At 39.7% G+C, this 262802-nt stretch overlaps 4 protein-coding genes and 3 long non-coding RNA genes across 12 annotated transcripts in view; 4 read left to right on the forward strand and 3 right to left on the reverse strand.

Moving 5' to 3' along the window:
• The first annotated feature begins 6620 nt into the window (after positions 1–6620).
• tmem38b (transmembrane protein 38B) lies at positions 6621–21310 on the forward strand. Its single transcript, XM_023285464.3, has 6 exons — positions 6621–7097; positions 15217–15373; positions 15811–15995; positions 16119–16206; positions 18785–18902; positions 20290–21310. Exons 1-6 carry the CDS (start codon positions 6974–6976, stop codon positions 20581–20583), a joined length of 966 nt encoding a protein of 321 aa, XP_023141232.1. The 5' UTR covers positions 6621–6973; the 3' UTR covers positions 20584–21310.
• Positions 21311–38429: 17119 nt separating this feature from the next.
• Positions 38430–43666, reverse strand: LOC129351008 (uncharacterized). Its single transcript, XR_008604625.1, has 3 exons — positions 43442–43666; positions 42815–42907; positions 38430–41516 (listed from the first exon to the last, which is right to left on the reverse strand). It is a non-coding gene; the product is annotated as an uncharacterized LOC129351008 (long non-coding RNA).
• A 6769-nt stretch (positions 43667–50435) lies between these two features.
• On the forward strand, positions 50436–53093 carry LOC129350966 (uncharacterized). The gene is made up of 2 exons (XR_008604568.1): positions 50436–50540; positions 51720–53093. It is a non-coding gene; the product is annotated as an uncharacterized LOC129350966 (long non-coding RNA).
• Positions 53094–89243: 36150 nt separating this feature from the next.
• znf462 (zinc finger protein 462) lies at positions 89244–147800 on the forward strand. Of its 2 annotated transcripts, none has more exons than XM_023285460.3 (13): positions 89244–89562; positions 117170–117414; positions 117601–122825; positions 123511–123645; positions 125740–126161; positions 128449–128567; positions 129984–130181; positions 136455–136704; positions 136932–137071; positions 138142–138365; positions 142080–142404; positions 144082–144214; positions 145911–147800. In XM_023285460.3, exons 2-13 carry the CDS (start codon positions 117210–117212, stop codon positions 146128–146130), a joined length of 7596 nt encoding a protein of 2531 aa, XP_023141228.2. In that variant the 5' UTR covers positions 89244–89562; positions 117170–117209; the 3' UTR covers positions 146131–147800. The 2 variants fall into 2 exon arrangements, with proteins under 2 accessions (XP_023141228.2, XP_035811073.2); XM_035955180.2 differs by lacking the exon at positions 89244–89562 and adding an exon at positions 93357–94024.
• Positions 147801–154798: 6998 nt separating this feature from the next.
• rad23b (RAD23 homolog B, nucleotide excision repair protein) lies at positions 154799–243521 on the forward strand. Of its 5 annotated transcripts, none has more exons than XM_055019380.1 (13): positions 154799–154994; positions 155880–155961; positions 157669–157748; positions 159411–159592; positions 159702–159757; positions 160694–160821; positions 161898–162033; positions 162159–162286; positions 163548–163736; positions 163978–165197; positions 217160–217234; positions 239462–239562; positions 241413–243521. In XM_055019380.1, exons 1-10 carry the CDS (start codon positions 154929–154931, stop codon positions 164089–164091), a joined length of 1161 nt encoding a protein of 386 aa, XP_054875355.1. In that variant the 5' UTR covers positions 154799–154928; the 3' UTR covers positions 164092–165197; positions 217160–217234; positions 239462–239562; positions 241413–243521. The 5 variants fall into 5 exon arrangements, with proteins under 5 accessions (XP_054875355.1, XP_054875356.1, XP_054875357.1 ...); XM_055019381.1 differs by lacking the exon at positions 217160–217234 and having other exon boundaries at positions 241413–243242; positions 243306–243521; XM_055019382.1 differs by lacking the exon at positions 217160–217234 and having other exon boundaries at positions 241413–243242; positions 243347–243521.
• klf4 (Kruppel-like factor 4) lies at positions 166321–170475 on the reverse strand. The gene is made up of 5 exons (XM_023281152.3): positions 170204–170475; positions 169968–170079; positions 168492–169368; positions 167841–168011; positions 166321–167436 (listed from the first exon to the last, which is right to left on the reverse strand). Exons 1-5 carry the CDS (start codon positions 170206–170208, stop codon positions 167261–167263), a joined length of 1341 nt encoding a protein of 446 aa, XP_023136920.1. The 5' UTR covers positions 170209–170475; the 3' UTR covers positions 166321–167260.
• A 10533-nt stretch (positions 243522–254054) lies between the features above and the next one.
• Positions 254055–262802, reverse strand: part of LOC129350891 (uncharacterized) — a 13680-nt gene continuing 4932 nt past the window's right edge. The window contains exon 4 of the long non-coding RNA XR_008604466.1: positions 254055–256578. This is a non-coding gene — a long non-coding RNA (uncharacterized LOC129350891). The remainder of the gene's footprint in view (positions 256579–262802) is intronic.

Raw genomic sequence — 262802 nt, forward strand, 5'->3', positions numbered from 1 at the left:
GCAAAAAATTTTTCCCAGAATCTACTTATCGACACATACAAAGCAAAATATTGTGGGTTGTTTTTAGCTGCCAGCACATTTTCATGTTTGTACAAAGCTGTTTTTAAAATTTCATTACATAATTACTTGACCTTCAATTGTTTGACAAGAATACAATAAGGGTCGTTCCATCACCAGCAAACACTCCTGTACATATCTATTAAGAGCACCAGCTTGATCTCATCTGGCTTCACCCCTTCCTGACTTCCTCAGGCAGCACTGGGGCTTTGAACTGGGGGGCAACCCGCTGGTGACAGACTCGGCAGCCACAGACATAATTGAATAAAGATTCCAGTTGTTCTGAACCCCCCAGATTTAGCCTTGGGTCTTTGAGGTGGGCCCCAGAAATCCAAGGAATGAGAGGCGGTCCCTGTGCTGTAAGAGCTGAGGACAGTTTAATCCTGCACCACTGGGAGAATACTAATGAGGAGCACTCGGTTGGTGGATGTTTGTGTGTGTGAAAACATTGACAAGCACTGATCCTTGAACCTGACAGACCCACAGTCCTATTATATATTTATGGGAGGTGTCTGTCAGTATAGCTAGACCATATCTAAAATGCAGGCCCGGTCAATAATCTGCAGCCTCCAGTGACGACATAGTCTGCTACTCAGAGGTTTGAACAAGATGATACACATCGCACACACAGGAGTGGTCTCGGGTGGAGTTTTGCTCTGAATGATGGTTTTAAATATGGAATTGCTTCATCACCCGGCCATGCTAGGTTCTCTCTTTTCCCTTTCTTTATGCCCTCTAGATATTTATCAGTGCATGTTCGTCATGACTTTGGGGTCACATCATCTCCACATGGAATTTTCCTTTCAGCTGTGGCAAGTAACACAATGGCTTATGTAAAAAAAAAAATTAAAAAAGCTTTCAATGACATGAACAACTGCAACTTTCACTGAGCTTCACACCTCATGCAAGAATAAAGTGTGACAACAAATTGAATTATTTTTTGACAGTTTTCTTCATGATGTTTGAGCAAGCACTTATCTTTTTTAATGAGAGAATATGAAACATGAAACTAGGAGGGCACCCCATTAAGGACAGCGCCCTACATTGCAACTTTAAACAAAGTGATCCCAAACTAAACTGAATGAGTTTTTCCATTGGCCGTGCTCCATCTCTCCCCTTTGAATGAGCCTGGTACTTTTTGTGTAATCTTGCTCACAGACGGACAAATGAACACACAAACAACAGTCCAAAAATAACACTGACAACATACCACAACTTGGTTTCTGCTTTGGAATTACTCCTTATTTGGCCAATGTTGGTGATGGATGGTAATATTTCAGTATGAGTATATGAGGGAAGATTCAGTACTGAGATATGCAGTGGTTGATCAGCTACTGTCATCTGCTGGCTAACAGCTCACATTGCAGTTTATAGCCATCCATCTATCCACTAGCTATACCCACTTTGGCCTGTAGAGGGCTACAGAAGGCCAAAGCAGATCCCTGCTGACAGTCCACCTCAGGGCCAGCAGTGACAGACAATCATGCACACTCACATTTACACATAATTTTGAGTCATCAATCAACCTGTCATAAAAGTCTTTGGACTGAGCACGCCCACACTAGCACATGGAGAGGAAGCAAACTCCACAGCTTCTCTCAAAATCTTTAACATCTTTACATGGTGTACTGATTTGACCCACTTGTAATTCAGTACATTAAATATACACAAGCATAAAGTATCTAAAATCCACTGAGATATTAAGTGAGATAGAATCTCTGCAAATGATACATCCCTTAAAGTGTGTTGTTTGATTTTTGACTATAGACTATAGATTTTTGATTATAGATTTGATTTTTGACCAAATTTAAATATTTTCTGCCTCTCATTATAGAAAAACATGCATGTGTTATGCATGTGTATGTTATGGACGGATACTGAATCGCGTGACCTAAATATGTAGTGGGCGGTAGGAATTGATGGGACTCTGAAACATCCCCTCAGTTTAATCAAATGTTCCTTGTATCATTTCTGACGAATAAGTCCCGGTGGATTTGTTGTAGGAGCGCAATCATGTGATCGTCAACAGGCAGCTGACGTAGTGTTCACTTGTTGTCATAGTTACAGTGACGCCGTGCTGCTATCTCGGATCCAGACTATAAGCTGCATCACTGCCAAAATCTTATCAGTTAGTCCTTGTGTCATTTCTGACCTTCCCTGAAAAATTCATTGAAATCCGTCGGTACGTTTTTGAGTGATGTTGCTAACAGACAGAGAAACAGACGGACAAACCAACGCCGACTGTGACTTAACTCCACCAAGGCTCTGCCTCCGTGGCGCAGTAAAAATAAGCAACAAACTGCTGCTGCTGAAACAAAGTAAATGCAACTGGAAATATAGCTACAAAAAATTTGAAGTGATTAATTTGACATCACCATTTTGCTTTTTAAATTCACATCTCTAAAACAGATTTTTTGAACAGAAATTTATGGTGCAATTTTCACTGAACTGGTGGATTTTTTATACCTCTTGCAATGATACGGAAGTTCTTAACAAATCCGTGGATCCAGACTATAAGCTGCATCACTACCAAAATCTAATGAGGTGGGCCTTGCGTCATTTCTGACCTTTCCTGATAATGTCATCCAAATCCGCTGGTTCGTTTCTGAGTAATGTTGTGCACAGACAGACAGATCCACAGAAGGACAAATGTACGCTGATCATCACATAACTCCGTGGGGTTCCTTGGTGGAGTAAAAATCTAACTAAGATGAATGTCAGAGTTTCAGTAGCAGCTTGTGGAGCTTCTATTCAAATCTAATATAGTGGTAAATATAACTGGTTGCATGTATTTATGTGCATTAAGAAGCAGAGAAAAAACTAATATATTGTCACCACCAGGTGTCAGGCTCAAGTCCAAACATGTTAATTCAACATAAACCCCAGATTGTTAGCCCTATACTGCACTATAGCAGCAGTCAGTTCATAGTCTACAATGTGATGCTGTAGATTTGCACCAGCTAGAGTGAACTCAGGTTTGTATTTACGGAACCCACCAAGCAGCCCTCCATAGTAGCGCACAACATCCTACACCATTTGTGAAATTTGCTTTTTGATGTCAGGAAGTGGAACCAATTTCTTTCAAACCACTGCAGTAAATCTCTTTTTTTTTAATTACAAGTTTAAAAAGTGTGAACAAGCCCCACCCTCGTGCACACAATCTGAATTAGCATCTCTTTCAGCTGGAGGACTGAGGGCTCATGTGGCCAACAACAGTCTGGGTCAGAAATGTCGGTATGTCAACACTTCACTGAAGTTTTTGTGTGCTGTCAAACAAAGCCATCCAATGTGAAAGAGCAACCTAACTAGTAATTCCCTGATATTTTATTTCAGTGATGGTCTTTTCTGGATTTTCTCACGTTCACATTTGCATCTTAGGATATAAAGTATTCAAAACAAATGCTGTCAAAATATTATAAGTACATTTTGGATGTTGAGGTTGCAGTTTTGAGACATAAATGAACAAAACAGGGCTTGAATTTTCTCATAATGTAAGTACAGCTGACAGGGCTGTAAACTCTCTTGATCAAAGAATTCTTTTATGAATCATGTATCAAATGGAATTGCCAAATATTTGTCAATTTCACATTTCAGTATAACACATCAGTATCAGATTCTTCAAGTGGGTCTTGGGGGTCAAATATAAAATAAAGCAAAGCGCATAGGGTGGGATATATGTTTTGGATTTTACACTATATTGCCAAAAGTATTCACTCACCTGCCTTGACTCGCATATGAATATAAGTGACATCCCATTCCTAATCCATAGGGTTCAGTATGACGTGGGTCCACCCTTTGCAGCTATAATAGCTTCAACTCTTCTGGGAAGGCTGTCCACAAGGTTTAGGAGTGTGTTTATGGGAATTTTTGACCATTCTTCCAGAAGCGCATTTGTGAGGTCACACACTGATGTTGGATGAGAAGGCCTGGCTCTCAGTCTCTGCTCTAATTCATCCCAAAGGTGTTCTGTCGGGTTGAGGTCAGGACTCTGTGCAGGCCAGTCAAGTTCATCCACACCAGACTCTGTCATCCATGTCTTTATGGACCTTGCTTTGTGCACTGGTGCACAGTCATGTTGGAAGAGTAAGGGGCCAGCTCCAAACTGTTCCCACAAAGTTGGGAGCATGGAATTGTCCAAAATGTCTTGGTATGCTGAAGCATTCAGAGTTCCTTTCACTGGAACTAAGGGGCCAAGCCCAGCTCCTGAAAAATAAGCCCACACCATAATCCCCCCTCCACCAAACTTTACACTTAGCACAATGCAGTCCGACAAGTATCGTTCTCCTGGCAACCGCCAAACCCAGACTTGTCCATCAGATTGCCAGATGGAGAAGCGTGATTGGTCACTCCAGAGAAGGTGTCTCCACTGCTCTAGAGTCCAGTGGTGGCTGCTTTACACCACTGCATCTGATGCTTTGCATTGCACTTGGTGATGTATGGCTTGGATGCAGCTGCTGGGCCATGGAAACCCATTCCATGAAGCTCTCTGCTGAAGCACTGTTCTTGAGCTAATCTGAAGGCCACATGAAGTTTGAAGGTCTGTAGCGATTGACTCTGCAGAAAGTTGGCGACCTCTTGGCACTATGCGCCTCAGCATGAGCTGACCCCGCTCCGTCAGTTTACGTGTCCTACCACTTGGTGGCTGAGTTGCTGTCGTTCCCACACACTTCCACTTTCTTATAATACAGCTGACAGTTGACTGTGGAATATTTAGGAGCGAGGAAATGTCATGAGTGGATTTGTTGCACAGGTGGCATCCTATCACAGTTCCACGCTGGAATTCACTGAGCTCCTGAGAGCGAGCCATTCTTTCACAAATGTTTGTAAAAGCAGTCTGCATGCCTAGGTGCTTGATTTTATACACCTGTGGCCATGGAAGTGATTGGAACACCTGATTCTGATTATTTGGATGGGTGAGTGAATACTTTTGGCAATATAGTGTATGTGATTGTTATTTTTGTTACAAGACACTACAAGCATGCTGTGTGCAAGTAAGGTTGCAACAATGTTATTTGTAACTTTGTAATGGAAATAATAAAGTGCATAACAGAATAAATACTTTCTCTCTGTGTGTGAAAATGCTAGTTTCCTCATGGAGAGATCGACTTCTCTCTTCAGAGCCATATTAACATGACACGCCTATCGTCATATGTCACAAAACTATAGACAAAATAAAAATAGAATATAACTTGCTTTAAAGTTTTCATTTTGGATAGGTGGAAATACTGACCAATCTAACCATCAGAATTAGAGGTCTCATATTGTGCCACTTTTAAGCAAATTAATGAACGTCTCACATATCTCCTGAATGCATCTGTTAATATTTCAGCTCAAAATACTGCAAAGATGGTTCATTTTACCATGACTGTATAAACCTTTAACCTAGCTTAAAATGGAGCTGAGCTGCTGCTATCCATGGCCCCTTCAGGAAGAAGACTCTCTCTGATCAGTTTACACGGCTATATCTGCGAATTCACAGCACATCTGTTGCTTTTAACTCGTGTGTATGGTGAGTTTATCAGACAACATTCTAGTTATAAAATAAGTAGTTTCGCAAAACAATATGCAAATTAGAACAGTTTTATTTGGAATTTGGCTGTATTAAAATGCTGTGTTTTGGAAGTAAACAGATAAACACCAGTTAGATTGCTCTGAAGCACAAACGATAACACGAAAACACAGGTTTACAGTTTCCACAGAACTCAGACCTGTAGACAGACGATTAAAGACCATGGTAACATTAACTTTTTTAGCCACACAACATGCTAACAGTGAGCATTTTGCAATTTTATTGTGGTGACATTACCATCAATAATAAAAGCAATCCATTTGGCCTTCAGCTCCACACATGCTGGGAGTAGATGAAGACTATTGTGTTGTCTCTTGCAATCAGCACCAGAATGTCTGGTGTGTTTCACTCGTTGCTGAGGCGTTTGAGGGCTAGTGGAGAAAGCTCTAGAAAGTAAACACACTCAGTGGACTATGAAGCAGCTGCTCATCCTTAAGAGGTCAACTGGAAAGCAGCAGGCAGTGAGAGGGCAGGACTGTAAATGCAAATTTTGAGCTCAAAGTCTATTGTTTCCTCAGTTTCTTCACTGAATTTCTTCTCGCTGACTAGATGAGGAAAGAGGAGCTAGATGGATTTATGTCATATTCATGTTCAGACATACAAAACACATTAAAGGATTATTTTCATGATTTGAAATAAAAAACAATTACTAATAGCATTATTGTTGATATAGTAAATTTAGTTCAATGTTTTTATATTGTCAGACTATATCACAGTATATGTCACTTCTACCTATAGGCTCCACCTATTAAAGGTATAGCCTGCTGTCATGTACAGGCAGCAGTCAAACACATGGAATAAGAACAGGAAGCAGGTTTCTACAGGTAATACTGAGTGGGTGACTTATGTATTTGCTCAGCATGTGGATACGTGGGTCTGTTGGCTTTTACAAATCCGGTCCCATCACCTCTCGCAGCCACAGTCTGACACGTGATTGGCTGGCGGCGCTCTCCGTCGTCCAATCAGAGCGCGGCTCTGGCTCCGCCCGCCACATCACTGGCATGGCGGATTACAGAGCAGGAATTCCGCCTATGCGCTGATGACAGCGTCCCGAGGAGGAAACACCGGCGATGACCATCCTCTGGAGACACGGATCCGTTGCCCAGCGACCAGCGGAGATCCCTGGAGTCAACTAACCAGCTGCGAGCAACTTGGCAGCGGCGTTTTTTTCCCCTCCGACTTCACAGCTGCCGTTGGGCCGCCGGTTCGGGTCAGGCTTGACAGACGGTGCATGAAGTGCTCACTCCTGATGCTCCGACTTGGACCGGTGCCTTTTCTGCGCTCTAAGTCCTCCCTGGGATGAACTAGAATAGCTCAGTGTCGCTGAACTATCGTAGAGAGAAGATAATGGATCTGATCGGGGCGCTGCATTTGGACGAGCTGTCCCATGGACTGGCAAACTTGTCCATGTTTCCTTACTTTGAAATGGCGCATTATATCGTGTCGGTCATGGCTCTGAGGGAGCAGCCAGGTAAGTTCAAGTGCAGCAGTTCATCTGCAGTCAAGTTTAGTGAACAAAGCAACTGTTTGGTTTTGTTTCCCTGAAGTTTGATGAAACTTGAGCTGTGATAACAGGCCTCCAACTATCAACACCTAAATGTCAGGCCGCCACAATAGATGAAGTGTTTGGAGAAAGGCTGCCAACTTAAATGTGCTTGACTTTCATCTGTATGAATCTGAAAATACACACACAAACCATGCCATCTATGCCCTTTTACCCACAGATGATCACCAGAGGCGTTGTTAGGATCTGGAAACATAAGTCAGCCCATCTGAGAGATCTTTGCATTTAAATCTAATAATTGCACTATTTTTTATTTTATTGTTAAGTCATTTCAAAGCAAATTTTGATATAAAATGTGAGACTGCTTTGGTCAAAGTAAATATGTCCCACTTTCTTTCTATGCTTGCATGTTCCACAGTAATTTCACAGTAAATGCAAAATAGATACACCAGAATTTCTCAAATTGCATGCCTTGAATTACTGATATTTATGGTCTTTTGCAGCTATAATTATATCTAACTATTAGTGCCAAGTCATGTGAAGTTGATCTGCTGCTTGAAAGTCACACAAAGGACCCAAACCTTAGGCTACTGGCATTTTTGATCAACCATGTTATATTACTTTTGTAGGCTTTAGTGCTTGATCAGAGACATAGATAAATGGATCTGAGGATATTTTTATTAGCCCTGTTTTTGTTTTTGAAAAAAAGAATAAATTAAATTGAAGTTCAGGGGTACAGCCTCCTACGTCCGGGCCTAACGACACCACTGCTTATAACATTAATCTTGTTTTAATTAGCTAGACAATGCATTAAAACCTCTGTGAATTCATTATTTATGATGATTTGCATAATCATTAGCTATCTTGGTGCATTTTTATAATCACTGTGGGTTATGTTTTGTTGAAAATGCTGGATTTAAATCTGTGAAGTCAGTTCATTACTGATTAGTCTATTTTTTCGAGCAAAAACACACCACAAATTCTCCAATTTTTGCCTCTAAAGTGGAAGAGTTTGCTGTTTCTCGTAGGTATTTTTCCTCTATTTTTTTTGGTATTTCACACAGTAAGTTATCAGTCAATAAAAACTAATCAGTATGTTAATCAGTAATGAAAATAATCTTAAAAAGACATATAGAGAAATACTGTATCCTGTCATATTGAATTAATCAAGTAAATCAATGAAATAGTTATGGTTTTGTCCAGTGACAGAAGAACAAACTTTATAAAAGTAACAGAAATAATAGACACATGCATTTACAATTAAATGTCTTGCATTCAAAGCCTTAAACATACAAAGATACTGTATATCCGCTAACTGTGGTATTATTAAGTGATTCAGTAAATAGCATGTACTGTTGCAGTTGGTTGAAATGGAGCTGGTTCTTATAACTAACTTAGTTGCCTCTGAAACAGTCATAAAGTGGAAGTACTCATGTGAAATGGAAGTAGTCTGACTGTTTTTGACGAAATAACAGCAGTACACACTTAGTTGCATTAAAAATCTGTTTTTATATGTATAATTCTGCATACATCTTTTCAAATGTAGTGATATTGATTTCAGTCATATTGCATCTTCCTGTATTGTTGGATGTTGTTGTTGTGGTTAGCTGACAGGTGAGGCCTTTGAATAATTAACATCACTACTTGTTTATCTCAGGAAAACATCTTCATGCTCCAGATTACAAAATATAATGTGTACATGGCCAACACGGAAACCATCTGTCTCCTTCCAGCTTTTAGTTTTGTAGTTGGCCAGAACTGATCCAGATCATCATCGGCTGTTTATCCTGGTAGCTGTAGACAGTCGCCCATCGTCAGATAGGAGATATAGTTATGATTTACACACCGGTGAGTGTGCGAGGGTCTCCTAGGGCCTGAATAATGTATATTTCGTCATCACCAATTTTTTGTGACACCTAGCTATAACGACACCTGCTGAATTTAAAGAAAGGCAGTTGGAGGAGGTTTGTTGTTACCCTCATCTGGACAGTTTGTCTTTGAAGCAATGTAAAGACAATCAAATGTGCATCAAGTTTTTGGAGCATCACCATTTTTGTTTGATTCTTAGTCGGCATGGGTGGAATAAAAAAATACGTATCAACTGGGCACATATCCTCCAAGCAGACTCTGAGCAAAGCGAAAAGTAGTATCGTAAGAACAACTACTCATCCAATGGTGTCCGCAGCTGTCTGTAAAGTATAATCCTGACCTTAGACTGTCTCCTTGGTTAGTCCTCTTTGACAGACAAACTCACACAACATGCAAATTAAACAGAGTGAGAGGAAACCTTCCAAACACAAGCTGTTTATCTCTGCCACAGCCCATTGTAGCAGTCAGACCAAAGCCAGGCACTGAGCCACGTTATGTCACTGAGATAGTGACTTTGAGGACAGGTGGACTTTAACTGCACAGGGACTTGACTTTCCACACACACACTCACGCACACAAACCATTGTAGTCCCACTACTGTAAATCTACAGTCTATTTTGGAACTTGCCTTGCAAAGAATCTGAGCTGCTGTGACCTTGTAACCCTTTGTCCTCTGCTCCCATCTATCCCCCTCTTCGACTGGAGGAAATATACACAGACAGTAAGAGTATGGACAAACAATACTCACAAGCTCACAGCAAGAAATCTCCTCATTAATCTAGAAGAAAACTATCACTTTGTGTTTGTATCTGCATGTGTATTTGAAGATAAGGGACTCATCAACAGGTTGCTTAGAAACTCCTAGAATAAAGGCTTAAATCTCTGGTTCTTTCAAAAAAAAAAAAAAAGTAGTTCAGTCAAACCTGAATAAAAGTAGATATAAAATACTCAGGGAGCCAGCTAGACTACTTCTTTTCCCAAAAAGGAAAGGAATGCTATAAACCATTCAGCCTCCCCTTTATGTTCTCTTTCCTGTGCTAAATTTCTCCTTCCTGCCCCACAGTGTTTCCAATCCGAGAGTCTGAGGCAGTTCAAGACTCTCATCAACCTTAGCAAGAGGAGAACATTATTTAAATCCCAAATAGGAGAATGTACAGTCTATTTACCGATGCATTAGACACAAAAGCAAACAAGATTTTTGCTCGAGCTTGTTAGCTCTCTGCACATGTTTTGTTGCATTGTGAAGTTATTTTAAGCACGCATGTAAACAGTGCTGTGAGTGGACTGTATAGGAAGCAGAAGGAAAGGGGCATGGAAGAGGAGTAGTGGTTATATGTCAATCAGTGGTTCTCTCTTCAAGCTGAAAACTACCAGAGATATTTTTCTTTCTTATCTAGTGCTGCCTGTAATGACTATGACCTGAGAGAGAAGAGGAACAGAAACTAGTAAGAGAGGCTCTAACAGTCATTGATATGTGACATTAAGTGAAAATGAAAGTGTCAGACAGGACAATAGACTAGGAGAAAAAGGGCAAAGTAATGTGGGACTTGAAGTGGAAAGTCAAACTTTGAAATTACACCTTTTTTGACCTCTTTGTGTTCACTGGACAGAGTGGGGAAGAAATTTGGCTGCCTCCTCCATCCTCTTCTGAGGATTTTGAGCTGAAAAATTGAAAGACACATTCTGGGGACCTATGAGACAGATGCCGTATGTTATTATGTATATATGCCGATACAATAGTAGCAACAGACACTGCCAAAGGCCCTCTCTGTCACTGTGGTGGATGTGTCTGAATGACGCTTTGACGCTTTAACGAATATGAATGTAAAAGTTACCGATGTCTGAATTGCAGAATTCCATCAATTTGACAGAACAGTGAATCCAGCAAAGTTACATATCCCATGTCTGAAAGAAACTTCACAGAAATTTGGAGACTAGAGTTGAGAAATAAAAAATATGACCGTTTGGGAGTGGCTGTCTTAGATAACGCTGTGCTGGGGTTTGTGGTAGAGAGATATGGGAATGGTTAAATGACTGCTTTTCGTGAGACTGCATCCTCACTGCTGCAGTGAAACCACTTTGCTGTTTCTTAGCTACAAGACCTACCTCAATATCCCTTTGCTTTGTGTTCATTTGTAAAGATCTTGATTTGTACATACGCATGTGTATAGACAAACACACATATAAATACTGATGCTAGATAACAGCAATTATACCAGCTGGTCTGTAGAAAGGGATTTCCAAAAACAGTCATTGGTTCCACCCTATCTTCACACTGCAGACAGAAGAAGAAAGGAAAAAGGAAAGAAAGAAAGAGGAATTGATAATACAACCAACACTATATGACATGCTACGGCTGTGTTTATAGTTGGCTTCTATTGCTCAGATTTGACTTGGAAATGCATCTCCTTGCAAATGCAAAACCAGGAGACAGGATCTTGATCGGGTAATTGCGTGCTTGTAGCCCAGCATGTCAGAGCAGTCAAAGCAGTCTTTTATATTTCAGCCCAAAATGCATTTTTAGCGCCTTTTACTCGCAGATATAATCAGCTATGTTATATGAATTGATCTCCCTGCAACCTCTAAACTCAAACACAGCTTCTGTTCTCCTCTACAGTTGGTTTCTGGCCTGTCAGGCTCAGACACTGACTGCAGCAGTTTGTTTTTCTTTGGAACTAAAGCTGATGACAAAGCAACAGTGTTTACTGTGTAAGCAAATTGCTGCACTCGTGAGCTCTGGGATACAATTGCTGTAAAACCAAAAGCACCAACGCTAGGCATTTACACTGGAGGCTATTGCAGGAGAGGTGGATGTAGATGACAGTCATAGTGCCAGACTGAAGGCATTTATTTTTTTTAACCACTCGTCCTCGTCTGACATGTTTTTTCTTTCCAGCTTTTTTTTTCCAACTTCCTCCTACTGTAAGTGTAGCAACTGCTTTTTGACCACAAAAGCTCCATTGCACCAGACGTCATGAGCACAGACATGAGTATCGCTCAACAACAGTTGAAATCTGCAAATACAGAAGCTTCTGAGGCTGCAGCTTTGTCACACTCTATACTTTTGTTAATTTGTTTTGTTAGGCTTAATTATATTCCCGGGGTATATAAGAGGCCATTTCTGGTGTTACAACTCAGCTCCAAAGCTGCAACAAAACCAGGAGACAACACGGTATGATGACTAAAAGAGGGTTTATTACCACGCAAAGCAACCAAATGGGCATTAAAGACCCAAACTAAACCCTGCTGCTGGAGCTCCACACGGCAGCAGCTCCTGTCGGAGAGCCAGACGCTGGAAGTGAGGTAGGTTTTATGCAGTTTGAGCCACTTGAACCCAGGTGTGGCTCAATCAGCTGACAACCCTCCTTCAGCTCTGAAAAGAAAAGAAAGAACTCCTGGTGTCCAGGTGGAGGGTCGTCACACAGGGCATAAGCAGCACTGCACATGCAAAGGCCTAGAGTGGTTTCCTGCTTACATTCAAGTTGTAGCACAACTCAGAACTTGTCAGCTCTCACATAATGCCTAAAACTAAAGAATTATGTGAGGCCACAAAGGCAGTCATCTTTCCACTGCTGGAAATTGGCATGAGTGAGAGACAGGAAGCGAAAACACTGAAGATCTCCAAGACAGCCGTTCATTACACCAAGAAATAACAAGCCAAACATGGTACTACCAAACTGCTAGCTGGTCGTAGCAGGAAACGTTTTTCTACCCCACTAGATGACCGTACACTCATCCGTTCCTGTGTCAGGAATCATCGTCAGACCTCCAGGGACCTTAAAAATGAGTGGCCACTGTGGAGAAATGTGACTTGTTCGGCAAGGACAGTTTGAAACCGACTTCTTGAAGCTGGTCTGAAGTCACACATGACATGGAAGAAGTCCTTCATCAATGAAAGACAGAGGAAAGCCCGGTTACTCTTTGCTGAGGATCACAAGGATTGGACTGTTGATGATTGGGCTAAAGTTCTCTTCAGTGATGAATCCAATTTTCAGTTGATGCCCACTCTAGCCAACTTACTGGTTAGGAGGAAGCCTGGGGAAGCCTACAAACCAGACTATCTTGCTCCTACAGTAAAACATGAGGGTGGATCATTGACGATCTGGGACTGTTTCAGTGTGGGTGGAACAGGGCAAATGCAATTGCCACTTTTGAGTACAGTCTTCTTCCATCAACTGGAAAACTCTTTCCTGCCTCCAATTGCCGGACTTTCCAACAAGACAATGCCACTTGCCACACGGCAATGTCAGTTAAAGCCTGGATGGAGAACCAGAACATTGGAATCATACCTTGGCCTGATCAATCACCAGTGACTGTATAAACTTAAACTGGTTAGAAAACATCAGTGTGACTGGAGGTGTTCCCCTGGAGTATTTTATATGACTAGTTGCATATTGTATGAAGCAAATCAAAGGATGGGCCCTGTTACATATCTTACATTTTCCATACATGTTTCTTTTTAATTATTGTGTTTTAGCCATTTCTTTTCCATGTTTGCTTTTTGTATGTTTTTTTTGTGTGTGTGTTTGATGTTTCATAGCTGACGAAGCACAGTTGAAACATGAGCTATCTAACTAACTCAACAATAACCACTGTAGCCAGTAATTAGTGCAATGCACCGCTATAGTTACTCATTTTATTTCTGACACTTTGTCTGTCGTGTTAAAATGCCTCATCGACTTCCACATCTCCCCACTGTCCATGCTCTCATGTACAAACACACGGACAGTTATTAAAAGCAGTCTAAGGAAATTTGGTGAGAGTAAAGTTAAAAAGTGAGCCACGCAGACCGAGTCCAGGGAAGTCTGCTGAGGAGGCAGATAGAGCTATAAATCCTCTTGGTTTACCGATCTCTCTCCAGGAGTCTATAATCTGTCTGTAATCCCCAGATTACCAGTTTGGTCCTGTGTGCGGCCACAGTGACTCCGGGCAGGTGGCTAAGAGCTACCTGTCTGAGGTTAAATATGTAGATCCTCATGTATGTTGGCAGCAGTAAGTTGGTTGAGCATGCCAGTCAGTCCTGGATTGTATTGGAGAATGTCTACAATTTATGTAAAGGGATATACAAAATCTCATTGTCAATAAAAAACATGTTGTGAAAGTTTAGTCACACAATATTTATACTAAATCTACCTTTTCAAATTGAAAATTTAAAGGAGAATTCTGGTATTTCTCTTATTAATGGTACTATTGTGGCTCTGAGTGTCATGCTAACTTTGCATTCCTCTTGCTGTCACACAAACAGCCTGTAAACAACATACCAACCAACTCATTTCTGTGTTAACTTTGGGTGAGACTGGAAAAACAGATGAAATGATTCATGAAAGAAATGGTTTTCCTTGGAAAGCTGCAGGGAGCCCAATTTAAATAGCTCCACAAAACTATGTTCTCAGGCTGTTTTGTGTGGCTCCTCATTTTCCCAAATCTCTAAAATCAAGGTGAAGAGTGCAAAGTTTGCATGACACTTAAAGCCACAAGAGCCACAATAATGGGAAATATGCCACATAGAAAACAACTGTAATTCTCCTTTAAGAACATGAAAAACTTTACCATAATACAGAGCCGTTCTAATGCTATTTGATCTGCCTACAACTAATCTTCTCTTTGACTCATGACTGTCACGTAAATGGAAAGCAGTGTTCTTTCTAACCAGAGTGGAAATGCAGAGGGAGAACTAAACTACTGATTGTTATCTCCTAATCTAACTGTAAATGCCGTTCCTCTGTCCTGCACTTTGACCTGCAAGCCCAGCCCTAAGTACTGTAGCTGTGACTGGCAAACCTTTCCTTTTCTGTGTTCTCTGTTTGTGCACTTTAAACTAGTTAATGTTTGTACAGAGCCAGAGACTGTGAGGCCCATGCATCAGATAGAGGAGAGGCCAAAGTATCACATTCCACTGTCTTCCACTGAGCTAATCTGCTCAGGTGGAACTAGTTTCTACAACCAGTCAAGTCTACTCTATGTGATTTTTACAAATTTCTACTAGCTATGCAATAATAGCAATTATATCTGTGTGTAATGTGTATTAAAGTACAATTTTTCAAACAGTAGCAGTGTTTGGTGGATGTTTCCAGGCTTTTACGTACTCATATGAGATTACAGAGAGTGAGGACACTGTAGAGATGCTGGTATCTATGCATATGTATAATGTACATATAGGGGACTTGAAGGAATCCACAGTGATCACGGTGATCCATATACTTCTGTTTTTGTGCAGGCGCTCTGGAGGTGTCCAGGGTCAGCCCCTTGGCCTGCTGGTTCAGCTCCATGCTCTTCTGTTTTGGTGGAGCTGTGCTGTCTGGGATCATGCTGGCCGAGCCGCCGGTAGCACCTTTATCCAACAGCACCAGTGTTCTGCTCGCTTCAATCATCTGGTAAATATTTCAGGCTGAAATATCTAGTGTATAGACAAGGAAGAGAACCAGAGAGGAAGGGAAGCAGCAGGAGTTAGGTTTAATGAGATGTGCTCTGCAACTTGGAGGAAAAGAGATACACAAAGAAGTCATTATCCTTGTATTCCTCATGTCTTTCTTGTAAAGGGAGCATGAAATGTGGAAGACACTGAATGAAACAGAGGTTATTGTAGAGTTCCAATATGAAGCCTTTGGTCCCCTCTACTGGTGGCACATATAATTACATGCTTCACAAAAAATCCACACTGCCCTCTGCTGGCGATGAAAGGTCTAACTAAAGACTAAATGGTGAGACTGTCAAAATCAACTTTGGATTAGTTTACTGGCCACATAGTTTACACACAGCTGAAATATGCATGTGTGTACACAGTGTATATACGACATATGTGTCTCTACAGGTACCTGGTGTTTTACTGCCCCATGGACCTGGTGTACTGTTGTGCTGCCCCGCTGCCTCTCAGGCTGGTGCTGTCAGGAATGAAGGAAGTGACCAGGACGTGGAAGGTCCTGGGAGGGGTCACCCAGGCACACGGCAAATACAAGGACAGCCTGCTGGTTATGATTGCTATCGGGTGGGCTAGAGGTCAGTAAGTGGTTGTTTACTTATGTCACGTGTATTTTTAAGTAAACATAAAACATTTGATATTCAAGTGATGTGTAGATACTGCTAGATATCAGACGTATGTGTCCCTTTTTCCTTTACCAGGGGCTGGAGGTGGTCTGATAAGTAATTTCGAGCAGCTTGTTCGAGGTGTTTGGAGGCCAGAGACCAACGAGCTCCTCAAAATGTCTTAGTAAGTTTTCCCCTCCACTTTCTGTGCTTATGTCAAGTGATTTTAGTGTATGTGTGTGCTTAGAAAATTGCATTTGAATGCACTTTGGCAGTATTGATATTACACTGAGTGTAATGTGAAATTACATTAAAAACAAGTTGCACTCTTGGGGTTAGTTATGCGCTGTACTGTTTCTTGGCAAGGTGCTCTTGGCTTCCTGCAGTCCCCAGTGGTTGCCTGGCACGAGCACAACCTGCACATAAAACCCCATAAATCATAATTTGTCATTTTTACATTTTTGGTGTTGTGTTTGTTTGTTTGTTTGTGTTTTTATAGGGGATTCCAGAGATTATGCAATATTTTGTGAGATTTAGGTAACATTAGACAGAGGCAGGCAAGCAAGCAGTTCCCCTGTTTCCAGTCTTTATGCTAAGCTAAGTTAACTGGCTTCTGGTTGTGTCTTTTACATTTACCTTATGGCCCTTAAAGTAGTATCAGTCTTCTCATCTGACTTTTTTTCTCAAAAAACACAAGTGAAGATGAGCATATTTTCTGAAACGTTGAAGTTTTCCTTTCAACCAAAGGTGGAGACTCTGTGCGAAGCAGAGTATATTTTATGGCTGGCACCTGTGTGTGTATAAATATCTTCGAAATTGTGTGAGGGTGTGTGCTTGTTACCTTAAGGCAACACAAAGTTGAGTTATTTACTCAAAGGGAAGCTGTGTATATCTGAATACGATGATGTATGTCCAGTTTGGTTTATTTGTGCACTGGTATAAGATGTGCTGTGTTTCAAGTGCGTGCATAAATCCTCACTATTCTAGATATGTTAATATATGTGTGTGTGTGTAATACACACACACACACACACACACACACACACACACACACACACACACACACACACACACACATATATATATATATATATATATATACACAGTCATGGAAAAAGATATTAGATCCCCCTTGTTTTCTTCAATTTCTTATTAATTTCAATGCCTTGTACAACTAAAGGTACATTTGTTTGGACAAATATAATGATAACAACAAGAATAGCTCATAAGAGGTCTCTAGCCATTTTCCATGGTTTTCTTGATAACAACCAAAATCACTTAAGTTCTTACATCAATAGCTATGGCATTGTATTGCCAAAACAGTGCTTTTTGGCATTCCATGTTTTCTTTTCTGTCTGTTTTAGTCACATGATACACACAGGAGTTACTACTTGATTGCATAATCATTGTTTTTAATGACTGCAGTCATGCGTCTTGGCATGCTCTCCACCAGTTTCTGACTTTGTTCTGCGGTCACAGCAGCCCATTCCTGTTGAACAAATTCAAACAAATTTGCTTTGTTTTTGGGCTTGTGGTTCTCTATTTTGCATTTGATGATTGTCCACAGGTTTTCAATTGGATTTAGATCTGGTGATTGATCAGGCCAAGGCATGGTTCCAATGTTCTGGTTCTCCATCCAGGCTTTAACTGACCTTGCCATGTGGCAAGGGGAATTGTCCTGGTGGAAAATTCAGTCATTGGGGGCAGGAAAGAGTTTTCCAGATGATGGAAGAAGACTTTTTTCAAGAGTCGCCCTGTACATGACCTGGTTCATTCGCCCTTCACACAATTGCCCTGTTCCACCCAAACTGAAACAACCCCAGATCATCACTGATCCACCCCCATGTTTTACTGTAGGGACAAGACAGTCTGGTTTGTAGCTTCTCCAGGCTTCCTCCTAACCAGTAAGTGGGCCGGAGTGGACATCAACTGAAAATTGGATTCATCCCTGAAAAGAACCTTAGCCCAGTCGTCAACAGTCCAATCCTTGTGATCCCCAGCAAAGAGTAACCGGGCTTTCCTCTGCCTTTCATTGATGAAGGACTTCTTCCATGTCCTGTGTGACTTCAGAGCAGCTTCAAGAAGTTGCTTTCAAACTGTCCTCGCCGAACAAATCACATTTCTCGACAGTGGCCACTCATTTTTAAGGTCCCTGGAGGTCTGACGACAATTCCTGACACAGGAACAGATCAGTGCACGGTCATCTCGTGGGGTAGAAAGACATTTCCTGCTGTGACCAGCTAGCTATTTGGTAGTACCATGTTCACTTGTTTTTTCTTGGTGTAATGAACGGCTGTCTTGGAGATCTTCAGTTTCTTCACTACCTGTCTCTCACTCATGCCAATTTCCAGCAGTGGAAAGATGGCTGCCTTTGTGGCTTCACATAATTCTTTAGTTTTAGGCATTATGTGAGAGCTGACAAGTTCTGAGTTGTGCTACGGCTTGAATGTAAGCAGGAAACCACTCTAGGCCTTTGCATGTGCAGTGCTGCTGATGACATGAAATGACCTCTTATATACCCTGGGAATATAATTAAGCTTAAGCATGTCAAATAGGACATAAAGTATTATGGAATCAGCTGCATTTTTTGTCGTGCTCATTGTATTCTTCAGGTAATATACCTTTAGTGGTACCAGGCATTAAATTGAACAAGAAATTGACAAAAACAAGGGTGGTCTAATAATTTTTACCATGACTGTATATTTTTTTTATCAATAAATATCAGATCATAACTGGTGTTTTCTCATTGCATGTGTGTTAAGCCCCACAAAGATCACCCTGATTGGAGCGGTGCTGTTTGCTCTGCAGCAGACCCACTACCTGCCTGTCCAGAAGCACCACCTGATGCTCATTTACACCATCTTTACTGTTGTCAACAAGGTCAGTATGGCTTACTCAACCCTGAAACTATATCCAGAATATCCACCCAAGGTTGTGGTGATTCGGATACAAAACTACAAGGTGTGTTTTGATCCATTTAGCTGCTTACCTAGACCATAAAAACTGTTAAATAAATACTATTCGTTGTTAATAATTGGATCGTAACTCGTGTATAACAAATGTTTCGGTGTCACAGCTCCCTCCAAATCTGCGGTGTCTTGTCTTCTAAATGACCTTTCTCCCTCCGCTTTTTTGAAGTTTTAGCTGTGGTGACTCACATTAGCTCGGTATTACCCTTAGGGCTCGGGCTTTTGCATCATTTTCATCAGCTTGCATCATTCACTTTTCTCTTCTCTGGGAAACTTGTGCTCTTGACTGAGACACAGATAAATCTACCACGTCTTCTTTCAACTCTCATTCTGTTAGCTCGCTCTGACTCTGATCTGTCAAATTAACGGCGAACCATTTCATCAGATTTAAGAGTTGTGTCCAAAACCTGCTGTTTATTGTTTTGTGTTCTTGAAGATGTTCCGCTCTCATCGTCCAATGAAAAGTAATTGGTAACACATTAGCCATTTACTTTGGCGCTTTAATATGTAAACGAGGCCAGCATTGCATAGTTGACCAGCTTTCTATTAAAAAAACAACAGATTACCTACTGTAGGATTGAAGAAAGTGCATTTATTTTCCAATGTCATTATATTAGCGCTAATTTGGCTTCATAATTTGACGTTAAATTAAGTCAATCTTTATGAACCATATGTTAAATGTGTAATAACATAATTTTATATTGTCACCTTTTAAGGTAATATTGCAAACCTGCTAGCAAACTGTTATTTATATACAGAACAGGCACAAATACAGTGATAAAAGGCAACATCAGCATTCATTTGAGGCTTTGTGTTTCTGGTCAACTGATGAATGTGAATCCAATATCAGCCCTCCATTTCGCATTTTTTACCTCCTTCTGAGGGAAATATCTGGCTCTTTAACTGATAAACGCTCTTCTATGTTCTTTGGCTGGTACCTGACTTTGTCTATGTGTCAACTGGTGATGTGGAGGGAGCATAGAGCAAGATTTTGTAGTTAATTCGCGGCTGAGAGCAGTTAAAGTGGCCCGACACAGTCAAGTTGAAGGCCTGGAAACCAAAAGAGTGAGTTGAAAGATGGGTATTAATTCTCTGTGTGCTTTCACATACAAGTAATCATGTGATCCATTGTTAATATAAAGCTATTAATATTCTAGTGGCTTTAAAGACGGTTGCTATGGTGAAGAAGTTTTAGACACACATTCTCTTCCAAACCTCGTAAAATGTCTCCCTCTCTCCTCATATTATTCCCTCATGTCTTGCCTCTGTCTTGACAAATTTGTGTTCTGTGTTTCTAGTCGAGGATGATGCTGACAGGCTCCTCCACCTCACCCTTCGCCACCATTGAGTCAGCCGTCTACAAGACCCTCTTCACCGGCTACTCCCCTTACGCCGCCCTCACCGCCGAGGTAAAGAAGTCGTGCATCGACAATGGCACAACAAATGGTACAGCCTCTACCGCTGCAACCAAAGAGTCCAGCGAAAAGAGATCAACTGGGGAGCACAGTCCCGTCAAGGGACAAAGTAGCTCCCTAGAAACCAAAGAGGAGTCAGAGAACGCAGCGACGACAAACTGCAAGAAGACTAACTAGTCAGCCTTCGCCCCGTAGCGCCTTTTCACCTCTAAGCAGGGTTGTGGAGTCATTTATGATTCAGATCTGTCATGTCAGGAGTTCACTTAAACTTTCCGTTCTATTTTTTCTTTTATTAAGGAACACATTTTGTCCCCTACTGACTATTTCTTTCAAACTGTTTCTTTTGCATTTCTTCGAATGCAATTTCATGCTGGCTGCTGAAATACATTTCAATAAGAGCTGACTCCAACCAAACCTGCACCTTATTCTGGGATAATAACCCCATCCTTAAAGTACTGTAATGTTTATGCTGTTGGATTTAAACATCAAACTACTCTTGGGCTGATTGCACACTTGTAGTACAAAGTGTAGCTTAATTTTGAATATATATTTATATTAAGGAAAAAAAATGATGATAATTCTATTTCTGGGTTTGTTTCTGGGTTTTGGGACCAGTGCTGAGCACCTGCTGATCTTTGAATGTATCTTTTTCTTTCTGTGTATATTCTGCTTCCTGTAAATGCTAACTTTCCTACTTTGAAATCTTTACATTTTTAAAAGAGAAATTATATTCTATGACTTTGAGATATTATATTCTAATTAACAATTATTGCACTCTTGAATGTACAGCATTTTGAAACGGAAAACTTTTGTTTTCTGTTTCTTTAGTGAATGCTTTGAATGACAATTGAAGCCTGAGAATAAATAGGTTTAAATGCACCATCAATAAAATGTGTTGGTGGGATTTTTTTGCCTGCAGTTTTGTCAGATTTCTACCGTTCAGTGAACATGAATGTAGATCCGAATCATAAAACATAGCTAAAATTTATATGTCCCTGAAAGAACCCTCCTCATTAATACACTTTCAATCATAACGCGGCTCTTTTAGCTGCATTTGTTCACAGTTTCATGTGTCAAAGAATTACTGATAACTACTTCAGCAGCTTGTAAATTGATACAAGGCAGCACAGCGTCCAGAAGTAACCCCCTCTATAGGCTGAAACATTGCATCAGTGTAACATCAGCACCTGATTGATACCTCACCCTCTTTAAAGAGCTGCTGGAGTGAGATCCCCCAAATCCCCCCCAATTCTCATCTATGTAACCTCAGACGGCGAAGAACCCCCCTGTGAATACAAATTAAAAACAGAGGGTGGGTGTCGAGGAGAAAAGAGAAGACGTTCAAAGACGATCAAAAGCGCTACTGGTGGAGATGATGTACCTGCTTTTAAAAACGCCTCAAGTCCATAGATGTCAGATGTATGCATGTCAATTAAAGGCTCGTATCTTAGAGTGTTTGCTGCAAAACTGCGTCGTGTTGATCCTCCTGACTCTAATGGTGAACTGTGTGACCTGCAAAAACCGAAAGACACATTAATAAGCCGCTGTTTTCCTCACACTGGCTCTTATGACAAGAAGGCAGGTGACATGACAACAGCTCAGAGCCTGAATGTTCCCAGACAATTCTCTTAATGAGGTCTGGACCTGTATGACCCCCCACCACAATTACTCACTGAACTGATCCCCCCCCCCCCCGTCGAGCCCCTGCTCCTTTCTCCTCGGCCCTCCCCTCCCTGCTCTTCACCTGCCCTGAGGCACATCTCCTGTGCTTCGTTTCATCCCCCTCACTTCTGCCCGTTTTCCATGTGTCAGGTGCAGAAAATTAATCCTTAAATGTGTGCTCACAAGCGGGCTTTTACGCACAGCTTTCACTGTACTTGCACACACTTCCATACATGACTTTGAATAAAGGTCATGTATACAGCAAGGATTTGGCATATGATGGCTCAGAAAAATCCACGTCCTCTCTTCAAACACACACACAACTTATGGCATGTAGACATAATATGAGGGACTTTACTTTGAACCCAAAGTGGCATTTAAGAAGAGGTCAAGGACATACCAAGAGCATGATACAATACCCACAACAAACAGACAGACTGACACACAAAGAGGGAGCGAGAGCTTGGCTAAATATTTGGAAGACACAGGGGCATGTCTGACACCGACAGCTTGAGTGTGTGACCTCTGTTACTGCTGCTTTTTATTTTTTCTTTCATCCTCATCATCAGATCTATTAATGTCAGGATAGAGCTCAAGATAACCAGGATTGTTCTTGAAAAATAGCCTGATTTACCTTATTTATCTGTGAAAACACATCAGTGAGCCACAATGTTGCACTGGCTGATTTGTTTTTTTATTACCATTAACGTAGACAGTGCATTTCATTTAGTATTAATCCCGTATACACTGTTCTGCTGCTCCTTATATTCCCCAACAGATTAGAAATCAAGTCTTATTGTCACTCAGAATATTAATATTCATTGACTAATATTCTCCCTATATTTTAGAGTTCATTTACCCCAACAACTCTTTGGCAAAATTTTAATAACTGCTTTTTCAAATCTTTGATGTGAGACCCGGAAGTAGACTTACAAAAGTGTAATAAGCTCCACGGTACAACACGATGCTAGAACAACACACATTTTCAACTATTTATGACCCTGTTTCATTATTGCACGTGTTTTGCGCTCCCAATGGCGAAGCTATAAACACTTTTAGTGGTGTCTTAACTTTCATGGCTGCCTGGAGATGTGGGTGTCTGCTGGTGAAAGGTGCAGGACAGGTGATTACCACTTGGTGGCGTGAGGAGGCGTCATCTCTGATGGCTTGATGCCTGGGAACTGACAGGCTGGCCAGCAGCTGCAGGCAAGAAAGGATGGGGACAGGAGGGGACCCTCTATGCAGAGCCAATGGCGGCTGCCTGCATGTGTGAGGGTGTGTGGTCTGGTTTAGCTGGGCTTGTGAGGATTGACTAGAGACACTTCACTAGTCTTGTGAGGCTATTTTGGGCTGTGAAAACATTTTGGACGGGTAGAAGAAGCTGATTTCATGGTTAGACACACATAGACTTCAAGTTTACCACCTAGATGTTTAAAAATCAACAGAATAGAGGTTTATGGAGCCTTCATGTGCTCTACAATAAAATCAAAGACTGTGTTTTTAACTTTTGGATGAGGTTACCTTGGTTTCTCTAAAGTAAGGGCGATGTAGAATGTCCTCTAAAGTGTGTGTAATGTGTGTGTGTGTGTGTGTGTGTGTGTGTTTGTGCTGGTGCATGTGCATGTGACATGTAGAGTGGCAACAAAGGCTGAGTCCATCAAAAAGGCACAAAGAGCTTTGGGGCACAAACACACACATGTAATCCACACACACACAACAAAGTCCTCCAGCCACAAGTGAGACCTCTGTTTCTCCAGAGAACCAAACTTAAAGTATTATTTTTTAAGCCCTTTATACATTCACCAAGGACTTTATTAAGGACCCTATAGCAAACATTGGGTAGAGCCTTCCTTTGCTCTCTGAACAGCCTTGGCTCTTCTTGTCATGGATTCCACCAGATGTTGGAAATAATCCTTTGAGATTCTCGTCCATGTCGTCACGATTGCATCACATCATTTCTGCAGATTCTTCAGCTGGTCTATTACATCCCAAAGATGCTCTGTTGGATTCAGATCTGGTGATCGAGGAGGCAGCTGATGAACAGTGAACTCACTGTCATGTTCATTAAACTGAGACAACGTTTTGTTTTATGACATGGTGTATTATCACGCTGGGAGTAGGCATTAGAGGAAACGTGTAGGACATAAAGGCATGTACAAGGTTAGCAGTAATACTCAGACAGGCTGTGGCATTCAAACGATGACTGATTGGAAGTAAGGGCTGAACATTCCCCACACAATTACGCCACCGGTACCACAGGCTTGGACTGGACAGGCAGGTTGGGTCCATGGATTCATGTGGTAGATGCCAAATTCTGACCCTACCATCTGCAGCCTCAGCTGAAATCAAGATTGTTCAGACAAGACTACATTCTTCCAGTCTTCAGCTGTCCAGTTTTGGTGAGTCTGTGCCCACTGCAGCCTCAGTTCTGTTCTTGCTTTGGCAGAACTGGAACCGGACGTTGTCTTCTGCTGTTGTAGCCCATCTGCCTCAAAGGTCCCACATGCTATGCATTCTGAGATGCTTTTCTGTGCACAAAAATGTAGTTCTGAGTTACTGTAGCCTTTCTGCATTCCTTAACCAATCTGACCATTCTCCTTTGACTTCTCTCATCAGCAAGGCGTTTCTGTCTGCAGAGCTGCTGCTCGCTGGATGTTTTTTTCTGTTTGGATGATTGGGTGAGGGCATGAATAAGCAGGTGTTCCAAAATAAAGTGATTGATATGTGTTGCTAAGATGCAACAAAAAGATGCCCCACCAGACCTACCATGACTGTAAAAATGACCGTGAAAGTGTTAAACTGGCTGCAGTCTTGTGGCTTGTGGCCGTGCACCTGCTCCAACGCAGTGGTGTCTAAACGTGGTGTCACAGGGCCTCTTACCGCATTTTGATATGATCTCTAGTGGGATTGCATTCACCCGTTCTCTCCTTTTTTTTATTGCCACGGCTGACATATCAATTAAAGAAATGAAAACTAATGCAATTAAAAGTTTTTAAAGGTGTTTTGTTGCAGCAAAGGCGCAAATTATTTTTCACTGACAACTTCTTCCTTTTGGGATTTTTTTTTTAATGATCAAAGTCTGTTTTTTTTAATCCAAAATTTTGACAAATGACTCTGCGGGTGATGCAATCAAACTCATTAGCTCTTCAAGTGAGATGAAAGTAAGCAGAGAAGTGCTTGAGACCACACAGGAAAAGATTTGGTTAGGGAAGTTAGGGAGAAGGAAGGAGAAAGACAGATAGAGGGCAAGTAAGAAAGAAACAGAGATGGGAAATACTAGCTGGCAAAGAGAAAAAGGGCTTGAGAGTAATAAAAATGTGGAAACCATGTAGGAATGAGGAGTCACATCATGACATCTCTCTTTTTCTCTGCTGCTCTCCGTCATACAGACGCACACACAAGCAAACAGAGGAGTCCCTTCATGGAGCTCCAAACCAAGTGCCCTACGTCTGCCACTAGTCAAGATCTGACTTGTAAAGAACAGCTGCAAGGAAAATGCCAAAAAGTGAAGCTACTGTAATGTGACTGGCTGGCTGTGTGCGTGTTTGTGTGTGAGAGGGTGAAAAACAGAAACACTGGAGAATTAGAGGCTTTCATCCAAAAAAAGCACGTTAGCTTATTATGTTGATTTTTTACTCAGAATCTCACCAAACATAACGTTTGTTCAGGGGTGACCAGGCTTATGCATACTGATTTATGCACCAACAAGAGGGACAAAATAGCAGTTGTAGTGTTGTGGTTTTGTTTGATTTATTGCCACTCAGTGTGTGTGTGTGTGTGTGTGTGTGTGTGTAAACTGGAATTTTAAGAGCATACATTTTGAACAAGTTCTGCTTAGGTTTAATAGTAACTAAATTGAAACAAATGACTTTGAACGGTTGCTTTTTAAATTTTGACAAGATCCATTTGTACTGATGATGATGAGCAATTTAAACAACTCCCATTACAATAAACCACAGAGCTAAATGACTATAAAGCTAAAGCAACTGAGCTTATCAACAACTTAAATAGTATGAATGATGTATCACCTGCACAATGATTTTTACAGTTTGAGGTACCTCGGTTATTTTTCCTTTAAAAATAATTTTGCACACACACCTGCCTAACGGTGAGTAAGTCCTCTGACCCATCTGGGCTTGGACACAGGACCTTTGGGCTCTGGTGGAGCCTCTGTTGTTCTGTCTCGATCAGTGTCGGATCTTGGGATTTTGGAGGCTTTTGGGCTCTTTGTTGTGTTACTGTAGCTTTTCCTGAGCAATTTCCAAGGTGTGGCAGGGCACCAGCTGCAGAGAAGCATCCAAAGGGAAGTCAGGGGGGCTACAGTCATCTCTGAAATATCACTGGCCAACCATGTGGCTACCCCAAATCTGATTCCTAGGTAAGATCAGTCACTGAAGCTTCATATACACACGATACACGCATACACACATTAGGTTGATCCTGGCATGTGAATAACTGGTTGCTTCCAGCTGTTTGTAGGTATTTTGCCTCTGAGTTTATTACATTCCTGCAAGCAAGACAGTGGTAACTTAATAACGTCATTAATCACTTACCATTTTAAATTATTCTCGAAATGGAGAACGAATCGATGAAGGAGTTAAAGGATGTGAACTCCCAAATCATTAGTAAGTAAGTAAGTTCCAGAATTTGCCAACAGGTTGCCAAGTAATGATGTAACATATTGTTTTGCACCATAAGTTGCTATGGTTAAATAAAGTATCATCACACAAGGACTCAATTTTCAGTGTTGAAATAATAAACTATGGATGCCTTCCCTGTGCATCTCTTCTCTGTTATTTTGAGTGAAGGTCACCCTAATTAACTGAACTGTTCCTGCATTGGTCCTTCCATATGAAGTATTTAGCAACATTAATTAAAAAATAAGAAACCAAAGTATGCCAGTAAATATGATATATTAAACCTCACGTTGAGACAGTTTTCTAACCATCTATTTCAACAGCATAATAACATTCCTGAAACTGTGATATGGCTTGTGGTTTTGGTGAAGTTTTTTTGTCACCCAACCCGAACCCTTTGGTCATTTTAAAACCTCCACTGCACTGCCATCAGGGAACTACCATTGCCATGGGGGCAACAGTCTGGAGCAATGCTTATGTGGTTGTCAAAATAACACCCAAATAGATGCAAAGCCCCAAGATTTCCCAGCAGAACACTGCAATGTAACAGAATGATCAGTGTTACCCACTTCACCTGTCAGTGCTTTAATGTTGTGGCTGATCAGTGGATATTTTAGTCCTTTTTTTGTATTTTTTAACAATATTATTTTTAGCAAGATGCACTAATTTGGAATGACAAGACTTGTAGCAGGAGCGTATAAGTCTTTACCAAGTTTCAGCTTGTTCAGCTGCACTAACCTCATTTGCCCCCTTCTTCTTTTTTAGCATGTGTCCCTAAGCAACTGTTGTATGCGCAATTCGTTTCAGCGGTGTCAACAGATATTATTAGCATCCAGTTTGTTAGCTAGGATGGCCTGTTGTAGTTGTTTTTCATCTAAAATTACAACTTAATCCAGAAGGGAGAGTGGAAGAAGGCATGTGTGCTGAATAAGAGAGCTTATCTCAGAGTTCCCTGTCTGATAAATCTGATTTCTAGGGGATTCTGACCTTGTGCTTCCTCTAAGAACATGAATCGTGTGACACAAAGATAGGTTTGTGACCATGGTTTTATCATGTTTAAATGAAGAGAAGTTTTGAGTAGAATTAAGTCTTTTAAAGGTGGCTCAATGTCATGATAAATGCAGCCTACATGAACCTGCTGCTTCTCACTGCTTGGTTTGGTGCATTCGATTTTCTGATGTTTTCCTGATTTCATGAACTTGCGGTAATATGACCACATTTCTTGAGGAACAGTTTGAGGTGAAGTTGAACAATCCTCTCAAACTGCCACTCTCCGTTTAACCTGGGTGTTCTGGTGGTGCTTCTGCTCTCATACTGGTTCCTGTTCCACCGTGGAAATGAGGTAAGCTTGGGGTGTACAGTCTTCTTTTGTTCTCCTCTGTATTTCTGTTCACATAAGCATGGCCAGTAGTTGGTACATGGTGTGCTTCAGTCACTCCCCCTCCTCTTTCTTTCCTCCTCCTCTTCTTTTCTTCTTTCACGGAGGAAGCAGATGGCGTTTACTGTTGGTTATTTTCCCTTTCATGAAGGACCTACTAGATATTCTTAGCCCTGGGTCTGTATGGGGTAAATGTGACATTGCTAAGGGAATGGATTTGGAGTAACCATGGGATAAATACACCCTAGAGCAGGTTGTTTGCCACAGAATGGACATCCATAAGTGCGTCACCTCATAGGAAAGCGGTGACGCTGCAAGATACAGCTCCTGTTCATAACTCGCATCGTTTTCCTCCCTTCACTCCATCAATTATTTTCTTCTACTAATGCGCTGTCTGTCTTCCTGTGTCCCTCCTTCTTCTTCTTCTTCTCTCTCCTTCGTCCCCTGCGTATCCCTTCCTCACATCCTGGGGGACCCTCATTTCACCATCATTGCCCGTCCCCTGCTCACCACTTGGCCCCTCCTGTATGCAAAGCAGGTGTCAGCCAGGACAAGGAGGACAGCAGCTACCTCACAAAGAAGGCGACAGGGTCTTGGGGGTGAAAACACACACAGAGACACACACACACACACACACACACACACTCTGCAGTCTCCTTCTCTGTCGCTGCTCCTTCCATCTACATGCATATGCACTTCACACGTATGTGCTCCCTTTCTTTCACTCACACTTCCACATGCGCACACATGCACATCTCCTGTGGGCAGGGTTGGGGCTGGGGACAGGCAGAGCTGGAGCTGTCTGTCTGTCTGTCATTAGTATTCCAGCAGGAGGCTCCTGGCCCGGCCAGACATCTGAGCGGAGCAGCCGCAGCAGATAAAGAAGAAGCCATTAATCCACGGAAGATTACCAGGACTGATACTTTATCCCACCGTAATACAGCAATGCAACCAGACTCATTCCATTTACAATGCCGTCAGTGGAAGAAAGAGGGAAAGAGGAGGTAGAGAGAGAGAGCTAGGCGAGCTCACCTTGTGGATGGAAAGATGGCAAGACACACACAGAAAGCCAGCTTCCCTTCTTAACTCTCGTGATTTGAATTTCTTCTTTGATGGAGCAGGGGTTGGGCAAATGTGCGAGTGTATGTGTGTGGTCTCGCATTTGATTTGGAGATGTTTTGAATTCAGAATGGGTCACCCCCACCAATCGGTGTGCCACAGATGGCCACTGTTTCAGAAATCTAAGTTGGTCCAAAGAACAGCTGGCTGTCTATCCTACACCAAGCTGTGCCTGTTTAAATCTAATATCCTTAATAAGTGTGTTTAGATGAGTCTGTGCATGTGTGCATCTGATTAATTTAACCACCAAAAAAGCTCCAGTGGACAACTAAGCCACAAGAACCTTAACATCAGAATGGTGTTTTTAAGGTGAAGGTTCAGAGTCACAGCTGAAACCATAAGTTATGTGATAAGACTATCAACACAGCATGCAGGTTGTGATACAATAAAGGCAAGCTGAAGATACAGTGAAACAAAGAAGAGAGGAACAATAGCACAGCAGATGCAGGAGATTAGATTGGAGCTAGATTTCTACAAGCTAACTGATAAAACCCAGTCATGGTTGGGATTTCTGGATGATGAAACAGAACCAGGATGAGGAAGAGAAGAGAGTGTTGACTCAACGAGCAGCGATGACAGATGAGCTGAGCAAAGGAGGAACCAGATAAAGCAGACAAAGGGATCCTGGGCCAGCGAGGAAGAAGAAATGAAACATTCAATAGAGACAGAAAGAAAGATGAAGGTGCAGGAGGGAAGGAGGGAGATAGCAGGAGCAGAGTGTCCACCACTGGTACAGTGCTGAGCTCATGTGTCCTGTAAAAATCCAATCCTTCAGACTTGGCAGATAGTGTTACCATGAGAACAGCAGTGGGGTTATTGTGAGGAGAGAGAGAGTGAGGAAGTGAAAGAGAGAGAGAGAGAGAGAGAGAGAGAGAGAGAGAGAGAGAGAGAGAGGCCAGACTTGCTCCAGCAACCATCTGTTACTCCAGCTTACCCTGGCACTGAGACCAACCTGCCTCTGGAAAGGAATGTAAAAGTCCAACCACGAGAAAGGCTGCAACAAAGAAGGCCCAACACCAAATCAGAGTAATCAGTCATGTAACCGTGAACAAACAAAGTCTTGCCATTCAGTCTGGGGATTTTTTTTATTTATTTTTTGTTCTTTCAGCAACAGAAGCAAGCAAATAATCTTTATTTTAGCAGCACTTTTCAAATCAAAAGGGCTTTACAGTAAGAATAAAAGGAAGAGAGGGACTAAGGAGGCAAAGAAGACAGTTTTCCATTAAAGACAAAATATAGTGTGTGTATGGGTTTTAAGATGGCTTTTGCTTTGTTACTCTGGAGGAGTGAAAGAAACATGACCAGTGAAGGATGGAGGACAGATTTTAAGCTTCAGTTGAAGCCCAGTAGCATTGTAGACAAGATCTTTCAATCTATATGAGGCACCAAAGTGACATTTTTAGCATTTTCTACAGGAAATTCAATGGCAAAAGGAATTTGTATCTTCTGACTTCACAACCAAATGAAGTTACACCTATTGCTTTCATAACAAGGTGCTAACAAGCTGCATAAGTTTGTTGCTACCCTCATTTATACTCCTGCATTAAGGGGTTATGACCTGCAGTGGCTGCATGCTTAAGCTTCTCAGCTTGGAAATACCATGTGGTGGGCGTGAGAGCTATAATTGGTTCTCTTGGGTGACGTGTTTATTTGTAGAGATTGTTGAAAGTGAAGACAACATGAAAAACACGAATATACCTAAGACCTATGCTGTTAACCCCATCAGCTGAAATAAGTGGAATAAAATCTTGATTCTGTTCTATTTTCTACTTCTGCATTGAGCCCATCTCCTACCTTTGGGTAATTACCCCAAAGAAATATTTAAAAATCGTACATATGTCTGCTTATATTCTCAGTCATCCAGGACATGGTAATTCTAAGTGCTTCAACATAAGGCGGCTGAACTTCTTTTTGGTTTTTAAGGTATTTCACCTCTCATTCAGTGGGTTTACTCAACTATAAGTGGATAGTGGGAAGTTTCTGGTATTTTTTTCTCACCCCAAAACCCGCAAACTCACAATTTGCTGTGCAGTTGCTTGGAAATGGCTGACTTAAGGTGTTAATGATGGTGAAAACGTCTCAAAAGACTGTCCCTAATTAGTAAGAGCATCCATCTTATCCCTTATGATGGTGATTGTCCCTGATAGATAAGGACAGCAATGTTCATATTCTGGAGAGAGAAGGCAGATAGTTTCAGAGAGTACTGAAGGAAACCATCGATGTTGAGCTGGAACAGTCATCCCTAGAGGACGCTGTCTCCAGCACCACTTATCAGGTACTTATAACGGAGTCCTGAGATCCCTCCCCAGACAGTCTTAACACCAGTAAAACCTTGAGTCATCGCTCTCCAGGCAGTTTCACAACCATTCATATCTTGAATTCTGTCAGTCTTGGGTTGTTAACGTGCCATGAGCCATGTGACTTTGGGAATAAATTCATGGGACTCCCTACTATTCAGTTAGAACATAAAACATCTTCAAGAACCAAAAAAGAAGACCAAGCCATTGGGATTAAATCAGATGTGTTTATCATTTGCAGACACAAAATGCTTTATCCTTCAAGGCTGATGTGTGGCAAACAGCAAACCAACCAAGCTGGTTTTATATGTTCTTCAAAGCAACTGGTCAATTTCTATTTTTACATCCAGAGAAACAGAAAGGGCAGATGAAGGTACCATGAAGGTCCTCACCACTGCCGCTTAACTACAACATCCATTTCCCTGGAGACAGTGACAGGAAAACAATCCCTCAGATTCACAGTGATGCCACTCTCTAACACCCAACATCCACCCTTCAACATCCACCAAACAGAACCTTGGAGAACATGTGGGATCTTCAAGTCAGAATCAATGTAAGTCTCAACATTGAAACAGAACACCCTTGTTGGATCTTCCCCTAGACAAAGGTTTCAATTTTCATAATGAACAAGATGAACTGACGATTAGGCTCCATGTTGTAAAGTACTAAATGGATCAACAGCTGTGAGGTCAGCACTTCTTATTAAGCCATACAGCCCTCAGTGAATATTTGATGTGCCTTGAATGAAAAATTGCTACTTGGACAAATGTCAGGAGTTGTAACCTTTAAATTTCATCATCAGAATGTCTCACATTGACAGTCGAAACTTTTCTTTCCACTGCAAAGACAATCAGTGGTAAAAGAAGTTCTTATTGATGTGCAGGGCTCCAGCCTAATCCCAGCTCTCTAAAGCATCAGTATTTATAGTTGTATATTTCTCAGTGGTATATTTCTCAGTTTCGCCCACTTGTTTTCAATCATTAATCTTGACTATCTCGGGAACACATTTGTGCTCATCTGTCTCTTCATCATGTTGCTCTCTCCGGTATCGGCATAGAGGCAGATATGCATGTAAAGACTGGATTAAACTCAGTCACTGGATATGATCAAATAAGGATAAAGACAATGAGATGCAATGAATAGTTAATACTAATATTTAAAAAAATATCTTGTCATTTTGCAGCAACATGTAAACATTTTTAAATTATTTTATCTAATTCCAGACACCACTGAAATATTAATGAATTAATCTGGAATATGTCCTTATCAGTCACAACAGTTTTAATATCTATTTATAACTGTGACTTTGTTTTTAGTTATAGTATGTTTTAACATATTTTCTAATGTACCTACTCAATGGTGACTTTACCATGTTAACATATACTTTTAGGAACTTTCTGACATGGAGAGAGAGAGAGGGAGGAGAGGGAAAATAAAACTGTAAAGGCACAATCCAATCACATATCACACATAAATCATTAAATTACAAAATATTTAAAAAGAACAACAACAACACTGTATTTATTCAACGAGTAGCCTATAATGTGATATTCTAAAACTTTTTTGTACAGGATTTTTCTGAAGTGCTTAACAAAAATAAATATACTTTTCTTTGTTTCTTTTCTCTTTATATCATCCATATGTTTGTGCTATGGGTCAGCTGTAGCACAATGAAACACAACAAAAGCACTCAGAGACCGCAGTACTCTGCCAAGACTGCTCAGTCGTTGGATCATTTCCGATGGCTGAAATCTTGAACGAATAGAATGTGGCCGTTTAAAATAGATGTACTCACGAACAAAATGACCTTGCACTGAGCACAGGCACGTGTTATGCATGCGTACGTTATGTACAGATACCAAATCGCATGACCTAAATATGTAGCCGGCGGCGGGAATTGATGGGACTCGGAAACACCCCCACAATTTAGTCAGTTGTTCCGTGCATCATTTCTGACGGATAAGTCTGATAAATCTGCAACGGTCGAATTGTAGTAGGATTGCAGTCATGTGATTGTCGGCAAGCAGCTGATGTAGCATGCACTTGTAGTCATAGTTACAGCGAAGCCGTGCCGCTATCTTGCAATGATACAGAAATCCTTAACAAATCCGTGGACCCAGACTATAAGCCGCATTGCTGCCAAAATCTAATCAGGTGGTCCTTGTGTCATTTCTGACCTTCCCTGAAAATTTCATCGAAATTCGTTTGTACGTTTTTGAGTAATGTTGCTAACAGATAGAGAAACAGACGGACAAACATAAGCCGATCATCATATAACTCCACCAAGGCTCCGCCTCCATGACACAGTAAAAATAGGCAACAAACTGCTGCTGCTGAAACAAAGTAAATGCAACTGTAAATATAGCTACAAAAAATCTGAGTGATTTAGTCTACATGACTGTTTTTTGCCGATTCACATCTCTGAAACAGATTTTTTGAAAAGAAATCTGTGGTGCAATTTTCGCTGAACTGGTGGAATTTTTATACCTGTTGTGTGGGTGCACATGAAAATGGGTGGGTGGACAGTGCAGTGCAAATAACATCACAATGGAACCCAGTCATTTTTCTACTGTCAGATTTTAAAGCTGTTCCTTTCTTCATTCCTGTCAGCTGTCATTTCAGTGTCAGACCGATATAACCCTCCCTGACCAATTCACCTCCACTTTTCATCCTAGCATTCTAAATTTTGTGTTAGCAAAGACAAATCCTAATACAAATTACACAAATTTATTGCAGTGGAACATGAAATTATTTCAGAAATAAAATCCCTTTATGACCCTTTGGGAGATCTGGACGTGTGAATTTGTTTATTTTGTTTTTAATTATTGGATCACCATTAGCTTCCACCATAGCAATTACTAATCCTCCTGGGTTCACACATTAAAACTGTCCAAATAAAATGTTAATGCAGTCATGAAAAGAAAGTGCAAACAGCCCACCCTACCACCACCAAATCAATGACAACACATAATTATTAATAATACCAATAAAGAGTGTGTCAAACAAACACATCCATTCTTTTTAAATATACAACCTTTCATTGAAATTCAGCATTTTAGAATTTACCTTTTTTACTAAATTACTAGGAATATCTCCTCAGTCCTGTTATTTACTTGCTCCTGTCCCATTTACATTAATAGAAGTCCTTAATTTAATCTTAAATTTTGAATCACCGTATGATCTTCGGCAAAGGACAAAGAACTGGTAGCAATCAATCTCCATTATTATAGCAATAGTTTACTTTTAATGATGCTGTCTCCTTCTCAGTGATCTAGTTTTTGTGGTCTCCAAGGAAGAAGTTCAATTCCCCATCCATCTGTGACCTCCACAATTAACTCAGCGACCAATCATATTAGAGAGAGATGGAAGTGGATGTGAGCCACTCAGAACTCTGGAGACTGAGGGTCCTCAATACTTCATCATCACTGTCATTATCAGACATAGACCACAGGACTTAGTGTTACTGGGTAGAAATGACTGAAAATGTAGGAGGGAAAAGGGGAAAAGGGTTGCAGAATACCTGCTTCTGCTTTTAAAAAAAATCAATGAAAGCTTGCGTTTGTGGAGAATTAAATTTTTTTCCCAGTAACTCACTTGACTTTAAATATATTTTATCACTTCTGTCATCAATTACTATGTACTGGTTGGTCTGCATGGCAGTACTGTATTATTTATACAGCCCAAGGCCTTAAAATTGAAAGCATAACATATTATTTTCTTTTCCTATATATTTTAATGGATGGTAGCTGTCACTCAGCTGGTCTGCCTGGTTCCAAAACAGGATGCATTGTCATTTAAAGAGTCATGATTAGTATTAAATCATGAGTTGGTTTATCATAACACACCACTTTTAAGGACATTTTGTGTGCCGCTGTTGACTCTGCACAATCTATATCTTTTGCATAACTTGAAATTTTCACTGTAGTTGGTTGTTACTATGGAGATTGTTGTTGCTTCCCGTAGCATCGTTTTGAAAATGGTAGCATATGGATAGTAGATGGGAAGGAGAAAGTCGTGTGAAATGTATGACTATAGCATACTTAATGTGCAGTGTGCATCTGGTGAGTCATGTAAAAATTACCTTGAAAATTGTTGCCTTTTCAACATATGTGCAAACAAACACTTGATTCTCTGAAACAGTGTCTGCAGATGAAGTCAATATACACAACAAATGACACATAATTTGTAGTAATTTTCATAATTTGAATAATAAAGCAAACCAGATCACTCATGTGGTAATAAGTAAGTACACCTCTGCAGTTATCTGACCTCCAAGTCCATAAAAATCTAATCGAGGGTTCCAGATTAGGTTCCAGTGATTAGAAGCTCCCTAGGTGGTGGCAGGTGGAACCTGTCTGACTTCTAGGATCTGCATTTCTCTTTGTTATTGAAGTATGTGGTATCATTAAGCCAAGATCTGAAAGGCTTTCCAAGAACTCCAGAAAAAAAAAGATTGTGAATGCCTGTAAGTCTGGCAAGGCATTTAAGAAATCTGTCAAATTATTTGAAATAAATCATTCTAGGCTACGGATAATCATCTACAAGTGACACAGATTTCAAACAACAATCTGTTAGTTGCTTGCAGTTTGATGCAAAAAGTAAAAATAAGAAATACCACATATACCACAGATCAGCAGGTAACTTTTGCAACCTGCTGTCAAGATGCATATGTCTACAATCAGAAAGAGTCAACAAATTTGACCTGCATGACGGGCTTGCCAGGAAAAAGCTGTTGCTGTCCAAAAAGAACATTAGAGCAGAACTAGTTTGCCAATGAACATACAAGCAGAGAGCAGACTTTTTGGAATAGCGTGGTCTGGACAGATGAATCAAAGATAGAGCTGTTTGGACTCAGTAACAGAAGACATGTTTGGCTCATACCAAAGACAGCTTTTCAGGAGAAGAACCTCATACCAACTGTGAAGCGTAGTGCTGGAAATGTTATGGTCTGGATTTTCTTTGCTGCCTCAGGGACTGGGCAGCTTGCAATCATTGATCCAATTCTGCATCTTGTCAAAGACTTCTTGAAGATAATGTGAGGCCATCTGGCTGGAAGTTGAAGTAGTGGAAGTGGACCTTTCAATGGGATAATTATCTGAAGCACATGTGCAAATGCACCAAGGAATGACTCAAAAAGAAAATGGTGGGTTATAGAATGTCCTTGGGGGGAGGATCTGAGAAAGAAACAAGCAAGCAAGACTTCATTAGGAATCACAGATCTCTGTGTAGGGGTCTGAAATGAGCAGTAAACACAAGAAAACCCCCAAAATTGGATTGGACGAATTATCAAAATATATAATTTATAATTCAAACATTTGCTTGTCCAATTAAGGAAAAAACAGTTTCCTTTTCTGTTTTTCGTGTGACTGCATGTTTTCTTGGCAGTTTGATGTCACTGTGTTGGTGGTTTTGATTTAGGATTGTGGGCCTTTTTGTTGGATGTTGTGAGATCTTCCAACCCACCTTCGTATTTAAACAAAACTGTCTGCCTGTGGAAGAACACCTATTTGGCACCTCATGTATTTGAATCATTTCCAACACAAACCAAATGCACTGCTACATCTAAATGTTTTATCTACTCCCAGTCTCATTTAACATCATCTGCTAGTGGCTGCTTATTTAGTAGGCTGTGTAGTGGGTTGTGGCATCTCTCCACCTCCCACAGAAGGTCATCGATTTCTTCTTGGGAAACACTTTTGTGTGTATGTGTGTGTTTGTGGGAGTGCACAATTTCATCAGGAAATTACCAGAGTTCCACAGGGGATAGTGCTGTGTTTCTTAAAGGTGGGTCTCCAAATAACATTACTATGCTGAGGGAGTTTTCAATGCGAGAAGTCCCACAGTGTGAAGAACTATTGTCCTTTGCTAAGACAGATGAGGTTTCTGTGGGTACCAGCAGGATGTGGCTTGGCGGCTTTGTTTGGGTGTTAAACGAAATGTTCTCGAAGATACTTTTATTTCTCTGCAAAACCTCGTCACACCTTTATACAGGTTCATTAGAGAAAGTCACAATAAAGATTATGTTATTATTGCCATTTTAATCAGTGTTGTCAACTAGAATCAATACGTTTTGCTGAAGACAGCTTGGCATAAAACTGATTCTGTGTTCTTCCATTTTTTTCAGTTTTGCATGAAACCACCAGAGGTTTAATTTACAAAACTGTGTTTAGAACTCATACCAAAAGGTGAAAAGGTATTCGCTGAAAATAATTACATTTATGAAACTGCACACAAATTTCGCATTATAAATCATAATAAATTTGAAAATATGCCCACTTTGGAGAGACTCAGATTCCACTCACTACACTCCCTGTCACAGGCCGAGCTCAGCCCCGCCCCCTTTCGGACGTACGTCCCCCTGCCGGTGTGTCGCTGGTCTGTGAGGCTCTCTGCAGCTGTTGATTGGAGGATTGGGTGCAGCTGCGGGAGAGCCTCACACCTGCAGATCATTCCATCTACTGCTATAAAGCCCGGCTTCACAAGGCAGGGGATGTGGGACCATACTGTCTCAGTACCTTCAGCCGAAGCTGATGCCGCAGCGCTGAAGCCACGGGAGCAGCCCGTTTTCCCCGAGCCATCAGCCAGATTGCGGGCGTGGACCCCTGCCGCCCTCTGGAGAGAGCGTGGACCTTTCCCCCCCTGGACTGCCCCGATTGGCCGGCGTGAGCCCGGACTGTCGCTCCCCTGGAGTCTGACTTCCCCCTCCCTGAAATTTGTGAGTTCTGGCCATAGTTGGCATTATTCCTGTTTTGGAGTTATTTTTGTGAATAAAAACCTGTTTTGGTTGTCACCTTGCCACTCTCACCTTGGGTTCAAATCCCCCCCAACCCGTGACACTCCCACAATTATCCATAAATAGTCGATGCAAATCTCTTGTGAATATTGATATTTATTCTTCCTGTGCAGAATGGAGATAGGGTTACGAACAAAACCACATTTGAGAGGTTGATATCTATGACTTTTAATACTGCAACAAATGAGGCAATTCCTCAAATTAAACAGTGGTCACTCATGGAAGTTGCCTTTGAGGACATTAAAATTGAGACACACCATAAACAGACTTGTGTAGAAAATAAAAAAGTGACCATGAAAACTAAAGGTTTCACATTTAGATTCTTCAAACTAGCCTCTTTGAACTCTGCCTTAATGACAGCTTTGTACACTGTTGGCTGTATCTAAACCAGCTTCATGATGTAGTCACCTGGAACATTTTGGTTTTGGGTTGAATTTATGCCTTCTTAATGCAAAGCAAAAAGACCCATTAAACTACTGGGCTAATTCATATTTGGGCAAGAGGTGCTCAGTTAAGTAAAGAGAAACAACAGTCGATGACGATATGAAGGTTAGTCAGTCCTGGACGTATGCAAAAGCTTTGAAACTTTCTTAGGCTGAAACATCAAAAACCGTCAAGTGCTGTGATGAAACCGGCTCTAATGAGGACTGCCTCAGGAATGGAAGACCAAGAGGTACTGCTGCTGCAGAGGATAACTTCATCGGAGTTACATGCTTCAGAAACAACCAATTAACAGCAGCTCAGATTAGAGCCAACATCAATGCTTTCAAGAGTTCAAGGAGCAAATAAATCATATACTGTTGGACGAGACTCCAAAGAAACCATTCTGAGGGAGATCAAGAAGAAGAAGAGGAGAACTAATGGACACTGGACCAGTGGAAATATGGACTTTGGTCTGATGGTGTTGCTGGGACTTTGCATTTGTTGGCTATTCGAGGCTCACTTAATCAGCAAGTCACAACATACTGCAGCAACGCTCCATCCCATCTGGTTTGAGGTTAGTGGGATCATCATTTGTTTTTTCCACAGCACATTGACCCAAAACACCACCTACCACCAGGATCTGTAAGGGTTGTTTGACCAGGAAGGAAAGTGATGGAAAGCTGCATCAGATGACCCGGCCTCCACAATTACCTGACCTAAACCCAGATTCCTTGGAAGGAGTTGGACTGCCGATTGAAGGAGAAGCAGCCAACAAGTGCTCAGCATATGTGGGAACTTCTTCCTCACGACTGCTGGTAAAGCTCCAGGGGATGACTTCATGAAGCTGGTGGAGAGAGTATCTAAAGCTGCTGTCAAAGCAAAAGCTGGCTACTTTGAAGAATTTTGGTTTGGTTTGCTTGCTACATAATTATTCATGTGTTATTTGATATATTTATGGATTTTGTCTTGTTCCACAATACATGTATGGACATATGGACACATATGTAGCTCTTAAAATACACACTCAGCATCCACAAAACAATAAACACAATATTTTCTTGAGCATACATGTTTTACTCTTATTTTGTAGAGCTGTAAGTGAGTAGTAGGAGGCCGAAGAAAGCCATTCTTGCACACATGGGTCAGAGTTTCCATACAGGTGCACACATTTTTCTGTCATTTTGTATTTTTATAAATAAATCCCAGCTTTCCCGTGGGAAGTGGAGCTTGCATGTTTGCTCTGTTTTGTGTCTGCCCCAGGAAAGGCGAGTTTAAAAGCTCCATCATCATTTCGACTGTGATCCTTAAATATGGGCTCAAGAAAGACGTCTAAGAGGGCAACGTTCTCATAGATACACACACACACACACACACACACACATTAATAACACTACCTGCGGTCAGCACATCTTTTGAATCTCCACCTGATCTTCTCTTCTCACCCTATAATCTCATCTTTGTCCCACAATGCACTTCCTGCCTCTTCACCTCATCCTGTTTCCTCTAAGCCGAGAACATCTCAGCCTTGCTTTGAAATCAGGAAATGAAAGAAAGTCTCAGTATTTGGCAGAGTGAAGAACCATTCTTCCATAAACACAGTATGATAAAGGTTACAGCGTCACAGTAAGAGATAGAGCATCACTGTTTTCAAGAAAGGGCTTATTCCCATTGGTGGATGGCTTTTTCCCACTGAGTAAAGCTCCCGGTGAATGATATGGCCTGTCTGTGTTGACAGGCTGGAGATAAGGAAGTGCCCTCAGGTATTAGTTGTCATTCCTTTTCACCAGGAAAAGGAGCTGAGAGTAGCTACCTTATTTTTTTTCCCCCTTTCTCCTCAGTGGAGCACCTTTTCCTCCTCTTTTGGATGAATAGAGAAATTCACAACAACAAAGCCTTCCACTCTCATTAAGTCAGCCGCAAAGCCAAGCACCACCAAGGAGCACAATATCTGAGGCAGATGAGTAATCCCCCCGCTCAATCTAGAAGCTGGCACAGAATTTCAAATGTCCATAATAACTGCCGGAGAAGGAAGTGAGGGACACACAAACACGCACGCTCGCACAACCCATACACTCAGCCCCGCACACATACATATACACCCACACAAACGCATACCGTGATGAAAATAAATGTGTTATTGACCATTAGCCCACTGCAGCAGAGCAGAACTAAAATGTCCTTCATCTCAGAATGTCACACTGTGAGTGTGAGTATGTGAATATTTGTGTGCACCAAGTCCTCAAACCAATATCTTCAAAGACACAGACATTCAGTGCCGTCAGATTTTTTTTGGACTATTTAGTGACCTTAGCTTTTCGGATGACATTTGAATAAATGATCAGGTCGTTTGAATCAAGAAAGAACCTCATGAGATGGCTAATTAGATAAAATGTTCAAAAATTACATAAATACGCCGCATGTAATAATTAAATGCTGCCTACAGAGATAAACAGCCAGTTGTGACTCCCACACAAAATGCAGCGATACATTTTGACGCTCTGTTTCCTTCTTTTACATATTCAGCAGGAGGACAAGAAGGTAGCTGCTGCTGGTGAGGAGGCAAGGCTATTGGTAAAGCCATTTAGCTTCTGCCCACTTTGGAAATGTGGAGCTGAAATGCAGCGATGAGTCAGCTCTTTTTGCTGGGGGAATGAATCATTCATCATGGCCGCCAGCGTGGTCCAGAACCCGGGACGGAGGGGTGGAGGGGGAGGTCGGGGGGAGGTCGATCAGGACCTGATGGCAAGTTCCTCTGCTGACTCCACATGCAGCTTACGAGGCTCCAGTCGCAGCAGCTGCTCCTGATGGTGTGAGGATAAAGAGACACGGAGGGAAGGAGGCTGAGCAGCGCAAATTCAGTTTTATTTATATACCGCCAATTCCCAACAAAAGCCATCTCAGGGCGCTTCACGGAGTGAGGTCAAGACCTTACAATATTCCCTTTGAGCAAGCACTTGGACAAATTTTTATTGCGATTAAGTGAAAGCTTCACTTACAGTTAAAATGCCTCTAGGGCTAATGTAAAAGCCTTACTTCTGTCAGCTGTTTTTCACAGTTGAATTCGGTTTGAATTTTAATATTGATACATTTGGGATATTTTATTAAACAGTATTTCCATTCTTGATTAAATTATTTTCCAAGTGTGGAATTCTCAAACCCTATCACTGTAAAAGAACATAATATAAGAGCGTTTTAAAAACCCTAAATTATCTTGATGTCTTTCTAATTCCTGGACATGCCAACAAATTGTATGGTTGAGCAAGATGTTCAGTAAATGCACAAAAAACAAATATTTAAATTCAACCAACTAGATCGAACTGCCATGATCCCTGACCAAATCCATAAAGCTATTAACCTTTTGTGCAGTGTTAGGCTAATTTTGCATTGAACTGAAAGTGACCATACTGCTGAATTGAAGACATTCAGTGTTGAATGTTAGGCCACATTCTCACTAACTGTTGTAGATGCTAAAAGTAAAGTGAGTTAGAAAAGTGAAATGATTTAGGAGGAAAAAGTCTATATGCCTCAGTCAGTGACAAGAAATCTTTGAACTGAACCAAAGCGTTTGGACAAGCAAAATTAGCTATTCCATCTCTGATGTTATGGATCGAGGAGCAAAAACGTTACGTAATTTATGTCTGCAGAGACAAAGAGTGAACATTAATTCTAGATCTCTTGCATGTAGGTTGAATCCATTAGAGGCTCATCCACCATCCAGACCACCATGCACTTACTTTTCACCTTGCTGTTTTAAGGGACTCATATGGTGAAAATCCATTTTTATTGTGTTTTGTATGTCTTAAATCCTTCAGGGTGTCAAATAAAAGCTGTGAGAGTGTGAAGATGCTCTCCTTCAATTAGATGCCCTTCCATTTCTACAAGCCTTTAAGAATTTTATCAAGCTAGTAAGTATGAACTGAGAAAGTAATAGAGGTTGAAATAAAAATTTGCATAATATTCCATCCTCAGTGGCCCCTGCTTGCAAGGTGATCCATTCAGAATGAGGAGCTACCTCAGTCCTCCAGGTTTATTAGGCCAGAAAGTTAGAAGCAGTCAGAAGTCCTGGTCTTACACACTCATTTATGTCTGTGTCATTTACCATGTGGTCAGCTGTTGAGCTCGCTGTCAGTTCCAGATGCAGAGAGAGTCTTGTTCCTGAAGGTTGTATGGACAACAGCAGCTGCAGCTAAAGCTACAAACATGGACACAGACCATTAGGAGCAGGACTAAAACCAGGAGTTATATAATCATCGTAAAATGAACAATTTTTGGAGTGTTTTAAACTGAGAAATTCTGCTGACCTGTGGGACTTTAATTACTTTGCTGAAAAGGGACACCTTTTGTGCTACTTCCTGATTTGGCATGAAACTTTTGCACCGCATTTAAATCATCAAAATACATGCAAGAACATCCAATATGAACATGGTTCCCGAGGATGTTCGACTTGACCAGTCTGCACGGGGGCGTCAGTTCAACCTCCTATAACACCTTAAGCATTAATGGGAGTAATGGCTACAATCCAGACTTCATCACTCTGCATTAATGTCTGACCTCAGTAATGAAATTGCTGCTAAATGGGAGCAAATCCCTGAACCCTTATTCCATAAGCTTGTGAAAAGTCTTCACAAAAGACTGGAGACTTTTTCATCAGCATATTAGCGGTCCAGGTTGTAAAAGCAGATCTTCAGTATTTATATATAGGTGATATATTAGCGTGTCAACGTACCTTTGGCCAGGTAGTGTAGTTGCAGGTCCACTTGTTACATATCATTTGTATAACAGGTATTTGTAACATCTGTCTGATGTCAAGAAACATACATCAGGTTTGCAGTTTTTCCTGTAGGTTCCAGAATCACATCATCCTCTGAAGAACCTGCCTGTTGAAACTCATTTTGCCTTTTTCTTTTTTCCTGAGAGAGAGGGAGGGAGAGTAAGAGAGGGAGAGCTTAGTTACATCCTGGTAGGACAACCTCACCCAGAGGGCTGGGGAGAAGACGAGAAGAGAGGGGAGGGGAGCAGACAGAAAGAAGGAGAGGAAGGCAGAAGAAAAGAGACATTGGAACACAGCATATTAGGAAATATGAGGAGAGCAAAAGAGAGCGGAGCCGAGCTTAGGAGAGGCATCAAGTGACCTCCTCCCTCCCCATTGTTAAAGAACATAAGAGTGAGGCTGGCTAGAGGCCACCAAAGGGGTAGAATACATTACAGACCAGGCCAGAAGGAGGAAGGAAGAAAAAGCATGAGACAGAGAACTCATGCTTTTTGTGTAGTAACAGCAAACATCAGCAGTGACTGAGCTAATAAAGCTTTTTGAAATGATGATGAACTCTGCAAATGTTGCGCCGGTCAAGTTGATTGTAAGTTGCGTGTCTTTTGCTGATATTGAAAATGCTACACATGTGGTTTCTTCAAAGGGAAGAGTTTGCCAAGGGAGGAAATGGACAGGGACGAAGAATCAGGACGAGATTTTGAACGCATTATGAGAACAGGAAGGGGAAGCGCCTCATGACAAGAGGGAAATGTCTGGAGAGGACAGGGAAACAGGTGGTGGCACCATGTGATCGAGGCAGATCAACATGTGGAGATCAAACTCTGAGGAATGATGCCTCTTGAAGTATCAGACCTTAGACTGTTAGTCAACCAGTCCATCCTTATTTACTGAAAACTGCCGAAGAACTGAAATTGAACTTAGATTTTGTTAGATGTTTGGCTACATCTGGCCATCTATGCTAAACATAAAATTGGTTTGGATTGGGCATCTTTAAACAACATGATTTAAGTCCAATACAGATGTTCAATGCCCTAATGTCCCTTGTATGTAGTGAGGCAGAAAGTAAGGATGTGAAGGTCAAGTTGCAGGATGGGAGTGTAACACATCCAGCTTTTGGGCAAGAAACCATCCTGAACACAGGCCTGTAATTAATGCTTGTTTTATTAACCGTAACCCCGATTTTCCCCTAATCTTAATCAAGTGTTTTAACTGTGCACCCCCAGGGAGAGCCTCTATGTTCCCTGTGTACAGCATCTGGCATGTGACAAACAGCTTAACTAATAAAACTGGTGCAAATGAGATAATTATGCAGCTCTTTTCATCCTTTGTATCACTTTTTATTGCATCATAAAGTTTCATGTTTGCGTATGTAAGCTGTGGTTTTGAAAAATCGTGTAATTCTAATTATTTCATAACCTAAATGTATGTGACATTACAACAGACCATACTGTTGCTACCATGATAGATACTGCAGAAAGCAATGTCAAGAATTTTGCAAAATCCAAAAATATCTTGTCAAATTTTTAAAAATGCAAACAAAAACATCTTCATACAGCATGTGGGAAAGCCCAGCGTTATCCCCCATCAGTCCTGCTCCGTTTTTTTGTAAATCAGTGATTGAAAACATCCTCAAATCCTCCATCACAATCTGGTTCTAATCTGCCTCCTCCTACACCAAGGACAAGCTCCAACATGATGTGTGCACTGATGAGTGGGTGAATGGCTGTCAGCTGCCCTCCACGAAGGAGCTGCATGATGCCAGGGTGACAAAAAAGGGCAGGAGGCATTGCCACTGAGCCTGCACACCCAGGCAACCATCTGCTCTGAAACCCTTCCTGGGAGAGACAGTGCCTCCTCTTCACAGCCCCCTATGGATCTGTCTGCAAACCTACCAGGGTTACCGCTAACATGCTACTTACTGTAAACTGAAGCTTGTTTGCACAGTGTCACGGTGACTGTGAAAAGCCTCTGCAGTGTGTTCATAGTCTGTGATGCTGACAACTTATTCAGTTGCGCTTGTACTCCAGATTTTTGAGAAATTTTCACTTTACAGCTGCATCTAGGCTTTACCAACCAAACTGGAAGGTGATTTTTTTGTTTTGTTGTTTTGTTTCCATGTAGTTTCTTTAGGGACATTGTCAGGATTTTAGAATTAATGGGCTCCAAAGACAAAAGCCCAAACACCATTATCAAGCACTGTCCACCAAAATAAAAGTCTGTAAGACATTTAGTTGTTTGCTTTTGAATACTTTGTTGATTGATTTAATTTAGAAAATCCCCTGAAAATCATCCACTGCTGATGAACTCAACTGCCTTAACTCCTCATGCTGCCACGAATAGATTTTTTTTTGTTAGCCTTAAGTAGTCACATTTAAATATACTGAATCTAAATGTACTGTGTCTAAAATTACTAGAATACGTAAATTATTAATCCCACCTCCCATATTCCCAGGGTAAAGTACTGGATGTGATTTCAGTGTCATCAGTGGCAGACTAACTACAGCCCAGATGTCTTTTTTATGCTTTGCATCGTTTTGTTTGACTGCTGGCGACCAGATTTGCACTGTAGGAGTCACTAAATAGACAAATACACGTACAGATAATAAGGCAAGCAAACAAACAGAAACAGTTCTCCAAGTGCCAACACATTTTTAGGACTGCCCACTGTACATCGACAAAATCTCAAATTGCTATCATTCCCTGGCAATCTTTTTGAAACAGCGTTCAATTTCCCCAAACATAATTTGTCACATCTGTGACATACATACTATTTTGTCCATCACAGCATGGAGCTGCTGGTGTTTTTTCCATCACACCAGAGGGAGCCCCTGTCACTGCTGGCGCTATGTTTTGTCCCTCTGCAGTTTCTAATCCCTCTTCCCTTATGATAAATTGATGCTGGGTGATGATGACGGATATCACCGTGCCAAGGTAACTGCCATTACGGAGCGGTGATTGAGGACCGGTCAAGCGAAGCTGTTGTTTATACTGTCTCCCTGGTGTAAAGTGCTGGTGTGGAGCCTGTGTGATGACAAGGGTCATTACCTAGGGGAAGGTCAGTGGTGTTAAGCTTATACACTTAAATGTGATGAAGACTGATATCCAGCAAAAAGAGGTGAATCGTCTCCGCTCCCATATGAAATAGTTTTAGTGTCAGCAATAACACAAAAGACACAAATATGACTTTATCCTCCTTTTAAAGCATTCATAAGTAGTACACCAGCACTATAATAAAGTGTTTTAAGAGAGTTTTAAGGCTTTATAGTGTAATTGTCATCAGTTAATGGATCACTAGTTGAATTTGATTAAAAATGCTTTAAAAGTTTGGTAGCTTTTCTCCAAAATTAGGTTCAAAAAGCAATTTTCCCAACAGGTTTTACTTCTGCTTTTCAACCAAAAGGTTTCACAATGACATATTTTTGCCAGTACAACAACACGTTTGACTGGATGCTTCCTGGTTTGATCCTGGCTGTGTTAAAGAAGGGGGGCTGAACATGTGTCCTACAACAAAGTCTCTTATTTATAATGTCTCTGGATATATGCAGCCCAGGTAAACGTTTGGACATAATCATTTAAAGATTCTTCTTATTTTCCACATTGTAGAACAATACTGAAGACATCAAACTATGAAATAACACAAGCTGAATTATGTAGAGAGAAAAAAGGGTGGGAAAAAAGCAAAACATTCCTCATATTTTAGATGTCTCAAGGTAACCACTGGTTGTCTTGTTTGCATGCTACCGGCAACATCTTAACCATTACTCGAAGATATGAAGGTCAGTCAACCCTTAAAATTTCAAGACTGCACCTAATGTTCCCTCAAGTCTCTCTTGAGGACCATTCCAGGAAAAGAAGAACCGAGAGTTACCTCTGCTGCAGAGGATAAGTTCATTAGAGTTACCAGCCTCAGAAATTGTCAATTAAGGGCACCTTAGATTAAATCACACATCAATGCTTCCCAGAGTTCAAGGAGCAGACACATCTCAAGATCAAGTGTTCGGAGGAGGCTGCATGAGTCAGGCCTCTATGGTTGATCTGCTGCGAAGAAACAACTACCAAGAAAGGTTCTTCTGTATGAGAGTTGCTTTTACTCTCGATTTGATTTTGTTCAGGATGTGAGATGTATATACACCATTCTCAAAGGAGGCCCCTATTGAAGATCTCTTTTATATTTATGCAAATGAGCAGCCATAGCAGATGTACACCAGAAACAAAATCTATTTACTACACATGCCCATATACCACTTTCTGCACATTGTTGCCTTTGCCATGTTGTTATTCCTATCACCATTGACCATGATGACCATACATAGCATTAAGGTATTTCCCAGAACACCAAACCTTCCCTTATTCTGTCAAGCACATGACATGATTCATACTATCTGTATGTATTACCCCACTTAATCTTTTTCTGTAATTTCCCTCAGAGACCTATAAGAAGAGGACTAGAGCCTCTTGAGCCAAGAAATACAAAGAAATTGACATTACACCGGTGAAAATCTATACTTTTGTGTGATGAATCCAAAGGACAAGTTTTGGGTTTCAACCACTGATGCAGAAAAGTGAATGGATGGTACCTGCATGCATGGTTCCCGCCATGAAGAATGGAGGAGGAGCTGTGATGGAGTGAGGCCGCCTTGCTGGTGACACTGTTGGAGATTTATTCAGAATTCAAGGCAACACTTAACCAGCAAGGCTACCACAACATTCTACAGCGACACGCCATCCCATCTGGTTTGGGCTGTCTGGGACCATCATTTGTTTTTTAACAGCCAAAACACACCTCTAGGTTATTTGAAGGCTGTTTGACCATGAAGGAGAGTGATGGAGTGCTGCATCAGATGGCCCAGCCTCCACATTCACCAGACCTAAAACCCAACTACAATGAGTTTGACCGCAGTGTAAAGGTGAAGCAGCCAACAAGTGCTCAGCATATGTGTGAACTCCTTCAAGACTGCTGTAAAAGCTCCATGCGAAGACCTCATGAAGTTGGTTTAAGAAAATAAAGACTGTGCCAAGAGAAGCAAAACTCACCCATTCTGAAGAATCTAAAATGCAAAATGTATTTAGTTTTCTTCACATTGTTTGTTCACTACATTTGATAACAGAAAATACCACAGATTTAAAACAATTTTATAGTTTTGATGTCCTTATTACTGTTCTGCAATGCTTCAAATTGTAAAAATAAACAAATTGGTACCGTATTGTAGGGAGTTTATAAAAACTGACAGACCTGGAACCTTGGAAATGGCAAAAAACATTCAAAAGTTGTTATTCTTTCAGCCACACCTGTTACCATAGTAGACTATACAGTTAAAAGCAAAAAAGGAGGGTAATATTTTAGTAGTTGCGGCTCATGAAAATACAATAATTTTTCATAATTTAACTTTTTGAAACAAATTCATTGATTTAAACTTTAATTTAACAGTTTAATCTGGAAAATGAAAAGGAAAAACTTGTGAAATTGTGATACATGTCTATTTGGGCAGTCTTAAAAAAAAATATTTTATGGTTAGCCACAGATTTTTTACATTAAATGTGCAACGTCATGGTGTATATTTTTTTATTTTTTTTAAAAACAAAGGAAAAAAATCTGTGAAATATATTTTTAGCACAGAGGGGCTTAATATTCGGTCAACATATAACACTGATGTGAAACAGCAGCAGTAGAATGTAATGTAACACAGAGTAAAAACAGTAAAAAAATAAAATAAAATCACTGAAATACATCCATGCATTGTTTCCTGTGAATCCCTCATTAGACTAAAGGCAATTTAAACCCAGTACGGAGCAGCAAATACTGACACTAAAAGCTAATGAATAGAGGTAATTTCTGAATCAAAGGGAATTGAATGCCCACTGCAGAAATGCAGCACAACATAAATAGCATCAGGATTTCATTTCGTGAAATCTTAGGATAATAACTTCAACTCAGGGTCCACTTATTTAGTTTGTCTCGGCAGCGCTTTCAGTCACATTTTGTGGCTTTTGCATGAGTGTCAGCAGGGGCGGATCTACTGGGGTGGCATAGCGTGGCAACTGCCACCCCTAGAAGATGCCTTGCCACCCCGGCTGCCACCTCAGTTCTGAACGATCTAATTCAAAAATATGTATATGAAAGGTTGTGGCCGGCCGTAAAGAGCGAAAGTCCAGGAAAGACGAATAAGGAGTGAAACTCCGATGTCCGAGCGCTTTCGAATGCACCATGTTGACGTCACGTCCTGTACAGTCTATGCTGCTACAGATAGGAGGCGACACGACTTACCTGAGGGAACTGCTCTAAGACCTCACTCATGTAGATGACAGCTGGACTTCGGTGTGACAGTAAGACACTAGTTAGACTGCGTTAGACTACATGCTAATATAACTGTTCACAATGTATTAAATGCTAATAGTGTCTAAATTCACATAAAGTGTTTGCTTGCGAGACGAGCCACGGTTTCCAGTGAGTCTGGGCCTTGATAATTTTTACTTCTGTAGCTAGCTAGTGTTAGAGAACAGCCACAGAAGGATGGTGGGGGATCTGTGGAAGTTTTTCTTTTTTGTTGATAATTACAACCTGTGGTTCTATCAACAGGCTGTAAGTCAATAGAAATCACACATTCACTGAGACTTTACATGACATTCAAGTGTAACCAAACCTCCAGTCACACCAGGTTTTCATGCACTGTTTGAAAACTATATCCTGCTTGTTTAATGCTGTTTTATTATAATTTTGGTGTCACGGTCATAATAACACCAACATTGATGTGTTTCATCATAGTACAGTCATATCATTTAGTTTACAGCTGAAAAAACGTTTACATGTTAAGTATCTCTTTAAAGGTTTAAATTGTACACATCAGATTGTGTCATAGTTAATAATTAAAATTATCAAAGGAAAAAACATAATTCAGTCAGTGTGATTCTTGTAGGAGACAATAAAGAATGAAGAGGAAGGCGACCACCAGCAGCTTTTCCCAGCCTAAAAGAAGAGAGGAGGAAGAGCATCCCAGAGAGGAGATGGAGGAGGAAGAGTTCAGAGAGAGAGAAAGAAATGAAGGCACAGCTAAAGGTAAATCAGAGACTATCTCTGGTCCAACTGGTCCACATGCTATGAATATTGCTTTAGTATTATATATCTGAGTAAGAGGTACACCTGTCGCAATAATTACCTTTTTGGACAAACTATTATCTGATGTAGTTAGTCTTTTAATTTTAAGATGATAAGTAGATCCTTAATTCTTAAGAATATCCAAATATTGGAATTATAGAATTATTGTAAGATATGTCTCAAATAAACAGCATCAAAAAATAAAACCACAAATCTCAGACCATAAATAAAATTATCTGGACTCTGACTCTGTTCTAGATGAATTAATAATGTAATCATTGTGGCAGGCTGAACATAAGCATAGATCACACAAATGCAGATTTCCCAAAACAGTGCATAAGAGAGACATTGTCTAGTCTTAATCTAATTTGTTGCTAAATTTAAGAAACATTTTTAACATATCTAGCATTTGGTTTCTTCAAAGTGTATAAGGTTGACTTTATTTCAGTTTAAATCTTTTCCCCTTTCTGCTAGACATATCAAATCACATATTCTGATTGACAGCTGATAAGAACAACTCATGTTTAGGATTGGCTGACAAATACAAATGATATTTACTTATTTAACATACTTATTTCAGCAGTATTTGTGTCAATTTGATAACGCCTGCTGGTTGGTTTCATCCAAATCCGTCATTCCATTTTTGAGTAATGTTGCTAACAGACAGACAAACCAATGGCAGTCATCACATGACTCTGCCAAGGTTCCGCCTCCTTGGCAGAGTATGCATATATATATATATATATATATATATATATATATATATATATATATATATATATATATATATATATATATATATCTGCCACCCCTTTGCCACCCTATTAATTTTTCTCTAGATCCGCCCCTGAGTGTAAGTAAAGAAAAAGTTTGGAATGAATAAATAAAAAACATACAATGGCAAGAAATACTCAACTAATAAATTAACACAAAACATAATTGTATATAAAAAAGGTAATTAATTTAAATTACTTATTCATTATCTGTCATGATGGCTTCATCAGCTTTATCAACATACTGTCCTAGTATCTGTTTACAGCCATTTATGATTTGTATACGCAGCCTCTAAATGCTGAAATGAGCCTGGCTGGCAAGTACAGCATTTTGAAATAAACTCTGTTGAACTTCTAACCTTTTCAGGAAATGCAACTGCGAGCGCATCGTATCTGGAGATTTGCTAGAGAGGAAATACTGCTAACACAGTATGTGGCCAATGTGTGCAAATGAGAGCAACCACACTGGAGTGCATAAATTTGTCCGAGCCTCTAAACACGTATGAGCGTTCTGGAAACAACAAAGCATGCGGTAAGTTTAATGTGTCAGCTGCTCAGGCTTCAGAGGAAACCTGTGGGAGAGATGCTTCTGTGTGAAGACTTTACAACATGACTGTGAGCATACAGTTGAGGTTTCATTTACTCATTTCATTTTGACCATCAGTGCAAAGTATTTTTGACTCCTTGAACCTGATTTGTTCACAGTTTGTGGCATTGTCATTTCGTGTGCTAGCAGGTGTATGCTTTGTTTTCATTCAGAATGTCAGTGGAAATACATGTTCTATGATCAGTATTGGTAACACCTTGTATTTCAGTTAAGTTTTCAATTTACTTGTATTTAGACAGCATCAGTCAACAATACAAGTCATCTCAAGACATTTCACATATTAAGATGTAAAGCCTTACAGTGTTATATTATAGAGAGAAACCCAACATACCCAAAGATTCCCTTTTAGCATGCTCTTTGGCAACAATGGAAAGAAATCCTCTATTTAATAGGAATAAAACTCTGGCAGAACCAGACTCATGCAGGGCAGACATCTGCCTTGACCAGTTGGGATGAGAGTGAAGGCGACAAAGATATGTATATCAAAAAGAGAACAGACAAACAATGCATAAGGGAGCCTTAAATGTTTAGAGAAGAGTAGTTCTGGGGCCACATATTTGTTCTGTAAACAGAAGTTTGGTATCAATTTGGTCTCTGCATTCAGTCTAGACCAAAAGGAAGAGAAATGCAGCTCTTGGTTGCTCTTATGTTATCTTATTTAGAACTTGTGCATTGTTAGCTGGTTTGCTAAAATTTGCACTCAATCAGGAACCAGTTGAGTACCTCAGTGGGGATCTAATGTCAGTAATTTGGGGAAACACATGAATCTTTTGTACACAGTAACTATCACTATTGGTGTCGGGTACCAGCCTGGTATTTACTTGCTGTTGCTTCAGAAAGGAATTAAGCGGTTTTTACATTTCTACCAGAAGAAAAAAATAATCTGCACAACTTTTTAAACTGACAAGCCAATTGTCCAGTTTTATTACATTTGCAGTTATTTGGTAGAGTCTGTCCTTGTGTTCACCTTTTATTTTCAAATTACCTGCTCCATCTACTCTATCCAGTTTTGCTAACTTATCATAGCTGAAAGTTATCTCTGTTTAGTTGACCCAGTTTACAGGCCCAGAACTCTGTTGTATATATTGTAAATTGATTTGGTTTTTTTTGTTAAATAAAAACACTTGTTTTGAAGATGCACTGGGGACTCCTTATATCTGCCAGCTTGACCCCTCTCACTGACCTCATCAGTCTGTATGTTACTCAGTGGATCTCAGGGGGGAAAAGATAAACTGTTTGCTTGGAGTAAAACCAGAGCTTAAAATCCAATAAACAAATGGGGCTAGCTAAACATTAGCCACAGCAAAGGCACACAGCAGCACTGCACCAAGGTCAGGAATGGGATTTTAAACTAACTTTTCCTGGTGTTGGCTAGACTCTTTCTATTTTTGCACTCATTTAATGTGGGATATGTGACATGTGGCTGGGAGCATTTTTAAAAGCAACTGAACAGAGCTTAGCTGAATAAACAAATGAAAGCAAATGTAAATTTTATTTAGTAATCAGTGTGATGCCCCTCCCACTGCCTTGTAGGCGGCGTTTGCCCACCTCAGGGGGCAATTGGTTGACATGTAATGGAGCTCACCTGGGCCTCACCGGCTAGAAAGCTGACATGTGCTCCCTTTGTCTCGCTCTTCCATCCATCTGGCATCATCCCTCTTTTGTGTTTGCACCTTCAACACCTCCACAGCACACATGACACACATCCATTCACTGCTGATATTGCTGACCGCCCCACTCCTTTGTTGTTTTGTGTTAGTTTAGTTGTGATAAATCCAATTACATTTAAGTCAATCCCTCTACTTGTCACTTTCTTTGTTCCAGTTTGGGATATCAGTAATGTAATAATACATATATATATTTTTTTTCTATTACAAACTGATTACATTTTCAGGAAACTTGTCAAATACTGCCTGTCGTGCAATTATGAGAAGGTATTTTTATTATGTTATTATTTTTTACTTTTTTACGCACTAAAAAACTATGTAAAATTCAAAGCATCGGGTTCAGGCTCATGTACTGCAACAGAAAACAACTGTTTCATTTCCATCATTAAGCTCAGCATTCAGCTCACAACTCCTGACGCCTCCATCTCTCCACATCCTTACAGTAATTCTCCTGTCTGTCATTTCCTCTCTTTTACCTTTGCACCATGCCGTTCAATTATATTTATTCATGCATGTCTTGGTTGATATACAGTATGAATATTCTTATTAGATGCTGTCGTTGAGACCCATTTCTTTATGGAGCATTGAATTTATATTCATGACCACGGACGCACATTGGAAGGTGTGTAATGATGAAGGAGTCATGTCCTACCACACAAGGCTGTAGAGGGAATAATATTTGTTATGTTTGCATCAGCTGGAATGGATCTGTGTTGCATGCACAGGATGACACCTTGACTCAGATGAAAAAAAAAACAGAAGTATATTGGATCCGTGTGTGACTCAGAGCGGGTTTTGATCATCCAGTCTTACATGTGACGCAAGTCTATCGTAGGAGAGCTGTTTGTTGTTTGTGATGAATGTTAGATGTAGAAGGTGAGGAAGCTGAAGTAGAACTTTGTTTAAAGGAGTTTAAATTAATGAATGTGCTCAGGTAAACAGTCTCCTTTTTTGAGGTGAGGTTATAATGCAGCTGAATAGAAGAGAGAATAGTGGAGACAAAGAGAAGAGCAGAGGAAATAAACACAAGACTTCAAGTGTGACTTTATGATTCTTTTCTTTATGACCGTCTGGCAATAAATCTGGGAGTACAAGTGATTCTTAGCTCATGTGATGCTGATCTTACATGTGATATTACACGTTTTTCTCCACAAATGCTGATATACCACCACTGGTCGTATGAGGACAATGTCCACAGCTTTACATCAACTGCATCTTGATCTCAGGTCTCGTTCAGTGTACAAAGCACCATCCGTTACGACGCTACATTAAGTTCTTATGCTAAAAACTTTGTGCATTTACTGATTTACACATGTAAAAAAAAAAAAAAAAAAAAACAAATTGAAAAAAGGGGTCATATGCTCCAGAGCAATGAATAGATACCACCAACTGAGAGAGTACAAGTGAGACAATAACACAGCAGTTGTTTTAATTTGCAGAAATGAGGGAGAGCTCGCTGGTAGTGGTACTTAGAGTAAAAACGAAAAGCCATTGTCAGCATACATCTGTTGTCTGCAGTGGTATTAAATACAAAAAACATACAAAAATAGAGGATTAGGGCACCCATTCATGTTCATTCACTCGTTTTAAATCTAAAGCTTCACAGCCAAATTCAGATGGTAGCGTACTGTTTTTCCAAAATACATTTAAATGCTGTTAAATCTGATACTGTTTCAGAGCCAAAAACAAGAATGACCATTAACAGCAGACATCTGGATAAAAATGATTATGTGAATTGAACAAAGGTTTTTGCGTAACAGTTCACAGAGCACGATTTAGACACTGCTTACCACAGAAGCTGTTAACTCTTATTTCATTGACCTCCAGTTCCAGAACGAAAAACTACATGATAGAGCTGATGATAATTATACAAAAAACATTCCTTAACTCCTGCTACACACAAACAATAAGACAACAATGGCATAACAAACAGACAGTGAATGAATAAATACAGGTAAACAAACTAATTAATTAACAATGACAGTCACTGGGATCAACTGGTAAAGTGGTGAGAAATTTAGAATCACTTTGAAACTGAGAAGTCAATTTTAATCTCTAAATTCACCCATTCAACAGAGAGAAAGCAATACTTGCATATTGATGTTACAACAGCATGTGTCTCTGTGAGGACCTGCTGGATGAGCTGATTCAGGAACAGCGACAGGACGGCACCTTTGAATTGATGCTTTAAAAACATGTGGCGAAGCAAATATACTGAGTCACAGCTCATAGTTGCAAAGAAAACGTTCACGTTGTTGTTTTGTTTAAATTAACAAAGAAAAACTCTATCAAGGTAGAAACAGAAGAACTAAAAAAACATCTTGAAAGAACAAAGAGCCCAAGAAATAGTAGAAAGAATCCTTCAAGAGGTCAGAGGCCAAATACCTCTAGGACTTAATTTAAGTTAAATTTCCTAAACAGAAAAATCCAGTTGTTAAATCTCTACTATGATTATATATAAAATCTCATTAAAATAGGTAAACATGCAGGGAAATTGTGGAATTTCTGGATACATGATAGTAAACCTCTAATATTAATATCAACACAAGCAAATACATTCAACAATAATTAAAATAAGACTTCAGAATTATTAATGCTTAGTATAGAAGTCTCTCTGTGTCTTTTATGGCTGTGATAGAGAGAAGGGGAGTGTTTGTGTTTCATGTGTGTGTGTGTCCTCCACAAACACTTCAGATGTTCTTCTTCAGCCCTGGTCCAGATGACCTGGATTATTGAGTCCAGATGTTGTCCTACATTTCACATTTTGAAACCGATTAGTTTATTCTTCTACAGAAAGGTCTTGGTGTTACGAGGAGAAGGTCAGGAGATCATAGTAAAGAATGCAACCTCTTCTTGACCAGAGGTGTGGTTTTCCTCAGAACTGACAGTTTGTGACCATTATTGGTTCCTGTTGTCTCCAAGAGGGCTTTAAAAGGCAATTCTGCAGTAAACATCCGATATGCAGATGCTCCATTTAGATAAAAGTTTGGGGTTTGCTGTCTTCTCAGATGGCTTCCCACCAAATTTACAACTGTGAGAAAGAGTCTCTGGATTCTCCGTGTTGCTTTGGAATACAGCCAGCATCTGTTGTTCTGTCTCTTTGTCCCCCAATGCAGCTCAGTAAAGTGTTTTCATTGGGGGCTCCGTGGTCCTCTGTAGGTGTGTGAAAATACAGTGGTCACACTTTTGTAATTACTCTCCAACACAGTAGCTGGCAGTATAGATGAATCTACAGTAAGACTGTAGCAGAACTAAGCAAGAAATGGTGCATGTAACATTTGTTTACTTTTGCAGTGGTTGCAAAGGTGGAGAAGTTATTATGCTTTTTCTGAGGCATGCAAGACAGCTGCAGCTTTTATATTGTGTTTGCTGGTGTAGCTTTTTAATAAACATAATAAAGTTAAGAGCTCGAGAAGATTTCATACAACATCATGTACAGACTGAATAGCAGGTTGCTCTTTAGTAAACTGATGTTGACATGCAAATTTGTGAAGCCCCCCTATAAAAAATATCTACTCTTTGTTGACTTCTTGATGCCCAGTGTATTCTAATTTGTGTTGTGGTCCTTGATAATGTTCTTCTGATTTACAGCCATGTGTAAAAATAAGTACTTATTAAGTTCTTGTTGTTGGCTGTTTTGACATATTTAAATGAACAAACCCTTGGCCATCTTTGAAACAGTGCCTGCAAATAATGATACTTAAAAAATAAGACAAAACTTACATTTTGCAGCCATTTTCATAATTTAAATACTTAAGAATATTCAAAAAATCTAAACAAACAAACAAAAAATACCCAGATCAATGACATGAAAAGATAAGTATGTTTATCATGCTTTCAAATCCAAAAAATTTGAATCAGGTATTTCAGATGAGGTTCCAGTGATTGAAAGATCTTCATGGAGTGACACATGGAACCTGTCTTATTTAAACCTCTGATATCCAGGGCCTGGTGTTTGGTATTTAAGTGTCATGCCAAGATTTAAAGACATTTAAGAACTCTCTCAGGTTTTCAGAAAAAGGTTGTGGATGCTTTTAAGTGTAGAAAAGTGTTCTTTTTATCTTTAAATTCTTCTAAATAAACCATTCTTCTTAGTGAAAAGTCATCTACTTATGACAACAGCCGGTTTGTCCAGGATAGATCACGCCATTTAAATTCAGTTAAAGAGCAGGCCGTTTGGTGCAAAAAGAAGTCTCTGAGAATCCCCAAATTTCATCACTTTATCTACACGTAACTCTTTAGATTACTGGTTTCAAAGCACATGTGTCTATAATCAAAAAGAGACTGCACAAATTTGACCTGCATAACAGGCACGTGAGGAAAAAGCCTTTGTTGTTCAGAAAGAACATTGCAGTAAAACTGTAGTTTGCAAGTGAACACTCAGGCAAAGACCAGGTTTTTTGGAGTAATGTGCTCCAGACATGAGAATCAAAGGCAGAGCTGTTTGGCCGCAGTAACAGTAGACATGTTTGGTGCAGCTTTTCAGGAGAAAAATCTCATACCAGCTGTAAGGCATTGGTGCTGGACTGGGCAGCTTTCAGCCATTGATTCAACGATGAATTCTGCATCATATCAAAGAGCACTTGACGATAATGTGGGGCCATCTGTCAGAGAGATGAATTGCTGGTGGACCTTTCAATGGGAAAATGCTCCTAAGCACACTCGCAAATCCACCAAGGAATGTCTCAGAAAGCAGAAATGGGGGGTTTTATTGAACGGCCCAGTCAAGAAAAGAGGCCCAAATTTGAGTCTCATTGAAATGTTGTGGAGGGATTTGAAACATGGAGGGAAAACATTTTGCTACTGAAAACATTTTGCATGGAAGAGTGGTCAGAAATTTCAGCAAGCAGATGTTAGACGCTGATAAACAGTTCTACAAAAGACCTACAAGAAGTTATTTCTGTTAAACGAGGCAATACCAAGTTCCGAGACCAAGGTTATAATTACTCATTTTCTTCATCTACTGTACAGACCCTGTATTAGAGAGGATCAGATGTTTGTCCATGTCAAAAATGACATCAGTATGCACATTTTGTACTTTCTTTTTGACTGTGAATGTACCACATCACTGTGGACTTCCTTGGCTACAGTGACACTTTTTGTCAGCTATCATGGGACAGTTTAGCCAAACTCAGCCCACATACAGTAATGCTTAACATCTGCTTGCATTCCTCAGTTGTCTCTCGGTGCTTCAATCCAGAAGCAGAGGGAGGTGATGTCGGCCAAACTTGAACATCTGGAGCAATGTCAGTTTCTACTGGTTCATATCTGCTGCTTCACTGAAGTGCTATGATTCCTCAGCTTGCTTCCTTAAGTCTGATCCTAGTTTTTATTTGTTTATTTATTCATTTATTTTAACACCATGCTTCCTTCTCTGTGAGAGTGGAAGGAGTTGGGCTGATATAAGTGCAGGAAACCTTCTAGAGCCTGTGGAGGAGGCTCGTGGACACAAAGCTTTGGACTCATGCCAGGGATATTTCTGCTACTGGCTGGTCAGGGCCAACATTGTCTGTGATGCAAACCTCTGGTGCGACCCAGCCCAGAGGTGGAATGCCTGAAGAGAATAAATGACCCTTGGAAAAAAAAGGAAAAAGAAATCCAATTTCAGGAAACTTACAAAAAAAATAACCTTTCTGTATTTCCAACTGAGAAACAGAAAGGAAAAAAAATATCAGACAGATTGAGAGACAGCTGAACAGAGATGCAACAAGTCAAGGTAGGTAGACAGACAAACAGATGGATAAACAGACGAACAACAGAAAAAAAATGGATCAAATATAAAGAAGAAAAATATGAGCAGGAGCTATGAAGGAGTAAAAGCACAATGTTCCACTTTGGAAATTCAGGGGAAAAACAACTCTTTACCTCCTGAAGAATAGATTGTCAATATGACTACCAGCTGCCGCACCAGCGACACCGTGGTGACAGGTCTGAGATTGGAAATATGATTGGCTAATCCTGTAGGATGAGCCAAAATGCTGTGCCTTTTTGAAGACCAAGGTAAACTTTGTTGAGGACGGGGAGTTAATTGAAGTGTCACTCTGTTCCCGATTTGAATGACATAGGACAAATGAGAATCACTGTTCCCTTCTCTCACACTCCCCTGCTCTGCATAAATCTCTGTTTGGAGGTCACCCACTATGAAAACAGCATCCGGTCAGTTAGTTCACACCAATATCTTAGTCACTCTCAGGCATAAAATGGTCGCTGGGCTTTATCTGCTGCCGGTAGGCTTGACTGACATGCATATTAGCTCCTTTCTCCCAAGGCTCTGAAAACACATCATATTTTCCACAACTTTCATTTTCTCTATTCAGATTGCGGCTACATTGAGGTGTCTCGGTTGCATACTAATTGCGCGACGCTCACCTCTGAGAACAAGCGAGACATTCTGTGCGAGTATCCGACTATTTTTCACTGTCTCTGCCGCAATAAAAAATGTCATCCAAGACAGGTTGCCGAGGAGCAAAGATCCGTCGTCATCTGTGGAGAACTGCTGTAAATCAAAACCTGGACAAAATGTGATTGTTTGGGGACAAAAAAGTCTACATGGTAATATAAAAACCGCTCTTCTTCATCTGCAAACCCTGCAAACCCACCTTTTGTTCCTCTAAGCCTCTGATGATATCCCAAATCCCAACTGTTGTTTCTTTCCTTTCCCAGTTCTAATTCCACAGCAATCACCTTTTGCTTTTGTTTCTCATTTAAATGTCAAAAGCCAAGTCCCTTGTTTTGTCCCCTGAAGGATGTCATTTGATTCCTCTGATGCATCTCTCAAACTCTGTTCCACCTGAGAGAAAAGATGATCACGAATAATGGAAATGCCAAAGTGACATGTAAACATATTACAACTCTGAAGAGGCAACAAATGTCTCTTTTGTACATATATGTGCAGATTTACTGCTTAAATAAAGGGCTTGGTGGAGTGACAGGAGCTTAAAATACCTGAGACAAAGACCAAATACGAGTGCACAAAACAGATTTTGTGTTATCAGTAAGAATCCTGCAAGGTGAGACTTAAGGGATGAAGAGGCTGTTTATTTTCACTGTATTTTGTGTCTCTATTATATCTCCTGGCCTTTTCATTAATATATATGGAAAAAATTCTCAAGGAGAATGAAAGAAAGACAGATGTAAATAAGCAGTGAAGAGCCTCGGTAACCTTGTTTTGTTGCTGCTTTTTTTAAAGATGACGTCTGTGTGTGTGATGAAACATGGCCTGAGCAGGCCTTGTATTTTTGGGTTGAAATGAGTAAAAGCGTGTCTGTGTGTGTGTCTGTGAATGTGTGTGTGTGGTTTAGGATGGTATGAGTAACTTGATGGTGTGTGTTGGAGCCAGAGGATGCATGAGTCGCACTGGAAGCCAGAGGAGATGGCAGCAGCTTGGGTCCAAAGAAACCTCAACAAATATAGCAGACTATGAAACGTGATTTGTCTTACCTAGTAGAACATTGGTCATGGAATGTCTTCCACATATCAAAATGCTTCTGTTGTTGTTGTTGATTGACTGATTGATTCATTTACGCATCTTCTTGTGCCACATGGGTCCGATATGAGCTGTAAGACACTAAACAACACCAACAGCCAAGATGATCGGAGGGCTGTACTGCGAAAGGAGATTAACATGTTAGCAAGGTATGCTGAGCATAAAGTCACAGCTTTCAATGTCTCCTGTTTAACCTGCTTCATCACCATGGCAACCTATGCTGCACAGCTAACCTGCTCCAGAGGAAAATCATGTTCAGAGTTTGGGATTTAAATCAACTGTACCCTTTCTTTAATTCTTCTTCTGACAATTCTTTACAGATTCTCAGCTGAGGGAATACATTATACACTATATTGCCAGAAATATTCACTCACCTGCCTTGACTTGCATATGAATATAAGTGACATCCCATTCCTAATCCATAGGGTTCAATATGACGTCGGTCCACCCTTTGCAGCTATAACAGCTTCAGCTCTTCTGGGAAGGCTGTCCACAAGGTTTAGGAGTGTCTTTATGGGAATTTTTGACCATTCTTCCAGAAGCACATTTGTGAGGTCACACACTGATGTTGGACCAGAAGGCCTGGCTCTCAGTCTCTGCTCTAATTCATCCCAAAGGTGTTCTATCGGGTTGAGGTCAGGACTCTGTGCAGGCCAGTCAAGTTCATCCACACCAGACTCTGTCATCCATGTCTTTATGGACCTTGCTTTGTGCACTGGTGCACAGTCATGTTGGAAGAGGAAGGGACCAGCTCCAAACTGTTCCCACAAAGTTGGGAGCATGGAATTGTCCAAAATGTCTTGGTATGCTGAAGCATTCAGAGTTCCTTTCACTGGAACTAAGGGGCCAAGCCCAGCTCCTGAAAAACAAGCCCACACCATAATCCCTCCTCCACCAAACTTTACACTTGGCACAATGCAGTCCAACAAGTATCGTTCTCCTGGCAACCGCCAAACCCAGACTTGTCCATCAGATTGCCAGATGGAGAAGCGTGATTGGTCACTCCAGAGAAGGCGTCTCCACTGCTCTAGAGTCCAGTGGTGGCGTGTTTTACACCACTGCATCTGACGCTTTGCATTGCACTTGGTGATGTATGGCTTGGATGCAGCTGCTCGGCCATGGAAACCCATTCCATGAAGCTCTCTGCTGAAGCACTGTTCTTGAGCTAATCTGAAGGCTACATGAAGTTTGAAGGTCTGTAGCGATTGACTCTGCAGAAAGTTGGCAACCTCTTCGCACTATGTGCCTCAGCATCCGCTGACCCCGCTCTGTCAGTTTACGTGGTCTACCACTTGGTGGCTGAGTTGCTGTCGTTCCCACACACTTCCACTTTCTTATAATACAGCTGACAGTTGACTGTGGAATATTTAGGAGCGAGGAAATGTCACAACTGGATTTGTTGCACAGGTGGCATCCTATCACAGTTCCATGCTGGAATTCACTGAGCTCCTGACAGCGACCCATTCTTTCACAAATGTTTGTAAAAGCAGTCTGCATGCCTAGGTGCTTGATTTTATACACCTGTGGCCATGGAAGTGATTGGAACACCTGATTCTGATTATTTGGATGGGTGAGTGAATAGTTTTGGCAATATAGTGCATCTGCAAACTTGTTGAGTTGTATGTTAGTAATGCCACTGAATAACGCTGTGCAGTTACAGCAGGCAAACTGTATGCATTATCATTACCAAGGGAGCCTACATTTATTTAGTTATGTTTGTTCCTCATTTGCTGCCAAGTCTATTTTAAATTGATGAAAGTGCAGCTAATAGAACACAGATTTTATCTGTCATTATGAAGCAGCATCAGACCTAAATGTACTTCTTGAACATCATGTTAGAATCAGAGGAGTTTAAAGTTTAAGAGCTCTAATGTAAGATAAGGTAAACTTTATTGATCCCACAGAGGGGAAAGCTCACCGTACACTGAGTGGTTAATATGATCATTTTAACTTACATGATTAATACTTATCTACCAGCATTTCTCTCTCGCATTGCTTGCAGTAACAGCACTTTTTACTGCAATCATTTTTTAAATATTTTGCATAGTTATTTATTATAACAACTTGTTCTTGTTGACTGAAGTAGGCAGTAAACAATCACATCAGTCAATTTTATGCAGAAGAAGTGCAAAACGGCACGTCAAATGTCACGTTTCACACAGAGCCTAATTATGAAAACCTGGCCTAAGAAAGACAGATGGCAAATTTAGAGGGTTAAAAGCAGAGTGGTCAAACCTCCAAAAAATCCAAACTGAGTTTTATATGATTTCTGTAATATTTTATTGTCTATATTTTAGTGGCAAAGTGGTCTAACCCACAACCCAAATACAGCGTCAGTCGCGCTTCTAATGTTAGACCTTTCTTGAAAACACAAAACTGTGAACCCATTTTTCTCAACAACTACCAAAAGTGGGTTAGACTACTCTGCTTCCAAACCCTTCAAATGATACTCAGTTTACCTGAGCGTAGTTTCAGATTTTGTAAACCAGTTAACGTAAAGAAAGTCATGTTATCTCAGACTTGCTTTGTAGTACAGCCCTCAGGTAGCAAATCATATTGAGGTAAACTGGCACATAGTGGGCTATTTAGTTTTAAATACAATGACCAGTTTGTTAAATTACACAGTCAATTTACTAGTTGCACTCCTGCAATAATGATTTTTTTTCTCTGGAAGTTGCACTGAACTGTGTTTGAATTTCTTGAATGACATCATTATTAGCATTTTAATTTAAGGCTGTGCTGAACTTAATGTCCGGATCTGTCTGTAAGTTGTCTGAAAAGTGTTAAAATCCATTATGAGCTCAGTCATGAAAGTTTGTCAGTGCGTGTTAAATTCACAGCAGGTTTTTGAGTCTCTTAAATTATGCAAAACTGTCCACATTGACCTCATATCAACAGTTTTGAAACACAGTGACTAATTTATTATTTCAGTAAATTTTTAATGAAGCGTTCTATTAATGAGTAAATTTCCACAGTAATAGGTATTTCACACCTTTGTGTCGCTCAAGGGCTTTAGATGTGTTTTAGAGGGCCATTATGGAAATTAGTCTCAGAGCTAAATTGACTAATCAACAGATGGAGCCAAAGTCACCACAGCTGGGGAAAAAAACACAATAGCCGCTGTGAAATATACAGTATGTATCTAATTTTAGACTCCAAATACATATACCTATATGGGTAAAGCAGCAATAAAAATGAGAGAAAACCCACAAATTTTACAAACAAATGTGCAAAAGTGACACAGATGTCTGGCAGGTGCATGTTGTCAGAGCAGCAGCAGTCTGTAAATATGAATATTAATGTACAGTAGAGATGCTGCATTATTATGCTAAAACCGCTCTGTCCTTCTGTCTGAGGCAGATTTACAACCCAAAATTCACTGACGTACAACACGCTGTCAATTTTGAAAATCATTTTTGAGGAAGAGAAGGAAAAGAAAGTGCAGAAGAAGACACAAGCAAACTAAATACTGGATTATGTTACAGCGTGTTTTGAAAGACATTATTATTTATTTCTGGCCTGTTGCACAAAGTCTCCAACCTCTGCTGGCATCATCTGACACACGGTGTGTGTGTGCATGTGTGTGTGCGTGCGTGCGTGCGTGCGTGCGTGTGTGTGTTGTGAGAGAAAAAAGCGAGGGTGAGGGGCCTGACAAAGGAACGTTTGAGTGAAATGAATGGAGGCTAAATCTGCCCATCAATAAGCAGCTTGGGCCTGTGCCATGAGGACCACATGCCTCCCTGCAGATGCAGCACTTTAAAAAAAAAAGATACATCTGGATCTCAAATTGTGAGTGCGAGTGTGTGAATGTGTGTGCGCGAGCATGCTGCATGCAACTTGGTGCTCCTTCCAACAAGGATTAAACTCTCAGACATAGACTCATCTAATCACTGGTGGCCCAAATGGAGAGAGAAAATCCAATCCTCTCCCAACAAAGTGTGATCACAAGCACACACGGAAGCAAATGTGCACCACAGAGCATGTCTGGATGAAGAGCTTGTCCTCTTTCAGGCCGGCAGTGGTCTGTATTTAAAGGATTGGTTCAACCAAATTGCTGAAAAAAAAATGTATTTTCTTGCTACCTTTAGGCAGTGGTTAAAGACCTTTTCAGATAATTTGAATAGGAATCAATACAGTGGTGTATTATCAGAGAAATCTTCAACTATTAAAAGTAAATTTATTTGTACAGGAGACAAATTGCATTTGTGGCTGCTCAGTATTTGTACGTTTTCATAATTGTGCCTTTATAAGTCGGGTGTAGTTTTTTAAATGATCTGGAAAGGTCATAGACATTCTAAATGTGACATGGCCACCAACCTTGGTTTTTGTAATATTCAAAGAGGAAGAAGAAGAAGAAGAACTAGTAATAAGAATGGCCAGACAAAAACATCTGGAACTCCTGTATTAATCTTCAACAATGAATTGTATTTTATTAGCTATTTTATTTTCTAAGATTATATATCCAAATTTTACTGCAAAGTAATTGGTTACTACAGCTATCAAATAGGAAAGGGCATATTTTCTGCTGAAATGTAGTAGAGTAGAAATGTCGCATATAACTGTAGACTCCAAAAGTATCAAGTCGTGCAATGTAATAGAAAAATAAATAAATAAGCTAGAAACTGTAAACTTAAAGTAATTCACAGACTGAGCAGTGTTCTTACACAATATTTCTTCAATAGAAAGTAATGCCAATAAATAAATCTCAACTCACAAAACTGGGGCTAAAAGACAAGACTACACCGCAGAAGAAGAACATCTTTAACTTGGTTTAAATTCATGAACTAAATCCTGATAACTTGTGTCGGAAGTGATTTACTGTCTGACAGGAGAAGATAGAAAAAGGTAAACATGGAAATGAAGGTGCAACAAAAGAAGTCCAGCTGTTGAATAACATCAGTATATTGCATATGTATAGTATACATATACGCAATCACACAAATGGTCAGAGGAATGGTTATTGTTGATACTGTGGCAAAGCTGCTCATCTATCATTCATGCCAATAGAGCTCGGTGAATTGAAGTGAAATTAGGAGAAATAGCGAGTGAGGAAAGGAAGATGGAACAAATCTGACTTGGCTTTGATTGAATCCTGCACAGACAGTGGCCAGATACACCTGGGTTCCTCTGTTCATCTGAATCCAGATATTACTCCTGAATATAAAACATCAGAAGCTTGACAAGCGGCCTCCAGTGTTTCTCAAATAAGGTGGTGCTCTTTCAGATGCAGCTCAGATTTTCTCTTTTTACAAAGGTGCTGCCTTAGTGAGCTGTAGTGCTCTCCCACATGATTATATGCAGAGGAGAGAGATGAACAGCAATATGTCCAAAAACATGCAGTGACATGAAAAACCTGGAAAAAAAACCCCAAACTATTTTTCTGTTGTGACAGCAGTCATGCAAAAATGATTGTCTTTTCCACTTCTCCCTAAAGCATCAGAGAAGTTGTTACAGTTCCTCTGTGGCAAAGTGGTCTCAATCAGGAAGAAAATGTTTCCTTCAATAGAAGGAAAATGAATGTTAATAAATGCAAATACATATACATCCCAGTGAGGCGTGCCCACCTACACTGCTTAGGTTGTGGCACATGTAAAGCAGATACTTTGCCTTCCAGCTCGTGGTTCTTCAGAGCTTTTCAGAGCTGCCGTCGTTGATATACAGATGTTAGATCAAAAATCAAAGCGCTCACCAAGTTAAGATGGTGTTTTCTTTGTAGCTTCACTGTTCTATACATCATCCTCATGTCATTCTATTAAACAAAAATCAAAATCTTACATCTCTCTTCGACATTTTCAATATTGCACCTGTGGAAAAAGATACAGTGGCAGCAGAATATTACCTTTAGTGCATTTAATATGTGTTTTAGTACACATATTTTATAGATCGTTTGGGAGAATCAAAGCAACAGACATTTCCAGACAGACCTTTAAAATCAATACTGGAGCAGCACTGCAACACACGTAATCACACTTTATCTTCATAGCAGTTTGCAGGAACTGAAAACTGTCTGTTCTCAATGCACCATGTTCCCTTCTGAGACTAACATCACTAAAATCTGAACATCTGAAGAATAAGAAGCACACGACTGTGATAGATCATTGTTATCTAGTGATTAATCCATGATGTTCCCCATAATCAATGAACTATTTTTGCTTAATTACCACAAAGAGGGAACAAAACATGTGGCTGTGTTAAATGTCTGTAATTAAATAGCACTCTGGGTCTTTTTTGTGAATGTCTAGTCATATAAGCAATCAAAGTCAAAGGTAGAGTGGAAGCTACTTGGATACAAATTTACTGACTGGCCTGGTTTCATCTACAGATACTTCAGAACTATTAAGATTCCTTCTTCTCAATATACCTACTAAATGTAAATTTACATCTGCCCACCAACTAACACTCAATATCCTGCCATAATCAAGTGAAAACATTTTTGTAGATTTTGTTTTGTAATTTTCTCAAAAAAAAAAAAAAAATCAAAACCTAAAGATTTCTTAAGCTGTGCTACTCCACATTGTTGTCAGAGGCACCCTATTTGCTTTAATCATCCCCGACATATGCCTGGAACCAGACTGAAGTCCACCTTTGGCAACTTGAATGAATTTGATACAGTTTAGTTTGGACCATACCTATGTATAAGATCCTACAATTCACACTGAAGTCAGGACAAAATCCAGGCTATGAAGTCTGTAGACCTTCTCAGTAAAGCTACCATGAGGCATAGATGAGGCACGATTTTAAACTATTTCCCAGGACCACAGTGGTGTCAAATATAGCGAAATCTGAGAAGTTTAAACCCACCGGGACTTATCCTGTAGGGGCTGTTTGGCCAAATTGAGCAAGAAGGGCTTTAGTCAGACAGGTGACCAGGAACCCAACAAACAGAGCTTCAACAGCCTCAAGGAGAAATGGGAGCAGCACTCTATCAATCAGACCTTCACAGTAAAGCAAACAGATAGAATCCTCTCTGGGTCAATGACTCATGACAGCCTGCTTGATGAATCAGAAACTGAACTTCGTGTGCAGAGCTCCAAGAACTATGTCTAGTGACCACCATCATCATCTGCTCATAGCTATATCCACAACCATAGACACCGGATGACCAAAGGAGGGGGCTACCACCAGAACTGAGGGCAGATCAGACCTGAGGGAAGAATGAAGTGGAGTGGTCAGAACTGAGCAAAGAAGGAATGCAACCAGGTCCCTGAGGTCCTTGAAGTAAACCTGCACCAACATGCAAAGACCTGAGACCTGGGCAACAGGTCAGCAAGACCGAGAATGAAAGCAGACACCCAGTACAATGCTGGAGCGGCTTAAGGACAAATCACTGTTTGTTCAAGTGTGGACCTGCCAGAACCTATATTTAAAACCCACAGAGCATCTGTGGTAGAGACCTGAAGATGCAGTTCACAGATGCTTCCCGTCCAATCTGAGGAAGTTTGACAGGATCTGTCAGGAAGAATGCAATAAACTTCCCAAATCCAGGTGTGCAAAGGCTGAAGAGACTTACCCACAATGACTGGAACTGTAATGGCTGCCAAAGGGGCTTCTAAAATGTACTGAATACCTTAATTCCATTTTTTAAAACTTTTTCACCTTGCCATAATGGGTTATTGAGTGTAGATTTATGGGGGGAAACACCAATTTTAGTTATCTAAAATAAAATTTACAACACAATAATGTGTGCAAGAAGTGAAGGGGTCTGGATACTTTTTGAAGCGACTGTTCTGTCTGGAGTCACCTTCTATGAAATTAAATGAAAATCAATGAGCCTGACAGATTTTGGCAAAAGTGAAATACATGACGTGTCACTGTCACATCACTGCAAAAGATATATGGTTACCAGTTAGGTGGTTTAGGTGCTTAGATTCTCAAAGTACCATGAGGGAGGCATCTGATTGGTGCCAAATTCTGCAGCATGACAATGACCATGCAGCCAGAGTCGCGACTTCATATCTTTGCGACAAAAAGTAGAAGGAGTCCTGAGCCCCGAGCTCCCCCTCCCCTGAACTGATGTCAGTATCAGCAAGTCAGTTTAGGATTACCTGAAGAGACAGAAGCAAGTGAAACAACCTAAATCCACTATGGCAATATCTCCAAGATGTTTGAAACAACCTACCTGCCAAATAATTTGAAAAACTGTGTGCAAAGAGAAGTAGTGCCACTCCGTACAGCTGCAACTAAATGATCAATAACCTAATAATGCTGTTCTTTGCCTGCTTTACTTAGCATGCAGCATGTCTATTTTTCCTGTTTAATAGAAGTAGTTGTTACAGTAAAATATATAATGCAAAGCACTTAGCATAATCTGAAGAGAGGTAAGCTTTCTGATAAGCCTGTGCTGGACTAATTCAATAAAGTACAATGTCTTTGAGATGTCTATCAGCTGCTCTAACAAGAAATCACAATTTGTTTTGTATTGTTTGGTCCGCTTAAGAGTTGCACACCAGTTTTGTTCTTCTTCTCACAGCAAAGGTCACATTTAGTCAATTTCAGCACTTATACCTCATTACTGATATTTTTCTTCAACTATACAGTATATATATCCAATTTCAAAACCTTCACACACCAAGAAAATTGTCTGTCTTTGCTGTGACATTCAGCACGGCCATTCGTCAAATCAATAACTTCATAATGATGCCCTGTGAGGATTTTGATGGAACTGGGACAGGATTAGACTTTTGAAGACCTCTGCTTCGGCTCCATTTCACCGATTCAGAAGCCACAGACAAAGACTGCAGCCATAATCCAGATGCAGACACTGTAACTTTGCAGCCATTCCCACAGTTTTCTCTGATAAAAATCTCAACCTATATACCTGCCGAAACCCTCCTGGTATTTTCATCCAGTTACATCAGCAACTCCATGTGTAAAACCTGAAAGAGAGGCTCCTGCCATTTGGTCATGCAAAATTAATGAATGCAAACTTGTTTAATGGGTTGAGCTGGATGTTTGTTTCTCTGTGTGCACTGTATGCTGGCCTATGTGTGTGTATACATGCTGTGAGGGAGGATGTGGATTATAGCATTGCTACCTCTGTCTAATGAGCACAAACCTTAATCCACACCTACCAGCTACTAATTCATGACTCACCTAGTACTTACTTACAAACCAGTGCTCAGTAAGAGTGTGATGGCAGCATGGTGAAGGTTCATGAAGGATGTTATCTCCTATAAATGTTGAATGAAAATTAAAATTTAGTACATGATGTATATACAGTCATGGAAAAAATTCTTAGACCACCCGTGTTTACTCCAATTTCTTGTTCATTTCAATGCCTGGTACCACTAAAGGTATATTACCTGAAGAATACAATGAGCACGACAAAAAATGCAGCTGATTACATCATACTTTATGTCCTATTTGACATCCTTAAGCTTAATTGTATTCCCAGAGTAAATAGGAGGTCATTTCATGTCATAAGCAGCACTGCACATGCAAAGGCCTAGAGTGGTTTCCTGCTGACATTCAAGCCGTAGCACAACTCAGAAGTTGTCAGCTCTCACATAATGCCTAAAACTAAAGAATTCTGTGAAGCCACAAAGGCAGCCATCTGGGCACTGCTGGAAATTGGCATGAGTGAGAGGCAGGTAGCGAAGAAACTGAAGATCTCCAAGACAGCCGTTCATTACACCAAGAAAAAACAAGCCAAACATGGTTCTACCAAATTGTTGGCTGGTCGCGGCAGGAAATGTTTTTCTGCCCCACTAGATGACCGTACACTCATCCGTTGCTGTGTCAGGAATCATCGTCAGACCTCCAAGGACTTTAAAAATGAGTGGCCACTGTGGAGAAATGTGACTTGTTCGGCAAGGACAGTTGGAAATCGATTTCTTGAAGCTGGTCTGAAGTCACGCAGGACATGGAAGAAGCCCTTCATCAATGAAAGACAGAGGAAAGCCTGGTTACTCTTTGCTGAGGATCACAAGGATTGGACTGTTGATGATTGGGCTAAGGTTCTCTTCAGTGATGAATCCAATTTTCAGCTGATGCCCACTCCAGCCAACTTACTGGTTAGGAGGAAGCCTGGGGAAGCTACAAACCAGACTGTCTTGTCCCTACAGTAAAACATGGGGGTGGATCAGTGATGATCTGGGGTTGTTTCAGTGTGGGTGGAACAGGGCAAATGAACCAGGTCATGTTTGGGGCTACTCTTCTTCCATCAGCTGGAAAACTCTTTCCTCCCTCCAATGACTGGATTTTCCAACAAGACAATGCCCTTTGCCACACGGCAAGATCAGTTAAAGCCTGAATGGAGAACCAGAACATTGGAACCATGCCTTGGCCTGATCAATCACCAGATCTAAATCCAATTGAAAACCTGTGGAATATCATCAAGTGTAAAATGGAGAACCACAAGCCCAAAAACAAACCAACAGGAATGGGCTGCTGTGACAGCAGAACAATGTCAGAAGCTGTTGGAGAGCATGCCAAGATACATGGCTGCAGTCATCAGAAACAATGGTTATGCAATCAAGTACTAACTCCTGTGTGTATCATGTGACTAAAAGAGACAGAAAAGAAAACATGGAATGCCTAAAAGCACAGTTTTTGACAGTACAATGCTATAGCTATTGATGTAAGAACTTAAGTGAATTTGGTCATTATCAAGAAAACCATGGAAAATGGCTAGAGACCTCTTATGAGCTATTCTTGTTGTTATCATTATATTTGTCCAAACAAATACATCTTTACTTGTACTAGGCATTAAAATGAACAAGAAATTGACGAAAACAAGGGTGGTCTAATAATTTTTTCTATGACTGTATATTATAACCTTGGTGTTTTTGATATATTTGATCAGAATGGAACTACCTGAAATAAGAATATTGATTCTGGCGATAATGATTCCAATATAAAGATTCTACGAGGAGCATTCATGTTTAGCTCTGACTTAGAATATCATTATACAAACTTATCTAGTGCAACATTTTTGCAGGTGGCCACTAAAAATAATTTGTAGTGTCCCTTAAACTCCAATATGAGCACTTAACCTGCTCAGGATAATACATACTACAGCCAGTGAGGTCACAGGATAATCTGTTGGGTTGAGTATTGACATTGAGTATTATCTCCTTATCAGCACCACATCTGGACAAGTATCAGCTAAGGTCTGTTGCAACAATCTTCTTTGTTACTGTGAAACAAACACAGGACTGAACATGAAGGAGCATAAACTGTGTATTTAAACAATGAAAGCCAATAGGGGGCGACGCTTCACATTGCAAAAAGAAGTCTGACTGTACAGACATCTATGAGAAACTGATCCAACTTTTCCATTGATTTTGCACTTCAGTTAACATTTCCCTAATACATTTATTGCCTTGATCACTAGTTTCACATTTTCTTCAATATGGCATGATGTGCAATTTGTAAATTATGCTTGAGTTCTAAATACGATAGATGATAAAGCAGGGTATGTTTTAGGGTGGTTTTGGCAACTTGCTACTGTATCAGCATGTTTAGTGTCCATTAGTTTTAAGTCAGATCCACTACTGGCTTGTTTTGTTTGGTTTCAAAAGAGCAAGATGGTGACAGCGAAATAGCAAACTTGATGCTTTTGAACACTAGTTCACAAACTAATGGGGGGCATCATGGTCGCTTTGTCCATCATTTGTATACAGTCTATATGAAAGGACTGGTGGAGATTTAGCAGGTGTTATCACTTTCCAAATGTACCTTCCATTATGTTTCCTGACTGAAATGCAAAATCACCATGAGCAGACTGATAAAATTTAAATTAGCCTACAATAGAAAATCCAATACAGGCTTGTTTTTCCTCCAGTCCATCGCCCAACTAGAAACTATATGCTTTGTTTAGGCAGGAGGCACATCACATTTGTCTCTCCAACGAGATGTTTCAAACACAACTGTCCACACTGTTATTTGCAAATGATCAGACTGGATTAGTATTAGTATGTCCAGATGTCATCAGCCTACCTGTACGGGTTGCTGTGGTAATGACGTTTAGTAGGCTCATCATTAGATACACAGGTGGGATAGTAGGTTCTTTCTAGCTTTGCTTGTACAGAAGTGTCCTTGCAAAACCCAACAGATATTTTTTTTATGTCTATGGACTGTTGTTCTCCATATTGTGTATCTTGTGAGTGAAGCAAGACACTTTGAAATCTAATTTGAGCAGCTGAAGGATCCAGACTGAGACACATCTGTTGAAATCCAATTGGAATCACAATTCAAACCACCTCCAAATGTGGTTTGGAAATGATCTGCAAAAAATATTATTTTGTTGTCCAGACTTTCTAAGGAATCAATCTGGATATGCCAAAGAACGGATATGAATTGGCAGTCCGAACAAGTGTAAGATATTCTTTCCAAGAAATTTACCAAAACACTTGATCCCCTAATGAGAAAACAACAGAATATACAAAAAAAGCTGCTGCGGTACAGCTGTAGTTTATACTTCCTCGCAGAAGAAGTAAGAATTTAAATTTTTGTGGAACCTTAAGGTGTAAATAAGCCTTTTCATGCATATACTCTATATTCAAAGATCACAGACACACACAAACAAAGAGATATACAACATGCACACATAGACATCCTCACTTTTACTGGCAAACTTTCCTTTACCTGCAGACATACAGGGGAGCTGTCAGCCCATGTGAGAACCCTATACAAGCTATCATATTGATCAGCTAAAAGGACATCTTCTTTGAAAAGCGCTGCTCCCAGACACACCATTTTATTTGTCCTTATAATTTGGCTTACTGCAGCTGACAAGTGTGATGTCCTTTTACACACCAACTGAGGGGGGAGAAAGTGCTGACATGGACACTTGTCCCATGAATTTCGAGTCTGCGACGGGAATCTGCTGATGCCGCCAACTGTCTCAGGAAGAAATCTCAACAAAGAAGTGAAATTAAATGCCGACAACTTCTTCTGTGCTTCCTGGAGTTACACCCCGGCTTTAATATTTCATCCCTGCTTCCATATCTCTCATATCTTTTTCTTGCTGTCTGATTTTATGAAAACCAGGTTGAAGGAATCAAGGAAAGCAAAATGTTCTTTCATGTATTCTGACCACTACTTCCTCCTTGTTTATGGAATGTAAAGAGGCTTTTGCTTATCCTCAGATAATGCTGAATAAATTGGATTATTTAAATCTCCATTCAAGCAGAAATTTTTTGAGAGAAAAATGAACTTGTCAGACGTTCTGGATGACTCAATCAACATAAGCTAATTGCGAGACTCTGCAATGTTTACAAATTACATTGAAATGTTTCTATTCTTCTTTTGCATTTATCAAAGAAATTAGCTGAAAACTAGGGCAGCAAAACTATATTCTAGGGAGGACATGATTAACTTCTCTAAAGTTTAGGAGTCTGCGTTTTAGCTCATATATTATTTTCACTTCTTTTACCCGGAAAAAATATTGATATATTGATTTTGTCTTTCTGCCATTGTATTCCTAGAATATCTGACACTAAATTGTACTGTAAGAACCCATGAGATAAACACACGTTTGTATAGAAACAAGTTCAACAAATTTTGGATCAAGAATAATTTTAATATTCTTCACAGATATTTGTATATCTGTGAAGACAATACTAGACAATACTAAAAACTAGAAAAAGTGTATAACCCGGAAATGGGAAAAGTACAACAAGCAAGTCATATGAGAGAACTGACTACACAAGAAATATGGGTCACTATGTTGCCTGGAGCCTTGGATTTGATTCATAAGGTTTGACCTGAAGGAGTAATTCACCCCGATATGAAATTCACAAATATTGGGGCTGTCATCTTGAGCAGATGTGGACGTTTCCAGACAGTTCTCTGACACAGAAAAAAACAATAATTACAATGAATCTTAAAAATATTCTGATTTATGAAACCCAATGGAGGATATTTTTTCTCCAAATCCCCATGTGCAGGATTTCAGAAGACCTCAGCCCTGTATTTGTTGTGGTTTCCCCCCTCAGGATGCTGCGTGCTTTTCATTTATTTCTCGTGATTGCATGACATCCTTGGTAGAGAGATGTGACCTTGGAGAGACTGTGATATCTTGTAGCTTTGTGGGCGCATCACAAATATCCTCTTTATGTGCCATATCCATTCACATGATGGTGCAGTGTTCGAAATTCATGGTTTTAAAAGGAAACATGCAATGCTATTCCCGCAGTGCTTCCCTTTGTGTTTACTGACAGCTTACAAGACTGTAATAAAATAGAACTGAAGGGAAGAAATAATCTCAAATTTTACCCAGACAAATCCCTCAGAGGCTGGTTGAGAACGTGGTAAAGATACAGTAAATCAGTCTGTCAGTCTGCTCAGTATCCTGAATATACATATGAGTTTCTGTCATCTATCTATAGATATATGCTGTCTCTGCTTTGGACCTATCAGCTTTATTTATGACCTCTGTGCATGCTCTTTTTGCACTGAAAATTTTTGCTGTTTAGTTACAGTAGAATTGTGTCTCAAAGGATGTTAGACTGCCAAGAAATTTGATACTGATATACATGGTACCCAGAAGATGGATCCACATGAGTTTGGTGATCCTCTGACTTCTCTTGGTTCCATCAGCATATCAAAACTTGCATTTATCGAGTGAAATATCTCAACATCAAAAGTAATCTGCACAAAATCTTCTGCAGACGCTCATTGTTCCAGCATTGTAAATGTTCCTGTTGCACCAACGTGACGTTGAGCTTTGTGATTCAGCAACTATTCGTCATCATTTACTGTGCTCTGTATGCAGTTCTCATCAGAAAACATTAGCATGCTATCTAAGGTGGTTACAGCGTAAACATGATAGTGAAACATCAGCATGTTAGCATTGTCATTACAACAATGCCGGCATTGTTATGCTAGTTCAAAGTAAAGTTGTGCTTAAAGCTGTGATCAGACTGACAGTAGCTCTGCATGACAAAACACAGGCGTTGCATTCATGTGAATAGAGAGGTCTATTGATGTGGGCGGGTGCCAATGCAGGGAAGACCAGCAATCACAGATCCTGCAAACATGGAGCTGGGCTTAGTTTTCTCTGCAACCTAATCTTCCAAGATTTTGCATTCTCCATGATCAAATAAATGCAAAAGCGCAGAACCTACTTACTGTAGTGTGAAACCCATATTTTTGCTGATTAGCTGGGCAATGCTAAAATGGTAGGGATAGATCAACTGGCATCTAATAAATCTTTAAATGCATCAATGTGTCACATTTTATACCTCAATAAACCCTTATTAAAGCAGCTATCTGTATTGTTTTAATGCATTGCTGTTTTTTGGTCTGAATTCCCACCGTGTAGCCTTACAGAGATTTTATATTCTTGCTGATACACTAATGTCTAATGCAAACATGTCACAATGACATATAAGTATTTGTGACACCTCTCATGTTAATGTGACATGCCCTTGTCGCTGTAACGTTAAAGGTGCAGAAGCTGAATCCAGTTTGGAAGCCGTGAAAGTCTGTATATTAAGATAAATAAGTAGTGGCCACACAAACTATTATAGTAATGGACAACTAGAAAATGCAGCAGTAGAAAAATATGTAATGGGACCAATTGAAAAAAAATGAAGGAGAAGAAGAAAGAAAATGAGAAGTTCATGGAAATCTCATCAGTGGTGTAAGTACTTCAGGCTGGGAATAATGGTTTTAAGAGATTAAATGAATGACTTTCAAAGTCTGTTGAGAAAAGCCAAGATCCAAAAACAGCCAGACAACAACAGAAGGCAGGTCAGCATTTTCAAGTATGTCCCCAAAGTGGAGTTCATCAACTACAATCCTGCTTTTTAGCCACCAAAAGCATTCCAGTCAAAATTTTACTTTAGTGCCATTAGTCAAAAGAGATGTTGGATGCTATCAGGACAGTCAGTCCTTTATGCACTTGAATCCCTGAAAGACAGTGACGTGAAGAGAACTAGTCCAGAGAAGCAAGGTGAAAAGCATAAAGATAAAAATACCAAATGTCTCTCATTGATTGGAGTGTGATTGTTAGCTATGCATGTTGGCGTCTTGTTTGTCTCGCTCCTGCACTCTCAACTCTCCCTGTATTAGTTAAGATGCTTTTAAGGGGGGCTGACAGCAAAATGGATTAAATGGGGTTTGCTGACGGAATACATATCAAATCTGAGGGCATGCAATTGTGGGCTGCGGCATTTGCAAGGCTTATGACTTCTGCTGAGGCTGTGGATCCATCATGCTTTGCCTGCTCTCCTCTACCCCCTTGCTATTCAGACGTGGAGGAAGAGAGAACGAGAAGAGCGAGAGGGAAAAGGAAAGAGCTCTTGATCACCTGCTTTGTCTGAAGTGAGTCACCTTGCAAATATATGAATAGCAAATGCAGGAAAAGTAATCTGGTGGCACACTGGTACATCCTCCTATTTGCATACCTGCCAGCCCCTGTAGTTAGCTTCTGCATTTCAGGACCTGGCACCTCAAATACGCAAAGGTATGCATATATTTTCTCCCCCTTTTTTCCCCCCAACAACTGCGTCTCTTTCTTTTTCTGTCTAGTCTTCCTTTGTCTCCTTTCCAGTCCTGTCCATTTATTCCCCTCCTCTGTTTGCTTTCCTTCCCCTCCACCCCCCTCACCTCACTCATCCCTTTTTCCCTCTGTCTTCGTCAGACATCAGGGTGTATTTCCCCCCCGGCAGGATGCATGACAGGGGAGCAGGTGGAACGGAGAGCAAATGACAAATCTCTCTCCATCCCTCCCTGCATCTCTACCTCACTGTCCTGCCAGAGGCCCTCCTCAGTCTTCCTTCCTCCCTCCTTCCAGCACCTTCCCATCTTATCTGACCACATTGATATTCAAATTTGCCCGAGCTGCATTCCACCTTCTCTCGCCGTGAAGGTCTCGCCACATCCACCAAGGGACAATGAACTTGGGTTAATGTTCCCACCCTGATTCTCAACCCACAGTTGGACAAATGATAGAACATACGCTGCAGGTTTTGCTTTGAATACCCACATCCACCTTGCTAACTTAAGATCTATGATTAAATAAGCTTAAGGTGGGTAATAAAAGCTTGTGAGACTGCTTAAATTAGAAAACGCTCCACCCTGAGGATGAATTAACTCCTATATCCTTCCCTATGTCCCAGACTTGTGTGTACATTATGAATCCGTCTGTATGTCAGTCATCATGTAGCTGCTTCTGCAGACACGATCCCCAAAGAGAGATGGCCGAGGAAAGTGAGAAAACACTGTTTGTCTGTCTGTTGTTGACATGGTCCCACATGACATGCGAGTGGAGCCAGTGTCTCACATCTGGCCATGAGCTATCATTATCTTTGCCTTCTTCTCTCTGATGAATCTGCCCCAGCTCCTTGCTGAGGAGCTGGGCTTTATTTAATGGGCTCTTTCAGCCGTGGTTTGCTAGGCCGAAGCCTCTTACAAACTCATTTAAAGAAGGGTCTATGGATTTCATGGCTCCCCGGGTGCTCTCTCCTTCTTTCAATAAGGTGAAGTCCAAGGCTTTATCCATCCGTCAATGGGCCAGGGGAACAGTGGATGCAGCAGTTTTTAATCCCAGAGATGCCACTGTCCACTGTATGCTTGGTTCTCTGATAGGAGGGCCTCCTCGCACAGCTCTCACCTGGGGACTTTTAAGTTCCTGTGGCAGAGCAGATTTATTGTTGCATAGATGGGGATAAAGACTGGGCACCTTGGACTCTGCCTACAGACAGAAACACAGATAAAAGGATGGATGGAGAGACAGAGAAAGAGGAAGGGAACCAGATACATGTAAAGTCATATGAATACAGTAGGTATGCAAGTACATCCACATAGGCTGCACAGATATCTGTTGCCTAGACTGTTTGCTTGATTTGCATCATCTGTCGGAAAGCATCAATTTCCAATCATCATAGCTTAAAACTGACAAGGAAAACTGCATCATAATAGTGTTATAATAGAAACAATAAAAAAAGGTAACATATTCCATACACAAGATGCACCTCAAAATTACTTACATAAAACTACAAGAGATAAATACTCCAATTCTAATATCAGCATGCTACTCATGCTGACAGTGACATTGCTGATATTTTGCAGGTATAATGGTCATGTTTACTGTATTATATCCTTTATACTAGTTAAAACTAAACACAAGGTAACCTCAGGTATATGTCAGTGTTACTAGTTGTGAGAATGTTTGTCAAGAATAATATTGAGCAAAATTAAATGTGACCTATTGATGGAACTTGATGGGATGAAAGATCGTACCAAATATCATACCAATCCATCCAGTAGTGGTTGGGATACTTCCAATTTTGGTACCCACAGAGCTGTACTGCATGGCTAAAAATGTGTATAAAACACAAACTGAACAAAAGATAACAGACGACATATTTTTGTCTGCGTTTGTATTGAAAACTCAAAAATTATAATCAGCAAGCATCAAATCTTCCTTCTGTCATTCTACAGCTGTAATTCTTGCTTATCTGGTGCTTGATATTGGTCAAATAGGAAATTAAATTCTTTGTACCGTGGAAGTGGTCATTTTTGCACCATGTAATCCTGTTTACAGCTACAAACATTAAATAAAAAAGATATTTTGTAACATTAGAGTATAATTTGTTCCTATCAGTTCACTTGTCCCTCTTTCTTTCCATTAGTCACTGACATACAAAATGAAAGGCTTAGCAGATGAGTGGCGATCAATGGATGATTCAGTTAGTTAGAAGCAAATGAGATGTGGTCAATTTTTGCCCCGTTGATAAATCAGGAGTGAGAAACATCCACACCTCTTGCAGAAATAAAAGTATTCTCTAATCTCAGTCTCTTGATTGTGCCCCAGAGAATTGCAGGGCAGTGGTTAATGGCATTATCAGAGGCAATCACTTCACTGAGGTCAGAGAATGAGGACTTGAAAGCAATAAAATCCCCCACAATGAGAAATTATCCGTCATCACGCACACACGCAGACACACATATGCAAGCGCCCGTAACTGTATTTCTATGAGCAAAAAAAAAAAAAAAAAAGTATGGCAACCCATTCAGCTATGTTTTAAACAGTAGTCTGGCATTTAGTACATCATCATCTGTGGAAAACTGAATACAGCAGATACATGGAGATACACATAAGACAAGAAATACTAAGAATTTTTAGCAACTGGTCTCTATAGATGTCAGTTTAGTCTGGCTTGAAAAAACACTTTTGGATGCTTTTACATGAGGTCTTGCACAAGCAGTCATGGTTCCCAGAGGATGCATAACACTGATTTTTGTTTGTCTTCCACAGCAGGTAAAAGTTTGCTCTTATTCTGTAAAATATTTGTGCGGATATATGAAGAAGATTAATCATTTGAATGCTTTCAAGGATGATTAGAATTTTTTCTAACTCAAGTCAACAACAGTTGTGTCATGGTTCCCAGATGATAGATCATAATTAGAAATGTCTGATAATATCGGCCCATCGATATTACCAGCCCGATATTGGCATAAACATGTAATATCGGTCAATATCATTAGCAGAGTTTTTTTTTGGGGGGGGGGCTGTTGTTACAATTGGAAAGCTGTGTTGCATTTGAGAATGCATCCAATGGGGCACCACAATAAAATTTGGCATGATGTGTTAATTCCATGACAGGAGATATGTGATGTTACCTAAAATTAGTTAAATAGCCCACACATGTCGGCATCGGTATCGGTATTGGTTGATATCAGAATTGGAAACTGAGCGTTGGATAATATCGGCATATCGGTTATTGGCCAAAAAAAAAAAAAAAAACAACAATATTGGACATTCCTAATCATAATGTCCCAATGGAGAGGCCCAGAATTTGGTACACATGCATGCCCTCCCTCTAAGGATGAACTGTGATAAAATAATGCTTTTTTATATGAACCTTACAATCATATCAAAACTTGGAATTGTACAAAATATCTGTTTATAACTAAAAAGTTGCAAAAAAAGATAAATTAACCAATAAAGAGCATTAGAACATTTAGCTTCCACTTTGTGAGCAACTTGCACTAATATTTAACTCAAAGCACTCCTGTTCACAAGCCCAACTGTCCCGTTTAAATAAAGATTACTGGATAGATATCAATGTATTAGAGCATGATGTGAAAGAATTTGCCCTTAAATATTTTCATTCTCACATTCACAGAATCTTTAATATCAGGTATTATTATTGTGTTTTTATGTATCTGATCCTGAATTAATGATAGCTGAGATGACTTAGTGATAATCTAACAGAGAGTGAGGGTAATATGTGTAGCACTGAACCTGTGAGAAATAAAAGCGTGGCATCTAGACATACCCATTTGTTTGCATCCTGCCCAAGTACACAGATCGCTTCAGTAGCATCAGCACCAGAGAAGCAGTCAGAGCCAGTCAGCCATGAGGGAGACGAGGGATAAGCAGGACTGGCAGAGCAATCCTTCAGACCTTTAGAAAGGTGATACATCCAGCGATAACATCTACAGATTAGAAAATCATAGCCAAATGAGCTGTGTAAGGGTTATGCAAATGAGCGGGGCAGCAGTTTGCCGACAGCCTAAAGCCATGCAGGTTCTGTCATGTTTGAGCCTTTTCCCACATAAATATGTGTTCTTCAAATGCTTGGACATTTGAGAGTTTCTTATAAACTCTCCCAAAGGTTGAAAAACGTTCAAATCTGTATATGCTTTGATGTGTATATGAATGAATGGCCTTACATTTGTTAGATGCTGATTGAATTAAATGAAAATGCATATTTTGTCGCTTGTTATTTCCTGAAGGTCTGTAGAAAAAAAGGCGTAAAATGTTTTTTAGTTGTCTTCCAATAAAACAATACGTGACTTTCTGTTGCTTTCCAATTTGCTCTTAATAACTAAAGATGTTCTATAAATATGATGATTAGGAAAACATTTTCGAGCGTTCGTGTTTTAGGGAAAACAGAAGAGTTTTGAAAGCAGAAATGAAATGGCTCGCTCTCTGTCCCTTATTTCGTCTGCCATCGCAAATTGTTGTATGGCACAAAATATACAAAGTGCTCTCATTCGAAAGTGCAGTTAAAGTTTAGACTGCTGAAAATTGCATTCAGATTACACAGCAGGTATGCCCATTGTTCATTGTGCTATTTTGAAACGTACTGTAAGTGCAGTGTAATCATTGTCGCCTACCGCCTGTTCTCTTTTGATTGGGAGGAAAATCTGACTTGAAACTGCATGAGGTAAAAAAAAAAATCCTGAAATGAATGAATAGTCTTTTTACACCTCAGATATATGGGTTGTTGTTACATTCGAAGAACAGCTTTACAGATTTTTATTGTCTTTATTTGTATTCTTCTTTTATAGGTCATGTCGAGATGCACTTGCACTGAGAAGACAACAGGAAAATGCGCCACATAGTGACACAACTAACCAGAGTAAATACAGACAAACACATGTAAACACATTCAGTCAACTTAGGGCCTCAAATTCACCTCATTTGCATCTTTCAACTGCCAAAAGAAAGTCAAACACTCAAATAAAAGTCATGTGAACACAAGAAGAGCAGCAACGTCTGACAATCTTCAAAAGATGAAGACATTTATGAGACTTTCCCGACCATTTAAAAGGTTTAACTAAATGAAATAGTAATTGAAACATTAATAATTCATCACCATTTCTCCATTTAGGCACATGCCATGGCAATTTGCTGGATGTTACATTTCTGTGTGAAATTCCTTGCAGGCAGCACTCTATGGTTTTATAACCCTTTTATGGACATTGTTATTCTTGTGTTTTGTCGCTCAAATGATCTATCAGAGCTGCAATGAAGTTTCTGAAGACATTATTCTGGGAAGATGCAGGAAAAAAACAATAGGTGTTGCTAATTATTTCATTGTCTACTTAATTATATAAAAACCATGTCAGTACTGAAGTGGCACAAATAGTTCATGTGCATATTTGTGTGTTTGCTGTGTATGTGTGGTGTTGTCTGTGTTTTGAGAGGGAGGAAAATGAGAGAATTCAAAAAATGCAGCATGATCAGACTTTTAGTTGAAGGTAGTCGTCCGTGAAAACTTCCACTATCGCGGCAGCAATCACTTTATCTCCTTGGATCTCCTCTGCCGTCTCTCCACGGGCTCACAGATCAAACCTCTGGTAATGTTTGCTGACCCATACAGGACTCCACTGTGTCTCAATTCCAATCCTGGGAACATTTCAAAAGGCTGCTTTTCAGCACTTAGCCACTCAAATGGATTGAATTAATATTTTTTATCAGCAAAAATCTTAAGAAATAATCGACATAAGATGCTTGGTAATGAGATTTTCCCATGGAATTGGTGGTACATTAATATTACTATATCTAAAAAGTCATTGGTTGCCTTCTAAATCTGTCCAGCACCCCGTCTTCTCCAGCTCTCCCACCGCTCAGACCATCTGAATCCCTGTCGACGGCTCTGTTTTTAGCTTGTGCTGGGTGGAGGCCTGGCACGGTGTGAGGGGGGAGGCCGGACCAGTGGGGATGTCCTAGTGCAGTCTGTCCTGCGCTGTTTTTTTTGCCTATCATGAAAACCGATAAAATAATGCCTGGATTTCGCTGACAGTTTTCAAAATTGTACAGTATAGTTTCCACTTTGTAACAGATTCATGGGGGGGGGGGGGGTGAACTGTTGTTTGAGACAATTAAAAAAAATAAATATGGTATTTCTTCCATAACTTAAGTTGAAATAGTTTTCTTATTTTGCACAGACAATGTTTACAATTGGAAAGCTGTGTTGCATTTGAGAATGCATCCAATGGGGCACCACAATAAAATTTGGCATGATGTGTTAATTCCATGACAGGAGATATGTGATGTTACCTAAAATTAGTTAAATAGCCCACACATGTCGGCATCGGTATCGGTATTGGTTGATATCAGAATTGGAAATTGAGAGTTGGATAATATCAGCATATCGGTTATTGGCAAAAAAAAACCAAAAAAAAAACCAATATTGGACATTCCTAATCATAATGTCCCAATGGAGAGGCCCAGAATTTGGTACACATGCATGCCCTCCCTCTAAGGATGAACTGTGATAAAATAATGTTTTTTTTATATGAACCTCACAATCAAATCAAAACTTGGAATTGTACAAAATATCTGTTTATAACTAAAAAGTTGCAAAAAAAAGATAAATTAACCAATAAAGAGCATTAGAACATTTAGCTTCCACTTTGTGAGCAACTTGCACTAACATTTAACTCAAAGCACTCCTGTTCACAAGCCCAACTGTCCCATTTAAATAAAGATTACTGGATAGATATCAATGTATTAGAGCATGATGTGAAAGAATTTGCCCTTAAATATTTTCATTCTCACATTCACAGAATCTTTAATATCAGGTATTATTATTGTGTTTTTATGTATCTGATCCTGAATTAATGATAGCTGAGATGACTTAGTGATAATCTAACAGAGAGTGAGGGTAATATGTGTAGCACTGAACCTGTGAGAAATAAAAGCGTGGCATCTAGACATACCCATTTGTTTGCATCCTGCCCAAGTACACAGATCGCTTCAGTAGCATCAGCACCAGAGAAGCAGTCAGAGCCAGTCAGCCATGAGGGAGACGAGGGATAAGCAGGACTGGCAGAGCAATCCTTCAGACCTTTAGAAAGGTGATACATCCAACGATAACATCTACAGATTAGAAAATCATAGCCAAATGAGCTGTGTAAGGGTTATGCAAATGAGCGGGGCAGCAGTTTGCCGACAGCCTAAAGCCATGCAGGTTCTGTCATGTTTGAGCCTTTTCCCACATAAATATGTGTTCTTCAAATGCTTGGACATTTGAGAGTTTCTTATAAACTCTCCCAAAGGTTGAAAAACGTTCAAATCTGTATATGCTTTGATGTGTATGTGAATGAATGGCCTTACATTTGTTAGATGCTGATTGAATTAAATGAAAATGCATATTTTGTCGCTTGTTATTTCCTGAAGGTCTGTAGAAAAAAAGGCGTAAAATGTTTTTTAGTTGTCTTCCAATAAAACATTACGTGACTTTCTGTTGCTTTCCAATTTGCTCTTAATAACTAAAGTTATTCTATAAATATGATGATTAGGAAAACATTTTCGAGCGTTCGTGTTTTAGGGAAAACAGAAGAGTTTTGAAAGCAGAAATGAAATGGCTCGCTCTCTGTCCCTTATTTCGTCTGCCATCGCAAATTGTTGTATGGCACAAAATATACAAAGTGCTCTCATTCGAAAGTGCAGTTAAAGTTTAGACTGCTGAAAATTGCATTCAGATTACACAGCAGGTATGCCCATTGTTCACTGTGCTATTTTGAAACGTACTGTAAGTGCAGTGTAATCATTGTCGCCTACCGCCTGTTCTCTTTTGATTGGGAGGAAAATCTGACTTGAAACTGCATGAGGTAAAAAAAAAAATCCTGAAATGAATGAATAGTCTTTTTACACCTCAGATATATGGGTTGTTGTTACATTCGAAGAACAGCTTTACAGATTTTTATTGTCTTTATTTGTATTCTTCTTTTATAGGTCATGTCGAGATGCACTTGCACTGAGAAGACAACAGGAAAATGCGCCACATAGTGACACAACTAACCAGAGTAAATACAGACAAACACATGTAAACACATTCAGTCAACTTAGGGCCTCAAATTCACCTCATTTGCATCTTTCAACTGCCAAAAGAAAGTCAAACACTCAAATAAAAGTCATGTGAACACAAGAAGAGCAGCAACGTCTGACAATCTTCAAAAGATGAAGACATTTATGAGACTTTCCCGACCATTTAAAAGGTTTAACTAAATGAAATAGTAATTGAAACATTAATAATTCATCACCATTTCTCCATTTAGGCACATGCCATGGCAATTTGCTGGATGTTACATTTCTGTGTGAAATTCCTTGCAGGCAGCACTCTATGGTTTTATAACCCTTTTATGGACATTGTTATTCTTGTGTTGTGTCGCTCAAATGATCTATCAGAGCTGCAATGAAGTTTCTGAAGACATTATTCTGGGAAGATGCAGGAAAAAAACAATAGGTGTTGCTAATTATTTCATTGTCTACTTAATTATATAAAAACCATGTCAGTACTGAAGTGGCACAAATAGTTCATGTGCATATTTGTGTGTTTGCTGTGTATGTGTGGTGTTGTCTGTCTTTTGAGAGGGAGGAAAATGAGAGAATTCAAAAAATGCAGCATGATCAGACTTTTAGTTGAAGGTAGTCGTCCGTGAAAACTTCGACTATCGCGGCAGCAATCACTTTATCTCCTTGGATCTCCTCTGCCGTCTCTCCACGGGCTCACAGATCAAACCTCTGGTAATGTTTGCTGACCCATACAGGACTCCACTGTGTCTCAATTCCAATCCTGGGAACATTTCAAAAGGCTGCTTTTCAGCACTTAGCCACTCAAATGGATTGAATTAATATTTTTTATCAGCAAAAATCTTAAGAAATAATCGACATAAGATGCTTGGTAATGAGATTTTCCCATGGAATTGGTGGTACATTAATATTACTATATCTAAAAAGTCATTGGTTGCCTTCTAAATCTGTCCAGCACCCCGTCTTCTCCAGCTCTCCCACCGCTCAGACGATCTGAATCCCTGTCGACGGCTCTGTTTTTAGCTTGTGCTGGGTGGAGGCCTGGCACGGTGTGAGGGGGGAGGCCGGACCAGTGGGGATGTCCTAGTGCAGTCTGTCCTGCGCTGTACGCTGGACTCCTGGCCATCCCATATTAATCAGATTTGCCGCAGCAGCCATATGTCCAAGCAGCATGATAAACCCCGGCTGGTACCTGGCACCCACGGGACGCACTGTCAACACAGTGAGTGTGTGTGTGTGCGTCTGCATGGATGTGTGTGTTTCACACGTCGTTCCTCTGGAGACATTCCTTCAAAGATGTGTTGAGACATCAAAAATGTTTGGCATAAATATCTTAGATATCTTTTTAGGGTTTTACATTTTTCTTCAGGATGCTCTGAGTAAAAAATAATACAAAAAAAAAAAAACAGCAGGGCATCAGAGGTAACCCTGACAGAGGAGGAAGTCATTTTTGGGCCAAGTGATCATTTGCCACAGAGTTTGGGAAATACATGGGGTTATGTACGTCACTGCAACAGGAGAACTGGCACTATGGAAGTGCATTAACAAAGGCTCATTCCTGTTTCCATCTGTCACCTTATGCTTAACAGCGCATTATATATTTTATATTCTCACATGATTCAGCTCCCAGGATGTCAGATTTTATTCACTGTTTGTATCACAGTCTTTCACAGCATTGTGGAGACTCTGCTGGAGTATTAGCGCCGCTTGATGATATGGAGAGCAGGTTGGAAATACAAAGAGTGGCCGAATATCATTTCCTGTCTCAAGCTTTCTATTAAATTCCACCACAAAAATAAATAAAAAATGAATTCCACAATCCATAATTCATAGCTGAATCTCGCAAGAGGCAACATCAACACTTGTCAAACATGATTAACTACGTCTGTATCTTACACAAATTTAATTCCTCTCTGTGTCTCTGCCTGCAAATCAGACAGCAATCACTGGCGAGCTGCTCATAAGATTTGTGACACAAGTTTTTCATGTGTTTGAATGTCACAAGCAGAAGAAGAAAAAAAGTCAAGTTTCTGGGATGCAAACTACTTTAAAGCACTCACTACAGTTCACTTCTTTGTTTGAACAGTCAGGGCAGAAGTCGTTATTGCCATCTACTGTCAGCAAAAGACAAGAAGAAAAAAAACACTGCAACTCATCCACAACTGTGGACATCATGCAGAGTGCATCAAAAAGTCAGCAACATACAATATTAATATGTGTTTTGTCATGATTTATTTACCATAAATAAGCAAGACAAAAATGTTCAAATGAAGCTCTATATAATGCATGAAGAATGGTGGACAGTTAAGAATCGAGCCGTATCACTAGTGGATAGTTCAAACATCTTATATTCCTTCTGCTGCATGACACCAACAACGCTGAGTCATGAACATCTATCTCCAGCATCAAGAAGAACAAGGAGTCCTGCAACAGATGGCATTACCCCCTACATGTCCCAATCTGCCCCCCAGGGCAACAACATGGAGCCAGTCTGGGATTACATGAGGAGACAGAAGCTGCAGAGATAACCTAAATCCACGGACGAACTGTGGCAACATCTCCAAGATGCTTGAAGAGCTGCATTAGAGGCAGAGCTGCTCCACCAAATACTGATTTTCCAGTTCATGTCACTTTGTATGAAGTTCATTGATGACAGTTTTGAAAGCAGTCTCAGTTTAAGGCATTTTGTCCACATTTTTTGCACCATTGCTGTTGCTGCAGAAATGAAAACATCAGTTTAGGTGATTAATATTCAGATGTTAAGCCTTTCGACAGAGCATGTGAGGAGAAGTTCCCACCAAGGTCTACATTTCTCATGAAATTCTCACATCAAAAATAAATGTGCAGTGATATGACACGAGCATGTGAACATTAAATCTTAAATTCTTCTCAACAAAAGGTCTCAGATGACATTACAGTTGCTCAACCATGCAAGGTAGCCTCTTCCCTTCACTACCCACTCTCCCAATGTGTGCCCCCTTCTTACCGCTCTACCCCCACCCACCCATCCACCCACCCACCCATCCATCCTTTACACTGACATACATCTGAGCAGGACCCTGCTGCACCTTTTGTCTTGGGCTGCCTCTTTGTTAGCAGCTGGTGGACAGAGGAGCAGCAGCCTGCAGCACGTCTACAGTGGGATGACAGCAGCACGTCCTTTTATTTTTTTCTAAGGGACAAAATGAAGTGAAGATGCTCGGATTGTTTATTTTAGTGTGAAATGATCATTTGGTGATGCTTTTATTTGAATAAAGATGATAAACCAGGGAGGATCAGGGATCGGGTGGTTTATTATAGAAAGTGCAAAAATGGTCTGGTGATTAAAATCTATATTTAGATATATATTTTTTATTATGATCAGCATTTTTAATGTATGCAACATCATGATGTATTTTCATTGTGCACTGTAAAATCTATTTATCTATGTATTTATCTATGCATGTATCTACGTGGTTGTGTGTCTGTCTAGTTGAGGTGTGAAGCAGCATCACCAGCACCAAAGTGAACTGCAGATAACCTCATGACGTGGCATAGACATAGTATTCATGCCTATATAAAATTCACGGCGGCCGCATGTATCTGGTGGTGTTCTGAGCCGCTGATAAGGCTTTGCACACTATCTGCCTTCAGTCTAGATGAAGGATGAGCTTCTCAGCCATAGACGTTGTCCATCCTGCTGATGCTCCCTCGTCTCATCGTAAACTCTTGTGCACCCTCTGGTGCTTGCTAGTCTCCCAAACTTCTTTGTGTAGCCTGCTTTGCAGATTGTCTTCCTTGTCTGTGTGGTTGCTCATTATTCAGAGACAGACGGATCTCAGGTCATCTGCAGCTGCAGCAAAGGAGAAGCAGGAAAGATGGCGATCATCCATTAGACCGACCGGGCGCACGCATGAAATACGAGGACAACTTTTGGGAGGATCGCTTCAGGAGAAGATTGTACCAGTGAGTTTTTCCCCCCTGCTTCTCGCACTATATTTCCAGTTTCGTCAAGGTTTTCGGCTGGGCTTTCAAGGTCTGCGAGAACGTCGCTATGGTAGATCATGGGATATAATGTGGAGAGCGCCTCGTGAATGACCTGGAAAGAGCGGATCTCCCCCCTCCGTTTCTCCTTTTAGTCCAGTTTGGTCCAGACGACTCGGTTGGAGAGAAAGTCGGGTTTTTTTTCCTAAATGTGTGTGCGTGTGTGTAGTCGGGTGGGCGCTCCGGCTGGCACCCAATGCAGCCAAAGTCAAGTGGGTCTTCTCGCTTCCCAGTTAATATCCTAACCAACCGCTTCCTCGCTATGTCGCCTTTCGGTTTGTTGTCAAAGTGACACAAGGAAATGGACGCGGCGGTTGCAAAAGACGCTTCGGCGGCGCGTTTTCGGCCGCCGAGTGGGTTCTGTTGTGCTGACATGTCTGGTCAGAGGGGATCGGTGGCCCCGGCGGTGCGTCCCCTCTCCGGCCGTGCGTGTTGTTGCGCGTTAGCTTCATGGAGAAGCCATTGCACGGATTGCTCTGCTCCTCTTCCCAAGCAGCCTCCATTAGTGACACCGTGGATCTGGCATAGCCGCTGGTCCAGTCACACACACTCTTCCATGTCCAGTGTGAGGAGGCTGCTTCCCCTCCCCTGGTCCTCTCACATTTTTTTTTTTTTTTTGGTGTGTGTGTGTGTTCAAAAAGAAACCTTATCTGGTGGCGATTTGTCTCCACAGTTGTTGGAGCTAAATAATGTGGATGGTCGTGAAATGAATGCAGGAAAAAGCGCAGTTGTGGTTTCATGTGGATCTCTAAAATCTTCTGCCTTTTTTTTTTTTTTTGTTCTTGGTGCTACCTTTGTAACCCGCTTGGACAGTGTGTGTGTGTCTCTTTGGATGCATATTTGGCTGTCACTGCTCTCAAGTCAGGTATGTCATACTAGTGAGGGCTTCACCATAAAATGGAGGAAGGCAGATGAGTCTCCAAGGAGAGCCCTGGAGTCAGACAGGCAGGATCCCTCACGCCAGAACAAAGGTTGTGTTCAAAAAAGAAAAAAAAAAAAAAGATCGGCCACCTCCTCCTTCTCCTTCTTCCTCTCCTTCCTCTCCTTCCTCTCCTTCCTCCTCTTCATGCTCCTTTTTTCTTGCCTTTTTTTCTGCTCTGGGAGGAAGTTTAGTGTTGCCAGAGGAAGCAGAAGAAGTCTGCAAAAGTCAGCTTAGATCCTTTTAGTGGTGCTTTCAAGGTTACCTTGTGTTTTAACTCCATGAACTTGCAGCTTTCATTTTGTAGGATCTGGAAACACATGAACAACTTGTTAATATTTGTAAGAAAAAAAGAAAAAAAAAGGGTTTGTGATTGTGATGTCTGGATGGATGGGATGGGGATCTTAATGCTGAATAATGCAGTGTTTTTGCCCATGCAGGTAGTTAATGTTCAACAAAGTGGTGTCAACACACACTGTCTGCTGTTTGAGCGTGACGGTGAAGTAATGGCTGCTGCAGGTTAGAGGAAGTTCTCAAGATGATTCAAGGTTTTTCTGGGTTTCTGCTCAAATTAAGGCTCAGATTCTGTTTTTTCCAAAATAAAAGACTTGGTTCCTTATGGACCATTATTTCCACATGGAATAGCAGACTCCTGTGTGGACTTGGCAGCACATGTGAGCATGGTAGTGCAAGATTATGCTTATTTATATGGTGCTTTTTGAGTTCCTTGAAAGTTATTTGCATGATCAGGCTCGGCTGGTGGTCATTTATTAACAGACTCTTCTGCTTAAATGCATTCGGTGTCCACTGCACAGCCTTAGGTGACTTTTCGCACGTTTTATCCTAAAGGTGTCTGCTGACCAGCCTGTCAGGAAAGTGAAGGAGGTGCATTTGCAAGATGTAGTGTGGTTTTCCGAGCCGCTGTGTGTGTGTGTGAGAGGAAGAGAGTGTGGTTGTGCTACGCTCTGCAGTTCCCCTGGCCACTGTGTGAAATCTTGCTGACAAGGAGACTGTGAGCTTGACACACTGTGCTGCGACAATGCTGGGGCTGAGAAGAGCAATCAAAATGGTGGCGATGCTCCTTCTCCCCGGCGTGGCAGGGCAAACAGGTTCTCAAGGAGGAGCAGACGGAGGACGGCCGGGCAGGAATCTGCTGCGCTCGACACATTCGCGTTGCAGTGGATTCAGCCCGCTGGATGTTCTGCAAATGAGCTCAGTGGTTTAGACCTGGAAGTGATGGTGGTGTTATTTCCCCCACACAGGTTGTTTCTGTGATACTCGCTTTTTGTTGCAACTTTTGCAAGTCCTCTCGACACAGATTCACTCATAGGTAGCAGGTAATCTGCGGGCATCTGCCGAGGGGCCACAAACTCTCAGAGGCCCCTGGAGTCCCTCAGGTTCTCTGTGCGCTCGTTTCTTTGTTGATACATGACACATCTGTGTGGTAATGTCCATCGCTACTGGACACTTTGGTGTCTGCTGCATTTTTACACAGTTTTGAGGCATTGTGTCTCAAATGTGAAGCTGATCAATCAATTAGTCAATTGTTTGATCACTATAAAACTAATTGGAAACCATTTTTTGAACTGATAGTTGGTGATAATTGGCTTTTTTTGCCATATAGCATGCTACTATTCTTGGATTTTAGATGTATCACCTTAGACTGTAGGTAATTGAATGATTCACTTCATTGATTGAAGAGTCATTGATTGATTGAAAATATTGAAAATATAATCTTTGGAGTAACATATCACTGAACGTTACTGTCAGGTGCAGCCCTACCGAATTCCATTTAACATTCTGAGTCTTTTAGTTAATATTCTGCTACATGGTGCAGATTTTGCAGTGGTTTAATGGATAAAAAGTAAATTATCTGACACACAGCAAATACATGGCTGCACACCGCTCAAAGGGATCCATTTTTTGGAATCCTGGCCATTCTTCATCTGCACACATTCTCCATTTATATCACATTTAAACAGCAATAAATGATTCAACATACCTCGCAAGATACTACAGGATACTACGGTATTAACATTTAACAGCAAAACTTCAGTTTTTATATTCATCCTGAAGGTTTAATTTTATGTCCCAAATCTGTGAGCACCAAAATATTCGCGTCCATCCAAATGGTTGAATTTTACTCTCGCGCAAAGTGTTTAACACACATTGTTACAGCGGTTCAGCTTTAAGGTGACATGGCAGAACTGAACTATGGCAGATAGAAAAAAAAATTACATAACTGGATTTTTGCAAGGTATTTCAGGATTACGCTGAAAAAGCTTGACAGAGAGGACAGAGGATCAAACAAGGGAGACTTGTGTGATGGTTTGAATGCTTGAAGGAAGTGGTTGTGGAGCTCATCACTCACCCTCTTTCTGTGTCTCATGCTCACACAAAAAAACCACACTCACACACACACACACACACACACACACACACACACACACACACACACACACACACACGACCGCTCTCTCCTTCCCTCCCTCCATCCCTCTCATTCACTCACTCACATTGGGTGATGCATTCTCCTTTCTTCTGTACCTGGGGCAGTGGAGAAGGCTGGGGAGGCACACAAAAGCAAATTGAAATGCTCCAGTGAGTGCTTTCTTGACATGATGCATGGCTCATGAGATGCAGTCTGGCCCTGCTACTACACTTGCAAGTGCGCTGTAACATGCAGGCCCCAGATCCTGAGCAAAAAAAACAAAAGAACTCACTACTTTCTCTTGCATTTCATCAACCTTCCTCGCTCCATAAACATGTTTATTTCTTCATTTAGACTGCTTGGACTGCTCTCACGGTATTTAATGCTGTGTACCTATAGTTGATATAAGAGTACTAGTGAAATTGAAAAGCCACATCAGATCAGAGTTTCTATGGAACAAGGAAGTAGCTTGGTAGAGGTGTCATTCCAGTTTCTGTTGTCAGTTGCCACGTTACAGTGCTGCAAAACTGGTTCCTCCTCTCTGCTTTCCACCAGAACATCAACAGTTCAACGTTGCCTTTCCCTTCTTGGAAAAAAAAAGGCTTGTAGCTCAGGAAAGCTCACAGTTGTGTCTCATTTATCTGTTTTTGCTGGTCCTTTCAGCAAGTAGGGGACTAAAACTGGAGAAACTGAAGGTATACAGTGGCTGTACTGATGACAGTGTGTCCAGTGAGGTAAATTAAGACGTCTACACGGCGTTCTCAGGTTTCCAGGCTGAATTCGGGATTTATGCTCTTCTCTAGTAAGACACAGTGAACCAACTCTGTCAGCCTCAAGCTGCCTGTAGTGGAAAAAATCCTGAATTCTTTGGAGACGCCCGTTCCTTGGGCAGTGTGGTGCCACTGGACAAGGCCTTCATTGAGCAGGAACAGGAGTGGTCTTGTAGAAGGGATCCACACTGGCTCGGCCTCCGAAGCAGCAGAGCTGTCCAAGGACGATTAAATATTTAAGAGCTTGGAAAGGAGGTCTCAGTGGTAAGTTAATATTGATGGGTCTCTCATCTTTCCCTTCTCAAACTTGTTGTGCCGCCTCAAGAGGTTGGTTTGGTAGACCTGGAGAGGAACCTCGCTTCTTCTCCTTTTAAATAAGTTTAACCTTTAAAAAGCTGACCACTGCTTGAGTTTTCTCTCTAAGGTTTTTGTTTTTTTACGAGGACTGAGTGTGGATTTTCTTTTTTTACTGCTTCCTGTGTCCTCTTATGGTCACTCTGAAATGCCCCATCCTGACTGTAACCTCACCCACTCCCTGTAACAGTAGTAACTGCCATGTCAGGCTTACCAGGAAGTCAGCATTGCAGTGTTTTCTGGCAGATGTCCACTGAGCACCACTTACAAGAAACCCTTCAGTGCATCTCGCCGTCTTTTCATGTAATCCTTTTTTTAATCAGTATCTTTTGGTGAATTGGGAGAATTAGATACGTCTGAAGGCATTTTGGTAAAGAGCAGAAAAACTAGCAAAAAAAATCATGTCTTTAGACTTTTAATTGAGATGTGATAAGAACCTTCAGTGGAGGGTGGTTTTGCTGACAGTGAGTAAGAAAGCATATCATAGTTACATCATATAAATAATACCCTCAATTACTGTATCATTAGTACCCTTTTTGGGGATGTTTGGTACCTCGAGAGATGGCTTTAGGTTGTGTAGTCTGTCTATAGTTAATTGAATGTGTTTTCTGAGATAATACAGAATTTATTTGAGACGGCAGCAGATTGATTTACGTCAGGAAATGGTTTCCTAGGAGAGATGGACTACAAGGCTGCATGGAATGTAAGGTTTCCTGGAGTAATTGTCCTTGTGGAAAAACACTTCCTGGTTTCACTCCAAGATCTGTCCTTGGACATCCTTCACTTGCCCGACTCTTCAGCGGTGTTTATTTAGCCCATGAACCCAGTGTGCTTCAGTTTTGGGAGATCTGACTCAGGGATATTATCAGTCTCATATGCCTGACTGACTGTGAATATATGTGGTTTAGATGTATGTGTTGTGTGTGTGGAGAAGCTAACGTTTGTTTTTTTATGCTATAGCCTACTTGTGTACACTACTTAATAGAATTCTTCATCGCAGAATTCTTCTCTTTAAACTCAAGGGAAGAAATCTCTTGAGAAAACCAAATATATCTACCTATTCCTTCTCATATAAATTTGTAAAAATAATCACGCCTGAGGCTATTAATTAAATTGTGCACTTAATCATTTTTGGATGGAATATTTAATCATGTTGCTGAGGGTTGCCCCAAGTTTTATCTTTGATGCTTTTCAGTGCAGCAAAAAAAAAAAGTCTCACATAGAAGCAATAAACATGATTAGAACATGTCGGGTCACCTATATTTGATATCTTCCTGAAGTTCTCTCCAACCAGGTGATTGAAAGCTCCACATTTAGCAGCACGGCGATCAGATGTAGGACATTGTCTGTAGCCCGTGAAGAGCAGTGAAGCCTCGCTCATAGGTGGACATCTTTACAGTGAGCAAATCTCACACATCTCACTTCTGCTTTTCTGCCGACTGCCATGACAGTCTGCAGAGGAACCGACAGGAGAGGAAGCTGCTCGCTCAGGTCTGTGCTCTTAAAGTTAAACATTTCCATCTGTGTAACAAGATAGCAGAGCGAGCAGAGGCTGCTCCACTCAGCTGAGCAGGACAGTCAAAGACCTTGAGGAGCACAAAATGGTGGATGGCCATGCCACTGATACTCCAGCGTGATTGGCTGTGTCTCCTTGGCCACTGTGGGGCTGGCTGTGTGAAATGGAGTCCTCTGTGTGGAGCGTTGGCCCAGCCTCAGCTCTGATGCAGAAGATAATTCTGTCAGCCCCGAGAGAGAGAGAGACGAGTGAGAAGCCAAGTGAGGTGACTATACTAAAAGAAGAAGACTGAGCAGTAGACTTTCAGAGAACTGGAGCCATGCTTCTTGTCCGTTTGCTTCCACCTTCTTATCGTCACTCATCGACTGGGGTTCCTGATTTCAGTCATTAGATGTTTGTAGTATTAAACAGACATGCAGTAGCTGGAAAAATGGCAAAGAGGTTAAGTTTTGGTTTTCTTAGCAGGAATGAGGAGAGAGACTATGCAAGGGTATTCATTATCTAACCTTCACACCCAGCAGGCTCAGGCTGAGGGATTTACCAGCCCCCTGTTTTGTTGCTTTGTGAAAATTTCAGCCTTGAAGGTCACATAAATATCTCTGTGGATCATGATTAAAACGCAAATACAGGAGATGCAAAAGACCATCAGCGCTACATTTCGAACGGACTAGTATTTTTTTGAGTAGTGAGCTTTCACCATGACAACCTGAAGACGGTAGCCTCTTGGAAGATGCTTGTCTCCCTTCTAATCTGCTTGGTCGTTATCATCTGTGCAAAAGAGGCCAAATGTTGCTACTGAGTGCTCTGTGTTGCAGCCGTCCCCCTTTTCACAAGGAACAATCTGAGCCCTTTGCTAAGCACAAAGACTACCCTTGGAGCAAGGTTACTTGTACCATGATGGCCAGCTTCTTTCTTTCTCTTTTTTTTTCAGTGGAGCTTTAGAGAGAAACATGGAATTAGCGAGTTGGATGTCTGATTGGGAGAGAGGAAATGTCTTGGTTTGCAAAAGAAAGACCATAAAGAGGAGAGCGAGTGCACTGTTATCAAGCATTAAAGGCCGTCTGACTGGGTGGGTGATGTCAGGTAACCATCTGTCAGAGAGAGACAGGCTGACACATGCGCTGTCTGACCTTGCAGTATGGATGATCCAGACATGAAATAGAAAATTATCATCTCTTCGTGGGATTAGCACAGTATTACAGCTAGGAAGCACACAGAAGGCGCTTGTATCTCCACCTTCTCACGGTGTGTTTAATGCGAAGTCTTGCTTGAAGGCCTCAGTCAGCAGAATAGTTTGAGGTCCAAAGATCAACATTCTGCAATCATCCAGGCTCTGCTTGTTGTCCTTTATTACTGAGGTGACACATGTTCCTCTTGTGCAATGCATTAACAGCGGTGGTAAATCAGATATCCCTCGCATATTATTCCAAAGTAAATCTGTTTAAGAGCAGCACCATTGTGTAAACATTCATTCAGTGACACCGGAAAAAATAATTAAGTTCTACATCTGCTACATTTTGTTCCATTAAACCTGCATTCAGTCAACTTAACAGGATGGTAGTAAGCCTGCACAATCTTCTCCTTTACCCAGAATCCTTTTGGGTGAGTCTGAGCCTGCTGCGTTGAGTTGTTTCTTTTTTACGCCCTCTGAATGTGACACTAGTGAAGGTCAGGCTGCAGACAGATCAGCAAAGCTCACTGGATTGCAGTGTCTGAAAGGCTCTGCACCTGTATTTACCAGCCCTCAGAGACAAACGGGGATTACTGAGCTGGTTTCCTGAATGTTCACAAAAATCCTGACTTTCTTTTAAATTCATTCAGCTAGAGTAAACTGGTAGGGAAAGTTCAAAACAAAAGGCGACTGTCTGTGATGTGTATGGGCAAGCACCTCTGTAGTGTGAGTGTTGATATACCTCATTAATTCAGACTTGTAATTATGTTAAGATTCAATTAATCATACATTGGATGCATTGCAAATCATGAAGTGATCCAATTTAGTTGAAACTGATTTCAATTAGATCGAGAGAAACTTGATCTTCAAATGTCAAAGTGTACAGTAATGAGCTCGGACAGCAGTGAGGCAACAGAACATCTTTAAGATGTTACTGCTGAACGTTTCAGATTAAGAACAGATAGAAAAAAAATCTGATTTAAGCCCCTTCAAGTTTTTTCAGAGACATAGTGAAGACAGACGTAAAGGAAGGAATTACGGCAGCATTAGGACCATATCTAGAGCAGGTCATCTTTCTATGATGGATGGTCATATAAAGAGGAAGCTCTAAAGGAAAAACTACCAAGAGGCCAACAGCAAGCTGCTAAAAATAACTGAAGGCCTGAGTCTGTCCACAGCATTCACTGAGCAGGACTTTTATGTGCTCTGCACACTTCTGAGCCCTCTTCAGGGTGACTGCATAAAGACCTCTTCTCGCCAAAAGGCACATCTTCATTTTGCAAGCATGTGGTTAATTCCCATGACAGGAAAAGGAACTTGTGGTCTGATGAAATCAAGGTAGAATGTTTTGATCTTTCTTCCCAAATATAGAGGAATAATGGGACAGCTGCAGTGCTGTTGGGTAGATGGAAGAAAACTGTTCCAGAACATTGAAACAAATATGTTGAGAATTAATGTAATATTGGATTGTGACTTCAAAGCAACATCATAAATCCAGATTTCCAGAGTTTAGAAACTACTTCAGGTGCTTCTGCTGCATATTTGAAACGGAGAATACATCAGTCTACTGACATTTTATCAATCTAATGATTATAAAATAATAATAATTTTGTTTGACCATGAAACAATTGCAAGACAATGGTAAATGCGAAAATGTAGTTTAACCGTAACACTAATGAACTGACTGTAAAGTTAAAGAGCAGTCACAGTCTAAAGTTTGCTAACATGAGCCACAATGAGCTGCAGGTCGAATCAGACCAAGTGAGGCTGCAGCAGCTAAAACCAGTGAGTGCTCTGTGTTAAATCAGGATTTGTTTGTAGCTCAGAAATTCATCTTTTGGTGAGTAAGAGGAAGAGTGTGCTGTTTTTCAGTTTCAGAATTTACACAGTCTTGCATTATATCAGATGGATTCCTGATGAAGGCGTGTTAGAAGAATGTGTCTAGTCAAGGCCGTGTTAGCTGGTTAATGGTTGACCTACTTTTTTGAATGCCATATGCCTCCTAAAACAGATTTGTCATCAGATTAACACCAGCATTTTTAGTGAAGTGGCTGATAATATTTTATGACAATGTTGATGATTTTAGTCACTCTAAAAGACATTTTGGACGTCGGGACTATCCACAGTAGGTTGATTTACCATAAACATGGCGTGGCCTGAGCATTGCTGTGATTAGGATTCAGATGTGTAACTGCATAGCTTGTGGTTTTGCTTCAAATATGAGTAATAATGCTGCTCAACTTGGCATTTTTATTCAAGAGGCAGTAATGACCTCAGAACAAAACCTGGGAATCAAATTATCTTCAGAGTTGTGAAGAATAATTCATTCAAAACAAAAGATTTAAAGTTAAAATGTATGCCAACACTCTGCAGGGAGATGGGTGACGGCATTTCTGATGTGTTTCCAGCCCTATTCTGCTCTTTTCTGCTGCATTCTCATACCTTTCATTCAATCCCAGTAGATTGCTGATGAATGTTGTGACAAAATGTTCATACTGAACATTATTGATTTCTCGCATCTCCTTTGAAAAGGCCTGGTTCATTGATCGGCCAGGTGGGATCGATGTTTCATCTCTGTGTATTCAGACTTCCTCAAATGAGCAGCATCATGTGATCACATCATTTACGGAAGCTCTGTGCTCTGATCACAGACGGTGAGGAATGAGGTCAGCGTCCAGCTAACTGCTCTTATCACTGAAGAGCTGAAACACTGAAAACGAGACAGATGTGCTCATTGAAGAAGCAGCAACAAGACTAATATCTGCCAGATCCAGGTAGTTCTGTTACTTTGGATTATATTACATGACTGTAAGATAATGAGGTCATTGTGATGGTCCCCTCTAGTATAGTGAAACCAAACCATGCACATTTGGGTATATACTAGTACAGGGTTCCTACTTTTGGATGTTATTTGTGTTCAGGTACTCAGTGCAGTGCCAATAATTGAAGTGTCTTTTTTTGTTTGATTTCTCATCCATCATATAATGCTATTTCGAAAGAATTTTGCAGCAAGACAACAGTCCCAAACATGCAGCCAGGCTCACAAAGAACTATCTTCTGCATCAAGATGAACAAGTAGTCCTGCACCAGATGGTATGCTGCACGCCCACCCCGTCCCACCCTCCCCCCACTCCCTCCAGAGTCCAGATCTCAACAACATGGAGTCGGTCTGGGATTATATAAAGAGGCAGAAGCATCTGAGACGGCCTAAATATGTGGAGGAATTGTAGAGGTTCTCCAAGATGTTTAAGAACAACCTGCCTGCTGGAAAAAAAAGGGCTGTTTCAGAGGCAAAGGGCAATGTTGATTTGATTAAGGCTGTTGTTGTGATTTCAGTACTAGTATAAAGTGATCTGATAAATTCAATATAATATATATGATTAAAATTACATACATTGTATTTTAATCCCTGTTGTTTAATGCTGAAACTGTTAAATTGTGAACTGGTCAGTCAGTTGTACTTCAACACATTTTGAACTAGCTAAAATGCTGAAGTGTTCACAGTGACAATGCAGATCTTAAGCAGATATAATGCTCACTTTGTTCTCCAACTTATCACAGCATGTTAGCATGCTAAGTTTTGCTGTTGAAAGCAACTTACAGCTGAGGCTCATGGGAATGTCATTGGATTAGCAGGATTTTGTCACAAACCAAAATATTGGACTTAAAGTATTAGATTTAACGTTAGGAGATCACTAAACTGCCACAGTGAGGAATAATTTCATGCCAATCATTGTGCTATTTCACTCAGAGTTTTAAAAGTGAACATTATTGTGGCTCCAGATGGAAAATCAAGTAATCCAAAGTTATTTTGTGTATCCCTTTGCACTCTCAAAGGAAATTCATGGGCCCTGTTCCCAACATTTCATAAATTAAAGGTTGCCAGCTATAGAAATCAAATTCACTGATTTAAATTAATTGGATGGGTTGAGTTGACATAATAATGTTGGCAATTGCATAAGCTTAATATTGTGTGTAAATTAACCTCAAATCTCTGCTTTTGTTTATTTTAGTTAAATTCAAGTTGAGGTAATTTAATGAAAATGGCACAATAACTTAATTTTTATTTCACCTTGAATTTAGTCCCATCCTCAATTTGAGATGATTGAGACTGGTAAATAAAAATACCTATGATTGTAGAGGACAAACTAATTCCCTAAACTTAGAGTTGTTTATTGGTTGAACATAATTTCATTATAATTGCCATAACTCGAGCTTCAGCCTAAATATTATGTTTTAGCATAGGCAACATGGACTTCCACCAGATTTCATGACAACCTCTACGATAGTAGTTAAGATACTTCGGTCTGGACCTATGGTGTGGACTGAATCACAGTGTAATGTTTTAAGTGCAAGGGGACATAACAGCCATATGAAAAATTAAAATTGATCTCATTCCTGTAAAAAGACTAAATCAGCTTGAGTGATACACAGCAGCTACACTCCCCTCCAAAAGTATTGAACAATGAGGCCAATTCCTTTATTTTTGTTGTAGACTAAAAACATTTGGGTTTGACATCAAACGATGAATATGAGACAAGAGATCAACATTTCAGCTTTTATTTCTTTGTATGTACATCTGGATCTGGGAACAAGCAATTGTGAAGCTGAGAGAAGATGGAAAATCAATCAGAGCCTTTGCACAAACATTGGCCATAGCCAGTACAACCATTTGGAATGTCCCGAAGAAGAAAGAAACCACTGATGTACTCGGTAACAGACGTGGAACGGGTAGACCAAGGAAAACAGCAGCAGTTGACAACAGAAACATTGTGAGATCTGTAAAGAAAGACCATAAAACAACTGTTAGTGACATCAGCAACACCGTCCAGAGGACAGGAGTGAAGGTATCACAATCTACTGTTCGCAGATGACTCCATGAACAATAGCACAGAAACTAAACCAGAAGATGCAAACCACTCATTAGCAAGAAGAACAGGAAGGCCTGGCTGGAATTTGCAAATATTAACCTTTACCAAAGTGATGGAAAGGCCAAAGTTTGGAGAAAGAAAGGATCTGCTCGTGATCCCAAACATACAAGCTCATCTGTGAAACAGTGGAGATGTCATGGCTTGGGCTTGAATGGCTTCTCCTGGGACGGGCTCATTAATCTTCATTGATGATGGAACACATGATGGCAGCAGCAAAATGAACTCGGAAGTCTAGAGAAAAATGTTATCTGCCAATTTAGAGAAAGATGCAACCAAACTGATTGGGAGATCCTTGTTCATGCAAGATAATGACCCAAAACACACTGTCAAAACAACAAAGGAGTTCATCAGGGGCAAGGAGTGGAAGGTTTTAGACTGGCCAAGTCAATCTCCGGACTTAAACCCTATAGATCTGCATTTTACCTGCTGAAGGGGAGACTGAAGGGAGTAACCCCCCAAAACAAACAACTGAAAGAGGTTACGGTGAAAGCCTGGAAAAGCATCACAAAAGAAGAATGCAAAACTTTTGGTTTAAGTTTTTCTGTTCCAATACTTTTGCTCACCTAAAGATTTGGTATTCGGTGACAAATAATGCTATCTTCTAAGTTGTGTATCAGATCCAGATGTAAATACCTGGAAATAAAAGCTGAAATGTTGACCTCTTGTCTCACATTCATCTTTTAATGTCAAACCCAAATGTTTTCAATCTACAGCAAAAATAAAGGTGATCTTACTTTTGGAGGGGAGTGTACTTATCTCTGCTTTACATGCTTAATAATGCAAAATGATCCTACGATGCTGTGCTGCAGTTGTATCTGTCAATATGCTATTCTTCTGTGAAGGGATGAGACACAGTTTTGGAATATGAAGGTCAGCCAGGTCGGACCAGCCTTTCTGTTTTGAACCAGTGTTGTTATCTGCTACAGCGGGACAGATAAAAGCCTAACCATGAGCCAACAAAGGTGTAAGTTGCACGCAGGCCAAAGAATCGCTACAAACCAGACGCTGTGTTTTTGGCTGGTTGCATTTCAGGATAGCCTTCCTAATCTGCACCAAAATAACTCCCAAAGCATGTAGAAAGAAATTCTTGGTGATCCTTTTCAGGGAATAATGCTCTGTGACATACTGAGACTCCGTGGCTTTAATGTGTGTTCTGAGACGTTCAGGTGAGGCTAAGCCATGAAAAACCCAAGACAAGTTGACAGTGGATGTCTGCGCTGTGCGTATTTGAAGTTGTGATGCTTCTCAGCAGCTGTGTGGGTTTGTGTGTGTAATAGTTCTCAAGCGATTGTGTGTGCAGGGCAGTGAATATAGGCACATATGGGTGCATGTTAGCACACAGTACAAGCGTTAATTATGCTTCCTGGCTACCCTTTGGCTGTGCTTTCAGGGTCTGTAGCACGCTGTGTCTGCTTACCATAAACACAAAATTATGTCAGAAATCCGTGGCCCCATTTCACTGTTAATATCACTGTATTTTATTTTACTATGTTATTTAAATTCGAACACAACGCTGACATATGATTATGACCCATGAATTGATATAATGAGCTGAACACATTTGTATACTCAGCAGTCACTAAATTTTAGCTCTGCTTTTGGTCTCCACAATGTTCATCAGCCACCTATTATCCTATATTTAAAATATAGTGTCACAGTAGTGAAGCGCCATAAAATCAGTGAATTATGTATAACAAAGTAATATAATTAGACAGGAAAATGTTTTGGATTGTGTCAGGTGATTATTCAAAAGGGGTGAAATACAACATTTTTAGAGGATTTTGAAGTTCCCTTTGTTTTTGGCTGTGTACAAATCAAAGCAGTTCCAAAATCCAGTAGTGAATTCTTCAGTTACAACTCTTTAAATGATAAATGAAGAATGTCTGGATGATTGCACATGTGCCATTGGCATGCTTGCAGCGCAGACAATCACAAACTTTGGGATCCCTCATGGACTTGGGTAGATGATGAAATTTATGTCACATGTGCCTTTGCAGACTCCTGCGGACAAGTAGAGCTGTATGTGTGAAAATGTTAAGGACTGAGTAAAGATGTGCTTTATTTTTTATGAATACAAGTTTTATTGGTAAGGATAAGAATGTGTTATATATGTACTTTCAAAAGTTGCAGGATGTGGTGTTAAAGTTTGGGTCAGACTTAGCATTTACATTTGCTGCACCAGACACACCTTGTATTCTTGTCACTTATTTAGTGGCATCAAGATTGCAGTTGTGTGCATCTCTCTCATCCCACTCTTTTAAAGCATGTAGGAAATCTTACAATGGTCGCCACTGTGTTGTAAAACTCTAAAAGCCTTCTTGAGCCAAGGTTTGTCCGTTCTGGGCTCCTGTAGAAAGAAATATGACAGTGCTACATTATGTAGATGGGAAGGGCTCATTCTAAGCTAATGAAAACCCAACAATTCACAGTTACAGGAAATTTAACATCAATTAAAACATAATTATACATCCTATATTCCATTTCTGCTAATATATCAAATTAAATAAGATCAAAATGATAATTGGTCATTTTTCAGTCATTTTTCAAGCAGAATTGCTGGCATCTTGGCTGTCGTAAATGTAAATAACTGCTTTCCTTGTGATAGTAAACTGATTCTCTTTGGGTTTTTGGATCAGTGGTCACATGAAACAAATAATCTTTAAGATGCCACCTTGGGGAATGGGAAACTATTATGTAGACAATTTCTGGAGTCATCAGATAAATCAATAGTTGTAGCCCGAAGTGGAATAGGCTTTATACAAACATCTTTTTGTCTTATGCCCAAGTAACTGCCCCAAATGTTTACAGAATTTTTTTAGAAAAACTGTAATTCATAAGTTTGCTTATTCAGAACACTTAATAGAAGAGCTGTGATAAAATGGAAAACGAAGTCACCACAGATCAGGCTATTTTATGGGTTGAGGTTTAGTGAGTTTGCTGCTGCCGTAACAGAAATAGCGTGTTAAGATTTCCTACAGACGTGGAAGGAGTGACTCAGTTCGTCTGACCCTCTAGTCAGTGTCACTGAGTCTGAACTGTTTTGATGCTCCATCTGACTAAGAAAGCCTGTTTTCAACCTTTTTGTTTGTTTGTTTTTTTGTTGTTATAATCCTGTCAAGTCCAGCTTCACATATTGTTCTCTTTGAAGAGATTTAGCACTTTGTTCACCACTTTGGAATGTTCTTGATTTTATGTGGAGATCTGAAGCTTTCCCAAAAATGTAAATATTGTTTTCACATTATTTTGGTGCATTTTACAGTTGAGAGCAGAAGCAGTTCTAAAAAGGCAAAACACTAGTTGCAAAGTGTTGCATAAAAAAGAAACTACTTCAAATACTTTTGATAAGCCAATGTAGTCTGATCACACCTCTTGAGTATGCGGTTGGGTGCTGCCAAAACAACTCCAAACCAACCAAGGCAAGGACTGAGATCTGAAGGTGCCCTGTGGTATCTGGCACCAAGACGTTAGCAGCAGATCCTTTAAGTCCTGGAAGTTAGAGCTGCAGGAGATCAAACTTGTTCCAGCACCTCCCCCAACACCCGGAAACCAGTTCATGGTTTGTGCCTCCTCAGACCATTGTTGGTCAGTACTCAACCCTGCTGACTGGGAGCCCCTCAAAAGCCTTCACGTTTCAGAAGCACTCCAACCCAGCCATCTGGGCTCATAACAAGTTGCTCACACGTTTACGTCTTTACACCTGCTTATTTCTGAAGTTCTGTTCATTTGCCATCTGAAATCTCTCAGAATCTGCTTTTTTGAGAAAATCAACAATATTTGTTTGCCTGTAAGTGGTTAGAATGTTTTGGCACATTGGCAAAGTTACATATCAGTCAAATGAGTAGTCTGGTTGGAAGATTATCAGAAAATAGTGAGAGGTGGCTGTCGTCATTTTTGGGAAAAAAAGCCGTCCAAGTGACATCTTCATAGTGTTTATCTAACCTGACCAACCGTGCGAAACGCAGAGATACTCAGCTCGCTATTGCGTAAGATTAAGTAAAGTAGTTTCACAATCATCTTCACAATGGATGAGCAGGCATTTTTGCTTGAAAAATAACTTAAATGGTTATTCAATTATCAACATAGTTGCTGATTAGTTTCTATGTATCAGGGATTTTTGGTCTAATTGGATTAAGTGCTTCAGGAGTACAATATATCTTCTACTTTTCACCACCACATTAGGCACCAAATCAGGTTTGTCCACTTGAATATGGTTCATCATCATCAACCTGCCAAACTTCATTTAATAAGCGCTCATTTATATTTCAGCGGGGCACATTTTCCCACTTTAGTGCCAAAACAACAGATAAATAACTTTATGAAGAATGGCCATTGTCTGTCTACAAAACACTGTAATCACCTTATCGACAGGCTCCAGATCTCTGTCTCAATCATCCACCTAATGATGCAGTCACCAGGTGTAGGGCGAGCAACACACAAAAAACTCCCAAAAACTTTAACTTTGAAACCGAAGCCTTACATCAGTTTTCTTCTGGTTTCAAAGTCTCTCAGTTGTAACTGGTAAAGAGAATCATTAAAGGTTTGGTGCCAAAATAAATACTCCTTGCTGCAGCTTGACTTGGCCCATACTTGCATCAGCAGATGCAGGATTTCAGGACCACGAACTAAGCCGCAATCTCTGATAAACACAGGACTTGTCAAAAATTACCAAACTTATTATCAGTAAAAGCGTTAACATCAAAATAAGGCTAATTGGGATCAATGCAATGTCTTTATTTTATTTATATAAAATAAGAACATCACATTTCTTTCATTTTTATGATTTTTCATTTTCAAAATCTGAAATATGTCGAAAATATCATTAATTTCAATCCTTTTTGATGGAAATCAATAGAAAATAATAGCCACTGCCTAAATACACAACTGAATGTTGCCAAAAAATAGTGTAATAATAAAATAAAATTGTTGTGGACACTTTTCTAAATCATTTTTTTCCACTCGCCGTATGAATCCGAATTGCAGATATATTTCTAGAGTCATTATTTTCTTTAAATATTTACTACAGAAATCCAAAGACACGTAGGCAGAGTGGGCACATTCCGGAAAACAGGTTGTGCAGTTAAATGTTTACTAAACTCAAAACAAAAAGTGTTATAACAGGGGTGGGTGGGGAGGCTTGCACACAGCATGGACAGGAAATATCCCAGTAAAGGATCCAGTAAGAGAGAAAAAAGCATAAAGCAATGAACGGACAATATCTAACTTAGAATACAATTAGTTATCAAGTGCTGTTAGTTTCATATCTGGGCTTGTGACTTCATGTGATGCCTGTCAGCTACAGCTCCATTCAGGCCTAATGGGATTTTCATGGTAGTTCAGTTAAATGCATCACAAAGGCTGTCAGTGTTTGTAGTGTGGATCAGTCAAAAACTGTCTCCCCAGTTTGTTAGCTGAAATTAAGACAGAAACAAATGTGTTAATCAGGCACCCCAGAACAATTATTTTGTTCAATTTTTAAATGAAAATGAGTAAATGCAACACCTGATATAAAATAATCATCTAGTATCTGCCAAATGATAGTGTACTTTTTATTTCATTAGTCTAAAAAGTAGAGAAAAAAAGAATATAAATTAACATGTGAAACTTAATTGCCTTAAATGACTCGATAGGACTTATAAATTAGGTTAAGAATTATCAAAGCTGTTGTGAATTTAACATAATTCTCAGACATTTCATACATTAGGGTAGCACTCCTGACTGAGGATCTGCAAATGAAGCCTATAATGAAGCCTTCAAAGCAGAGCTGGACTAGAAAACGGATATCAAGGCGCTTCCAGGTGTCAGTTTCCACTGTCTGAAATGTCAGTAACAAATGGCGGTTAAGGGGAACTGTGGAAGTCAAGACGAGATCTGATAGACCAAGAAAACTGCAAATGCAAAGCAAAACTTGCACTGCAAAGTACCTGCAGGAAGGTTTTAGCTGACGCAGGAGTGGTGGGACACCGTTCCACTGTGCTGCGTTGCTTGCAAAAACAGGATCTACATGGAAGAGTCATCAGAAGGAAGCCTTACGTGCAAAGTCATCTCTAAAGTCAACATCTGCAAACTGCAAAGAAACATCGGTATAAACCAGTCATTTTGGAGAAAAGGTGCATGGTTTCATGAAAATAGTAGCATCGTGTTTAAGCCACTGATACAGGAAAAACAGCACAGATAGAAGGAAGAATAGGCTCCACTAAATATCAGCGAATACCCGATGCAAATGTCACACCGTCAGTCAAAGTGAAACTGAAAAGGGACTTGATTCAACAAGACAAAGATCCAAAGCAGACCTGAAAGTCCTCCATGACCTACTTAAAGAAGCACAAGCTGAAGCTTTTGGAGTGGCCCTCACAGTTCTCTGACTTGAAGATCTGTGGGTAGATCTTAAACATGCTGTGTGTGCAAGACAGCCAAAAACATATCTGAGGACTTGAAGTGATGTGCAGGCAAAAGTGGGTGAAAAATCCTGGAATAAACCAGACTCTTAGCTGGCTACTAAAAGTGGTTGCAAGCTGTCAAAGGAAGGTTACTTTGTAGAGAGCTCAAACTTTAGCATATTATTGCTAATGGAGAGAAAATGTGAGAAAACTGCTCCAACTAATGCAATTTTTTTTTGTTTTCTCCTCCCATCCAAATTGATAAGGAGGCGAAGGATTAGTTAAAAAGGATTAGATCAGTTTTGTTCATGGATTTTTAGCAGTAATATGACATTATATCACGGGATTAATATCACTGTGCACCAAAAACAAACATCCTTCATCTTTGGAAAACTATGTCACTGATGCTCTTTTATGACAGACCAAGCAATTAGTCAGCTGTTACTTAAGTCTGCAGTTTAATCAAAAAAGAATCATTAGCTACAATCCTACATAGTGTACCTGTAGCCGGTTCACAGTGAAAAACCTTCCTTCGTTACCACCTGTTTTAATCCAATTCATTGTCGCAGTATCGTCAATTTATACACAAATTCTATGCATGATTTCTACATATCAACAGACCTGTCATATAAACATTTCATTGCTGGATTCACTCATTTTTGACAAAATGTATTGCAGTTTTAATATCCCTGAATGGATCCTTCTGTTGCAGCTTCTTGTCACAGGTTGGCATATTTCATGATGATGCTTAAAAGTGTCCAGGAGACAGGTGCACGGACTGCTGTGAGGAAAGTGTTGAGGTGGGGATTATTGGGAAAAAGGAGCTGTTTTTGGCACGTGAGTGAAAACTCCTCCATCACAGAACCTGAGTATTAGTTATTTACACAGAGAGCCAGCATGCAGAAGCTTCTGGTTATGAACCTATTTGTTTTGTAGTGGTGTGCAGCAGACGCCTCGTCTCTTGAGGCTGCGATAAATTGATGATAAAATAATTACAGGGAGAAGCTTTGCATCCATGTAAACAAATCTCACTCGCACCAATCCTCTACCCGTACGGGGTGCCGCAATCTGCTGCAGATCCAATATTTGAGTTTGAAGCCAGGTTTCGTCAGAAGTTGGGACCAAGCTTTGCTGTTTTTTGGATCTTTGCGAGTTCCAACACATGTTTCTGTTGAGCAGAGATAGGGACAGCTTGGCGTGATTGTCTGATCAATAAATATAACAATCAGTGTTCGGTTTTGAGTTTGTGGAGTATTCTTGGTGAATGTGATCATTATATGTTTAGTTAATTTAAACTGTTCGTTGCATATATAGCTCCATAGACATCTGTGTAGAGGAGGTGGACAAAAACCATATCAATCCAGTAAAATAGTCTTTTTAGTTGAAACTCGTGCCAGAGAGGTGCTGTTTTGAGTCATTTTATTCCCCCATCTTCTTCATTATTGCACTGGATTATGGAGTGTGTTATTTGAATGTGAGGAACTGCTAAGCCGTGCTGGTGTGTTGAGCTCTCCAGAGCTGCTGACATCAGAGGATGGGAGTAGCCATCTTGATCTCCAACTCTCTATCTCCTGTTTGTGCGAGAGGCCAAATTCTCCCTGGTCCTGTGACGCAACGCTTTCAGCTCCTCTGCAGACACAATGAGATCTTTCCCTAGCATCTCTCCCTCTCCTTCTGGGCAAACCTGGTGAACCTGCTCGCCACAAAGATCACAATTTGATGTATTATGTGGTTAGATATGCAATTCTGTCTTCTCTTTCTTGAAACTAAAAATGTATTGATTTCTCTCTGATGTTGTCATCTCGTCTGCAAAAAATCAATTCCCATGATCCTGGCTACCTTGCTGCCGTATTTTCCCTTTAAAAAGCAGCCTGTCATTTTCAATCAATGGGTCATTAATTATTGAAGCTGTAGGTTGACAAGATGCACATCCTGCCTTGTGTTGCCAGATGAATTATCTGTAGCCAGGATGCTCGCCCTATAATATTGTAACGTATCCAGGGACTTTTCTCTTCCAGGCTGCATGAGATGGTAGCAGTAACCAACAGTTAAGGACAAAACCTCTGTACTCCTAATCAGCTTAATGCTGGCTTATTCAAAGGCCCTCTTTCAGACAGAGCAGCTGCTGTCAGCCAGTTTGAGTAGAGGGTGTGACTGCTGGCAGAGCTCGCCGATGCAGAGAGACCGGTTGGTGATTAACAAATGTCGGTAGACTTTGGAATCTGGGGAGCCCAGTCTGATGGCTTTGTCCTCTGCTGCTTACCACTGAAGGTCTTCCAGGTGGCTTTGTCATGCTCCCTTACTACCTCCATGCTCCTCCCACCCTTCCCTTCCTTTCCCTTCAGGCCTACTCTCCCCTTTCGCTTCTTTCTGCTCCTTTCTCATCTTCTCCTCAGGGCTCAGGGTTGCAGAACCCTGAGTTAAAGAAGTTCAGACATGCCTCACATTTTTAGACCCCCTCGTGGAGCATAGTTGGCAGCTTCGGCAAAATATGTTTGCTGTATTTTCCTCCACAAAGTGTTGGTGCATGCCGCTTGCTCCGACCTATCCTTTCTTTCCTTGGAAAGGGGCTTCTAGCCTTTCTCGGTAAATCTCTTAATGTGAGAGATAATGTCCCTGAGAAATGAAAGGACTAGGCAAAGTCAGGCTGGCGAGAGTGTGAGATGTTTTCTGCTGAGCTGTGTGGGCAGAGGGCTTGGGTACACTACTGTACATCTGGCAGATAGATTTCTGTCAGCAGCTCTCCAGCGACAGGCTGCCTGCCTTTGAGGAAGAGGATCAGATCTGTGGGTCCATGTTGTGTGCTGGCTGAACACCTAAGCGCACATAGTCAGCTCCTAAAATGGCTGCCCTTGAAGCTCGGCTCAGAGGAGGATCTGAGCAGCTCAGTCGCTGTCTGTTCGAGCCCCAGCTGACTAGATGAAAGCAGTTACACAATATCACCCATTAACTTGGTGTGGCGCAGGGACTGACCGGCTGAAAAGACACAGCCAACTCTAAGGCAGATGGTGGTTGTGTGGGAGGTTTTTTTTTTCTTCTTCTTCTTCTTACCCGGGCATTCCTCTCCCCTCCTTCTCCAGAAGGATTCTCTTGATATCCATGTCAAGGAACCTGGCATTAGGAGGCAACTTTGTTCAGAACAGCAGCAAACTGCCAAGAGAGCAGGGTGCGGCCACGTGGTGAGGCTGTAACCTGACCCTGAACAACAATGGATCCCCTGGTTGCTCAGGGACATACTGGCAGTTTGGCTGGCTCACATGGAGCTCCTCACTGGCTGCCTCGCTGGGTGTGGGAAGCAGGGTGGGATTCCCAACTGTCTCTGGCCGGATCTCACTTGCAATTTCAGCAAGAGTGAGAGAAGAACGCTGAGGCTGATAGCGGTATTAAACCTGGATCTCACTGATATCTATGTTCAAATCTAAAACTAGACTTTCAAATAGAGATGTCTAAATTGTTTTCTCTAGTGAACTGAAATTACACTGGAGCTGCATCATCTTCACGTCAACTCTTTCAATTGAGTCTAAATTTCATCTCAAACATTGATCTCTTAAAAACTATTAACTGAAGTTTCAAGACATACTTCACACTTGCATTTCCTGTCATTGTGTATTAAATATAGGACAGTGGTTTTTATTTCAAGTCAACGGGATGTTTTAGTGTCATTTCAAAATTCTACTGCAAGAAAACACACATTTCAACTGATCCTTAAAACTGCTTGTTAGAGCCAGAACTTCAAGCATTGTACTGCACCAATTTAGCATTAAACCAGTCAAAACTGATTCAGAAGATGTTGACTTTTTCATTCCACAAATTCCTCTTCTTTCACAGAACCTGATGCCTACATCACCAGCAATCAGTGACAGTTCAGCTGAGATGGAGGTGTGTTCAGCTAGCAGCAGCTAAGCTGGCAGCAGCTAATCTAGCCTTGAGTCTAAAGAGCATGCTACTGAGGTCTGATGAACTCAGCTCTTTCCTACTCCACACCCCCATTTTTTTTCCATTTTCAGACTTGTGTTCCTCAATACCAACCAATATTTTCTCAATTTTTCTCAGTTCATGAGATTTTGTCCAACTCACTGTATAGCCACAAAAGGCCTTAAGGCAATTTCTTTCAGTGAATGTATTGAGGAAAACTGGATACTGGATACCAACAACAGGCATTTGTTTGTAAGGATGCATCGTCATCTTCTGACTTTTCAGTGAAAATATACCAATAATGGACAAATTCAAGGAAAATCTTGAACCATTGACCCTTAAAGTGAGGGGAACCACTGGCTCTGTTATGCTTTAAGGGGTATTTTGCTGGCATGGTTTCATTCCACTCATCTCCTTAGTGGGGAGGATCACTGCAGATCATTACACGGCTGTTCTGAGTGATCAACTTTATCTTTTGATGAAACTTTTCTATCCTGACGCTTGTTGTCTCTTCCAGAATGATTATGTCCCCACTCATAGTATGTGAATCATGGCTATGGCCTTCACAGTTATCAGATCCAAAACCAGGGGATTTTTGGACTCCACCGCCATCATCAAAACAACTGAGGAAATATCCTTTGAAAGCATGGTTTTCAATCCCTGCAATATATTACAGATCAACTGAAGAATTCTTATTTGTTTGTTGTCTGAGGCTGATATGCTGAGTTGTTTTTTTAATGAGGAGAGTTCCTTTGGTGAGATTTATAAAATAAAACTGCACAAGCTCAGACAGAGGACAATGTATCCAAAATATTGGAGCCTTTTTTATGTAAATTCAATGTTCAGAAATGTGCTCTTTTTGGGAATATGTGGAACTTAACATTATAATTTGTAATATAGCCATCCAGGTTGTTGTTAAGTGTCTTGTAAGCCCATATAGGCTGGGTACCACAAATGTGCAGGACTCTCAAATAAACAATCCATCAATCAATGTGGAATGAATGCCAAGGTGTATTGAAGCTATTCTGAAGGCGCTTGGTGGTGACACATGGTTGTTTTTTTGTTCTATAGTTTGCCACCTGTCTGTACTGTAAGTACAACCAATGGCTAGTCATATTCTGGGCATTAATCACAGCATAGACTTTATTTCATCAGGAATAATGGATCAGCAAAGGGTCACGCTGGCAGGGTGTACCATTAATCTTCTTTGAATGCATGCAAAATATTTTGGACGTTGTCTAATAGCATATGCAAATGAATTGGCCTGCGTGGTACATAGAAATAGTTGTCAGGAATATGACTCTCAGCTTTCAGGAACATTTTAGTTTGGAGAGTGCTCAACAATGTGTTAACATTTTAAAGAGAGAAGAGTTTAAATTGATACAAAAGAAGGCTGTCTATCTGGAATGCTGGAGACATACAGTCCAACGTAATAGTGAAAAGTGTTGGGATTGACACTATCAAACTGTACAGTGAAGACAAAAATGTCACAAATACACAAAATAAAATAGTCGTTGCATCTGCCTTCATCAGTTTTAACAGATGTGAACAGAGTTGGCATGCAGTGTACACAATGCGTGGGTGAGTTCATTTGTGTACATGTCACTGGTGAGCACACAACTTTCCAAGTGCTCATGTCATTGTTGTTTTAGTCTTGTTTTATGAGGTTTTCTTCTCCCCTTCAACTGACATTGATATGCAGTGCTGCACAAAATAAACATAACACCTTCTAATTTATCAAGGATGTAGCGAAGAGGGCCACCCGTGCAGCCAGAACAGCTTGAATCCATCCTAAAATGGTAAAGATTAAAATATGTTCAGACCTGGAAGATTTCCGGAGCGTCTGAGAAACCAAAATCACACTTAATCTGTGGTTTGAGGTGTAATAGTCCTGAATTATGGAAACAGCATGGGGTTTTGGTACCACAGGGTGCATCAAGTCCTGTAAAATGGTGCTATAATGTTAGTGTTGGTTTTTATGCACTTATATAGACAAATGAGCAGATTTCAAGAGTTACCCACCATAGCACACATTTGATCCTCATTTGATCCACATCTGTAGGATTATATGTCACAAAATATACTCAAAATGTCAGTTCTTGTTGAGACTTGTGCAGATTCAGTTTCATGTGATGTGAAATATTCTGTTCAGCATCCATTTGTTACCCAATTTCCTTTTTGTTGATGCACTTAGTTCATATCAAACAAGCTTTTTTGATGCACCTGCAGTTTGGAAGCTGCTGTTTGATCTCACTTGGATCTATTCAATCCCTGCAAACTCCAAATAGACATGAAAAATCTGCCTTACTTCAAATAATAATACAACTGTTATTTATTTAATTCACTTTTTAAAAAATTGTAATTGTAAAAGTTAAGACGGTTCTTACCTAGACGTCTCAGCTTGCAAACATTTTTGCTGCCAAATAAGAGTCTTACTATTTTTGAGTTAGGAATTTTTCTCCCACTGTTTCCTGCAGATAGTTTGTGATATTTTAAGATCTACCCACTGATTTTCAATGATGTTCAGCTCAGGGGACTGTAAGGGTCATTCTACCAGATTCAGCTTGTGTTTCTTCAAGTAGTGCATGGTGGATTTTGTCCAGTCTCTATTATTCCTTCTACCCGTGTAGTGTTTCCTTTTCCACTGGCTGCCACACCACCCCAAAGGTAGAATTTTTCTGCCAGTTGCCAGTGTGTTCTCGTCAATGCTGCTCCTTTTATCTCCAAACATACCATTGGTGATTGTGGCTGTAGAGCTCAATTTTAACTTCATTTGTCCACAGTACTTGTTTCCAAAAACAAGTCTGGCTTATCCAGATGCTGCTTTGCAGACTTCAGACTTTGAGATGAGGTTGCAGGTATGGTTTCCTCCTGATAACTCTTCTAGTGTAAACCTTGTTTGTGCTTCAAGGCTGCACACAGGAACAGTGCACCGCCACTCCTGTGTCAGCTAAACCTCCCTGCTGGTTCTTTGAGGTTTTGCTTTGCCTTTTCTGCTCAGCAAACATGCAGTTTTAATTGAAACTTCTCTTGGTTTTTTTAGATGTTGTCTTGACATCCACTGTTCCCCTTAACTGCCATGTCTTAATGACATTTCAGACAGTGGAAAGTGGAAGCTAGAAACGCTTTAGTATCTTTTTATAGCCCTCCTCTGCTTTGAAGGCTTCATTGTGTCTGATTTTCAGATCCTCATTCAGTTGTGTAGAGGAGCCTATAGTTGTTGAGTTTTACTGTAGAGTTTTTATAGTCAGAGAATTTAACTGATCTGTTATTGTCCTGACAATTCCTAATAATGCTAAAGGCCAAACAAGTTTTTAAATATTGATGTTAAAAGTATAAGACTGCCCTTTTGTATGTGGCACAAATTAATTTTTTTCAATATTTACGCTCAAAAATTTAAACTATTGCAACGCAGCAGTGAAACAGCAGTGCATAAAGCTGTAAGCACAGTTGTATGTACTGTTATGAATGGCATGTGTTGTACTTCTGTATCTAAAGTTATTAAACTAAAATTTGGTGTTAGTTATTTTGACATAAACATCTCGTACTGTATCTCGTATCATTAACTGTCCTCCTCCATGTTCAACAGTATGAACCTCCTCTCTTTAACAAAGATAACTTTTTGTTGTAAAAGAAAATTCTTCATTTTTTTCTTGATATTGTGCACAAAAGAAAAGAAAAAGATTGAATAGGTTCTGATTGAAGTCAAAGTCATAAACTGTGCACTTTACCTGCCGATTCAATACCCAGTGTGGGCTGCAAGTCCTATCTGCTATTTTTATATAGTTTCGAGACAAAATGCCTGATGATTAGAAAGCTATGATGAAAGAGCTGAGAAACGATGGCCACAGAGTCAGCTCCCATTTTTCTGACCAAGTTCAAACTGCAGAGAAGCCTAAAGATGTAAAGCCTTCATTTCTTAGTTGATTCATTCAATCTTTTTTTTTCAGAACAGTTGATGCAATCTGATAGAATAGTCTGCTCTAAATACTGAGCTGTGGAGCTGCTCTCCAGCTGTTGCTTATCCCAAGGTAATAAAAATGGGACAAATCAATCCGTAATCCCTCCTCAGTCCCTCCATTGTTCTTGGAATGATGCTAGGCAAAAACATGGAACCTTCTTAGTATTCTGAGTAACACCAGCATCTGCTGGATTCTCCTCTGTGTCGTGTTTTGTTGTCTTTCTGTCAGAGTTTATGGGCAGCTCCATTCAGATTAGAGATGGAGAATATTTGTATATGAATATATGACACTTGATTCATGTGGTTTTGTCAAGGAAATGAGAACAAAGAGATTTGTTGCAGTTTGCATAAGAAAACCATTGTGTTTCCTCAATAATTTCTTCCACAGGTTTTTATAGTAACAGCACTCAGTAATTATTAAAATTTGTGTTTGTCTGGCATTTCAGTCGCATATTGAATTTTGATGCGAAGGGCTTCAATTTTACAGTGACGTTTTAACTGTGTCGTTTCATTTGAATTTTGTTAACTTCTGCTATTATGTTGCCATGCCTTGCCTTTTGAGCGTCAAAGTAATCATGAAGAATCAAATAACAGTTGTTTTAATCCAAAACACACTCTCCCCTGACAATGTGATAATTGTGGCGTTGTGCTGCAGTCCTTTTTAAGCAAATGCAATGTGAAGGTTCTTTAAAGGTAACAAATTAGGCTCTGCTTAAGGAGAATATCTTTTGAGCACATAATCATGAACATTTGAAAACGTTCTATTTTTGTTATTTGTTTTTTTTAATCTGAGCTGTTATGTGGAAAAGGTGTGTCATCCATCCGGCACCTGACTATTCTTTGTTCACAGCAGGAATCACCATTGTTAATCACGTGAGATCATCACCAGGCTCATTTTTATGGAGGAACATGTTCGGTGCACTGAAAATAGAAGCGTTGCGGGGTGATATTAGTCCTAAAATCTTCATCTGACTTTAGTTTCTAAGCTTTTTACCATCTCTGTATTTACATTGAGTCTTGATGATAAATAAAATGCCCCTTAACTTGTATTATAAATATATTTTAATCTGTAGACATTTTACGATGACTCTCCTGAATTACTTTTTCACTTAGACTTTTGTTCTTCCTTGTAGTACATGAAAAAGGCTGTTTGTCCTCATGATTTTCTCTCTTTTTCTTTGCAGGTTTCCCTGATTTTCCAGGGAGTTCTCCCCCTTTTTAGTGATGGAGGTATTGCAGTGTGATGGCTGTGACTTCCGTGGTGAGTCATATGACGACTTGAAGACCCACATACAGGAAGTGCACACTGTATTCCTGCAGCCTGCAGATGCAGATGAGTCTGATTCTCTGAAAGACGAGGAGGAAGACGGGGAAGTGGAATTTCAAGATAAGGAAGACAAGGATTATACGCCTCCTAAAGCTGGAATGAGTATGCCTACAACCTTCTTTGTCTGTTTTAAATAACTCTTCATAGTAGGATGAGCCATGTGACATATTTTTTTGAGTAGCTTAAAAATGTAATGTGTTGTGGTTGGTTTTAGTAACTGAAACAACAAAAATTCTAGATTCTAACAGCAAAATGTCTCATGACATTTTTCTCTTTTTCTCTCTTTAGGCCCCAACTCTACTGATAGTCCCAACCAAACATCACAAAAGCAGACAGCTGAAACCCATCTGCCGTTTTACCAGTGCAAGTTCTGTGTCCGTTACTTCAGATCAAAGTCATTCTTAAGAAACCACACCAAAAAGGTGCATAATGTCATAGAGGATGATTCAGATGCAAGTATCTCCTCGCAGACAGCTAAGCAGCCCAGCTACACTGTTATAAGGCACAATGACAATTCAAAAGTGTATTCCTGTCAGTATTGCACGTACAAGTCTCCACGCAAAGCAAGGATAGTGAAACACCAACTAATGTATCATAACAAAGTTCCCTCAGATAGTGGTGGAGATCCACCTGAATACGTCGATACTGGGGAGGAATCTGATTCAGCGAGTGGGATCATGAAGGGGACATTTGCCTGTGAATGGTGTGACTATCAGACTGACCAGAAAGACAGCTGGACTAATCACGTGGTGAAGGAGCACAGTGACAAGGTCAAGATAGTTTCCTCCACCGCGGAACTGGAAGGGGAGGCAAGTGCAAGCTCACCCAAACCAGATTCTCCCTCCTCTTCCCATAGCCCGGCTAGATCAAAGGCGAGTTTTGCTGAGGTTTGTGGGAAGGAGGAGTCAGTTGGAAACACACCAGAAAACACCTTGGAAAAGTCAGCTGCAGAGATCTCCTCCTTCCAGTATGCACAGATGAGTGCAGTAACACCCAACAGCACGGGTTCCTCCATTTTATCAAAAAGGTTTGCATCATCTGACGTCCCAAACAGTGTCATAGAGATGGATACCAACTTACTCAATGAAGAAGAGTCAAGGAGCAGCTTAGAGGATGATGATGAAGAAGAGTTGGGTGACATAGATGATCCCAGCTATACCGGAACATTATCTGCAGACGCAAAGCAGCTATTGACAGATGAAGATAATAAATTACTGGAGACTAAAGGGATTCCTTTTAGAAAATACATGAACCGGTTTCAGTGCCCCTTCTGCTCCTTCCTCACCATGCACAGACGGAGTATCTCCCGCCACATTGAAAACATTCACCTTTCTGGCAAAACCACAGTGTATAAATGTGATGAATGCCCATTTATTTGCACCAGCGCTCTGAAACTAGGAACGCACAAACAGAGCCACAACTCCTCAGATTTAGAGACCATGGACCTAACAAGTGATAGTCCAAATCCTCAGAAGGACGGTGCCGCAGAGCCAGTTAATGGGGGTAATGTAAGTTCCAAAGTCAATGGAAAAAAGACAACCAGCACATCGAATGACCAGCAGAACCCTCATCGCTGCACACTTTGCAGCTTCTCTACCACTACTCTGAAAGGTCTGAGGGTCCACCAGCAACATAAGCATTCCTACTGTGATGACCTAGATCCCACTGTCTTTGAAACCCAGATGACTGACCAGCCAGATTCTGAAGTGGATGCCTCTCCAATCTTTCTACAAAAAACCCAGACCTCCATTTTAGGACTTGCCACTAAAAAGTCCTTAGGAACAGGGAAGAGAGCCAGGAAGTCCATCAATGACTTGCCTTTGGATTTGTCCTCGGTCAAAAAGAGGACTAGAATTGATGAAATTGCCAGTAACCTTCAAAGTAAGATAAGCCAAAGCCAACAGGACAACATCATAAATCTGGACGATATGGATGATGAAGATGCTGGAGAAAATCATGCCAGTGCTGATGAGAGTGGAAACTATGACAACAAAAACCCCATCTTTGCTTACACACAGCATCTTCATGCAAGAGATATGATGTCTCATGATGGAGGCAGAATAGGGAAAAGAAAAAGCAACCCGAAGTCAAAGCCTAGAAGCATTCCTATTTCACTGACTCTCTCAGATGATAGTGAAAACATCTCTGCTGATCCCAGTGACAGTACAGGCCAAGACAACATGGAATTTTCAGAGGATACAGGAACCACACGTTTCTACTGTAAACACTGTGATTATCACAACAAATCAGCCCGTAGCGTCAGCACACATTACCAGAGGATGCACCCTTACATCAAGTTCAGCTTTAAATACATCCTGGACCCAGAAGACCAGAGTGCAGTCTTCCGCTGCTTAGAGTGCTATATTGAATACACAAATTACAATGATCTACACCAACACTACATGGATCACCATCCTGAAGCAAGCAACGTGCTCAACTTCAACCAGCCACATCTGTTGTACATGTGCCGCTTCTGCTCGTACACAAGCCCCAATGTGAGGAGCCTGATGCCCCATTACCAAAGAATGCATCCCACGGTGAAAATCAACAATGCCATGATCTTCTCAAGCTATATTGTGGAGCAGACCCCCAAATCTGGTGAATCGCAAACTCTGAGGGAAATATTAAACTCTGGTCCCAAGAATTTTAACTCAGCCACTTCAATGCCGAGGTCCTCCTCAAGCCCAGGGCTGAAAGCTGTTTCCAAGTCCCCTGAAGCCAGCACTGAAGCAGAACCTCTCAAAGAAGCTATGGGTGGTAATGTTGTTGTCTATGATTGCGATGTATGCTCCTTTGCTAGCCCGAACATGCACTCTGTTTTGGTCCACTACCAGAAGAAACATCCAGAGCAGAAGGCGTCTTATTTCCGTATACAGAAAACTATGAAGGTCGTCTCCGTAGATCAGTCACAGCCTGCAGCCAACTGTTCGTTCAGCCCCAGCATGTCTTCAACACCAAAACAAGCAAGTGCAGCACTGTATGGATCAGATGAAGAAATGTACTACTGTAAACATTGTGTGTACAGCAATAGGTCTGTTGTTGGTGTGTTGGTCCACTATCAAAAACGACACCCAGAAGTCAAAGTGACAGCAAAATATATCAAACATGGCGCTCCTACCCCCGGTTTGATGAAACTAATGGATGAATTGCAAATTGCAACTCCCAAACAGTTTTTGAAGCAGTTCCAAAATAATGGTCACGATGGATCTAATAACTCAAGCCCTAAAACAGGAAGTGGTGAGAAATGTGAGGACGAACTCTTCTTTTGTCAGCACTGTGATTATGGCAACCGTACTGTAAAAGGAGTGCTTATTCACTACCAGAAGAAGCACCGGGAAACCAAGGCCAACGCTGACCTTGTACGTCGTCACACTGCAGTTGTCCGGAGTCAGCGTGAGCGTGCACAGATGGTTCAGTCAGGTAGTGTCTCTTCTGCCATGATCCCAGCAGCTCCGGAGAATGAAAACGCTACACCTTTGCGTTCCCTCAAGTGCAGACACTGTTCCTACACATCACCTTATGTCTATGCCCTCAAGAAGCACCTTAAGAAAGAACATCCCACTGTGAAAGCCACAGCCATGGCCATTTTACACTGGGCTTACCAAGATGGCATTCTGGAGGCTGGCTATCACTGCGAGTGGTGTATATACTCCCATTCTGAACCCCAGGGCCTGTTGCTCCATTACCAAAGACGTCACCCTGAACATAATGTTGATTACACATACATGGCCAGTAAACTATGGGCTGGGCCTGAAACCACCCAACAAGGGGGCAATATGGAAAATAAACATTACAAATGTAAAGACTGTGCCTTTGAGGCCTTGTCAATATGGGACATCACTAGTCACTATCAGGCAGTCCACCCCTGGGCAATTAAAGGAGATGAATCTGTGCTTTTGGATATCATCAAAGGGAACGTCTCAGTTGAAAAGTTCCACCAGCAGGTTGCCAAAGAACATGCGACTCTGAATTGTCAGTCTATTGAAGATGATGGAGCACTGATCATTGCCACACCACCCCAAGAAAACAATCCCCATCCTATCCACCCACGCCTTTCCATCTCTAATAATGCTTATCAGTGTACTGTATGTCTGTCCGAGTACAACAGTCTCCATGGCCTCCTCACTCACTATGGAAAGAAGCACCCTGGCATGAAAGTAAAAGCTGCAGATTTTGCACAGGAGGCAGACATCAACCCCAGTTCTGTGTATAAATGTCGTCACTGTCCGTACGTAAACTCCCGCATCCACGGAGTCCTAACTCACTATCAGAAAAGACACCCGCTAGTGAAAGTCACAGCAGAAGACTTTGCCGATGATATAGAGCAGATCAACGAGTTACACGAAGGAGATGACAAGTTCAAAACTCAAAGGCAAGGCTATGGTGCATACAGATGCAAAATGTGCCCGTACACACACGGAACACTGGAGAAACTCAAAATCCATTATGAGAAATATCACAATCAGTCTGTTTCTGACATGTTCGCTCCCTCTCTGACAATTTTTTCATCCAGTAAAGAAACAGAGCCAGTAGCCGAATGCAGTGCCAGTAATATATCAAGCACAGCAAAAGTCCAAGAGGTCAGTGAATTGGACCTTGCCCTCTCTCAGTTACCCATCAATAAGACAGAGAAACATGCTGTATTCAAGTGTCAGCTCTGCAAATACTTCTGCTCTACTAGGAAAGGCATTGCTCGCCACTACCGCATCAAGCACAACAACGTCCGTGCTCAGCCAGAGGGTAAAAACAATGTCTTCAAATGCGCTCTATGTTCATACACTAACCCTATACGCAAAGGTCTGGCAGCACACTACCAGAAGCGCCATGATATCGATGCATATTATACCCACTGTCTGGCTGCTTCCAAGACTATAACTGAAAAGCCAACCAAAGTGATGGCTCCTCCACCATCAGTAGGGGACAGTTCGGAAATGAGTGAAGACTTGCGTTTGGCTGTGGAGAGACGAAGGTGTTCCCTTTGCGCCTTCCAGGCCTTCAGCAGGAAGAGCATTGTTTCACACTACATTAAACGCCACCCAGGTGTCTTCCCCAAGAAGCAGCATTCTAGCAAGCTTGGTCGCTACTTTACTGTTATATATGCCAAAGAACCCGAGGAAACTGCTGTTAGTGCATTGGCAGAGGAAGACAAGGAAGTGCTGGAGGTTCCACTTGAACCCGAACAGGACAGCGAGGTTGAATGGCTGCCATTCAAGTGTCTAAAATGCTTCCGGTTGTCCTTTAGCACAGGAGAGCTGCTCTCTATGCACTACAACGACCACCACGGCAATGACTTGAAGAGGGACTTTGTGGCATCGACTGAAACTGGGGAGGAGGACTCTGAGTTGTACCAGTGTTCTCACTGTGAACTGAACTTCCTTGGTCTCCCTGTTCTGGCCAAACATCTGCTGAATCACAATGACGAGTTTCGGAAGAGGGCCATGAGGCAGGAGAGAAGGAAGCAGCTTCTCAGCAAGCAGAGGCCCACACAGCTGCCTGAGAATAAACCTGAGAAGGTGAGCAAAGACAGTCTCCCTGAAACATATAAATAAAAGACTAAAACTGGAATAGCAATAATGTCCTTTTAACATTAATGTCGACTAGAGCACATTTTATCTGATGCCATAGTCACAACCCACTATTATCTATGATTCTACAGGTGTTCTTTGACTCCTGGAAGTTGTAGGTCTCTACAGTTTTTAAAAACAAATGTGTGGGAAGCAGCTTAGCCTAACATGATTTTATAAACCCACATTCATTGATGTTCATACCTACAGTAGTAATATCCTGCTAAAACTGAAGAGAGGAGACAAAGAGAGATAATTATGTATTTCAATTTGCCCCTTCACTGTCTGTATGTATGTAATACTGCCTGATAATGAGATATGATAATTAGTTTCATAATAAGTTCATTAAAAATACCTTTGATCTAATTTGATGTGTATCAGAGAAGAGTGACGTACTGCGCCTTCTAGGAGAAAAGAAGAGATAATCATGTTTTCTGACTATGGCAAATACATCAGATGGTGTTGACTAATAACAGGCATTAGTGACGCTAGTCAAATAAATTACATCATTAGTCCTTTAAGTGTTAAAACACATTTGAAATCTGTTTCTTGATAATAAACCATTTTATAAATATTTTTTTAAAAGATCAGGAAAAGAATCGCTGTGTAAAGTTGATTGTTTTCCTGTCACCAGGAAAGCCCTATAGATAGAACTCCCATAGGATTCAGGTGTAAGTTCTGCATAGAGATACACCCGACGCTCCGAGCAATCTGCAACCACCTGAGGAAGCACGTCCACTACGGAGAGGTCAAACAGGGGCATGTCAAGGTAAGTCATGCTGGATTTAATATGACACAAATGCAGTAGCAAATGCAGAAGCAGCAGTAAGGAAATCTTTGTCGCTGCTACTGCATTTGTCTTACGTCATCTGGGGAATGTTCATAATAGTTATCCATGTCAATGTTAAAATTTTTTTCTGAATACAAATAAATTCATTAACATAGATACTATGATAAATCTAAATACATTCTTTTGATATGTAGCTTTTTCACATTTGTTTTCTGCTGAATAACATTTTTTTTGTCTAAAAACTGTAAGAAAAGAATAATTTGACAGATGATTGATATTACTCTCATATCTGTTGAACATAAAACTACAGTTAAATGTTGATTGGCTTAGCTTAGCATAAAGACTGGAAAAAGGGAAACGTGTAGCGCGTTGCTTTTGCTGGTTAGTTATCCTGCTATTAGCTGTACTTTCATATGTACCATTATGACTCTTATTAATAAAATGTCAAACTATTCCTTTACCAAATGATGCACCATCAAATACAGAGCAAGAGCAACTCTACAGTGCATAATATTTATTCTTATTGTGCCAAAGTGACATTTTACAATATTTCACAGGCACACTGTTTCTGTCCCTTGTGTTTCTGTCTTGTTTTCTCTCGTCCTCGTAGCACTGCAGTGATCTGTTTTACTGGACTCGGGTTCTGCTTCCCATTTTGTTTATTACTGACGGAAGCTTCTGGGTAGACAGTCTGTCAGCTTCCCCCAGAGAAAACAAGCAATGCTGTCCCATTGCTGTGGAGGAGGGAGGGTTGGGAGGTTGGAGTGGTGAGCCATAACTTTTAGGGCAGCGGCGGGTAACCATTCGAACATTAGTATTCCACTGAGACTGCCAGTGAGGGGAACAGGCCTGAGGATCCAGCACCTCACCCAAACGCAGGCCTGGTTCTTCCATCAGACACTCAGTCTGCCTTTATGTGGCGAAGCTGAGATGGTTCGGGGCCTGTGAGAGTGAAACGGTGAAGATGTACTGTATTTCTTTATAAGAAATTTAAAAGGGGAGTATTTTTGTTGCGACTGACTTCTAGGTTTGTTCTAGCTAACTTACCCTGCCTGGGTTGAAGGTTACCTGCCAGTATTCATGGCTGACAAAACAGCTACTGTGACCTTGTACAGCATCTCAACTAGATGAAATAAACTGTATGTTTCACATACGGCACAGGGTAAAAAGCAAATTTGGCTTTTTATAGAATCACAAATGCAGTTTGAATTCAAGAGCTGCTTCTCATATAGGTGGATGAAGAACAGGCTGACAGTGCATTCAGGGACTGGATGGTAAGGTTGGGCCTGTGGATGCCACATCTTATTTATGGCTGGATGAAGTGCAGGGTCAGGTCCATCCACAGAAAGAATGAGTTTCCTCAAGGCAATAAAAAAGTCACGGTGATTGTCTGTCTGCTCGTGATGACTGCAGTAACCAGCCTGCACTCTCACAGATGAGGGAAGTAGAAAGAGATGGAGAACTTTTGCTTTGCTGTTGGTTTGAGGAAATGCTGGTAGGTGTGCAAAGTTGCAAGGTCTTCTGCTTTCACTCAGCACACATGCATATTGTTTGGTGTAATGATAGCACTTGGTGAATGGTGTGATTGACTTTGTAAAGAACAATTTAACGGCATTTATCCTCAGTCTTATTTGATGGGACTATTTAGGGGTTGGGGATGATAAGTAAGGGTTGGACTCACATTCTGTTTAGATAGCACAATCAAATCAGGGTTAGAGTTCATCTAAGGTTGCTTTTGTCTAGTTGATCTTCTGGTAATAAAAAGAGGGAGATAAAGAAGTAAGTAGACACAATGAGACAGAGCTGTAACTAAAACTCAGCTGATATTGCACTCATACAGAATAGACAGAACCGGGGGTATTAGACAGATGCTTAACTGTTGCTTATGCGCTGTTAACATGATGCATCTAATCTAGTATAAAGGGCTCCAGGTGCCAGACTCTAAGTGATATTTAAATGAACAGCTACCATTCTCTTTTAATTTTCAGTGTTCTGCTTCCACATAACAAAAGGCTTTGAGAGACAAAGCCAACAGGCAGACAACATCTGAGACTTGTCCTCTCTAATTTGCAGCAGGAGGTCAGTGAGGTCCCGCTGACGCTGCCCTCTGAGAGCCTGACTAATGGCGACTTGGAGGGCGATGAAGCAGCAGAAACCGATGTCCTGGAGAGACCTGAAGATACATCGATGGGCCCACCCTTCTCTACAGCATCCGATGATGTTGCTGTTGCCGTGGAGACCCTGGATGCAGAAGCGGATGTTGTTGAAGGAAGGGCAGCGGCCCTTGTGGCTGCAGCCCGAGCCGTGGTGTCAGAGAGCCAGCTGAAGCAGCGGTTAGCGGCCGGAGGTCACGCATGTGCCCAGTGCGACCGAGTCTTCATGTCCATGCAGGGACTGAGATCCCATGAGAGGAGCCACTCAGCTATGGCCCTGTTCAGCAGAGAAGACAAATACAGCTGCCAGTACTGCCAGTTTGTCTCACCCTTCAGACACAAGTAAGTACATTGTAAAAATAAATTCATAATAAATTACTAAATGCCACTTATGACTCCTGGCACTAAAAGCTGCCAAAATACCACCATAAAATGAAAACAGAATATTGTAATTCAAGAAGTGCAAATACAAGACAAGACATTTTCAGTATATATATTTTTTATTTTTGAAGAAACTGTTATTTCACAGAATTTTCCTGAATTATTACTATAGACCTCAAAGCTCTGCAGTGAGACTTTCCTTTTTTTTATTTTACAAACTGCTATGATCAAACATGATCAATAAAGTGTAAATACATACGCAAGTCTTATTTTGAAAGATAAAGACAGTACACACTACTATTTATTCCAAAATACTTCTCTTTAATTCATTTAGATGAGGATTTACAATAGCAGTCAATTATTCATGAATAATTCTGCATGAGGAATTCAGAAGCCAAAAAATGTATTTCACTAAATAAATAAATACCTTAAGTAAATATTTATTGGACACATAAACATTAAAAACTAATAAGTTTTACCTTAAAATTATGAGGAAGACGTTAAATTGATAGTAGAGCTTAAACCTTTTATATAAAGAGCTACATATTTAATCACAGATAATTATTGTGATTTTGCGTAAATTTGTATGTAATTTCAGAAAGCATAAAAAATACTGTGTGAATAATATGGTACATTTTTTTGTTTAAAAAAAAGAAAAGAAATAAATGTAATTCCACATTATTGGCATAACACCTAAAATAGACATTGGATTGTTTAATTTACAGGTAAAGTCTACAATTTAAGAGTTTTCAATACAATTGAAAAATATAACTCTATTGTACCATTTTGGTTATTTTCCTTTTTTTTTTTTTACAGCATATGGAGAAGCAGGCTTTATGAATGACACCTGCTTCTACAGTAGCGCCCCCTGTGTGCAGTGTGGCACTTCATAAGGAGTAAATTAGATAAAGGGACCACTCATAAACACATACTTAACCAAAATATTTCTATTTGATTATTTGACATTGGTCTAATCTGACTGTCCAGTTCCTCTAATGTTTACTTTTTTGTAAGGTTATATCAAAATGTATTAATTACAGTCCGCCTGCACTCCACTTAATACATGTTGTTTGTTTTTGGCTACATTGTGTTGTTCCTTGAGTGGTTTATTTATTTATTGAAAAGCAGAGTAATTTTAAAAGTCAGTTGGAGGAGATCTTAAGATTTCAGTCCTTTTTTGATGATTAGATTTCACCTGAAACTCTTTATCTGACTTCATACTGTGCAAATCCTTCTGATTCCACTCTCCTGTGTGGATATTAAAAGTAGAAAGAAAATAGCTGATGGCTGTATGGCTGTATTCCTAATTGTATTGAGGAACTGCAGCCAGCGCTAACCTCAGTGACAAACACATTTTGCTGTTTGTGGTGTTTTAATGCTTTCAATGTAAAGCAGCATTACTAGAAAATGTTTGGTTTGCATTAGCAGTAAACTGTGAGTCAGATAATAATAATGAGGAAATGTTACAGTTAAAACCAGATAAATGGTGAGAACCCCTTACAGTATGTGCAGTATGTGCCCTGGTAGCTATGCCTTACCAGTCTTACACCAGCTGCTCTTCAAATCAACTGGATGTTTGATTCATTTTGTACAGAGCACAGTTTTACACCTTATTCTGTTTACCCTATCACAATCCCTTTGAATCTTCAATCTTCTCTAAGATTTCCTGCCTCCTAGGAGAGTAAGACAAACATTACAGCGAGACAGACATTTTGGTAGTGTGATTTGTTTTATCCATCACAGAGACACAGACCGAGAGGGAAAGAGAGAGTCCTCATCTCCTCTGAGCTCCCAGGTGTAATCCCTCTGTACTGTATGTGCCCTGACCCAGAAAGAAGCCGCATTCCCATGCCACCTAGGAGGCTGGCATTAAAAACACAGCTACCGTCCCCACAGGCACTCACACACTCATTCCCACCAGGGGATTATGGGTAGATGAGTTCACCCCACGGCTCCTTGTTCTGTAGTCATTGGAAATGTGTGGCTGTTGTTTGCGAGGTAAACAGAATCGAGCGCTTCAGATGCTGCCGAAAAACCCTGCTGTTGAAATCATCAAAGTGGATGCTGTAGAGTAGAGCTCTCTCTCCTTCTTTCCTGTACTCTATTCTTGTCACTTTCTCTCTTTATCTGCTATCCTTTTGTCCTCATTTCATCCGTTTTTTTTTTTTTTTTTGTCTTTTTTTATCCTCTTATCTCATATCCTCTCTTCTGTTTTTTTTTTTTCCCGTATATTTTGTCTCATCGCCAGTCTGGACAGACATGTGCAGTCTCACCACGGGCACCACAAGCCCTTCAAGTGCAAGTTCTGCCCCTTTAAATCTGCCTACGTGAGCCGCTTGAAGAGCCACCTGCATAAGGCACACACAGGTAAAAAACAGATGCACACACATACATTAAGTCTCATGACAGCAGTATCCATGACTAACTAGGTATTCCCAGGCCCCAGCAGCAACCTCCTGTTTATCATCTTCCACATAAAGATTCGGTGCTTGATTTAGCTTATCCTGCAGCGAATGCAACCGGTGGATTAGCTTGAGGAGCAGCTCCACCATTCACCGTTAGATAAATCTGATTAAGCAAAGGAATCAAATTTGAATTCAGATTCAAACCTGTGTAGCTCAACGGAATATATATGTTTGTTAGAAAAGTGGTGCTACAAAGGAGGAAGCACACAGACATCGGTAGTATGATGAGCTTCTCCGCCTGTCATCATTTTTGTTATTGTTGGAGCCAGACGGCAGACAGTGATCCGAATACATGTAAATGCAAATGCAAAAAAGCTCCACCTGCGCAATCAATACACAAACGAAAGAAACAGTCATAAGTCTGGCAAACTATATATGCCATTTTTTTGCAGCTTTTGAGTGCAACAAACAGCAGTAACACTTAGACAACTGCTGCGGATAATTGACAAGAGCCAATTTTTTTTCGCTGCGATTACATTTAGAAAAGGGAAGTTTGGTGAATTTGCAGGTTTTGTGTAAACAGTCATCACTGAATCTGAATGTTATGGTTCCTTGCTTGCAGTAAAGATACTTTCTGACCAGAAAAGTTCAAAAAGAAAGTATTTTCCTTATTAAACCACTTCTGTAAGACTGTATTGCAGTCAGATCAGATTTGAATGTAATTGCTCCACTCTTCAGGATGCTGCGTGCATTAGCATGTCAAGCAAATACATTCAACAGAAACAGGAAGCAAGATGTTATAAATCCCCCATGGGTACATTCAAAGCACCAAACCGAAGTGTTTGGCAGAGGAACATGCCGTAGCAAAAGCAGAATCCCTATGGTTATATGCTGTAGGGGTATAAATCAATGAGGAAATTGATTGAAATTGAATATAATGGGCTCTAATTCGGGAGCGAGAGATCAACTGTGATCAGCTCATTATATCCTTTAAGTATTATTTGAAGTATTGCTCCTTCAGCATGGCCCACCAATTTGCATGGAAGTTGCTCACTCTTTCAAAGCCCTCTTTTTTAACAGAGTAGCCAACTGACATAGTACTAGTTTCACAATGTAGCAGTGTAGCAAAGCAAAATCAATCCAGTAACATCTGAATTCTTAAATGGAATATGTGGACCCCACTTCTATTTTGACACATCAAGACATTTTATATTTGAATGTAGAGCTCAATATTTTTTTCAGATTTTGAAAAAACTGACTAAAAGGTAACATTTTAAACTATCTACAACCACAGATTGTTCTATACAAGTCCTCATCTTCCTTTTGTGTTCATATAAAAGTAAAGTCAAGTGACTCATGGTTTTCAATATTCCTCCAGGTGAGCAGCACACATACAAGTGCTTGTCGTGTCCCTTCTCCTCCATGACCATCAGCCAGCTGAAGGAACACTCTCTGAGAGACCACGGCGAGGCCCTGACCCTTCCAAAACTCCGAGCTGCTACCCAGGCTGCACATGCCGCCCTCAGGCCCTCCCGACTGCCCAGTAACGCTGAGCAGACTCCCATGGCCCCGGATGGTACGAGATCATCTGTAATAGCTTTTTTTAATAGATATATGATATGATAGGCTTGCCAGGCCTGATTTGGAGAGTCTTGATTAAGCATTGAAGTCAGAGTTGGATGAGAAGTCAGTCTCATGTCTGTAAACTACAGTCTAGTTTAGCTTTAGCATAAAAGTTGGCCGATATTTACAAGAACAAATGTCCAGCAAAGTCCTAATGCTAATTTTCAGTTGTTGTTTTTTTTGCATGGACTACATAAGCAAACTATGGCATGTTAAAGACTGAGCTTAAGAGGTGCTTGTAGGCATCGCTACTTCACACATGGACAAAATTGTTGGTACCCCACGGTTAATGAAAGAAAAACCCACAGTGGTCACAGAAATAATATGAATCTGACAAAAGTAATAATAAATAAAAATTCTATGAAAATTAACCAATGAAAATCAGACATTGCTTTTGAACTGTGGTTTAACAGAATTATTTTAAAAAATAAACTCATGAAACAGGCCTGGACAAAAATGATGGTACCCTTAACTTAATATTTTGTTGCACAACCTTTTGAGGCAACCACTGCAATCAAACGATTTCTGTAACTGTCAATGAGACTTCTGCACCTCTCAGCAGGTATTCTGGTCCACTCCTCATGAGCAGACTGCTCCAGTTGTCTCAGGTTTGAAGGGTTCCTTCTCCAGACGGCATGTTTCAGCTCCTTCCACAGATGTTCAATAGGATTTAGATCAGGGCTCATAGAAGGCCACTTCAGAATAGTCCAATGTTTTCCTCTTAGCCATTCTTGGCTGTTTTTAGCTTTGTGTTTTGGGTCATTATCCTGTTGCAAGACCCATGACCTGCGACTGAGACCAAGCTTTCTGACACTGGGCAGCACATTTCTCTCTAGAATACCTTGATAGTCATGAGATTTCATTGTACCCTGCACAGATTCCAGACACCCTGTACCAGATGCAGCAAAGCAGCCCCAGAACATAACAGAGCCTCCTCCATGTTTCACAGTAGGGACAGTGTTCTTTTCTTGATATGCTTCATTTTTGCGTCTGTGAACGTAGAGCTGATGTGCCTTGCCAAAAAGTTCCAGTTTTGTCTCATCTGTCCAAAGGACATTCTTCCAGAAGCTTTGTGGCTTGTCAACATGCAGTTTGGCAAATTCCAGTCTGGCTTTTTTATAATTTGTTTTCAACAATGGTGTCCTCCTTGGTCGTCTCCCATGAAGTCCACTTTGGCTCAAACGACGACGGATGGTGTGATCTGACACTGATGTACCTTGACCTTGGAGTTCACCTTTAATGTCTTTAGAGGTTGTTCTGGGCTCTTTTGTTACCATTCGTATTATCCATCTCTTCCATTTGTCATCAATTTTCCTCCTGCGGCCACATCCAGGGAGGTTGGCTACAGTCCCATGGATCTTAAATTTGTGAATAATATGTGCAACTGTAGTCACAGGAACATCAAGCTGCTTGGAGATGGTCTTATAGCCTTTACCTTTAACATGCTTGTCTATAATTTTCTTTCTAATCTCCTGAGACAACTCTCTCCTTCGCTTCCTCTGGTCCATGTTTAGTGTGGTACACACCATGTCACCAAACAGCACAGTGACTACTTGTAACCTATAAATAGGCCGACTGACTGATTACAAGTTTTCTAGACACCTGTGATGCTAATTAGAGGACACACCTTGATTGAACATGTCCCTATGGTCACATTATTTTCAGTCTTTTCTAGGGGTACCATAATTTTTTTCCAGGCCTGTTTCATGAGTTTATTTTTAAAAATAATTCTGTTGAACCACGGTTCAAAAGCAATGTCTGATTTTCACTGGTTAATTTTCATAGAATTTTTATTTATTGTTACTTTTGTGAGATTCAAATTATTTCTGTGACCATTGTGGGTTTTTCTTTCATTAACCGAGGAGTACCAACAATTTTGTCCATGTGTGTATATGGTTGACATGCAAAGGTAACATAACTGGCTGCTGACTTTTATCAGTTTCCCATACAAACATAAGTAGTATCAATCATCTAATTCTCAGCAAGAAAGCAAACAACTGTGATTTCCAAAATATCAAACTGTTCCTTTTAAATAGAATCTACCATAAGAGATAATTCCTCCTCATTGATCCGTCGACTGAAACCTTCAATGTCACTTATGTGTTTTTAAAAATCCAAAAATAGACTAAGAATGCGATTTCAGTTATAAATGTAACATAGATGAATAAAAATATTCCCCTAAATATCAAAAAATCTTTACAGGACACTAATTTGAACATCACTGAAAAATAGGTGAATCACTCCTTAACATACTGTTTGCCTATCTAAGAACTTGAAATGATCTGGAAGGAGAAAAGGCTGAGAATTCCTAAATCAAAACCAGAAAGCCTACAAGAAGTGTTTGCAAGATGTGATGTGTTTTAATGAAAAAGTAGCATACATTAATATTTGAAAAAAAAAGACTAGTTTCTATTTTTTTTGATGCAAGGTTTGTGTTTACTTCTTTTCACTGCAAGCCCAGAGGTGCTCAAACTTATGCATATAAGTGTAAATAATAAACAGTCTCATTAAATGCAATAAATTATCATGAGACATGCCATCAGATAAAACTTAGCATCTTCTAGATTTGAAAGGTGGCTCTATTTCTTGCGCTATTACTACAACCCAAATTAGATCTGCTGTGAAGCTATGAAATTCACATTTAGTATCCGTATATCTGTTTGATATTCGCAGAGGTTTTTGTGCATAGATTGAATAAATTATACTTTAATTTTGGATTTTGACTGTTCAGATTTGACTACCCCAACCGTCAGAGTTATTCTGACACATTTCTGAACAGAATATGTTCAGTCAAAGAGGTGCCTTCACTGGAGGCTGGTGTAGCAGTAAACCCCTTGATGTGTTGCCATGTTTTAGGTGTTTTAGTGGCTTTGCAGCGGCTGCTTTAGCTTGCAGACTGTTCTTGGCAGCAGCTGTCACCTTGCTGCTGGAGCTGTGGAATCTTCCCTGGAGCTGAAGCAGGGCAGCATTCCTCAATGCACCATCCACCACTGTCAGCTGTGCCCTACCAAGACAAATGAAGCATTGAGAAAGAGCAGAGCTGACATATTGAATGTCTCTCTACTGTGCCAAACCAGCTACCTTCAGCTGGATGTTTGAAATTCAGACAGAGAGAGTTTGTGTTCTTGGCAGTGTGCTTTGAAAATATTACCATTTGATTGCCTCTTATTAGCAGTGATGTTTACTTAGATTTCTGGAGCATGATTTTTAATTCCCGCATCTGCATAAAACGAAAAAAAAGAGAAGGTTCTTTGAAATCCGGCCTCATTTTGACTTTTAGCAAAATGCCGTTGCCAGTTTGTCGCTTTGATCAGGACCATATCTCAACAACCACTGGATGGATTGCCATGGAATTTAGTACACGCACACCTTATTCCCAGAGGATTATTCCTAGATGACTTTTAGTGAGTCTCAGACATCGTGACATCATCAGGGCATTTCTAAAAGCCTCAGCTGTACTTGCTCACACGCTAACATGCTAAACTAAGATGGTAAGTATTATAACTGCCTCACATCTGCATCTTAGCTTTGTCGTTGTGAGTCTTGTGTTATTTAGCTCAAAGCGCCACTGTGTGTGAGCACAGCCAGCCTCACAGATCCACTGTTTTTAAGGCCTCCATCTCCCCATTCTTCAGATTCTCACAAGTATTCCACCTCCCATTTATCCAATGCAATAAACAATTTTTGGTCCGTAACACATTTGAGAAGACACATCACCACGCAACTACACAATCTGCTCTCTGTCTTCTATCTCATCACCATACGTCTCCGCAATGCAGAGAGGATATTAAAAGCATGAATCAACTGTGGCATTGTTTGATTCGTATAAATTCCTCTGCCTCTTCTGCAAAAGTCAGAAATTGGATCTCGAGAATTTTATAAAGTAAAAGTTTAAAAAAAAGTTTTTCCCTTCATGCTTCTTCCTACTCTGAGTGCTGAATGAAGCATTTTTCACATGGATAGATATTCTATTAGTGTCACTGTGGTTTATTTATTGATGTGTTGGAGGCTCAAAGTAGGACGAGAATATGAGCTTGCTCACTGATATTATAGACTCTTGAGAAAGGGATTGAGGAGGGAAAGAAGTAGGGGACAAATGATGACAGTCACAGCTCCACTTCTGTATCTGTGAGGTGGGAGGGGATGTTTGGAGCGAGCACATCTGAATTCCTCTCTTTTATAGAGGCACAGATCAACTGCTGTCTGCTGATGGCCTTTTATTAAATACTCTGTATATCGCATGAGCAGTCATTGGGAACACCTGTATGCCTGCTTATTCATGCATTTGTCCAATCAGCCAACACTTTGATAGTGGTACAAAAATACAATCCTGCAGATACATGCTAGGAGATTCAGTCAGTGCTCATGTGAGATTTCCAGATGGGAAAAAATGTGATCTTAGTAGCTTGTGACTGTGGCGTGGTTTGAGTATCTCTGAAACTGCTTGGATCACAGTGATGCAAAAAAAAAAAAAAAAAAAAAACATCCAATGAGCAGCAGCTCTGCAGACAGAAACGCCTCGTTGATGTGAGAAATCAAAGGACAGTGGTCAGACTGGTTGGGGAGGATGGAAAGACTACTCCAATAACTGCTCTTTCCAACTGTAGTGAGCAGAGAAGCTTCCCAGAATGCAAAACACGTCGAACCTTTGAGGCAGATGGGCAGCAGAAGACCATTTCTGGTTCCAGTTCTGCCAAACCAAGAACAGAAATCTGAGGCTGCAGTGGGCACAGACTCACTAAAACTGGACAGCTGAAGACTGTAAGAATGTAGTTTTGTCTAATAAATCTCGATTTCTGCTGAGGCTGCAGATGGAAAATTTGGCATTTATTGTATGAATCCATGGACCCAACCTGCCTTGTGTCAACATCCAGGGTGATAGTGGTGCTATGATGGTGTGGGGAATGTTTTCTTGGCACATTTTTAACCTGTAGTATCGATCAGTCATCATTTGAATTCATCAGCTTATCTGAGTATTATTACAAACCTTTTACATTCCTTTGTGACCTACATTTTTCTTGTAAAGGCTAGTTCTAGCATGATTTTGCACCATGCTAGAAGGCAGTAGTTGGCTCAGAACAGTTTATTGAACATAACAGTGAGCTCAGTGTTATTCAGTGACCTGCCCCACTCATCAGATCTGAATCCAGCAGAGCAAGTTTGGGACGTGGTAGAACAGCTGACAAATCCACAAAAATGATGTGACACAGTCATGTCAACATGGACGAGAATCTCGAAGAATTTTTTTTAAAAACATCATGTTGAATCCCTGACATGATGAATTATAAGGAAGTATTGAAAGCAAAGGAAAGCCCATTCTAGTATTACATAAGGTGTTCTGAATAAAGACCTTGGTGAGCTGCATTTATTTTATTTTCTAAGAAATAACCAGGCATCAAACGGAATAGAAGAGGCCAATGAATTGATTTGGATAAAATATATAAAGTAGGTTAAAGTCCATCCTGCTGTGCAAAAATTTCATTAGCTTAACAGCTTCACTGTGCATTTGAGTCAGTGTTGGATGACTCCTGTGGGATGGAAAGTAGTGCCTGATTCCTCTTGATGTTGTCAGAAAATAAGCAAACATGTGCCCCGTTAGAGCGGTTTCATTCACGAAACAGAAATGTTCTCAAGTACTGGTAGCCTTTACACATATCTTGTACTAAGCTAAAGCATTATTTTTGCATAATGACACCTTTAGACCAGAGATGGAAGAAATACACAAATCCATTACTCAGTTCAACTCCAGTACAAGTGGAAATGCTGCATTCAAAATATGCATTGTTATGTATGTATTATTAGATTGCACATACCCATGATCAGTGTGTGAGTTGTATCTGGGTTTGGACTCCCTCCAAAAGGTGGCAAGATACATCTGAAATGATAGTTCTGTTAGCAAACAACAAACAAAGCTGTGCTACAAAGCTGTATTGTTTTTTCTAGCCTTGGATAGCTGTTTAAATGAAACCACAGGAGAAGAAATTGTCCTTTAGTGGAACTGCTGGAGGTCATGTATAAATCTGTAGTGCCAAGTGCCAAAAATGTTTCATGATATTATAATCTTTATATATAAAATGTTAACCTGTCGAATTACTGCTAACTATAGCTGTTAAATAAATCTAATAGAGTTGGAGTTTATTGTTGAATACATTGGAAACACTCCTCTCAAGGACAAGTAGACCTGATACATTACAGTAAACTCTAAATTCCTTTGTCCCTCCCTCAGATCCATCGTACCTGGAGCCAGCCGACGTCCGTCAACAGCTCAGTCATTACCAGCTGGCCAGTCAAATGTCTTCCTGCTTGACTCCTGGTGGCTCCACACTGGGTGAGTGTCGTCCAGAAGCTGCCCTCACATGCGAGTTCTGTGAGTTCAGCTCCGGATACATGCAGAGTCTACGCCGGCACTACAAGGACCGCCACGGTGGCAAGAAGCTCTTCAAGTGCAAAGACTGTTCCTTTTTCACCTGCTTCAGGTAACAAAGACTTTTCCTTAACAGACCAAATAGAAAACCACACTGTGATATATGTTGTTATTGAGAGTATAGATGCGACAAATGAAAATTGACAAACATTGCACGCATAGTTATGTGAGATAGGAAACCTAGCAAGGAGTGCTGTGACATATACAAGCGCCGGATAGACAGGGACTGGGCTGACTTTGGTCCACTGATCCACCTTTCTGCCTGTACATCTCTCTCAGGAATACCTTCACCATGCATGTGGAGGCAGGTCACAACAACATTGCACCTGAAGATCTCCCTAAAGACCTGCGCTGCCCTCTCTGCCTCTACCACACCAAACACAAGAGCAATATGATCGACCACATTGTTCTTCACAGAGGTACGCTTCATGTCAAATCTAAGCAGTCACATGGTGAATTTTACTTTGAAATGAGTACTTCAGCATTTTGGGAATGCCATGTTTTTATAACAAGTTAGCATAAAGGCTGGAAACTTTGGGGAACTGCTCGGGTCTCCGCTGGTTTCCTGGCAGCCTCGTGGTAGCATTAGAGCTGCCTTTATGCATAATAGTGCAGCATTTTGCACTACATTCACATGTTAGAAACAGAAAAACTTCCTGTTATTGCCACTGCATGCATTATTACAGGATGGCCTCCCCAACTGCTAACAGTACCAGTTAATGACCCGACTGCCTTTACTGTTAACAAGTGAAACCAGATACCAACTGTGCGTATAGTATTGTGTTCATAGTAGGTTACATTTCAGCGTAACAGCCTGTCATTCTGGCTTTGTGGCCACTTTGGCAGTGGTTTGCTGATTCTTCTGTATTTTTTGTAACTCTTGTTACTCATATTAAAAAGCGTTTTTCCTCAAATGTTGAAATATTATTTTGCAACTAACCTTTTATTGCTTTTTTTGCAATTATAACATTTTTTAGTGGCTGACAAATTTTCCTTGACCACACTGATAATCATTTTGTACTCCATCATAATGAAAAGAAACATAATCATAACACAGGCAATCTGTTTGTAATACTTGATAGGTGTTTTTCAACTAGTTAATGCATTCCTTACTGTATGTGAGGACGTTCATGAGAACTGAAACTGAAAGCTAGCAGTTAAAAGTGAGAACAGAGGAATGGAAACACCTCAGATCAGTCGATAAACATTTTTTGAGTGTTTGGGTAGTTTTTATATGAGGCTGTCAACAGTTATCGAGACAAAAGTGTTTCTGTTGAAACTGAGAAAATGACAAAACCTCCAAAATGTACCAGCCACCACGATTACTTTTTATTTTGTGTGTTAGATGTGAGTGTGTATGCCATTTCATGCCTCTCCTGCACCCACACATCTCTCTCCTGTTGTCATCTCATGCTGTTCTTCTTCCCTTCTCCTCTGCTCTGTTCTCCAACCTAATAATCCATTTCACTTTCTCCATTCCCTCCACCAGAGGAGCGCGTGGCTCCGCTGGAGGTCAGCCGCTCCAAGCTGTCGCGCCACCTTCAGGGCCTGGTTTTCCGTTGCCACAAATGCACCTTCACGTGCTCCAGCGACCAGGCCCTGCAGCTTCACCTGCAGAAGCACGCTGAGATCAAGCCCTACCAGTGCCAGCTCTGCTACTATGACAGCAGTCGACGGAGCCAGCTAGAGGAGCATCTACGCCTTGAGCACAAGGTCAGTGGGGGCCCATATATGATGCATGTAAGTTTTGTGCAGCTAAATTTGAACTGATACACCTCAATTAGTTGGTTTTATTGGTGCAGTTTTAAAAGTAGGACGAATATGGTCATCGTGACTGTGTTTCATTTGGCAGATGAGAGACTCCCTGGCTTATTACCATCAGATTTTTAATGAATGTGGTTTACTTGTAGGAACAAGTTTTAATAATTGGCCTGCTTAATGGCTGTAGAATGAGATGAGACCACTGAAACACTAATTTGATTAATTTTAACTGGCTGTTGCTGGTTTTATCAGCTGCAAGATTGTAAAAAAAAAACCTATCTAATAACCTAAAAATACTGGAATCACACATGGGCACATTTTTTAACAAGGACTGATGCATTTAAAAAGCAAGCAAACAACAAAAAGATCATATAAAATATAAAATCTGCATGTACAGAAGTTTAATTTTTGCCATCAGACTCAAACTACAGCAGCATAGCGGAGAAACCGACATGAAAAATTTGTTAAAAGTTTTCATTGTTGTTGTAAAACATTTAGCATGCTAAAACTAGTCTGTGGAATTTTTATTATCCCAATTCACAGGGAAACAGCAGGAGTCAAAGGTTTCTCTCTTGACTTGTAAGGAAATTTTATATTCAAGCAGAATGAGAATGGAGATGGATTTGAACAACAGCAATCAATGCTTAAAAAACATATATTTGTAGGATTTAAAATAGTGCAGCAGGAAAACTCTTTGTGTACTTCGGTGTTTTAGATTGACCCAAACTTTAGGTGTAGGCAGGTCTTTGCCAAGTTTATGTAAAATCAATGATTACCATCAGGTAAAATGTAAATAACTTGCTCCAAGTATTACTTTGAAATAATTAAAATCAGCCCACCTTAATTTGAGGCAGGAAAAAAGTGTCTATGATTCCCTTGTTAGCTGTTGTGTGGGTGGTATTATTTTTTATAAGGAAAAACTTCAGCAAATGATAAATTATGAGAAGATTCCTGTGGACCATGAATGCAGCCATGATTATGAAAGTATATAAAATTTTTTGACTGTGGTCCGTTCAAATTTCACATTTTGTTGTCCTTATTTATAGTATAATATTTTTAAAAAGTAGAATACTGAATGGACAAACAACAAGGCGGCTTCACCATACAGACGCCAAATTAAAGTCTATGCTGCATCTTGACAGATAAAGGAGGAAATAAAACTTCCGTGAAATGACTACTGAATGACACTCAGGAATCAGATGAGTGGGCGCATACATATCAGATTGTTACAGCTTCAGTATATTCTAACCACATACAGGAGAGAAAAGGTTTTGCCCTCCGTCTTCCCTAATGGGGGATAATTCATGAGATAATGTGAGAAAGCAGATGGTATTTTAGGAGTTTAGATTACAAGAAACTTAAAAGGGCACCCAGTTATTGTTTTCCAATCTTTACATGGCCCAGATCCCTGATTATATGCAGTGCATGCTGGGATAAGGTCCAGCCCACCTGTTACTTAAAACAGGAGTAGGTGGGTATACATAATGGAGGAATAGATAATTAACATAGCAAATATAAAGCTAAGAAAGCTAATTTATTCATGCTTTTTTTTCAGCATGGAAAATCCAAGAAAATCGCTTTTTTGAGATAAGTTTAAGTGGCAGATAGGAGATGGATTGCAGCTAAAACATGATTGCTTCACTGGCAGTGATCAGTGAGTGTGGATTTTTAAATAGGTTTTTGTATAACAGGCAGTTGATTGCTTTAAGTATTAAGGTTCTGTGTGCTAGAATTTATCAGCAATGATATCTGATATGTTTAACTTAAAATTATGAAGAAGCTAATAAACAGGAGGTCAGAGGAGGAACTAAGCATTTTTGGAACAACGCAGAGATGGGACATTACATCCTTTGAAGTAACTTGGACTTGTATACATAGTATTTTCCATTAGAGTTGTGTCTATTTGACACAGCCTTTGACATGGAATTATCCTTTCAGATGAGATTTTTGTACTGAATATGATTCTGCGTGGTGCTGCTGGCACCTTCTGATCAGTGTTTTTTTTCCCAGCTATGTCGTCAACATATAGAGCTCTTGTACTGTTTGTCTATATAAATTCTATTTAATGAGTTTATTGGGACCAAAACATCCAAAATAAAGTGAGTACAAGTGTTTACAGCATGTTTTTGGTTCCTTCGAATGTAGATGAAGGTAAATAAAAAGGAAGTTAATGAACACAGCACAGAGATATTTCAAAGGTTAGGTTAATCATTCTCTGCTTTCAGAATAATATATTTATAGGTCACAATCTTAGAAAAACTTTCATGTCCTCCTGGGCAAGGCAATGAGCTAAAGCTTATTCATGGTAGGAACAGACATTGTCACTGCTGGGGAGAGTTCTGGAGGACTGCGGTTCTGAGTCGTCAGGGAGTCTGGGAGGAGCAAATTAGTCAGAAACGGTGAGATAATTTGTCATCTAAGAAATTAGATGATTTTGAATCTTCTTTGTGAAAAAAACTTAAGTTTTGGAATATTTTAGAGGAGCATTAAAATTTACTTTGCAAGAGTTATGTTGGTTGACTAAGAATGCTTGTCAGCTCTAAAAGCCTTAAAATACCAATACAGGTATTTTAGTAGCTGGAAATAAAATCAGTTGTAACCAAGAACATATTTATTTTTATACGATTAAGTAAGTACTGAGCTTCTGCTGAAGCATTTTCTTTTTTACTATCATATTGTGTGAATACAAGATGTGGATTTGAATGAATATACAGTCATGGAAAATATTATTAGATCACCCTTGTTTACTTCAATTTCTTGTTCATTTTAATGCCTGGTACCACTAAAGGTATATTACCCAAAGAATACAATGAAAACGACAGAAAATGCAGCTGATTACATAATGCTTTTTGTCCTATTTGACATGCTTAAGCTTAATTGTATTCCCAGGGTATATAAGAGGTCATTTCATGTCATCAGCAGCACTGCACATGTAAAGGCCTAGAGTGGTTTCCTGCCTGAAAACCAAGGAAAATGGCTGGAGATCAGCTCTGAAATTAAACTCTTATGAGCTATTTTTGTTGTTATCATTATATTTGTCCAAACAAATGTACCTTTAGTTGAACCAGGCATTAAAATGAACAAGAAATTGAATTAAACAAGGGTGGTCTAATATTTTTTTCCATGACTATAGATCAGAAAAACATGGCTACTAAAGATATAAAACAGCTGAACAGGTTAAGCAGGTGACCCATGTACAGGGGCCTCCCTGCCGCAGTGGCCCGGGTTCGATTCCCGCTCATGGCCCTTTGCTACATGTCTTCCCCCCACTCTTCTCCCTCCTTCCTGTCTGTCTCCACTGTACTTACCAAATAAAGCTGAAAAAGGCAGAAAAAAAACTTTAAAGATATTAAACAAAAATCTGATCCAATCAGAAACAATGAGCTTTATAGTCATAACCTAGACCTAGAATATATAATTGTCTTTAATTTCAAAAAAATGTAAAATTCATGGGCTTCTCTAGTTAAAGTTACATACAAAACTGAAAATCAAAAGAGCAGTTGACCTAAAAAAAGCTGAAAAACGAAGGCTGAAACATGCATGTTTTGATGTTGTTGATGCCTTGACGGGTTCAACAAGCTGCAGTACAGATAGAAAAAAAAACAACTCCCAAATATGAGAAACACACTATAACCACAGTGAAAAATACCTCCTGTTTTTGCTCAGGTTATCCGAAACTTTGAGCTGATGGGTCGAGTCAACCTGGACCAGCTGGAGATGTTACAGGAACAAGGGAGCAGCGCAGAGGAGGACGAGGAGAGAGACATGATGGAGATGGTAGCAGATGGAAATGTTGCTCTGGAGGAGGAGGAGGACGAGGAGGAGGAGGAAGAAGATGATGATGAAGGAATGGAAATTATGGAGAACCTAGTGGAGGACCAGAGAGAGATGGACGGTGACGAGATGGATGACAGCATCAGGGACGAAGAGGAGGAAGAGGAGGAGGAAGACGAAGTCAAGGAGGTGGAGCAGGAAAAGCCGCCCCTGCAAGGTAACTCCAGATCAAGTGCTGCAGATCTTTGTCAGTCTTCTGTGTTATGTATTATCTAATCATACTCATCTTTACTCTATAGATTGACACTGACTGTTCTCAAAGGAGAGTTTATGAGCAATATTAACATATAATGTCACATTATTTTAACACATAAAATGGCAGTTTTGAGCTGTAAAGTGAACTTCACATTTGATTAGAGTAGATATATGTGTTGTCAGAACAAAGACAGACACTATTCATGCTCATAAGAATACAAATAATCCTGTCTGTCAACTGCTGTCTGGGTGTGAAAGAAAAAAACTGAATCAAAATACTTCAATCCTCCCCTTTACGTCAGACTGTCAAACCACTGATGTTTGCTTTAAAAGAACAAATGCACACTTCACACTCAGCCAGTCAAATCCAAAACACCACTGAATATTATTTAACTGTCGTATATGAACAGAGCAAATTTCTTCTCAATGCCCACTGGGATCATGCTGTAAATGATTATCTGCTTAAAAGCAATTTTCTGTTGTGCTTTCAATTACTATGTTCCACATTATAATATACAGTATTTCCTGTGTTTGTTTTTAAGCCAAATAAATATGCCTATTAGTCGGACATCAGCTGTACTTGCACAGTCGTGTTTGTCTTTATCACATAACATAACATAGCATGAGATGACATGAGATGACATGAGATGACATGACATGCCATGCCATACCATGCCATGCCATAACATGACATAACATAACACAGTATAACATGACATGACATGACATGACATGACATGACATGACATGACATGACATGACATGACATGACATGACATGACATGACACAGCATATCACAGCATAACGTAACAACAGTAGCACTCACAGTCCTCCGCCAAGGCTGTTCATTCCCCCATATGGCATTGTCAGAAATTCAGCATTTTTTTGTAGAAATGCAGAATTTGTTTCTTATCAGTAATTGATGATCAGAAATCCCAGCAACATAGAATGTGGCCATTTAATATAGCTGTACACACAAACAAAATGACCTTGCAGTGAGCACAGCCGTCTGTTATGCATGTGTATGTTATGTACGAATACCGAATCACGTGACCTAAATATGTCGCGGGCGGTGGGAATTGATAAGTCTTGGAAACACCCCCACAATTTAATCAATTGTTCCTTGTATCATTTCTGACAGATAAGTCCCGATAAGTCTGCAGCGGTCGGTTTGTAGTAGGATCGCAATCATGTGATTGTCAGCAGGCAGAACGTAGGGTCACTTGTCATAGTTACAGTGATACCGTGCCGGCCGCTATCTTGCAATGGGAAATCCTTAATAAATCCGTGGATCCAGACTATAAGCCGCATCACTGCCAAAATCTAATGAGGTGGTCCTTGTTTAATTCCTGACCTTTCCTGAAAATTTCATCCACAAATCCGTTTTTGAGTAATGTTGTGCACATAACATAACATAACATAACATTAACATTAACATTAACATTAACATAACATAACATAACATAACATAACATAACATAACATAACATAACATAACATAACATAACATAACATAACATAAACATAACATAAACATAACATAAACATAAAGCAAAAAAAGAGGTCTAATACGGAATAACATAGGACAACTGTGAATGTATTGTGAAACTAATCATATATTTGAACTCCATTTCCCAGAGGTCCTATCATCTTCCATCAGCAGCAGCAGCTCTGGGCCAAGCAGTGTAGAGAAGCGTCTTCCCTGCGAGTTCTGCGGTCGCTGCTTCACCAACAGCTTCGAATGGGAACGACATGTCCTTCGACATGGCATGTTAGTATTTTTTCTCTTATTCTTTATTGCCTCTTTGTGTGTGAGCCTGAACATTTTATCTACAAAGTCAGCTTTTTCTGTTCTTTCATGACCACTCTTCCTCTTTACCTGCCTCTTGGCTCAATACGGACCTTTAGGTAAATGCCAGATTTTATGTATTCGCACCTAATTCCTCTGTTAATTCTGTACTACAAAGAAGTATTTTTAGCCAAGCAAGCATCGTGGCTCTTTGAATCTTAGGAATGGCTGCCTTGAGCAAGTCTATATTATTACTATTGTTGTTATTGTTATTACTTAGAGACTAATATTTTTTCTATATCCATTACTGACCATAATTAATGTTTCTAATGATATCCATCGGTCAGTCGCATTCTTTGGACTTGCTGTCTTGCTAATTACCATACTGTTTGTGCAAATTTAACCCCCTGAATCTCAAGCAGTTTCTTGCCATTTTATTTGCTTCTGTCACATATTTATTCACTGTGGGCTCCTTTTTCACTGCAATGTAAAGTCCTGCACCTGTATGGAAACAGCACAACCATGGCTGAAATTAGAGAAAGCGAGAGAATGTTTTTTTATGCAGTATGAAAAAAATTACATAAGCGGAAATCATAAAAAGTCTTTGATAATTTAAAAAACTGAAAAACCTGGAATCAGTATATGCAAACGATTTTTCCCACAGTACCCACAGGTGTTATTTTTTTCATATTTGTCTCCTCTCTGCTCTGTCTGAACACAGCCTGCAGTTCAGCCGAGTTTAGCCCCACTCAGCCAGAAAGTCCCTGAATTTTTGTCATGTGACTTTTAATTACACTGAGTCCATTTGCTTCAAAGAGTACATAATAGAGATGTCCGATAATATTGGCCCACCGATGTTATTGGCCCGATATTGGCATAAAAATGTAATATCAGTCAATGTAGTTATCGTTTTTCTTTGCCTATCATGAAAACCGATTAAATAATGCCTGGACTTCGCCAACAGTTTTCAAAATTGTACAGTATAATAGCCACATTGTAATAGACTCATAGAGGGAGGGTGGGAGAGTGTGAACTGTAATTTGAGACAATTATAAAAATAAATATGGCATTTTTTCCATAACTGAAGTTGATGTAGTTTTCTAATTTTGCATTTGGAAAGCCTTGTTGCATTTGAGAATGCATCCAATGGGGCATCACAATAAAATTAGGTATGATGTGTTAATTCCACAACAGGAGATATGTGATGTTAGCTAAAATTTGTTAAATAGCCTACATATATCGGTACTGGTATTGGAAATTGAGAGTTGGACAATGTTGGCATATTGGTTATTGGCAAAAAAGCCAATATTCGACATTCCTAGTGCATAATCTTTAGTTTTTTGAGCAAACAGGTCATTTTTGACAATTTTTTAAATGAGATATGTAGAATAAAATGATTTTGATGAATTATTGTGATTTTAAGGTTAGATTTGCTAAAGGTTTCCAAAAGAACAGCACATCACAGATGACTAGTTAAAGGACCGTCTGAAAGTTAAAAATTAAAACATTGGTCTTTCTTTCTTTTACACTTTCTGTCTGTGATATATGGTGTGATTTTGATGATTCTTAAAAATATAACATACCTTTCAAACCCGCTAGTAAATTTTGGATTTCCTGCCACCTTTCATTAGTCTTTTGTTTTTTCATATCTTCTCACACATCCCTCCTTCATCTTTAGGACGGTTAACAACAGCCTGCTGGACACCAGCACCACTTCAGCAATAGAGGCTTCAGCTCCATCTTCCACCGGCTCCTCGGTGTTCTTCGACGCAAACTTGGACCTGTCCAGCAACAGACAAGAGGAAGGGAACCCTGCTGATCTATCACTGACAAATCAAAGCCAGTATGTAGAAGACAAAGACATGCTTGACACCAAAAAGGATCAACAGTTTGGTTGAACTGATTGTGGCCTCTTGGTATACTGTGCTAGAAAACATTAACATTGGGTAGGATCAGCGCTGCGTGGGATTGGAAAAATAAGATGTCAGAGGAAACGAAAAGGTTGAAACTTACAAAAAAAGTGACTTTTTATGAGTTGGTGCATTATTAGATTTTAGGTGTTATATATATAAGTATTAGGTTGTGCTGCATAAAACGGCTGAGCTCTTTAAATGGGCGGTCCCCTAGGACAGATCTTAATATATTGGTAACCAATAGTGAACAGAACTCTTTATTGCTGACATTCTGGTCAAATCTACAGTGAAAGATCCCACCTAGACAAAACTAAGCTATTTATAAGAATGTTGTCCAAAATGATGAACTAAATTTAGCTTTTTATTATTTGAAGCACCTTTTACACTCCTCCCTGTTCATCCAAAACAGGGGTAATGTAAATTTACCGAAAACGCAAGAAACAGTATATGAAAGCATTTACAACCACGGCCCACTGTAGAGCAACCTCTTCTGATTTCTTGTCGAACTTCGAGACTTTTTTTCATCTTAACCTTGTGTTAAACTTATGGAGGTTTTCCTTGAAGAAGAGTCGCACCTTATCTATTTTAGTAAAATTGTGAATCGTGTTTTCATGACAGTATGCCCCAATGTTTGTAGCAAATTGCTATAATTTAGGTCCCTTAATATTATACTACGTATAAGCCTTCAGCCTGTTGCACCCTTCAAATTTTAACCGTACTGTTTTTATCGTCCAGTAATTTCACTAATTCAATCATCAAAGTTAGTGGGGTTTATTTAAATTTCCCTGTCCCTCTAAAATATCATTTTGTTTGTAGTCTAGGCTGAATAATTTTACAGTTGCCCTGTGCACTCAACAGATCAGTATAACAACAGATATATATGTTAAATGTGTCATATCTCGAACCATATCCGTTCACGATTAACCTGGAACATTACAGCCTTTCACAATAATTTCATCTTTACCAAGAGACAGAGATTACACTTGTCTTTTCAATGCAAAATTTGTGACTGGGTGTGCCAGAATCCAGTTCTGTCCACATTCTTTGGAGGCGGGGTAGAGTCCACACCTCACAGAGACAGATCCCTGAGGTACGAACCTCCGGGTGTGTTCTGGTTCGCTGGATCACACTGTGCACAGGGTCGGACACACTTTCTTCAGACCACCACGGCTGAGTTTAGAAACCAGTGCTTAAGTGCCTTAAAATGCAGTTCCTCTAATGGCCACTGTATGGCTTTAATCGCTTTAAAAACACAAACTCTTTTAAAGTAAGTAAGAAAACCCCCAACTTCTCTCTTAAAGAAAAGATTTCTTCCACAAAAACAAAATAATAATAATATGCCTCAACAGCTGATTTAACAATGTGTGCCTTAGTGGCATTTTGGAAAGACTCTCTTTAATTAAGACCAGATTAGATCAAATTAAATTCATGCTTATTATAATTGCACAGACTACGCGCCAGTACAATGAAATGTGATTTAGCATCTAGTGCAAGGATATGAGGCTCAAAGCATTGGTTTAACAAGATTACCAAAAAAAAATCATCTCATCTACCTTTAGTAGTTTTTAGCCATACAAATGTTTAGTTTTTTTGTGAAGGTTTTAAAATATCCATTTTTAACATGCTTTTAACATGACACCCCCCCACCCCCCCCCCCCACCCCCCCCCACCCGATCTAATAGAATTGAATGGAATTTCATTAGTTACACTTACAGCGTTGGAAAAAGTCCAACCGTTCTGTAGAAGGGGATGTTGTTTATGGAGATAAATGCTGCTGTTGAATTCTTTTAAATATGTTTTTTTAATGTTTGAGCACCACAAATGAAATTCCAGGCTAAAATGGGTAATCGACAGATGTCTTGGCCTTTTGCAGTCAGCTCTAGTGACGATATCATCCCCAGTTTCCTCCATATTGTCCGTATTTGTATTAGCTTGCATCGAGCTGTAGTATATTGTCCAGTTTTGACGTGCAGAGATACACTGAAAAGACAAGTGTAACTAGAGCAGAAAGCCCTAACTCCATATCTTTCTACACATATAATATATATGTAAATGACACTGGTACTATGTGTTAAAGATCGACTTTTTAAAAGGTGTCAGATTCCCCCACTTTTAAAAACCTCTTTAAATTTTCATTCTGTATTGACTCACCTGTCGTAGTCTGCATTTGTGTGCTTCTTTTTAGACAAAGTTGTTATATTATTGTTGATATTGACAAAAGGCAGAGATTGTATTTGCTGGAAGTTGCTGCTTGAATGCCCTAAAGCCTTATGAGAAGTGAATAGCAATTAACTCAAATTTGTGTCCAATTCCAATAAGACCAACAAGCAACATTAAACAGACTGAAGTAAAATGTCGAATAATTCAATGTCCAATTTGTAGAGGAACACAACTAATGTAACTGTGTTCTTGGTACCAAAATATTTACCAAGCCTGCTGTGTTTGCTGCTGTAATTGTCTTTGTTAAGCATTGAACCATTGATGGAAATGGGAAATCTGGGTTTGGACCATAGAGTTTTGGAATTAGAGTTCTGTGAGTAGAACTCTGATGAACTACATGTTTGCAGCCATGTATAGAAAACAAAACTACTCGTTAAGTGTTTGAACTGTGGTGTTTCAGAAAGGATAATTTAACCCTTTTTTCCTTTAGGTGTTCTCATTTTTAAAAAAGTAAAAAGAAAAAAAGAAATCTAAAGATGATAGCTAACCCTTAGGGGCTTTTGAGACCCCAATCCAACATTATTACGCTGTTGTACAATGTCTGGTTACAATGAAAAATATCCCTTTTTTTGTACTGTAATGGGAATGAGCAGATAGGAAGCGCAGTGTGGTTGTACAATATTAAACATAAAGGAAACGTATGCAGTTCTCTACTAATTAATGGCCAGGGCTTGTATTATGAAGAACAAAACCGTGGAAAAGGACCACACAAGCAAACAATAGTTCCTTTGGGAGCATTTACCTAAACTGCTGGTCCTTTTCTGGGCTTGACCACCATCTGGGTTCCAAGTCAGATCCCTCTGAGATCTAGCTCATTCATACAAAATGTGACACTCCAGTATCTTCTATCGGTGACAAATAAGGGTGTCTTACTCCGAGTGCACCCGCCCGTAGTGTCTCCGCTCAACAATAAGTGGGAATGTAGCAGTCCTGCTCTGCTCCTCAGTCCGTCTAATACCTGAAAACCGGTTGAGTTGGTGCTGAATCTCAAAGCCCCCGTTTGTCTGTTTTACAGGACCAGCTTGTATCTTTTTGAACGTAAAACAGTTTGAAAATAGTTGTTGTAGAAATAAGCTTTGCAAGGCAGCTTGTCGCCCAGCTTGAAAGCCCAGCGTAAACCAGATGATGAATAGGGACAATCTGGGTAATGAAGCTGTCAACCCAAGATAGTTTGTTGTTCTGTGATCATTTTAATAGAAAATGACTATGAATCCCTCACTGTGTGCAGTCTCTAGACTGTAATATTCCCAGTTTACCCAAAGTTAAGCCCCTGCTGACAACACACTGGATACTTGTATATATGTTTAGTTTGTTTCCAATGCATTTCTCTTTTCAGACTGTTGTCTCCATAGTTTGACACTAGAATCTCTCCTTCTTGCCTTTTTTCCCATATAAATCTGATTACCTGATGGTGGGTTGTGATGTTGCCTAGAATGATTGTTTACAATTTTATTCCATTTATCTCTGGATATTCTGTAAATATTGTAATTCATTGTCTTTTTTTAACTTGATAATAAAGTTATCAGATAACAGTTAATTGCATTTCTCTCCTCTCTGTGTGAATAGGTAGTACTGATTGAATCAGGCCTAAGTTCTTAAGCGATATAGGCGATATATTTTTAGATCTTCTACAGACTTTCTACTCTTGATATCATGCATAATATCACCTCCTCATGTGTGATATGACTTCAGCAGCCCTCAAAATCAGAGAATTATGCACATCAGCAGAGATGTCAAAGTATTAAAATTCCCTGAAAAGCAAGCTTCCTGAATTGGAAATTGAGAATAAGGTGTCAGTGAGCATTTCACAAGGGCAAAATGATACCCAAGGAACTTGTAGGGAAGATGCCCAGAAATCTGAGAAATGCTATTTTTTTAATCCATTCACATTTATTCATTTCATTCTTAAAAAGCAGTTATTATTGAATCGATCATGTGCTGAAGTACTTCAGTTGCAATTTATATTACATATGATTCCTACAGGGAGAGGCTGCCCTTTTATTTGCTAAATTGTATTATTGCAAACACCCACATAAATCTGTCTATAAATGTTTAAATGATTTGGTGTAGCTTTAAAGATGTTGATCATTAAACTAGAGAGAGACCATTTACAATAGTTGGTGGTGGGAATTTAACACAGCCACAATACATTTTCATCTGAGGGCTCATTAAAAGGCTAAATGACTGGGGATAGGAATAAATACCGGACTTCCATCACTGGAGCAGCCTTATCTAAGTTAAATGACATTATTTGCTTAATTCTTTTGGCAGACAAAATTGTAAATTATAGTCTTGGGTAGCTGTCCAACCAGTAAATACTTGTTACAATGCTAGCAGTGGTTAGTACACTTCTTTGAAACTGATGGATTAGAATAAAACGTGGTACTGACAGTCTTGGTCCCCAGAGGATGAATCCTAATGACTCTGGTTATCACCTTTAGCACTGCCATTCATTTCAAATTGCCCAATATCCTGTGAAATATCTCAATGTTCTCTGGATGGATTTTGCAACATTTTGTGCAAACATTCAAAGGTTCATCTTGTGAAGCATACTGCAGCAACATTACGAAGTTCACATTCCTGCTTTTAGTAAGTGTTGGATCAGTTACCACTGAAGCTGAAAGAAATTAGTGTCCTCACAGCATTTAGTGCAATAATACACTGCCTGTCCAAAAAAAGTCCCACACTCTAATATTTTGTTGGACCACCTTTAGCTTTGAGCACGACACACATTTGCAGTGGCATAGTTTGATAAGCTTCTGCAAAGTCACAGCATTTATTTCTGTCCACAGTTGCATTCATTTTCTACCGAGATCTTATATTGATGATGGGAGAGTTGGACTGCTGTGACAAGTCTTCTCCAGCGCATCCCAAAGATTCTCAGTGGTGTTGAGGTCTAGACTCTGTGGAGGACAATCCATGTGTGAAAATGATGTCTCATTCTCCCTGAACCACTCATTCACAATATGAGCCCCATGAATCCTGGCATCATCATCTTGGAATATGTCTGTGCCATCAGGGAGCAAAAACTTCATTCATGGAAAGACCTGGTATGTTTTAGTATACTAAGGTAGTCAGCTGAACTCATTCTTTGGGAACATAACGTTGCTGAACCTGAACCTGACCAACCCCAGATCATAACTCTAACCCCTACAGGCTGGTAGGCACTAGACATGATGAGTTCATCACTTCATCTGCTCTCTTCTTACCCTGATGCCCCCATCACTCTGGAACAGGGTAAATCTGGACTCATCAGACCACATGACCGACCACATTTGTTCCTTGAAGACAATGATTTAAGAAATGAGAAGCTCCTCACTGCATCATCTAGGGTTAAATAAGTTGTTGTAGCTGAAACATATTCATCACTGCAGTAATTATCCAATGGAAAGCTCTTACCGATTTGCTTAGTTAAATCCAGGTGGCGACTTTTCTTTTTTTTTGAACAGGCAGTGTATTATGATGCTATGACTTTCTGCACCATCATTAAGTCAAATATCTTGTATTATTATTATTATTATTATTATTATTATTATTATTATTATTATTATTATTATTATTATTATTATTATTATTACTGCAATTAGGTTATTTTTTGCACACATTGTATTTGTCAGTAAAAGCAGAAAAAAATGGACCTCAGATGCAGGACATTTACTCCTCTCATAATTATAAGCCATTATAATTATATAATGTAACATTTCCTGATGGTTATCCATTAAAACTCTTGTGCAATCTGTTTCTCATTTTTTGTGACACATATGATTTCCTTTGTGAGCCCCTGGAACAACCAATAATAGTCCCTTCACCTTGTTCACAGGAAATAGCTTTGGGCTAAGATGGCATCTCAGTGGCCTTCACTCTGCGTTACACCCTTCCACCACTCTGCTTCTCTCTCTCTACTCCAATCCACTTCCTGCAAGAGCTCTGCTGACCAAAACCACAAACCTTGCAAATGCCAGCTGTGAGTGTGTGTACTTGTGCGCGTCTTCCGAGTGTCTGTTTAATGTACATGCATGAAATGCTGCAGCTCTTGCACCCTAAATACCACAAGTCACTGAGATCAGCAGCTTCATTTAGCTATGCTTTCATGTTCCACTGGGCTTTCATTTTGTCACAATTACACTGCATCACTAAAAGGCACCACTCTGAGCAGCCTATTGCTATTGTCTTCCAGGTGAAAGTCTTGATTTCTACATCCTCCACATTTCCTCTCCTGCCTGTTTTAGAAGAGTCTGAGCCTTTATTTCACGTGTCTAACATCATCTCTTAAAAATATCTTCAAATCGCCAGGGATCAGACTGTAATCTCTGTGGCTCTCCACTTCAGAGGGGGCCGATGGCAGACTGACGACCCCTGGAGACAGGAGCAAGAGGCACAGCCACAGTAGGGAGAGGGGAAAGGAGGACACTGCTGCTGCTGCTGCTGCTGCTGCTGCTGCTGCTGCTGCTGTTGCTGAGTGGAGCGACTTAAGGAATGCCTGATGAGTGTGTGTTCAGGCCAAGGCAGGCGAGGGCACTGCTCCTGTCGCAATAACTGGATGATAGAGAGGGAGAGGATTGAGTGGAGAGACTGAGGGGGAAGTCAGAATACAAGAAGAGTAAGAAGGGCAAAGAGTGGTGGAAGGACAGAGGCAGTTGAGAGGACTGGGAGATAAAGAGATGGACTCATACATACAGTCATTGAAAGTAAGAGGCAGTGATATGAGAATAAGGGAGAAGTGGCCTGAGGAAGAGACCCCATTGAGCTCCAGCATATTATCTCTCGCACTTAACAGTCCTCTTAAAGTCAGAACAGGGCGGCAAAGCTGCATGGAAGATAGAAGTCAATAAAAGCTCTGAATACTGAGTGTTGGAAGGGTGATATTGAAATTCCTCCATATATGCTTGAAGGACTTGTGATTGTTAAAACTTTTGATAACAGCATAAACCTCCATCTCAAGTTTACTAAGAGCAGCAAGTAGTTTTCTTCCATATCAGTCTTGAAGCAAACACGATGAAGTCCAAAGACATTTAAGGAATGCATCGAAAGGTACTGCAAACTGTGTTTTCATCACGTCAGCTAAGAAATGACATGATCAAGCCTTTATAACTGATGGGAATAATTTGGTGCCTGCTTTAAAAATCAGCCTAGAGTATATTTTGGGGCTTTAGTTAGAGTAGATGCATCTGGCTATATTTTCAATGTCATTCTAGCAAAGTAAATCAAGATTATAGATATTTTTACAGCAGACATTGTGATTTGTTACACTAGAGAAAGCACAGGTGTATTTACGATAGCTACATTCTACTTAGGAGAAGTCCAGTTTATTATGCAGCTTTTCGGCATATAATACAAGACAAGCATCATGAATTTCATTGGTATTTTCTCTTACTGTGACAAGTCAAATGTCTGCAATAACGAAGGCCTCCTGTCTGCCTCCTGGTATTTATATGTAGCAGATTTGTTTAGCATAAATGTTACATATCATCTTCTTTTTTGTTTCCTTTAGATGCTAGTAAAATCAGTGTATTTATTATTTAATGATTCTGATCTTATTGTTATTTTTATTATTTGTATTGCCCTTTATTATCTTAGCCACTCATTTGTTTTATGTAATATTCAATTTTGGTATTTTATTAAGCATTTGGTGTAGTAAATTTCTTTTATTTTGTCAGTTGCTTGTCAAGCATTTTGAACTGCATTGGGTTTGAAAAGACCTATATAACAAAAGGGCTACTGACTGATTTCTTGCTTTGCTGTATATTCAATGGTTTAGAATAAAAAATAAAACAAAACTGACAATATGGTAAATTTGAAAAATTCAACTCACAAGAGGCTCTTTGGGGGTTACAGGGCCAAAGGCAATAATGGAAAGTAAGAAACTACATTCACCAAGTATTATACTGACCTTCACTGGTGTATTTCTATTTTCTGCTCATTCACACTCCGTTCAGATGCAAATGTTGTATTTTTAAAAATTCTACTTTATTTATCTTGCAATGACTTTTCAGGGATTTAAAATAGCTACAGAACAGCTTAGAAAATGTTGCATAAATGTGCAATATTATATCTTAAACTAGTTTACAGTTAGATTCCATTTACATATTAATGCTTCAGCAATGACAATCCAGTAATCCAATATCAGGGTCGATATATAATTGAGGGACTTATGAAGTCCATGGGATTTATCCTGCATACATTTTTATTAAACGTTAATAAATATATGTTTTTTATGTTCATTATGATCATGTCTTTACAAATTCCATAATTATTTATTATGGAAACAATCACTTACTAATATAAAAAATGACTGGAATCTGGGATGTAACTTGTAATAATTTAGATAGAGGAATTTCTCACGGTTATTGAAGGAAAGGATAATGGAATAATGTCGTCATGTTTACTGCAGTGCTGAAGCTCACCACCAGGAGCGCTGCAGCCTCAATATGTAGCGCAGAAGAAGAGAAGCGAAAAGTCATGGCGGCTGACAGTTTGTAATGAGCCAACGAAAACAGTAAAGACTTGCAAGTTGGGTATTCAGCGTCCAAAACAATCCCGGGTATAAAAACTCTGCTGACAAAATGCAGATAACTTTGAAGACCTTGCAACAGCAGACGTTCAAAATCGACATCGATGAAGACGAGACGGTAAGTGAGAGTTAAAAAAAATCCTGCATTTGTGAAGGGGGTGGAGTGGGAGTGGGGTATGTCCTGGAGCCGAGTACAGTTTTTGACCATTTCAGTTGGGACGATCGATAGTAGTGTGTGCATAGACACGACATCTTAGTTTTAGATTAAATCGCTATTTTTGTTAAAATGGCATTTATTTCAGGCTCAACTTTAAACAGTTTGGCGTCATTTATCACGTACTGGTCAGGAAACTAGTTTGTATTGTCAGCATTTAGCCGGAGCCCATTTAAGGTTCCAGATGTGGGGGGAGTTGACAAGTTAGCCTTAGTATTAGCATTTAGACGTTTGTGAACCTTTCGTATTTGTGAAAGTTGTTAAAGTTAAGGCTTAAATTTCTGTGGAATAAATGCAGTTTTGATTACAGTAACGGTTAATTAACGATGTTTAATTTAGTAATGATAATGTAACGTTCGTGTTAGTAAGCTAATATAAACCAGCACCGACGAACACTGTTTTTCGATCATTAGAATTTGTTTGCTAACGTTAGCTTAAACCGTCGGTGACTAAGGGCTAAACTGGCGACTGTATTTTGAATAAAACTTTTGCTAGTGACAGTTTCTTTATGCGAAACTCCCCAAACCGTTACTTTAACTTTCCACAAGCTTGATTCGATATGCAGTAATGTTGAACTTCAGTTTGTGTGTAAAACTTGGTGTTTGCTCTTAGTCTGTAATTTGAAGTCAGTAGTTTCACTGAAGAAGTCAGAAATATGATTCAGCCCCAGTTTTATGATGTTGTTAGCAGTTAGTGCACACTTTGGACTTCGTTTGTACTGGTGCTCGGGCTGAACAAAATGGTGACAGAAAAGCTGATTCCTTTTATTGTTGTTTTTTCCCCCCATAGGTGAAGACATTAAAAGAGAGGATTGAACAGGAGAAGGGAAAGGACAATTTCTCCGTTGCCGGGCTGAAATTGATATATGCTGGTATGTCATGTGCTCTTCGCCCTATTTATATCTTGCCATTTCTCTACAACCGTACATTTCTATACTCTTCATCTAATTTAATATAGTTCTGAAATATTTGTATAAATGCTTAATGTTGCCCAAAGTGAGCATTCATTAAAATGATTCAACATTACAAATGTGTGACAGTAGTAAAAAGTCTGCATCACAGCTTTTCTGAGGCTTGTTTCAACTGAGAGGAGAAAGCCACTCTTGGCTTTCTGTCACAAATCATTTAGACAGTGTTTGACAGCTTCTCTTCATAGTCCAGCATGGAAAAATACTAAACAGCATCTCAAGTTGTGGTGTTCCTCCAAAAACCCACAGAAATCCAGACAAGGTTACAGTTTTTCTTAGCAGCAGCAGCAGCTCTGCTCACATCTCTCACTGCTGCACGCTGAAACACCACCGAAACTACCAGCTGCTGTTAATTCCCCTGGTAGGTCTGCTGTGGTTAAACTAGTAGTGTATGGCATTCAGTCGATCAAATCCTTGTTGATTCCCCCTCAATCTCCCTCCTGTTAGCTCAGGATATCATTTTTTTACTAAGTTGTTGTTTTGGAAAATGTCAGCCTGTTCTACCTCGTGAGTAAACACAAAACTGATGTAAATCAGCCCTTAATAGGATAAGAACATTTAATTGGTAGGTTTCATTTTTTGATTATTGTTGTCTAATTTAAGTAGTGAGAATAGCATAATAGTATTCCTTGGTTTATAGTGGAGTCAAATACTGTACTTTGAAGTTGCCTTTGGTGAGACGGAGGTCTTTTTATGTCTTTTGTTGCCCTTTTATTCATGTTATGTCCACTATTAATGTGTTGCAATATAACTTATTTAACTGTCAATAAGGATCCATTTCAGTATCCATAAATATTATAATGCAGATGTTCACACACATTGATTTGTTGTATTTTTTTCTCAGCGAGACCTAAATAACTGTAGTTTTCAAAATAATTTTAGACATGTAGTGACATTTTACAAATATACTAACACGGACCTGCTGAAGGGCTGCATTGTCTTTTTCAGTTTGGCGGGTATAGCGGACCTTAAACACTTTGAAGCTACAGAAAAGACTGATTCTCTCAAAAAGTTTTAACTTCTTGTCACATATAGCATGAAACCTGACTAAGAATGTGTCTGTCTGATAGAAAAATGAAACATTAGCCAAGTAACTGCAAAGATTGAAGCACAAGCGTTTTGTAATAGGCCAGCTGTCATTTCTTTAAACACGTTTTGCAATTATGCACTTTTCTAAAAGTGTGTTGAGATAAAGATTGTGGAAACGTGGAAAGGTTGGGTAGTAATCAGTATTTTTGCCAGTGTCAAAAATTCCCAGTTGCACCCACATTACTTGGTGTTTGATAACAAGCAGACATGATGTACTCCAAGGGAGGCTGAATGCACTGTAGATGCAGCGTGCGTGACCATATTATATAGCAGTATAAGCATTAGGGTTGTGCTTGACCTACTGCAATTTTCTCAGACACACATATAGCACAAAACAAAAGCAATGCTGTACAATGTAACAAGAAGACCCAGATGTGTTGACAAAAGCGAGCAATTTAACAGCTGAAAGCATTCTCTTCAGTGATGCAATATGATACTATCTATTGTTACACAAACCCGTGTTTTTGAAGTCATTGTGGGTAAAGCCAGGAAGTTGTGACTTGTGTTTCTGTTTCTTCACAGGTAAAATCCTCAGCGATGACACAGCCCTCAAAGAATACAAAATCGACGAGAAGAACTTTGTGGTCGTCATGGTGACAAAGGTTTGAGAATTACAAATTGTTTTAGTAAATTGTAGGTTTTCTTTGTCAAACAGATCTTGTGATTTTTTTTTCCCTCTTTGCAGAACACCATGTCCTTGAATGTTGTGGGTACATGCTAATATTGAACTATGATTAGATTTTGTACTCTTCTCTTTCCACATCCATCCACTTATGTCTGTCTGTTAGGGCTGTTGAACAGCCTCTTCTGGTGCACAGGAACAAGTAGTTCACAATGTGATCACTGCTGACATGGAGTGGGTCAGTGTCCTCAATATCTGGCTCTTGTTTATTACTGTGTATTCCAGAACACTGCAGATTACTTGTTCTGAGCATAGATTCATTCAAAATATACAAAAATGTGTTCTTTACATGCTTTTTAAACTGTTGTGCCACAATGCAGTGTCTAACATAATGTACCCTTGTGTTAGCATAACATGACCTGTCATGCTTTAAAATCGAATGGGAGCTTTATTTTTGTTGTGAGTTTCTCTGGAGCCAGATATTTAAATTTCCTCGCAGAATTTAATGTGAACTTAGTATTGCATTGGAAAAAATGAATATTCGTGAATGAGATGTGGTGTCTGTAGATGCAAACTATCAAAAGCCTCAGATTTATATCAAAAACTATAACTGGCTATATCATGCCTGTTTAGTTGCTTGAAGCCTATAATGGCCTTTATTAGTAGACCTTTTTTAGTCAAGTAACTGTTAAAGGGATAGTTCGGGATTTTTGACATGAATCTCTATGGCATCCCTATCATTAGTAACGTACACTCTCACTGTCTTACCCCCGACAGTGTCCCGTGAGCCGAGTTCTGGTCCGGTTCTGGTCGCGGCGAAAGTAGTCCGGCAGGTTTCCAGGGTCACTTAAATAAAATCACTCTTTTGAACACATGCTGTTTTTAGAAGAAATACGTTTTATTTAAAAGAGTGATTTCATTGGAAACCTGCCGGACTACTTTCGCCGCGACCAGAACCGGACCAGAACTCGGCTCACGGGACACTGTCGGGGGTAAGCCAGTGAGAGTGTACGTTACTAATGATAGGGATGCCATAGAGATTCATGTCAAAAATCCCGAACTATCCCTTTAAGGCAAAGGCAGCCCAAAGTAAAATACAGCCCAAAATTAACATTTCAATTACAACATATATGGAAGTGAGTCATTGTAACTACTGTTGAGAAAATTCACCCAAAGTCCTCAAGCAAAGTTTGCTGTAGTAGGGTGTTTATTAGTATTCTGGTATACGGTGGATTTACCATTTGAAGGTAAGCCGACCCAAACCATTTACAGAGTAAAACATTTTACACAGCTTGTCAGACAGTTGGGAAGGGACACTATGTAAATACAGAAAAGAATAGAAGTCAGTTTGCGTATAGTTGCTAATCAATGACAAATGGTGATAGGATCAAAGGATCTGGTAAACAACAAAGGGTAAGAGAACGAGGCATCTCTCAGGTAGTTACCAATAAGAAAAGGTGATATAATCAAAGAACTGGCAGATAACAAATAGTAAGAGAGTTATCAGTGACCAAGGTAATGGAATAAAGAATGACACTAGGGGTAGGGGTGTCTGTAGCTAATGAAGGTGCTATTTTCTTCATGACTATAAAGTGCTATTGGAGAAGTAACAAGCTTAAATATTTTAAAATTTGTTTTGCAGCCTAAAGCATCCTCTGCCGCCCCACAGTCTTCACCAACTGCTTCAGCTCCCAGCACTACAGCTCCCGCAGCACCTCCTCCCTCAGCGTCCAGTTCGGACAAACCAGCAGAGCCTGCCTCCACAGACAGCAAACCAGAAGAGAGACAGTCTTCGACAGCCAAACCATCTTCCACTCCTGTCGGGTAAAGATGGGCCCATGTTTGTCTTTAAGTATTCATCTGCTGTCAGTGTGTCTTGCTGTGAGAAATGATGTGTAGCCCATGCCTCACCCAAGGTCTGTTTCTCTTACAGTAGCTCTGAGACTTCAACAAACACAAATTTAATCAATGAAGCAGTTTCAACTCTAGGTAAGGCTGCTTTTACAAAGGTTGTATATGACTTTTTTTGTTGTTGGATGTGAGTGAAAAGTAATTTATGAGTTTGATCTGTCAACCTGTCACAAATGTTGCATCTTTTGCTAGACTTTTGCAAATATTTGACTTGTATGTTGCCTTTAATCTCTGTTTTGTTAACATGAGTCTGTGTGCTCGTGTGTGAATAGAGGTAGTTGATTAATTTTGGCCCACCTTATTTCTGCTGGATCTCTATATACTCAATAAGCAGCCAGATATTGCAGATCAGCCCAAACTTAATACTTAATCCCAGTTCCCAAAGGCCACATGCTGTAAACTTTGCAAATATTGTTTTGCTCGGAGGAAATTTTAACCCATGAAGCCGTCAGTGTGAATTATCAGCATTTGAGGCAGATTGTTTATGTTTATGCGATACAGGAGTTTATCCTTAAGTATTCAAACTTCTAAAGCTGCTATGCATTAACATTGAGCTCAGCTAATACCCTGTTTTATGATTGCACTGTTATAGCATGGCATGCCAGTTGTTTATTCTGAGTATATGGATGTAATCTTAAAACATGAGAGCAGAACATCGTCTTCCAGATGACAATATATTAATCTCCATGTTAATTTATTTAGAGATGATTCATTTTCCTCAAATTGAAACATATGTTAACATCTCTCTGGTGGACTTGACAGTGTGACACGCATGTTTTCAACTAAATTACTGCTGCACGTTTTATGTCTAATACATAACAGAACATAACACTTACTGGCAGATATTGGGTCATTAAAGCTTTAAATGTGGTTGGGCTTAAATTCCTAATTTCTTCAATTAATGCAGACATGACAAATATAGAACTGAAGTGACAAAACAAAGCTTTTGTTGCACCACTGAAATTCACTTGCTGTTTTGGTGTTTGTGTGTGCATGTTGTGCCTCTCTCTTTAGTGACAGGCCCTTCATATGACGCCATGGTGAATGAGATGATGCTCATGGGCTATGAGAGAGAGCAGGTGGTGGCAGCACTGAGAGCGAGCTTTAACAACCCAGACAGAGCTGTGGAATACCTGCTCACAGTAAGTACAATTATGTCTGTAATTGTAGAAAATGTTTCTTTGAGCAAGTTATTGCATTGGTACACACATAATAGGTCATACATGTTTGTTGCTTTTGGCAATCCTAGAGCTCCGTGTCCCCGCTCAGGTCGTGAACACGTACATGAAGCTGCTTTTCGCATGTGTTATTTAGGAATATTTACTCCAGTGCATTCTGTGATTGGGTGTTGACATTCATAGCGTGGTTATACAAATTCCAGTATACAATTTACTCACAGGCCAGATCCAGGTTACACTACTTTCACAACAGCTCCCAAGTTACTCCCCGAATAACCCTAAAATGTTCACATGCCGTGAAGATACCTACTTTTTTATTTATTTAACCGTAAAAGACCCATTGAGATCAAGATCTCTTTCACAAGGGTGACTTGGCCAAGAGAGGCAGCAGCAAATGTCTTAGTAAATAAAAACAGACCGATAACAATCACAACAAACATTAAAATATTAAATACAAGAAATTTGAGCCATAAAGTACAATCGATTTCTTAAGATAGAGCGGCAGGCTTTCAGTGAAACAAATTCTGACAATTTCAGTTCAAATCGGAGAGCATTCCAAGCAGAGGGAGCAGAGTAACTCTTATTTTATTTCCCCCATTGTAGTTTAAACATGATTAGCAGGGAGATACAAAATGTCATTTAATCACAGGGCATAATAGCTTCCAGTTATGCCCTACAATCAAATCACAATCTGTATCTCTCTACTACCTCAAGGTGGAAGTGAACCACAACTAGTTCTGTATCTCAATGTCTAAGTAACTATTTTTGCACCTTTAAAAAAAAAAAAAAAAAAAACAGCTTTTTTTGGCACCCTATTTCTATTCCTTCGACCAGCATGGTTTTCATGTTAATTGCACATTCTTTTGTACATCGTTTCCTTTTCTATCTTGATTGTAACGTGTGAGCTACTGGATACCTTGAATTTTCCCAAAAGGATGACTAAAGTATCTAGCTAGCTATCTGTTTATCTCAGTGTGGTACATGAGCTTGTTCAGTATGTGTCACATTTTAATTGGTGTATATCATGGATTTTCCTACAGGGCATCCCAGGCAGAGATCAGGGCCCTGCGACTGGCCCTGATGCGGTGACGCCTCCAGTGAGTGGATCTCCAGCTGCATCTACAGGCGGTATCAGTGTTCCTGCCAACGCTGGCTCCTCACCAACTGCTGGGGGAGGTAAATTGCCCATCCTGTCCTCCATTTAACAGCAGCCTCAATGTGCCAATTTGTCTCCGTTTTTGCCCTTCCTGTACTTGTCCCCATGCTTATTGCTGCTTACACTGTCTGATTTACACTTTCAGGCAATCCTTTGAGCTTCCTAAGAAATCAGCCCCAGTTTCACGTAATGCGACAGCTGATCCAGCAGAATGCCGCCCTCCTTCCTGCCTTGTTGCAGGAGATTGGCAGGGAAAACCCCGCACTGTTGCAGGTGAAGAAATGATAAACTTCAATGTGTTTTAAATAACAAGAATATTATACAAAGTGCAAACATGTTTGAGGCCCTTGATGTGTGATGCATTTTACTAAATGCAGTTGTGGTTTCAACATTGGAGTCACAGATCACATAAAGGGACATTTCACAAATTTTACATGAGTTAAAGGCGCTTATCCACTAGCACCTACTCGGCTCGGCTCGGCTCGGCTAGACTCGACTTTGGTTTAGGTCGTTTTCCATTACAATTGAGTACCACCTCATCATGGGTGGAGTCGTCATAGCACGGCGGCCTGACCAACGAGGCGATAGTGTACCTTCTGCTCGGTCTATGGCTTTTTGTCACATTCAAAATAAAAGAAGAGAGTCAGAGAAGGCTGACGGTGGCGAGTCAAAACACTCAGGAGAACAGGAGAGTTTGGGAAGCAATACAGCAGTATCAAGCCTGAAGACGAGGACACGAACTAGACGATGTATGAGGGTAAGCTAATGCTAGTTTGCTACAGTTATCGTATATCAGTCCCGTGTACAATGCTGTAATGGCAGCAATTTATCGCTATTAGGCATTAAAATATGTATGCTGTGTAGTGTCGTCACTCCCTGTCCAATCAGTGGCCTGCACTCTAGACGTCACATTATCGGCTCGACTCAGCTTGCTTGGAACCCCGGCCGAGTAGGTACTAAAATAGTACCTGGTACCAGGTACAATGTCCTAATGGAAAACCTCACAAACCGAACACAGTCGAGTTGGTACTAATGGAAAAGCACCAAAAGTGTGCTCATCACAAGGTTTATTACTACATGGAAACAGTTGTGTGATGTTTGGTATGGCTCTGGAAGGAGCTTTCTAAAGTTTGAAAAAGTAATCCTGAAGAAGGCATTAGGGTTCACAAATTTTGGTCCTGAGAAGTAAACATTTGAACAAGATCTGCATTGATCCTTGCAGGCTTCTACATTCAACTGTGACTCTTGTAACAAGTTTTACCACAAGGTAAAAATGTGTTCTGCACATATAGATTCACTCGAGCCAGATACTACCAGCTACTTAATTTCTGTCTTTGTGAATGTGTCATGAAAGTCAGGATTTACAGGCATCTCTGTGTTATCCCTTCAATGTGTCATTTTTTAAAAATTTAAATATTTGTTTTACTTAAAAAAACTGAATGTATAGCTCATGTTTATTTCTGTACTTCAGAGTTGTCGATGCTAAGAAATATTGAACAGTATCTGTGCCTACACTGTTCACTTACCACTGCAGGAGATCAGCAGCCACCAAGAGCAGTTCATCCAGATGCTGAATGAACCGAATCCAGATGCGGTGCCAGTAGGTGGTGGAGGAGGGGCAGGAGGAGCAGGGGGAGCTGGAGGGCTGGGAGGTGACACACCTGGTGGAAGTCACATGAGCTATATCCAAGTCACACCACAGGAGAAAGAGGCCATTGAGAGGGTGAGGACGAGCACAACACTGTCACTAATTCTTTTCATCATTCAGAAGTTCAATGCTGCTTTACCAGAACTACTGGAATATTCTATAAATCCTTGTCTCTGATGACCTTGCCAAAACCTCAGTTTAATTTTACCTTCCACACAGTAATATTGACAGTGTTACCCCCAAAGAAGAAAATGTCACTTCCTCATTAAAGTATTTGTCTAATTCACAACTCTATTGTGTCTCTCTCCAATTCCAGCTAAAAGCTTTAGGATTTCCAGAGGGACTTGTTATACAAGCCTACTTTGCTTGTGAGAAGAATGAGAACTTGGCCGCCAACTTCCTTTTACAACAGAATGTTGACGATGATTAAAAGAGCCATCCTCGTTTTGATTTTTTTTCTTACTTCTTTCTCTACTTTTTGATTGCTGATGTTCAATATATGTGTACAACAAGCCTTTTCATATCCAAAAAACTATTTTACTCCCCACTTCCACATTCGATTCTCTTCATGACACTGGATCATTTATCAGCTGTTGGCTGATGTACAAGGACAGGCTGTTGTTTGTGATCAGTTTAAAACAGAAGAACAATAAAAGTACAATAATTTTGCATCAGAAATCATGTGTGTGCTGTTGATTTTATTTTGTACTTGAGGGAGGATCAGTGTTTTTCTTTTCTGTAACATTAGCAGCTGTATTGCGGTTTTCATTGTAAGTGAGGCAAGTTCAGGGTAGATGTGAAAGGTAATGATCATATTCATGAACACTTCTTTTAAAATTTAGGTTGACAAAAAATGGGAATTTAAAAAGTTAAAGCAACATGAATGTGACCTTTTTCACATAAACATTCCACATCTGCTTGTAAATAAGACAGACTGTTGGCAGGAGCTGTGTAAGTCTGAACTGTGATGCATGTATGAGAACATTTTATGATAGATAAAGTTTGCAAGTAAGGTAAGGCTTAGTTGCAGTCATTTTTACAGAAAAAAGAAAGCCACGTGCATGTAACTGACAGATTTATACTACACACTTTGACTCAACATTTTCTTTGTGTGTAAATTATGCATCCACTCACTTTGTTAGATGATCAGCTGAGCCTTTGCCAAATTTGTTGTGTAAATTGCAGGCAAAATTATTTGCCTTTTCACAGAGAAAATGCAGCAATTAAATCCACTAGACCAAAATGAAATTAAAACTGCTGAATGATACGGCAAGTGAAAAAGGATAAATAACTTCTGAAGCAATAAACAATCTAACAGTGACCTGGATCAGCTAACAATGTAATAAAATGACTGTACATGTAATTTACTAATACCAACGGTGTATTTATTATTGTGCTGTGCTGCTTTTAGGGGTGAAGGATGACTGAAGAGCTCAGTGTGCTTTAACTGAATGAACCTATAGGGGGCAACACAGACCACAGCATCTTTCTAACTGTCAGCACCGTCAGCACCAAGTGCTGTTTGCCAGCCTGAAGGTAAGGGACTTACACCACAAATGTGTCAATACTTAAAAACTGTTAAAGATTTTAAAGACAGTAATAGCAGTAGTATTAGACTTCCAAAGAAAGCTGGATTATTTTGTTACACTTAAACCACGTGAGGACTTTCAGCATCTTTCAAAAATTGTCTCGAGTCACTTGAACTTATTTTTATTTTGCTGTAAACCATTATTTTTGTGCTACTTTATTTTGATGAATTTAATAATGTGGTTTGCAAGGCGGTAAATTACTGCTGAAAATAAAAAGCAGAACCACCACAAACTCCAATTTTAAATCCAAATTTTAAAGTTGTATTATTTATGTGAAGAAGTTCACTCATATATTTCTTAAAGAATTTAGTGACTATTTGTTAATAAAACTGTAGTTTATACGTTTGGGAGCAACCTCGCTATAGTCACTGTGTAAAAGATATCTTCACATACATTTAAAAACATACATTTGTTATGTGCTTCGAAGTCTCAGTCAAGTATTTGAGTCTACTATTATAACATTGTCATGTTACATATTTGTGAAAAATTGAAGTTTATGTATAAAATAGATGCAAAACTGATGATGATAATAATTCTATAGCAGAAAGCCATTAAAACAGTATCTCACTGCAGCATCTTTGTGGGTTTTCATTCACATTGTGTAGCTGAGAGCTCCAGCACAGAGTGGAAGTCAGATTTGGTGTCACCCTTGAATGTCAGCCAGCAATTTGGTTGTCCTGCCCATTCTTCCCCCTGACAGGTGGAAAGGGAACCCCATGGAAATGGGACATTGTAGGAGTGAATTTTCTTTTGAAAATCTCTTTAACAGCAACATTGTGTTAGCTTGCCTGCGGTCATCTCGCTATTATCGGGGAAGATATTGTGGTTGAGCTGACTGTGAGCTATTGTTGCCATCTAAATGTGCTTCTCCATTACACTAGCAGGGAAATCTTCAATTACTCTGACTAATGATGTTCAGCGAAACCTTACTTGACATGCATAACACTTTTTAGAGCACTAATGTTGTTTATCATGTCAACATGCTTTCTTTCTTCTTCTTTTTTTGCTTTGTTTTGTTTTCAATGACAATATTGTAGCTATGGTGACGGAGCGTAAAGGTCATCATGGTCTTCTTACTTCAAATACATTTTTTTATTTTATTATAATGTAAAATACAAAATGATAACAAAGCATTTTTATTTACAAATGTACAAAATTCAAGATTATATTACATATTTTGGCTATAAACAAAAATCTTTGTTCAGAGTTACTCATTCAATACAAAAATACGAATGTCTCATATAAATTATTGCACTTTGCAGCTGCAGTGCATTGAGGATTGCCATCACCATTTAAAAAGTGAAGTGTTCACCTGATTTAAGTCAGATTGTGGAAGAGAGGTTTCCAAGAAACACACAAACAACCATATGGCACTTTTCATTTCACCTTCTTGTCTATTTTCCTTAATCTTTGGTACCTTTTATTTAAGAAAAAAAAAACCTTCTTCAGAGTTACTGAGCACCATTCTGTATAAATTAACATTGTACCTGAAATCAATGGCATTGCAGGTGAAATGTTTATATAAATATAGATGTATTTATTAATACAGTATTTTGAACAGTGTGTAGTTAACAGAGCCTATGATGACAAGTTGCTGGTAGAAGGCCTCTGGAGATGTTTGTCTGTTGCTCCTGGTTTCCCTGACAGAAATACATTTCCAGTTAAAAGCTGTTGACACCTGGTCCTCCAAGTTTTGTCGGTTAAATAAGACAAATTCCAGTTTGGTCCCTTTCATAAAAGTTTACAACCCTGGCTGAGAGGTCTTGTCGAGTCACCTGCACAATGTGCGAACACAGGATCAGCCTTGAGAGACATTCTAGGCTCTTAAAGGAGTAATGCTCTTTTTGCCATGAACACCACAGCTTGTCTTGTTGCTTGACACCGGCTTGAAGGCAAATTATGGTTTTTAAAAAGTGTAGGTCATAAGTTTGTTCAGGGTTTTGATTAACATATACTTTTTGTCCTGGAGCCTTCATCCATCGCCATCTTGTCTGGTCCTCCAGCCGAGTCTCATAAGTGTCTCTTCATATGCAGAGCGAGGTGGTCTGACCTTGAAAAGGCCCGGTCACATTTCTGACACTGAAACGGCCGGTGGCCTGTGTGTTTCCTGTAGTGGCGAGTGAGCTCATCTGAACGTGCAAACTTCCAGCCACAGCCCTCCCAGTCGCAGTGGTAAGGCTTCTCCCCTTTGATGAAAATACAATACAGAGCAGTTAGTGCTGGCCCTGAGGTTAAAATGGCCCAGGCCTTCCCACCTCCAGGAGGAAAGAGGTCCATCCTGTCCTGCAGCTAGTGCGTAAAGGCCAAACCAATCAGCTCTGGGTTTGTATTTGAGCAGGGATCAGTATCAACCTGTTTCACCGCACCTGCTCAACAACTCCTCTGCCCCATCCCCCACACATCTAACCCCCATTCATGACTCAATAATTCAGTGTGTTTGCCCATAATGTGCGACAGATGTGGTTCTTTTGGACATTTAATAAGTAGTTCTAACTGACAAAACAACCATGAGAATATACAAGCGAAACCAGATTTAAAGGGCACGAGAAAGAAATCACGCAAAAAGTACATTTAACATGCAGGTACATACCTGTGTGTGTGCGGTGATGTGCTTTAAGATGGGAGCTCTTTGTGTAAGTTTTCCCACAGCCGACGTAGTCACAAGTGTGTGTCGCGACTCTCTTCCTCGGCCAGGAGCGTCTACCACGTTTAGGCTTTGGCTCCTCCGGCAAGCAGTCGCTGCTGGAGATCATGAGGGACTCTGTGGAGTCAAAATATTATCATCATCACAGTATCTGATCATACAACCATATAGACGTAGAAAATATACAAAAAAAACCCAGAAATGACTGACCACTGTCATAATAAGAGCATCAGACCAGTAAAGTGATATAAAAGTTGAAGAAAAGTTTATAAAGCTTCAGTTTTCTTTGTAAATATTACAAATGCAAAAATTGTGTAAATAGTAACACGATTAATAGAAACATCATTATAGGTGAAAGCCGTTAGTTTTTACAGTGAAACGGACATAAAATGTCTGCATGTGTCTGTAGTTAGGTCAACCTTTTGAACTGCTGAATTTATGGTATATAGGACTGATATCCAAACTGTGCTCTGTGCATTTAATTGACTAAAGGACAAATTCTTTCCTGGTTTGAGTTATTACATTCACTAGTGGCTAAAGATGGCAACAAAAAGACAAAATATCTCTAAATAAGAACAGAATGAAATGTATTCTTACCTTGGTACTGCATGGCCGATGTCTGAGGGAAGGAGCTGTAGCCCTGCGGAGAACTATGGTGGTATCCCTGTGGAGGTAGAGGGATCTGAGAGTGTGGATGACCCAACACCTGGTGCTCCCGGCTCAGGGGATGGTCTGGGGAGAGGGAGGAGGATGAGGATAACCTGCCGCCCGTCATGGATCGCCCTCCGCCAGGGAACCTGTGTAGATCCAAGTGAGCGGGGCGCTGCTGCTGGCTGCCTCGTCCCTGGGAGTTTACCCCAGTGAGGTGAAGGTCGATAGGCTGCGAGATGGTGCAGTTACTGGGGTTCTCCTGCTTTATCCTGTGGCAAGCAAAGGACGGCGAGGCACGAGAAGGAGTCGGGTCTGACACGGCACTGACGCAGGCCTTGCTCATGCTCTGGCTATATTCTCCCATGTCCATTGTTGTTTTGACCACAAACTTGCCGTGGAGGCTGGTCGGGTGGAGGTACGCCGGGTCCAACTCGGGCCTCATGAGTTCTGCCACAAAGCCTCCAGAGGGCGAAACATCACTGATGTCTGGGATGGTATAGAGCAGCTCACTGGCAGTGCCCTGAGGGGAGGGAAGAGGGTACGACGAGGAGAAGGAACCAGGGGAAGGAGACAAGGCCTGAGCAGAGCTGCACGCCATGGCGTCCTCCTGTTGTTGCTGCTGTTGCTGCTGCTGTTGCTGCTGTTGCTGCAGGATGGAGTTGGACAATATAAAGTCATAGTCTAAGTCCAGATCTAGCTCGGAGTCTTTCTTGGACATGCTAGGGCTTGTTGTGCTGGTGGCAGTGGGATGGTCTGGGTCAGGGCAGCTGCTTCCGGCTGGCACGCTGAATCTCTTAAGAAGGGACAACTCCTCCTTCCATCTCTAGGGGGAAAGTTACAGAGGCATTAACAACTGTTCTGTTGTAATCTGCTTGTTTGTGTCATGTTCCTGTTTATAGGACACATAGGCAAGACAATCACACTTGGGTTCGTCCTGTTCTGTGTTGAAATTAGTGCTTGTTTTTTAGAGACGAGGGCAATGGACTCAAGTTAATGAATTTAAGGACACAGGTGTAGAAACTGCCCTTCGTTACCAAAGACTCCCTGGAATACTGATTTGTATTATTAGCCATGAGAAGTGAGAGATCTAGGAAATTGTCAAGCCATTAGGAGAATCTTGTGATCATTATGCAGCCTTTTAAAGAACACATTACAAATAATAACGATAATAATCAGGTTGGGCATCAGCATGCTTCCTGTGGAGCAGTGCAGTATCCCATGTGCGCTCTGCCTGCGTCCAAACCTGCTGAAGTAGCCTGTGTAAACCGGTGCACGCCCCAGCAGAGCGTGCTGTCAAGCCCTGACTGTAGTGGAATACCAACGGGAGCGACACGTTGGAAAACACACACACTGTAAATAAACTGCACAATGTTTCCCTGATGCCCCTGGCTATTGCGCACGACGAGAAGAAAGGCTACTCACTAAATTGGCACTTCCAGTGGGTTTACTCTTGACAGTGGGGCCGCTGGCAAACGTGGAAATTGATGGAAGTAGAGTCCCACCTAATGCCATCTCGACGTCATTTGGAGGCTGCCTGAAATTGAACAGAAAATATCGTAAATCCGTGCGCAGAGCTCCGAGCGCAGCCTGGTACAGTCCATGAGCAGAGATGCGAATCGGTCAGAATGTTGCGAAAAAAAGTTTCTCAGGATCCACACCTCATCTGTTAGAATGTGTATGAGGAGTCGTCCTCGCTATATTCTTCTTAAGACTGCTTTGGTTTTTTTTCTTCTCTTATTTTGGTTAAATATCCCCGGGTTTAAAGTTTCTGCTCCGCGCACTTTGGTTCCAAGACATGCCGCCGCTCACTGGCGCACCGGGAGGAGCAGCCGGACCGACCGATTCTTTGTAACTCAGGAGCAAAAGACAGAGAGGCGACGAGCAGGGGAATCCCTCCCGCCTGTTGCCATGCAGGGACCGGCAGTCTGAACTGAGAGCAGCCTGAGACTATCCTTAAATCACTGGGAAACGCCTTCCCTTCGTCGCCTAGCAACAAGCCGAAAACACCAGCAAGGGGGGGATGCGGTGGGGAGAGAGAGGGAGGTAGAGAGAGGTTTGTTTGTATTCATAGCAACAGCACCTATCCTTACTGCTGTCAGTCCTGCGAAAATGTGGGTAAAGAAACGCATCTTTCCGGATGAAACGCACCGACTGACGGGGGAATACTGATCTCTTCTGTTTCATTACGTCTGCGGACTCACATGGAGGCATGGAGTCATACCTGGAGCCCAACTAGCTCTACCTGTACCTGTAGCATTAGCTGCCTGGAACATAAACTCGCACAGAGAAACTGCAGCGTAATCAGGTTCAATCATCCATCCATTCATTTTCTATACACTGTATTTTTCCAGTGGACCGTCTCCCACAGCTGACTTACACTCTTAAATTGATAAATTCATTTAAATTGTGCGCAAAACCAACCTGATTTAATCAAAGTGCTGCACATGTCATCAGTCAGACAGTAGCACAAATATGTGCAAAAAGCAAGACAGAATAAAGACTGGCAACATTAATTTATAAGACTAAATAAAATACCCAAAATATAGCAACTTGGAAGCTCAATTTCCAAGATATCATGCATTTAAAATGAGACCACTAAGAGCAATCAAAAGCCATTGAAAACAAAACATGTACATGCTGAGATTTTTATTTCAGAAGTCAGTGGAGTAGGAACATTTAAATGAAAGAGGAAGGTGAAACCAATATGTAAAGACACTACTGCAAAAGTTTGATCTTACCCTCACCCAGCAGCTTCGATAGTGGAACAGTTTTAACATAAAGTTTTTCTGGGGATCTAACAGGTCTGGAGACACAGCAGGGGATGGAGAAACTCTGAAATGTACCCAGGTTAAAGGAAACTTAACATCAGTTCTGTATTGAAGAGGTAGCTAATGCAGAGATGCTTGTACAGGAGTAATGCTTTTTCATTTTTTGGCAAAACTTAGAATTCTGCATCAACAGAGCAAACTTGTACTTTCACAGATTTATTAAACAGTTTATATTCATTGATTATTGCTAGTGGACTATCAAGTAACCACTGTAGTTTTTAAGTTAGTCACACTCAGGTGTAATTGTACAATACCTACTATGCAACACATAAATCCTATTCTACTTTCTATAGTTTTTTAAGGCAATGAGTTTGCATATTATTTAAGTAAGGTTGCGTTTTATAGTTTTCACTATAAGTTCATTCAGCTTAGAGACATATGTTCCCCAGCTGCAGTCAAAATGTGAGTTAACTTTGGTTGTTTGATTAGTTCAACATAATTTTATGAATGATAAACGTGTAGAAGTAGCTCAGTTCAGCTAAATGAACATGAGAAAACAAATTTAAGATATTAAGTTGGAACAAGTAGTTACATACATTGCGGTTACAGACAGATTTGTTTTCTTCCAAGAATTTCTAAGATGAAAGAGTTTCCTCTTCATTTAACGTTCAGAACTTACAGCCTCAGCTGTTCTACAAAGATAATGTGTGTGAGATAATTAGAGTCTAATTCAATCCTAACCTTTATCATGCTTAGAATTGTTTTGATTATTATGAAAAGAAACAACCATAACTTACTTGAACATACATAAAAGACACAAAGCCAGTTTACATTATGTCTATTTTCTCAAACTACAAAAACAAGATTCTCTGGAGAGTTTCAACTCTCTCACAATGCATCCTGGGAAGTTTGCTCACATACTAGTTTTGTGTTTTAGAAACTTAATTAAATGAGTTGAGAGAACTCTTAGCTCTTCATGCATTCAACTTGTCATTTCAGTCAAAATGCCACAAGTTATATTCTACTATATTTATTGTTTTTAAATTGTAAGGTGGTCTGAAAATAAAAACTTGACATCTTCGCTTCAGTTAACCCATATATTTACATTCAGTAGACTAGAAAAAATGAGATGATTTGACTACATTTCTTTATGTTGTTTTGCCAGAGTGGTATCATATAGGAAAATATGCAAAGTATTGTGGGTAGACATTAGGTTCATGTGTAATACATCACTGGATTGCAGTTGGAGGTAACCCCATGCAACACATGCACACATTATAAAGCACCATTGCATTTTTTTTCTTTTATACCGTAATATTATAATATAATATTATTATTTCTCTTACAGTGAGTGAAACCTTCAATTATGCAGGCAGTATGAGAATAAAAGCTACATTATACTAATAGACATGTACATAATCTATGTATAGCAGACATACTGGAACTTACACAGCAAGAATTCTCAATGATAGTTGGTGTCACACGTGCTTCTGTCTTCATTCAAAAGTCAGACTAGTATGTTGTTGTATTGAATTTTTCTGCCAAAGGCCTAAAACACTCTGCCTCTGGCTTCTGTCTGTTGCTGCTCTACTGTTAGGTTTTTTAAAAACAGGTTTTTATAGCACATATTCCCAGTTGAGTTTGCCTTTAGTCAGCAGTCTTTATTGGCTTCCTTTGCTATCACACTCCTGACCCCAACAAACATGAAAAATATACACAATAGCATGGCAATGAAAATCCTGTATGGGAAAAACTTACTTTACCTGGGAGCATTAAAAGGTACTGCTCAGTGCTGAGTTTGAACTGGGTTCAGGCAGTGTTTGCACAGAGCTAGCGAGCTAACACAAACCTCTCTATCCAACATAATTAGACACATTGACTTGAGAGTTCAGTGTGAGAGCAAACAAAGCGCTCGCCGCTGATCCTGCTGCATCAGGATCTTGTCTGTTAGGCATGTCAACAAACATGCCGTCATTTCAACAGGACACGTTCACTGTAAAAGTCTGCCTGTGTCTTCATTCAAGGTTTGAAATTGCATTCATGCACAGAGCTTTGGTCGGCAAACAAAACTGGTGGGAAATATATGGACTATAATGACTCAGGAACTTTGTAAACACAAAGTGTATCCTGCTGGGCAACTATTGTTTGATGTATTACCAGTAGGACACGTAATATGAATCCAAATGGTAATATGTGCATTGCCTTAAATTACTTCTCCACATGTGTGGTGAGAAGAAATGGCTTTAAACCAACAGTTTTCACTACATCTCTTGTCCTTGAAACCCTACTTCCTACAGCAGGTAGGAAGACAATGGGAGCTATGTCATTATAGCCATATTCTTTATGATGGGACATAATGGTTTTGAAAGTGATCCTGAAAACAAAGGCCTGACTTTGACAACTGAGGTGCTTTGCATCGCCATGACAGGCAGAGGAGAAATAGAGAAAAGAAATAAAGGAAGGGAAGACGACACTACTGTATGCTGTGTTCTTTTCTTGACACAATGAAGTCATGGTGATTTAGTAACTCACACCAAACCCCTGTATAGAATATGTTAATGCAACACTTACAGCATCAACCGAGTGCACTGCTGAGCATACGAAAGAGAAGTCTGCGATACTCTGCCCACGATGAATCACTTCAAGTGCAATACAGTTACAGATACTATGTTAAAGGCAAGGATGACATGAGAAACGGATGTGGCGAGACTGAGGTAATGTTGTATCAGCAAGGACGACTGAGTGTTAAATGAGTATCTGAGAGGTGTAACATTTTCCTCTAATTAACTTCAACAAGTGTACTGATAATCCTGCTGTCTGAGGTTATCGACTTAGATAAAGTGTGGGTGCCGTGACATGTGCCTGATGATGCACCATTCAAAGAATTATTGTTTTAAAGGTGAGCTCAGGTGTTGTTCTTGGATGTGCTGAGAGTTTCAACTGATCAGACATTTAATATTGTCAAAACAACAGTGGAACAGCTGATGTAATGTGTGGTTGTTTGAATATTTGAAAAGAAATAAACAGTTTTATAGTCCAGTAACACACATGAGAACACTGATACTAAACTGAGCGAATAACAACTAACTGAACAGCACCACCGTTGAGCTTTCTGGATTTTCCCCCTTATTATTTCCACCGGTGTCCCTCAGTCAAGTTCCCCCTCCTGGAAAGCGTCCAAGTGAATATGAGTATCAGCGGATCATAACTCCTGATATTGAGGTTTTCAGCGCTCTCTTCCAGATGCTATTCAGTAATTAAAAAATAGTTTTCATTCTTTCCTTAATTCTTGAAAGCTGAGTCAAGCTTAGCTGATTCTCAGTGCTGCTCTTTCCTCCATTTCGCTGAACATTAACGTTAATACAATTATATATATATAGGAACTTTGTCTGTTTTGTCACCCAGTGCAAGATCCAAAGACAAAACGAAGTTCAGATGACTTTTGGACTATTTACCTTTGAGCAGCACCAGCAACAAAGCAGCGACTGTAGGTCTAATTGAATTATTTCCTCCGTCACTGCAGTTTGTAACGCTTGAACAGCTATGTTTTGAGTTTAAGGACATAATTCACCGTTGTAGAAAGAATTAGGAGACTCCTCTGGCTTTGTACAACAAAAAAAAAACAGTTTGAAAAACTGTTTCCAATAAAACGTGTCATTTCACCAAATGTTCCCCTATTTAACTTATTTGTTTTGGCCTAAAAATTCACAACAACATCTTTTCAAAGATCATGAACTGCTCTTTGGACATGTCAAATTTATAGAATAAAAAACAACAACAATGATCATTTGTTTTGTCTGAACTGCAGCCTGAAACCAAAAGATATGCAAGTGATGTAAAAGAAAGGAAAGCAATAGGTTCTCACAATTTAGAAACTAAAAGCAGTGACCGTTTGGCATTTTTGATTGAAAAATTGATCAGTTAATCTAAATTAAAGTGAGAAATTAAAATCCTGTTAATCAGTTAATCAGCTGATTGATTATTAGCTTTGGTTCAACAAATGCTCTGTTTTTTAGGAAGTTACATTTCATTTTGTAATACGTTCCAAACTAAAAAGAAATTAAACCAGACACGTCTAAGTGATTTACATGACAATGAATGCATAGTTATGTCATGTAATATAGCAACCAACCATGTCTCAGGTAGTAGAGCAGGCCCCTCCATGTGCCAAAGTGTCCTTGGGCAAGACACTGAACCCCAAATTGCTGGTAATAGTAGGTGAGCACCTTGCATGGCTGCTTTGCTACCGCTGCGGTGTGAATGAGTAAATGAGAAACATATTGTAAAGCCCTTTGTAGAACTTAGATCAGGTTAAAAAGGCATCAACACCTGTGTGGATAATTTAACGTTTAATATGACATCACTTTATTGCGTTTGTCCATTTGCAGTTGTTATTGTCAGGCATTTCAAAATCCTCCTAGATCAGGAGTCCTGATTTAATCTGACTGGTTAGTTTGTAGTAGTTAAAAACTTATTGATAAATACAGATTTGGCGTTAAGCGCAACACACCTGTTACGGTGATCCAGACATTTACCAGCAAGCAGAGCCTCGTACATAATTCATCGCAGTGGTGGAAATTAGTTCTGGACACTTCTAAAACAAAATAGTTCTGTATTTGTTTTCCTGTTACCAGATGGGGTTGGCTGACAGTTATGGTGTGTGATGGTATGCATATGGATGGGGTCCGAGTCAGTGGGGTTATTTTTTATATTTCAGACGATCCCAGCCAAGCCTCTATAGCCGGACAAAGCTGCGGTGAGGTTGGGATGCAACCCGACCAACAGGGAGCTTTCATCACGTCGTATAATTTAGTGGTGGGCTTCCACTGCTGTAAGAAAATGTGGTTGAGGTACGGGGTGGTGGTCGTGGTCATGTCGCAGGGCTCGTGTAAAGCAAAATGGGGTTTTCGAAGAGGGAGCACAGAGAGAGAGAGGGGAGAAGTTAGCAAGAAACAGACTGAGAGGGAGGAGAGAGCTCCTGCCGGGCGGCAAGCTGTCCAGCCTTTGCCTGCCCTGGGATTCCTCAGCAGCCTTAAATATGCCAGTTATTTTTAACCGGCGACGTAACAGAGCCCAGCGCCGGCCCCCTCTGTTACAATATTTCCTTTCTGTCAGGAGGGGAAATGGAGGGGAGCCACACTTCCTGGTCACATGGTGCAGTCCAGGCAGCCGAATGAGAGACATACGACGGGGGGAAGTGGGGGAGAGCGAGGGAGAGGGTTGGCTGCTTCACACTCACACCAGCCCACACACTCACTCAGCGCCTCCTTTCTCCAAAGTTTAACCCCCTCAGCCGGCCAGATGAGGCGTCACACGAGGCGCTCCGTTTTAATCAGACGCTCAGACGTCAGAGGCCTAAAAGGGCCGGAGCAGTGATTGGTGCTCCGGAGCTGCGGAGGAAATGAGAGTGTGGGTACAGCACATAGGCAGACGGACGGGTGGGAGGAGGGCCCCGTGACGTCAGGCCAGGGACCCACCAGGATTAGAAGCCTCTAAAAAGAAAAGGCCTGGGACTGGGCTGCCAGAGCTGGAGAGAATGTGTTGCTCTGTCTGTCTGACATGGGAGAATCAGGGACTTACCATGAGCTCACCTTGTTGACATACAGAGAACTTGGGCTGCTTCACGTCTCAATCTGAAAAAGTTAAATCAGTACCAGCCTCACATCACGCACTGCAGTGTTTGACAGATTTCTGTTGTTTCTCATCCACAGCAGAAACATGTCAGTCAAATAGATAAACACACATAATATGCAGGCTTTGATTTAATTTAAATACACATTAAGTATTCTATTGCTTGTCTAATGCACACATCAAAATATGGCTATTTTGTATAAATAAATAAGTAAAAGTTTAACTTAAGCTTTCTATGTCAAAGTAGCCCAAATGGTTTTGTCCATTCATTAATTTTCTTTTGGTCATGGCGGCAACTATGGGTCATTCCAGATGTTCCTCCACCCAGCAGTATTTTCCAGTTCCTCCTGGGGGATCCCAAGGTGTTCCCAGGCCAGATGAGATATGCCATTCCCCCAGCAAGTTCTGGGTCTAATTCGGGGTCTCCTCCCAGTTTTAAATGCCTGAACTACCTCGACTGGCTACTTTTGACATGAAGGAAGCGACTCTACTTTGAGCTCCCTCCAGATGTCCGAGTTGCTTACCCCATATCTAAAGCTGAGTCCAGCCACCCTCGAGGAAACACAATCTGTGCACTTTTATCCGAAATGTTCTCTCGGTCACTGCCATTCTAGCCCTCACTTATGGTGAAGGCTGGAATGTAGATTGCCTGGTAAATCGAGAGCCTTGTCTTCTGGCTCAGCTCCCTCTTCACCACGACGGTCCAGTACAACGCTCGCATTACTGCAGATGCTGCACCAATCTGTCTGTCCAGCTCATGCTCCATTTTCCTGTCTGTTGTGAAGAAAATCACAAGATATTTTAACTCTATCACTTGGGGAGGCGAGTCGCCCCCAACCAAGAGGGAGCAATCCACTGGTTTCCGTTAGAGAACTATGATCTTGACTTGGTGGTGACAATGCCATGGATATATATGGGAATAAACCAATGATAACACTTACCAGATAGTATAATAACATTCTAAATAAGTGTTGCATTGATGGGTACAAGGTAAAGTTAGTTACCCAGTGTAGTATTGTTTCTAAACCAACCCAAACTTAGTGCATTTAATGTCTGAAACGCTTAAATTGGTTTGCTGTGAGCAAAGATTTAGATAAGCTGTGACTGACAGGGAAAGAAGGATTCACACTTAGGAATGAAAGAGATGTTTGAACCCTGTGATGAAATAAAGTGCAAATCAAGGCAATTCCTGTGGGAAATGGTGTTCTTGAACCCACATGATATCACACTTAAACATAATGCTTTTGTAATGCCTAAAGGATTTGCTGTGTGTAGGGTTTAGGAACAGAAAAATTATCAAAGGATCGCGAAATTCTATTGATTGTTATGAGCTGAATGTCAACGCAAGTTTTTGTGTGACTTATTGTCCATGGTTGAGCACTCTGCATAAACAAAGCAATGTTCATAATAGAGTAGTATGTGCACTGTCTATCCGCAGAGTGTAGACAACCTAATGTAAAGTATTGTGCTTTAATAATATTTACAAGTGCTGCTTCAAACATGGTGCATCCACAGCTGAATACCAGTCAGCAGATCTGTCAGCTGGGAAATTTCATTGCAAAAAGAGACAATTAACGAAGCTCCAAAAAGGCCAAGTCATCTGTGCTTAAACGATGGATACAGAAAAATATTCATATACGAAAACAGTATGAGTAATGATAACATGTAAGCACAATCAGACAACAGAGATTCTGTATGTTAGACAGCTACAGCTATAGTAAATTGTTTCATAATGAAAAAAAACACATCTGTAGACATCTGCAGTAATAGAAGAAAACACTCGGTTAGATGTCACATCTCGGGCCACCTAAAGAGGCGTAGTCTCATCATGCCTCTTTTTGCTTCATGTCCACTCCAAAGACTGTTTCCAACAACACATTGGACAGTCCCTTGACAAATATTAAAATGACCTTTCAAAGGTAATTGAAGCTCAGGAACTGGATAAAAGGACTGTATCAAATAACATCAGCTCAGTGGAGAAAAATTTGTGGAACTGAGAATCTGCTTCTCCAGAATCACACCACAACCTGCTCCACTGTTTCTCAGAGGGCAAGAAGTCCAAATAATGACCAGCGACATGTAGTTAGTCTTTCCCCTGGACTCTGACCTTAGTGGTGACACTGACATTGATCAGGTGGTGAAGAAAATCTCTTTATGGCTCCACTTTCTTTCTGTTCTTGCCAGACAGCTTCCCTGTGAGGATCCTGTCACTGTCTGTGGGGAGGCAATGACCTCTTGGTAGGATGCAACTGGCGAAAAAATAGTCCTCAGGATAATCTCTGAAGGCTGCAGCTCACCAGTGTAGCTCCCATTTTTTTCAAAGCAGTCAGTCATTCAGCTGGTAAAAGAGATGATGCACATAAAACATCCATTTTGTGACTCGCTCCCACAGACAAGAGCAGACAATACAAACAAGCAGTTATGGAGTGGAAACAACATTACACGCATCAAGTGCAGAGCAAACAGGCTAAAAGCAGAAACGCTGCCAGCAGCGATCAGACTGTGCGATACAAACCTAAATGAAACAAAACATGGATAGCCGAAGTCTGTAGAATTCATAGTTGAATGTGCAAGTGAGTGTGTTTGTATGGGTGCATGCATGAATGTACTGTAAATATATGTGTTGTTTTACGTTCTTATGGTGTAAAAATCATGATAGATGTGTTTTCCATCTGCATTAATATAATATATGCTTATATTCAGTTGTAAACTCTGAGCTGTTACTAGCTTCAACTCATTTATTCATTCCACCGTTATATATAGTTCAGAGAAACATGAGCTATACAAAACAGTCTAATTTAAAATGAAGCATTTCAGTCATGCTTGTACCATAAAAGCTACATGTATAGTTCAGTCAGTAAGGCAACATGACATCTTTACAATGTTAGCAAGGTTCCTATAGAAACATACCAGTATTAAGGTTTTTTATTTCACTGTATCAGTCAGCATCAGACGCCTGCTGCACGGCAAATATGGCAATCACCGGCATTCTTGAACCTTCACGAACACACTGGCACTGATTCAAAGGCAGCTAACAGATCGCTGATTCCTTCGATGTACTGCTGTTAAACGCTGGCTGTCAGATTTTCACAACACTTGATTAAGTCTTTATGTTTGTGAGGCATACTGGAATTCGAGATGCAACGTGATAGTGGCTCGGTGATTCAGTGACACACACATGCAGCCTAAAGTTTGTGATTTATAGGGCTTTGAGCCCGCATGCCGTTGCACTTGTAATTTTAAGCATCTGCAATGTAAATTTTAACTCTCATACAGATTTGGCTGAAGAATAAATGCTTATATGTAAAGCGTTTGCAGTTAAAACCCACACGTCCTCTGCTGATGATCTCCAGACTGACTGAGCACCATTGGTTAAGGTCTGCAGATAAAGCGTTTGGCATTATAATATGTTGAAATTCATGCAGTAATTGTAGTCAGATTTCAGGGTAGTAGGCTTCTGCGTTCCTGTGAAGGTGTGGACTCTCCTGTTTTCCCATTGGGAGTGGTTGGGAATGTGCGACCTTTTCCATGGATCGCTGTTTTTCAAGCCCTGGATTGACTCACTGGAAACATGCCTGCAATTGGTGCAACCATTCGGAGATGTAAAATGACAATAATCATCCTGAATATCAGCACGTAGGTGCTGTAGGATGATCCATGGTTTGTAGGAGAGAGGAAACAGTCATGGTGGGAAACTCCCGTCACAAAAAACCAAGGAACTCCTAATAAATTTACTGAGCAATAAGAGAGGAGAAACATAAATGTCACCACTGTTTCTCCAAACCTCCCTATGGTATGCAGTTTAATATTCAGGCATAAATCTGAAAGCTAGATGGCAAATCTTCGGTAGAATTTAAAAAAAAAGGAGGGCTGTTGTGAAATAGGAGAGACATGGAAAAATATCGTTGGAAAAATAATTAAAAGTTCAAAGTAGAAACTAACTGATTTCTTGCTTCTTGCTCAAAAGCATTTTGCATGGGGAAAGACATTTTGCTTCCTCAGTGCATTTTCCCAGTATATGTTTTCTCCATAATAGGCAAACAACTTTTGTGGCAACGTTTTTAAGGCAAGCGCCCAAATCAAATCAGAAATGGCACATTGTGGTAACCTTAATCAAACTACAAATCATTTCAGACTGATAGGCCCTGCTGGAATGCTGAGGAAAGAACAATACTTGACAGGCCCAATTTAAGTGATGGTTTCTCCAGTCTGACGTTTTATTGACATCATGCTGAGTCTAATTGAGGAGGGGGGTTTCGGTAACTCAAACCAGATGGGCCACCAGCTCATGAGCTAACAGGCGCCCCCCACCTCTCCAGCCTCCCTCACTGGCTGTCTCCTTGTCTTCCTTACTCTTACAGAGCTATTTTGGCTCAATGAAATACTTAACTATGAAATAAAACGTCATAAAACTGACCTATTTATATTGATTGTAGGAATTTGATCCCGTGCCATTTATCATAAAGACACTTAAAGCTGGTGGGGGAAAGTAAGTGGTGAAAGTATTGTCTTTGCATGTTAAACTCTATGGGTTTTATATCTGATTTTCTTTTTTGGAACATAACAGGATAGACTAATGCATTCCCTGGAGGGAATAGTTTGGCATTCTGGGAAATATGCTTATTTGCTTTCTTGCCAAGACCGAGATGAAAAGATTGATACCAATGTCATGTCTGTGTGGGAGCTGGAGCTAGCAGCCGTTAGCTTAGCTCAACAGGAGGGATTAGACTGGAACCAGCTGGAAACATCTACCCTGACTCTGAGATAACACATCCATCTACCAGCACCTCTAATGAACACATTATGTCTTGTTTGGTGTTTGAGGTTATGTGTTGGCCTGATTCTGGGCTGGGACCAGTTGCCATGGGATAATGTGTAATTAGCAGATTTTAGAGGCGCTAGTAGGTGGAGTTTGTTACCTTTAAGGAAAGTTGCCTTCTCCATTTCTTCACATTGCTAAGCTAAGCTAACTGGCTGCACAGAAATGGAAGCAGTGTGATCCATGTGGATTTCCCAAAACGCACAAACTATTTCTTTGAGCCCAAAGTATAGTTTCACTGCAGAGCATTACCACTACACACATGTGCTCATGCTATTACAGAGAGAGAGCTACTGCATAGGCTGTTCATTAGACACATGGATTTAATGAGTCTGAAAAGAAAACTGGCTGTTAGAAGTGAACTAAATTAGTAGGTTCACATGGATTTCGTTAGATCCAAAATGGGAAATTTGCCACATCAGCAAAGCACTCTTCATTTGTGGACATTTTTGAAAAGACATCAGAGACTTTCTGATTTCATACCAACTGCGATCAATAGCGCACTTTGAAGGCATTAACGTAAATTCACCGGCTGCTAATGACATTCATGACACAGCTTATAGACTCGGGTGCTGTAATCAAGTAAGCTTCAGAGAAAGAAAAAACTCTGAGAAGTTCTTCAGAATTAAATTAGGGTTTCCCTGGCAGAACTTTGCGCATAAATGGCCATAAACATGACAAAAGCATGGTAATCATTAAAGTCTGGCCATCTTTTAGCACTCTGAATAGTGTGTTTGTTGCCCGCAGATTTTATTGATCTTGGGTGGAAAAGATGGCCCTGAGAAGAAAAAAATCAATTCTCAAGTTCAGCATTTCGAAAGAAACACTGAGATACGCACTTATCAAACACTACAAAGCTTACAAGATCAAGCCTTCGTCCGCGTAGCATCGGCTGTTTATTTAGCACTTCAATTAGAAACACTGGTATTTTTTGCATGTTACATGTAGAGACAGAACAGTAGAGCTTTGGTTAACAGTGACAGCAGAAAACTCTTTCACTCCTCAGGCCACACTATTACATTTTTATTTTTTTTTGGAAACACATACTTGTTGCTACATTTATGCCTATCATCCATACTACTCCAGGGTTTTTATGACCTCTGAAATGGAGACTTTAGTTTTAAAAACTCTAGGACAGTGTCTTAGTCTGGACTGACAGAAACAGACTTTTGGAAACAATGGCGTAGACACCCACATTTGCTTTCTGCTTTACATTTCTTGCTTTACATGACCCTTTCCTGCAGAAAACAAAGACCCAATCCCCATTTCCACTCTAAAACCTACACTAAAGCCCAACAGACTCAACCAGCCTCACCAACATCACAGCTGTTTGAATGTGTGAGATTATGATGGCTTGAAATGGTATAGAAAGAAAGAATGGGACACACCGTAGTGATGGCACACGCTGCTGGGAAACAATGCATTGCCAGTGAAAAAACTGAAATTTGACTCTTAATTCATTTGCAGTCTGATTAGCTTCTCAGTTCATCACTCCCAGTTTGTGACAGAGCAGTGTTTTAGCAAAAGTAGGAAGCGCCAAAACAATGTGGACATTTGACAAAAAACAACGTTGCTGATCCTATTGTATAGTTTTGAAGTTAAATTCTGTATTTTATCATGTTACAGTTGTCTCCATGTAGAGGAGCAATTTGTAACAATTCCCTCGCTGAGCAGCATTATCAGCCCTACATGCAGCATTAGTGTTGGGTGATGCGCAATATGCTTGTTATTATTATATCTATAGATTCTATCTGAAAGGATGCTGAAATGCTCATGGAGATCATGTCTGATTGAAAACCCTGTTTTAAATGAAAGCATATTTGTCTGGACGTAGCCTGAGAGGTGGACAAATAGAGTATTAAACCTCAAAGTTATTTGCAGTGATTGAAGCCGTTTTCTTTCATTTCTTTGTCCTAAAGGTTGCATGAAAGGCAGGTAATCAGATGGCATTGATGATGTTTTTCAGGCTTGGGTGCACAGTGAACAGTAGATTATGACTTGAATAAGTGTTCTGAAACAAACTTTTTCAGTCTTTTAGCATAATTTGCCATGTGTGCTTTTCCAACAATGCCTCAAGCCACCAAACTTTTTAAGAGAACTGTGTGACTCACTCAGCGGTTCTTTCAAACTATGTGACCTCGTTGCCCTGCATCGGTTTATAGACCTTAAAGTCAGAGTGGATGCTGTCCAGCTTGTTGATGGTGTGAGAGTGTGTGTGTGGACTTATTCCACTACCGCACTATGCCAAGCTACAGTATGTATGCCTGCTCACATACATGGCAGACGTGAGCTAGTACCATCTGTACCAGGGAAAATGTGATTCAGGGCACTGTGCTGTCTAACTTCACTAAAAGCCAGTAAGACGTGGGCATGCGAACACCATGTAAGCATATGCGCACACACACACTTGTACACACCTCCACTCTCTGTGCTGAAGGAAAAATACAACTTTTTGTTTGTCTTGGAGGCTTCGGCTTCAGTGTTGCCACGTTCACATGCAGCAAGAAAAGGTCATTTTGCTATTTAAAGCAGATGCACATATTTTGTAGTCAAATAGGTAAAGGGCTCCTTCCTGCACAAAGCAAACAAGTGCATGAGCCGGTCTGACAGTCTGCAAGATGACGTGAAGGGAAGAACAATCCGCAGTTTGTGTACCTGTTGTGACTGAGGTGTCATGGGGACTAAACGGTTGTGTTTGTGGACTCACACATACCCAGAAGCTATGACTATCCTCATTTCCTCATTCTGCATGTGGCTGTTTGTGTCCTAAAGAGACATATGAATAGGGAATTGTATACCTTAGATGATTATAGTGTCAGTTTCACTCCTGTGTCGCAGAGCTGGGAACCACCAGGAGGATGTATGACTATTTTTACTGCTACTCACCTCTGGCTTCAGGTCAGCCCTCAAGGATTTAGAAATTTAACACAGAATGATTCCCAAAAATGTGTTTATTTGTGTCATAGTGTTGAAGAGTCCCTCTAGTGAAAATGTGTTTTTTACCCTGTTAACATATCCATATGGTGCTTTTTATACACTGGAGGACATATCATGAACAAAATAGCCAGTCAAAGCCATGAGGAGATATTTCCACCATGAAATTGTAGCATACTAATGTCAGTATCAACAATATGTATTCAGACTTCAAAAGTTTCATATGTACTAAATCTAAGGAACCAATCCTGTCAACTTTTGAGCTGGCTGAATTGCTCCAAATTTTGCAATGAGCCATTGCATTGGCTATAGCAGTTTTACATTATTTGAGAAAATTTTTTGGGAGTAGGTGAGTTTGGAAAGGTGGGTGAAGAAAGAAGCAGAGACTTTATAGATCAGCACATTCTAAAGGAAGCAGCTGTGGAGAGCTACATGTAAGCCATTTTAAGGCAGGAAGGGAGTATTTTTATGGAGAAAATGATCAAATATGAAACTTTGATACACGGAGAACTGTTTTAAGGAGGTAAATCAACAATCAGATGGAGATTTTATAATATATTTAGTTTTTCTCGATTTGTCTCATTGTTTTCATAGTTTAGTCCTATTAGTAATAATAGGATTGCACAGTCATTTGTTGCAATCTGAGAACAAGCAGTATCTTAAACAAAAACATAAAGGCGGACGGTAAAAGTGTAATCCAAACTGTCTACTGTAAGCACAACTGACGTGCCAACTTTCTGCTTCAGTTGACCTACCACACATACTTTACTGATTTTACTGTGCGTACCTGCATATTTTCCTGCACCACACAGGTAGATTAATACTAACATTGGTATTGCTTTCTCTTATATTTTACCACTAAAGTCATTAAATGTTCTGGTTTGGCTTCTCTACAAGCTGCCTGAGTATATCTTTCCATCAAAATTCATTGTAGCAAATTCACAGTGGTCCCAGATCAAAGTGATTACTTTATTGATTATGGTGGGTGTTAAAATGACCCATGTAAATAAAGGTCAGCACTCTGAAAGGAATATCCAAGCTACAATAAACCATCAACAACATAAATATGTAAACATAAAGTGTACTCGGTGCACAGCGAGCTCATTTGATGGAGGGGAGATTAGATGAAAATGCTATCTTCCAAATATCATATTGATTTTCCTTTTCCTGTCTCTCCTTTAAACTTTCTCTTCACCCCTTCTTGTTAAATTCTTCTTCTCCTATACAGCACAGTGATGTGCACGCATACCGCTCGTCAACACATCCACCACCACTTTCCCTGCGTTCCATGACAGAATAATCCAGATTGTGTAACTGTCTGTCAAACCAGTTTTTTCTTTCTTTTTAAATACCTCACCACAAAGTTGCAGCGGGAGGACGGACCCTCCCCTCCCTGTGAGTCACTCTGATATGTGCGTAAGCAGCCAGTACAGACCTTAGAGTAGTATTCCATTACTCTTACCATTATTATTGTCTTTCATCATCATCGTTGCTGTTGTCGTTGTAGTGCTAGTTGCCTGTGCCAAGCTGGTGTAAATGACGGCTATGTTCAAAAACAGAGAGCAACTCACTGTAGCAGCCAGGCTTAGATCATAATGTAGATAATCCCTCTCCATGGAAATGTTAGCTATTTAGTTTCTCTCTCCTTCTGACTGTAAGAAGTCTGAAATCTAAATGGTGAAATAAGCTAATATAGATGCAGACAGGAAGCAGAAGGATGTGAGGACAAGAGAGCAATGTAGAGAAAGAGTAAAAGGGCTGATGGACGTGAGGAGAAAGTGTGTGAAGCTGAGCAGCAGGTGTTGAAGACGTAGTAACTCAACTCTGGGTCAAAGACAGATCATTGTCGAGGGGGTTTTCCATTCAGTTTAGAGTCTCTGTAGTATTATGTCACTCTTATAGCTCCATTAAGCCGTAATGAGGGTGTTACCTAAATTATAATGTCACAGTAGACTCTGCCAGCAAGACTATTACGCTTGGCTTCATAAAGCTGTCACTGTATCAGTGTGTCTATATGATAATATATAAAACCTTGCTGTAGTTCACACTCAAAAGGAATGTGAACATTTGATTGCGATCAAAGTGTGACAACGTGACAAGTTCAATGAGCGTAGAGACACAGAAACCATGTCAGATGCCATCGTGACAGAGAAGCTAGGGCACCAGGCCAGAAGGTAAATACCCACAGAAGATGGTGTGCGTGCTGACCTGGTGTACACACCTTCTGCCCACAGATAGCAGGCTTTTATCTTCAACTATACACACAGACTCAGTAATGGTGACTGGACAGAAAAATAGAAGCACAGACGAGTGAGGAAGTGCTGATCAAGCATCTCCAGTGAGAATGGAAAACATTAAGAATTAAGGATATGGAAATGGATGCAATATATAACATGCTAACGCTGCTTAAATTAATAATAAACATTAATTCAAGATCAGACTGCATATATGTGCCCATATTATAAGATATAATATGTTGGGTAGCTACTGGGGCTTTTCTGGTCATTTCACTTTAGGTGTAATTTTTTCTGTGATACTTCAGTTTAGGATCCTTGTAAAATGCTCTTTTGGAGCCCGAAAATATAGCAAAGCAAAAGAGCCAGGCTTGAATTATGAAAATCTTCCACTCACACATTGAAGCTGAATGTTAAGATACGTGCAAAATGTCTGACCAGTTGTCCAAAATGCTATCATAGCGTTTTTTTTCGTTTTCATTTCTATATAATGTGTGTTATTCAGCTCCTTTTCAAAAGGTGTTCTTTCTCTAAAGAGCATGGCCTGAGTCACGAAATGTGAGAGACACAGACAATTTTTGTCGCTGATGGGAGCAATTTGATGCTTATCGCCATTTCAGTGCGCCACTTGGTCTCCACTCTGTGTCGTGTCCAGCTACAGCATAAAACATTATAATTTTTGCTACGGGAAACGTGAAAATAGACCACAGACTGCCGGCCTCATCTGAGAGTTTAATCAGATAGGGCTGCAGACCGCAGTGACAAAATGCACCTGAAGAGCTTCTAAAAGAGCCTTTTGTGACTTTGTCCCCTTCACTGTCTAAACAAAACTAATAAATGTGCTCTGAGCCAAGCTCCATTTCAAAAATACACACAAGCACGTAATTAATGGCAGCTAATTGGCGAGCACAGCGTTACGGTACAAGGGCAGCGTGGTCATTAAAAAGACATTTCCTGTTTGAGTTCACTGATGCTTCGATTGATAAGCACAAAGACGCAGCTTTATATTGTCAGAAATTACGGGCAGCAGTCTAAAACTAGAGGCTTTTCATGATAAAGAGAGAGCTATGGAAAGGTGTCATAATGGGATATTTGTCCATTTAGGCCTATTCGAGTCAGACATCAGTGTAGTTCAAAATAGTGCAAGAAAAAGTTATGCTTCTTGAGGCCTAAAGTGCCCAGTCAAGGATTCAGCAGGACTGAAATGAACAACGTGACATCAGACCACTTATTACGTACAAGCACAGCGAAAAATCTGCCTTCATTACATGTTCCTGCCAGTTTGTATCTCCATCCATCCTTCCATTTTCTTCCACTTAGCCAATGTGGTGTTACGGTGGAGGCAAGCTCAGACGTCCCTCTATAGAGCAATGTTTCTCAGATCCGCCAGAGCGATCTCAACTGTAGGGTTTACCCACAGCTCAAAACCTCACCTGTGTATTTGCACATTATAGAATATTTATGGATAACTGTATGTTTGGTCATTTACAAAGATAACTGTGATAGTTGGTACACTTTGAAGATTGGATAGATACAATCATACAGACACAGCAGAGATCGGATTTCAGTTCAGAAAATGTAAGATAAGAGCAAGTTTTGGCAACAGTTTCACAGATTTATTTATCTGTGGTTTGCTAGTACATGTTGTGCAGACAAAACTTGATATTGGTAGGCCTGGATTCACTGCCAAAGCTGTAACTATCTGTCCATCCATCCATGGTCAGGTTGCCATGGCAGCAGGCAGATCAGGTAATTCCAGATGTTCCTCCCACTGGCAATGTTTTCCAATTCTACCAGGGGGATCCCGAGGTGTTCCCAGGTCTGGTGAGATATATAATCCCTTTAGCAAATTCTGGGTCTACCCCAGGATCTCCTCACAGTTTGACTTGCCCAGAACACCTCTGGAGTATGTCACATAAGGGACATGACTGTACTCTGAGCTCCCTCTGAATATCTATCTATATATCCTTAGATATTTTCTGTCACTAATTATGGCTACAGGTGAAGTTTAGAACATAGAACGAATTGTACATCTAGAGCTTCACCTCCAAGCTCAACTTCCACTTCAGTCCAATACAACTCCTGCATTACTACTAACACTGTCCCAATCAATTTGTCCAGCTCACTGTATTTGCTTGTCACTTGTGAACGAAAATCCTGAGATCCTTAAACTACTCGGCTCGGGACAGCAATTTACGCCCAACCCAGAGGGAGCAATCCATCAGTTTCCTGCAGAGGACCATTACCATAGATTTGGAGGTCCTGATTCTCATCCAGGCCACTTTGCACTCAGCTGCAAACCACAAAGGAAAAAAAGAAAACATCATCTGTGCAAAATTTGATGCAAGTCCTCAAGCAAGTGTCAAAATGTTGCATTAAAAACCCCAAAATATCAACCTCAGAGAGTCACTGGGATTCATCCTCTAGAGACGACAAATGTCTGTACAAAAAAATCCATCAGATGGTTGATGAGAAATTTGAGTCAGTCATCGCACTGCTAGCCAGAGAGAACATACAGAGAGAAATTTAAATGTAGGAATCTAACCTACTTATACACACCTAGCCAATTGCTCTGTGAAATGAACATGCATGAGTTACCTAATACAAAGGCGAAGCAGTAAATGCTAAAGTTGTGATGCTTATAATTTTTCATTGAGACCGTGCCAAAGCCTATATTGCAATATTTTTGTTACCTCAATGTTATTGTTTCCACCCACATATACGTGCACCTTCTATAGCAGGAGTCTGACGTAATCTCGGACTCAGACCTACTTTCACTACATCACAGGATGCATTCAGGAAAGTAAGGAACAGGCTGGAGCTTGAGGCTGGCTTCTGGAGAGGTAGGCAGGCATAATGTTGGTCAAAGGACGATGACCTCATAACATTGTGCTATCAAACCATAGTTACGCAACAACCCCAGCGCCACCCATGTTGGCTCGGCCAGGGAGGAAGCGCCGAGGACAGACAGATCCCCCCTCTCCTCTCGGGGGGCCGGGTGGAGAGACAGGCCTGAGCTCAGATCTGATTTCGCAGGAAGGAAAGGAGAAGGGAGGGGAGCACTGGATAAGAGCGCTGCCGTTGCTTTATTTTATCCTTTCTGTCTGTTAACTGTGTCCCAGGCCCATGTTATGAATGCCACAGAGGTGGAGTTATTACACACACAAAGACAAGCCAGGTCTAATCTTGTTGCTATTCTGTTCAGTAACAATGCCGGGCTCCTTTTGCGGGGGCCACAATTCAGATAAGTGTAGTTCAAGAGAAACATAATGAAGCAAAAGTTATGCAATGCCATAAGCAGTTACTGCTACTTCATGCTGACTGAAGTTTTGCCTCGGGGCCCTGTGACATTTTAGCATTCCTAAATTCACCTCCAAGCGCTTCCCTGTTCTCTTTCGCTTTCCTTTGCTGTCATTTACGGAGTGTCTTCTTCACGGACTAGCAGGTGATTTTGAAGTGCATGTCTGCTATGGGACAAGAGGCGCCTCAGTCTAGCTATAAAAAGACAGTTACTACAACAGGAAGTTTCAGTCAGCTGGAGGAATACACACAATCATGATCAGGGAATGCACACACACCCATGTGCCTGCCTGCCTGCCTGTCTGCACACACAAATGCAAACAGAAGTACCTTTTTACACCCTGGAGATATCTACGTACGCTCACTGATGCTTGCACCTCAAACAGCATCCATGCCCACTCCAAGTCCATCCCCCCCCGCCTCATTCCTCTACCATGATGGGGCACTTCATCACCAGACAACACAATCTCTCCACCCACCAGAGGACACGGAGCCCAGTGCCAAAGATTTGACATGACGCTGGCAGAGGAAGCGGACCCACACCCTGCTGGCCAGCGATCAACCGCTGCAGAGCTCACTACCTGTCTGCCTCAGCTGTCACAGTCTGAGAGTCGTTCCCCCTCCTCCAACCTCCACCGTGCTCAAAGTTCACCGTTTCAGGAAGTACAAATATTCGCTTTCTTGCTGAGATGATGGATAGCAGCCTCATGACTGTACACAAAATATGAAGCTGGAGCTACCAGTGGGTTAGCTTAGCAACAAGAGCAGAAACAGGGTGAAAGAACCATTTGTTAGTTTAATCTGTAGAAAATTCTAAATGTCCAAGTCTTACATGTAACCCCGTGTTAAATCCTGATTTGTCATTTTATCTGTAAACACGCAAGTGAAAGTATGTAGATGTTTTTTATTTTCACTTACATTGGATTTTAAATAAAAATTAACTAGGTTAAAGTGTAATAATAATCCAGTAAAGATGTGAACACCCCAAACACTGAAAGTCAACACTTCAACCACATACTCATTGTTTCATTTCATATCTACAGTACTGGAGTTGAGCCAAAACAATGAACGTCTTATCACTGTCCAAATACCCACAAACTGCACCATATCACTATATCTGTATGTTGACCATAGCATATCAGTTTCAGTGTGAGTTGTCCACAGACATTTAATTTTGGGAATAAATTCATAAGTGCACATTGAAGAGTTGTGTTTTTAAGGTTTTCCCATATAATCTTTTATCATTCAGCTGCGCAGCGTTTCTCAAGTGGACCATGCAAACACTGGCAGACTTATTTTTCTTTCTTCATCTTTGACTCCCAACAACCAAAGCTGGGCTTATAAAAGTAAATTACATGTCTATAAACTAACCTCCTGGGTTTGTGGGGCCATATTTGAAGTTGCGTCATGGCAGCAAAACAAACCCCAAATTATGTAAGGCACATTCATGGTACTCTATAAGCTCAGCAGCTGTACGTATTAGGATGTAAAATATACCTTTCAAGAAATCCCAGTTTTTCATCTCATGCTGGTTTGGTGTGTTTTTGGTACTTTTTGTTCAGTCTTTTTAATCCTTTTATCTGTTTCCCAAAACCTTAACTTAGAAACAAAACTCAAGTAAAGACAGAAATAAAGATCCAGTTCAATTCAAGTGAATACAACTGTGCTTGAGAGGATTTAATCATCCCAACATGAAATTAATAGAAAAAAAAATATACAGCCATCAAACACACATTGAGTTCACCACAACTTCTTTGCCCTTAAGTCTTTCCCAAACATATTTCTGATATTTCAACCATTTCAAAAACTGCTCCCACTGAGGCAAAAATTAAGAGCAGATTGCTGTGTAAAATTAAGGCAAATGAGTGCAAAAGGTTTGAATCCATTCAGATATGTTGCACAGTGTCAGCTTGGAAACTGGCTAGATGGTTTCAGATATTCATCTCTAGATTTAGTCTGCGATGCCAGGGAGTGTTGGTCACAAGTGATGGGAAACTGGAGCATCCAATGGAAAGATGGATAGCTGTAGCTTCAGCAGTAACATATGTATTGTATTGGACCATTGTGTTGAAAAGAGAGCAGAACCGGAAGGCAAAGTTCTTGATCCGACCGGTCAGTCTACGTTCCAACCCAAACCTACAGCCATGAGCTCTGGGTAGTTACCAAAAGAATGAGATCATAAATACAAGCTCAGACATCTGGAGGGAGCTCAGAGTCACCGATTCTTTGCAAGAATCCAACTGAGGTGGCTTGGGCATCTGATTAGGAAGCCTCATGGGTTTTCGAGGCAACTAGGAGGAGACCCTGGGGTGGACCCAGAACTCACTAGAGGGATTATATAGCTCATCTGGCCTGGGAACACCTTTGGATCCCCGAGGACGAGCTTTAAAATGTTACCAGGATGTGGATAAGCATAAGAATGTAGATGGATGAATAGATAGTTTCAGCTCTGCCAGTGAAAGCAATGACAAGTTTTGTCTGTACACCAGGTGCACAAGACCACACTTTGAAAATGTCTTGTAGAGAAACTGGTGTCACAACTTGCTCTTGTATTACACTTTCTGCATTGACATCTGATCTCTACTCATTGTTGAAAATATTTGGAAATTACTGTATCCATCCAAACCTCAAAGTTTGCCAACTTGCGCAATTACATACGTGAATGATCATAGACAAGGGTATCCATAAATATTCCACATTGTGCAGATACGCAGGTGAGGTTATGATCCGTGATTAACTCCATGGCAACATCCCACTCCTGAATACCTGTGTCTCTCATTCTTAGACTGGCCTACTTTCACCCACACATGACTCATCGCTGGCCTGTTATCTGATAAAGACTCATTGTCCTTTCCTCTATTTTGAGAAAACAAGTTTGTCTACCTGGCTGTTTACTGTCATTATTTTTCGTATATTCTACCCATTCCTATAATAATATCACTTATTTCACATGCTGTCAGTTCCATATAACTGTGTGTCTCTTACACTGTTGTCACAGCATCCAATTACGAACAGTTACAGGTGCTGATATGCTCTTATCGCTTGTGGACTGTGTGGGAGGTTTGTCGTGCAATTAACTGCCACAAGGAGCCCATACAAAGTCCAAGAATTTACAGCGGGCTTGCCTTAACGACAGGACAAAAGGGGGAAAAATTAGGCCAAAGGAAAACCCTCTCCTCTGGAGTCCATGATGGGAGACCACAGAGATTAGATTAGACAGGCTTTCACATGTGGCGCTCTGGATTTCCTTTGAGCTCAATCACTGATTGCAGCTTTGTAACAGGTTTCCAGTGACCTGCATACCTCATAACAGGAGAAACACTTTATTTGCTTGCCTCTTCACTAATTGCAACAGCAGAAGCTCAGTAGTGTTTTCCTTTCTTTTTACTCCTCTTGTATGTCTTTCCTTTTTCTAGCCATGCTAATGGAATGGCATTGGACATTACACTGTTGGTCAGTCTCTTGGTTTGTCTGAAATATTTCAGCAAGCACTACAAGGATTTCCATGAAATTTGGTAAAAATCATTCTACCAAAAGGTTGAATTGTACTAAATTTGGCGACATGTTATTCTCTTTCCATTGAACATCATCAGATCAAATGTTCATTGAGACTAGAACTTTGTTTTTTAATGAAAAACCAGCAGAACCAGTTCCCATTATTGATTTAAATGTTGCATGCCAACACACTAAACTAAGATGGTGAACATCCATCCATTATCTATGCACCGCTTAATCCTCATTAGGGTCGCAGGGGGCTGAAGTCTGTCCCATCTGACTTGGGGTGAAGGCAGGGGACACCCTGGACAGGTCACCAGTCTATCACAAGGCTATATAGAGAAACAATCACACTCACATTCACACCTACGGACAATTTAGAATAGTCAGTTAACCTCAGCATATCTATGCTGACTGTGGGAGGAAGCCGGAGTAGCCAAAAAAAACCTATGCATGCACAGGGAGAACATGCAAACTCCATGCAGAAAGATCCCAGGAATGTTGGGATGTGAGCTCGGGATCTTCTAGCTGCAAGGCCAAAGTGCTAACCACCCCGCCACTGTGCAGCCTGGGTTAGATAGTGAACATGGCAAGTATTAGTATGGTAGTGTGTGGTTGTTGGTTCTTATGCCACTAAGCTTGCTAGAGATGCAACATGCCAAAACTTTGAAAGTAAAAAGGCAAGTAAAAACGAAGGAAAATAGAGCAACACTTTGCTGAAGCACGGCCTCAACTCTTCAGGTCTTGCTTGTTGCCCTATCTCTTACTCTCTTTCACTGTTTCCATGTCTAAATCACTGCTCCCAACCCTTTTCCTTCCTGCTCTTCTTTCCTCTTTTCCCTCCTCCTCCCCCTCCACTTCCTTCTGCTTCTCTTCCTCAATCTTATCCTCCTCCAGTACAAACGTAATGGCGAGTGTCCATCCAAAACTCTGACTGACTGCAGAAAACCCCAAAGGACACTGCATACTTTCACCCTGCCCTAACATGCACACGCACCGCACACGCAAAAACACAAATACACATACCCCTCTCAGCTGCCTGTCTAATCACCACACCCATCTGCTTGACATCAGCCTGTGATGTCATCATGGGACCAACGCTGGCATGCTGTCCAGCGCAACTTCATCATCAGCATCATCATCCTCTGGCAGTGGCTCGACAAGCCTCGGATGGGAGGCAGCTGGATTGTAACAATTCCTTCGCCCTTCGCACATGCATTAGCGTGTGTGGTTGTGTGTGTGCGTGGGGAGCAGAGGGGAGGCTAAAAGACGCAATTGCTGTAATTCAAACAGTCTGAGCCAGACGAAGCTTGACTCTCTTTGGCTGCTTTGGCCTGTTTATAAAGCGCTCTCGGGGCAGATTCACAACATGTTTGTCAATATTTCAGCCGTGAGATAAATATTACGCTGACAGTGCTTATTAAAGTGGAAATGGGAAAGAGGAATGTGAGGCAGCTGAGAGACGGGGACTGAGAGAGAAGGGAAAAAACATCGACCAATGGAAGGAGAGGCTGAGCAGAGGAATAAGTTGGTATGGATGGGACTGGACAGGACAGGATGGGATGGGATGACAGGGAAAGGCGACTCGTGACAGGACGGGATGGGACAGGACATAAAGGGTGGGGCATAGACAGGAAAAATGGGCACAAAATAATGATGACATGTTCGAAATTTGGTTGTGAGAATGATCAAGGCATCTGGACGTGAACTCTTTTGCCTTTATCTTGTTAGATCCATCTACAGGCCTGTATATATGGGACTGACTCAAAATGCCACTTCAGTTTTCACATTCGTCGTAAAGGAGAAACGTGATGGAATGGAAAGATGCAGCTCATTGGGCTCTATGGCACAGAGAAATAAACTACATCAGACAGTACGTGTTATTAGGATCAGTTCATTGATGGTTTTGCTTTTTAATGAACTTTGCCAACAAAACATAATCAAAAGTATTTTTTACTGCTGGACCTATACTTTTGAGCCCTAAAAACCAAAGTTACACCATTTACCACACACAGACGTACTCATTTGTGATGTCTGTCAGAATACTTTATCAAATCTAAGCTTACTATTGCGATATTTCACTATAATCACTTTATTCTACGTTGCAGTTAAAAATTTGCCAAAAGTAAACCATTTCCTCTAATAACATTCCAGAAAAAACTAATATTCTGCATTCCTCAGCACAACTGTGAGGCCATTAACGACTCAGCTGTGACCAACAGTCACATGACAAAAAAATGAGGACTTTTTAGCTGAACTCGGCTGAACTGCAGGCAGTGTTCTGCAGAGCAGGTAGGACACATGCATAGAAGCAACTTAAAAATATAAGTAGTAAAGTATCTATACTATGTAGAGTGATTTTTTTTAAGTATCAGTGACAAATGTGAATATATGGAAAAATGTTGTACATATTGATTCCAGTTTTTTTTCAACTTCTGTAAAATAGATAGCCATTTTTTACAAAAATATTTTTATTTGTAAAGCTTCTAAAGCTTGGGATTTAGAAAGTATTCAAAGACAAATTTAATATATACATTCATTTGGTTCTGTACTGGGGGCTAATGTGAATTTCTAATAGATGTTACAATGCTTCAATATGTCATAAGTCATGCAGTTGTCAGTCAGGGGTCAGAATTTGGTAAATAACAGCCTTGTTCATCGGCTCTGAAACACAGTTGGGTTCAAGAGCCTTTCTACCTCCACTGAGGAGGTTGCATGTTTGCTGATGTCTTGCTTTGATTGTCTGTTAGCAGGGTTTTGCAAAAACTACAATGTCGTACTGCATTACAATTTTCAGACAACTTTGTGGAGAGGTGGAGCATGGGCAAAGGAAGACACCATTACACTTTGAGTTTGAGTTTGGTTTTAGTTACGTATGTAATTCCATTGGCCTTAGTGGAAGTCTGTGCTCTCTGAGGGCCCCTTTTTTGTAGTTTTTCATTCCTATAGAGCATTATTCATATTGGCACATAAACTTATTTCACCTGAGAATTTAAAAAATCCTTTTAGGTAGATCTATTATATGGAAAATGGGGCAAAGCAGCCTGTTCATTTAATGTATTGCACCTGCAAGCCTTCTGAAAATGGCAGCAGGTTGTGGTAATTAAAGTCTAGTCTAAGAACAGAACCTCAAAGGTGGAAAGAGTTAAAAGACAAGGTAAATATGCAATAAAGACATTTTGAATTCACTATAAGATCATTAAGCTAACTTGTGAATTAAGTTAAAGATAAATGTATTCAAAGAAAAGAATAAGATAACGAAAAGGCATTTTTATTACCCTGTTGACCTCTAAAGTCTTTGTCACTGCAGCTACTCATGATCATAAATTCCTCACTAGAACACAAATCACCATGGTAATCAAAATGATCACTTAGTTTATCGCTGTGTCGCCGCTGCCAGAGCCCAATAAAAACTGATTCAAAAATGTTTCATGAAGCAGAACGGTTATTCCAAATTAAGCAAGAGTTTTAATGGTTTGACTCGAATCTGCCTTAATGACAGTTAAGTCACAGGGTGTTATTCTGTGCATTTGTGGGACTGCAGTTGGCTTTAGCTCATTCAAACCAACTGTTGGTGAAAACTTATCATGAGGAGCTGCGGCACTCTGGCGCCTGTGAACTGAGTATATCAGCTGGAAGCAACCACAGTGTTACAACACACCTGGAGCCCATCCCGGGGACAGACAGACAGACAGACAGACGCACAGAGACAGACGGGTGAGCCTGTAACCTCGAAATCTGTGACAGCACCCCCTTGTTTTTACCGATTAATTGCTTCATTCAAGGCAGCAGATGCTCGGAGTTTTTGGGGTTGAGCTCGCTATCAGATATTAGTCTTCACATCATGTTACCATTCTGTATAGATCACCTCCAGATGTTGACATCTATAGCTCCCATTCACAAAAGCAAAATACCTTTCAGCCAGGCACGTAATGTGAGAGAAAGACTATATTTTACTATTGTTTTTGGTGTTTCTTTGAGCTTACCTGGCCCAGCAGAAATCTACAAAAATAGTCACTGGAGAAGATGTTCACTGAGGCAGCCTTCTCAGCACGAGGCCCTTGGCCAACGGCCTTTAACCCACTTAAGGGTGTAGAGGACTAAAGTATGTAAATCTGATGCAAATCTGATGATCTGAAATATTCAGTTTCTGCGAGAGAGCCCTGCAGCTGCCAAGGGGAAAATACTGCATAGAGTGTACAGTATTCAGCTGAGTTGGACAGCTGAACTCATCAGTGACGAATGTTTTACATTAGGGTAATAAAGTGGACTGGAAGAATCCACATTGGATCAATAGAGCGGGGCAGCTTGCCAAAGCCTGTCATTAACCGCATATTAATTCTGGCAGCAGCCGCCGAGCCACATTCTGATCGGGGTGGTTTCTAGAGGAGTGTTTACCAAAACAAGACTTACAGCTCTGCTTTAGTGGTTTCACAGAGCTATCCAGTGACGTAGGAATCCTGGACATATTACCGACTTTATGTACGCATGCAGAAATGTGAGGTCATGGCAGCCTTGTAAGTGTACTTTCTCACCAGAATGTGTTATGTTGTGGACTGATTCCCAAAGAAAATTAAAGCCTGGTCCTGCTGAGGATCAAAAGCAGAATTTTTCTTTCTTTTCAGCTTTGTGTGAAAAGCTGTTGACTGAAAAAGTTGCATTAACACAATTTTACTCAAACAGAGGCTTTTGCACTCAAAGTGAAACTCTTATAAAAGCTCATAAACATAGTGCGGTGAAAAAGGAATCACCATAAACTTAAATACACCTCATGGGCTTAACATCGGCAGTGTATTGAATATCCTCCATACAATCTTCACCTGATATCTGATTCTTCTCACTCCAAATATAAGACATGTGTCAAAATGTTCCTCTCCTAATTGACCCCTAATCACATTTGCTGAACACACAGACGTCTGGGGGGTCCGTCCAACTTATCTCTCCAGCGGGTGTCATGTTTGCTCGGACCTTTCTGTCTTGCAAATGCACAATGCTGCCAAAGCAGACTGTATTTTCTGTGAGTTTTTATTTTTAACCCCTTTTGCAGTTGGTTTTGCTTTCTTAGATCTGAATGTTTTGCAATCCCATTTCATGCTCGGGGCCTAATTTCATCACTTTAATTTGTTTGATATAATTTTGTCCTTCTGTTTGAGACGAGCTGTCACAACAAAGAGCTGTTTCAGCTGAAATGAATTCCTTCTCAGTATTTCCTCAGCTTTGTGTATCAAACTTTTGGGGTCTTTTGAAGAAAATACAAAAGAAAATAACTTCATAGTTTAAAGAATAAATGTGCAAAATATACAAGATGCACTAAAGGCACAAAGATGTTGGCAAAGATGCGAACAAGGAACTTTAGAGGAGCATAATTTAAGAATCGTGCATCTGGACTAATAGGCTGGAGATGATGGAGGTGAGAGTTCATGCTGATACTTATTATTGGCTGATTAAGATGTATGATGACCCGTGACCTTCCCAAAATCGAAACCAGTTGTGGCCAAAAGGCAACACTAATAAAACTGATCTTATTAGTCTTCATGCCAGGCTAATCAGACAAAACTGTAAAAGAAAAAACCTCTTTGTCTGTCTCTTTCTTTTTTGCTGGGATTTTTAACCGCTTCAAACCCAACATCTTTCTTTCAGAAGTGTGAGATTTCAACATAAACAAACCATAAAACCATATTGCAGATAAAATGCCCAAACTGTGAAAACAGTGCATTTAAATAGAAGGAACACTTTGTAAAAGTCAGGAAACATGTTGACTTTTACAACGTGTTTGGAAAGTCCGCGATGTAAATGCAGTGAGCTACAGATAATTATTTCACGTTGATTTATTCCAGTCGGGCTAAAAGTGTTTAAACACTAACAGGCCTGCGAGTTAATTGGATTTTTATTAACTTTCTGATAAAAACAATGAATCTAAAAGAGTGTGTAGCTATGTCGATTTGAAGTGACATGTTAAATCCACACAAAGCACAGCAGAATGTCAAAAACAAACAAGGAACATGAGTTAAAGCCATATTTCCTATTAACGTTTTCATATTCTAACAGGCAAACTGAATCATTGGCTTCACCTCCGCTGCATCTCTGACATCAGCGCTCAGTAAACCATTCAGAAGAATTTGGCAGCTCATATCTGGCTTTAATTAGGAACTCTGTCAGTGCTGTTTGGAAGAGAGAGGCACAGAGAAATGCTGCGAAGAGGGGCGTGATTTTGCAATCTGAGACAAATTAAACTTATCTTTGTGATTGGACTTTCTTTCAAAGCGCTCATGTCCATCAGCAAAAATGTTCACAACACGAGCATGAAAAGTTTTACAACGCAAACATATTCGTGTTCATGAAAAGTGACACCGCATGAGGGTTATGTGACGGAAACAGCCAGTGGTTTTCACATTGAACTAACATGGTGGAAAGTGAGGGTGTTGTGGTCGGGCTGGTGGATTGGAGGATGTGGCCTTAAACTCTGGTGACCTGAGGGTTTAACTGAGAAGGTTTCAGCTCCGAGTTCCATAAGTCGTAACCTCACTTTAACCAGAAATAGAGTTTTTCAACCACCAACGTAATCTGAACCAAGCTGTTTTATTTGTCTAACCATAATCCTATTCTTAATCCTAATGCTCTATTTTTTGCTGCAGAGAGAAGTGATCTTCACATGATTTATGTCAACAACGTGCAATCATCGGTTGCACTTTCAGAATTGTGCTCATTTTCCTTTATTGGACCATGTGCACATCATTAGAACAGTGTATCCACTTCACTGTCTATGTACTGAACTGTTTTCTGTGGTTTGCTATGAAGAAAGTGATTGTAAATTCGTCACCAAAAATATGCATCTATTGGTTTGTTCTGTATGAAAGACGCCACAAAATTATAATTAATGATATAAAGTCACTTTTATATACTGAGAAAATAGTAACTCACTATGAAGTGTCACTTCACTCTTGAAAAAACAATATTTGGGCTCAGTGGGGAAAAAAATGTCAGTTTACATCATTCTTGTTGATTCTTGTTGACTAATGACAGCTTTTATTGAAATTATATTCAACCAACAAACTACATTAAGTTTGGGGAATTAGCTTTTCAAGGTGAAGAAAAATCTGATTATCAAGCCAGACAGTTTCAATAAGTTCCCTCAGCTTAAATTTAGCTTTAAATCAGCTAATCCAGAAATTTGAGTGTGAATTTCAATTTGGTTGATGCAATTGCCAACAATATTATGTCAGCTCAACCATCAAAATAAAGTTTGAACCTTAAAAGGTTTCTCTACATGGGTAAATTAGATTTTAATTAGAATCATTTGGTTTTTTCTTGCAGCTATGCATTTAATTCAGTGATGAAAATAGGTCCCCTGAATTACTTTTTATTTGAAAGTGTGCAGGAGTAACTAACTTTGAGTAAATATGGTGCATTCAATGGCTCTGGATTTCAAGTCTCAGAATAGGAAAAATCAAAGAAATGCCAAAAGTTAGATTCTCAACCACAACTTCTGCTTTGTGCATAATTCCTGGTACACAGTTCACAACAGCTTCTCTGCTTTTGAAGTTGTATGACAACTCACTGGATGGACCTGCTGAGAGCAGTGAAAACCGCAAACGAAGAAAGGGGGCTGTTGTTGAACACGAAAAAGACCAAAATCATGGTTATTGACGATAGCCACAGTGATGCAGATAGAATCTTTTCTCTGGACGGTGAAGAAGTGGCAAGCTTTGAGTTCCTGGGTTTGGTCATCAACGCAAAAGGGAACTGCACCCAAGAGATCAAAAGAAGACTAGCAATGGCCCGAAGCATAGTGCAAAACATGACCAAGCTATGGAAAAGTAAACTTGTTTCATTCCTCAAGGTTGGACTACTGAGATCAACAGCCTTTGCAGTGGCATCATATGGCTCTGAATCCTGGACTATGAAGTCAGCAGATAAAATAAGATTGGATTCTTTTGAAATGTGCTGCTACTGCAGGATCCTGAGGATACCGTGGAAAGACAAGAGAACAAATGCATCTGTACTCAAGGAGCTAGGAGTTGAAAAAACGCTGTGGGCTAACATCATCGCAAGCAAACTCAGCTACTTTGGTCATGCTACCAGACATCACTGCCTTGAGAAAACAATCATTCAAGGGATGGTTAAAGGAAAGAGAAAGAGAAGTGGACCTGCACTGAGTTGGCTTGACGACATCAAAGACATCACAGGAACTGGAATTGTGGTGGCTACTGGAGCTGCTGCTGACTGTAGACAATGGCACTCTTTCAGTCAAACCACACCAGCATTTACTTGTGCTACGTGACTTTAGACAGAGAGATGATGATTTGCTGATTGTAGAAAAGCAACTCAGCAAGCATAGAGGAAGCCATGTGTTTGGTCAAGTTTTGACTTCCTACATGTGAGGTGCATCGAATGCAACATTAGTATGGAATAAGTGCTTAGTAGTTTGTGCTATTCAGCATCTGGTTCAGGTATAATTAGTAATCTCTTATAAACAATATGATTTTTGCTCCATTTCACAAAATATTTGTGAACTAATTCATTTCAAAATCAAATTCAATTTGATCAAATTAAATGCAGCTGTATTGTCAGTTATCTTTAGTCCAAACCAACATGAGCAACACGTTTTACTCTGAGCTTAATCCAGCTCTGTCACAGAAATATTTTGTTTAGATGAATATGTTTCACCGGGTTTTAGGCTTCGTTATATAAATATTTCAGTGTTTCTGGTCTCCATAAGAAAAAGAGGGACATTGCTATGTTGTCATGCATTTTGTTCTTGGCAGTCGGCTCTCTGGGTGGCTTTGTCATTCTTTTTTTGGTTGATCCACCGCTCTGGTTGAGACAAGCTGGTTGATTCCTTTACTTTGCATTCACAAATGGTTTGAAGGTTGTCCAGTGATTTGCTTCACAACCAAATGCCTGCAAAATAATAACATTCCCATCCTTTATGTTTACTGGCTATCAGCAAATGTTGTATGTAAACTCACTAAACCAAGATGTTAACTATAGTAAAAAATAACATGCACAGCATCAACATGTAACCAATATAAGTGTGTTATCATGATGATAAAAGCTTTTAGCCTAAAACACTCCTGTGCTGAGGCTTTACTGAGGCACTAGCATGACTGTGGAGTCTCAGTCTTGTAAATTTGATCATTCCAAATGAAAACCTGGACAGGAAACCCACTCATGAGGAATAGAAAGTGTAATCTCGTCTTGGTGTTCACAGTCAGTGAGCAGAAAAGGATTAGCACCGCTGCAGGAAACTGAATCTTTCCAGGTTATGTCCAGAATGTCAGCTGCAAAAACATTAGTAGCTACAACACGTTTACTGAATGTGGTTGAATGCATGCTATATTTTAAAAATCAAATTCATGTAGCTATATGTATATTTTTTTCAAGACAATGAGCATAATAATACTTCAGTAGCTACAAGAAAGAAAGCTGTAGAAAGAATCACATCACATTGTTCTGTTGACAGTAAATGCCGCTGTAATTTCAGGTACAATACAACAAAAACACAATGTCAGGATCCTCTTCTGATATGTATATATGACGTCATTGTTGATGTCTCCTCCACTTTTCTGAGACACTATTGTCAGTATTTGTCCTGAATGCAGCAGCAACACAGACCCATAACAGTACTGAAGATGAATTCAGGCCACAGAAAGAAAGCAAAAAAGCATTTCAGGCACTGATTGCAGAGATTCACAATAAGATCAGAGCATTTCATTGGTCTACCACAGTTAAGCAAGTAATATTCAACACACAAAACATGCACACACACTCACACTGTCATATACATGGGAGCAAAACAGGATTTTATTAAAGTTGTTATATTCAAATTGACATATAGTGGATAACGCTAAGCTGCAGGAGGTAACTGTGGTGACAGATACTGCCAGTTATAACAGTAATTATAACAGAATTAATAATAGCAGAGCATTGTAGGTTGAGTAATATTCTACTCAGCATTGTCTCATATTATGTTTAGGACTTCTATTGAAAACACTTTTATAGGATCAGTGAGTTACCCGCAAACACTCTGCCTAAGTGAAGTTATGATTACTATAATGATATAATGTGCTAACCACCTCCAATTTTTCCCCGTCGACACAGAAAGATTGATGGCGGCCATTCAGACCGTTCCCTGAGGAACCCTTTGAAATCCTGCAACAATGTTGATGTAACAAAGATTCATTGTGACTTTTATAAAATAAGTTGTCCAATAAGATTGTGAAAATGATTGATTGCCTTTCGAGGAAAACATTCCTAATTTCTAATAAGCTGCAATAATTTCAGAGCACTCCGCTCCATCTTAGCTGGTTATAGCTACAGTAGACGTAATGTCTCTCACTAAATAAATTAACTTTTGCAAACAATGATTTTCTCTAAGGGTTTTGACCACAGGAATTTGACAAACTCCTGCTATTAATCCTGGTTAAATACCAAACTCCAGACAGCACAAATATAACAGTAAGCCAATTTAAAGTCCCGGCTTGGTTTGTAGTTAATTGATGCATTACAACTATTGTTTGCTTTATCTTCAGTTGCAGCGTCATCTGTTTTTAATGTTGTTGAATTAATCAGTGTGTAGGTGCTTTAAAAATTTAAAATGGATTTTGATTTGGAAGCAAGAGAGTGTGTAGGGATTTGTTTCGCTGGATACACTGTATTTTTCTAAGGAGTCATGTCAGTCCAAGTATTTGAAGGGGAAAACATCACATCCCGCTCTGAGTAAAAGATAATTTACAGTGTAAAAACGCTGTGGTCCCTTCCAAAAAACTGATTAAAAGCTGAAATTGAGCAGCAAGTCATCAGATGAATCAATCATTCCGTGATCATAGATGCCACAGTTGGCTGATCCAAGTGTTGATCTGGCTCGACGCGAGCTTTTAAATCAGATCGCAAATCTACTAATTATTCATTGTTACTTTTGCTGTGGTTCGCCGGCCTTCTTAAAAAATGGATCGAGTCTCTCCTGCTGAGTGAAACATGGTTTCAATAACAACACTGTAACGATTTGACAATCATCATGGTTGCCATTCGCCACATCTGAAATCAGCACATTCTTGGCTCCATGCGTCACCTTGAGGCAGCTCAGAGGAGCCATACCTCTTGTGAAATGAATGTATGCTGCTCTTATAATATTCCTGCCAAGGTCAAAGGTTAAAAAGTCTCATCTGACAAATAATACTTAAACTGACCCGAGGCAATCACTTGAGATACTGTTATGTTGTGAGTGAAAAGGAGCTTGATTTGTCATTTGGCCAGTGAAATGAGCTCATCAGTACCACATGAGGCAACATCTGGGGTGTAATGAGCAACTCCGAGAGTTCTGATTGAGAGGCTGGAAAAAGCCAGAAAAGTCCTCTCACCTAAGATACGAACACACATATAAGATGTAAAGACAGAAAACTGGGTGTCGAATTGAAGCATTTCTCAAGTGACCCAACAGGCGAATGGTTAGAATGCACACCCCATTAGTGCAAATACCTTCAAGCCTGAACCTTTACTGCATCTTATTCCTCATCTCACTTCCCTCTTCTAAGTATTTCTCCATACGCTTAACCCTAAACCTAACCGTGATATTAAAGAATCAATAGTACAATGAACTTTGAAATTAAATTTGGAATGAGAAATGTTCTCAGGTATTATTGAACAGTCAAAAACCCAGCTACATTGTGTGTGCATGCAAAAGATCTAAGTTTATGGACCCTTTAGGATTTTTTCCAGATCATCATCTCTGTATTTTCCTTGCCACTGGAGTATTTAGAGACAAAATGAATTTAAAAATGAACTAAGTGAAGAAGTTTAAAGAAGCCAAACTGAGCAACAGTGCTTAACACATGACACAGACTCACAGTCAGTAAGAAACTTTAATTCCAGCCCAGATAGTAAACACTAACATGTAGATTTTAAAAAAGTGTTGCAAGTCAGGATAGAGTAAGAGTCAAACTGGCAGCAAGTGTAAACGAGGGAGTACAAGTCATAAAAAGTAATAGAAATACTTCCAGGGTGCAGGAATGTGCAAATTAATCGCCTGAGAGTGTGCAAGGTTACATAATGTGTAATATAGACAACCTGAAATGTGCAAAAGTATGACATTAATCCTATTGAAGAGCTGTGTGTTCATGCAATGCATAGTGTCTATGCTGAGGGAAGAATGGTGTCACTGGGGGTCTCTGGCCTTGTTAAAGAGACCAACAAATGCAGAACTTTTACTTGTAATTTACCATCTTTAAATTGCAGAATTGCTGCCTTCAAGTAAGCAAACAATCCAAATACTTCTACCATCAATACATAAAACTGGGAAGAACATTGCATCTTGTAAATTCCAAGACGTATATGCTAAAAAAAAAAATGCAAATTCACAACATGTAAAGTAATCACAGGACCTTCAAATGCAAACATTTAATCTGAGGTAGAGTCTGTGAATGCAGCATCCTGTCGAATGTTTTACAAGCAGACATGAAGAGCAGAAAACAAACGCAGCATAGGTTTTTAATTTGTAATATGATTTTCATTACATCCTGGTCCTATAAAAATATATGCTCCCTTTCATTCCCCTGCCAGGCCGTAAAACCCTAATTGATTATTGTGCTAAAATTAAATAAACCTTAAGCTGGATTTTATGGCTTCATGCGTCCTGCAGAGCTTGGTAAGCAAACTGAAGGTGACATTCAGGGCAACATGCTGCAGCATCAGACCCAGTGAGGTACGTCACATCAAACTGTGGTGGACTTGCGTTGCCATTTTTTAATGATCGTGATTATTTCATTGGGCGCAGCAGTGAGATATATGAATTTGAAAAAAACAAACACTGGATCAGCGGTGTTTTCCGTATTGTATAAAGTCGATCGATAACAATTTCATGCCTGCATCTCCTGCAGAGTGATACCTGCAGGTTGTATTTGCATTGCCAGGCATGAACACTGCAAACAGCAGGAACTAACTAACTCAGTCATTAGTGAAACGTATCGACTCCAGCTGCCTTATGAACACATTATCTCATATTTTAGATAAAATTTTTATGCGCCGTTAGAGGAAATTGCAAAGTATTATTTGATTCCTGCTAATAATTATTAATTAATTTCACACAGAATCTCCAGCTGCAGCAAGTGTTGCAGTTTCGTTTCATTTTCTTAAGCACAGTGAAGCAATTTTTCAAGGAAGTTGCTTTAAACTGCAGTGTATGAAAGATGACTTGCATATGGTGTGTACGCTACATGCAAACAAATATTGTTTCCAATTTTTCAGGCCTCTGAGCCAAACACATGTTGGGTGGAATTCAAGCGTCAGTCATCTGAGCTGAAGCCTGTTCCTTTATGTCTAAACACATACATTTCAGACAAACCATCACAAACAATTATTCTAACTTGTCTTTAACTTTGCTGCAAATATGATCAAGAAGAATTCAAGATATCTTAGAGAAAGCGAATCCAGAAACTCTTCAGTGGAGCAAAAAATGTTATTGTAAACTGAATGTTTAATCACCCAATCATAGTTTTATTAAAGTGATGAGAGTCAGAGACTTTGTACAGTTTGACAGTGATTAGATTCAGGCCAGGAAAGGGTGCAAAACTAAGTCAAGGATATCCTCGCCGCACCCTGCCTCAGCAGGCAAGCTGCCTGCTGCCTCACGCGCAATGCTATGCTCACAATTTTCCATCATTCATTCTCATTCCAGCTTTAAGTTCAGAGAAAAAAAAAGAAAACATGTTTGTTTAAAACGTCCCTCACACCTCTTTGTCTTCGCTTTTACAAATTTCTCTCTCTTTCTTGTCCTCATTACTTCTGCTTTTCTGTCGTTCTTTGTCTCTCCCTCCCTTGCTTTCCCTTTGTTTATCCTCTCCAGCACGTCCTGTGGTCCTGTGGTCTTTCTTTAGTGTCCATATGCTCTTAGTATTAAATTGGGGGGGAGTGAAGGGAGAGAGGAGGTGGGCAGCTCAACCCTCCTCCTGAGGGAGCATCTGCTTCTCTCTTTCCTCTTGTTCACCATCCCTCTCTCTCTAACTAACAAACAGCGCTGACCTCAGACAGTTGGATACATTACAGAGGCGCAACATGATATAAAGCAAAAAATATGCAGCCAAATGACAAATCAGGTTAGGGACGTGACCGAGCTCCAGTACATCACCAACATTTGCAGATAATTGAAATAGCTGTTCCCCTCATATGTTGTAATCGGACAAAAACATCTTTTCAGCTCCGATACTCTGCGCGTTTATTAGCATTTGGGTAAAATGAAAGGTCATGTTCCCCAGGTGCTCTTCATAACAGCCTGCAAAATGTTTTAGTTAAGCTGCGACGTTGTTTATATTATAGCTCCATAGCAGATAACTGAAACATCTGACTCACACTGTTAAAAATGAAGCACAATTTAACCGCTTGTGGCAAATCAATCAAATGTCCAATAACGATAAATAGCAATATTTTGCAAAATGTGTTTTTTACCTTCAGATATTGTTGCCACTCAGCTGTCTGTTGTTTGTGTTATTGCTTTAGTAACACATTGCTTTAAGCTCAGTTATTTAGCGTTTACAGGCAGAATAAAACTTCTATTAAATGGTTTATTACACACTATATTGTGTAACAGTTACAACTTCTCTTGTGAAGAAATAGTTTTTATTATTCCAAGTGCGTTTTATGATATTGTCGTTCATTGACATACGTTCATACACTACACGTAAATGCTATGAATGCTAAATATGCAAAATATTGTCAGTAAGGCTTTCTTGTCTTTGGAACTCTATGAGGTAAAGTCCTTATTTTCTATGCTATTGTTGTTGGACTTTTAGATTAGATTGGGTGGAGGAGCTTCTACCAGCTTCCTGCTTATAAAACACGCTCACAATCAAACATCAGCAAGAAGAAGAGCACAGCAGAAGGTCACCACGCAGGCACCCAGGTGATGCAAGTAAAATGCATTTTAATTGCTTTAAGCTGGTTATTTCCTAGAGGTGGTGGCTCAGTGCTGTCACAGCACGGCAAAAAGGTCAAGGGTTTCCTCCTCCAGAGCAAAGAAATGCAGGTCAAGTGAGGTGTTTACTTTGAAATACAATGCAGTCACTACTTCCTGTATAAAATCTACTTTATAATGAAAAGCAAATCAGGAATTAGAAAGTTTGTTAATATTTTTTTTTCCATTAAAGTGCCACTCTAGTGTGATTATTGCATCAATGGTCTGATCTCACAAAACTAAAGGCCAGTTCCACTGTCAAACTGCATTCAGGCTCCTACTGCTATTATGTGCTCTTTCTGTGAGTCTGCATATATGGACACTCTCCTGTGGGACATGTCCATAGTTCATAGTTCAAATCGTATGAGCGCGGTTTTCCGGCCCCCCCTTACAAAATATACACATACCGAGCATAAATGATCCTGGGAGGAGATCAGCGTGGAGGTTTATCTGTAAGTGACAGCATCTGGTTGCTCACTGTTGTGGTTATTTATTGGAGAGATGCTTGCATTTTCACCCAAACGTCCGCATTGGATTTACAGATGTTCATGGCATACCCGACTTTTTGGTCATTTGCTAAAATGTAGAGACTCTGCACACAGGGACCGATCATATGAGCAACGCATCAAGCTGCGAATGAGCATAGAAGTCCAAATTCACTTTTTTAAATTTCAAAATGGCAAAGCAATGTCTGTCATATTCCTTCTTTGTAAACTGAAGTCTTTTCGAACTTACACACTACAGCTTTGACTTTAGTCTGTAGGAGTTTAGTGCTTTAGCTTTAGTGCTACGTTGCACATTCTCGGGGGAATAATTTGCACATTGTTTGCACAAGTTTCTCTGTGACTTCTTTTGACTCATAATCCCTTTATTACCCTGCTAATTTGACTTGTAACACTGCTTCTTATTTGTCTTAAAACACTTACTGCCTACTGACTGGCAACACTTTTTAATATATATGTCGTTGTTAATTGTTATGCAGTAAAAAAAGCAAGTCAGATTCCCGGTCTGTGAAAACCTACTTGGCAATAAAAACCTTTCTGATTTAGATTCTTAGGTCTTAGGATGAAGACGGGGATTGGGCCTGTGAAATGTGTCATGTTGCGTTGTGGGATTGATGCAGAAAGCAGTGCATAGGATCATTGTGTCAATTAATTATTTAAAGAATATAGCAAAATGTTGAATAATAGGAATATTTCTCCATTCATTTCAGGAAATACAGGTATTTGCTTTCATGTCAAGAGACTACAGTTTAGGTAAATAAAGAGCTACAGATGTGTAGCTTAGCTTAGCATAAAGATTGGAGAATCCTGTAAAAACACAAATTGACATTTTTAAGTTTTGGTTTTAGTAAGGATGAAACTAACAGCATATTACTATTATTGTTATTGGTGGGCTTTAAAAGGCATCGACAGGCCAATTTAGTTACCTTCGTACAGGCTAGCTGTTTCCATGTTTCTAGTCTTTATGCTAAGCTAAGCTAACCACAATATTAAACAGACTCAAATGTCAAACTATTCTTTTTTAAAGAGCACCTCTAATAGCAAATATCATTATATTTAATACAAGTACAAAATCGTAATGCACTCTTTCTTATGATGATCTGCATCAACACAGGCTGAACATGCTTTGATAACAACAAGGCATTAATACCGTTACTTTGCGTTGCTGTATTTGGACCAATCTCCTTATAGCCTCCCAGTTGGCCTTATAGCCGCTCACAGCTTGTAAAACCATCTTTTTACTATTTATTTCACGATCACCTCAGATTTGATTGCCATCTCGCTGTGTAAACACACATCTTTACTGATCAACTCTACACTTTCCAGACATTCATCAACAAACAGAGCAACAGAGGTGTTATGCGCTCAGTATGTCCATAAATTACCAACGAACCCAGTCACACACCCTAAAGCAGTCATTTTCCATGAGCTATTCCAGAATGACTGATATAAAATTTCATATCTCCAAACAATGCTTTGAAACGTTTCGTGAAATACATCAGCCTGGTGTTGCCCGTGAGAAGCTGAGCAGCTGTTTGAAACGAGCCGAGTAACAAGTTCGGCCTCTAAAACACAGGCGACGTATAATGTATGTCTCAGTGGGCGCAATAAATACCGTAATAAAATTATGATAGTGTCAATGTTTCCAAGTTCCATGAAGCGAGAGCAGCAGAGTGAGGTCCAGGCACTTATGACAGAGACAAGGCCTTTTGTTATGTGACTTATAAATTTGAATGAGTCCTATTACATGTGGCACTTAACCAGGAATATTTATTCAAATTCAGCTCCAGACTAAACTTCTTCTTCTGCTCTAAGTCTAAAAATATGGATTACCACTATAGGCTATTTCCACCTGTAAAAGATCTGGGATTGCTGATTTCATACTTCTTCCAACCATATTATTTTCATTTTTAATAATATGGAAGAACATTGCAGTGTCTTCTATTGTATTCTACTACAATAGAAGTGAAGCCCATACTTTTCTATGATTATGTAATTCCCTCTTAACTACCTTTTTATTCCGTCTTGCTGACTGTGTCATTAAAGTTGCCTAAAATACAGCTCGGCGCTTGCGTTTCTTGTGTATAAAATTATGCCTCCAACCCCTTCGCCATGTCTGCTCTGCCGCACAAACACGGCCTGAATCTGCAGGGCACCATCCCTGCTCTGCTGACTCAGGCCAGATCTGGGCGTGGGGAGTCGTCTTTTTGGCACCAGAGCAGGAGTGCGGATCTGGAATTACTGGGCATCACGCCATGTGACAGTGGCGTCACACTTGTTTTCTGCGTGTAAATGCATAGCAGCATGCTTTATATCAATACGATTACACAAAGGGCTTTCCTCACTGCGTAGGAAAGGGTGTGTAAAGGGAGCCTGCCTCTGTATTGTTGATGAGTCATGTGTAATTTTAAAAGGTATGGCATCCCTTTCAGGACTGCGTGTGACATGTCCATACCTGACAACCATGTGCAACCTCAATGTGAAGGGTTTGGTTCGTTTCATGAAACCATAAAGCCTCTGTTACATTGAGCTGCAAGCCTCGTGCAATTGCATCATCGAGGAACAGATGTTTGTGACATTTCACATCCAAATTCTCTCTCTCTCTCTTCCTCCCTTCGCCTCACTCTGTTTCTCTTCTAATGCACTTCACTCTCATATAAACTCATTCTTTTTTGTCAGTGCACCTTCTGGGACGTTTACAAGGATTTCCCATTGAACACATAGTGATGATGCATTAACTCAAACAAGATTAGATGATACACAAACAAAGCAGCACATCACAGCAACCATGGTTTCACTCTGCATTTATTCAGGAACAAAAGGAGAAAGGGAGAAAACAAGGATAAGAAATAATGACAAAATCATGCTGTCCTTTTGGCAGCAGAAACAGAGAAACAGTGCAGGGGGAATCCAGGGAAACTGAGTAAGCATCTTTAATTTTTTTCTCCAGAGTGTCGTCAGCATGCATTGCGGTGGACTGAAGATGAGGCAGCTACACATTCTCAAGGTTCGACTTCGGTCTTGGTGTATGACAAGTCATCTGTCAGTTTTAGGGTTCTTTATTGCTTCTCCTTCAGTGAGAAATGAGAGCAGATTTATCAAAGCGAATGAGCAACCCTATGTTTTGTTGTGAGGACTGTACCAGATTTCTACGAGGCTAATTACAGGCCAGAGGGGGTAAAAGCTGAACCAAACAGCTTAACACACATCAGAGAGAAGAAGGTTTCTGCACTTCAAAGCCTTGTGAACGTATGTATCCTCAAACCACAAGCTGCTAATATACTGTACCAATAAAAAGAGCTATATTAAGTGAAATATAATCTAAATAATGACTGTCAGGCTACGCAGGCCTCTGCACGTTTTGTTACATCTGCTTCATGTTTTGTGTGTCTTACTACATACAGCTAAGAAAGACGAAATGCAAGACAGGCACAGCACACAGCTCTCTCCTTTTGTTTTGCCTTTAGAGCATAGTTAAGACATTATGAGAAATTTATTTGCTTTGTTGCTGAAAGGAGATTGGTATCACTCACAGGTCAAGTCTGGATCAGCCAAAACACAGTTGTGCACATAACTCCTCTTTATTAACCCTTTGAACCCCAAAACCTGCCAGCATGTTTGAATGGTATGTTATCTTTTTAAAAAATGACCAAAATTACACCATCTATTAGATCCAGAAACTGTAAAAACACAAAGAATAGTTAAATCGCTGATCATTTATACTTCCAAATAGTCTTTGAAGAGCTACTTGCAAAACGGAACTAAATCAAAGCTTAAAATCCGGATTTTTTTTTTTTTTTTTTAATAGAAAAATCGCTTTTTTTTTCAGGTGTCATTGAAAAAATATTGTTTGCACTAACCAGATTTTGTAACAAAAAAATTTCAAATGAAAATTATTATTATTATATGTATATTCTGCACTTTTCAGTAAAACTGTGAAGCTGTGAAAAACAATCAGTTGACAAAGATTCACTTTTCAGCTGAACTGCAGGCTGTGTTGGTATCAGGTCTGGTGTCAAGTTCACAATTTAAGTGGTATTATACACTACTGTTCAAAAGTTTGGGATCACTTAGAAATGTCCTTGTTTTTGAAAGAAAAGCATTTTTTTCAATGAAGACAACATTAAATTATTTCGAAATACAATCTAGACAGTGTTAATGTGGTAAATGACTATTCTAGCTGGAAACTGCTGATTTTTAATGGAATATCTCCATAGGGGTACAGAGGAACATTTCCAGCAGCCATCACTCCTGTGTTCTAATGCTACATTGTGTTAGCTAATGGTGTTGAAAGGCTAACTGATGATTAGGAAACCCTTGTGTAGTTATGTTAGAACATGAATAAAAGTGTGAGTTTTCATGGAAAACATGAAATAGTCTGGAGGACTCCAAATTTTTCAACGGTAGTGTGTATATATATATATATATATATATATATATATATATATATATATATATATATATATATATATATATATATATATATACATATATATATATGATATGTGTGTGTGTTGTGTGTGTGTGTGTGTGTATATATATGTGTATATATATATATATATATATATATATATATGTGTATATATATATATATATATATATATATATATATATATATATATATATATATATATATATATATATATATATATATATATACATATACATGGTATGTGGAGTCACAATTTTGCAAATAGTTGCACATGTTGTACATGTTGATGCTAAATTTATTTTGACTATATTAGAGTGAAATTTACACTTTGGTTATTACACAGTTTGATAAATAAGATATAATGTGTATACTAAAAAGGCTAATTGTTTGCCACTCTGTACAGTCTATATGCTAAGCTAAGCTAATCAACCAATATAATTTCCCAGCCAGAGTTTTTAATTGTTATTGTTCTTTAAACGTTCTGAGAAGTTCAGCAAATTTCTAGCAATGTTTTCAGCGGGAAGTTATATTGTAGTTTCCAAAATGTTCGCCTTAAAGGCCGTGTTCTGAAAACGTTTTCTGAATATTGCATTGAGAATGTCCTTCCATATGTTATATGTAACACCCCAAAACATCCTCAGGATGTTACAGATACAATGTTCTACCTTTGTTAATAATCACATGACTGGAGCATTTTATAGAAGACAGTCTGTCATCTGATGCCATGACCACATCTTGAAAGAATTTTTTGAATGCAGTTTTTTCTTTTGTTATCATGTAACATAATCTGACAACATCCTCCAAACATCCTGTGAATGTCAAAACGTTCTGTCTTAGTTCACTTTTAACCTCACAGGAACATTACTTGAAATGATAAATATCCTTGAAACATTCTCTGAACATTAAATTGAGATACTTTCAGTAAAATGTTATTAGTATTTGTAGGTAATGTCTGCCAATGTTGCAGGAACGTTCTACGCTTGCTGGTTATTGTATAGTTTGAATAAACAAGATACATTAATAAGCTTTCGTGACATCTGAACAGAGTCAGGCCAGCTGTTTCCCACTCCTTCCAGTCTAAGCTAAGCTAACCAAAATAACTGCTTTTATAGCAAACTGCACATCATGGATTTGCAATGGGTGACTCAGCAGAGGAGTACTGCTGCTTAAGAGGCTGACAGTGAAGGGATCTGCATGTGAATTCTAAAAAAGAAATTGTGCACCTTGCAGGTGGTAAACATGAATGCGTGCAAAGTCAAAATTGTAACTCTGCTGCGTGCATCTCCCCCTCTGCAACCTTTATCCCCCACCCCTCGATCCCCCAATTCTCTCACACACACAGACAATGTCAATGCGCACACAGGTCAAGTAGACGGTTGGAAATCCATGCCGCTGATGGCTACCTTGGGAAATATCAGAGCTTCGCAGAATAGATGGAGCCATTTCTTCCCACACCTGCTGCTTTGTGTTACTTTATCCCAGAGCATCCTCTCTGGTCACCTTATCCTTCCCTGAAACCAGTACAGGGTCATTAGCAGGATGTTTGCCAAGAGGTTTAAAAATTATAAGCAGCACACACAAAAAAAAACAACAGTATTTTTAGGTACATATTAGGCAAAGCTTCTATTTGCTTGCAAAATATAAACAACCGCCCCCAGGTGTACACAGGTAACCAGAGCAGTAGTGGATGCAGTGACATCGGACACCACCGAGCAGAATTGCCTCTTTTCTCCGTGCCACGGGAAACACAGGACACAATCTAGGCCTCTCACAGTCAACGAGCTAACCAGCCACACAGGCCCAAAGCTTGGGTTACCACCTTCCTCTTTTCTCTTTGTGCATCTCTACATTCACCTGGGAGAACGATAACTTGAGCTATTTCAGGCCCTGAGGTGGAATTAACGGCTTTTTCACACTAAAGTGGCCCAGAACTTTCTGTGAATTAAACAGGAAGAAGCCTAAACCCTTAACTGTCCACTTAAACATCTGGAAATATTATCATAAACATACTTCATAAAGAGAGTTCATTCCAACGTGATTTCCTCTATGCAAAAAAATCACATGAAGGAAGGCATAGTTTGCATGCACACGTGTGTGTGTGTGTGTGTGTGTGTGTGTGTGTGTGTGTGTGTGTGTGTGTGTGTGTGTGTGTGTGTGTGTGTGTGTGTGTGTGTGTGTGTGTGTGTGTGTGTGTGTGTGTGTGTGTGTGTGTGTGTGTGTGTGAAATGGGAGAGGTTGATGTTTACTCAGGCCTGGGAAACAAACCTAATCTGAATGATCCACTTTCTCAGAGCATAAATTTCTGACATAATTAAACACTTCGCAGAATATCACCAAAGAAGCGACTGATGGCAGGAGCGTGTTTCATGTGTCTCAACCGGAACTGCAATGTTTGGCCAAATAAATAGAGGGTATCAGCTTTCCCGCAAGCCCACTAATTAAATGAGGAGGCTTTTTTTAGTGCCGCTTTGAATCATATCAGCGTAGGTTAGATAAGGCTGCATCTCAACACAGAGCACAGAACTCAGGCAGTCAGGAAAACTTATGAGTCTGAAGAACTTGGTCTTTGAATTTTAATCAGATTCGCTTCCAGTAAAAATATTTGCCCAATCAATCGTTTCCCCTAGAGAGAAAGACAAACAATCATCACACCATGGGTCATTAGGCAAAATGGGCATACGCCTCTGTGAGTCTGTGCCCAGAATCCCAGCTAAGTGATGTTTTGATCAACATTAGGTCCACTTTGGTAGGTGCAGAGCTTGCGCTGCGTACCAGAATGGAAAGAAGATCTCATTAACAAAACATAATAACTGTAGGCACCAGAATGCAGGCTTGGAGACAATGGCTTCTGGCCGAGTTTACACAAAGCGGTGATTGGCTTCTGATTAAAATACTGGCAACATAACGTATCGGTATGTTACTGAAAGTCAATTTGCTATGCAGTAATTACGGCAATTTACTGTTCACACCCCTGTGAGTAAAAATAACCGGGAAGAGCACATGTCCACAGTGCTTTGAGGCAGAGAAAAGATGGTGGAGGGAACGAAGGCCGAGCAGCGGTGGAATGAAGGTCAGGTAGCACCTGTTTAACATCAGCAACCAGCAGCAGGAATATGAATCAAACCATCTGGGTGCAGCTCTGCCCATCAGATCATTGCTTGGCATGCGGTGTATGTACATGTGTGTGTGGAGAGAGACACAGAGACGTGAGAAAGTGCCCCAAGGGAAAAGCAGAGATCATTTCCACAACTGCTCTGCTGGTGGAAATGTCCAAGGAAGTTAGCAATTATCATGTCTCTCGCGCAGGCCTCTGTGGGTTTAACCTCTCATCCCATTTGATGCATACGCTGAAATTTGCACTAAACATGTTCAATCAGCCAGGCCAGGTTCAGCTCGCCAATACGTGCCCCATAAAAAGGCCATTTACAGACCACTGTATCCACTGAAGTTCAGCAATCTAGCAGTTAGAGGGCTCTGACCCTGTGCACTTGTGGGAATTGTCTTACAGTAAACGCTAAAATAATTTTCATGTGCTTCCTCTTATGTTTGAATAGAGTCCAAACCAGTTGTAGCTACCTACAGTGACATCATCACAGGGAGGTGTGCATTTTGGCTCTGACTGAAAAAAGGTATGTAACTGAGAGTTTCCTTTCTTTCTGTTCACCTCCTCCTGATGTGATGAATGGAGGCCAAGAGAACTTCTACTGCTCCATGTTCACTAAACCACGGCCACGTCTGAGCAATCCAATGGAGAATTTGATTTCAAATCTTGTTTTTATGAGGGATATTATCCTTAATTAACAAACATGATTCCCTCCCAAAACTGAACAATCTTGCCCGTTTACTAGACTGATATTCTCATATGTCTGCATTGTCTTATCTGTTGGTAGAGCTCTGCTGAAAAACATCCCGACATGTAGCAATAGCACAACAAAGCAATGCTCGGATGATAAACTGAAGACAGTTATGAGATTGGTACATTACATTACGAAACTAATTAGCCAACATGTTCAATTAGTTCAACAGATAACACTGAAACGAACGCTTATACTCTATTAATGGCATCGTCCATTATATTTCTGAAATCTTGTCCATCAGTTGGTTCCATTGCTCAGGACTCTGGGAGATATCCTTTTTCCCCGGCTTCATCTCTCCATCTTGGTTCATCCAGTACTCTCTGATGTCAATCAGGTCTTTACCCTTGAAGTCTCTGACACTGGCATATCTCCTCTTTCCAATCTGGAACATGTTGCCGTCTCCATTACTGCTGCAAACGTAATTGCAACACATCTATGCAGCCCTGAAGAATGAGATCGGCTGGGTTTTTGAGTACAATCTTGTTAAATAATGCTTAACAATAATCCATATCTTTAATTATGGACTACATATAGAATAACAGCTTCTAAACATATTCTCATAACTATACCTCAAGTACATATTGTGCTCTATTTGGAACTGTGCCACATTACCAAGATAAAGATGCTTCATTGTGACTTTAACCCTCTGAACCCCACAACCCACAGTTTGGTTTAAAAAGCATGTCATCTATAATGAATTGTGAAAATTAATCATTTATCAGAACCAGAAACTGTAAAAACAAAAAGAATCATCAGATTTTTGACTTTTGACTGTCCTTTAGCAAATTGGGATGTGTATATTTGTCGCAAAAAAGTGAAATCTAAGCTTAAAATCATAATATTTCTCTTTAAAAATCACAAGATGAATCATTTGCACTAACCAGTTAATGTAAAGACAAAAAATTATGCACTCCTCAACACAAGCTGACTTAGCTGCAACCAACAGTCATATGACAAAAATTCTGATAGGTTTTTGGCTGAACTGCAGGCTGTTTACATAGAGCAGATTGGAGACTAATATGGAAACAAATAAAAAATATATTGGCAGTAAAATATCTAAAGCATGTCGAGTCACTGATTGTTTTCCAGTGTTGGAAAAATTTTGTACATGTAGAGTCCAGGATTTTTCAATTTTTGTCCATTTAATTTTAGTATTTTTTATGCTTTAATGCATTTAAACTATGTCATACTACACAAGAGAGAATTTGGAGTTCTCTCTACTTTCTTTCACAAAACACATACAAGACGTTACCACACAGCATAGCAAAGCTGTAGATCAGGAGTTGTTGACTGTGGCTGTCCATTGTTTCCGGTAATTAGCTCATCTTGTTTTAAGTGTATGGATTTATCCATTTGGATGAGAGGTAAAGTCTGAAGAATCGTGTTAGAGGGCTCAGCCTGTGTGAAAAGAAACCGAAAAATATATAAATATTCCTGTAAGCAATATTTCAATCAGCATCTGTAGAGGACCTTGAATTAATACTACGATGACCTGATGGTGTGTAGTAATGATGGTTATTCAGTATTAAAACTCTGAGTATCCATTGAGAGGTAAAATCAAACAAAGCTTCCAGTTAATATCTTTAGCATAACCTTGAGATATGTGGAGTTACTTGCAGCCTTGTGGCTTTCTTAAGAATAAAAAAAACTCATGGACTATTCATGTATCCAGAAGCAAGAAGGCAGCATGTGCAGAGCTTCACCTAGCAGAAAAGAGAAACAGATGAATAAATGGACAGACAGGAGATGTAAGAGTACCTTAAACTGGCCGTGTGAGTGCCAGAGGGCCAGCAAGGCATTAGTGCATCTCAGACAATGCTTCAAGTTTCTTGTTGTGTCACCCAATCTACTGTATGCTATTTTAGCTAATCCCTTCTTGGATTATGCCTCCGAGGCTTCCCATATGTGACACCTGTTGTTTACCTCTCATTCATCGGCCCTACAAACAGGCTCGACGTAACGCTGACACTCGCTCTGCGGAGAATTTCAAGAAAGCATGAGCAGGGTAGCATCTCCTGTCCTGCCTCCCCCCTTCTTGGACATCTCCACCGACAGCTGTGGAGTGGAGAGCGGGCCGCTGACGTCCTCAGGGGTAATTGCGCTGTAAATGTGAGGTTTGAGGGGGTAAATAACGAGCTGGGAGCCAGGGCCGAAGCAGCCAGGGAGAGAGAGACCGGGGGGGGGGAAAGAGGGTAACCTGACACCAACCACCACCTCTACTATAAGGAGCTTCACCAACACCACATCTTCCCTATATATAGCTTGTGGGCTGCTTTCAGTTTCAGTTTTCCCTCCTTTTCATTGTATTTCTTACTCTCACTCTTATTTTCTCCATAGCTTCCCCGTCACCCTGACTATCTGTCAATCATATCACAAGCCAACTTTCCATGCATACTGAAAGAGAGTTAATGCATGTATTTCTCACAGACACCCTCTTACTCTTTCCTTAGGAGAATGCAGAGGTAAATTTCAGCTCAGATTAGCAGAAAAGGCCTTTTTGCTTCATTGTATACTTTATTTATGGTCCGTGCATTAAAAGAAGTATTACAGTCTAGCATTTTGTAAGCTTACACTGGGCAACAGCCACCCTATATCTTTAAATTGCATTAAATACCATAAATTAAACACTACTGGAAAGAAAATGTGCTCATCCATCACTAGGGAGGGGGCATTAAAAATATGCATGAAGAAAACCATTAGCTACTTTTAATTATCCGCAGACGTCGAATGAATCGCGTAGGGAAATGCAGCTGCCGAGACTGAGGGCAAAGCAGGTTAATTGTACTGCAAGGATTTGTCAGTCAGGTTAAAAGCAGCAGAATTAACAGAAAAAAATCTGATTAGTGTTTCAGGAAGTCTTTCTAATAGTTGTAGGACTGTGTTACTTACTTCAGAAATTATAATGCCAACATACTGTGGATTACCTGCTATAGGTTTTACAATATGTATTATTTAGCTTAGCCCATTAGCTGACATTAGTGGTTTTGCAATATACAGCTGAGGCTAATTAGAAATTGTTCATTTTGTAAGTATTTGATCTTGAACCAAACCATAGTCGGTAATTCTCCTTTAAATCAAATATTCCTCTGTTTTCAGAAAGTTTGCTTCCTCTTCGTGGCCTTAATCTTTTAGTATTTCATATTTCTTTTACTTTAGAAACCCATCTTACAAATGGTTGTCGCATTTTAGCTCGTTTTTTGGTGTTTCAGATTCATTTTTGTTTTGCTTTATAAATGGATTTTCAAAAATTTAACATGTAACAAGTACAACAGCTTGGTCCGTTTCAGTTGTCTTAAAATGCGCTATGTTAACAACCTGGATTTGATTTGATTATTGCCATATTTAAATTTTGGCCTGATGATGACACTAGATCAAAAACAAAGGGTCACCAAGTTTACCAGATTTCAACTTGAGGATGAATGAACCAGTTTTGATCCACCCAATAATTGTGCATTTTGCTCAAAACCACAAATATGAACTTCATGGTGGCCATAGAGGAAAAGTCCGATCACCACAGCCAGAAGACTTCATCCTCTGGGGAACATGAATGATGCAAACCTTCTTGGCAATCACTCCAACAGCTGTTAAGATATTTCAGTCTGGAGCAAAATAGGCAGGGAGGGAGCAATAACGAATAAATAGTGTGGCTGACTATTTCTTGGTGTTAATGGTTTAGTCCACAGTGACCCTGAACACTGTATATTGTTTCCAAATGCATTAAATGGACTGATGCTGATGGTGAAGACTTCGAGTGAACTGTGAGGCATTTTAGAATGAGTGAAACTGGGCTAAGAAAAGAGAAAATAAAGAAATAGAAGACAAAAGTTTTCCTGAACATGGTTTGTCTTAAGTCATGAATGTTGGTATATAAAATGTAACATAATGTAATATTATAATAGCTTGTGTTACTGAGAATGTCAGATGTCCATGGAGGTCGTTCAAGTAGTCAGTTCAAGCAGTTATATATAAGTAATAACTTTTCAGACATGATTTAAATTACTGTGTCCAGGTCCTACATATATGCAGCACACCGTGCATATGAATGGGGCCCAGATTTGCTCTACTGACTTTGATAGTGTATAAGGAGAATGGGCTGGCAACCTCTCCAGGCTCTTTCCCTGGTTTTTCATGCTGAAACAGGCTCAGTCCACCTTAACTGTGACCCTGTATAACAAGGTGCTGTGGTAGCCTTGGAAAACTAGATATATCTTTAAATATGTGACATTTGCACTGCTGTTATTATCAGAGAAGTCACTGAGGCCCCGAGTAATGACTCACTGTTGGACATTTGACAAAACAATTGTGACAATACAGTGTTACATTTTTGTCATATCAGCTTGAAAACATCTCGGCGAGCAGCTCGATCAGAGTTATCTCTCAGTGAGCCAGACAGGCAGCACAACCCCTTTTATTCGAGTTTCAGTGTGATGCTCGGGTAGACATGCAGACGGTTCCTGGTTCCTTGTGGTTCCTGCATCAGCTCTGAATCTGAGTGGGTGGCTGACTAACTGGTTGACTGGCATTCCCCCAGAGACACAAGGAATGACAAAAACTTCGAAAAACAAAGGCAGACCAAAACCCCAATTGACTTGCACAATAAAATCCTAATTAGCTACTGGCAATAATGATAATAAAAATATAGTCTAGACATGCTGCATTGAGTAAAAAAGTGGGGCTTTTATGAGAGCCTAATGCACAGTTGGAAAAAAAAACCCTCCTCAATATTGTCTGCAGTGCCAGTGACAGCTTATATTATCTTGTTTTATGAATAATAAAAAAAGCTTTGCAGTTTTCTTGTTTGCTGATGTAAGGGGAAAGTATGCTAGTGGGTGTGAGTGAAGTCTGGGTCAGACTTGCACGCTGGAAACAGCTCAGTGTTTCATTAGCTTGCCTACTGTTGCTTTATTGTTATTGAAGTGGCTGTTAATTTAAGTTAACTATAATGAAGAGCCAATACAGGATTTAAGAACCATGGCACTCTCTTCAACAGTAATTCTTGGAGTGTGTTTGTGTCAGAGAATGTGTGCTTGCATGCAGCATTTGTTTATGCGCCTGTCTTAAGCAGCACGGCTTAAGGGAATAGTTCAACATTTTAATAAATAAGATTTTTTCTCTTATTTGTGGCAGAGGTGAGAAGATTGGAACGACGTCTACATTGGTTTGGTAAAGATGCAGCTGGGTGCAGAAGCAGTTAGCTTGAGTAGTGCCTTGATTGTACTTCCTTTGTAGACATGTAGTGTATATGGACAGTTGCAGACAGACATGTAGCGATTCCAAACTACCCTTGAAACATAGTCACACCATAAACATACATTTTGCAAAGAGGTCTGCATGGACTCTTGTGAATTTGGGGAGATGACAAAATTTATGTCATGTGGCTCCTCGCGGACCTTAGTGTGTTTGCAGGCTCAGAAAGTAGAACTTTGCCATTCCACATTTTCAAAGTAGGAGGAACTATATATTCTGTGCATGCTAGCCACTGCTAACCATGCACACTATTGCCCTTGTAGTGTAGTCACCGTGCAGACGCATCTGCAAAGGCTCCGCACGGACTCTCACAAACTTGTGCAGATGAATGAAATGTCACGCTGACGCTAGGAGACCCAGATGTAGAGATAATTACTCTGACCTTATCATAAAAACTGGAAGCTAACATGGTTTGGTCGAGAGGTGAAACATCAAACTGGTAGCCTGCTCACTACTTAAAATGGTACAGCATTTTTTTTAGTAATTGTTTAATCTCAACTAAATCTAAAATGTAAAATTGCCAAATTTGCCATTTTAAAGGGAAAAGCTCTAGCTGCAGACCTACTCTCTCAGGCCCCAAAGCTAGCCGCAAGGTACAAAATAGGCTACATAAATGTTCACTTACTTCACCTTAGCTATTAAAATCTGTTTCTAAGCAAATTCAAGGCAACAAATTATCAGTGCAGTTGGTAAATTTTCACCCATATTAGATTGACAAGGCCTAACTTTTGAGTTTGTTTCAACTAAAGCAGTGGCCTTGCACTCTTGGTCATGCTTCAAAGTACTGGTAAAGAAAGCAAAGTAACATACGACTACACATGCAAGTAACTTTAGTCTAACAGTGCTTGTATCATTAGCCTAAGCTACACGGAAATGTGTACAATTTTAAACTAATAGGTTGTATGTAATAGTAATGACAATTATCAGTGAAATGGAAGGAGATTCAGAGCTACTTGTGCCCTGTAGTTTACTCATACATATCATTATATTAATGACATAAATACACTGGTGTGCTTATTTTTTGCATATAAAGAGTAACCAACACAACAAACAATTTACAGGAAAAAAAGCCAATGAACATATTTCCCAAAATGGAGAACTATTCTTTCAGCAACAACAACATGCCCTACCTGTATCTGGAAACTGGAATTCAACCCCATCATTTACAATCTTGGCTCTCTAACGGAAAAATCACTGGTTCTTTTAAAGATTTCCCACAAAGTGTTTTTGTTACGGTCGTAAAGTGTGTTTTCTTTAAAGTGGAAGAAGCAAGTTGAAAGTTAAAAGCAGACTTGCACTAGTAAAAAATAACATTTTATTCCTAAATATACAAAGGTACACATTAAGAGAAGAATCCATTTTTATTAACTGGTAAATATATATAGATCATACAGGTGCTTAGATTCTCATTTAGATTGCTGCTACATATACATTTTTTTCATCGTCTTTGGAAATTTTGCATATCCATGTTTGTAACAATGACTGAGACCAGATTCTCTGTCAAGTAACTTAGTGCCACTGAGTTTTATTGTGTAGAGACAGTGTGGCGATGCTGGTTGGTGCCACAGCGGACACCCATAAAACAAGTCATTCTCTAATTTTGTTTGTCTTTTACTGCATGTAGCAAATGTGGCAAAATGTCTTTCACTCTGTCTTTTTAAATACATATAATACAGTTCCCTGTGGTAGATCCACTGATGGAAATGTGCGCTGATTTTTTATCACGGTTGAAATGTAAAAGCATCTATTTTTGTAGAGCTCTGGTGAGGAGCTTTTCCTCATGTCTGCAGTGTGCGGGTTCCCTTCAGCTCCCTTTGATCTTTTTCTGGAATCAAATGTAATGATTGTGGCTAACTTTGAAATCTGGAAACACGCTTGCTGTGTCTCATTGCAGAGCTCCTTTGCACGGCTCTCACTGGCACATTCGAGCTGCTGTTTGTTCCTGTTTTATTTATTTATTTGAAACACTGGATTCGTTTTGATGAGATGCTGTAACCGAATATAGTCTCATTAGTGCTGAGGTGACACCCAGGGCTGACAGTTTGCAGGTTTTCACTGTTGCAACAAAATATGGCAGACAATTAAAGGAATCCATTGACATTTTGGGAACTGCACTTATTCGCTTTCTCATCAAGCGCTAGATGAAAAGATCAGCAATACTTTCATCTGTACGTGTGGATCTGGAGCCAATAGTTCAGTAGTTTAGCACTTTGCAATGACAAGATACAGTATGGTGTAATATATGGACCACCTGAAGTGTAAGCTCCTGCTTGTGTGTGGATGAAAGAACTGAGATCTCCATGAATGCCATGTTCACAACATACTAGATGGTTGGTAGAGATGAAAGATGTTCATAAGTTCACATGATCGAACACCTCAACATACTGAGTGACTGCAGATGTGGCTACACGTTATAAGCTGACAGTAAAGCAAACATTAAAGTTGATTATCTTGAACTAGAAGCTCTGGATTATCTAAAGGAAACATGTCTGAATTGTCTTCCATCTGAATTGTCTTAATTGTTTTTATATAATTATACTATACATTTTACATTCTCTGAAATGGTGTGCTGTCTTGGTCAGGTCTCCCTTGGAAAAGAGATTTTTAATCTCAAGGGACTTCCTGGTAAAAAATAAAGGTTAAATAAAAATAAAAATAAAAAAAATGTTGCTTTGGTTATCAATTTTTCTGTATTATTAGAAGCTAGGTTAGATATGTTGGAGCTTCCAGAGAGTTCAGGCTGTTTAGATGTTGGTATAAATGCTATTTGTAAGATGTACACAGCATAATGCACAAACATGTGAGTGGTAGCAATCTTCTTTAATAACTCTAGTCAAGAAAAGACAATAAGCTCGCCAAAATGTCATAACTGCTGGTGCAACTCAGCCCTAATGTTGCATCGCCACTGGAATTAATCTGTTGTGATAAGCTGGAATGAAACCTGTGTACTTTTAGCTCTGTGTTGCGTTAGGGTATTAGTAGAATCAGCGTAAGGACAGGTTGCTGGAAACAAGGCCTTATGTACACTTCATGATAGAATAACTTTGGTAGTAGAATCATTTTTCAACTTGCTGCACATTTATTTGTTGTCTCTTTCACTAAATAACCTCACATTTCTGCACTTTCACTCTTGGTGCTTTTCAGGTTTTTCGTGGTCGCGAAAAGAATCATGAAACAATGATAAATGGAGCTTCTGTCTGAAGAGCTACTCCCAGTAAAGTAACTACTTAAAGCATGTTAGACTATGATGGTAAAGTGAACTTGGGCAGAGCTTGGCTTTCATGTGGTAATGGGGCTATTTGTTGGAGTCGGGGGACCTTGCCTTCGTGTTATTTAAATGGCTTTACGAGGCAATATTTCTATACATAAATATCTTTTTACCACAAGACTCGTGGAGGGTTTTTTGCATGTGACTGTGCATTCTGGAGTAAAGATATATATCTCTTTTTGTACTACAGTAAAAATAAATGTAAAAAAAAATGTAGTATTCTTTAGTTATAAGTAGGAGCCTATATTCCAAATGTAGCACTGAAAAGTCTTTTAATTTCTAATTTTTGCACAGTTTGGGACTTGTTTTATAGAAGTTATGTCAGAATGCCAGTCAGTTAGCCGGCTGGTCTAACACTTTGGTCCAGACTGAAACAGCGCAACAATCACTGGATGGAGTACTATGAAACTAAAAAAACATAGCCCCAAAAAAGATGAATGCTAATGACCAACATCAACAAGCCTTTATTCAAGTGAAATATCTCAACTTCTACCATTTTTTTTGGCATTAGATGTTTACTACATGATTCCCAGAGGATGAATCGTGTATCTTCAAAGCTAATATTTGTGAGTTTAAGTCATTTGTCTTATTCAAATTTTGTATACAAAATCATATCAGGATGAACCGTGGTGCTGACTTTAGCATTCTAATAAGAACCATCTTCAGGTCAAATTTTTCATCTGTCCACTGATTTACCAACCAAATACCAGCAAAATCTATATTCCCATGTGTCACATATTCCTGTGTATTTGTGCAAATTGGAGTTTTCCAGCATGATAAGCTAAGATGCTGAGAATAGTAAACATTACACCTGTAAGAATGTTAGCATTAGCATTAGCTGAAAGCACTACTGCGCCTACTTTACCTGCAGTCTCACAGAGGTACCAAATTAGATGTAGACTCTTGCTTATTATTGAAAAATCAAGAGAAGGTTAAAAATTCTGCGCTTCTTTTCTGTGTGGCAGATGTAAGCCTCAGACATGTTTTTGAATCGGAAATATAGAGTATCTCAACTCTTTGACTTATGCTGCACTGAGAATGTGACTTCCCCACCTTCATTATCTAATGGGTTGAGGGCAGGTCAGGTTGTGTAGCCCATAAATCTGTCACTGTGTGCGGTTACACTTCTTCACTTTACCTTGTAAAAACATAAACTTGCATTATAATGACTTTTGTAAAAGGTTGTCCTCGCCTGCTTGTTGGTTTTAGTATGAAATCTTTGCTGCCTTTATCTGACAGTGTTTTTGATTCATCCTTGCTCTTTACAGAAGCTCTAAGTTTAAATTTTAGGAAGCATTATCATCATGACGCACAAGGCTCCAGCTGACACATTCATGCAAAATAAGAGTTTATAATTTCAGTCGAACAAAGAGTCTATTATGGCCGACTCAGGGCCAGAGTAGACGCTGACTGCTGATATTTCTGTTTGTTTAAACTTTTTACTCACAGTGAAACAACGTTAATTTTGGTTTGTGGGATGTCGGTGGTCGGGGTTTGCAGAGCGGCGGTGTGAAGAACAGATGGTCTGAGTAAAACCTGTTCGAAAAACACACAACCAGTTGTGACCGTGCTTCTTTTTTCTCTTCATTGTGAAAGTCCCCGTTCTTATTTTCGTCAAAAAAGCAAACGACGGATCACAACCTCGGTGACACAGAAGATACTTGTTTTGAGCTTTTGTTTGACTTTCTGTGTATTCGATGCAATATGGTAATCACAGAAGAGAACGAGCCAAAGACGCCATAGACGTTTAGCAATCAGTAAATGCGAGAGAGAAAGCGAGAGCCCCATTCCCAGCCATAGCGCACACATGGGAGTCTGTTCCCACTAGTGTCTTAAAATAGTCACAGAGGGCTTTTCAATTATACAGGCCACGCTGTAAGAAGGGGCCCAATCATAAAACCAGAGTGTTTACCTCCTCTCTAAATCTTATTCTGCTTTGATTAAGGGGGCAGAAGGCGGCTGGGACGCTGGGATGGAAAAGACAAGGCCAGGGGGGCGATACTGTACGAAAAGTGTAGGAAACACAATGGGAGCTGTAATTGTCAGCCATCTGTGACCTGAGGCCAGCAGGGGATCTGCCATAATGTTAGATTAGTCATGTAACACTAGAAGTACAGAAAGAGAACATGAGTGGGGTCATTAAAGAGGCAAAGTTAGGTCAAGGTGTGTGAAGCTGATGTTCAAGGAGGTCTTTATTAAAGGGGCAATCCAACATTTTACATGTCAAAGTTAATTCATTTGTGAGGAGAAATCAACTCAACTGGAGAAAACATGAATAATGTCTTCTATTAAGTCAGGAAATTAGTTGTGAAAGTATTTCAACTACAAGCTTACAAATTGGGAGTTGAAGGTAGGTGCCACACAGGGAGGGATTAACAAAAAATGCTATCAAGTTGCATTGTGGGAAGTGTAGGATCTAGTTTATTTGGAGCTTGATCCATATTAATCCCCTTTCAGACATGCACTCCTTTCTATTAATCTGATGGCAACTGATCATGCTGGTTTCATTCAGACATGAAGTATCACAACTTTTCTGTAAAAGTCTGGACATTAATCTTACTGGGTCCATTGTTGTAGCGTTTCCGTGTCACATTCAGCATAATAGAAGCCTGAACTGCATGCAGTCACATCAACGCATAGGCTCTTCAAGGTGTTTGAAGTTGAGTTTTTTTCTACTTCTCAGCACCAATGTTGGTTATTTGTTCTCAATCTGCTATCCTGCTGTCCGCCTCCCCCTTCATCCCCACTCTCACCCCAACCGGTCGAGGCAGATGGTCGCCTTCCCTGAGCCTGGTACTGTCTGAGTTGCTTTTTGTTTCTGTCCTGTTTGTTACTTGCCACTGTTGCTGACTGATTGTTCAAAGGGAATCCAAAGGCAACTCTGGATTATTGGGTTCTCTGTTCTTTGTTTAAATTTTGTTAGGTCTTTATTCAAAGTGCTATGAGATGACATATGTTGTGAATTGGTGCTATATAAATCAAACTGAACTGAACTGAATTAAAATGTCCTTCAATATAAAACTATACTGCTTGAAGACAGTCTACAACAGGTCAGATTCACCAAAAATAAATAAAACCTGGGTTTCAACAAAACATTATCAGGAGTTCAGTTCGCTGCTTCCAGCTGTTTGTTGGAGTTTTTCCTCTGAGTTTATTCAAGTTTAAAAACCTTCAGCATCAAACAGCTGCAGGATTCATATCAGCATCTCCAAAGCAAGAGAGTTACACACATTTGTGCATATTAAGCAATAGAACAGCATTGACAATTAATTCATTAATTACATATAATTATAGATAATCCCCAACATGATGACAGGAACGGTCTGTCACTGTGGTGGGTGCGTCTGAATGAAGCCATCAGTGTTACGTATCTCATGTCTGAAAAGAGCTTAAGAGAGTTTAAGTCGAGATATCTTGGCCTATGCTGCATCGGTTTTGACCATCTTTGTTATCTGTCTCTTTAAATTCCCCACGTTTATTAATAAATCACTGGTTTTAAAGGAGTTGTTCTCTATCTTGGGAAACACCTGTACAAGTCCTGTGCAAAGGCTCATAATTGGACTTAAGACTCTCCGGGTTCACAGAGATAAATAGTGGAGCAAAGGTTGATCCACAGAGTTGCACCACAGGATTCCCTCACTGTCATCATGGAAAATATTGCACATCCTACATGCACACACACACACACACACACACACACACACACGCATGTGGAATTACGCATGTGCTATTTTACGTGTCTTTATAGTCGCAACGGCTGCATACAAGGGTGTGGATTCTCGTGTTCCCAGGTTCATTGTCCATCGTTGCTTTGAGGAACCAGCCAGACCAGTTTAGACGGAGCTCCATCTCAATTAATTACGACGCACAGGACGTCTTTTATAGCACATCTTGCTATTCTTGTTGCACTGCCGGCAGGGTTTCCTCTGCTATACAAGCACTAAAAACAGTGTTTAGTATCCAGGGAGCAAACACTTTCTTCTGTCTGGTATTTGTGCACTTCCCCAAACCTGTTATGGCACTAAAATGATCCTGATAATCCAGGTTTTGTGAGCTGTAGAAAAGCCGTGTAACGAATACACTGTGAGTCATTAAATACTAAACTATAACGATTATATAATTATTGTTAAAATGTGGTGGAAAAATGCACTTTTTTTAGTAAGAACTGTCAAATACACATACTTCTTTGAGGTCACAGTGTCCGTTAAAAAAATAAATATTTTATAAGTATTTGTTTTTCAATATAGGACTTAGGTAGGCCGTTAAATCATTGATGCTCATTTAAGGGTAAATTTGATTTTTGTTGATCTTTAATTCAGCAGGTCAACCTCAGCATAAACACCCCCATCTGATCTTTTTCTGCTGGCTGGATGCTCAGGGGATTATGTTTTTTAACGAGCCTCTCCTCATAGGAGGTAGATCATCCCTATCAATATTTCAACGCATATATTAACATTATCCAAATTGATTAAGTGCCTCGGCATCCTTAAATGTTGTTTATCAAAGGAAAGGTCACTTGATGTATTTGGCTGTCCAACAGGGTATCTTCCTGAGGACTCCATAGGAAGACATGGTGTAATATTGATCAATGGTTTAGCTTAGCTTCGGGTTATCATCGCTAATGATTCAGGGTAATGTTTAGACATCCCTTCGGGGAAACAGTAAAGAAAACATCAGCATGTTCGTTTTAAGAAATAAGAAGCAGGATCCAAATGAAAAAGCAAAAAAATGTATCAACAAAGACAACTGCTGCATGCAAATCAAAGTTCAGTGAAAAACCAGAAAATTAATGTTCAGAGCCGGATGACTCATACAAACGCTGCAAAATGTCTCACCCCTGCAGCTGTGTTAATCCGATGCTCTGCCTGGTTTGGGCTGAAGTTCTGCAGGGCTTTAACTAAGACGTGTTCAGTAGAGCTCTAAGAAACATGACACAATACACGAGCCCACATCAAACTATGCAGCCTTCTGTTGTAACAACACAGTAAACACAAGGCAAGTCTTTTGTCTAATAAAGCAGGAATTCATTTTTTATGCATTTTTGATTCTGAAAATGGAACACAGCAGTTGTAGCTAAACAGCATGTGTAAATACTTTTCATCCTGTGTTCTCCTTATTCTATGAAGAATGATATAAGTTCACTCACAGAGTTTGACTGAGTCCAGTTCATCTAAGATTTTCTTTATTCAGTTTGAGAACAGAGCATTGAATTATTAATCCTGGCAGGAAAAGGGATCTTTAATGGTGTATGATGCCTGTCTAATGCTCCATTTGGCACGTAGGAGGAGGTAAGATGATGTTACAGAGTGAAACACAAGCATTACATTTTTGCAATATTATTATTTTACAAGACGATGGACAACAGATGAGTCTTTTAAAGCTCATTTCTCTGGGCACAAATAGACATTTCAATCACAGCAGAAAAGTCGTTTTCCCAACTAAAAGAATTGTTTTGGGTTTGGTTACGCGTGTGAATCATCATGCTGAAGTGCAGACAGTTTGGTTGCTGATCTGTGAGAGTGGCTTTTAGCTGCTTTATCGTCAAAACAGAAATGTGGCCTTAGTTGCATTCTTGTCTGGACATTCCCCTCATGGATGATAGATGTGAGTAAATTTCTCAGATGGGGAAAAAAACATATGTTTGAGAATTCCCAACAGCTGATCAGGATTGTTTGTCTGGCTCGCTAAGGAAAGAAAAACCTTTCAATGTGTGATCCACAAGCACAAACGGGCAACTGAGGACAGAGACATTTTGATTTCCTCTTTATGTGAACTGACTGAAGTCAGATCATCAGAGCGCTGACACGGTCCACACCATCTGTGCAGGTTGTGTCAGCTGGCATGTGTGAATAAAGACATCTCATGTATTTTGATATCAAGCCATGATTCCTGTCATCACCTTCTGTTCTGTGCAGTATGATAGAAATACAGCATGCAGCTCTCAAGCCTTTAATATCAAATGTGTGTTTTAATGCCAGGATACCATGCAACACATACAATCTATAAAGAATAAGTGTTGATTTTGCTATACTGTCACGTTCATATAACTTTGTATAGAGAGGTACAAGGCAGAGAAAACTTTAGATGCAATAATGCTTAATTAATTTCTATGTATCGTGCACCATTTTAAAACTTCATGCGCTCAACAATGCTTACAACACGGAGAAGACAGTGTTGCAATCACATTCTGAGCGAGGTTTGAAAATCCAACCCTCCCTGCCCTTCACAAACATAAACAAGCCAATGGTTTGCAGCTCATTCATGAATCTGCGTCTTTGGAGTTCTTGCCTGAAAGTGTAAGTCTACCAGTTCTGAATCAAAGCCAAGGGACGCCCTTGTTCTCTTTTCTCTGTCTCTGCTTTGCAGCCATTCATGCCCTGTGGAGCGTACGTTACACCCAAACACTATCGCCATGGTGACACACATACTGTATATAGACCAACCTTTAAGGTGTGCGTCTGTGTGTCTTTTTTTCTTTTTTTTCGCCCGTACCTAAGCGGCCTTTGAACTGTGACAAGGAGTGGAACGACAACGTCAGCAGATAAGGGGTTTCCCTCTTCATGGCCTCCGGTCGCCCAGGCAACATTCCTGAGTCGACAAATATTGGGAGTGCATGCCAGAGGATCTCCCAGGAAGTCCAAAAGGCTTTCCTGCTCTGTTGTTGTTGTTGTTGCTATAGTAGTGGCTGCCAGCCAGGGAGTGTGTACAGGTGAAAGCAGGTACACTAACTGTGCCTACTTCTACCTGTTAGTGTTCACTCAAACTACCACACCGTTGCTATATGTACAAGGACCCACCTTAAAAGGTGTCACAACTAATCTGAAGCAGTGGATTTTCCCAAACTACGAACTTTAGTGTAGATTTTAACAATTTACAAACATAGCATCTGCGCTGACTATGTAGTTTGAATAAAAAACTGTGAAATAATCATTGAAATGACGTGTCTTGTCACTTAAATCACCCAGAAGATTATTTCAGTTCTGCAAAACAATAATCTGCGGCATCAGAGCAGCACATTTACACATACTTTGGAAGATTTAAGAGAGTTTTCAGACCAGACCCTTGAAAAACTCATTGGTCCTATGTGTGTGTGTGTGTGCATGTGTGTGTGTGCGTGTGCACGTGTGTGTGTGCATGGTTTGTCATGGTCACTAGGGAGGCGAGAGGCTTGCAGCCGTTCAGTGCAAACACAAACCAGGGCCATCTGCAAGCCTGGATCCCCTCCAACAGCAACACTCGAACACACACACACAAGTGTATCCACATCCACACACACTTTACATGATATCATGAAGTGGGTGTCAGTGGCTGTAGCACCTCATCTTTTGAGGTGAATGTATACGGTCTGAAGCCAAGGCAGATGTTCTGTGATAAAAGGGGTTTTTGGCAACAATTCCTCCATGAAACTCAAAAATGTCAGACAATTAGCATTGTAAATTCATTCAGGTCAATTAAATAGCTGTTCCCACAGTGTTTGTAATGGATTTACATCACAGATTGTGAGTTAGATATGTCTTGCCTTAGGTCCCAGTTTCAGTGTTGTTGGGTAATGTTGAGAAAACAAGTGAAGCATGTTGTTATGAAACAGTGACTGATGCTGTGTAGCAGCAGGCCAAAGTGAAAATGCCTCACTCCCTGCCAGAGATTTGTATTGGAAACCGCAGATCCATGGCACAGAACCACATGGGCCTTCCTCGAGCTCAGCACAGGAAAATGTGTGCGTGTTTGCATGTGCAGTTAAAGGCCCAACCCGCTTATAGGTCTGAAAAGGCTTCATTTGGTTTCACTTGTGTCTCTAACCAACTGTAACCGAGCGTCTTGTCAATTTTACAGCAAAAAATCAAAAGTTAAAACTCAAGATCCAAAAGAAGTTGCCGAAGCCGTCTGATGATTTCTGAATGAGCAGCACCTTGAACTTCCCTCCACTGCCCTCTTCTTCTTTGTTTCCTCTCATCTCTAATGGAAATGTTTAAAGAAAGACATCCTTAACTAATTAGGTCTTTGAGGTTGTCTTCTTGATCCATGTTGCTTGGATACAACAAAAAACAGCAGTGGGTTTCCAGCTGTATATACGGTACAGTGAGCCATCCATCACTCTGGTCCCTCTTCCACTGAAACTCCACAACTTCCCTTTGAACTTGTCATTATGGATTGAGAAAGAAAAACATATTTGATACTCACAGTGTGCAAGTAAATTCTCATCATGACTCAAGACTGTCTGCTGTGTCCTCTTATCAGCCATGCAGACAGCTAATGCACGTGGATTATTAGTCAGTGCACATCCAGATTGTGCTGGAGCCTCTTGAGCTGCAGCACAGACTGTCATTTGGTGAAGAACTTTGTTTACCAAAGGCATATTTGAAGCAGTCTCGTGTAGTTTTCCCTTTCGATTTTAAAAAGTTAATGGCAAAGGCAGCCCACTGAATAGAACCCTGTAGGGTTTATCTACGAATGTCTCAAAACTATATCTGATTTGAGTGATTGAGTGAAGGAGAAAAAGACAGATTTGCATACTCGTTTATATTTTATAGGGATAGTTTGGTTTCTTTAAAGAGGGGTGGTATGAGGTACTTACCCTTAGCCAGTGTATTAGCAGTAGTACAGGGTGGTCGTCACGCTCCCGGTTTGGAAAAGCAGACAGAAGCAGGTAAAGCAGCAACTCTGTGAGGTAAAATTACTGTTTTTGTCAACACAGTCTGGTGGCTTTGAACAAAGCAATCGAACCGCCTCAGTTCCTTTTCTGAGATGGCTGTTTGGTGGCAAGGTAAAGTGGTGAAAACATTCTAAATATAGTGTGCACTCAAACTCATGCTGATTTCTTTAGGTGGGTCTTTTTTAGATGGTTAAAATATATATTATTGCTGTGACCCCATCCATACCAGTCAATGCTTGTAAGAACTACTGTTGTTGTACTCCTATTTCTTCATACTGCCAACATGACAACCACAATGTGCAGTTGGGAATGCACATGACAATGGATAAATACCTCAATACAAAGAAATCAAACTCTCCCTTTAAGAGGAAAACAAACCAAGCAGTCACTAAACTGGCAGATGTAATTGAGCACTTTTCTCAAAAGAAAACAATTTGCTAAGAACATTGACATATTATCTCCTGATTAAGTTAAACTGGCTAATGTGTTAGCAAACACGTTGTCTGTTTACCCAACCAGCACACATGGAGCACTATAAAATGTCATTCAAAGCTGTCATTGTTGCTCTCACTTAATGGAAACAAATTGCCATTTCGCTACTCAGACTCACCAGATGTTGGTGGGTATAAGCTTGTCATTGGCTACAAACTTCATATTTCTTTCTACTCCCTATCCTTGATCTACAAGTTACTGCTTTTAAAATCTCCAGGCAGCGACCAACACAGTGAAAATTTCAAGTTTCACCTAAGGTTTGGATCATGCAATATGAATTATAGAATCAGTGAATCATCCATTTAATGACAATTATTGTCTCCTAGAACACTATTGGTCCATCAAAGCTATTCCGTCGTCACCATTTTGCATGAACACTGTCAGTGCCTCCTGATCGTTAATGTATAAAAGAAATACAAAAATGCCAGAGAATGGTTTTCTCCTACAGTAGAACGATGATGAGGTGCAGTCAGACCATTCTACACAGTATTGTGTCAAGGAGCACTATTTAGCTACCGGATGCTTCACTGCAATTTGATGGTGGATAGGTATTGTACTGGATAGTGACTTTCTTAGTTTTTAGCCGAAAGCATTTTCCTTGTACAGCAACTGTAACAACATGCTTCACCTACAGGCAATATGGACATGACCAGAGAAATGACTGTCATGTATTCGCTCTGCTTCCAGCTCTGCTTTAGTCTCCACCAACTCTGAGGGAAATATTTGTCTTTTTCGCTGCAAAATGCGCCCCTACATTCTCCAGTTAGTTGCTAGCTTTGTTTGCCATTCATTTGTGCTTTAAAATAGCCTGGTATTATCGGAACTAGTATTACGTAAAATGACTGGTTCACCTCGACACAAAGGTGAGATCAATTGTAAGATGTAACCAAACTGTAAAAAAAATGATACCAGAGACTGACATGTTGAAAGTGACAGAGCAGATCACTTTCGATTAAACACGTCAATGAATTTGAGTTATCTCTCAATCTGACCTTCAGCAGTCCCTGTTTTTGCAGGTGGGTTTTCAGATGAGTCATCCAGAGGTTCTGCAGGTTGTTCAAGTTTTCTGTTTGGATTACAACAGATGCACGAAATTGCTACCAGCATGTACCATACATCTGATAAGATCACAGAGAGAGAATCTTACCAGATGTACAGTAAGACAGTGCTCACTGAGGAAGGACTAAACACAGTTTTGTTGGCAAAGCTTTATCAGACATCCTGATCGCACCCTCACCGAAAGTTCTCATACAACAATGCTTTCAGGCTAAATGCCGTGTTAAGTAAGAGCTGTCATTTAGAGAATTTGGCGACTGCATTCGGTGGAAGGCAAACATGCAACAGAATCAGCAGTTCTGCATATTTGATTCTTTAGTTTTTATGGAATGTCTCGTATTTTCCAGGTGGAGTTTGGCAAAGACAACAACTAGTCCATTAAATTTATTCCACACATGCCACCACTGATAACAATTTGAATCGACAAAGAAGAACTGAGACACCGACATTTTTAACTTCATGATTCTAGGGACTCTGCATCACGACTCTCTGTAAGAAGGGCAAAATGACCATGTTTGATCATAAGACCCATTTTTCTGCTTTCCACATGCTCATTATTTCTTTGTCAGGTCAACTGAGGTCCAATTTTCAGTCAGCTTATTTGATTAGATTTTGATTGTGGGATTTTGGACATATTTTGAAGGAGACTCGTGTTGGTAATATGGCTCCTTCACCACTGTTCTTCTTCTCTCTTAAGCCCTTTCTCATTTCTCTCCCTTCTACAGTATTGAATTCACTTGTATCATAAATTCAAACGATATTAAACATTTAAATACATTTTCTCCCATTGAGGTATAGACTTCACAAGGTGACAGTTCTTGTTAAATTCCTGCCAACTGCAGCAGACTATGTAACTACACCACCTGTCCATACTGCTAACAATCTCTGGACTGTGGACAACAATTTGTTGTGACAGGTTTCTGTCACAGCTGCACAATTCACTCATCTCGCCCAAGATCTTGTTAAGAAATATTAGTGCTTTATTACATATCTAATATCTTCAATACATTCCTGTTTGATTTGCAGCGCTTTCAAAACCTCATATTTGTATCTAATATTTATAGCAATTCTATAAAGGTAAGAATTTAGTAATGGGACCATGTTTCCTACTGTTGCTGAAAAATAATGGCATGTTAAATTGTACTTTTAAGTCTTATAATGATCACAAATATTTGCTAGAACAAGCCAGGGTTCTGTTCAGTGTGCACATAGCAGGGACTCAGATGGGTGGCCCCGTCTGCTATTTTGTGGTGCCATCTAGTGACAATTTTGTGCAGGCAGATAGGCGGTTGTCACGGAAGCAATGCATCATGCAATGTCAGACTAGTATTTGAACTCAAGAAGAAAAAGTGGGTCAAGGCCACAAAACCACGAGTGCTATAAATACAGTGTATAAACCTAACACAATCTGTAAGACTATGAGAAAGTCCAGGTGAGAGAAAATCAAGCCCATCTGAGGGAACTGTAAAAAAAATAAAAAATAAACTGCTCAAGCAAAGAAATAGGCTGTTGATGACGGAATAGGTGTGTGAGATTTCTACGAGTGAAACCAGAATGACTGACACTATTGTTGAGTTGCTAGGTGGGAGTGGAGAAAAAAATAATAATATGATTTTAATAGGTATTGTGCAAGGTAAGGGTTAACCTGTGTAGTATCACCCCACAGTGTTAGTCATAGCCACTGGTTACTCCCTAATAACTATCACTTTGCGGGTGAAATTCATTCACCCAACCGTTGTATCTTGTATGACTCATTTACTGTGTTTCAAATAAAGTGGTCACATTATCAAGTCGGGCGACAACATATTTTGGTTACAGAACGGGGAAACAAACACCAAAGCTTCAGGGGGAAACCGGTGTTTACGCCTCTATTTTTTTCTGTTTCAAGTGTAAAAAAGAAGAACAGCAATAGAAAATACATAGAAGCTCGGTCCGTGTATTTATCTGGCAATTGGATTTTCCGTTCTGAAACGGGTATTGAAAAACAAAAAACGAGTGGTTATTTGATCTTCGTTTTAAAATACAAAAATTAAAATTGAAATACAAGGCGTTTTTCTTTTTCACAATCAAAAAGGGATGTACGAAATTTTAAAAATGCTTTGGTTTTCATTTTATATTTAGAATAACAAAAAAATAAAATCAGTAAGAGACAGAAACGAAAAAAGGTCAGTTTTTTTCATTTTCTGAGACCGGAAGTGGTCATCAGCAAGTGTGGACCAAACGACAACAAGATTCTCAGAGGGCGGAGCCAGAGAGCAGTGATTGGTCAAACCATAGATAATATAGAAGGCAGCGCGCTAGCGTATCTAGTCTATGTATATCTATGGTCGGCACGTCTGGTAGCATCTCTGGCTGCTGTTGACCTTGTTTTTGGAGTAAAACACGGTAAGAAGATAAGTACTTCTAACCAGTAGCGTTGTTTTGTTGTACGTTAAGTCAGCGACTTGTGAAGGGTTGTGTTTTGTCGTGTTTGAGCAGTTGGTCCGGACGCGTTAGCTAGCTAAGTGGCTAAGTTAGCTAGCGGGCTAATTAGCACAGGTGGCTAACTTACCGCTGAACACCTGTGTTAGTTGCTGTCGCAGGTGTCCGTAATTATTAGAATGACCTTCTCAACCTGTATTTCTCTGCTGTGTATTGTAGCTTTTAAAAAAGTTATTTTACTTTAAGGTTAACTGAAACCCATTCAGCTGCACTGAAGTTTAACATTCAGCTGGTTTGAATTAAACCGCGCTTAACATTGTGCAACATTACCTCTCTGAATCTCCATAATTTCATTAAATTCCTTCTCTCTTCTACTGCTCAAGTTCAGTCCAGTATATAAAGTGACATTAATAGTGAATAAACTAACAACCAGCCATTGTATTTATTTATTATTGCATGTATTTGTAGTAAAACATGAGTTGAAACATCCTACTTTTGGATCTAGAACTGCACAAGCCGTTCATTTTCAGTCACCTGATGAGTTAAACTCTCCTTTTTATGTGAGGTTGAAGCAGAAAGTCTGAGTTAACAAAGAAAGTTGTTTATAATTTGCGATACCTGCTATCTCTGACTGAGGCTTTAGTTTCTGTTGAGCTGATTTACATGTAGAAACTTTGTTCGGGAAGATTTCTCAGTAGCTCAGAGGACAGGCTGCTTTTTACACAACCTTGTAAGAGAATGTCTGTCAATGCTTTCAGCAGAATTTAGAAACACAACACTTCCTAAACAGATGTTTTGAAGCTGTGAGGTTAAATGTTTGAGAGTATATCAGTGTGTTTGTTTGTGGTCTTTCTGTTTCTAGGTGGAAGCTGAATTAGTGAGGATGACTCCTGTTCCTGTCATCTCTAAGCTCCTCACACATCTTTACCTGCACATGAGGAAAATCACTCCTGTAGAATGCAGGTATGTTTGTCATTATTATAAAAAGATGTTGCCTGGTGACCTGTCAGAAACCCATTATACAGAGTCAGCCAAAATAATGTTTACACACATCAGGAAAAGAAAAACTTGCATAAATATTTCAATACCAAATTTATTCAGACATCACGAGATTAATAAAAGTTATCTTTGGCCTCTACAATTACAAGAGGTGCTCAGAGTGGTGGCCACTGGCTTCCAGACATTTCTGTTGTGTTGTAGACGTCACTTGTTGATGCTCCATTCATGAGGGTAGCGCCATCTGTTGGGAAAACATCGTACAACAGGACACAGAGTTATCATGATTTGATCAAACTTAGAAAGAGGAATCTATATGTATAGAAGTACTTATACAAATGAAATATTTATAAAAGTTTTTCTTTTCCTGATGTGTGTACATTATTTTGGCTGATTCTGAACTTAATGAGAACAAAACTGTCATTTAATTGTTGCTCTGAAAGCTTCTTTAGTGAAAACCAGCTGGTGTTCTGCTTTGAAACAAACTGCTGTTGAGGTCTGTGTTTTTAAGTTTAACCCCACAGTTTCTGAATGAACTGATTGTTTTTTTCCTGATCAATGTGGACGTTATAATTGATGGTAACATTTACTGATCATGTAATCAGCATGAAAATATAACAGTATAACATTATGACCACCTGACTAATACTGTGTTGGTCCCTTTATGCTGCTAAAACTCCTCTGACCCAGTGGTTCATCAGAACCTCTGGGGATGTCCTGTGGATTCTGTGGATCCTGTGGGTTGCAGGGTGGGTCCTACCTAGACCAGGCTGATCCTGGACCATCCCACAGATGCTCAATCAGATCTGGATGTGAGGAGTGTGGAACCCAGGTGAACAGCTTAGCTCTGTCGTGTTCCTTGGACCACTCCTGAGGAGTTTTAGTTTGTCCTGCTGAGGGTGGCAGCTGGCATCAAGGACTGCTGTTGCCATGGAGACTAGGGGGTTGTTTGTCTTGCAGTGTTTAGGTGGTGGTACATGTCAAACATCCACATGAGCGTCAAGGTTTCCCAGCAGAACGTTACATTAGAACAAGATGATGGATGTTGTTCTCTTCAGCTGTCAGTGGTCAGAATGTTGTGGCTGATTGGTGGATCTGTCTGCCTTTACTCTGACATCCAGAGTTATACAAAAGTGTAGTATGTGTGCAGTGCAGAAGAGATTTACTTTATTCTATGCAGTTTTTTTTTTTTTTTTTTTTAAAGGAAGAGCATTTTTTTTATCCACCTGAATAAAGACCCAATCTTTCCCTTCAAAAGATAGTTAATAATTACTATGGCTTCTATAGTGGCCCCATCAGAGAAAATCATATCCATATACAGATTTTTATTAATTCCAGGGCTGGTTCAGTAAAGATTATAATAATAACTACATCAGATAATTATTGGTCGCAGTTGGAATTTTGCAGCCTGAGAGATGGTTGAGAAGGTTTGCAGTTCTTGTTTTAGCAAAATATGTTATAATAGAAGATCTTTATTGTCATTGTACATGAAATTATCTGCAAACCAGCAAAGTGTATCAGTCTGAGGTATCTAAAAATAAACAAGTAAAGAAAAATGCTTCTAAAGCCAATAATAAACAGAATATTTTGAGGGAATATTCTAAAAAGGAATGAAAAGCTCCATTCTCACTCCTCTCAGGATAAACAGTCATTAAAATTGACTTTAAATTTAGCTTCAACACAAGATAAAAACATTTACTTTCATTACTGATGTCAAGTTTCAATAAAGTTCATGCTACTTTTATAAAATGATGAAAGTGAATAAATTGTATTTCTGTGATCTGTGTTTGATTTCTGTCTTTTCTCCTGTCATCCAGATGTTCAGAGGGAGATGATGCCACATCTGGTCCAGCTGATGGAAGGTCTTGAAGTTCTCTGACTGGCCTGGACTGAAGATGGTCGTCTCACTGGATTTAAGGTTCAGATGCTCAGTAACAAACTCCACCAATGAGCCAACAGGGAAGCTTTAGGTTTATTAAATGTTGCTATGAAGGTTTCGCTGTTTTTCTTTGTGAATGCAATGTGCTCCAACTGAAACTTGAAGTAGAACTTAGAAGTAAATCCTTCCATCTGAAAGGATTTAGTTGCATTGATAACCTCATAACATTCTAATTTTTATTCCAGTCTTGGTTGGAAATAGAATCTCTGTATTGATTTAGGTAAAAACTGAACTTCACAGCATGTTGAAGCAAAACAACCAGATGAAAACTGTGATGGTGTTGGATTGTCAGACCGTAATGTTGCAGCTCAAAGCAGCTTTTCTATCTCAGTTCATTCTGACATTCAGCTATGAATCAACACAGCAGATGGTGATCCATGCTGTGGAAGTCTCACATCTCCTGATTTAATGGAGCTGCTTTGCACTTTTTACACTGTTTATTCACCAACACTTTATTTAATAAAAGTCCCATCTAGTTTTCATGAGGAATGTGATGTTTTAATTTCTCTGTGAATAACTGCAGTCTAATGCAACAGCTGGAGTTGTAACATCTGTCCTGATATTGATCATGAAGTATTGATCAGAATACTTATGGTTAGCAGTCATTCCTGAAGTTTTACATTAAAATCTTTACTTGTGTTGTGAACTTTGGTGAGAAGCAGAAACTTTAGCGTTGCCATGGATACATGAGTGTTAAATTCTGTCCATGTTTCCATTTTGGGAAATGCAGTCCAGTTCCAGAATGTGGAGGAATTTAGTCTCACAATCACAGACAACAAATATTATCTGAAAGTTGGGTTATTGTTGTTTATCAGCACAATACAAAAAGATTAATTTTAGAAATTTCCAGTTAAGACTCTAGAATATCATGATTTATGTAAATTTAACTCAATAATATGAATGTTCAGGTTAAGATTGTACAGTGATATTTATTATGTAAGTTTAGCTGATTAAAGTTTATGACTGCACAAAAATATTATTTAAATTTACATCATTATTATAATATTTAGGGTCAGACCCTACAGTATTGAGATTAAGAAATCAAATATTCTATAAAATGTAAATACACTGAACTCATTTGGATATATTTAAGTGAGACTCTACAATATTATTTGACACAAATCTATCTAAATCAAAATTTTAGTTATTTTTATTCCAAACATTTACTGGACTGATTTAAATATTAAAATCACTCCTTTCTAATCCTCTGCTGTACGTTCAAACCTGAGGCCTTAAATAGAAACACACAAGTATCTGATTGAAGGAACTTCTGCAGAGTCCTGGTTCCAGAACATGATGATAGAATTATAAACAAACTTTAACAAAAGCTGCCTGAGAGTTTACAGGTTTTTATGTTAGATTTCTTCAGTAATTTAATGAGCGTTATCAGCAAAAATCAAGTGTTCATTTGATGAACTTCATTTCCTAAAACATCCAGAATTGGAGCTCATATCTTTGGCAGCTGTAAAGTTTCTGCTCCTTCAAAGTTCACAACACAATGAATGAATTCCTAAAACACTCTCAATGCTGGAGAGCATTTGTGATGCTGAAGCAGTGACCAGTTTTTCTGTTTCTTCTCTGGAGATGCACAATGAGGGACGTCTGCAGAGACTGAGAAAGAGTCTCACCACATCCTGACATGAGGAAAAAGACTTTATTGAAGACTACAATGAGAAAAACTATCAGATAGCAGACGGCTGCATTCAAGGTGAGCTCTGAACATTTGATCTGGAACAGGAATTCAATAACGGCAGCATGAGCTTCATTTCAGTCTGTAGCTGCTGAATTCATGGATGAATCATCTGGCACTAGAGAGGAAGACCATCAAACATCCACGTCAGCTGATGGAGGTCCAAGAGTCTCACCCAACAAACAACCTACAGAGTGAAGACCTCAAATCTGATTGGACGGCCTCCTATTCAGCCACGTGTGAACAAATGCCTCTAAGCTGATTTGTTTTCTAAAATAAATCTAGTTTGAGTCCTAATCTATGCCTGTGTGTTTGCTTCTTTACACTGCTGTTAACAGTTTAGGCTGTTAGATTGTTCCAGATAAGACAAGTACAAGATTCTTCAGAGCCGTTCTACCACGAGCCTGACAGGAAGAACTCCAACAGCTACTGAATGTTCCTGTGGTTCCCTCAAGGCTACAGGAGGAGCCCTATGAGGACGAGCCGGTCCACCTGATGGAGGCCAGTCGCTGTGGTTCAAAGCCAACACCGACTACGTGGACTTCTACTGGACCACATGGAGGCCTTCAAACCGGACCAACAAGTTCAGCGACTCCCCGACTCGTGGGTCTGAGGACGCCGCCGAGCCTCGGTCCAGCCGGCCTCCTGTCTGTGGGATGTTTGAGTGCTGAGAGGTTTTTGGATGGATGTGAACATGTCTGTGTTTAAACAGCAGCTTTGGACTCAGTAACGCTGGGAAAAACCAAGAGCTCCTTTATTTGTGACTTCCACTAAAAAAAAGATGAAAATAACCTTTTAAACCTTTTAGGTAAATGTTCCAGGATGTTGGGTAGAATATACCATCAGATCAACCTTTTAGGTCTACATTGGAAGATTTTAGAGTAGAATATTACTCCAAACCATCCTTTAGGTCTACATTTAAGGTGGAATACTACTTTACACCAAGATTTTTTTGGTCTACATTGAAGGATTTTAGGTGGAATATTCCTTTGAACGAACTTTTTAAATTTATGTTCAAGGATGTTGGGTGGAATATACCATCAGACCAACCTCCAAGGTCTATAGTAGTGAATTTTGGGTGGAATATACCATTAAACTCACCTTTTAGGTCTACATTGGAGGATTTTAGGTGGAATTTTCTTCCAAACCGTCTTTTACTCTACATTTAAGGATGTTTAGGATGGTATATTCTTCCAAACCAACTTCTCAGGTCTACATTTCAGGTGGAATATTCCTCCATACTAACTTGTTTGGTCTACACTGAAGGATTTTTTCTAAACCACCCTTCCGGGTCTATATTTGAGGTTTTAGGTGGAATATTCCTTTTAACCAGCCCCTCAGGTCTCTGAGAATTTTGGATGGAATACTTGGTTAAAGCAACATTTTAGGTGCATGTCCAGGGATTTTTGGTGGAATGTTCCTTTAAGGTGGATGTTTGAGGACCTTGTAGGTGGAATACTTCCTGAAACCAACCTTTAAGGTCAACATTCAAAGATTTAAGGTGGAATATTCCTTTAAACCAACCTAAATTTCATGTTGTGATCATTATCAAGTGAGAAACCTCAATCCAGATTCCTCATAATGACATTTGAGATTTATGCTGCTGTTATTTGTTTAGTCCAGACTAAATGACAGAAATCCACAACTGTAATTTTATTTCAGGACTCTGTTATTAAATGTCAAAACAATCCATGTGACTCTAAAAACTCAACAGCTGTACAAACTCTAAGATTAAACTCTCCACAAGGATCCAAAATAAGTTGGACTTCTACATGAGAGCTTTAATTATTCTTCATCTACTTCCTGAAAAGTTTGGTCAATAAAAAAAGAGAGAAACTAATATTTTCAGCTGAACTAAAGACAGACTTTGTGATTTTTCTGCTCACATGTTTTGTTGTTCTAAACCTACTCTTTCAAATAAATAGCTGCCTAACCCCCTGAAAACCAGCGTTTGTCCTGTTTTTGTGTTGCTCTCGGCGACCCTAGACAGCCGGGTCATAATGTTTTTGAGCAACACACCACACTATGACGTTTTTGCAATGAGGGTTCTACTACGGAACCAGTTTGACATGTTCAGGCGTTCTTTGTGAAAACTCAGAGATTTCAGGTAACAGAAGGTGGTTTTCAACTTTCTTTGTTAACTTTCTGCTTCAACTTTAAATTAAATTTCCTTCACTAACCCAGCCCTCTGGACTTCCAGTAAGCTGTGTTCCTATTGGCTGTCCAGGTGGCTGCTTGGTATTATCAGGAACACCTGAGCAGCTAAGTGTCTTCCTGCTTTATTTAGCTGTAGCCAAACATTTCCTCTGCTTCTCTTCACCACCGAACCGGGTTTGGCTCCATTGCTTTAGTTTGTTCTTTAGGCGTTGGCTTGTAGCTTCCAGCAGTAAAATCGTCTTTAATGTGTTTCTTGGTGTGTTTTAGGGCTTTGTACCAGATAGTTGTCTTGGTACATGTGGTTCTTTAGCCACAGTTCGCACATGGTGCTAATGTGTGCAGTGATTAGTGGATTTAGTGCAGCTGAGTTGTGTCTTTATCTTGGCTGTAGTGAGTCTTTAGAGGTTTTTGGTCAGACACATTCTGTATTCTTGTTTGAGAACCAACGTTGGTTGTCCAGAAGGTAAGAGTTCCTGTCCTGATTCTGTTTAAAGAGGTTCTCTGCAGGACATTTTAGCATTTGGGTTGTGCTAGTTTGGTTTTTGTACTGTTTCATTTGGACAACTATCTTGAGGCCCCTCCATGTGGTTTAGTGAGGTTTTCTGGAACAGTTCTACAAAGCAACCTGCAGCAGAAGAGACTTTGAGAGTTTTTAGGAAGTTCTGGAGAGCAGACTTTAGAGCAGCAGAAACCTTTGTCAGCAGTTTGAGCAGGAGAAGGTGATCTTCAGAGTAGAAATGAGGAGAAGGAAACCTTCTTGACCCGTGTGGTGAGGTCCTGTACCAAGAGTTTGAGCAGGTTGTCAAGAGTCTGTAGTTCTTTGGTCTGAAAGCACAAGAAGAGTCGACTCATTAAAGGAGAAAACAGGAGATATTGTTGGTTCTTCTGTCGCTCTGCAGTTTCCAGTTTCCTTAGACTGAATATCAAGTTTATATTTTAAATAATTTCCCATGTGAGCCCAAGAAGACTTCAATAAACTCCCTCCAGCCCCTGGACACAACACATTTTATTACCATGTTAAATCTTTTTTTTAAAATGTTATTGAGTTTTAATCATAGTTTTAGCATAGTTTTTTCTCTTTGCTTGTTTAGTTTTGTCATTTGTGTGAAAGGTGTTAAACAAATAAAGCTGAGTTGATAAACTGAATAATTGACTAACTCATGATTGTGACAACAGAAGTATTTTCATTGTGATTTAAGGGTTTGTTTCATTTTTAAGGTTGGGGTTAAAATCTTGACAGAAAAAAAATTAAAGAAATAAACTACATTAAAAAAGCAATTAAATCAAAGGAAAAAAGCATTTGATACAATAAAACTATTAAAAGTTTTATTATTAAAAAGTATTTTTTAAATGTTTAATTATCGAAAATATTTTATCTGTAATTTTTAATATTTGTATTTTAAAAATTTTGTTTAATTTCATAATTACATGTATTTATCTTGTTTAATTATCTAATTCAATATTTTGTCTGTAATATAATTTAATTGTATTTAATGTTTAACATATTAAACAGACAAAATATTGAATTAGATAATTAAACAAGATACAATACATGTAATTATGAAATTAAACAAAATTTTTAAAATACAAATATTAAAAATTACAGATAAAATATTTTCGATAATTAAACATTTAAAAAATACAATTAAACAAGAATATTAAACATTTAAAAAATGTAAAGACATTTAATTAGATTATTAACCTTTAAAAGACAAAACATTTATATTTTTTAAATGAAAGTTGTCTTTAATTAGAAAATTAAATCTTAAAGACAATAAAACTTTAACATAGGAATTCAACAGAAAATACAATGAAGCATTTAAAAAGAAAATTAAACATTAGAAGGTGGTAAAAACATTAAAAAAGAAAACCTTAAAGATTTAATCGAAAAATTAAACATTGGGAAAGAAAAAGCAAATTTTCAAAAACAAGCGATAAAAACATTTGAAAAAACAACATAAACATTAAAAAGACAAAACCTTTGGAAATCAAATCAGACATTAGAAAAGAATAAAAGGTGAGAAAAGAGCAAAACTAAACATTTAAGAAGAATCAAACTAAAGACAAAACATTTGAAAAGACACCAGTTAGACTTTAGAAGATCAAATTAAACAGAAGAGACAATAAAACGATCAAAAAGAGCAAAAACAGATAAAGTCTAGTCTGAAATGAAAACATCAAGTTGTTTCTTCAAACATTTCCTCTTTCTATGTTCTTGGTTTGATTGTGGACAGATTTACTAAGAACTCATTTCAGAAAACTGCTTTCCAGATAAAGTCTACTAGTAGTTGAAGGCATTGATCAAACTAATGTTACCTTCTGATCTCCACAAACTTTACTGTTCAGTGAAGAGAATCAAAGTTTGTTGAGGATTTCTAAAAAACCCACAGGTGAAGGTCTGAGAAGAACTCAGATGGATGGTCTAAATGTGAAATCAAGACTCATGGTCACAAGTTTTAAGGCTTCTGTTAACCAGAAAGTTCAAACTAACAGAGAAGTACTGAGAAACTTTTAAAATTTCAGTCCTCAGACTGTCTGAAGGTTCAAACTAACAGAGAACTACTCAGGAACTTAGAAGATATCAGTCCTTGGACTGTCTGAAGGTTCAAACTAACAGAGAACTACTGTGGGACTTAGAAAATTTCAGCCCTCAGACTGTGTGAAAGCTCAGGTCCTGAGGACTCGGGAGGTGTGGAGGCTTGGAAAGTCTTGGAACTGAGGGTTCAACCTCCAGCACAAAGGCTGAAGTCCAACCTCCTGAGAAAAACCGGTCGAGTATGAGACTCGAGTTTAAAAAAACTCGAAAAACGACAAAAATAGATGATAAATGCGCAAAAAAAAGAAGAATTTGTATCTGAGCGAGTAGCTCAGGAGGATAAGAAGAGGACTCACCGACTGGAAGGTCGCAGGTTCAAGACCCGCCACCGGCCTTTTTCTTTCTTTGTCTTTGTCAGGATTTTGTTAAAACTTAAGAAGGGTCTGGTCTTGAACCAGCGACCTGCAGCTTCCATAGGCAAATCCTTAACTCACTGAGCTACAGATCAGATACAAGAAATAAATTCGTCGTCCCTTTGGCATCGTAGTTCATGAAGTGACCACATGGGTGGAGCCAGCGGAGCGGTGAGTCTGGGTGGAAGTCAGGGCGGAGAGTAGGCGGGTAGGTGGGTGGCGGCCTCCCCCTCTACTCCCCCACCTCCCCCCACCACCCACCACACCTTTCCCCCGCCCCGACGAGTTCTTCGAGTCTCCACGAGTTCTTCGAGGTCTCGACGGTTTTCCCCGAGTTTCTGGAGTTTCCACAGGTCGGAGGCAGAACAAGTCTGTCATGAAGAGGTGTTGGAGTCGGCCTAGGATGGACTGACTTTTTACAGCGACTGGAAGACCACTAGAAGAGCAGGTCTTTAACCACCATTCATAAAATCCATGGAGTCTGTTCCAGAGAAATAAAGGGAGATCAACTTTTATCAACCTCCATCCAGATGTTCAACTTGATATCTTTACTTGGAGATTTTTAGCACCACGAATCTTTAGTATCACACTTTATTATCACTTATTAGGACTTTAATGGAATCCACCAGCAGATTTACTTTTTGTTGACAAACTTTATTCTTGTCGTCGTGGGACTGCAGTATTTTAAACTGTTCCTTCTATGTGACCTCATGTTTGTTAGTTTTAGTGGAGAATATTTTTTTAGTTTTCAATTAGTCTCTTAAAAAACAAATAAATTGGATTAGTCAAGAGGTTTAAATTTCTTACTTTGTCATATTTTAAATATGACAAAAAAATAAAAATAAAGCGTCTTGAGACAATTTGACCTGTAATTGGCGTTATATAAATAAAACTGAATTTAAATTGTATGTATCTTGTAATGTTGGAGTAATTGAGCCATATATGTTGGAAAACAAATTTTCTTTGTCCATTAATCTGTTGTTTTCTCCACTAATTCATTTCTTGTTTTGGTTTATAAAATGTCAAACCCAAATATATTCAGTTTACTGTCATAAAAACCAAAAAGATTTACATTCATGATGCAGGAATCAGGCAGTTTTTCACTTTTTATCTTAGTTTAGTCAGAAAGATAGTTGATAATGTGTGAATTGTTGCAGCTTGTGAGCCGTAGAAGGTTTTACTCTTTGGGGCCGAGTGTCAAAAAACATTTAGAAACCAACATCAACAAAACACTCAACAAAGATTTGAACATCATTAAAGGGAAATCCAACTTTTGCATGACAATGTCTAATTAAAGGACATTTATTTCCAACGTAAATGTGTGATATTCATCCTCTGGAGCTTTCTCTTCACATCGTCTTCCACCTGGACTGCTTTGGTCGGAAGCATGTGCAACAAACATTTGAAAAACTGCACTTTAACATCAATGAATGACACTGAAGTTTAATCTCTTCATAAATGAGACTGAGTCTGGATGTGCTGCTCTGTCATTAACTCCTAAGTTTAGGGAAAGTTCAAACAAAAGAGGACAGTTCAGATGAGACTTGAGAATGAGCTAATTCTGAACAAACATCTCAGACTTTCTGAGCTTCAGCACCTCCAGCAAGATATTTTAACAACAAGCAACTCAAGAGATCCAGAAGTTGGAGAGAGTTAGCTTTAGCTGAGCCAAAGAACATGTGGGACGCTAACCTAGCAAACATTTCAGACTTTTCTCTGTGAATTCTGAGAAATAATTTCCTATTTAATGACAGAGCTACACATCTTAACTCAGTCTCATTAAAACAGACTCTAATTCAGTGTCATCCATCCATATTAAAGTGCAGTTACCCAAAATGTTTGTTGCATGAGCTCCAACAAAACCTGTCCAGGTTGAAGGCCACTTTGACAAACAGGAAGTGGATGATTCCAACCAGATTTATAGAAGGGGGAACCGGACTGTACTAAGTGTGGTGGAGTATAGAGGGGTGTTTTGTGGGTTTTTAAGGCTGATAATGATTATTAGTGAGACAACTGGAGTAGATATTCATTTGCAGTAAATGAAAGTATTTAAAATCTTGGAGTTAAACTTACAAGAAACCAAACTAACATGAAACTTTGTTGATACGTTTTTGTTTTGTTTACAGATGTTAAGTTACCAAACGGTTGAGAAAAATTATTTTACCCTTTTAAATCTTTTTTTTTTTACATTTCAAATGACACATTTGTGTTCAGCAACTCCTTAGGCACCATAATATGTCAAAAGTGTTACTTTATCTTTCATCATATGGCACATTTTTACAAGATGTTGAAAAATCGCTTTTTTTTTTGACATAGTATACTATGGCGTTTTTTTTTGAGCCAAAATTCATGATGATTTTTTTTTCAAAGAAAACCTTTCTGGAGTGTTTTTCACGGCCTCCTTTACATTATTTCATCATATGGCACGTTTTTACAACATGTTATAAAATCGCATATTTTTTTCGACATAGTATACTATGACGTTTTTTTGCACCAAAATTCATGATAATTTTTTTTCATAGAAAACCTTTCTGCAGTGTTTTTCACGGCCTCTTTTACATTATTTCATCATATGGCATGTTTTTAGAACATGTTGAAGAATGACATTTTTTTTTCGACATACTATGGCGTTTTTTTGTGCCAAAATTCATGATTTTTTTTCAAAGAAAACCTTTCTGGAGGGTTTTTACGGCCTCCTTTACATTATTTCATCATATGGCATGTTTTTACAACATGTTGAAGAATGACATTTTTTTTCGACATACTATGGCGCTTTTTTGCGCCAAAATTCCTGATGATTTTTTTTTTCAAAGAAAACCTTTCTGGAATGTTTTTTACAGCATGCTTTGCATTATTTCATCATATGGCATGTTTTTACCACATGATGAAAAATCGCATTTTTTTTTAAGACATAGTATACTATGGCGTTCTTTTGCGCCAAAATTCATGATGATTATTTTTTCAAAGAAAACCTTTCTGGAGTGTTTTTCACAGCCTCCTTTACATTATTTCATCATATGGCACGGTTTTACAACATGTTGAAAAATCTCATTTTTTTTTTCCGACATACTGTGGCGTTTTTTTGCGCCAAAATTCATGATAATTTTTTTTTCAAAGAAAACCTTTCTGGAGTGTTTTTCACGGCCTCCTTTACATTATTTCATCATATGGCACGTTTTTTACAACATGTTGAAAAACCTTTTTTTTTTTTTTCGACTCAGCTGCATGTCTTCATCCACCCGGCCTCCGTTGACTCGTCCCGCCTGCCGTCTCTGGAGCTGAAGCTGGATTGGAACAGACCAAAGTACAGTCCAATCACGATGCCAGCTGCCTCTCAAAAGGCTCCTTCATCTGGCGGGTGGCGGCACTTCTTCTGAGGGGAAGCTGAGCTGGCCGGGCAGAACTTTGGAGATGTGTTCCAGTGGTTGGTGGATGTGTGGGGAGATAGAGAGGGACCTTTGAATTGTTCACAAAGGAAAACAGGGAACCCATTGGTAGTTTTAGTTTAGGATGCTACTGCGGTGTGTTTTTTGGTTTTAAGAGGTGAACAGGAAGAGTTGTTTTTGTATTGATTATCTTTTACTTAGTTCATGGTTGGAATGTCCATCAATGTCAACGTGAAGTTCACTTTTAGTTCTGTTTATTTCTTCTTATTTTACTAACACCCATTTGCTTTTAACCCCCTCACATGTTGTGCTGTTGTAAACTTCCTCTTTCAAATAAATACTCGTCTAACCCTCTGGAAACCAGCGTTTGGACTGTTTTTCTGTTGCTCCTCACCTACTTCAGACAGCCAGGACATAACGTTTTGTGGACTAAAGGCTAAACTATGACGTTTTCAGAGCGACATGCTACACTATGACGTTTTTAGACCAAAGGCTATACTATGACGTTTTTAGAGTGACATGCTATACTATGACGTTTTTAGAGCGACATGCTATACTATGACGTTTTTAGAGCGACATGCTATGCTATGACGTTTTTTGAGCGACATGCTATACTATGACGCTTTTAGAGCAACATGCTATACTATGATGTTATAAGAGTGACATGCTACACTATGACAGATCACAGCCTGCTTTACATTATTTCATCATATGGCATGTTTTTACAACATGTTGAAAAATCACTTTTTTTTCGACATAGTATACTATGGCGTCTTTTTTTGCGCCAAAATTCATGATGATTTTTTTTTCAAAGAGAACCTTACCATAGTGTTTTTCACGGCCTCCTTTACATTATTTCATCATATGGCACGTTTTTACAACATGTTGAAAAATCGCATTTTTTTTCTGACATAGTATACTATGGTGTTTTTTTTGCGCCAAAATTCATGCTGATTTTTTTTTTCAAAGAAAACCTTTCTGGAGTGTTTTTCACGGCCTCCTTTACATTATTTCATCATATGGCACGTTTTTACAACATGTTGAAAAATCACTTTTTTTTCGACATAGTATACTATGGCGTTTTTTTTGCGCCAAAATTCATGATGATTTTTTTTTCAAAGAGAACCTTTCTGGAGTGTTTTTCACGGCCTCCTTTACATTATTTCATCATATGGCATGTGTTTACAACATGTTGAAGAATGACATTTTTTTTTCGACATACTATGGCGTTTTTTTGCACAAAAAATCATGATGATTTTTTTTTTCAAAGAAAATCTTTCTGGAGTGTTTTTTTTACAGCGTGCTTTGCATTATTTCATGCTATACTATGACATTTTTTGAGTGACATGCTATACTATGATGTTTTTAGAGCGACATGCCATACTATGACATTTTTAGAGCAACATGCTATACTATGATGATTTTAGAGTGACATGCCATACTATGACATTTTTAGAGCGACATGCTATACGATGATGTTTGTTGGACCAAAGGCAAGACTGACATTTTTAGAGCGACATGCTATACTATGACGTTTTTAGAGCAACATGCTATACTATGATGATTTTAGAGTAACATGCTATACTATGACGTTTTTAGAGCGACATGTTAAACTCCGACGTTTTTAGAGCGACATGCTATACTATGACGTTTTTAGAGCGACATGCTATGCTATGACGTTTTTTGAGCAACATGCCATACTATGACATTTTTAGAGCAACATGCTATACTATGATGATTTTAGAGTGACATGCCATACTATGACATTTTTAGAGCGACATGCTATACGATGATGTTTGTTGGACCAAAGGCTAGACTGACATTTTTAGAGCGACATGCTATACTATGATGATTTTAGAGTAACATGCTATACTATGACGTTTTTAGAGCAACATGCTATACTATGATGATTTTAGAGTAACATGCTATACTATGACGTTTTTAGACCGACATGTTAAAGTCCGACGTTTTTAGAGCGACATGCTATACTATGACGTTTTTAGAGCGACATGCTATGCTATGACGTTTTTTGAGCGACATGCTATACTATGACATTTTTAGAGCGACATTCTATATTATGACGCTTTTAGAGCAACATGCTATACTATGATGTTATAAGAGTGACATGCTACACTATGACAGATCACAGCCTGCTTTACATTATTTCATCATATGACATGTTTTTACAACATGTTGAAAAATGACATTTTTCGACATAGTATACTATGGCATCTTTTTTGCGCCAAAATTCATGATGATTTTTTTTTCAAAGAAAACCTTTCTGGAGTGCTTTTCACGGCCTCCTTTACATTATTTCATCATATGGCACGTTTTTACAACATGTTGAAAAATCGCATTTTTTTTCGACATAGTATACTATGGCGTTTTTTTGCGCCAAAATTCATGATGATTTTTTTTTCAAAGAAAACCTTTCTGGAGTGTTTTTCACGGCCTCCTTTACATTATTTCATCATATGGCATGTTTTTACAACATGTTGAAAAATTGCATTTTTTTTTCGACATAGTATACTATGGCGTTTTTTTGCGCCAAAATTCATGATGATTTTTTTTTCAAAGAAAACCTTTCTGGAGTGTTTTTCACGGCCTCCTTTACATTATTTCATCATATGGCACGTTTTTACAACATGTTGAAAAATCGCATTTTTTTTTCGACATAGTATACTATGGCGTTTTTTTGCGCCAAAATTCATGATGATTTTTTTTCAAAGAAAACCTTTCTGGAGTGTTTTTCACGGCCTCCTTTACATTATTTCATCATATGGCATGTTTTTACAACATGTTGAAGAATGACATTTTTTTTTTCAACATACTATGGCGTTTTTTTGCACCAAAATTCACGATGATTTTTTTTTCAAAGAAAATCTTTCTGGAGTGTTTTTTTTACAGCGTGCTTTGCATTATTTCATGCTATACTATGACATTTTTTGAGTGACATGCTATACTATGACGTTTTTAGAGCGACATGCCATACTATGACATTTTTAGAGCAACATGCTATACTATGATGATTTTAGAGTGACATGCCATACTATGACATTTTTAGAGCGACATGCTATACGATGATGTTTGTTGGACCAAAGGCTAGACTCTGACATTTTTAGAGCGGCATGCTATACTATGACGTTTTTAGAGCGACATGCCATACTATGACATTTTTAGAGCAACATGCTATACTATGATGATTTTAGAGTGACATGCCATACTATGACATTTTTAGAGCGACATGCTATACGATGATGTTTGTTGGACCAAAGGCTAGACTGACATTTTTAGAGCGACATGCTATACTATGACGTTTTTAGAGCAACATGCTATACTATGATGATTTTAGAGTAACATGCTATACTATGACGTTTTTAGAGCGACATGTTAAACTCCGACGTTTTTAGAGCGACATGCTATACTATGACGTTTTTAGAGCGACATGCTATGCTATGACGTTTTTTGAGCGACATGCTATACTATGACATTTTTAGAGCGACATTCTATATTATGACGCTTTTAGAGCAACATGCTATACTATGATGTTATAAGAGTGACATGCTACACTATGACAGATCACAGCCTGCTTTACATTATTTCATCATATGACATGTTTTTACAACATGTTGAAAAATGACATTTTTCGACATAGTATACTGTGGCATCTTTTTGCGCCAAAATTCATGATGATTTTTTTTTTCAAAGAAAACCTTTCTGGAGTGCTTTTCACGGCCTCCTTTACATTATTTCATCATATGGCACGTTTTTACAACATGTTGAAAAATTGCATTTTTTTTTCGGCATAGTATAGTAAGGTGTTTTTTTTTGCGCCAAAATTCATGATGATTTTTTTTTCAAAGAAAACCTTTCTGGAGTGTTTTTCACGGCCTCCTTTACATTATTTCATCATATGGCATGTTTTTACAACATGTTGAAAAATTGCATTTTTTTTTCGACATAGTATACAATGGCATTTTTTTGCGCCAAAATTCATGATCATTTTTTTTTCAAAGAAAACCTTTCTGGAGTGTTTTTCACGGCCTCCTTTACATTATTTCATCATATGGCACGTTTTTACAACATGTTGAAAAATCGCATTTTTTTTCGACATAGTATACTATGACGTTTTTTTGCGCCAAAATTCATGATGATTTTTTTTCATAGAAAACCTTTCTGCAGTGTTTTTCACGGCCTCCTTTACATTATTTCATCATATGGCATGTTTTTAGAACATGTTGAAGAATGACATTTTTTTTCGACATACTATGGCGTTTTTTTGCACCAAAATTCACGATGATTTTTTTTTTTCAAAGAAAATCTTTCTGGAGTGTTTTTTTACAGCGTGCTTTGCATTATTTCACGCTATACTATGACATTTTTTGAGTGACATGCTATACTATGACGTTTTTAGAGCGACATGCTATACTGTGACGTTTTCAGAGCAATGTCGGGTTTTTTTTTTCGACATAGTATACTATGGCTTTTTTTGCGCCAAAATTCATGATGATTTTTTTTTTCAAAGAAAACCTTTCTGGAGTGTTTTTCACGGCCTCCTTTACATTATTTCATCGTATGGCACGTTTTTTACAACATGTTGAAAAATCACTTTTTTTTTTCGACTCAGCTGCATGCCTACGTCCACCCGGCCTCCGTTGACTCGTCCCGCCTGCCGTCTCTGGAGCTGAATCTGGATTGGAACAGACCAAAGTACAGTCCAATCACGATGCCAGCTGCCTCTCAAAAGGCTCCTTCATCTGGCGGGTGGCGGCACTTCTTCTGAGGGGAAGCTGAGCTGGCCGGGCAGAACTTTGGAGATGTGTTCCAGTGGTTGGTGGATGTGTGGGGAGACAGAGAGGGACCTTTGAATTGTTCACAAAGGAAAACAGGGAACCCATTGGTAGTTTTAGTTTAGGATGCTACTGTGGTGTGTTTTGGGGTTTTAAGAGGTGAACAGGAAGAGTTGTTTTTTGTATTGATTATCTTTTACTTAGTTCATGGTTGGAATGTCCATCAATGTCAACGTGAAGTTCACTTTTAGTTCTGTTTATTTCTTCTTATTTTACTAACACCCATTTGCTTTTAACCCCCTCACATGTTGTGCTGTTGTAAACTTCCTCTTTCAAATAAATACTCGTCTAACCCTCTGCAAACCAGCGTTTGGACTGTTTTTCTGTTGCTCCTCACCTACTTCAGACAGCCAGGACATAACGTTTTGTGGACCAAAGGCTATACTATGACGTTTTTAGAGCGACATGCTATACTATGACGTTTTTTGAGCGACATGCTATACTATGACGTTTTTAGAGCGACATGCCATACTATGACGTTTATAGAGCAACATGCTATACTATGACGTTTTTAGAGCGACATGCTATACTATGATGTTTGTTGGACGACATGCTATACTATGACGTTTTGTGGAACAAAGGCTATACTATGACGTTTTTAAGAGCGACATGCTATAGTATGTTTTTAGAGCGACATGCTATGACGTTTTTAGATCGACAAGGCTATACTGTGACATTTCAAGAGCGACGTGCTATACGATGATGTTTTTTGGACGACATGCTATACTATGACGTTTTTAGAGCGACATGCTATACTATTGCACTTTTAGAGTGACATGCTATACTATGACGTTTTTTGGACCAAAGGCTATACTATGATGTTTTTAGAGGGACATGCTATACGATGACGTTTTTAGAGCGACATGCAATACTATGACGTTTTAAGAGCGACATGCTATACTATGACGTTTTTTGGGTGACATGCTTCACTATGACGTTTTTACAGCGACATTCTATACTATGATGTTTTTAGAGCGACATGCTATACGATGACATTTTTTGGGTGACATGCTATACTATGACGTTTTTTGGACGACATGCTAAAATATGACGTTTTTTGAGCCACATGCTATACTATGACGTTTTCTGGACCAAAGGCTATACTATGACGTTTTTAGAGCGACATGCTATACTATGACGTTTTAAGAGCGACACACTATACTATGATGTTCTTTGGACGACATGCTATACTATGACGTTTTTTGGACCAAAGGCTATACTATGACGTTTTTAGAGCGACATGCTATACTGTGACGTTTTCAGAGCAATGTCGGGTTTTTTTTTTCGACACAGTATACTATGGCATTTTTTTGCGCCAAAATTCATGCTGATTTTTTTTTCAAAGAAAACCTTTCTGGAGTGTTTTTCACGGCCTCCTTTACATTATTTCATCATATGGCACGTTTTTACAACATGTTGAAAAATCACTTTTTTTTCGACATAGTATACTATGGCGTTTTTTTTTGCGCCAAAATTCATGATGATTTTTTTTTCAAAGAGAACCTTACCATAGTGTTTTTCACGGCCTCCTTTACATTATTTCATCATATGGCACGTTTTTACAACATGTTTAAAAATCGCATTTTTTTTTCGACATAGTATACTATGGCGTTTTTTTTTGCGCCAAAATTCATGATGATTTTTTTTCAAAGAAAACCTTTCTGGAGTGTTTTTCACGGCCTCCTTTACATTATTTCATCATATGGCATGTTTTTACAACATGTTGAAAAATGCCATTTTTTTTTTGACATAGTATGCTATGGCGTTTTTTTGCGCCAAAATTCATGATGATTTTTTTTTCAAAGAAAACCTTTCTGGAGTGTTTTTCACGGCCTCCTTTACATTATTTCATCATATGGCACGTTTTTACAACATGTTGAAAAATCGCATTTTTTTTTCGACATAGTATACTATGGCGTTTTTTTTGCGCCAAAATTCATGATGATTTTTTTTTCAAAGAAAACCTTTCTGGAGTGTTTTTCACGGCCTCCTTTACATTATTTCATCATATGGCATCGTTTTTACAACATGTTGAAAAATCGCATTTTTTTTTTCGACATAGTATACTATGGCGTTTTTTTGCGCCAAAATTCATGATGATTTTTTTTTTCAAAGAAAACCTTTCTGGAGTGTTTTTCACGGCCTCCTTTACATTATTTCATCATATGGCACGTTTTTACAACATGTTGAAAAATCGCATTTTTTTTTTCGACATAGTATACTATGGCGTTTTTTTGCGCCAAAATTCATGATGATTTTTTTTCAAAGAAAACCTTTCTGGAGTGTTTTTCACGGCCTCCTTTACATTATTTCATCATATGGCACGTTTTTACAACATGTTGAAAAATCGCATTTTTTTTTCGACATAGTATACTATGGCGTTTTTTTGCGCCAAAATTCATGATGATTTTTTTTCAAAGAAAAACCTTTCTGGAGTGTTTTTTTTAAAGGTGCTTTGCATTATTTCACTGCTATAATATGCATTTTTGAGTGACATGCCTATACTATGACGTTTTTAGAGCGACTTGCCTACTATGACATTTAGAGCCAAACATGCATTATACTATGATGATATTAGAGTGACATTGCCATATATGACATTTTTATAGCGAACATGCTATACGATGATGTTTTTGGAACAAAGGCTAGATCTGACATTTTTAGAGCGACATTGCTATACTATGACGTTTTAGAGCAATAAATGCTATACTATGATGATTTTAGAGTAACATGCTATACTATGACGTTTTTAGAGCGACATGTTAAACTCCGACGTTTTTAGAGCGACATGCTATACTATGACGTTTTTAGAGCGACATGCTATGCTATGACGTTTTTTGAGCGACATGCTATACTATGACATTTTTAGAGCGACATTCTATATTATGACGCTTTTAGAGCAACATGCTATACTATGATGTTATAAGAGTGAACATGCTACACTATGACAGATCACAGCCTGCTTTACATTATTTCATCATATGGCACGTTTTTACAACATGTTGAAAAATGACATTTTTTCGACATAGTATACTGTGGCATTTTTTTGCGCCAAAATTCATGATGATTTTTTTTTTCAAAGAAAACCTTTCTGGAGTGTTTTTCACGGCCTCCTTTACATTATTTCATCATATGGCACGTTTTTACAACATGTTGAAAAATTGCATTTTTTTTTCGACATAGTATAGTAAGGCGTTTTTTTTTGCGCCAAAATTCATGATGATTTTTTTTTCAAAGAAAACCTTTCTGGAGTGTTTTTCACGGCCTCCTTTACATTATTTCATCATATGGCATGTTTTTACAACATGTTGAAAATCGCATTTTTTTTTCGACATAGTATACTATGGCGTTTTTTTTGCGCCAAAATTCATGATGATTTTTTTTTCAAAGAAAACCTTTCTGGAGTGTTTTTCACGGCCTCCTTTACATTATTTCATCATATGGCACGTTTTTACAACATGTTGAAAAATCGCATTTTTTTTTCGACATAGTATACTATGGCGTTTTTTTGCGCCAAAATTCATGATAATTTTTTTTTCAAAGAAAACCTTTCTGGAGTGTTTTTCACGGCCTCCTTTACATTATTTCATCATATGGCACGTTTTTACAACATGTTGAAGAATCGACATTTTTTTTTCGACATACTATGGCGTTTTTTTTGCGCCAAAATTCATGATGATTTTTTTTCAAAGAAAACCTTTCTGGAGTGTTTTTCACGGCCTCCTTTACATTATTTCATCATATGGCACGTTTTTACAACATGTTGAAAAATCGCATTTTTTTTCGACATAGTATACTATGGCGTTTTTTTTGCGCCAAAATTCATGATGATTTTTTTTTTCAAAGAAAACCTTTCTGGAGTGTTTTTCACGGCCTCCTTTACATTATTTCATCATATGGCACGTTTTTACAACATGTTGAAAAATCGCATATTTTTTTCGACATAGTATACTATGGCGTTTTTTTGCGCCAAAATTCATGATGATTTTTTTTTCAAAGAAAACCTTTCTGGAGTGTTTTTCACGGCCTCCTTTACATTATTTCATCATATGGCACGTTTTTACAACATGTTGGAAAATGACTTTTTTTTTCGACATAGTATAGTAGGCGTTTTTTTGCGCCAAAATTCATGATGAATTTTTTTTTCAAAGAAAACCTTTCTGGAGTGTTTTTCACGGCCTCCTTTACATTATTTCATCATATGGCACGTTTTTACAACATGTTGAAAATCGCATTTTTTTTCGACATAGTATACTATGGCGTTTTTTTTGCGCCAAAATTCATGATGATTTTTTTTTCAAAGAAAACCTTTCTGGAGTGTTTTTCACGGCCTCCTTTACATTATTTCATCATATGGCACGTTTTTACAACATGTTATAAAATCGCATATTTTTTTCGACATAGTATACTATGGCGTTTTTTTGCGCCAAAATTCATGATATTTTTTTTTCAAAGAAAACCTTTCTGGAGTGTTTTTCACGGCCTCCTTTACATTATTTCATCATATGGCACGTTTTTACAACATGTTTGAAAAATCGCATTTTTTTTCGACATAGTATACTATGGCGTTTTTTTTGCGCCAAAATTCATGATGATTTTTTTTTCAAAGAAAACCTTTCTGGAGTGTTTTTCACGGCCTCCTTTACATTATTTCATCATATGGCACGTTTTTACAACATGTTGAAAAATCGCATTTTTTTTTCGACATAGTATAGCTATGGCGTTTTTTTTGCGCCAAAATTCATGATGATTTTTTTTTCAAAGAAAACCTTTCTGGAGTGTTTTTCACGGCCTCCTTTACATTATTTCATCATATGGCACGTTTTTACAACATGTTTGAAAAATCGCATTTTTTTTCGACATAGTATAGTATGGCGTTTTTTTGCGCCAAAATTCATGATGATTTTTTTTTCAAAGAAAACCTTTCTGGAGTGTTTTTCACGGCCTCCTTTACATTATTTCATCATATGGCACGTTTTTACAACATGTTTGAAAAATCGCATTTTTTTTCGACATAGTATAGTAAGGCGTTTTTTTTGCGCCAAAATTCATGATGATTTTTTTTTTCAAAGAAAACCTTTCTGGAGTGTTTTTCACGGCCTCCTTTACATTATTTCATCATATGGCACGTTTTTACAACATGTTTGAAAAATCGCATTTTTTTTTCGACATAGTATAGTAAGGCGTTTTTTTTGCGCCAAAATTCATGATTATTTTTTTTTCAAAGAAAACCTTTCTGGAGTGTTTTTCACGGCCTCCTTTACATTATTTCATCATATGGCACGTTTTTACAACATGTTTGAAAAATCCATTTTTTTTTCGACATAGTATAGTAAGGCGTTTTTTTTGCGCCAAAATTCATGATGATTTTTTTTTCAAAGAAAACCTTTCTGGAGTGTTTTTCACGGCCTCCTTTACATTATTTCATCATATGGCACGTTTTTACAACATGTTTGAAAAATGACATTTTTTTTCGACATAGTATAGTAAGGCGTTTTTTTTGCGCCAAAATTCATGATGATTTTTTTTTCAAAGAAAACCTTTCTGGAGTGTTTTTCACGGCCTCCTTTACATTATTTCATCATATGGCACGTTTTTACAACATGTTTGAAAAATCGCATTTTTTTTCGACATAGTATAGTAAGGCGTTTTTTTTGCGCCAAAATTCATGATGATTTTTTTTTCAAAGAAAACCTTTCTGGAGTGTTTTTCACGGCCTCCTTTACATTATTTCATCATGTGGCACGTTTTTACAACATGTTTGAAAAATCACATTTTTTTTCGACATAGTATAGTAAGGCAGTTTTTTTACGCCAAAATTCATGATGTTTTTTTTTCAAAAAAAACCTTTCTGGAGTGTTTTTCACGCCCTCCTTTACATTATTTCATCATATGTCACGTTTTTATTACATTTTTGAAAAATGACTTTTTTTTTCGACATAGTATAGTAAGGCGTTTTTTTTGCGCCAAAATTCATGATGATATTTTTTTAAAAGAAAACCTTTCTGGAGTGTTTTTCGCGGCCTCCTTTACATTATTTCATCATGTGGCACGTTTTTACAACATGTTTGAAAAATCGCATTTTTTTTCGACATAGTATAGTAAGGCAGTTTTTTTACGCCAAAATTCATGATGTTTTTTTTCCAAAAAAAACCTTTCTGGAGTGTTTTTCACGTCCTCCTTTACATTATTTCATCATATGTCACGTTTTTATTACATTTTTGAAAAATGGCTTT

The sequence above is a fragment of the Amphiprion ocellaris genome, chromosome 17 (assembly GCF_022539595.1).
Source record: "Amphiprion ocellaris isolate individual 3 ecotype Okinawa chromosome 17, ASM2253959v1, whole genome shotgun sequence".
NCBI classification, from domain to species: domain Eukaryota; kingdom Metazoa; phylum Chordata; class Actinopteri; family Pomacentridae; genus Amphiprion; species Amphiprion ocellaris.

Coding starts and splice junctions, on each gene's coding strand:
- znf462 (XM_023285460.3), top strand. CDS start 117,210: ATGGAGGTATTGCAGTGTGATGGCTGTGACTTCCGTGGTGAGTCATAT. Junction 117,415..117,600: donor GCCTCCTAAAGCTGGAATGA/GTATGCCTACAA, acceptor TTCTCTCTTTAG/GCCCCAACTCTACTGATAGT. Junction 136,705..136,931: donor TCCTTTTTCACCTGCTTCAG/GTAACAAAGACT, acceptor CATCTCTCTCAG/GAATACCTTCACCATGCATG.
- rad23b (XM_055019380.1), top strand. CDS start 154,929: ATGCAGATAACTTTGAAGACCTTGCAACAGCAGACGTTCAAAATCGAC. Junction 157,749..159,410: donor TGGTCGTCATGGTGACAAAG/GTTTGAGAATTA, acceptor TTTGTTTTGCAG/CCTAAAGCATCCTCTGCCGC. Junction 163,737..163,977: donor AGAAAGAGGCCATTGAGAGG/GTGAGGACGAGC, acceptor CTCCAATTCCAG/CTAAAAGCTTTAGGATTTCC.
- tmem38b (XM_023285464.3), top strand. CDS start 6,974: ATGGATCTGATCGGGGCGCTGCATTTGGACGAGCTGTCCCATGGACTG. Junction 15,996..16,118: donor TGCTATCGGGTGGGCTAGAG/GTCAGTAAGTGG, acceptor TTCCTTTACCAG/GGGCTGGAGGTGGTCTGATA. Junction 18,903..20,289: donor TCTTTACTGTTGTCAACAAG/GTCAGTATGGCT, acceptor CTGTGTTTCTAG/TCGAGGATGATGCTGACAGG.
- klf4 (XM_023281152.3), bottom strand. Junction 169,369..169,967: donor CCACTGGAAGTGCCAATTTA/GTGAGTAGCCTT, acceptor CTTTCCCCCTAG/AGATGGAAGGAGGAGTTGTC. Junction 168,012..168,491: donor ATCGGCCATGCAGTACCAAG/GTAAGAATACAT, acceptor TTGACTCCACAG/AGTCCCTCATGATCTCCAGC.